At 43.5% G+C, this 288,358-nt stretch overlaps 4 protein-coding genes across 11 annotated transcripts; 3 read left to right on the forward strand and 1 right to left on the reverse strand.

Moving 5' to 3' along the window:
* The first annotated feature begins 16,059 nt into the window (after window positions 1-16,059).
* VCPIP1 (valosin containing protein interacting protein 1) lies at window positions 16,060-34,725 on the forward strand. Its single transcript, XM_075583938.1, has 3 exons — window positions 16,060-18,899; window positions 25,092-25,178; window positions 33,726-34,725. Exons 1-3 carry the CDS (start codon window positions 16,253-16,255, stop codon window positions 34,583-34,585), a joined length of 3,594 nt encoding a protein of 1,197 aa, XP_075440053.1. The 5' UTR covers window positions 16,060-16,252; the 3' UTR covers window positions 34,586-34,725.
* Window positions 34,726-62,477: 27,752 nt separating this feature from the next.
* LOC142488120 (uncharacterized) lies at window positions 62,478-64,053 on the forward strand. Its single transcript, XM_075588492.1, has 2 exons — window positions 62,478-62,638; window positions 63,002-64,053. Exons 1-2 carry the CDS (start codon window positions 62,542-62,544, stop codon window positions 64,051-64,053), a joined length of 1,149 nt encoding a protein of 382 aa, XP_075444607.1. The 5' UTR covers window positions 62,478-62,541.
* Window positions 64,054-99,223: 35,170 nt separating this feature from the next.
* Window positions 99,224-198,188, forward strand: MYBL1 (MYB proto-oncogene like 1). Of its 8 annotated transcripts, none has more exons than XM_075583969.1 (16): window positions 99,224-99,678; window positions 108,563-108,668; window positions 108,754-108,825; window positions 129,456-129,572; window positions 131,379-131,599; window positions 140,136-140,313; window positions 147,445-147,519; window positions 148,211-148,315; window positions 157,674-157,907; window positions 158,754-159,113; window positions 160,084-160,229; window positions 181,137-181,251; window positions 182,927-183,043; window positions 183,123-183,230; window positions 183,866-184,024; window positions 194,777-198,188. In XM_075583969.1, the coding sequence occupies exons 1-16, from the start codon at window positions 99,659-99,661 to the stop codon at window positions 194,906-194,908; spliced, it is 2,265 nt and encodes a 754-aa protein (XP_075440084.1). In that variant the 5' UTR covers window positions 99,224-99,658; the 3' UTR covers window positions 194,909-198,188. The 8 variants fall into 8 exon arrangements, with proteins under 8 accessions (XP_075440084.1, XP_075440068.1, XP_075440077.1 ...); XM_075583953.1 differs by having other exon boundaries at window positions 99,225-99,678; window positions 148,208-148,315; XM_075583962.1 differs by having other exon boundaries at window positions 99,225-99,678; window positions 148,208-148,315; window positions 157,677-157,907.
* Window positions 198,189-253,537: 55,349 nt separating this feature from the next.
* On the reverse strand, window positions 253,538-259,527 carry VXN (vexin). Its single transcript, XM_075589030.1, has 3 exons — window positions 259,359-259,527; window positions 258,055-258,143; window positions 253,538-254,779 (listed from the first exon to the last, which is right to left on the reverse strand). The coding sequence occupies exons 1-3, from the start codon at window positions 259,494-259,496 to the stop codon at window positions 254,596-254,598; spliced, it is 411 nt and encodes a 136-aa protein (XP_075445145.1). The 5' UTR covers window positions 259,497-259,527; the 3' UTR covers window positions 253,538-254,595.
* Between the last annotated feature and the right edge of the window lie 28,831 nt (window positions 259,528-288,358).

Consider the following 288,358-nt stretch of genomic DNA (forward strand, 5'->3'; position numbering starts at 1 on the left):
GAGATAGGGGGGAGAAGGGAGAGAGGGGGGCAGAAGGGAGAGAGAGGGGGGAGAAAAGAGAGGGGGGAGAATGGAGAGGGGGGGAGAAGGGAGAGGGGGAGAAGGGAGAGGGGGGGAGAAGGGAGAGGGGGAAGGGAGAGAGGGGGGGAGAAGGGAGAGAGGGGGGGGGGGAGAAGGGAGAGAGGGGGGGGAGAAGGGAGAGGGGGGGAGAAGGGAGAGGGGGGAGAAGGGAGAGAGAGGGGCAGAAGGGAGAGGGGGGAGAAGGGAGAGAGAGGGGGAGAAGGGAGAGAGGGGGGGAGAAGGGAGAGAGAGGGGGGGAGAAGGGAGAGAGAGGGGGATGTGACGGTCGTGAGGGTTTGGCCCAGGATTAAAGGGGTTACACCCCAATTGGCCACCCTCTAACCTCACCAGGGAGACAAGGGGTTAACTGGGCTGAGGCCCAGACGTGTGATTTAACCATTGTCATAACCTGAAAATGTATATTCCCTGTTCCCCCATGTTTTATTGTTAATCAGTGTCTGCATCACACACACACTGGGATCCATCCGGGAGCACAAGGGTTAATAGTGGTATAGTGATTATAGCCCTTTGTGTAACTTTCCCGCCTTTTCAGGCACCATTTTGCAGGTTCCCATAGGCCGCCATTAGGGCTCAATTCTTTCTAATGGTGAATCTTGCTGAGGAGTCCTGTTCCTGAGAAGACCAGCAGATGGCGTCCGAGAGGGAGAGCGGCGGTTTCCCATTGAAAGTCAATGGGCGCATTGACTTCAATGGAGAAATCCTCGAGAGAGCTTTCCAGGAACGAGTTGGCTGCCGTCCAAACCGCTTAACCGCAAAGCGGATACATTTTCAATAGGAGAGCTTTGATCACTTACAAGTCGAGTTCAACGACAAGTGGCGTGGGAATAAACAGTTCTAGGGCACCTAGGAATAAAATTCTTTCTGTCCCTAGTTCCTAGACCTCCCCCCACTCGACCACAACCGGGTCCCCGTATCCTGGACCCCCGATAAGGGTCGAACCGAGAACAGCGGGCCACGCCATAGGTTCCAATGGCGGCGGCAGAAACAGCTCAGGAAAACGGCTAAGTGTGAAAAGCTGAATATTGGTCTTCCATAGCTCCGGTTCCGGAGGGCCCAGAGAGTCAGGGTTTGGGGTATCTGTAGCCACTGCTCCGGCATCGCTGCAGAACCATCCTTGACCCGCTTGGGCCAACCCGACGGAGTATGGACCCCCTTGAAGGTTCGGGACTTTTCCCATAGACTCCAATGGCGGCCAAAACCCATTGGTCGGCTACGGCGGAAAAACTCCATTGACTTCAACGGCGGCCTCGCCCCGTTGAAAGTCTATGGCGGGGATTCCCGTAGCCGCCAATGGCGGCGGTTTGCCATTGAAAGTCTATGGCGGCGAAGCCCGTTGTTTTCAATGGGGATTTAGTGAAAAAAACGTGATTTCATTTACAGCGGAGATTTATGTATTAAAATGTAAAACGGTTTTAAGTGTATTTGTGTATCTCCGGTTTCCCAGGTCGTAGCAGGTCGCAAATTGGACCCTAGGGTTTTCCAGTTCCGGCATTGAGAACTGGGAAGTTTGGACCTGCTGGACCCAAAGGAACCGGATATTTTAATATGTTCATGTTTTATCCAACATACTGTGTTTCAAGGTATGGGTAAAACCCAGAGGAAATTCCTTTGCATACCAGGGTAGCATATGGCCAGAAAAGGCGACCCAATGTCTAGGACTTAAGTATGTTTCAAAGGATTTTGTCACCTCTACTGTTTGCATGAGGGTGGAGACTACTCAAACCAGAGCAGTCTTCAAGTGTTCCAGTTCACACCTCACAACAAAGGATTTCCTGCCCGGTACTCCGTTTGGTAGACTAGCTGGCATTCCTGAGGTAGAGGAGGGGTTATAGAAATGAGACCCCAGAGCTCTACTGCGCATGTCCCAACAAGCAGGGGGGCATGGATCAAAATGTGTTCCCAGGTTAGTGAGTGGCTGGAGGTAATTGAAAACCAATCACCTGTGCTTAAGGTTAAGGATAGGGCCACAAAAGGTATATAATCTGTGGTCAACCCCTTATCCAGTGTTCAGTCTGTTCTATACCATCTTGATTGCTGAGAGAAACGCTATGCACTGTCTTCCTGCCAGAGGTCTTTTCATGTCTTTGGTGTCTTGATGACTATGAAGAGTGCTGTATGAACTGCCAGTCCAGATATGACTGCTTCATCATTTCCATTTTTTTTTTTTTTAATAAATATTTTTCCTTTATTGGTGTCATACAGCGGGTAGGTACATGTTACAGAAACTGGCTAACAAGCCAACTTGTATATACGGCGCAGTACATGTACATTACATGGGAGAGGTAAGCGACACACAATAATCCCTTTTCCTTTTTTCAGTGATGAAAAGGAGGGGGGGAGACGAAGGAAGGGTGGATAGTTGGGAACGACTTTGGGAAGAGAGAGGGGGAGGACGGGGGGGGAGGGTATGGGGGGGGAAGGATTTTGAGGTTCGTCGGTCGGGGGGGGGGGGATGGGTGTTGCTGTAAGGTTTATGTGGGGGTTGGTAGTCCTGGCCAAGGTTCCCAGACTGAATAAAATTGTGGGATTTTTTGTTTCAGCATTGCCGTCAGTTTTTCCATAGTCATAATTCCGTCTATCCTAGAGATCACTGTCCTTCTGGAGGGGGCTTTAATTTTCTTCCACGCCGCCGCAACACAGCATCTCGCAGCCGTCAATATTGCCGCTGTGAGTCTGGCAGCAGGGGCAGGGAGGTTGTCGATTGGTTTTCCCAGCACGTAGGTCAGCGGGTCCAGGGGTATTTCTATATCCAGGGTCTCGGTCAGGAGGCCCTGGATCCGGGACCAGAATCTTTGGATCTCCGGGCATGTCCACCAAATATGGGGCATGTCCCCCCTTTGACCACAACCTCTCCAGCATTCGTCTGAAGTGCCTGGGTAGATTTGGCTCAGTCTACTCAGGGTCAGGTACCAGTGGAATAATATTTTATAGATGTTTTCTTTTGTGACGGAACAAATTGATGTTTTGGTGGCTGCCTCCCAGATATGCTCCCAGTCCTCAAGGTCCAAGTTGGTATTTAGATCTTCGTTCCATTTCTGCATATACAGGTGACTGGGGGGGGGGCTGGGATGCCTCGAGCGTTTTATATATCTCCGATATGAGGCCCTTTTGGTATTCGCCTTTGAGGCAGAGGGTCTCGAATCTGGAGCGCGGCGGGAATCTTAGGGTAGGGGACTGGGTTCTAAGGAAGTGTCGAAACAGTAGGTATTGGAATATGGGTAAATCGGGGGACGAAAATTTAGCTCTTAGTTCCGGGAGGGGCATGGCCTCGTCTTTTTCCAGCAAATCCGCAACCACTCTGATGTTTAAGCCTTGAAATTGGCTGAATTGGGTTCGGGCGCACCCGGGTGGGAAGTCCGGGTTCCCGAATAAGGGGGTCAATTGAGAGGGGGTTGAAGCTAGGCCGTATTTCCCTTTGGTTTTTAACCATGTCGACCACGTGCATCTCATAGCCCCGAGGCTAAGTCTCAATGATTTCTTGTTTTTGTGGGATGGGGACCACAATAGAGTTGGGAGGGTGTTCGGGGACGCGTGGTGTGTCTCTATCTCCAGCCAGCAATTGGAGGTGGGGGGGCTGTTCCATACTACCGCCTGCCTCAATTGGGCTGATTGGTAGTATCGGAGTATGTCCGGTGCCCCCAGGCCCCCTCTCGTCCTCGAGGCCAAGAGTACTGACCGTGGGACCCTGGCTCTCCGTTGTTGCCAAATAAACCTTAGGATATGGGCCTGGATATTCCTCAGTTCTGCTAGTGGTACAGGGACGGGGAGGGTCTGAAAGAAGTAGAGTAAACGGGGTAGGATATTCATTTTGGTGGATACTATTCTTCCGAACCAGGAGATCTGGTGGGTTAGCCAGGTCTCTAGATCTTTTAAGATTTGGCGGAAGAGGGGGGGGTAGTTAATTTGGTATAATGAGTTATATGAGCTCGCTATTTTAATTCCAAGGTACTTGATATGGGAACTATTCCATTTGTATTTAAATTTCTTTTGTAGGGCTGACCAAACGGGGTTCGGTAGGGAGATGCTGAGCGCCTCCGACTTGTCAGTATTGACTTTATAGTCTGACAGTTGGCCAAATTCGTTGAGGAGTTTTTCTAGGTTAGGGAGGGAGGTGAGGGGGTCTAACATGGTGAGGATTATGTCATCGGCGAACAGGGATATTTTGTATTCCCTGTCTCCGATTGGGATACCTTTAATAGTGGGTTCAGTTCTAATTCGGGCGGACAGGGGCTCTATGGATAGGGCGAAAAGTAAAGGGGAGAGGGGGCAGCCTTGTCTAGTGCCGTTTTGTATTTTTATTGGGTTGGAGCGGCCTCCCGGGAGTTTTAGTAGGGCTGTTGGGTTAGTATAGAGGGCCCGGACGCCAGCAAGAAATGGTCCGGAGAAGCCGAATTGGCTCATCGTTTGGTCGAGGTAGGACCATCTGATGCAGTCAAAGGCCTTCTCCGCGTCGAGGCTTAGTATCAGGGCCTGGGATTGTTTGAGGTGCACGTGGTCTATTATATCAATAATTTTGCGGGTGTTGTCAGAGGCCTGTCTTCCTGACACAAATCCCACCTGGTCTATATGAATTAGTCTTGGGAGAATAGGATTCAGCCTGTTTGCGAGAATTTTGCTGAAAAGCTTGAGGTCGGAGTTTAGCAGGGATATTGGGCGGTAGCTGCCGCATTGAAGTGGGTCTCTGCCCTCTTTATGAATAATAGCCAGATTGGCTGCTGACATAGTGTCTGGGATCTGTTGATCCTGCATGAAGGAGTTGTACATTTCTAGGAGATGAGGGGACAGGGGGCCTACAAATTTTTTATAATAACCGTTGGTAAATCCATCCGGTCCAGGTGTTTTAGCTATTTTCGAGTGAGGATATTGCTTTTTTTAGTTCCTCTTGAGTTATTTTCTTATTTAAGAACTCGAGTTCTTCTTGTGTGAGGGATGGGAGGTTGCATTTGGTTAGGTAGTCGGAGGTATTTTTGGCGTTATCCTTTGGGTGGCCAGTGGGGGGAAGGTTGTAGAGATCCGTGTAGAACTCTGCAAACTCACTTGCGATATCTTTCTCATTATAAGAGATTAGGCCGCTTTTAGTCCTGATCTTTGTGATCTGGGTCTTTGCCTTCATGCCTCTTAATTTGGAGGCCAAAAGTTTGTCCGCTTTGTTGCCCCTATCGTAAAACCGCTGTTTGGTCCATTTCAGGGCTCTCTCTACCTCGTCAAGTTGAAGCAAATCATTTCCATTTTAAGTAAGTGTCTCTATTTTGCCTGTTATTTGTACATTATTGTGTGTTCACCTTTATCAAGGAATAAATTATATTTTATCATATCTAAGTCTCGTCCCAGTTCAGACCCAGTTATAAATATATATTATCTTATATATATTTATGTGTGTGACTATACAGCCTGCCACAAAGTCACCGTGACAGGCTTGTATATTAACTGGTGGCAGCGGTGGGATTGAACTGGACCTGGATTACAGTATTCTGTGGGGTACTGTAATAGAGTGGGAACTCGATGGTAATTGCGAGTTCCTGAGACCAAAGATATTGAACACACGGTGTACAACATATAACACAAGATATGGCACCTCCTCACTGTTCCCCTACTTGTGAGAAGCATTGCCTCCAGAACCAAAGTGCCGGCCATCCGTCTGACTGGAGCCGGGCACCAAGACTGGAGGAATGCATCAAGTCGGCGCGGGGACCAGCAGCCAGCATGGCTGAGAGAGAGACAGCGATCGGTGAGCATGAAACCCGGCAGGCTGAGCAAAGATCCACAGCTGCAGCTGCTGAAACCATCAAACCGCCCGGAGAGCAGGGAATGGACCCAGCTCCGGGACGGCAGAGACTGGTGGAGGGAGCGGGTGGTCTCGGAGACCACAGAAGTCTTGCACCAGGTGAGGTAACGGCCGTTGCGGTGGCCCGTCCATTTTCCCTGAAAGAGCTAGCACTGGTGTGTGCGTTGGGCAAGACGTGGTTCCCGGCGAAGTGGACTCAGTTCCTGGCGTCGGTACCACACCGACCCGCTTATCCCCTCCCAGAGCCCGGCGCTCAAGCAACTCCACTCTGGACTCCATTGCCCCTTGCTGGGGTTAGTCCACCGGTGGCGGAGAAGCACCGGCAGCCGCTGCGGCACTGCCAACGAATGGGCCACAATAATGCACAGTGCCCTGACTGTGCGCGGTCGGGCGAAGAAGCCCCTCAGGGCCAGCGCTCACGAGCTGCGGAAAAGATGACCCAGTTAGTGGCATCCTCTGATGGCAACCCTCCTCGGGACGTCTCCTGGAGAACCTGGACGGGCTGCATCAGCAACAGCGGCGGAGAACAGCGGCCATCCACTGGATCCCGGCGGAGAACCGGCGGCGGCGGAGAAGAAGCCGCCACTCCGGCATCCTGCCGGCGGCAATTTTATTTGGGGGGAGGGTTGGGGTGTGCGGGAGGTGGGTGTTTCACATTGTTTGGCGGAGTCGGCGATTCCCAGAGATGACCGGAGCCCCACAATCCACGCCAGCGACCCTGCATCACGCCGGGTACTTCTGCGGCAGCTACCCGGGGCTCGCCCATGGCGGCGGCAGAAGAGCCGCGATTCCGGCAATGTGCCGGAGCCCTTTCTGAGTGGGGGGAGGGACAGGGATTGCGGGAGGGGGTTTTGTTACCTGGTTTGCATGGAGCTGTGTTTCTCCACAAAGACTTGGGACCCCGGTCCTGCATCGTTTCCCCTGTGCCAACCCCGGGCGCTGCGGCGACCCGTTGCTTACCGGCCCAGATGTTGCAGGCGGCGGCCACTCTAGTCCCCCTGCAATTGGGACCAATGAAGGTGGCGGTCTCTGCAGGGACCAGCGAGGTAAGCCAGACCAAGTCGCAGACTGACCCTGACTTATTTTTCCCTATGACTGTACCCTGTTGTTTCACTCTAGGGGTGACTGGGGGGTGGCAGGAGATGGGGGCACCAGGGGAGGGGAAAGAAGGGCAGCTTGTAGGGCAGTCAGAATTCCCCATTACCCTGGCAGAGCAGCAAGGGGACTCTCAGTTAAGAGCCCCACTGTTGCAGCCTGGCTATGGCCCGGAGGTAACAGGGGTTGTGGCAAAGTTAGACCACCCCCAGATTTCAGGGGTAGTGGCAAAGTTAGACCACCCCCCGATTACCCGCCGGCCAGAAGCTAAGGTGGGTGCATCTGCACCAGCAACCCTGAGCTCATCCCCGGTAATGGGGAGACATTGTCAGGGAGATGGCCTCACTCAGGTATCCCTAGGATCCAGGCTAGGATTAGCTAGGGAGAAGCGGAGTGAGGGGAGGCTGCAGGTAGGTAGCCAGCATCAGATCTCAGTGGGAGAAAAAGGGCTAGTGGTAGCCGAGGAGGGAAAGCAGCAGGTATTGCAGCTAGAATTTCCCATTACCCTGGCAGAGCCTCAGGGGGTGCCGCAGATCAGCAACCCCCTGTTGCAGCCTAGCTATGGGCTGGGTGTATCCTGGGCAGCAGCAAGCTTGTGCCACCCCAGGGATACCTGCCAGCCAAGAGCTAAGGCGGTTGTATCTGGAGAGATGCCCCTGAGCTCATCCCTGGTAAGGGGGAGACAAGGACAGGGAGGTAGGTGCACTCAGGTAGCTCCAGGGTCTGGGTTAGGATTGCCCAGGGGGGAGAGGAGTGCAGGTGGGCTGCAGGGAGGTAAGCAGCAGGCTGAGGTGCTGGGCCTAGGGGAGGCTAGGCAGGGAGACACTGGGAAGCAGGGAGAGCTAGGAGGTCAGTGGGGTGTTAGGCAGCTGGCAGAAACTAGGGATGGGCTAGGTAGGCAGAAGGTCCCTTGTTCTGACTGGCCAGGAGAGACCCCTCTGACAGGTTCCCCTGGGTTCCCAAAGGAGGGGCTGTGGGTAGAAAGGCAGCCAGGGAGGAGAGTCAGGAGTATAGCAGAGCAGCTACAGGTGGGCACAGGGCCAGAGCAGGTAGGGTCCCTACAGGATAGTGACATAGCTCTTTCCCAGACTTGGTTGACAGGAAAGCGACGGTCTGTGCTGGATAGCTGGTCTCCTGCAGGTGCAGAACCATGCCAGTCTCTGGGCAGTGTGCAGCCTGGTCTGCAACAGGGCCCCTTCACCATGGACTTGGTTCCCAAGGCACTGGGTGGGGGGCAGAGGGAGGCAAAGGAGAATGCCCGGCGGCCACGGTGGAGCCCTGCTCCACAGGATCTGTACTTTACAATCCACTGTGGCCAGGACAATGTACTGGACAATGCCGGAGGACAATTTTTCCAGGCTAACCCCTCAGGACTTATTGAGTGCTTCAAGGGCGCCAGTGGTACCCCAGTGCCTGGGGGAGGCGACTGGGGCACCAGGCACCCATTGAGCAGGGGAGGTGTGACGGTCGTGAGGGTTTGGCCCGGGATTAAAGGGGTTACACCCCAATTGGCCACCCTCTAACCTCACCAGGGAGACAAGGGGTTAACTGGGCTGAGGCCAAGACGTGTGATTTAACCCTTGTCATAACCTGAAAATGTATATTCCCTGTTCCCCCATGTTTTATTGTTAATCAGTGTCTGCATCACACACACACTGGGATCCATCTGGGAGCACAAGGGTTAATAGTGGTATAGTGATTATAGCCCTTTGTGTAACTTTCCCGCCTTTTCAGGCACCATTTTGCAGGTTCCCATAGGCCGCCATTAGGGCTCAATGCTTTCTAATGGTGAATCTTGCTGAGGAGTCCTGTTCCTGAGAAGACCAGCAGGTGGCATCCGAGAGGGAGAGCGGCGGTTTCCCATTGAAAGTCAATGGGCGCATTGACTTCAATGGAGAAATCCTCGAGAGAGCTTACCAGGAACGAGTTGGCTGCCATCCAAACCGCTTAACCGCAAAGCGGATACATTTTCAATAGGAGAGCTTTGATCACTTACAAGTCAAGTTCAACGACAAGTGGCGTGGGAATAAACAGTTCTAGGGCACCTAGGAATAAAATTCTTTCTGTCCCTAGTTCCTAGACCTCCCCCCACTCGACCACAACCGGGTCCCCGTATCTTGGACCCCCGATAAGGGTCGAACCGAGAAGAGCGGGCCGCGCCATAGGTTCCAATGGCGGCGGCAGAAACAGCTCAGGAAAACGGCTAAGTGTGAAAAGCTGAATATTGGTCTTCCATAGCTCCGGTTCCGGAGGGCCCAGAGAGTCAGGGTTTGGGGTATCTGTAGCCACTGCTCCGGCATCGCTGCAGAACCATCCTTGACCCGCTTGGGCCAACCCGACGGAGTATGGACCCCCTTGAAGGTTCGGGACTTTTCCCATAGACTCCAATGGCGGCCAAAACCCATTGGTCGACTACGGCAGAAAAACTCCATTGACTTCAACGGCGGCCTCGCCCCGTTGAAAGTCTATGGCGGGGATTCCCGTAGCCTCCAATGGCGGCGGTTTGCCATTGAAAGTCTATGGCGGCGAAGCCCGTTGTTTTCAATGGGGATTTAGTGAAAAACTGTGATTTCATTTACAGCGGAGATTTATGTATTAAAATGTAAAACGGTTTTAAGTGTATTTGTGTATCTCCGGTTTCCCAGGTCGTAGCAGGTCGCAAATTGGACCCTAGGGTGTCCCAGTTCCGGCATTGAGAACTGGGAAGTTTGGACCTGCTGGACCCAAAGGAACCGGATATTTTAATATGTTCATGTTTTATCCAACATACTATGTTTCAAGGTATGGGTAAAACCCAGAGGAAATTCCTTTGCATACCAGGGTAGCATATGGCCAGAAAGGCGACCCAATGTCTAGGACTTAAGTATGTTCCAAAGGATTTTGTCACCTCTACTGTTTGCATGAGGGTGGAGACTACTCAAACCAGAGCAGTCTTCAAGTGTTCCAGTTCACACCTCACAACAAAGGATTTCCTGCCCGGTACTCCGTTTGGTAGACTAGCTGGCATTCCTGAGGTAGAGGAGGGGTTATAGAAATGAGACCCCAGAGCTCTACTGCGCATGTCCCAACATGCAGGGGGGCATGGATCAAAATGTGTTCCCAGGTTAGTGAGTGGCTGGAGGTAATTGAAAACCAATCACCTGTGGTTAAGGTTAAGGATAGGGCCACAAAAGGTATATAATCTGTGGTCAACCCCTTATCCAGTGTTCAGTCTGTTCTATACCATCTTGATTGCTGAGAGAAACGCTATGCACGGTCTTCCTGCCTGAGGTCTTTTCATGTTTTTGGTGTCTTGATGACTATGAAGAGTGCTGTATGAACTGCCAGTCCAGATATGACTGCTTCATCATTTCAATTTTAAGTAAGTGTCTCTATTTTGCCTGTTATTTGTACATTATTGTGTGTTCACCTTTATCAAGGAATAAATTATATTTTATCATATCTAAGTCTCGTCCCAGTTCAGACCCAGTTATAAATATATATTATCTTATATATATTTATGTGTGTGACTATACAGCCTGCCACAAAGTCACCGTGACAGGGGAGAAGGGAGAGAGAGGGGGGAGAAGGGAGAGAGGGGGTGCAGAAGGGAGGGAGAGGGTTGGTGAATGGAGAGGGAGGGGGGGAGGTATGAGGAGGGGAGGGGTGAGGTATGAGGAGGGGGAGATGTAATGTTTTTTTCTGTAGCACAATAAGAAAACAGTTAAGTAAAAGTTGCGCGCTAAAAGATATTTTTTCGTGGTAGGTGCGCTATGGGTTCGGGGGGGGGGGGGCGCCCTGCTCCTTTCATTTGTCCCAGGCCCCATGATTTCTGTTGGCGGCTCTGTGGGTGATGTGAAGTGCAGGGGGGGAGAGGGTAATGGGTGATGTGAGGTGCAGGGGGGGAGAGGGTGATGGGTGATGGGAGGTGCAGGGGGGAGGGTGATGGGTGATTGGAGGTGCAGGGGGGGAGAGGGTGATGGGTGATGTAAGGTGCAGGGGTGAGGGTGATGGGAGGTGCAAGGGGGGGGTGATTTGAGGTGCATGGGGGTGATTTGAGGTGCAAGGGGGGTGATTTGAGGTGCAAGGGGGGTGATTTGAGGTGCAAGGAGGGTGATTTGAGGTGCAAGGGGGGTGATTTGAGGTGCAAGGGGGGTGATTTGAGGTGCAGGGGGGGGTGATTTAAGGTGCAGGGGGGGTCATTGGAAGTGCAAGGGGGGTGATTTGAGGTGCATGGGAGGTGATTTGAGGTGCATGGGGGGTGATTTGAGGTACAAGGGGGGGGTGATTTGAGGTACAAGGGGGGGGGTGATTTGAGGTACAAGGGGGGTGATTTGAGGTGCAAGGGGGTGATTTGAGGTGCAGGGGGGTCATTGGAGGTTCAAGGGGGTGATTTGAGGTACAAGGGTGGGTGATTTTAGGTGCATGGGGGTGATTTGAGGTGCAAGGGGGGTGATTTGAGGTGCAAGGGGGGAGAGTGATGTGAGGTGCAAGGGGGGTGATTTGAGGTGCAAGGGGGGTGATTTGAGGTGCAAGGGGGGAGAGTGATGTGAGGTGCAAGGGGGGAGAGTGATGTGAGGTGCAAGGGGGAGAGTGATGTGAGGTGCAAGGGGGGAGAGTGATGTGAGGTGCAGGGGGGAGAGCGATGTGAGGTGCAGGGGGGGAGAGTGATGTGAGGTGCAAGGGGGAGAGGGATGTGAGGTGCAGGGGGGGGGGTGATGTGTGTGCTGTGCAGGGGGGTATTGTGTGTTTGATGTGGAGGGGGAGTATTATGTGTGTGGGTGAGGGGGAGAGATGGGGGTATGAGAGATAGATGGGGAGTATCGCAAAGGTTGATAGTGAGGGGTTCTGGGGGAGATGAGGATGATGATGACGGGTGCTGGGGGAGATATGAGGATGATGATGAGGGGTGCTGGGGGAGATATGATGATGATGATGAGGTGCTGGAGGAGAGATGATGATGATGATGATGATGATGATGGTGATGATGATTTTACCCATGCGGACCAATTTTTTTTTCCTTGGAGCAGTTCGGCTTTTCTCACTGTACGAGGTGTGCAGGCCTGCCTTAGTGTGTTGCTCAGGTTGTATCCAGTGGTTACACAAGTCCAATAACCGCTGAGCTAGGACCCCAGGTCTCATCTTAGAGGTGTACTTCAGGTTCTGGAACTGCTGCCGGTAGGTCTCTGGGGTCAGACCTAAGCGATACAGTATGGCGGCTTTTACTTGTTTGTACTCCATTGCCTGGTCCGCTGGGAGGCCCTGATATGCGGCCTGGGCTTCTCCTATAAGGAGCAGGGCCAAAGCAGATGCCCAGCGATCTGCAGCCCAGCCCTGAGCTTCGGCAACCCTTTCAAATGTCAGTAGAAAAGCCTTTGGATCCTCGTTCACAGCCATTTTCCTCAGGAGGACCAGGGGTTTGTTCGCAAGTTCTGGACTGGCAGACCCCTGGAATGGGGTCAGCAGCTTGGCCATCCGCTCATCCTGTGCTGCCTGCTGCTGGGTTAGGAGCTGGGTTTGCTGCTGCAATAGTAGTTGGGCCTGCTCCTGCACTAACAATCCCTGCTGTTTGGTCTGCTCCTGCATTAACAGTCCCTGCTGTCTGGTCTGCTCGCACAGAAACTCTTTTAAAAATTCTTCCATTTTTCTCATTTTTGTGTGTGTGTGGCCCTTCAGCTGCAGGGGCCTCTCAAAATCCCGGCACTCCTGACACCATATGTTGCAGAGTACATGCAACCACACACGCGGGGTCTCTTGATAAGGCTTCTTTATTGAGCCTTAAAACATACAGCACACAAAACAAAATAGCTTCTCTTCAGCAGACAAAAACAAAATAGCTTCTCTTCAGCATAGAAAACAAGGCAGCTTCTCTTCAGCATGCAGGACACAGACAGTTCATCACACATGTACTTTGAAAACAGACCTTATAGCAGTAATCTCTTCAGTATTTCAGTCCTGTCTCCTGACCAGCTAGCCTGCATGTGTGTACAGCCTGGGGGTTTTAAAACACCTTGATTATGCAGCTGGGGTCAGACTAATTAAGCAGCCCTTCTCAACTGAAACTTAACCTCGTCACTGCTGCACTACAAGCCTAAACATAGGTTTGCCAGGTATATGGCTGGTGACGTTCATTCACCCTGTCACAGATTTAAATTGGGATTTTTGTCCACAAAAAAACAGCCCAGGCGGCCACTTCTGAGTATATAGATTTATCCCTTAATATTAAAATCTAAAAACAAGCCCTGTGCGTAAATGTAGAAAAAACATGATGTTGCTGAATAATATGCCAGGGTACTTTAACCTAAATTTTTAATCAGTTTCCACTGAAAGAAAATACAGAAGACTTATCTCAGCACTTCTATTGCATATGATGCATTGTTAATGGACAAGCTGTAGTTTTTTTGGCAAGCACATGGGCTCGGATACATCTTTCTTTATCTTCTAAGAAGCTGTGGGTTCGTAAATATTGTTGGAAGAGCTATCAAAGAAGCATTGCATTTTCCAACACAAATGTCTTTATTATCAGAATATGATAACGGAGACCTAAAATATTCCATTCCCTGATCCAGTTGCATATCCCATACAGTTTATAGACAAAACGTGAACCAGTAACATATACCTTTCCCAATACTTCTACATTTGTTTTGAGGAAAAAGGCAGGGTGCTGTCTTTCACCATTGCCACGATGCATCATCTACACACTAATATATAGTTGCTCGACTGCTAAAACTCTGACTCAGGCCCTCATTCTCTCCCGTCTTGATTACTGTAACCTCCTGCTGTCCGGCCTTCCTGCTTCTCACTTGTCTCAATAGAAGATAAAAATGTGTGATGCTCTCAAGACAATTGTGTAGTTTAAAAAAAATTTGCAATAAATTGGAAGACAACCTGTTGATATAAATATGTCCTATTGGATCAGGTAATCAGCTATCCCACAAGGCAATGAGGTAAGGATAGTTACCAGTTGATGATCCCTGGATATTGATTGAGGCAAAGCTGGAATGGACTCACTTGGGAAAGCAGATTCCACGATGAAGAGAAAGTCCTTGTAGGTATCCAGCACCTCCAGGTTGAATGTGCCTCCGTTATAGAAATCTTCACAGAAAGGGAGAGGGAAAAGAACGGAGCACTATCTCCAATGCTGTAAAAAACAGCCAATAAACCACAGGGTATGCGTTCCCAAAATGAAGCTATTTAATGGGTCAAAAAATCAGTTACAAAGCACACCAACGCGTTTCAGACCTTAGTGGTCCTTTATCAAGGTTGATAAAGGACCACTAAGGTCTGAAACGCGTTGGTGTGCTTTGTAACTGATTTTTTGACCCATTAAATAGCTTCATTTTGGGAACGCATACCCTGTGGTTTATTGGCTGTTTTTTACAGCATTGGAGATAGTGCTCCGTTCTTTTCCCTCTCCCTTTCTCACTTGTCTCCCCTACAATCTATCCTAAACGCTGCTGCCAGAATCACTCTACTCTTTCCTAGATCTGTCTCAGCATCTCCCCTCCTGAAATCCCTTTCCTGGCTTCCAATCAAATCCCGCATCTCACACTCCATTCTTCTCCTCACTTTTAAAGCTTTACACTCTTCTGCCCCTCCTTACATCTCAGCCCTAATTTCTCGCTATGCACCATCCCGACTCTTGCGTTCTGCTCAAGGATGTCTTCTTTCTACCCCCTTTGTATCTAAAGCCCTCTCCGCCTTAAACCTTTTTCACTGACTGCCCCACACCTCTGGAATGCCCTTCCCCTCAGTACCCGACTAGCACCCGTTCTATCCACCTTTAAGACCCACCTTAAGACACACTTGCTTAAAGAAGCATACGAATAGCACTGTGAACATTCTGAACACATGATACATAAAGCTTGGCCCCCTGCAGACGCACTTACCAGAACTCCTTCCTACTGTCTCTGTACGTTCTCCCTACCTACCAATTAGATTGTAAGCTCCTCGGGGCAGGGACTCCTCTTCCTTAATGTTATGTTTATGTCTAAAGCACTTATTCCCATGATCTGTTATTTATATTATCTGTTATTTATTCGATTACCACATGTATTACTACTGTGAAGCGCTATGTACATTAATGGCGCTATATAAATAAAGACATACAATACATATATATATATATATATATATATATATATATATATATATATATATATATATATACACACATACACATACACACACACACACACACACACACACACTTCGTTTTTATTTTATTATAAACTCCTTTTGTGTTAAAAAAAAAAAAGTGACAAGCCAAAAAAAACAATTACAGATTAAATTCATAATTTGTAAATAAGAAGCCATAGGGATAGTGCGTGTTTTCTGTTTATTTCTCTTTTCCTCAGGAAATAGGGTATGGAAGTATTGACATCTGGTTTGTTGCATATATATATATATATATATATATATATATATATATATATATATATATATATATATATATATATATATATATATATATATATATATATATATATATATATATATATATATATATATATATATATATATATATATATATATATATATATATTAGACATCTGCTTGTTTCTTCTATAACCCCTTGTGTTGCAGACATGCACTGCAGGGTTAATCTATGCCAGGTCAATAGGCACTGAAACAACACGTTACCCCTGCTCTAATGCAAAACCTGATGTATCAAAAATATATATATATATATATATATTATCTGGGGTTCCTGTCAATAATGATAATAATAATAAAACGACCAATACAGCTCCCCACCCTTCTACCCCTCTCTATAAATAATAAAGTTAAACTGGAAGTAGCCATCGTCTGCATAACAGGATCCTTCATTCCCTAATAAAGCACCTGTAGATGACACAGCCTAATACAGAAGAAAACAGGAAGCACGCAGGCGCCTCCCTCCAGCTGTCAAACTGCCCATCCACCTCCCAATGAACCACAACACACAGCTCCTAGCAGGGCATTGTGAGCTAAAAAGGCTTCACCGCTGCTTCCGGGTTTGCGCCGCTATGCAACCAGGGACTTGTAGTCCATCAGCTGCCCTCCCTAGATCGTGTCACCGCGCCTAAGGACTACAACTCCCATCATACCTCTGCAATACGTAGCCGCGACAGTAGGAGGGAACGGAGGCGTGACTGAGAGGGGCAGTTACGTCTGTCAACGGCTCCCCGGCAGCGGAGGAGAGGAGGGAGAGCGGCCAGAGGTTGCGCTTCCGCATTGGAGACCGGCCGGTGGGTGTTGTTGTGGGTTGTAGCGGGCGGCGGAGGAGGAGGAGGAGGATGAGCAAGCGGTGACCGTGTCCAGCCCGCCGCCATGTCACAGCCTCCCCCCTCGCAGATGCAGCAGAGGAGGAGGGGGGACCGCCGCATCTTCTCGGGGACCTGCCCGGACCCCAAGTGCCGGGCCCGGCTGTTTTTCCCGGCCCAGGGCTCAGCGAGCATCGAGTGCACGGACTGCGGGCAGAGACACGAGCAGAGGCAGCTGCTGGAGGTGGAGGAGGTGACGGAGCCGGACGTGGTGCTGCACAACCTGCTGAGAAACGCCCTGCTCGGCGTGGCCGGGCCCCCCCGGAGGAGCACGGATATGGTCAAAGTCATGGGGCTCTCCAACTACCACTGCAAGCTGCTGTCCCCCATCCTGGCTCGCTATGGCATGGACAAACAGACTGGCAAGGCCAAGCTGCTGAGGGAGATGAACCAGGGCGACGTCTTTGACTGCTCCCTGCTGGGCGACCGAGCCTTTCTCATTGAGCCAGAGCACGTTGACACGGTGGGCTATGGCAAGGACCGTTCGGGCAGCGTCCTCTACCTGCATGACACCTTGGAGGACATCAAGAGGGCCAACAACAACCAGGAGTGCTTCATCCCTGTGCATGTAGATGGGGATGGGCACTGCTTGGTACATGCAGTGTCACGGGCGCTTGTGGGCAGGGAGCTCTTCTGGCACGCGCTGCGGGAAAACCTTAAGAAGCACCTGAAGGAAGATCTGGACAGGTACAAGGCTCTATTCCATGACTTCATTGATGTGGCTGAGTGGGAAGACATCATCAACGAGTGCGACCCTTTATTCGTGCCCCCAGAGGGCGTACCGCTGGGCTTGCGAAACATTCACATTTTTGGACTGGCTAATGTTCTTCACCGTCCCATCATCCTGCTAGACTCCTTGAGTGGGATGAGAAGTTCTGGGGATTATTCGGCTACCTTCCTTCCCGGTCTAATACCGATGGAGAATTGCATGGGCAAAGACGGGCAGCTGAATAAGCCAATATGCATTGCTTGGAGTAGCTCTGGGCGCAACCATTACATCCCTTTGGTTGGTATCAAAGGCGTCTCTTTACCAAAGTTGCCTTCAAAATTGCTCCCCAAGGCCTGGGGCGTGCCTCAAGACCTGATAAGAAATTATATCAAACTGGAGGAGGATGGTGGTTGTGTGATTGGTGGAGACAGAAGTTTGCAAGACAAATACTTGCTCAGGCTAGTTGCTGCAATGGAAGAAGTATTCATGAACAAGCATGGTGTCCATCCTAGTTTAGTAGCAGATGTGCATCAATATTTTTACAGGAGGACTGGAGTCATAGGAGTTCAACCAGAAGAAGTGACATCTGCCGCCAAGAAAGCGGTTTTGGAGAACCGCCTCCACAAATGTCTTGTTTGTGGGGCTCTGTCAGAACTTTTGGCCCCTCCGGAGTGGTTGGCTCCAGGAGGAAAACTGTATAACTTGGCAAAAACAACCCATGGTCAATTGAAGCCAGACAAAAATTATAGCTTTCCTCTTAATAATTTAGTTTGTTCCTATGATGTTGCAAATGATGTATTGATACCCGACTATAACATGAGTAATTTGTCCAGTTGTAATTCGTGCCGCGGTACCTCTGTGCGTAGAGTCAAAAGTGATGCATCCATTGTGTATCTGGATGGTGACAGAACTAACACCAGGTCTTGTGGTGGCAAATGTGGTTGTGGCTTCAAGCACTACTGGGATGGTAAGGAATATGATAATTTACCCGAAGCTTTTCCTATTACATTGGAGTGGGGTGGAAGAGTGGTTAGGGAAACTGTGTACTGGTTCCAGTATGAAAGTGACGTGACTTTGAACAGTAATGTATATGACGTTGCAATGAAACTAGTTACCAAGCACTTTCCGGGGGAGTTTGGCAGCGAAATTCTTGTACAGAAAGTTGTTAATACAATATTGCACCAGACTGCCAAAAAAAATCCAGATGATTATACGCCAGTGGCTATTGATGGAGCCCATGTTCAAAGAATGGAGGACATTAAGCAGGAGCAAGAGTCAGAGATGCACCTTCCAACAAAAATCATTCTTACTGGTCAGAAGGCTAAGACTTTGCACAAAGAGGAATTGAACATGAGCAAAACAGAAAGAAAGCTTCAGCAAAGCATTGCAGACCAAGCAGTTGTGATGCAGAAACGAAAAACCGAGAAACTAAAACAAGAACAGAAAGGGCAAGCAAGGGCGTCATCCCCCGGAGCTGTACGAGAAGGTCCATCTTCTGCCCCTGTTACACCCACAAAAACACCTTACTCCCCAACATCTTCGAAGGAAAAAAAGATACGGATAACAACCAATGATGGGCGACAGGCAATGCTCACGCTAAAATCCTCAACAGCATTTTCTGAACTGCAGGAAGGAATAGCCAAAGAGTTTGACATCCCCCCCTACTTACAGTGCATTCGCTATGGCTTTCCACCGAAAGAACTTGCGCCGCCAAAGGATGGTATGGAAAATGAGCCTGTCCCTTTGCAACATGGTGACAGGGTGACTGTAGAGATTCTGAAGGGTAAGGATAAACCTGACCAACGCACATCAGCCCATTCTGCCCATTCTGCCCATGACATTACAGATGAGGAGTCTGCAGTGTCTGGCAAATCCATTTCCAAGGAGCTTCAGGAGCAGCTTGACAAGGAGATGTACTCATTGTGCTTACTGGCAACCCTTATGGGTAAGGCTTTTTGTTTTTTTTCAATAACTTATTTTTTTAACTTGCTAAACTGTGTTCTTTTACCATTTAGTGTTTTCTCTTGGCTCTAATATGTACAGTATCTCACCTTTACTTTTATGTAAATGGGATTTGCGTTGTATGCTTTTTTTTTTTTTACAGTGGTATATATGAAATAGAAAAACATTTAGGAAGAAGATCTGTATTTATACTAATAATGTATTTATAATGTTGTTCAAATCAAATGAAAGAACCTGAACAGGAAGCTATATCTCTGTCATTAATCTTCTATTAATAATCTTAATCCATAGCCTTTTATCTAATATTTAATGGGGGGAATTGTTGTTGTTGTTGTTTGCCCCGTTATAGTGCTAGAAATGTCTTCTGTATGGCCAACATGACGGGTATTGCATCAACGTATGTACGTATGCCAAATAAACACGTTTTAAGGGTTTAAAACTGAGATCTCTGCTATAATGTTTATTCAATAACTATACTTCCTTACAGTGCAAAGTTGGTGTTGTACCAGCAAAATAGTTGTTACATTTGTGTATATGTCAATGAGCTTTTAAATAGCTGTATATGTACACCGGGTTTCAGTGTCTGCGCTAGTTCAGGTGTACTAGTTTAAGATTTGTAATGTACATCTGAACAAGAGCCTTTATAGGTATTAGAAGCTCATGTAGAACTGCACCTATGAAGGACTCTTTTATTGGTCTACTGACAGGTATAACAATGTGCATGAAATAGTCTAAAGAGACTCAAACCGTGAAGCTGTAAATTCATTTAATCAAATATTGGATCATATGATGCCTTTATTATATTTGCAGATAGGCCAGCATAAACCTCAGATGTAATAGTTGATTAGTATAACTTCAAATAAATATTTTTTTCGTTTATCATATATTACTAACTTCCCTGTAGATGTTCCTGTAGATGCTAGTACTTTTATAATGCTTTTATCATTCACAATGTCCGAGTACAGCACATCACGTTATTATGCTGTATGTTGAATTTTTTTTGCTGCATCATTTTATTTTGACTGTTATTTATGGGCATATACAGTAGAAATCTAAATAAAATCTTGGCAACGTGACATCAACCTGTGGCAATAGAGAGAGCAAATGTAGTGAAACAGAACTAAATGTACTGTAGCTGCATGTAACCCATTACTTAGACCAGGGATATGTTGTGAGCTGCAGTGAGGGGGAGTGTTGGCTGCGATGATATCAGCTGTTGCACCACTGGATGTGCGCGTCTGTCTTCCAGCGATTACACGTTGTTTACTCCTGTTCTTTAATGTGTGTTCAGGGAATGGTGTTTTTCTCAGCAATGCTTTTGACAAGTCCATCTTCTGTTTCTAAGATTACCTGTACGCATTCGCTGAACAGCCCTCCTTTTAAATGTATCCACATGGGAAGGGGAGACATTCCTGTTGTGTATGTGTTGGTGCAAAGAAGCCAGTATCTACTTTTACCCCAAATAAAATATCTAGAATAAGGATGGTAACTGAAGCACCCAAAGGGAGAAATGGCAAAATATACATTGCAAAAAGTGAAAATGATCTTTTCTAAAGAAGAAGTTACAGGTTATGATAGAGAGGGAACTTGCAATCACACACCACCTAGATTGTGTGGGTACTATAGAGCAGGGGTGTGCAAACTGGCGGGGGATGGTTGGGGGCGCGGGTGGTTGTATAGGTCCCACGCTCTTCTCCAAGGCACTTAAAGGAAATTCCGGGGGATCGGGTGAGGCCTCTGCACCTTACCTTGTCTAAGGCGACGTGGCGTCACGTGACCCACCCGCAGAGGCATTTGCCGCTGAAAATAAGGTAAGGCGTGGGGCGCGAGCAGGGGGGCGCAGACTGAAAAGTTTGCGCCCTCCTGCTATAGAGTACGCCATCAAAAATCGGTCCAGTTGTTAGGGAAAAGTAGTAAAGATACTATACGATTCAGATGCAGTTTGAGCTTCCACACATTCTCCCTGGCGGCAGTGGAAGCACTGTATGCTAGGAGTGGATGCACTGTACTGTATGCAAGGAGTGGATGCACTGTACTGTATGCAAGGAGTGGATGCACTGTGCTGTATGCTAGGAGTGGATGCACTGTACTGTATGCAAGGAGTGGATGCACTGTGCTGTATGCAAGGAGTGGATGCACTGTACTGTATGCAAGGAGTGGATGCACTGTGCTGTATGCAAGGAGTGGATGCACTGTGCTGGATGCTAGGAGTGGAAGCACTGTGCTGTATGCAAGGAGTGGAAGCACTGTACTGTATGCTAGGAGATAATGGGGGAAAGCAGGATTGCCGGTTTGTCACGTGCTCACAAGAGATATTTTTATTTGCTCTACACTGTATGGGGGAGAGTTTTATAACTTTTTTTTTTATTGTCTGATTATACCCACTTACTAGGTTCACATTGCAAAGCCAGTATAACCATCATTGCACTGATGAGACCCAAAGGGTTGAAAAGCTGTCTGTGAATTGGTATACTGGCTATGCACTTCTTTAACCCATACTGTGCTGAAAAGCTGTGTAATGCGGCAGGAATAAGCTTCTAGAGATCAATGTTAAACTAGATAAGAAGTAAAGAGTGACACACTCTGCGTGCTGATTTGCATGTCATTACCCAGAATCCCTGGCTGCAGTGGAAGCATTGCATGGAAAGACGGTCTGCAGACCTGTCTGAGACGTGAATATGCCCACAAGTGGTATTTTTATTTACTGTACTCCAGGATTTTGAGAATTTAAAAAATATATATTTTTCACTTTTTGCAACAAATATTTAATTATTTCCCTTTGTGTGTTGCAGTTACATTTCTGTAAGATTTTTCTGAAGCTTCCATGCTGTCTGAGCAAATGCCCTGGACATTGTTTGCATGTATAGTATATATTTGTTAAGTAATCAAAGGGTGTTTTTCATAGAGCAATGCAAGACAGATGCGAATGAGTCAAGCTTCTAGTGCAGTGTCTTTCAACAGGGGTTCTTAGGACCCCTAGTGTTCCCCTGGGCATCCCTAAAGGGCTCCCTGCAATTTTCCGGTCATTTGAAAATTGTACCAAATGCAGAAGAATTTACAATGCATCTGATCTTGCGCTATTAGAGAGGGTTGGGGTTCCTTACAATGCATCTGATCTCAGACACACTATTAGAGAGGGTTGGGGTTCCTTACAATGCATCTGATCTCAGACACACTATTAGAGAGGGTTGGGGTTCCTTACAATGCATCTGATCTCGGACACGCTATTGGAGAGGATTGGGGTTCCTTACAATGCATCTGATCTCATGCACGCTATTAGAGAGGGTTGGGGTTCTGCAGAATTTAACAATATAATTACAAGATTCCTTGACCAAAAAAAGATTGGAAACCGCTGATCTAGTGTAAAGTGAAATATGCCTGAGCAGCTGAAGTTGAGCAAGGTTTGAGTTATACTTAACATATAAGGTTAGCACGCATGACCTGGCAAAGGAAGATAGGGCACTTTTTATTATTTGCTGTGACTAAAATGGTTTGTCGTCGTCCTAACCATTCACTCACTTGAAATGCTATGCAAGTTTTGCAGAGCTGCAGCAAGCCCAGATATCATTTCAAACAATCTTCCTGCGTAACATATACATCTGTCTAGTATTGTCCGTTATTGAGTTATGGAATTATACCTCCTGTTCTGTAGTGAACTAAAATACATTTCTTCAGCAATTAAAGCTGTAGTCCCACTTAAGACTGTAGTAGTGGCAGGGATAGGTTTCTATGGATTAAATTATGGTGACTGATTTAGACTAATATGAATATTTGTAATATTTATTTCCCAAATAGAGGGGACCATGAGGCAGGGAGTGTTGGTTATTTATCTTACTATTTGTTTTCTTTATTTTCTCCCTCTCAGAGAATCGGCTATGAAAGGGAAAATAGAGCCAGGTTCCTGGTATATAATAACTCAAGCAAAATACAGAAGCTAAATTAACACACAACTCACACTCGGCTCGCAGTGTTTAAAAACATTTCCAAAACTACTTAAAGCTGCAAACCATCCTGTGTGTGTGTGTGTGTGTGTGTGTATATCACACACACACACAAACACACACACACACACACACACACACACACACACGATGGTTTGCAGCTTTAAGTAGTTTTTAAACACTGCGAGCTGAGTGAGTTGTGTGTTAATTTAGCTTCTGTATTTTGCTTGAGTTATTACATATCAGGAACCTATATATACCTACAAAAAAGGCTTGTTACATTATAATACATTAAAAATGTCATTCAGGGTTGTTTAAAAAAATAAATGCTACAAGTATTTTCTCATAGTACAGAACGTGTGTGTGTGTGTCTATAAACAGCATCTGTGAATTTGTAAATGGTTGCTATAGAAACAAAAAAGGCTTGTTACATTATAATACATAAAAAATGTCATTCAGGGTTGTTTTAAAAAAAAAATGCTACAAGTATTTTCTCATAGTACAGAACGTGTGTGTGTGTGTGTGTGTGTGTGTGTGTGTGTGTGTGTGTGTGTGTGTGTGTGTGTGTGTCTATAATATATATATATATATATATATATATATATATATATATATATATATATATATATATATATATTTTATAGACACACACACACACACACGTTCTGTACTATGAGAAAATACTTGTAGCATTTTTTTTTTAAAACAACCCTGAATGACATTTTTAATGTATTATAATGTAACAAGCCTTTTTTGTTTCTATAGCAACCATTTACAAATTCACAGATGCTGTTAATATTCCTGCAGCCATTTCATGCATAGCCAAGCCTAATCTTTGCAGATCGATCGGTAACTTAGCTAATTACTTATCATTTGTCTGGATTGTTTTGATGCACATATTAAAGGGGTAATTTTTATTTGTATTTTTTTAAACGGCAGCGTGGACTGCTGCTTTAAAACGTGTGTGTGTGTGTATATATATAGATATATAGATATAGATATAGATATATATATATATATATATTTGTGTCTGTATAAAAATGTAAAAAAAAAGAATCAGTCACCAAGATTTATCCCATCAAACAGATGATTTCCATTAGTTTTTCTTGGTCCTGGACAAGGAACTGCATCTTGAAAAGGATTCATTAAAACTTCTGACACTTCACTGGTTCTGTTTCTCGACATGATTCATCTTTCTGTATATTTAGATTTTTACTTTGAAAAAACAAACCACAACCTCAGAGAAAATGGAAGGAGCAATCTCCCGTAAAAATGTTGTAGCAATATGTTACAGCGAATGAATTTACGCCTTTAAAAAAAATAGAGAATTCTTTTTGAAGTCGCCATTTTGAACGTTCCGTGGTTTTCTTTTTGTTTGGGAACTCTTGACAGGACAGGAGAGTCGGGCTGGCAGGAGGTCCATTGTGAGATGGGGGGCAGTGAAACCCATCCTACACCACAGGTTCCATTGTTTACGAGAATTGCCTTGGTCAATGTAAATCTAGCGGTTATTTTAACCCATTCGCTGCCAGAGAGCCCTGCAACGCATTGCTGAGTTGCAGGCCTTTCTGGTAAACAAAGTATTAGTTCTGTGTAACTGCACATGAACATTTGTTTGGTCTATCCCGATATTGCTAAAGACTTTTAGGAACTCGAACAAATAAATCAAAATATTGCACAACCAAAGTTAGCTGTCCAAACTGCCCCAGCGACAGGCTTGTATCTATCAGAACATACGACCCATGCGTGGTTGTATATCATTATGTAGTATGTGCATAGCACTTCACAGCAGTAATACACGAGGCAAAATAATATAACACATAATGGGAATAAGCACTTGAGACATAAAAGTAACACTAGGAAAAGGAGTCCGTGCCCTGAAGGGCTTACAATCTAAGTGGTAAGTGGGGAGCACTTGGGCAGAAGGAGGGCGTTCTGGAAAGTGTCTGCAAGGGGTGATGGTCTGTGCATATGAGGAGCATATTATCAGCCAACAGAGCTACAGTACCCATATGTTTTGTTAAAGAGGTGTGTTTTAAGTTGGGCATTAAAGGTAGAGAGAAAGAGGGTGCTAGTATAAATTGTTATTGATAAGGTTGTTGCTTCAGCGTAGCTTGAGTTGTCCCAGTGTGGCTTTGTTTATCAGGTGGGGTACCCCTGTGTGAGTTCTTGTAGACTGCGAGTTTCCTGCGATTCTACTTGTTTTATGACGATTCCTGTTTTTTCTTTTGCAGGAGAAGATGTTTGGACCTATGCAAAGGGGCTTCCTCACTTGTTCCAGCAAGGTGGTGTTTTTTACAACATCATGAAGAAAAACATGGGTACAGTAATGCTTTGTTTTTTCCCCCTTATTATTATGAGCTATGGTTGTGCAACCTGAGCTAACAAAGGTCACAAATGATGCTTATTTATTTGCCCAGAGGCTGTATGCGCCTCTTCAGAGACACAAGGCAGAATCAGGCGCTTGGATCATAAAAAGAACTGAAGGTCATTTATAATCTAGGAGCCTGAACCTTTTAACTAGCAATTAAACATTGCAATAAATGTCGTCATACTGTATAAGAAACTGCACATGCTGAAAGAGCAGCACGTTGATCCTATGGAGGCCTCATGGTGAGAATTGGCCACTCAGTGCCTCTAGCTGTTCAGTTAGGGCTGGGACCCGCTGCGCCCGGCGGCTCGGGCGGCCGCACGAGCGTTCACCACCAGCAGGGGAATCCTCCCGAGCCGGTCCCAGTCCCTCCTCCCTGCACGGCTCGCTACACGCTGTGACGCGTCAGCCGCCAGGGGATTCAAGAGAATTGTAATCCCAAGCAGCGACGCGTCACGTGGTGTGGCTGTGAGCCAATGAGGAGGGGAGGCTTCGGGGAGCGGGGAGGAGAGTGTGGAGTGAAAGCAGCGATTTTTAAATAAACTCTGCAGCACCAAGGAAGTCCCCCCTGCTCCCTCCCACAGACTCTCTCCTCTTGGTGGGTGGGGTCCCCCTTCCGATTCCCCCCCTGCTCCGATTCAACCCCCCCGTATGTATTTGTGAGTGCCTGTCTGTGTGTGTGTATGTGTGTGTATGTGTGTGCCTGAGTGCCTGTCTGTGTGTGTGCCTGTCTGTGTGCGTGCCTGTCTGTGTGTGTGCCTGAGTGCGTGTCTGTGTGTGAGGGGCTGAGGATTTGAGGGGCTGAATGAACGGCTGACGGGCGGTCCCGCCCCCTCACGTCATGGCCGCGCCCCCCCCACCCATTTTGGCCACGTGCCCCCCCCCCCCCCGCTCGCAAAAATGGTCCCTTTGGACCGGAAAAAGCCCCAAGTGCCTCTCCACGCGCCGCCTGTCTGCAGTGCAGGCGCGTGGTCTGAGGCAGCGGGGCCTTGGCCTTACATGGTTGGACGTGAGCTACCATCTCTACTGTGAATGTGGAACACGGGGGGGGAGAGGTTATTTGCTACACGGCGATGAGTGCCGATAGGGGCACAACAGAGAGAAAACTTCCATGGGAGTCGGTGCTTTCTCAGCATTATGTCCATTTAATGAATAACCCCCAATGTGTTCACTCTATAGAGTTGAGATTTGTATTCCTCTTTTAATGGAAGTTTTTTTTTTATCTTTAAAGAAAAAACCTACTAAACAAGTATTGGGCTCTCCGTAATTACACTGCCTACTGACCAATTCTGAACGGCAATATAGAAATCCCTGCATAGGAAACAACATGCTGGGGATTTGTGTAGGTTAAAGAGCAGAGAGGGTGAGCAATATGCCAATTGATAATTTAGAGCAGGGGTGCGTAAAGTTTCCACCATGCACCCCCCTGTCTCTCCTCCCCTCCGGCTCGTCCCCCCCCTGCACGGCTCCCGCGTCAAATGACGTCGCGTGGTCATGTAACGTCAAGTGACCCCGCGCCATAATTTGACACCGGGTTGCCATGGAGATGTCACTGGAAGGGAAGTAAAAGTTACAGAGGCCTCACGCGATCCCCGGCATTTATTTAAAATGCCTGCGGGGAAGCGCGGGGCCTCTGTAACAGCCGCGCACTCCACTTTACGCACGCCTGATTTAGAGAACAGTGATGACGCTGGGCAAATGTGTCTTGAAAGAAGCAGCATTGTTACATTGATATTAGTTACATAGTGAATCGCGTTCATAACTTTATTGGAAGAGGAGACGCCACAAAAAAGGCCCACCAAACCCCCCCCCCTCCACACACCCCCAAAAAATGCAAGTGTTAATTAGAAAATGAACCGCTTATTCGGGGTAAAGCTTCTATTCAACCTATTTTTCACAGAAATTAATATTTACTTAAGTTTTGTCCCAGTGCATACTTCAATTCGACATCACAAGTTGTTAACTCCTATTTATGACGCAAAGGTGGGCGTTGAGTTTAATGATTGGTATTAAAATGACCTGATGGACATTAATTAGGTATACCCGAGCATACATTTAACATACGTTGAACTCGATGGACATGTCTTTTATTTTTATTTTTTCTACCACCCCAACTATGTACATGGTTGTGAAGACTTCTAAATATAGTTCAGCTGACTGCCTAACAAAGATGACCTAAACCAAATGCTAGTATACAGGTCTGAATGCAAATGTGACCGCAGGCAGGATTCTGATCGACTTGTTTGATTCAACGCTTCAATATTCTATTTGTGTAAGCAGCTCAAGGGAATCATAGTGTCCCGTAACATCCCTATCATAGACTTCGCTTCTCAAATACAGGATTTGTCGTCCGGTCACTAAATACTTCTGTTCTTGTGATTCTTTTTTTAGTCCGGGTAAGAGGTGTAAACTGCAGTGTGGAGCAATAACATAAATAGGGCTATGGGCATAGTACTGAAACGGAGATGTCGTTTACATTGAAAGCTCAGAGAGGTCTTATTAGTGACTCGCATGAGCGGATATGTTGACCCTGGCACTTGGTATATAAATTAAACTGTACAAACCTACAACAACTTACTTGCTTCACCTTTCTTTATTGAACTGCTCCATACTAGAATATAGAAACAGCGATTTCCACATTTTACATAAAATGTAGCAATAGAAGCAGTTTTAGTATGAATTTTAGTAGCGGCAATACAGTGCATGCAATCGTCAAAGCATTACCTTAAAAATAAAGCAATCGTTACAGAAAATGGGAAGGAGACTAAAACGGATTAAAATGAAGAAAAACAAAGGGCCTTGACTCGGGCTGGCTGGCAAACTTTAATCTGGGGGCAAGCCGAACCAACTGGTCCAGGAACCAGGCAGCCCACATACCAAACATAGATGCACGCTACACGCACCCTACACACATGTACGCACCATACAATAAGCAAGCTCCATACAAATGCAAACACACAATAAACAAACACACAATAAACAAACAAACCAGATATACATACCGTATACATATTTACATATCAGAAACACACTCTATAACAGACCAAATACACACATCAGATGTATGCAGGCATGCATGAATAAACACATGCATATACTGTACAGCGCATGCTATACATATAGGCATGCACACAGGACATAGAAGCACAATATACGGTACCTACTGTACAGATGTGTAACACTTTATTGCAATGGCAATACATGGGTCGTACTGTATACACACACATTGTGAGTATATATGTATACACATGCACATGCACACTCACACATGCTATATGTATAGTAGAAAATTGTGCTCAAAGTCCCTGAGGTAAATATATGTTTAATGAAGAATTATCTATATAAAATATACTTACAGTATGGTTACCATGAGAGAAGGCAGTATGTTAGTACAGTACCACTAATGTTAAAATAAGTCACTAGTCCAACAAAGTAAAAGTGGTTAGTGGATTAGGAAGCAGGATGGGGGCCAATGAAGCGCTGTGGCTCAGATAGTGTCCTTGTGATCACTTGAGACTTGTGCAGAAGATCAGACACGTTTTTTCGCTCTTATGGCGCAATAAGTGATTTATTGGCTTGAAAATGCAAACTCACAATGTTCTCTTAATTGAAAAAGCGCATGTAAAGGTTTCTAACCAAGAAACGCATGTAAAAGGTTTCTAACTTTTACAATGAAGAATATTGCACTTTAACCCTTTATGTGTGTACGTAATAAATCATTTATTGCGCCATCAGAAGCATGTTTGCACTTTTATCTTATAGATCTATACATACATGCACACCCACCGTGTGTGTGTGTGTGTGTGTGTGTGTGTGTGTGTGTGTGTGTGTGTGTGTGTGTGTATACACACACACACACACACACACACACACATACACATAATATACATTTTTCTTGCCCTGCTCTACACATTTTTACTTTTGTCACATTGAGGGTCTCTCTTCAATATCTTTTTATTACACTGTTTCAAGTTTAAGCAAAATTGATACTTTCTAGTGCATACATTATTTGTTTATATTCTAACCGATCAACTACGATTATCCATTATCAGTCCTTAGTCCATAAGGGTTCCAAATGATCTTTTGGACACTGTTATGATCCTGCGCCAAATGCTATACAGTATTCTACGCATGTGTGTATATAGATATATAGATATCTATATCTATAACAGTTTAAACAGTCTGGATCTCTTGGTAAACTCAGAACCACAATAAATACAAACCACAGAGATAATAAACCACAATGATAAAACCAGTAAAACGCGCTAAAAATAGTAAAATAAATAAGTCCGTTGTAGAGTCCTGCTGCCAAAGTCCAAACTGGGGGATTTTCCATATCCCCTCACGCAGTCTAGCAAAAGAAAATTGGACGTTTCTGGCGCAAAGGGCTACAAAAAAGTGTGGAAGATAAAGACACCTAAAACGTTATTCAACACTCTGATAGGTGTGTATGTATACAGAAAGTACTTAGCTCAGTATATAACATGTCCTCAGGGATGTTTGGTGTGTAGACTCCTTCTGCAAACTTCAGTTGATGGGGCACTATATTAAATGAAAGAATACAAAGAACAGCATAGCATAATACTGTTTTAATAAATGAAATTTAAAAGAAAACTTGCGATTGCAAACTCACAAACTCGTTCAGTCTGCAAAAGGAATCTACACATCAAACATTCCTGAGGACATGTTATATACTGAGCTAAGTACTTTCCGTATACATTCACACACATCAGTGTTCAATAACGATTTGGTGTCTTTATCTTCTACACATTTTTGTAGCCCTTTGCGCCAGAAACGGACATATATAACCGGACATATATAACCACACACATATGTATGAGAGAGAGAGATTTTTTTTTTCACCCACCATAACTTAAAATGTATATGGTAAACCTACCCAGCCTAGAAATATTTCAAAGCAACTATAAACCAAACCTCCCACTGATGATACCCATCAAGGTTGAAACATGTCTGTGAGTGGTTTGTACTGTACTTGCTTTGCTAGTCCCATGCTGTGCTTAAAACCAATTAGATCTAACCCCGAATTCACACCAGCACACAATTCGAATATCTTTAAGCAATGGGATGAGAAAGGGCTATCCAAGCTAGGAGACATGCAGAAAGGCGGCAGGGTTAAATCATTCATGGGGATAAGAGAGGAATACAATATTCCAAGCGCACAAATATTCCAATATATACTGCTGGCCCACTATGTCTCCTCAATACAGCCAAGAGACACTTGGAACAGACCACTCACCAACTTTGAGAGCCTGTTTCAACGAGGTCAATATAACAAAGGGACGATTGCCCAATTTTACCAGACACTAGTGAAACAACATGAAGGTCAAACAAGCAAAAACATCTCAGACTGGGAACACGATATAGGGAACCCTTTAGAGCAGGCCTGGACAACACGCGGGCCGCGGGCCGCATGCGTCCCGCGTGCACTCATTGTGCGGCACGCGGCGGCTTTCCCCGTCCTCCTCCCTCCCGAGCCTCCTCTCCCGGCCGCGGGTCCCCCCCTCCTCTCCCGGCCCCGGGTCCCCCCCTCCTCTCCCGGCCGCGGGCCCCCCCCATCTCTCCCGGCCGCGAGTCCCCCCCCTCCTCTCCCGGCCACGAGTCCCCCCTCCTCTCCCGGCCGGGAGCCGCAATCCCCCTCTCCCACCCGGGAGCCCCGAGCCCCCTCCTCTCCCGCCCGGGAGCCGCAAACCCGCTCTCAGGACTGCACGAGTGTGCTAGTCCTGCCTGCTCCGTGAGGTGCCGTTGTTGGAAGGTGAGGTGCCGTTGTGGGGAGGTGAGGTGCCGTTGTGGGGAGGTGAGGTGCAAGGGGGGGGGGTTGAGGTGCAAGGGGGGAGTGAGAAGCCATGGGGGGTGAGGTGAGGTACCAGGGGGGGAGGTGAGGTAACAGGGGGGGAGGTGAGGTACCAGGGGGTGAGGTGCAAGGTGGGGGGTGAGATGCAAGGGGTGATTGGAGGTGCAGGGGGGTGATTGGAGGTGCAGGGGGGTGATTGGAGGTGCAGGGGAGGGTGATTGGAGGTGCAGGGGGAGGTGTTTGGAGGTGCAGGGGGGGGGGTGTTTGAAGGTGCAAGGGGGGGGGTGATTGGAGGTGCAGGGGAGGGTGATTGGAGGTGCAAGGGGGGAGAATGATGTGAGGTGCAGGGGGGAGAGTGATGTGGGGTGCAAGGGGGAGAGTGAAGTGAGGTGCAGGGGGGAGAGATAGGGGTATGAGAGATAGATGGGGAGTATCGCAAAGGTTGATAGTGAGGTGTTCTGGGGGAGATATGAGGATGATGATGAGAGGTGCTGGAGGAGAGATGATGATGATGATTTTACCCGTGCGGCCCAAATTTTTTTTGCTTGAAGCAGTTTGGCTCTTCTCGCTTTACGAGTTGTGCAGGCCTGCTTTAGAGGAAGAGGACTGGGAGGAAATATACGAAAGGATAGCTAGAGCTTCCCGCTGCTCACTGATCAGGGAAACAAACTTGAAAGTCCTACACAGGTGATACTATAAACTAGCGCATCTCCACTATTTCTTCCCGCTAACCTCCCCTATGTGCTGGCGCAACTGCGGTCAAATAAGCACATTTAAACACATCTGGTGGTCCTGCCCTAAGATAATCCTCTTTTGGGGCAGAATCAGACGACTAATAGAAGTGGTAACAGGTCTGGATTTATCTTGGAATATAGAAACAGTACTCCTACTAAAACCTACCGAGGGACTAGAGAGAAAAATAGACAATCTGATAACAGAGATCCTATCAGCAGCCAAAACACTAATCGCAAAACACTGGAAACAGAACGACCCTCCCCCTATCACTGAGGTATTGCACAAGATAAACTATATAATGACAATGGAGAGACTCACAAGTCTAATCCACGACAGGTACAATACCTTCCTGACAACATGGGATCCGTGGGAGACATACATTTGGAAGAACCCAATCGGAGCTACGAAATAAGGAGATCGCTAATGGTTAAAGCAGATTTAGATTTGTTTAAGTATGTAACAAGTATACTTGAATATACGCTCCCTGCGTGGAGCACATGATGGATGTCACCCTATTACCCCTCCCCCACACAACCTTTTTATTTTCTGTACCCACTCCCCCCTCCCCTTTTTCTTTTTTCCCCCTCCCTTTGCCCCTTTTATGTTACTATGTTCAGTTTTGAAAATAAATAAATATATAAGTTGGGGAAAAAAGCTGTGTAAACAGCGATGCATCTGCTTAAATGGGCTCCATGTGAATGGATTTTCCAGGCAAAAGGTGACACGTGTGCTCATTTGCATGTCATTTCCCAGAATCCCTTGCTGCAGTGGGAGCGCTGTATGCGAGATGATAATGGTTGAAAGGCAGGGTTGCAGACCTCTAAGACATGTGAATGTGCTCACAATTGATATTCTTTATTGTGCGTGTGTGCGCACATACATCATATAAAGTCCAAACTGAAAATGTCCAGTAAATATAGAGAAACCCAGCCCCAGTGAAGTGATTCTTATAGATACTGCTGCAGCTTATTAGTGGTTTAGCAAACCACAAATAACCTATAAAAAAGAAGTGCAAGCTCCATAGGCTTGCCCTTCTTTTTTTTTAATTTTTTATATATGTATGTGTCTCCCCCTCCCTCTCTCCCCTTCTGCTTTTGGGAAAGCTTGCCATATGCATATTGATGATATTAAATAATTTGGTACAAAGCATTGATTTATGAAAGACTACATATTACCGCGTTCCTCCCTATAGAAGTTTGCTGCTGGTAAAAAGATAGGCCTTGCATATAATATAATAATGTAATATAGTGTCACTGAAACGTCATAGGGGTAGGCTTATTGGCTCATCTGCTTTACATATCATTTCCTTGGAGGTATACAGTATGTCTCCTCCCTTCAGTAAAGAGCCCCTACCCTTTTTCCAATTAGTACAGATATGTCACACTTCAGTGTCAGTCTGCACATCACCCTCCATTGAAGAGTAGGTGAATATATAAAGCTGGCAGAAAAGAAATTTATGTGCATTTTATTATATTCACACCAGGGAATTTGTGCACCCACAGTTTACCTCTACAGTAAGGTAACTATGATACTGGCTTTAGTCAGCTTTTATTTGCACTACTCACAATAAGCATATGCTTTATTTGACCCCTTCTGGGCTTTCACTAGTCCATGGGACAATAATTACATATATTCAGTGTAAGTACCTGCAAATTCGGTTATGCCTCAACGTTGGCTGCAGGTTTATAACGCTTTGGCCAAAGGTTTAATGAAATAACCCTTATTCATGAGATCACTATTTTATTTTGGCCTAATTGGTAGGAGCGCAGGAATCGTTCTTTTTGTTTTAGCATTGATTTATGTAAGATGACATGTTATAGCTACTTTTATTTGGCATCATTTAACACTTGTTTTTTTTTTTTGTTTTTTTAGTTTCTATACAATATTAAAAATATGTACTTATGATGTGTGTAGATGTTACTAAGAGTGTTTTTGTGATCTACTTTTCAGGAGTGGTTGATGGAAAGCATTGTACCTTTCCACATCTTCCTGGCAAAACCTTTGTCTATAATGCAACAGAAGACCGGCTGGAGCTGTGTGTGGACGCCACAGGTCATTTCCCAATAGGTCCTGAGGTTGAAGATTTGGTAAAAGAAGCTTTGAATCTGGTGCGGTCTGAAGCATCTTCCAGAAGCAGGGAATCTAGTCCCTCACATGGACTGATGAAACTGGGCAGCGGCGGAGTGGTAAAAAAGAAATCTGACCAGCAACACAACGTCACAGCCTTCCAAGGCAAAGGGCACTCCCTAGGGACAGCCTCCAGTAGCCCTGATCTTTATCGGAGGCCGAGGGATATAACAAAGCATAGTGGAACAACAGATTTCAACAGCACCTTGGCAAATTCAGACCCTTCTTTTTCATCTACGGCAAATGACGGTGAGCTAATCAGAGTAGCTCCTGGAGTAGTAACCATGAGAGATAGCAGGCAACTTGACCCCAATTTGGTTGAGGCCCAGCGGAAGAAGCTGCAGGAAATGGTTTCTTCCATTCAGGCTTCAATGGATAAGCACTTGCGGGATCAAAATGCGGAGCAATTGGCCGGAGCTGACGCATCCCAGAAGAAGGGCGAAGGAGCACGGCCTTCCGCAAAGTCTGGTAGCAATCAGTCAAATGTGGCTGAATCTATTTCTTTGTCTGCAGAGACGACTGTGGGTTCTGGAACAAGAGATCGTAATGTGGGAAGCTCTATGGAAACCGCATTGCCTGTGGGTCCTAAAATTCACCCGAGAGTTACTGCAGAGGATTCAGAAGAGATGGACAGCCAAGACACAGAAATTAGCAACATAGCCGAGCCAATGGATCATTCTTGATGAGTAGAAGGGTATACGTAAACGAAAATGCATAAATATATATTAATATGTAATATGATGGCTGGGCCACAGTAAAGAATAGTCCTTTACAAAATTGTATGTTTAAAAGAAAATATTAAACCTTCGCTGCATGATAACAAGTGTGTAATTGGCAAACGCTTTCAGGTTTCCTCTAGCTTGGATTTGACTCTAAGAAATCATCAGTAAATGTAAAGTGAAGGTCTATGCTCATACAGATTGGGATCCCCTCCCATGCTGAAAGGGCTGGCAATGCAATGCCCCTTCTGCGCTGAAAATCTTATCTTTATAACATGGCATTCTAAAATCAAATTAGATGGGGGAACGAATTGAGCGTAAAAATGTGCTTCTCGGAATTACATTTCAAATACAAAACTGCTGCTTATCTCTGCTCACAAGTAAATCCTCCTTAGCTTCAGTGTTGAATTAGAACCTTAAAATCCTCACATGGGTGCTCCAGTGTAGAAAGCCTTACTTTTCCGTGGGTTACTAGCAAAAAAGGATTTGGGGTCCTAATTCACCAAAACAACTTGTGCTTGTGTTTGAAAGCTTGAATGCAAAATCCTACCTCATTATGGCCACTATTCAATATGCCACGAAGCCATTTCAGTACTGGCTGGCGGTTTGCCCCCCCCCCTGCCTTGTTCAGATCTCTTGAGAGTTCTAACAACAATGTTCTAAGAGGAGGGATGAAATGTTGGGTTTTGCATATTCTTTCAAATGAAGTTTAAAAATAAAATGTGTACTCATGTTAATTTATGTAAGCTTTAATCTAGAGGCTCATACTAGTTTATTATAAGTTGTTTGTCATTCAAAGAGCAAATAGCCGATAGTTTCAGTCTTCAAGCTACAATACAGGATTTGTGTACTGATGCTAAAGCAACCTGAAGTGGTTCTTCTCTCAGACCCATTCACAAATAATGGAAATGTCATTTGCTCTGTGCTTAAAATACAATATCATATTGCACATTTTGATTGGAGTTGACAAATCTCTTCTTTCTAGTGCTGCGAAAAAGCATACAAGGTGCAAGGCATGATTTTAGTGCATTTTATCATTCACATGCAACTGATCATTGTATTGATTTGTATGTTTTGCAAGTGTATTTTGGATTTGGGATTTACAGATCTGTTGTATCCCATAAGAAAAAAAAATCAATTCTTCTAATGTTGCACTTCAATTTGACACCTTACTTGCAGCTTGCTGGTTGTCAGTGTTCGGTATTTGGCTATTTTTGTACATTTTATTTTTTCAGTTTGATCCCTTTTTATAGGGTACACTTAAAATGCATAATCTTGTTCGTTCTGTTTGGAGGTCCCCATTGTAGAAACATGTTAGACACCACCTGCTAAGAACCTGGCTTTCTGTTTCGCAAGCTGGTGCGTGACAAGTATGTGGCTGTTTGCATTTCTGAGGCATCACATTTTTGCCAACGTATTTTTGTGCGTCTAAACATGGTCTCAAAAACAGCATATCGGTGTATCCAGTTAAGTCACAACCTGCAAATCTTTGTACATTTGTGGATGGTGTAGGTAGGAAATAAACCGCTACCCACACTGCCCCTTAGTGCATTGATTTATTGTAAGGAGGCATCGCAATAAACAAACTGCTTAGTTATACAAAAACAGAACAATTATTATTCTAGTTGCATGATTTGCTTTAGAATTTAAGGAATTATTTAAATCAATTCCATACGTTGAAGCCCCTATTCCCTGCTATGGAATGACCTAATATATTAGATTTTGGCTTCCTCAGCAGCAAAAGTGTAACTATATTCATTATAAGCATGTTTATGCCTGAATAAGCGTGGCTATCGCCTTCGCCTGTTTATTTCCCACAATGCAGGCAACATTTAGTTACACCACAACGTCTACTTAAACTGAAACCATTAGTGAAGTAACCAGTGAACGGTGGTTTTAATTTCTATACTGAAGCAGAAAATGGTATGCCTTTCATAAATCGTATACACACAAACAAATAACTGGACACGGGCCTTTTTCTAGTGGTGTGTCGGTATTTCTTCATCAAAGCCAGGTCAGCTATTTCCAGCTGATTGTTTTGCAGTTTTTATGCTTTTCCACTCGTTTAAATAGAAGGAAAATCCACCGTGTGTTCGTTTCAATTATTCTTTGGTTTTCAGTTGGATTGTTCACTGAAATTTGTGTCCTGTTCCCTTTTGTTTCAAATAGTGACTCATTCTGTAACATTTGGTTTGTAGTGAAGAGCACATAAAACATCAGCTTTGTAAAAGTGGAATATTCTAAATCCTATTGTTTACAGCTTTTCCTACAAATGGGAAATGTAAATATGGTCTAATGGGACTTATAGGTAAATCATCAATTTGTCCTGAAGAAAACTGTTTTTAATCTACGTGGAACAGCACTTATAGTTGCTACAAAGGGTAGGCGATAGACAGTATTCTGACTCAGACATATGTAAGGATGCAGGGTGCACGGAACAAAGGGGACCCTTATTCCCCTCTACTAACACACATATGGAAGTACCAGCACTCTCTGTCTAATAGCTAAATGATCTACTGAATGCAAATGTCCAAATAGTAAATGAATTTAATAGCACTATAGGTAAACCAGGATTAAAGCAAGTGTAATGCAAAAGCAAATATAATGTCACAATGGGAAAATATGTCTCAAAGTGAGGGGTGTAGGGGAAAAAAGGAAAGGGAAAAAAAGACATGAAACATAAAGGAAAAACACACACATAATAGGAGAAAAGAAAGTATGCTGGGGGGGGCAACGTTTCGAGGAACTACTGTACCTCTTCCTCTGGCCCATTCCCTCTGGTCCCAGAGGTACTTCCCTACGCCTTCCCTCCCCGATCAGAAATACAGTCAAACCCCACAGGAACCTAATAACAATCATATAGTTAAGGCTAGAAAGAGCTCATGTAAAAGCACCTCTTCACAGAGCATGAGGAGGAGAAGACAGACGGTTTCACTGCATTTCTGTTGCTATTTTGGACTCCTGGTGCTTTTAAATGAGCTCTTTCTAGCCTTAACTATATGATTGTGATTAGGTTCCTGTGGGGTTTGACTGGATATCTGATCGGGGAGGGAAAGCGTAGGGAAGTACCTCTGGGACCATTGGGGACCAGAGGGAATGGGCCAGAAGAAGAGGTAGTTCCTCGAAACGTTGCCCCCCTAGCATACTTTCTTTTCTCCTATTGTGTGTTTTTTTCCTAATGTTTCATGTCTATTTTTCCCTTTCCTTTTTTCCCCTACACCCCTCACTTGAGAAATAATTTCCCATCGTAACATTATATTTGCTTTTGCATTACACTTGCTTTAATCCTGGTTTACCTATAGTGCTATTACATTTATTTACTATATTGACATTTGCATTCAGTAGATCATTTAGCTATTAGACAGTGAGTGCTGGTACTTCCATAGGTGGGTTAGAACTTATAGTTGCGTATAATATCAATCAGCCCTCACTCATACAGAGCACCCTGCGATACATTACAACTTTCCTGTCGTGGAGGGATTCATTTAAATGAACAGAGTTTTCTTTTGATAAATACGTTTTATTTGCTAGTACAATTTCGGAGGTATAATACAATAAATGTAGTAGTATGATTATTATTCCACAGTCTTGCACTTTGCTACTCTTGGCACTAGAAACTCAAGTGTCCGTCCTAGGTTCATTCCATAATATTGTACAGTATATAATACATGACTAGTGCCATAAGTATTTCTCTGCCACATACACAGCTGTCGCATTCCAATATAATAAATGGATGTATCCACATTTTGGTTGGATATCGACAAACGTGCGTTGAAACCCTGTAACCAACTGCTTGTCAGATAGCTCTATATCCATATTTTGATATTGAATATATGCCAGGGTGGTTTTGACACACAAGCTCTGGGTTTCAAGATGGGGCTAGAGCGTGTTTTGTTGGGTCAGTTCAATTTACTTTATCCACATAAAATATATTGTGGTTCTAATGTGAATCCAGTATATTGAATCGATTGTTTTATGCCATACACAAGGAAGCTATAGAATTAAATGCAACGTAAAGTGATTGAGATGTCCTTGCTTCCTCCTCCGGCATCATGCGCTAGGTCAGACGTATAAGATCATGCGTTACTTTGTCATCGTGAGGCTTCATTTAACAAATCGTTTGCCTTTAAACAAGCCAGAACCGCTTTGTGCCAATTCTGTTCAATGATCTTAAAATAAAAAGCATTAGTTTCTGCGTCCCGTGAAATCTAATTGGATTTTTCTTTCATTTGTCATATGAGATTAAAGATTGCATTCAGAATTCGAATACATTTGCCTTCCTCGAACAGGGCCTTGATAATACTGTAAGGATGGAAAGATGAGCAGCGTCTCTTCTTCGGAATTAAAGCTACAAAAAAATAACCCTTAAGGCCACAGGGACCATTGAATGAGCTGCAAGTCTCTCCTTCTCTGATGTTAAACCCAGCTATGGACTCTCTTATAAAATACCAAGATTGCAAATAATATGAATGTCTCATGGAGTATGTTAAATAAGAAGCTGGATCTGAATGCAGAGACAAAACATACAATTACAGCTCACGAAAGCACCTTGCATAAGCACTTCATAAAACATTAGCTTTAATCCTTTATGAAATGTAATGTGAAAGACATTTCCTCTGTAAATGTTTAGCACCTTTTTTTTTTAAATTACGGTCTTCTTGCTGCTCAACGACAACGTCAAATCTTGTAGACTGAAAAAGGAAATGCATATTTATGGTTGGTTGAAAGATTTCTTTTCAATACGTGACTTTATAAAGATATTGTTAAAAGTTGAATTTGCTTCTGTGCCTGTGGAACAGCCATTGATGAAAGTGCATTAAAGCAGCAGTGCCCTGTATCGGAATAAAGCAGCAGTGCCCTGTATCGGCATGTACTGCACCGACACACTTTATTCGAGCAAATACCCGGTATGTACCTGGCAGATACCTGGAATGCGCCACTCCTCACCTCTGACAAGCCCCGTTGCATTTGCCTTCCCAGCCTGGGTTCATGCCTGGCTGACGGGCGGCTGATCTGTTAAATGATAATGATTAGGATTTAATAGGCTGCAATGCTTCGCGTGTCTACCAAATGGCATAAATTCCTGAATTGTAATGCATTATATATTTATATACTGTGCAGTATTGCAGCCAGAGGGAATAAAATGCTTCAATCCCTGCTTGGAAAATACCTCAATGCACTCTGGCAGAAAACAGTCACAAACCTCAATACACCCGGGTATACCCGAATTCGTGGGACTAGCCAAGCTCGAATAAAGTGTGTCGCCAGTGTAAGTAATCCGTGCACACTAACTGGGACCATCGTTGTCTCTGGCAGTAGAAAAAATTGGATTCTACCAGCTGCAAATGTCCATACTTCCCTTACTTAGCCTTAAGAAACTGAATATATTTAAGCTGCTGGTCCCGTTGGCTGTTGCTTCCAGATTCAGCCTTGTTCATGGTGGTTCAGAGTACCAGGACTGATATGTCTAACATACTGCTGATATCGAATGGCTGACACTGGTACTGCTGCTTTAACTAATTTTCAGGGCATTAGAGGTCCATCTTGGATCTATTGCGGGGGTGGCCAACTCCAGTCCTCGTGGGCCACCAACAGGTCTGTTTTTAAGGATATCCCTGTTTCAGCACAGGTGGCTCAATCAGTCGCTGTCATTCACTCCTATTGAGTCATTGACTGAGCTACTGATTGAGCCACCTGTGCTGAAGCAGGGATATCCTTAAAACCTGACCTGTTGGGGGCCCTTGCGGACTGGCATTGACCACCTCTGATCTATTGTGTCAAATAGTATGGAATGGTGTTTGGTTGCAGAATAGCATAACATAGACTATCAAAAGAACAAAGCTTTTTGGATCCAATAAAAAAAAAAATTAAGAGTAGAGTAAAGCAGAGTCTTGTATAGAGGCCCAAACTACCTCTGAAAAAAGCTAATGTAAAGCTATGTACATAAGAGGAGTGGTACTCTATACTACTAAAGTTGGCCGTGCTTTCACTAGTAGGGAGAGCAATACAAGTTTGGGAAATGAATATACATTTTGATATTGTACTGCTTGTTTGTTTTTGCCAGGCGGGGGCAAAGGGTGCACTTTGCAGAGGGACTACTGTTAAAAATACAATGTGTAGATACCAATTGATAGTGTAAATATATAGAAAACAATCTTTGTAGAGTCATTGCTATAACTGTTTAAAAAAAATAGGATAGGAAATACCCATCTGCATTGCACTGGCTATTATTCAGCCAATTTGATTTTGTTTTGTGATTGCTGTGCTAAATAATTTTTTTTTATTTGTAATGTAACAATAGTGTATTATAATAGTATATAGTGTACTATATTACACTTGACTGTACAGTATTTGAAGGTGGATTGCTCTATTAAACTATGTTCAGTCTATATTTGGAACAATTTCTTTACAGTGTGTTTTCTTCAGCTTCCACATGTGACATTATTGAATTTCTTAAATCCTAAAGTCATTAGTACTTGAATTGGGGGTAATTTTAATTTAGCAATTTGAGTGAGTGAATGAATGAATGAAAGTGATGACCATTCAATGCTTGAAGATTTGCTTCATTGGATGGGTGCAAATACATGTCCCACCTTTCAGTTATATATCAAATAGTCCACGGTCTGGTTCTTTTTTTCAATTTATTTATAGACAAATTAAAAACATCTTTTACAGCATCAATTCAAGTTTTCTCCATTTTCCATTACGTTAGGTTTTCGGGCACACATACTGTATAGGTAATAGAGTGGAGAATCCTCAGCTTGGTTGATGTTAAATGATTCTGGCGTCTCTACATATAGGCACAATCTTTTATACACTTTTCTTAACCAGTCTTAACATACAGTAGCAATTTCTTGTTTTTCTCACTGTCAGGCTAATGTCCTTGGTCAATCATCAACGTTAGAATAATGTTTCTTCAGTTGGCAATCTTTATATTGATTTACAAAACTCCCTTGTTCTGTCACTAAGTAACTATAGGATTAACTGTGTTCATAATCTTTAAGACCAAACTCGATAGTAAAACAATACAAACTGTTTCTAACTACCCTTACATTACAAACTCATGAGTCTATACCAGGAGTGCGCAAACTGGGTGGTGTTAGATTTTCGCGGGGTGGGTGAGGGCGTGGCAGTTATAGAGGTCCCATGCTCTCCCCACAGGCATTTAAATGCCGGGAGACCGTGCGAGGCCTCTATAATACACTTGCCTTCCAGCGACCCGGTGTCAAATGACGCCGTGGGGTCACGTGACATCACGTTACCATGTCGTCACATGACCCTGCACGTCATTTGACGCTGGGGCCGAGCGGAGGGGGGAGACGCCAGTGATAGCAGGCAGGTATGCACACAGGGGAAAGTTTGCGCACCCCTGGACTATACCATTCAACCCGGCAGACATTAAACATACAAAGTTTAATCCAGAATTGAAATTAATAAAACGAGATGGATTCTTGGGTCACATAAAACATTTCTACAGCTGCCTGTCTTCAGACTGATTTATGCCTTATCTGCAGAGGCAGCTAATAATTTTAAAATAAAATTTCTAACGTAATACAATATTCCTTATTTTAACTAGTTACATGCTGAATATACATGTAGATAGACCAATCTTTATTATTCAGGCGTGAAAATCATCATACAGTATCTTCAGTGCTCAATATAAATTAGGTTGGCACTACTGGTTACGTCAGACTTAATACTTTCTGAATCGCGTAACCTTTACTTTTCCGATCATGCAGTCCACATACTTCATTATTTGTCCGGAGAAGTAGCTTTCCATTTCCAAGAACAAATATTGTTCCATTTTAAATTACGTCTCATTACAAAAGCCACAAAGCTTTTTCAGAGCGGTGTCGTTATTTTTGTGTCATAACAAAAATAATCTTTAATTGTCTGTGTGGCTTGGAGGGAGAATAGTGCAGATGTCATGCTGGTATTTACTATTGGTTACAGAGCATGACTTTCCAAACATTGAGAAAAGCATTACAAAACAAGCATTGCAAAACAAAGGTTAGATGTTGGGTATGAAAGTGACAGGAAGAAAAACCCTACCTATACTGTAAAAGTCTATGCACTTACCACTGTCTCCTAAGGCTGCGCTTATAGTGCTGGCGACAGCGGAACAAATGCATTGCCGCCGTCGCGTGTGCTTTTAGTAAGCGTGGCACGACGGATTGGACGCGATCGCTGGAAGTCATCTCTTTCATTTTCCAGCGACCGTCGCCGGCACTATAAGTGTAGCCTAAAGCTTTTCATGCAGATATCACAATTGACAATGAGCCCATGAAGGTTACCTAATGATATTTATTTTTATTACATAGCGCTGACGGTGTAAACCGCACTGTATATGGAAATTTGCAGAAGAGATTCTGCCCTGAAGAGCAATCTAATTCATGGTGCCTGAGACACAGGGAAATAAAATGGCCTGCCCAAGGTCACAAGAGCAGAGATTAGTATTTCAATAGGATTCATCCAGTTCAAAGGCAGTAATTACCACTGAGCTTCTCCTTTATCCTATCCACACAAAGCTATATCTGCCGTCTAAACACTGTATTATGTCTGAAAGATGGGACCAGGCTTCAGACCATGTGCGGTTAACATGGTCTGTATCTTTTGGCCTATCTCTCTTCCCTGTCATGTAACTCCTAGTAGTCTAGGTTGTGGCAGGTTAATCTATGGGCTCTTGACCCCTCTCATGCCCCTCTTATGAGTGACCGAAGTGTGGTGATGACTCATGGCCTGTTTAAGCCTATCATGGATAGGTATAGACCATGAGCCTGCCCCTTCTGGTTCCTCCTAGGAGGGAATAGCAAATTTAGTCAGTCCTGCTCTGGAGGAGTAAGAGAGCAGTAGAGCTGTAAGTCTGTCCCATCGTGGGATGAGCGTGCTCCCCCCCAGCCTGGTGGCTGGGGGAACATCTGATCCAACCCACAGGTGCCCTGTAAGAGCAAGGGCAATCACCATCCAGAGGCCTGGGATGTCTGAGACTCTGCATCGCTGTATGGAACCATTTACAGTGAATGCCTGCCAATAAAGACCCTTGTTCATTACACTCCTGTCTAAGTATGAGTCCTTGGGGAGGAGGGAGATGTGTGCAATAGTGGGGGGTGATCTCTGGACACCCTGGAGCCCACTACGACTGGAGGCGCTAACCACCAAGAGAAGAACTACAGAGAAAGAACCTAAGCCTGTCATGATCTCCATACCAACGCAGATCCAATTCCGCTCTCCTGACCCCAACAGGTATCCGCATCACACAACAGGCAGCAGAAGCGGTGTATCACACTGGGGGGCGGGGGAGGGGGAGTAAACAGTGCTACATGTAAAACGTGAGTGTATTTTGCCATGATCACCATATTGTGCCTAGGCTGCAGCCTTGTTGGACTTCACAATGCAAAGTCTCACAAACGGACTGAAGAGGGCAATACCATATATTTCCTTAATGGGTTATTCCCTCTGTCTTCTTTCTTAAATCAGGATTACCCGTTTAAAAGACCAATCCCTTCCAATATCAATTGCGAACTGAATTTTAATAAGATCGAGAGGTTTGGTACACACCATAATGTAGAAAGTAGATTGTAGGTTTGTTATGGAACTGGGATACAGAAAAAAAGGGGGAGCACAGGTAGAGGGATAATGTTGTGATGTATAATATTGTGATATATAAAACCTCTGATAAGAAACTCTAATAAAAGGTGGTGGGAGTAATAAAAAATGGAAATACACTTACACGGCCTTGTGTAAATGCTATCGCATCAAGGTGTCTTTGTGGTCTTCTTTCTTTTCTTCTCCTCTTTCCTTTTCCTCTGTTGTGATGTTTTTCTTCTCAGGTCCAGGTATATTGTTAGGTTCGCCGACGACTTTTCCTTCAGGCGTCACCCTCAAGGCAAACAGATATACACATGTATAAACAATATTGCTGATAACAATAATATACAATGACCAGCTGTAATATGATACAGTAGATAAATGCAGTCACTCACACGGCCAAGTGTGAGTGCAACCTGTGGGGGAGGTATCTTTTCTTTGTAACACGTATGGTGGTCGTATCCAATAGTTAATGAGTACGTGGATGGTGGATAATGATGGGTAATAATAAATAAATATATATATAAAGGATGATACTCACACGGCCTTGTGTGAGAAAACACACATAAGGGTATCTCTGGAGGCTTCAATGTTGGTGTCCCGACAGGGGGAGAAAAGCTAGACGCTCCTCCCTTTAGGTATTGAGACAAAGTATAGTCTTGAATGAACAATACCTATCCTTTATTTAGCATTAAAAATAGAACATGAAGTGTAAAAAACGAAAGAAAACACATAAAATGATGCAGCCAGTCAATGGGATGATAAAATGCAGGGATCGATGCACGCAGCTAGATGACTCCGCGTCCGGATATGCTGCTGCGTTGCTCCGTTGCCTGCTCCTTGACGGTGGCTGAGATTGTCCAAAAACACTGACAGAAAAGAGCAACGCGTTTCGCCACTTTGCGGGCTTCCTCAGGCTCCGTAGATTGGGGGATAAGGCTAATACCGGTATATATGCTGCTGGTAGCCAATCCCTTGTCTTGTCAGCGAAATTGAAATTAATTAAAAAGTTAAAAACTCGTAGGTTCTCCCCCAAATGTCTTTAGGGAATGAAGACTCCATTGTAAATGCACCTCATAGGTGCAGACATTAGTATATAAAACTGGGGGAGCACATAGTGATGTCCCAATGGGGGAATACATTTAACAGTAACAATACATGTTCTAAGGATTAATATAGCAATGTTAGTGCTGTCCGAGTAACAAACTTTGTGCACAGTGCAATTGATAATTAATTCTAATGTGACTTATAAGAGGTGTGAAATGAAAATGTGATCGTGATAAAGCGGTATAAGTATATCCTTACTTATACACACGTTTAAAAGTGAGTGTAATTAGTGATCCATAATTTTAATGTTTGTGTCAAAAAAATATAAACACATAACAACAATAATTTAAAATATACATATAAGGGCAGTGGGTGTCTGTGTGAATCATAAATGGAATGTATAAAATAAACATATGGTGTGATATATTTAATCCTTGTGTACAATATACAAATAAAACCTTTAAGATGATATACAATGTATATATGCGCAGATATATACACGTATGTGCATTGTTTGAAGATAGCCTATTACACATGGTGCTATAAGATCAATAAAAGATTTATATTCATAATATTCATGTTCTGTGTATTTAAAAGTGGTATAGTCTAAAGCCAGTTTTAACAAATTCAATAAAGAGTATGGAATAAGTCTGAATATCATCTAGTGTGATATTTTGTACATATAAAATAATCAGGCAAGGTGTACTGCCAATTGAACAATATATAGTGATTAATCAAACTTATACAAAAATGCATGTGGTAAATATACATCATCGGAATTTACATATTCAGTTATCAGAGCATACAAAAACATTTTTGACCAAATATATATAATTTGTGGTATGGCCCTGGATCTGAAAAGAATCAGAGAAGAACAAAATAAATAGACACGTATAGACAAACTACACTGTGTATTATGCACATGTCTTAAAAAATCCCAACTCTTATGTTTGGGGTTGCGGAATAATTAAATAGTAATAAAGTCTGGAAAGAAAGGAGAAGGGATTGCTGTGGGGATTTATCACAGGGATGGACAGGACTTTAAACTATAAGAATGCCCCCAGATCTATATCTATATTCAGTGGTCGACAAATCACCAAAAAATCTACTCGCCAAACAAAAAAATCTACTCGCCACCTAGTACCAAACGTGTGCTGCTTGGGCCAATAGGAGCTCGCCACGATGTTAAATCCACTCGCCCGGGGCGTGCAAATGTATAGGTTTGTCGAACACTGTCTATATTCATTCCTCGGGGGGTCAAAGTTTTAAGTTTGTAGATCCAATACGTTTCCCTTTGACATAATCTTTGGAATCTGTCTTCACCCCTCCAGTGTTGATCTACTCTCTCGATCCCTTTAAAACTGAGACTCTCTGGATTTCCTTCGTGAAATAAACTAAAATGTCTTGGGACACTATGTGTTAATACCTGCTTGCGTATGTTACCCATGTGCTCCAAAATGCGTACCCTCAGAGGTCTCGAGGTACATCCTACATATTGGAGACCACATGGGCAAGCAAGCAGGTATACCACAAAATCTGTACGGCAGCTAATTGCGTTTTTAATTTTAAATTTATCTTTAGTTACATTAGAGCTGAAAGTTGCCTTGTCTCCTTTCATCGTTTGCACGCTTTGCAGCTAAAAAAACAGTTAAAAAAAACCATTGGGGGAGGTAGCCAGTTTTGGGTATTGCTGACTATTTCTCTCCTGAATGTACTTGGTGCAAGCTGTGACTTCATACAAGGTGCTTTTCTATAAATGACCTTTGGTACTGAAGGAATGTGTCCCCTTAAAATAGGGTCTAACTGTACTACGTGCCAATGTTTTTGTATGATGTCCTTCACTTTAATGGCGTCTGTACTATACGTAGTAATAAATGCTGATGTATACGTAGTATCTTTCCTTTTCGATGATGGTTTAAGCAGATCTTCTCTTGGGATCTGATTGGTTTTATCTATAGCTGCATTTATCAGTTGTGGCTTATATCCTCATTCTAAAAATCTATCTTTTAATTTGTGTGTTTGTTCTTTAAAAACCTCCATATCCGTGCAGTTTCTCTTTATCCTTCTAAATTGGCCTAAGGGGATATTATTAAGCCATCTCGGATGATGGCAGCTTGAAGTCAGTAAAAAGTTGTTCGCATCTGTATGTTTAAAAAAGGTTTTAGTTTTAATTTCTTTGTTTTCGACATATATAGTGAGGTCAAGGAAATTAATGGCTTCTCTGCTATATTCTGATGTAAATGTTAAATTGACCTGGTTGTTATTAATGTATTTGATGAATTCTTTTAATGTCTCTTCATTCCCTTTCCACAGAAATAATACGTCATCTATGTAGCAGTGCCAGGAGACCAAGTTTGCCCCAAACTGATGTTCTGACCAGATGTTATTATCTTCCCAGTTCGCCATGAAAATATTGGCAAAACTGGGTACAAACTTGGTCCCCATAGCGGTGCCACATAGCTGAAGGTATATATCTTCATTAAACCAAAATGTATTATGTCGCAAAATTAAATTAATGCAGTCTAAGATAAATGTACGCTGCTCTACTGGGATGGTTCTATCCCTTGAAATGATATTGTCAATAGCCTCTATGCCATCTGCATGTTGTATGCAGGTGTATAGGGATTTGACATCACATGTGGCTAATATGAGGTCTTCCTGCCATTCTATTGTTATGGAACTGCTCTATGCTCTGAACCGATTTATCAACATGATTCTGGCGGCAGGGAAGAACAAGTGGGACTGAGGTAACACCAACAATCTATTCTTGGGTCAGGATGTGTGGATTGCTGCCTTAGTAGAGCAGGTGTGAATAAATCTCATACCTGATGGAAGTTAAAAAAAAAACTAACACTATTAAGGACACCAATATTAAACGCTGTGGAAAATGTCTTCTTTGGGTACAGTATTTAAACTCTGTTTCAAGTAAAACTACTGTATAAAACGGCACCCCCACTAATTTTGCCATAAATACTTTTCTTTACAAATATCAATTTTTGACGATTATAATGGTTTCCTTTTTGAAATCCCCATCCTAACACAGTACAATTCTTACTTGACTAAAATATCCAGCAAACAAGCAAGCACAGCACAATAAAAATATGAGCAACACAGTGTATTCTTATGCACTTATGCACTTCTATATATCTTATACTATATATAAAAACATGCACATGCACAGTAATACAGTAATCTCCCCCCCCCCAAAAAAAACAAAGACAAAATTCACTTTTCCACAGACACTTTAAGAGTATTTCAAGCAGATAAACACATATATCGCTTATTCCTTCCCAGCAGGGACTATAACCCTGTGGCTCTATTTAACTCAGTCAAGGATTATATAATCCTGACTCATATGAGTCCCTTACTCATATGTTTCTATATTTTTCCTAAATCATCCAGTACAGAGGTATATCTTAACCCAGGGCTCTTGGACAAGGAGACACAGAAGGATAATATACAGATAAATAGTATCTTGTACTTACCCAGCCTGTGGCTTCTCGTCCCGCTCCTGACACCAACTGTAAAAATGTATTCTCTACGGTGCTACGTAGGAACCTTCTCTCGTACTTTGGATGAATCACCTCCGGAGGCCGTTAACCCACTCTTAAAGTACTGGACAGGAAAAGACGAGCAGCTCGGAGGAGAAGTAATTGAGTCAGACACCAGTGAGCGTTGTCAAAAACCTCTCCTGTTTAATGATAGTTTATAGTCAGGTTATATAGGCAAGCGAGCGTAGAAAAAACACGTGTACGTGAGAAACTTACTTCCCTTTATGTTTGTCTAGAAAGTGACAGCTGGAAAGTTACGATTTGGGAACTAACCTAACTGCATTTCATTGTTCAAGACATTTCGTAAATTCAAGACTCAGCACGGCTGGCTAAACTTCCTGTTTTTACATGGTGAAATAAGTCTGAACAAACATAGTTCAGTAGTTCGGCCACCATTAAGTGGGTAAAAGGTCAGTTCAGCATCTGACTCAAAAGCACAATAGCATAATGGCATAATGAGTACTTAATGGTTATATAGCAGCCAAAATGGAGTCCCCCCTTGATACACACATTATCACTGACATTACCTACAAAGTAAGCTAATAGGCAATCTATAATAAAATAAAATGTCAGTCATACAATTTTACATTTCATAATTGTTTTTTTTCTTCTTTATAACTAATTATTTATTAGTCCTTAAAGGTTTTCCATTTGTACAGTTTTATAGTATTCATCTAAATAACTTTTGACATAATAATATTGGTAAACAATATTCTGTCAAATGGAAACATTAAAAGGAAAAAAAGTGTGTGTGGGGGGAGGGGGGAGGAGGGTAACCTCATTTTGCAAATAAATCAATTTTTATCAATTTTTATACACATTACTTCAAAAGTTATTTCCTAATATATTAGAACCACATATATTGTTCCAATTGAATATTAAACACAAAGTATCTACCAATCCTCACAACGTTTGTCTTTACGCATAGGGATATATACAGGGCTTGACAAATTACCCAAAAAGCTACTCGCCACCTAGCCCTGCCCCCACTTATTTTTAAAAAATGGAACCAATTCCTAATAAGAACTAATAACATTGGTTTTTGACATAACAGTTTATTGTATTACATTTATACTTTACTACAATTACTCCTTGTTACATATAGAGAGAGAGGGAGAGAGTGTGTGTGTCAGTGTCAGATATGAATGACTAGTTTCCTGAACCCCTTAACCAGTGTCTGGATGCCCCCGCTTCACAATTTCTAAAGCAGCAATCCCACCTGGGATCTTACCTAATCCGCAGTCCCTCAATGTCCAGGTACCCCCATTCCTGCAATGTTATATATTGGAGGGGAGGTGTTCCCTACCTGTCTTCTGGGTTAGGGGGGATTCCGATGTCTTCCATGTGAAGCTGGGAAATCAGATCTGGAAGAAACCAATATAGGTTATTTCGGTGTAGGTATAGGACAGTTAAGATATCTAGCGTATATAAGATATCCAGCTGTGAGTGTTTGGCTGTCACGCTTCTCCCTTCCATTCCCGGCCTCTCATTTTTCTCCATCCAGAGAGAGCAACGGATCTGCTGCTGATGCGGTGCCCGGTGTGATTCCTCACCGCCTGTCCTCCCCCTCCCCCCTGCCCCCCAGGGTTTCTACAGATGACCATTCCTTCTTATTTGAATGCAATTCATAATTTCACAAATTAACTTTGCAAATAAACTTTAAATGTTTTTCATTTTTGAGTATACGAGTCAAAATAATCTACAAGTTTGAAGTGTACATACAAGTTGATATTCTGTGTGCCATAGAATTTTATGTGCACTTTCCTTTGTAGCTTTGAAGTAAATATTGCATCCTAGAATCTTCACGCGTATTTTAAGTGAAACTTTTTTGTCTTTTGCCACAGAAATTGTTTTTGTGTGGGTGCTGTTTTTAATTAAAAATCAAAACACAATTTCAGTGACAAAACGCAAAGAAATTTCACTTAGAACGTGCGTGCGCGACGCACACCCCGTTTTAGCTATTTGCACGTCTATATTTATATTAAATGTGAATTCCTCTTGAGAGTGTGTGTGAGAGTGAGTGTGTGTGACTGACTGGGTGCCTGGGGGGGTGACTGACTGGGTGACTGTGTGGTAGGGTGGTTTGGTGACTGTGGGTGGTTGGGTGACTGTGTGGGTGGGGGGGAGGCATGGGAGGTAAGGGAAGGCAAGGGGGCTGTGACAGTGAAGGGGTTAACCAGGCTTTATAATAAGGGTTCAGCCCACTTGGTTAACCCTGACCCGTGTGTTCGGGTCTTAGAGTGTCAGCTCTGGGACCCAGGTGTCGAAAATGTATTACTGCAACTGTATACTGATTTTGCGACAATAAAGATTTGTGACTTTTGCCTTTACTGGGATGCTGGGATCGGGAGATTTCTAGGCTGTAAGTTTCAGGGTGGGTTTGTCGTAGAAAGTCTTTACAGGATGTGGCTATGTATCGGGGTTCCAAAGTTAAGGGTTTCCCCAAAAGTTGTATCCGGTGATTGAGTGAGATTCTCAGATACAGCCAAGCACATTACTCCGCCAAACTCTGACTCTGAAAGCGTTCTTGCGACTCACCACCAGGATCCCTGCTGCAGCATCATCCAGACAAGGTAAATGGGTATGAAGGGGTTAAAGTATATATGTGGTCATACATGGAGTCTCTAGTGTAGCAGGGGTTCTCCAGTATAGCAGAGATACCCGCATATATACCCAGGTACACTGAACCTAGTTTAGGGGTGGGGCTGCTCCAGCTAGGTTATAATGCTGAGCAGGTTTTTAAAGTGTCTAAAAGTTTTAAAAGTTATTTGCTCATGTGTGCCAAGAATGAGGCTAGTGATTGTAGGGAATATATACACTCACTCCATTCCTGACACCAGAATAGGAACCCATAACTTTTAGAACACAGAAAAGAGGATAAAATATATTTTATCTCATAAATCAGATCCTAAGCAGAGAGATAACTATACTAATACTAAAGATAATAATTCAGCTCCTAGATAAGAATATATACAAAAATCTCCTGTTCACTCCCATTTTTTAGAGTCAGTAAAGAGAAGATTTCTACCCCAATTAACGAGAAAAGAGGAAACAGAGAGGGCAAAAATAGGGACTGCTCAAGGGACAAAAGAAGGTTCCCACCAGAAGAGGAACACGAGCAGGGACCAGAATCCAAGAGAAGAGAGTACTATTAGGATCAGTAAATTCTCCAGGGAGAGGTATCTTTAATTTGTCAACTATTATACTCACAGACGACCAAAAAAAAGTCCTCAATAAGGGACTCACCTTCTCAAAAATATGTGGGCCTAATAGCTTTCAGTTGTTTAAGGACCTTCATAAATTCACACGTAATCTAACCTGAAGAGACATTATTGAAAATTGATGCTGAGCGCATGGTCACACCGTCTTCTGTAAGTACTGTTGATCTTCCCAACACATTTACTACTGTAGATGTATGTTTGTAAACATACATCTTTTAGGGGACCATCTAAGTTTTATCCAGCTCAGTCTAAATGACATCACATAGACACTTATTTAGCTTTAACATTTTTGAAGGACAATAAGAACCTGATTATCAGACTGGCCAATAAAGGAGGGGGTGTTGTCCTCCAGGACCGTAAAGATTATTAAGGGCGAGCATACCACCTCCTTTTAGATGAGTCCTTCTACAGGAGTCTTAAATGTGACCCTACGACTGAGTATAAGGTACTATTGAGGGAATTATTGGGCACAGCACTGTGAACAAGTCATCTCTAAGTCAGAATTTTCTTTTCTTTATGCGGAATTTCCAAAAATTCCCATTTTGTATCATTTGCTGAAAACACATAAGTCCATTGTTAAACTGCTGGGAAGACCAATAATTTCCCGAATTCAATCTCTTACCTCAAACTTGTCACAATATGTAGTCTTTTTTTACAGGTTTATGTGGGAGTACTTCCATCCTATTTAAAGGACTCTACTGCCGTTCTTAATTTGTTTTCTAAATTTGAATGGAAAAACACCTATTGATGGATAACTCTTGATGTCCAAGCTTTATAAACACATTCCCCATGCTAAAGGATTGAAAGCTGTGGCCTTCTTTTTGGAAGGGGACACCACATTGCACCCTCTAAATAGACAGTTTATTTTCGATTCAATAAAGTTTATACTTACACATAACTATTTCCTGTTCCTAAATTATTTTTTTCTACAAGTTTGCAGGACAGCTATGGGGACGCGATTTGCCCATAGCTTCACAAATCTTTATATGGAGAAATGGGAACTGGATACGATATGGTATAATAATCCCTTTAAGGGTAATATTATACTTTGGCGTCGGTACATTGACGACATTTTATGTGTATGGGAGGGCGATCTTACAACAGTTAGCACATTTCTAATCTACATTAATGATAATACTAACAATCTAGTCTTTACTCATTCATCTAGATCATCTCATTTTCTAGATCTTAAACTTACATCTCTTAATGACGGTAGGGTGATTTCCAAAACCTTCTTTAAGGAGTTGGATTCGAACAATCTCCAACTCGCATCAAGTAACCACAAAAAGGCCTGGATAAGTAATATGCCTGTTAGTCAGTTTATGAGGATTAAGAGAAATTGTAGCATGGAAGAGGATTTTGAAAAGCAGGCAAACAAATTATATCAGAGGTTTGTTCATAGAGGGTATCCAATTAGGAAACTGAATGATGATCTGCTTAGAGTAAAAAATATGGATAGGGATTCTATGCTTGTACCTAAATGAAAGGAATCAAAGATTGTCCCCACTAACAAAGTAGATGTGGCATTTATCACCCATTTTAATTTGGTTAGTAATAAAATAGAAAAAGCTGTTAAGAAACATTGGGGCATTCTATGCAGTGACCCCATTTTGGGAAACCATATCGCTAGCACTCCAAAATTTATATACAGAAGGGCTTAGAATTTAATGAACACTGTAGCACCTAGCGATATAGGTATTCAACAGAAAATTACGGTGAACAATATGTGGCTCAGCAATAAAATACCATCAGGGAACTTTGCGTGTGGAAACTGCTCAATATGTAAATTTCTTCATCCAGTAAGGAATAAATTCGTATCTAAGTCAACCAAGGAGTTCTTTGATATTAGTGACTTTATTTTCTGTAATTCTACCCACATAGTATACCTCTTGGAATGCCCTTGTGGCTTCCAATACGTGGGCCGTACAAAAAGACTATTAAAAATAAGAATACAGGAACATATAAGGAACATAAAAATTGTCTATGCCAAACACAGCCTGTCACGAAGTTATATGTCACATCATAATAAAGACCCCTCATCACTAACTTTCAAGGGAATTCAATGTGTGCCCGGTAGTAGAAGAGGGGGAGATAGGTTAAAGGATCTCTCGGCTAAAGAGTCCTTTTGGATCCACAAGTTGGATACTTTAACTCCCAAAGGACTGAATGAGGAGATAGATGTATGGTCTTTACATTGATATATACTTTAGGTTCTTTGTAGGTTTATTCTCTCTTTTGTAATGTTGATTTCAGTTTAATCTCATATGTACTAATTAATTTTCAAGTTCATATTGTTGATTCAGGTGTTCTCATGTTCACACTGATTGTGTGTGTCATTTCTTGAGGACTTTTTATGTAAACTTGGTCCCCATGTGTAATATATCTGAGCTTCGTTTTTTAGTGGCCATATATATTTGTGTGGGCACTTTTTTCTTCCTCTGCCTAAAACCAAATTGGTTCATGATAGCGCTTTGATGTCATGATTTTTACTATATGTTTTTATTTTTATCCTAATACGTGTTTGTTCTTCTCTTTCAGCGCATGTATTGTTGCGTAGCGACGCTTTTTATCATATTGTATAAATAAAATGTTTTGATGTAATGTTTACTTGTGATTATGGAGTGATTATGCTTGCAGATGTGCTGTTTCTGTAGGTTCTTCTCTGATTGGTTGGACACGCCCCCTGTGTCCGTATATTTCCGGCGAAGTTCTATGGGTATTTTGTTCGGGCTAACACTCTGCAATGAATATTCCCTGGCAAAGTGGCGTTGTGGAGCTACGAAACACGTAGGATTTTTATTGCCTTATACTGATTTACTGAACTTCCAACACCTTGTTCCTCACTGTGTGCCGTACGTCTGCAACCGGTTCGTGATGTCACCCCCCGCGACGGGCGCTGTAGGAGCTTTCTGGGTGGAAGTTTGGTGTACCATGATTGTGTACCTCTGCTGTGAACTTGTTTTCTGGTATACACACACCACCGGCTCACGCTGGTAGTGACGCCCTTTTAGGTGGTGTGTTGTGATTTATGATAGCGGTTCAATACAGCGGTTCAGGAAGAAAACGAGCTACCAGAGGTTGGAAAGTCTTGATCTGCATGTTTGGACAATTCCGGACATCATCCCAAGGAGGATTCCTTGTGCCCCCTGGTGTGGAGTCACCTACCTGGGATAGAGAGATCTTCGGAAGACCTCCAATGCATGACGGATGAAGTGCCTCCCCTGACCAGACCTGTTGCAGCATTCGTAACACATGTATTGATACATGACATGCTTAAAAGGTCTTATCTGATGTGCGCAGATTATTTATCTTTTTCATTCATATTTTTTACTAAAGATATTACACTATGAGCGTTGTGTGCTTTTTTTTGTTTAGCCCCTTGGGCTCCTAGTCTTTTCCCCTTACTGCCGCGTTGCCTGCGGGTGTTGGCGGGTGGCAGTCGGGCAGAGGCGGCAGCGGGGCGTGTGTGGTGTGGAGCTGAAGTGGTGGCGGGTCGCCTGAGGTCCGTGGTGGCTCCCGTGCAGGGCGCCGCCTGCTGTATGTGCTCGCGCGTGCGCAGTATGTTTCGCACATGCGCGGCCATAGGAGGTACGCCGGCCCTACCAGAAGATTCACACATGCGCAGAAGGACCCCGCGAGTGGCGGCCATTGGGTAGAGGGGCTCTGCAGGGACTACAAGTCCCATCAGGCATAGGGGCAGCGAACCAATAAGCTTTCCTCTGCACCACAGAAGATACATTTTGCGCGCTCAGCCCACGCTAGTCAGTCGGTGCTGGGACAGGATAGGGGTAGGAGAGGAGGTATGTTCAGGGGTCTGTGACTCCTGCACTAGGCCAGAATCACCCCCTTAGGCCCCAGCTAGGCCCCGGCTCCCCTCAGCTTGTGGTTGCTGCAGGGACCGACCCATAGGATAGGGACACAGCCCTTTAGAACCAGCATAAGTGAGGGACACGGCCAGGACGCGGCGGCATCCTGGCCCTTGGTGGTCTGGGACCAGATCACACCTGAAGAGAATATTGTTGAGGTGGACACCTCACGTGGAGACCCTATCCCGCAAGGACGGACACATCGGAGTTGTCAAGCACAGTTGGGTCCGTAAACCCCGTCGCAGGACACAGTGCGCCCGGGTGTGGACACACCCGGCAGGTACCTTCCTCAAAGTGCACCAACACACATAGTATAGTGGCAGCGCTGACCACATATAAAGGGAGGGGCTATATCCTTGTGGACACTAGGGTGGTTGAGTGCCCTAGGGCCTCATAAGGTACTGTGGGGACTGTGGCGAAGAGTGTAGGACAGTGGTGGGTGGTTACGGCTGTGTGCGGCTGGCGGGTAGCTGTAACCAGTAGCCAATATCTTTATGTAGTAAATTGTTATTTTATGTTACCCAGAGTGTGGTTATTGTGTGAATATATATGTGTACAGGTACATACATATTGGTCCTGTAACGGGCAAATCCACATCGTAGGATCTGTTACAGGTGGAGGCGTTGATGAACCTTGTTTCCGGATACACCCCAGGCTCCCTGCAGCGGAGGCTCAGACCTCCTGTGAGCCACAGGTATTGCACCACACACGCTGTAATCACCTCACGGAGGGTGGGGGATACATGTGTTACATTTGTATTTGGTTTTTAGTATTTATTCTCTTCTTGATGTGGCTTGCAGGCTTAAAATGCTTTGGCCAAAGGGTTTAACTAAATGACCCTTTTCACGAGATATATACTTACAGTAGGTGTTTCACTGTGTATTTTTGTCATATTGAATGTAGCTTTGGGCTTCTCTGTTTTTTGTTGTGTACTAAAAGCAGGGTTGCAGACCTGTCTGAGACGTGAATGTGCTCACAAGTGCTACTGTATTTTTATTTTCTATCATTTATAAGGAAGCCAGCCTGGGTTTGGTGGTGGAAGGAAGAGTAAACATCAGCAGGTACAGTACACCGCAAATTACTTTCATAAGGCTGCATCCCCTGTGCCGCGGACGGCGCTCATGCTTGCGAGTGGTGACGACACCAACTCTCCAAGCATGAGCATTGGACAGTCCTGTAAGCGAGAGCGGGGGGGGGAGGCGTGGCCTAAACAGTGAGTGGCGCTGATTGGCTGAGGTCATGTGACCCCTCTGCGCGCCTCAAAGTCAATTTAATTTCGCACGCTGCATGAGCATGGCCGGACAGACTTAAATTGATTGTGCTGACCGCGCCAAGCACCAAGCGTGGTCAGCGGCAGCGTGGACGCAGCCTAAGGCAGCACCCAAACAAACATCATGACTAAATAATCCTTCCTGCATGACTTTTGCTTTGGTAAGCATGGTATGTTTAATTTCACAGATTTTACTACATGATCTTTTTCATGCCTTCAAATAAAGCAGAATTTAAATATTAATTACTTGAAACATATTGAGTGAAGCCATTCTGTATTTTATAGAATTGGTCATGTTGCTGTGTTTCAGTAAAGCCATTATAGCCCATATTCACTAAGCGGTGCTGTTGCAGAAGAGACACCTTATGACCCATTTAAGTATCTTCAAGATACGAAAGGTGTCGTATGCATAGTACTGCTTAATAAATATAGGCTTATGACTTCGCCATTGCTTTCAGGGTTCAGGATCCAAAATGAGGTACATACTCCACTCCACCAGCCAATCCGGAGGGAGGAAGTTGCCCCGTCCCTGTGACAGGGTGAAGTCAGGTACTGATAGTTATGCCTGGGAAACATACATTTGAGTCCTTCATCAAGCACTCAGAAGGTTAACCCAGGAAGAATGGTTGGGCAATCAGGAAGTAAGCGGAGACAGCTGACAACCACCTTTGATACAGAATGTAATGCTTGTGGAAAGTGGCTGTCTCAGACTGCAGAGCTGTCCTATGCAAGCCGCTAGCCAGATGGATTTCCAACCCTCTCTCTAAAACACAGTAAGAACTTTAATATTGTTTCCGGACTGTTGTGTTATATGTTAAAAGGTTGGGAACTGGATATAGCCAGCCAGCCTGATAGATAGGGCTTAGATTGTTTGTAAGTTCTCCCAATGTGGAGTAGGTCTTATTTTGCTAAGTTTGTGTTGCCTTAAAGGGACAGTGTGCCCAAATGTTTAGTTCTGCTGTGGAGAAATAAAACCATTTAACATTTGCTTTAAACTGAAACTACACGTGTGGACTATTGTCTGACCTTGCCTACAGGGCGTCCTACCACAGTCCCCTAGAAACAGCCTTGCTCTCCCGCGGCCCCCCAAGCCAGTCAGGTCACTATGTCCAGAGAGGTAATACCAGACACACACATGTCCAGTATTACCTCTCATTTTTTACTGGACAGAGTGTCCAAATACAGGACAGTTCGGTTCAATACTGGACACCTGGCAACCCTAAATGGAAATATTCTAATTTGTAAACATGACACCTCATGAAAATCTTTAAGACCACTGACTGTAAATGTTACACTGCCTTCCAGGATGACTGTGACAGGCCTGCAGATCATGTGAAAAAGATGTCATTTATGCAAACGTCCGCCTTTGCTGAAGAATAAATTATTTGGGGACATTTTACACGTCCCAATCTTCCCAAAGAAAAGCTGCTTGTTTGAGGAAACCAGCTCAAACGGCATTTGCACTGTAAAACTGCATAGCCTGTGGCTGAGCTCTGTGGCTTTATATGGCCATACTCTCTTTAATATCTCTTTATGTGGTATCTTTCTGTGTAGCCAGACAATCGAAAGCAAGGGCGGTGCTTTGAATGAGTGGTTTATAGTAGCTGTGATATCTGCCATTTGGAATGCGGAGATCTGGCTAAGAGAATTCCAAGAACAAAAAAGCATTTAAGTGGAATTAAAGACACAATAATACGGAACATCACTGACCCGCTAAAGCGTGAGGCCAAAGAATCATGAATGCTTTATTAAATCTGCTTAACCGAAACTACTTTGCTGTCAGAGGGAGCTGCAACACATTTCATAGTGTGTGTGTATATATATATATATATAAACACACGCACACTATATATATATATATATACACACACACACTATATATATATATATATATATATATATATATATATATATATATATATATACACATACATATATATATATATATATATATATATATATATATTCTATACTATACTATTCTATACTATAATTCAGAAAGTTTGTTTGTTTGTCCGGCTATTCAAATCCACATGCTTAATCCTAGAGCACCAAACTTGGCATGCTATCTAATAGGATCAGAAGGAAGAGCGTAGGTTGGGTTTTGGTATTTTTTACTCATAGCTTCAGGTAGCCCCCAAACAAATGTTCGTGAGAACTTCGTTTTTTCACTCTAGCTCCTCAGGGAATTGTTCGATTAACGTAAAATTTGGAATCTAGGCACATATTTATAGGAGACATAGGGCCTCATGCAGTAAGCGACGATTATGTGAAATCGGCAAGCTTATCGATTAGTCATGTTATTGGCGTTTTTCCCTCTCCGTATGCAGTAAGTGCCGAATACATTCAAAATCAACCAGAAAACAAATCCGCCCACTCTCACGATGATGAGCCGATCACACACAGGTGTATCGGCGTGCGTGGCGGGGTGCTGTTAGGTTGCACAATCACAAATCTTGCTGAATCAGGCGAAACAAGCATGTTTTTGATTGCGCGCCATATTTAAAGGCAACGTGTACTGCTAATCATTCTCTGTGTTGTTGGGAGTGAGAGAGAGAGAGAGACGCACAGAGCTGGACGATTGAAGATTTGCATATTGACTGAGAGACTTGTTGTGTATTGGGTGAGCTTTGTCCTTTGTTGTTTTGTTTACATCTTTGTCTTGTTTTATATGTGGAAGTGGGTCGTGTGATTGCCTGTACATTTCTTGTCTGTTTTTTGTGAGTGCTGGAAGTATGCCCGCAAAGCGTGGGAAGAGTGATGCTGGTGGGAGTGGGACTGCTACTCGTGCGAGTACGCGTCGGAGTGAACGTTCTGTTCAGGGGAGTGATGTTGCTGGTGCACCGAGTGGTGTTGCTGGGAGTGGGAGTGCTGGTGCTGGGAGTGGGAGTGCTGTTGTTGGGAGTGGGAGTGCTGGTGCTGCGAGTGGTGTTGCTGGGAGTGGGAGTGCTGTTGTTGGGAGTGGGAGTGCTGTTGCTGTGAGTGGGAGTGCTGGTGCTGGGAGTGCTGGTGCTAGGAGTGTGAGTGCTGGTGCTAGGAGTGTGAGTGCTGGTGCTAGGAGTGTGAGTGCTGGTGCTAGGAGTGGGAGTGCTGGTGCTGGGAGTGCTGCTGGTGGCGCAGTTGCTGATGGGGTGTCTGGTGGTGGCGTGCTTGCTGGTGGCCAGCTTTTGGAGGCTCTTCCATTGGAAGAAGGAGAGTCCAGTCAGCACCAGCCAAGCTCTGACCCTAAACCTGCTCGGAAAAAACGTGTGGAGAAGCCACGTAATCCTCGCTTCAATGACCAGGAAAATAGGGCTCTTGTCACTGGCATTCTGGAGCACTATGACAGTCTCTATGGACATTTAGTAGGTAAGTGTAACTTTACATTTATTATTCAAATACATGTGATCCTAGGTCATCTGAGTTTTGTTCATATGCAAATATGGGTACACAATATCTTTCTATGTTCATTAGTGTGGAAACACAGCTTTTTATCATGCCTTACAAGGACAAATAAACACAGGCGGTCAATTTGCCAGAACTGCATACAATATGAATGCAACCTTGCTTACATGTATAGGTTTAGTAGTGAATGCTCATGTGCTGCACATATTACACATAAAACAGCATGTTTGCTATCTCTTGGAACAGCTAGCAGTGTAGGAAACTGGTGCTTATATTATTATTAATTTACCTCATATCTTTTATATGTTTTTCAAGGGCGGACAAGTGCAGCAAGCAAAAAAGAAATGTGGGACACAATAGTCATTGGTGTCAATGCCTGTGGGAATAGTGTCAGGGACAAGTATCATTGTCGGAAAAGATTTGATGATATTAGGTCCAAATTGAAAAAGAAAATACAAGACCAACGCGTGCATGCTACTGGCACTGGAGGTGGGCCCACACCACAACGTCTCATATTGACTCCATTGGAGGAGCTGCTTCGGCCAAAATTACTTACCGTCGTCGTGGAAGGCTTGGCTGGTGACCGTGACATTGGAATTTATCCGTCACAATTTCCAGCAGGTGATAAATATTACTGTACGAGGCGTGTCGTTGCTTACAGTTATTTTGCATATTTACACTGCTTTTTATACTGTCTTCACAATATAAGCATACCTGCATCTATATATGTATATGTCTGATTCTGTATATATATATCTCAAAATAGACATATATGTAGTAGTCCTACTAAAAGCAGTAACTAATATAGCACGTGCCATTGCGTGCTCATTTACATGTGAATTCCCAAAATGCATAGCTGCAGTGGAAGCAATTGATGGTGGGCGAAGATGGGGAACAACAGGGTAGTACACATGTGTAACACATGTTCATGAGAAATTATTAGTAGCTACAGGTACAGAACAGAAATATGTATCATATTATTGTGTATTTTATTGATTTTACTCCGACAAACATGACATTACTGCCTATTTTAAGCATGCATCAAAGAAATTGCATGTAACGGCCTACAAACATCACTGGCACTAACACATCTATAGTTGCTTATGAAAAGGTCCATTTTTGCTTTATGTCATATACAGACAGCATAATGAGGCACACGTATCATATGTTATGTCATTGTTTTCATAACTTAAACACTGCAGATGACTACTTAGCTCATCTACCATTGTGTTAAAGCAGCTGCAATTAATATCTCATCACAGCATACACTTCAACAGAGGGGGTGGGGTTCAGCACACACACTAATTACAGCCTCATTTCACGGTCAACTTAGTTCACACCATTTGCACCTGTTTCAAGTCATTGAAAGGTGTGGCTGATTAGGCTTTTTGGGGAAGGGAATACCTTTCTTACAACCTGAATAGCACAACTGAAGTTAATCACACTCATTTGAAAGCTTAACTCTAGCTACTAAATGCCCCAACAACTCATTACTTATCAAAGCGTACGTCACACATTAGTTCACTCATATCTATAGTTGAACTACTATCAAAGACACATTATCACACACTGCATGTGTTGTCTTGTTGAGTCACAGCCACATTCAGGTGTGCCACATCTTCGATTAATGTACCACACATATCCTCTACCAAAAACAACACTTTTTGCAATATGACCACCTTCATGATAACCATTGTGAATGGTCATCTCATGATAGTTATGTACATTATGATACTGATATCACTACACAACATATGATTTTTATGTACTCATTTAATCTATTTATCCTCACGCATTACTGCAGAAACATAGTATGTTGTATGTTAGGGAACTCAAAAATTCTAAGTACACAGGCATGTACAGTGTTATTACAACTATTTATGTTCACTTTCACACACATTTTCGGTTAAGGAACTGATGTTGTTAGTTAATCATAAATACAGAACATACAATAAGTGTTTGTTCAATATTTACACATGTAAATGTAAAACTTATGTTATTGTTATATATAGTTGCCCCTGGAGGACATGTGTCACCTGAGATGGAACAAGTGTCTTCACCTGGGTCAGCCAGCTCAACACTACTAGAAGGTGAGTGTATCATTTGCTGGCCATATAATATGTGCTCTTCTATATGTTATGTTGTCATGTGCATTATTTGTTTTGCACATCTTCTTTAAATAGGATTACTTAGTGTCAGTGAAAATTAAGTGTAAGGCAACATGTATTGTGTTAGTGATGTTAATTATCATGTAGGACTTCTGAGTTTAGAGCAACTTTTCATTCATTCATATTTCATACTGAGTCCAAACATTATTCGTAAGTCAAGGTAGTTTTTAATGAGGTTATAAAACGTATGCTAACATGTTAGGTGTTACTTAGGACACAGTACAATTACATAGTAACACAGCATACATTAACATGCCATTTAATAATGTGTACATTTCTTTTTAGAACATCATGGTGATGAGGATGATGAGTATGATGAGGATGACGCCACAGAAGAGACTGAAATACAATCATGTGACCATGAAGAGGTGCCAATAGAAACTGTTGTACCGCCAAATCGTCCATCAACTTCCACATACGATGCAATTGTAGCTTCAGAGGGAAAAATAGTGGACGCAGAAAATCGTCGCCATTCAGACATGATGACAGTGCTGGAAAGGATGATTGGACTGCAGGAAGAAACAGTATCACAATTGGCACATCTCCACAGAGTCTTCATTGAAGTGCCTAAACAGTTGCAAAAAATCAACACCTCATTCGAAGCATTAGTTGTTCAGCAAACACAAGCTAATTACTGGAGAATGACTAATGTACCACAATTCAACACCTCCCAGCCAGGATCTGTTCATGCAGGTCAGTTTTCACCACATTCATCTGATATTCATTCACCAGGCCCAAATGTTACCGGTCAAGTAGCAGACATTGCTGTGCAGGTTCCTGATGACATCCTACCGCTGCCATCTGTACAAATTCAGCAGCAGACACCTACAAAGGAGGCGACAAAAACAAAACAAGACACACATGAAACAGACCAACCATCACTTGTGCAGTGTCTACCAACTTGCTCACATGTGTCACTGGGCACAAGCCCTGTCCGTGAACAGTCACTACCCAAAAGCCCTGTAGGTGAGTCGCTGCCCAAAAGCCCTGTAGGTGAATCGCTGCCCAAAAGCCCTGTAGGTGAGTCGCTGCCCAAAAGCCCTGTAGGTGAATCGCTGCCCAAAAGCCCTGTATGTGAATCGCTGCCCAAAAGCCCTGTAGGTGAATCACTGCCCAAAAGCCCTGTAGGTGAGTCACTGGCCACAAGCCCTGTAGGTGAGTCACTGGCCACAAGCCCCGTAGGTGAACAGTCACTGGCCACAAGCCCTGCCCGTGAAGTGCCAGAGGCCACTCAAAGTGGCTCTGTTGTGCCTAAAGTTGGTGGCAAAAGAAAAAGGAAAATTCAAGAGACAACAAGCAGGCCTGTTACTCGCTCGCAAAAGGAACAAAAAAAATAAATGTTATAATTCAGAAAATATGTCTTTGGCCTTGTTTTGTTGACTTCAGATTATCTAATTACTATTGTATGTATGCTGAAGACTGTGTTGTTTCCAAACTTTCAACTATGTTCTTGTACACGTGAAGTTTTGGAAATGTTAACACTCATAATTAATTGTGTTATAAATATTTATGTTGTAATCGTCTGTTCAGTAATGGTCCACCAGGAGCCAGTTGCTAAGTTTAGAGAAGCTGCCATTGACTTTGCAGCAAAACATTGCATTTGGGTGTGTTAATTGATGTAAGAATTGCATATGCATATTAGTCACATGCAATTATTAAAACACCTAAGTAAGTGCAAACATCTTTCTTGTACGTGTACAGCAGGATTATGTGTAAATTATTACTTACCTTTGCCTTGCTTGGCCATTGTAATTTTGTCCTTTAATCAGTTGTGTGTTCGTTTCTATAACATCTCAGAATGTATAATAATATATATACACACACACACACACACACACACACTGAGTGAGTGTGAGTGTGAGTGTGTGAGTGTGTATATATATATATGTATATATGTGTATATATATATGTATATATGTGTATATATATATGTATATATGTGTATATATATATGTATATATGTGTATATGTATATGTATATATGTGTATATGTGTATATATATATGTATATATGTGTATATATATATGTATATATGTGTATATATGTGTGTGTATATATATATATATATATATATATATATATATATATATATATATATATATATATATATAGTACTATATAAACTGGTATACACAAACTAATACACTTCATGCTTCCTTGTGAAAGCACACTATTTTAATAATACAGGCCTAATGTTTGAGAAATATCCTAAGTATGAGACTCTAACAGTATTGTGCTTAAACAAATGTTTATTACTTCATTCAATCATGTTTCTCACCATTTAAATAGGTTTCATACAAGGTATACTTAATGCCATCAATGTTGTGTGTACTCCTGCAATATAAAAAAAAATAAAATATTATATATAAATATATATATATTTTTATAAGAGATATATTTATATATATATATATATATATATATATATATATATATATATATATATATACACACACGTATTTAAACTCATGCAGACAGGGAGTTAACCAGACTTTCACATACACACAGAAATGTAAGCGGGGAAAAAACATTTCTTTTTGCAGGTGTGTTTTTACTGATATGCCTGGCTAAGAAATATTTTCACACACTGGTCTTTGTTAGTTTTCAAAAAAACACTATGTGAACGCATTCACAGTCTAGGGATGTTTTTCACAAACGAGATAAAAGAAGGAGAAATGTTTCTCCCACAGTCCCATATCACGAACCACAACTGTTAACCCAATTAGACAAACAAATCCAATTGGCGTTTGAAATAAGGAGTCAAAGTAGTTACTTTTGTTGACCTTGACAAGGAAAAACAGGAGTTTGTTAGCCATTCAGCACATTCATTTTGATGAGCAAATAACACAGACCTGCACACAGCTTTTGTGCTACTCAGACATGGCTGATGAATTCGTTAACAATATTAATCCCCTTTTAGGGTATAAGTACATGATCTGTGAAGCCATCTTGAACAGTCGCGGACAGAAAGCAAGCACACGCCAAATCGATGATTTCATTCGAGCAAAATATCCTTATTACCAAGACCGTAAGCATGCACGGAATTTTAATTCCTCAATAAGATTCACTTTATCAAGTAATGACTTTTTTGAACGTGACCAGGATAAGCTACAACACACCTATGGTTTCTGGAAGATTGCCCCGGAAAAACAATTTATCCTGAAAGACGGCACTTATATTGTCGTGAAAGGCATATTTATTCCTAATGGCAATAGCAATGTATCCGCTACTACTGATCCGTTTGAATCGATACGTGCTGCAATATCTGCAGCCTCCATTCCTGAAACCCACATTGTACAAGAACAAAAGTACTATGATTATGTACCAAGCCTTTCAGCTGAAATTGCATTGGAATGGGAACCGGAAGAAATGAACCTACCTCCCGACCAATTATTTGAAGAAAGCAGTGGCGATTCCTATGAGCGCATCCTGGAGGAGATATGTGCCATACTGGATTCAGCGGTTGGGTTAAGCGTGGATGAAAATGGCTTGCATTTCTGGAGCGACCAGTTGCAGCCAGGCGAAGAGTTAATTCTAGAAGAATGGTAAATATAACAATCGTTATGCGTTGACTCTGCGTTTAAATTTTTTTTTTTTTGTAACCACCATTTTCACTTTCAATGCGTGGATACAGCGTAACATTGCAGACTGCATAACATGTAGCGATCACAAACAAATTGTTTCCTAATACAATATAGTAGGACCTGAAAGAGTAGTACACATTGCTGACGGAATAAATATACGTACTTTCCTATCCCTTTAAACATATTAGCAACATTTTACCATTACTCTAACACATACCTGTTTTGTTATCATGCAACATCTACAACATTGAAAACCGGGTCCACCACGTATGACGTGGGACCCTTGTCATGGGCCAAGGCGTCCTTAAAAAGGATTAGTGATGTAAGTCCCGCCCCCAAGCGACGTGCGCGCCTCAAAGCCTATTGGCTGTCATGTTTTGTTATAGTAACGGTAACTGCAGTGTGTGATGCGTGCGGCTCAGTGTTTGTAGGCGTACCCTGGGCGTTAGCCGAATGTTAATTGAGTGGGAGGAGTGTTAGCATGCGTTTCACGCTGGCTTAACATGACGTCACACGTATTGCATTTGCGCATTGTGTTATCGGCCGTGCTTTCTGTTCAAACACGTCTGTTTAAAAAGAATACAGATGTACTCGTTTAGAACGAATGTAGTTTCGTCTTCATTGTATTTGAAATAAAGATGTTATGTTTACTGGTATTTTCAACATGTATTGAACGCACAACGTACGCTTTGTTTTGCGCATGCGCTAACAGTTAGTGGAGCCAAGCGTGAAGTGCGTGCGCACACAAAGATGTGCGCGCACATCTTTCAGTATACAGGCAACGTTCACTTCTTATACATAGTTATGCCTGCTACAAATTTAAAGAAACATTACATACTGATGAACAGTTTTACTTCTAACATATAAGTGAGTGACGTGTGTATCTACACAATCATATAGAGCTGCGTAACGCGTTGTCACGGATGCATATCTAGTAAGGTGCCATCTTTGACCATCATGTGTTTGCTGTATTTCAGAGATGTCGGGGAAGATACAATCGGATCAATGTATGATTTCAGAAGAGTCTACCTTTATATGAGATGATTGTGAGGAGGAGCCACCGACTACTATACTACATATGGAACTAATTTTATATTGCTTGCAGCGCTTATTAACAAACAATTAAAAATGTGATACCCTTATGCCTATATTGCATAAGCACTTAATTAACATAATGATGTTGCAAAAGAGTGCCTCATGAATTTTTATTGAGTGTTCTTTAATGACTACTAACATTTTATGACATGGTGTGTTTTATATATAACAACCATTCCCACTCTGCTAACACATTTGTGTATTCTAATATGTAATGGAACGTATGACTGTCGAAACTATGTAACAATAATAATAATAATATGAGCATGTTCATGTATAGGGCTGCTAGTTGTACGCAGCGATTTACAGACACATGTTTCAGCCTGAGGTCCCTGGCCCGTGGAACGTACAAATGTTTTTTTGCCGCATGAGGCACAGGGAGATAAAGTGACTTGGCCAAGGTCACAAGGAGCCCACACCGGGAATTGAACCAGACTCCCCTGCTTCAAACTATCAGTGCCAGTGTGTGTCTTTACTCACTGAGCCACTCCTTCTCCCAATGTAAAGGACACTTACAACCAAGTAGCCATTTATTTTTAAAATCTCTTGTTACATGGGTATGTAGATAAAATGGTTTGGGACTGTAGCAAATAATGTTACTGGCCAGATGTTATGGTCCCCTCCAATGCATGATGTTCTGAATATGACATCACCATCATGTTATGAAGTACGTTTCTGTGTATATTTCATTAACCTAACTAACTATAGTTTACTGTGTTTATTAATCGTTTAGAAATACATAGTATAGTCAATATGATGATATAAGCTACCATAATAAAGCTGGTGTTATCATTTGTCGGTGTTATACATGGATCCTACACCAATTGATAGAGACACAAACAGTTGTCTTAAAAAGTGTGTCTATGCTAGTGATGAATGTGCTCCCGTAAGTAAACAAATAAGTACAGTTATCCCCTTTTCTCCAACCACCTCTATATTACATTAATGGAAATTATAAGGAAACATACATAAAATGTGATGAAATGTGAGTAATCATTTTGTAATACAATGCACATGAAAGCTCAAGAGTAGCTAAATGCATATACATGATACAGAAAGTACATATATGTAACATTTGTGTTTAAACCAATATGTTGGGTTTTTAGTTCCAATAATTATAGGAAGATTGAGGTAGCCACATCTTATGAGAGATGTCAGCAAATATACATACCATGATCAGTCATACTGGAGATATACCTATAATGCAAAGGAACAATATATAAATTGCAAACATTGACATGCCATCTTCAGTACCGTAAACAACACAGCAAAGTGTGTATTTGGTGTTAAATGTACAACACCATGTATATTTCATGACATTCAAAATGTAAATCAGCCTGGTGTACACATCATATGGATGTACATGTTACACTGCACCAATAACATTGTATGTAAGCATACTAGAAGCATGAATGATTATGGGCATAATATGTGTTTTGTCTTAGCATAAGGAATAACACAATGCTAAAATATTATTGCTTTGTTACCCAAGTTGTATTCACATACACACAACTAAAGTACAATTGAAGAGGGATTATATAACCTGTGCAACAATAACATACCGGTGCCACATCCCTTTGTGCACACAGCAGAGAAAAGAAAGGTGTGCAACCCATATTCATCTGTGTCCTAACAGAAGGTTATATAAAGAAACATTATTGTTAATATAACATAATTAAACTATAAAAGTAGTACTAGGAACATATGAGTTTGTACTTACAAGAAAAAAATGAATTGATGAGATTCTGTCGTGTCTGGCCACCACTGGCTGTTTGTTCATTTTCAGCAGCTACATGGGTGGGATGCTCGTCTACCAAAGCCTCAGCTAGGTCTGACTGTACATTGTGCCTGAGTGCAACATTGTGCAAAATGCAACAGGCAAGGATAATATCAGACACTTTTTGAGGCTTGTATAGAAGAGCCCCACCAGTTCTGTCCAGACACCTAAACCTGGTCTTGAGTAGGCCAAATGTCCTCTCTATAACAGATCTTGTAGATATATGGGCTGCATTGTACCTGTCCTCTGCTTCAGTTTGAGGGTTTAGCACCGGAGTCAAGAGCCACGGCCTAATTCCGTATCCTGAGTCACCTATAATGAATGGAGCACACATAAGCTGACATTAGTGATCAAATTGTACAATGCCAACATTCCTAAATCAACATGTGTTTTGTGTTAGAACATGTAAATATGTACTCACCCAGCAGCCAACCAGGTTCAAAATGTCCCTCTTCGAACGCATGGAAGACTGAAGAGTTCCTCAGGATAGAGGAATCGTGACTGGAACCAGGGAACTTGGGTACCACATGCATTATCCTCATCGTGGCATCACATACCACCTGTACATTGAGTGAATGGTAGTGCTTCCGATTGCGGTACACATGCTCACTCTGACTAGGTGCAATCAAAGCAACATGTGTGCAATCGATTGCACCCAGCACACATGGTATCCCTGCTATATTATAAAAGCCAGTCCTGACTTCCAGCCACTCTGTCGCCTCTGTAGGAAAATGAATATAATTCCTAGCGCGTCTATTGAGTGCATAGAGAAACTGGGTCAAGGCCCGCGAGAATGTAGATTGCGAGACCCCGCCCACTATGCCCACAGTTGTCTGGTATGACGCGGAAGCAAGATAATGTAATGAGCACAGCATTTTAACAAGCCCAGGGACTGCACGACCTCTGGCTGTGAAAAAATCTAAATCCCCCCTTATCTCCTCATAAAGAGCTAAGATTGCTGCTGAACTCAAACGATAGCGACTTACAATCTCCTCCTCACTCATCCCATCTAACATGGTTCTCTCCCTGTACAGACGCGGACGAGGCACAAGTTGTCTCCTCTGTCTTCTCCTCTGATCTCCTGTCCCTCTACCTGTCCCTCGGCCTGTCCCTCTCCCTGTCCCTGTCGTATCCGCGTCACTGTCACTGTCCCTCGGTGTGTCCCTCCCTTGCCCTATATGATTGTCTTCATCATCAAGCATGTCATAGAAAAGAATGTTCCTCCGTCTCCTAAACATTCGCAACATTTTGAAATGAGTAGCTGTGAATGAGCAGGTAATGTGCGTCCTTTAAATAGGTATGTGATGATGTCAGGTGACATAGTAAAATGCAAGGTGTTACATTAACATAATAAAGTACTTCTGTGGCAAGCTGTGTGCACTTGTTGTTCTAAGTATTTGTTGTGTGTATTCTGCAGGGAATGATGATATTTGGCAATGATGTGACGTGAAGCTTTGTACAAAGATTGCTTGCAAATAAATAGTTGCATGTGCAATGCATGTAACACTTGTGAACGCAAGAGTCAGTCATGTAATGAGACAAAAAGGCTGAGATTGACGTGGGAAAAGTTTTGTGTAACATGTGTAATTATCCATGTTATTGTGACATGTTGGCAACAATGAATAGTCGTGTGCATATGCATGCATTTGTGTAAGGAGGATAGTTGGTATAGAATGAGTTTACAAGGTGTCCCAATGCTGAATTACTGTACATGTGTGTATAAGTTAGGTTGAAGTGCTTGTAATGCAACGGTTACAATGTAAACATGCAATGTGATTGAGCGTCCAATAAGTGACGTCATGAAAATAGGGAGGACCCAAAAGTATATGTAAACATGAGAAGACAGATGTACATGAACGTTTAAAGATGCGTGTCACATTACAAGCATTGTGTAATGTAAAGGAAGATGAATATACTGTGTATGAGTGACATGTGTGACATGTGTGACATCATGTAAATAATTGTCGCTGAGTTGAGTAAAATGTGTGATATGATGTGAGGTTCTCCTTTAAGAGTGTAGTATAGTATTTTCCCTTGCCACATCATCACATGATGAGTAATGTGACCCGCAAATGCTGAAAACATGTAAAAGTCGAATGTTATGCAAATAAGACACATCAGCTGTGACACAATGCAGGGAATGCCCCCACACTGTAATGCAAATCCCCCTTGTATTGTGAGCAATGAAACGTAAACAGTACTATACTGTTATACGTCCCCGCTCCATTGACTTCCATTGATGTACAGAAGATGTTTTTTTTTCTAAGTGCCGTTCCGGCAGCCTTAGCGATCGTTCTCCCGTCCAAACTGCCAACTTTAGTTGGCGGGAGAAATCGGCCATAACATCTCAATTTCGTAGTGCCGATCAGCCCCGATAAGCTGTTTTTTTTTGTTGAATCCAGCCGATTTAAAAAAGTGGCGATCAGTGTCGAAAACAGGCTTATCGGCAGGCGACTGGCCATAACCAAATTATCGGCTCCGAAACCTGGCGATATGAAGCACTTATCGGCGCTTACTGAATCTCAAACCCAATTTTGGCTATAACATGGCCATATTTCCCTTATCAACGCTTACTGCATGAGGCCCATAATCAGTTACAAAAGAACCGGTTCAATACTTCAGCTTCCGGTTCTAAAGCGGTTTTCTTGATTTGAGCTAAATGGCTCATCCTTCGTGCTTACGTTCCACTGCGAACAGTGCGAACGAAACAAGTGTGTATGAATAAAGAGCTTTTATTTTGACATTTTAACTTTAGTGTAGTCATTCTGCAGAAAAAAAGTGAAGAACTAAAGGAGGTCCCCCAAAAGAAAATCACTTATACGCACACCACTATTATAAAAAGTGATTTTCTTTTGGGGGACCTGCTTTAGCCCTCTACATTTTTCTGACATGTCACTACAATCACACATTGCACCGACTAATTATATTTAAATCAATTGTTCCAATACATCGCACTATTTGAGGGACCAAGTTGATCAACTTCATTCCTTGTTTGTGTAGTCTTACTGCAGTTTTCTTTCCATTCTCAATTATATTCTTGACTTGATAGGATGCAATTGGTTATGATACAGTTAGGGTTAGTTTGTTTTTATTTTAATAGACTCCCCCCGCCCCCTCCCCCCCCCCAAAAAAACACGTTTAACGGTAGCCAATCAGAGGCACAAAGAAAGGCTGCTTCGAGAGCAGCAGAAACATCAGAATTAACAGACCGCCAAATTGAAAAACTGAGATCACGTGGAAGAAAGAAGCACTCGTGGTTGTTAGGATGAACGGTATAAACTCTTCCTAAAGCATCACTTGACATGTTTTAACTAAACTATTGTTAGAAATGTCAAAAGTATATTTTGAACTCTCTCTACTTTGGACACCTCCTTCGGACGCCAGGTAATTCCACTAAAACACACACACACACACACACCTTACCTAATTGTTAAATATGACATGCATGATCTTACATTTAGATCCAGGAGACCTACAGAGAATGGTCATGCTCTTTTTGGCCGTGCGTACAATGTTTGGGTAAGTTAGGCTGACACCGGGAATGGACAGGCCTAGGAAATGTATACCTTTCACCACGCAGAACATATGAACCCTTTCACTGTCAGAAGAGCCAGCACCACATAGCATTGCACGTGTAAGCAGATCGCAGATCAGGTCCCCTAAGGTGTTCTGTGATCTTGCTACATGTCTCGGTGTGGTGCATACCTGCTGGCAACAGGAGGGCCTGAGTCTCCCGCGATGACATGGGGGATTACAGGAACAGGTTACTGGGGTGGATGCCTTCGTTCTGGTTCAATGGTGCAGCGCCTCCATCTATAGTAAGCCCCAGGAATGCGGGGGGAATCCTTACCACAGAGTTTCCCCTCCAGGGATGAGATTCCAGTCTCACACAGGGTTATCTTTAAAAGCAGCAGTCTCTTTATTCACAGCAGGGCAGCAGCAGCAGCCGGCAGGTACAGTGATGCACAGTCCACCAACTGTTCTCCCTTGTGATGGTCCTGCCTCCACTCTGGACCCTACGGCATCCAGAGTGGGGCTAGCTCTTCCCTCACCCCCTACGCAGGGTGAGAGGTATTTGGTCCACCTTACTAACTATAGTTAGATCAGCTCTACTCATGAGCTGATCACTCCTCTGCTTCCTAACTCACTAACACTTCACACTCCACCAAATCACACTAAATAGGAAGTGACACTGCTTTATGTAACCTCCAGTAGGCACCGCCCCTGCGTCTCTTGATTGGACACAGGGTCACGTGACCTACCTTCACTCACACAACCCAGTGTCATAAGCGGGGGAAACCCATGTCAACTCATGGCAATCTGCCCTTAGGAGAGTTTACATACAGGAGGAGGATAGAACTACTGTTGCGGCCCCTTTAAACCTCCTACATCCCCCAAAAAATTCGGGGATGTTTTCCGTTTGTCACGGACTTTGCCGCGTGTCAGCCGCATTCACCAGACAGCGGCTAATGGCGCTTAACATTGAAAGCTCCCGCGGCGCCCAAACCGGCGGAAAACATGCCGCATCTGCCCGCGATTTTAAAAATTGCGGGGAAACGGCCGCAGGAGGTTAAAGGCGGCCGCCACTGTATAGCCCCATTTCTTACCAGGGCTACATGTATTTGATAGTCTACCATTAGGGAGCGTAAATGACCACAATCCCCAGCCAATGTCTCATGATGTGCCCAAAGGGATAAGCAACACCATTAGCAAAGGGACAAAAACAGACAAACAGGATGTATACGACCGTGCTCCTTATGCTTCTGAGCTCAACTGGACTATAGTGACTCCCAACAGAGGTTTCTCGGCTCCACAAGGAATCCCGCTCTTGGACGCCAACGAGTGACTTCACGCCCTGACGCGCGTTTCGTGTGATGCTTCCCACTTCATCAGGGGGGAGGAGCTAATACCGTGGATGTCCGTGGAAGCATCATACGAAACGCGCTGGTGTGACAGCCGGGAAGTGACGTCAGACGCCGACGGGAGTTAACCGCGCGAGCACCCCAGCGGCCGCTTGTGGGGATCGCCAACGGGAGACCAAGCCAGACTAGACTCACCCCGAGCAGTGTGTTGCTGCTAAAGATACCTTTATATGCCCTGAGTGGCTGTGCCAAATCCTGGCTACGCTGCTGTTGACTACAACCAGAATTGGCTGCTTATGACTGTACTTATCGGTGACACACTCCCTCACCCCCTGTGTATCTATATCACAACTGTGGCATTATCATCTTCCCGAAATAAAGTCACTGTATCTTGTACTCAAACCCCACAGACAAAAATTAAAGAATGGTCATGCTCTTTTTGGCCGTGCGTACAATGTTTGGGTAAGTTAGGCTGACACCCGGAATGGACAGGCCTAGGAAATGTATACCTTTCATCACGCAGAACATATGAACCCTTTCACTGTCAGAAGAGCCAGCACCACATTGCATTGCACGTGTAAGCGTTCCCTATGTAACCCATAGACCCCCACCCAATCGCAGATCAGGTCCCCTAAGGTGTTCTGTGGTCTGGCTACATGTCTCGGTGTGGTGCATACCTGCTGGCAACAGGAGGGCCTGAGTCTCCCGGGATGACATGGGGGACAATAGGACAGGTTTCTGGGGTGAATGCCTTCGTTCTTCTAATGGTGCAGCGCCTCCATCTGCAGTAAGCCCCCTGCTAGCTGTTCTCCTTTAGGATGTCTCTGCCTCCACTCTGGACCTAGGACCATCCAGAGTGGGGCTAGCTCTTCCCTTACCCCCTAAACAGGGTAAGAGGTATTTGGTCCACCTCACTATCAGCTCTACTCATAGGCTGCTCACTCTCCTCTCTAGCTAACTACTAGACTTCTGTCTCTCCCACTAAATAGGAAGTGACACTGCTCTTTGTAGCTTCCAGTAGGCACCGCCCCTGTGTCTCTTGATTGGACACAGGGTCAGGTGACCTACCTTTACTGACTCAGTGCAGTGTCAGAAGTAGGGAAAATCCATGATTACTCCTGGCACCTGCCCTTAACAGGAATTACACACAGGAGGAGGATAGAAATATAGGGCCTTATGCAGAGAGCATAGAATTTTAAAATTGGCGAATTTCATAAAAAGTAGCTTTTTTGGAGAGTTTTATTCTCCATATGCAGAAAAGTGCGAATTCTGCTATGTTTAACATGGATGCGTGTGGCGAGTTTAAATTGGCGAGATGCGCGCTTCAGAAACGTGTAAAAACAAATTCGCGCCTTTTTTTCCCCTTTACTATAGGCGGCGAGCGCCATCTTGCCATCTTTTCCTGGCGCGGCAAAAATGCGAGAATCGCGGCATTTTTTGGCGCGAACAGCCGCTTTATGCCGTTCGCACCTCTCTGCATTCGGAGAGTTTTAAAAATGGCGAGATCGAGGTTTTCGCCAGCCGCGAGGCGAGTTTTAGCAATTGAAAAAACAAAATGGCGCGTTTTTCGGAACTCGCCATTTTCTGCCGGTTTCTGCGCGAAATTGTACAAAAAATGGCGAATTTCGAAATAACGATGCTCTCTGCATAAGGCCCATAGCCCCTTATCTTACCAAGGCTACACCTAATTGAAACTAAAATTGTACATTGCGTTGCACGTCGTCCTGACAAGAATGGTATGTGCTTTATAAGATGAGCCCTCATCTTGATAAAGAATGCGTATGCGGTCGAAACCTTGGTAGTGTTTATTGCTAAATAAACCACTTTTTTTTGCAAAACTGTGTGCCTGGATGCTTTCCTCCTTCTTTATAAAATGTATACATCACTTAGGAATTTGCCATTGTTCTTTTTGGAGTGATGCTATTGGCAAAATACAGGTAAGGTCAATTTCATATTAAAGATTTGTTCCCCAAGCATGACTCTCACAAAGATGTTCTATGCCTGTGTTTTGACTTTAAAGCCGCAATCTCCCCCAGGGTTTGAGTTTAACTCATATGATGTTACTATGTTCCTCCCCCCGAGAAAGTTCTGCTCTCTTTATAAGTGTTAAAAATGATTAACGGGGCCCCATTTTAACCTCCCGGACACTTCATTTTGCAAACGTTTATATTGCCTGAACGAACATCACTTTTTAAAAATAAAAATAGTGTTGGAAAGGGCAAGAGTAGATCTCTAAATGAAATAAAATGCAACTGATAATTAGCGGGGACTGCTGCTTTAATACAGAGCCAGTATATACATTGCCACATTGGACATGGGATGAGGAAAGCTATGTGGTTTTTAAAATATTATCTATAAATGTTAGTAAGGCAAAAAGTATTTATTTACTGATTGGAACAGCTTGTTATTGTGTCTTTTTTTATCAAGTGCTTTCCAAATGAGATAAAGATAGAATGTTTAAAAGTGCATTAGTCATATCCTGCTTCAGACGCTCCCAGAGCAATCAGAAATTCTGCAATATGGAGAAGTACTAAGTATGACTTCAAACACTTAAAGCAGCAAAACGTTAAAAATCCTATATTGTTTTTTTAATATTATGTAGCCCTTTTTCTGACGCTCCCAAAAAAAGACTACGGGTAACTGCACGCACCTGTGGCTCCAGGAGATCTGAGCCTCCGCTAGCTGGGAGCCTGGGGTAGCACTTATAGCGCAGCGCCTCGACTTACCCAGGATCCCCGTGATGTGAGATTCCCCTGGGCAAGAAATACAACAACACACATATGAATGCAACCAGTTTTACTATGATGCAATAATACCCTCTTTATAATGAACCGTGGCAATAATACATATCACACATAACCTTATACTATAACGCAATATAACCTTAGTGACTCGGCCACTCTCATCCGGAGTAACGTCTCCGTCCCCTCACCGCGTGCCCCACACACAGTGTCCAAGTATGGTACTATATTTGTATAGGCTCAGTCCTTTGGCCACTTCACCAGTGTCCCCAAAGAGTTACGCCTAAGGCGGGATCAGCGCCTGTTGACCGGTGTTGGTGCACTTGATGTAAATACCTTCCGGTCACGGCGGTGACCGGTAACACTTCGAAAAGGATCAGACGAATCCTCTGCTTGCCTTTGATGTTGCGTGGTGCAACTGCCTGGTCCCAAACAGCTCAGCACCTCTTTTCTCCGCACGCTTGTCCCTAACTGTCTACACAGTAAGGTGACTGATTGCTCACTATGGGCGTGACAAAGTGAGGAAACAGTGCGCAACTATTTAAACAATTCACAACGTGAAGTGATTATACAGTGAAATATATATTATATATTTACGTGACCTAATGGATATTCCAACAAAGTGGAGCGTCTGCAGCTGTGATACCGGGGATGGCTCACAACACCCCCTAGAGAGTCAGACAAATACACAAAAAACACAGCGCACAACGCTCATAGTGCATTAAAAGTATAATATATTAACAAATAAAGAGGGTAATTATTGTGCGTACATCAAATAAAAATCATAAATGCATGTTAGGGGTAAGTTACCCATACACCAACACTGTGAACCGGATCAGATGTCATCAGTAGGTCATGGAGCTGTTCCGTGATTTTCCAGGTTCTGGATGGGTTGGATGAATAAATATGGAGTCCTATATGATCCCCACTCGTGGGTAAACAGTGTCCAGCACTTTTAAGAGGGACAGTCCTTTCTCACGTGTCTCCACGGTGGCTGCCCTCCTTCCAACAGTCCTCAGTACCGCACTTCCGGTTTGTGACGTCACCTCTCGGGTACACCGCGGCTCGCGTCACAGTACTCCTCCGGTGGCACAACAGAGTGCAGTAACAGGGCAGGTGATCGGTTTAGACTAATCTCTCTTCCAACGCGTTTCGAAACCGTATAGGTTTCTTCATCTTCCCTGATTCACCTTCACATCTAGTAAAACTTCTATTGAGTTTCTAGATTTATGTATATATATAGACAATAACATTTTACACACTAAAACTTTCTTTAAATCGGTTCAAGCCAATAATTATTTGCACGCCAATAGCCATCACAACCCTGCGTGGATCAGTAACATACCAAAAGGCCAATTTATTAGGTTAAAAAGAAACAGCTCCAAAAATAGTACATTTCAGACACAAGAATTAAAAGAATTAAAAGATAAATTTGTTAGTCGTAAATACCCATTAAATGAATTAGAACAGACTATATCAGAGGTCGAATTGCTAGATAGGGATGTACTTCTTCAATACAATAAGAAACGTGACACCACTCCTAAGTTATCATTTGTCACACAGTACAATTCAATGGCCCCAAATATTAAAAAGATCATACATAAACATTGGCCTATACTGATGAAGGATAAAGATTTGGTTACAATACTACCTAAAAGACCCAGCATAGTGTTCACGAAAGCACCTAATATAGGACGCAGTCTAGCACCCAGCTGTCCTTTAGTGCGAAAGAAGACCCCTAGCAATTTCGGCCTCAAGGGTTACTTTACTTGCAATACATGTACTGCCTGTAAGTACAGTTCAAAAAGCACTACATTTTTTTCCAAAGTTACATCCAAAACTTACAATATCAAACAACACATTAATTGCAATACCCTAAATGTTATTTATCTGTTGGAATGTCCCTGTGGTCTGCAGTATGTGGGAATGACTACAAGGCCAATCAAACGCCGTTTGTACGAGCATGTGTACAATATTACCAAAGGTTTGACCACACATAATGTATCGAATCACTTTCTCCAGGTGCATAATAGGGACCCCACGGGACTGAAATGTGTGACCATAGAGGCACTCACACCCAACTGGAGAGGTGGTAACATCAGTAGTCTCCTAGGGAGGAAAGAGTCCTTTTGGATATACGAGCTGAAGACCCTGACCCCATTGGGTCTTAACATCGAGTTCGACCTCAGGGCTTTTCTAGTTAACAAATAAAATAAAAATAAAGTATGTATTGCGGTACTCACGGTTTGCACTTTGATCCCCCATTCAAAAATTATACACAGATATTATATTTATTAAGATTATTTATTTTCACACACTATAATATAGTGCCCTATTACAGGGTCTTCTACACCAATTAGGCACGGTACACGATTATTTTAATATATTATTTACACTTTCCTTCCTACCCTTTGCACCTTCTTACACCTTTCTGACAGCCATCCCTGACAGTACTTGTCAGATAGGGCAATTTTGTCCTGCTTGGGGCAGCTTGAGGGTTGGTTAGCCCCGTCTGCATTTTTGTGGATCCGTTTGTGCAATGTTATGCCAGCTCCGTTTGCACACTGTTCTTAGCATATTGATTCACTCATCAGAACATCAGTGATGAGACATCATTTATACTGTTGTTAGATAGTAAACGCTTAGACATATTATAATCTTATGGGTTGCATATCCCTTTAAGGGAACTACTACACCCTCAGAATTTTCATGTATTAATGTCATGTATAACGTTGTTTTTCTTTTTCTTTTTCTTTTGTTCCATTCAGGTAATATTAGATGATTGTTTAGCACATATGTAGTTTTATTTAATTTTTGTTAATTTGTGTATTGTTCAGTGTTGTATTGTTGTTGCTGGGACTCAGGATACACTAGTAGAACCATTGCGCATGTCCACACTTGTATTGGTTGTGTATATACCTTTAATCTGGGACTATATATATGAGGACACTGCAAGGCAAAGGGACTACTTTTTTAGCCCTGAGGAAGGAAGCGCAGTCTTCCGAAACGCGTAGGGTGGTCTTCGTTTGCACAGCTGCCACTAGAGTATCCACTACACTGCCTGGACCCACTCCACAGCTACTCCGCTGTTGCGGTTCTGGTTTCGGCGGATGCCCCACAGATCTGGCTACACATCCCATTGCTGGGCTGCAGATATCGGCGCGTATCCTGCCACCAAGCGGCACACGTGACGGCGGCTTTTCCAGCACACACCAGCTGGCATACCCGAGGTGCAGAGACCCACAGCAGCATAAGCAGGAAGGGGTTTCCCCTGGAGCTCCGGTCGGACGCCAGAGCACGTGGTGTGGCCCGTAAGAGAGGGGAAACTCTCCAATATATCTACTGCATGCATTGAATGAGTGTCTGGTAAGCGGGAATTTCTTCCGTGGCTTCGATGCAGACGTGACCCATCATTTTAATGTTGTTTTAAAAGGAAACAGTGCCAGAGACCTTTACACAAAGACATTGTGGTGCGACCAGCAAACCTGGAGCTGTGCATCCACCCTGCATCCTTTGCCAAAGAACCTTGACCAAGGGACCTTGATACCAGTGATACCGGCCGGTGTCACATCGCTATGTGGACATGGACTCTTGCATCGTTTGAGAATGTGATGTTATCGTTGTTATGCATTGCACATATGTTCCACATAGTCTTTTATATAGTGGTATCTACAGATACCAGACGGGGAGTGTCATGGAACAAGAACTACATTTCTAACTCACCCCCCTCTCTCCTTTGCAGCTTCTGCCTGTCAGATCTTATTCCCAGCTGCATGGAGTTTGCACACACATACTGTGCCTGTGTAACTTGCAACAATGTTGCATTTCTTGCCTCTGGGCATGGAATCAGTGAGCTGCTACTGCAGTTTCTGAGATCCTCACCAGAATGGGCTAGTCTGCCCCCCCTCCTGTTTGTTCAGAGATAGTCTGCCCCTAGACTATTCCCTTTACCCACACTGCTCTTCATTTCCTTTTCCACCCTGGAGACAGTGAGTACAAGACCCTTCTCTGTTCATCCCCCATGGTGAGGCCATCTCTTTTTACCGGTTTCTAACTAATAATCACCACTACATACCATCCACAAGTATCTGTATCCTGCTGCCTTTTCCCAATAAAGTGGAGGAAATATTACAGGGCTTGGAGTGATTTAAAATGGAACTGAGTTAATGCTATCGGGAGCCATTCACACATCAAACGTGACCCTGGCTTCAGAAAATAAATAAACAGGACCACAATCTAAGACAGGAGAGAGTCTGTGTATCTGAAAGCTGTGTTATTGTAAATCAGTATTGGGACCTGAGGAAGAGAGGAGAACTCTTCTACTTCTTGCTGTTTATTTGTGACGTGCCAACACATTTGCAGTGCGGTACAATGGGGTACAGGGTTATGTATGTGCTATATTTCCATAGCCTGGCATATAAGTCCTGGTAATAGCAGGCAGTGCTAGGGTTAATAGTTACAACCTGGTGAGATCACAGCCCCTTATGTTTCAATGATGTAGCAGCTTACAGGCACATCTGGGTATGGAAGGTGCTGGGACCACATGACAGGATGAGGGCCTTGCTACAGTTGATTTTGCCCAGTTACTGTGGCAGACTGGCCTGGCCCCTCTTACTGTATAAAGATGTGGGTTCCTCCAATTTAAGGCAGTCAACCTTACCCCTTAGAGGGTGACTGTGAGTCCAGTCCTAGGCAGGGGCTAGGGGAGTCCTGCCTGTTCCTTAGGGAGTGTGTTCCAGTGCTAGCCTTGGGCTAGAGCAGGGGAGCACAAACCGAAGTGCGAGGGGTTACAGAAGCCCTGCGCACTTCCCGAAGGCATTTAAATTAAATGCCAGGGAAGCGATTGAGGCCTCTATAACTCTCTCTTACCGTGGTTCTGATGTCTTCTTGAGACGCGTTACCATGGCAACGCAGCGTCATGTGACATCACATTGCTATGGCAATGTGATGTCATGATGCCAGAACGTCAGAGCCATGGTATGGAGGGGGGGGGGCGCGAGGAGAGGGGGACAACCGACAGGGCGGTGCAGGGGGAAAACATTGTGCTCCCCTGGGCTAGAGCCTGCGCTGCCTTACCCCTTAGAGCAGCAGTGTGCAAACTGGGGGGCGCAGGCGATTGCAGAGGTCCTGCGCTCTTCCCCAAGGCATTTAAATTAAATGGTCGGGGACCGCGCAAGGCCTCTGCAACCTCTACTTACGGGATTCAGCCGGCTTCGGGACGCGTGACCATGTGACGTGGGGTCATGTGACGTCGCGGTTGCCCTGGTAATGACATCAAATTACGCCACGTGACGTCACACGACCCTGCAGCGTTATTTCACCCTGCGTGAGGTAAGGAGGGTGGCGGCAAACGAAGGAGGTAAGGAGTGGGGGGGGGGGGCGCCCCTGCCTTAGAGGGAAAGGGTGGAGTTTATCCCTACCTTCAGGGGGTGAAGATGACTCCTCCTAAGGACTGGGAGCTTTCCACAAAGGAGGGGGAAACAGATCCTGAGTCAAGTCCTAGTAGGGGGTAGTGAGAGAGCCATGCAGGGACTTGTAATTATGTGTGCTGGAGAGATGTGCTACTGTACATCTAATATAAAGAATCCTGTTGAAAAGTTCCTGGCGCCATATCTTCTTCATTATCATTCCTGCTGTAGCAGAGTACTGTATTCCTCCTGTAGCAGGGTATTCCTCTTGTAGCAGGGTATTCCTCCTGTAGCAGGGTATTCCTCCTGCAGCAGAGTACTGTATTCCTCCTGTAGCAGAGTACTGTATTCCTCCTGTAGCAGGGTATCCCTCCTGTAGCAGGGTATTCCTCCTGTAGCAGGGTATTCCTCCTGTAGCAGGGTATCCCTCCTGTAGCAGGGTATTCCTCCTGTAGCAGAGTACTGTATTCCTCCTGTAGCAGGGTATTCCTCTTGTAGCAGGGTATTCCTCCTGTAGCAGAGTACTGTATTCCTCCTGTAGCAGGGTATTCCTCCTGTAGCAGGGTATTCCTCCTGTAGCAGGGTATTCATCCTGTAGCAGGGTATTCCTCCTGTAGCAGGGTATTCATCCTGTAGCAGGGTATTCATCCTGTAGCAGGGTATTCCTCCTGTAGCAGGGTATTCCTCCTGTAGCAGGGTATTCATCCTGTAGCAGGGTATTCCTCCTGTAGCAGGGTATTCCTCCTGTAGCAGGGTATCCCTCCTGTAGCAGGGTATTCCTCCTGTAGCAGAGTACTGTATTCCTCCTGTAGCAGGGTATTCCTCCTGTAGCAGGGTATTCCTCCTGTAGCAGGGTATTCCTCCTGTAGCAGGGTATCCCTCCTGTAGCAGGGTATTCCTCCTGTAGCAGAGTACTGTATTCCTCCTGTAGCAGGGTATTCCTCCTGTAGCAGGGTATTCCTCCTGTAGCAGGGTATTCCTCCTGTAGCAGGGTATTCCTCCTGCAGCAGAGTACTGTATTCCTCCTGTAGCAGAGTACTGTATTCCTCCTGTAGCAGGGTATCCCTCCTGTAGCAGGGTATTGCTCCTGCAGCAGAGTACTGTATTCCTCCTGCAGCAGGGTATTCCTCCTGTAGCAGGGTATTCCTCCTGTAGCAGGGTATTCCTCCTGTAGCAGGGTATCCCTCCTGTAGCAGGGTATTCCTCCTGTAGCAGAGTACTGTTTTCCTCCTGTAGCAGGGTATTCCTCCTGTAGCAGGGTATTCCTCCTGTAGCAGAGTACTGTATTCCTCCTGTAGCAGGGTATTCCTCCTGTAGCAGGGTATTCCTCCTGTAGCAGGGTATTCATCCTGTAGCAGGGTATTCATCCTGTAGCAGGGTATTCCTCCTGTAGCAGGGTATTCCTCCTGTAGCAGGGTATTCATCCTGTAGCAGGGTATTCATCCTGTAGCAGGGTATTCCTCCTGTAGCAGGGTATTCCTCCTGTAGCAGGGTATTCATCCTGTAGCAGGGTATTCCTCCTGTAGCAGGGTATTCCTCCTGTAGCAGGGTATTCCTCCTGTAGCATGGTACTGTATTCCTCCTGTAGCAGGGTATTCATCCTGTAGCAGGGTATTCCTCCTGTAGCAGAGTACTGTATTCCTCCTGTAGCAGGGTATTCCTCCTGTAGCAGGGTATTCCTCTTGTAGCAGAGTACTGTATCCCTCCTGTAGCAGGGTATTCCTCCTGTAGCAGGGTACTGTATTCCTCCTGTAGCAGGGTATTCCTCCTGTAGCAGAGTACTGTATTCCTCCTGTAGCAGGGTATTCCTCCTGTAGCAGAGTACTGTATTCCTCCTGTAGCAGGGTATTCCTCCTGTAGCAAAGTACTGTATTCCTCCTGTAGCAGGGTATTCCTCCTGTAGCAGGGTATTCCTCCTGTAGCAGGGTATTCCTCCTGTAGCAGAGTACTGTATTCCTCCTGTAGCAGGGTACTGTATTCCTCCTGTAGCAGGGTATCCCTCCTGTAGCAGGGTATTCCTCCTGTAGCAGGGTATTCCTCCTGTAGCAGAGTACTGTATTCCTCCTGTAGCAGGGTACTGTATTCCTCCTGTAGCAGGGTATTCCTCCTGTAGCAGGGTATTCCTCCTGTAGCAGAGTACTGTATTCCTCCTGTAGCAGGGTACTGTATTCCTCCTGTAGCAGGGTATTCCGCCTGTAGCAGGGTATTCCTCTTGTAGCAGGGTACTGTATTCCTCCTGTAGCAGGGTATTCCTCCTGTAGCAGGGTATTCCTCCTGTAGCAGGGTATTCCTCCTGTAGCAGGGTACTGTATTCCTCCTGTAGCAGGGTATTCCTGGTATTCCTCCTGTAGCAGGGTATTTCTCCTGTAGCAGAGTACTGTATTCCTCCTGTAGCAGGGTATTCATCCTGTAGCAGGGTATTCCTCCTGTACAGGGTATTCCTCCTGTAGCAGAGTACTGTATTCCTCCTGTAGCAGGGTACTGTATTCCTCCCGTAGCAGGGTATTCCTCTTGTAGCAGGGTATTCCTCCTGTAGCAGGGTATTCCTCTTGTAGCAGGGTATTCCTCCTGTAGCAGGGTATTCCTCCTGTAGCAGGGTATTCCTCCTGTAGGAGAGTACTGTATTCCTCCTGTAGCAGGGTATTCCTCCTGTAGCAGGGTATTCCTCCTGTAGCAGAGTACTGTATTCCTCCTGTAGCAGGGTATTCCTCCTGTAGCAGGGTACTGTATTCCTCCTGTAGCAGGGTATTCCTCCTGTAGCAGGGTATTCCTCCTGTAGCAGGGTATTCCTCATGTAGCAGAGTACTGTATTCCTCCTGTAGCAGGGTATTCCTCCTGTAGCAGGGTATTCCTCCTGTAGCAGGGTATTCCTCCTGTAGCAGGGTATCCCTCCTGTAGCAGGGTATCCCTCCTGTAGCAGAGTACTGTATTCCTCCTGTAGCAGGGTATTCCTCCTGCAGCAGAGTACTGTATTCCTCCTGTAGCAGGGTATTCCTCCTGTACCAGAGTACTGTATTCCTCTTGTAGCAGGGTACTGTATTCCTCCTGTAGCAGGGTATTCCTCCTGTAGCAGAGTACTGTATTCCTCATGTAGCAGGGTATTCCTCCTGTAGCAGGGTACTGTATTCCTCCTGTAGCAGGGTATTCCTCCTGTAGCAGAGTACTGTATTCCTCCTGTAGCAGGGTATTCCTCCTGTAGCAGGGTACTCCTCCTGTAGCAGGGTATTCCTCCTGTAGCAGAGTACTGTATTCCTCCTGTAGCAGGGTATTCCTCCTGTAGCAGGGTATTCCTCCTGTAGCAGGGTATTCCCCCTGCAGCAGGGTATTCCCCCTGCAGCAGGGTATTCCTCCTGCAGCAGGGTATTCCTCCTGCAGCAGGGTATTCCTCCTGTAGCAGGGTATTCCTCCTGCAGCAGGGTATTCCTCCTGCAGCAGGGTATTCCTCCTGTAGCAGGGTATTCCTCCTGCAGCAGGGTATTCCTCCTGTAGCAGGGTATTCCTCCTGTAGCAGGGTATTCCTCCTGCAGCAGGGTATTCCTCCTGTAGCAGGGTATTCCTCCTGTAGCAGAGTACTGTATTCCTCCTGTAGCAGGGTATTCCTCCTGTAGCAGGGTACTCCTCCTGTAGCAGGGTATTCCTCCTGTAGCAGAGTACTGTATTCCTCCTGTAGCAGGGTATTCCTCCTGTAGCAGGGTATTCCTCCTGTAGCAGGGTATTCCCCCTGCAGCAGGGTATTCCCCCTGCAGCAGGGTATTCCTCCTGCAGCAGGGTATTCCTCCTGTAGCAGGTTATTCCTCCTGCAGCAGGGTATTCCTCCTGTAGCAGGGTATTCCTCCTGCAGCAGGGTATTCCTCCTGCAGCAGGGTATTCCTCCTGTAGCAGGGTATTCCTCCTGCAGCAGGGTATTCCTCCTGTAGCAGGGTATTCCTCCTGTAGCAGGGTATTCCTCCTGCAGCAGGGTATTCCTCCTGTAGCAGGGTATTCCTCCTGTAGCAGAGTATTCCTCTTGTAGCAGGGTATTCCTCCTGTAGCAGGGTATTCCTCCTGTAGCAGGGTATTCCTCCTGTAGCAGGGTATTCCTCCTGTAGGAGAGTACTGTATTCCTCCTGTAGCAGGGTATTCCTCCTGTAGCAGGGTATTCCTCCTGTAGCAGAGTACTGTATTCCTCCTGTAGCAGGGTATTCCTCCTGTAGCAGGGTATTCCTCCTGTAGCAGAGTACTGTATTCCTCCTGTAGCAGGGTATTCCTCCTGTAGCAGGGTACTGTATTCCTCCTGTAGCAGGGTATTCCTCCTGTAGCAGAGTACTGTATTCCTCCTGTAGCAGGGTATTCCTCCTGTAGCAGGGTACTCCTCCTGTAGCAGGGTATTCCTCCTGTAGCAGAGTACTGTATTCCTCCTGTAGCAGGGTATTCCTCCTGTAGCAGGGTATTCCTCCTGTAGCAGGGTATTCCCCCTGCAGCAGGGTATTCCCCCTGCAGCAGGGTATTCCCCCTGCAGCAGGGTATTCCTCCTGCAGCAGGGTATTCCTCCTGCAGCAGGGTATTCCTCCTGCAGCAGGGTATTCCTCCTGCAGCAGGGTATTCCTCCTGCAGCAGGGTATTCCTCCTGTAGCAGGGTATTCCTCCTGCAGCAGGGTATTCCTCCTGTAGCAGGGTATTCCTCCTGTAGCAGGGTATTCCTCCTGCAGCAGGGTATTCCTCCTGTAGCAGGGTATTCCTCCTGTAGCAGGGTATTCCTCTTGTAGCAGGGTATTCCTCCTGTAGCAGGGTATTCCTCCTGTAGCAGGGTATTCCTCCTGTAGGAGAGTACTGTATTCCTCCTGTAGCAGGGTATTCCTCCTGTAGCAGGGTATTCCTCCTGTAGCAGAGTACTGTATTCCTCCTGTAGCAGGGTATTCCTCCTGTAGCAGGGTACTGTATTCCTCCTGTAGCAGGGTATTCCTCCTGTAGCAGGGTATTCCTCCTGTAGCAGGGTATTCCTCCTGTAGCAGGGTATCCCTCCTGTAGCAGGGTATCCCTCCTGTAGCAGAGTACTGTATTCCTCCTGTAGCAGGGTATTCCTCCTGCAGCAGAGTACTGTATTCCTCCTGTAGCAGGGTATTCCTCCTGTACCAGAGTACTGTATTCCTCCTGTAGCAGGGTACTGTATTCCTCCTGTAGCAGGGTATTCCTCCTGTAGCAGGGTACTGTATTCCTCCTGTAGCAGGGTATTCCTCCTGTAGCAGGGTATTCCTCCTGTAGCAGAGTACTGTATTCCTCCTGTAGCAGGGTATTCCTCCTGTAGCAGGGTACTGTATTCCTCCTGTAGCAGGGTATTCCTCCTGTAGCAGAGTACTGTATTCCTCCTGTAGCAGGGTATTCCTCCTGTAGCAGGGTACTCCTCCTGTAGCAGGGTATTCCTCCTGTAGCAGAGTACTGTATTCCTCCTGTAGCAGGGTATTCCTCCTGTAGCAGGGTATTCCTCCTGTAGCAGGGTATTCCCCCTGCAGCAGGGTATTCCTCCTGCAGCAGGGTATTCCTCCTGCAGCAGGGTATTCCTCCTGCAGCAGGGTATTCCTCCTGTAGCAGGGTATTCCTCCTGCAGCAGGGTATTCCTCCTGTAGCAGGGTATTCCTCCTGTAGCAGGGTATTCCTCCTGCAGCAGGGTATTCCTCCTGTAGCAGGGTATTTCTCCTGTAGCAGGGTATTCCTCCTGTAGCAGGGTATCCCTCCTGTAGCAGGGTACTGTATTCCTCCTGTAGCAGGGTATTCCCCCATGTAGCAGGGTATTCCTCCTGCAGCAGGGTATTCCTCCTGCAGCAGGGTATTCCTCCTGTAGCAGGGTATTCCTCCTGTAGCAGGGTATTCCTCCTGCAGCAGGGTATTCCTCCTGTAGCAGGGTATTCCTCCTGTAGCAGAGTACTGTATTCCTCCTGTAGCAGGGTATTCCTCCTGTAGCAGGGTACTGTATTCCTCCTGTAGCAGGGTATTCCTCCTGTAGCAGGGTATTCCTCCTGTAGCAGGGTATTCCTCATGTAGCAGAGTACTGTATTCCTCCTGTAGCAGGGTATTCCTCCTGTAGCAGGGTATTCCTCCTGTAGCAGGGTATTCCTCCTGTAGCAGGGTATCCCTCCTGTAGCAGGGTATCCCTCCTGTAGCAGAGTACTGTATTCCTCCTGTAGCAGGGTATTCCTCCTGCAGCAGAGTACTGTATTCCTCCTGTAGCAGGGTATTCCTCCTGTACCAGAGTACTGTATTCCTCCTGTAGCAGGGTACTGTATTCCTCCTGTAGCAGGGTATTCCTCCTGTAGCAGAGTACTGTATTCCTCCTGTAGCAGGGTATTCCTCCTGTAGCAGGGTACTGTATTCCTCCTGTAGCAGGGTATTCCTCCTGTAGCAGAGTACTGTATTCCTCCTGTAGCAGGGTATTCCTCCTGTAGCAGGGTACTCCTCCTGTAGCAGGGTATTCCTCCTGTAGCAGAGTACTGTATTCCTCCTGTAGCAGGGTACTCCTCCTGTAGCAGGGTATTCCTCCTGTAGCAGGGTATTCCCCCTGCAGCAGGGTATTCCCCCTGCAGCAGGGTATTCCTCCTGCAGCAGGGTATTCCTCCTGCAGCAGGGTATTCCTCCTGCAGCAGGGTATTCCTCCTGTAGCAGGGTATTCCTCCTGCAGCAGGGTATTCCTCCTGCAGCAGGGTATTCCTCCTGTAGCAGGGTATTCCTCCTGCAGCAGGGTATTCCTCCTGTAGCAGGGTATTCCTCCTGTAGCAGGGTATTCCTCCTGCAGCAGGGTATTCCTCCTGTAGCAGGGTATTCCTCCTGTAGCAGAGTACTGTATTCCTCCTGTAGCAGGGTATTCCTCCTGTAGCAGGGTACTCCTCCTGTAGCAGGGTATTCCTCCTGTAGCAGAGTACTGTATTCCTCCTGTAGCAGGGTATTCCTCCTGTAGCAGGGTATTCCTCCTGTAGCAGGGTATTCCCCCTGCAGCAGGGTATTCCCCCTGCAGCAGGGTATTCCTCCTGCAGCAGGGTATTCCTCCTGCAGCAGGGTATTCCTCCTGCAGCAGGGTATTCCTCCTGTAGCAGGGTATTCCTCCTGCAGCAGGGTATTCCTCCTGCAGCAGGGTATTCCTCCTGTAGCAGGGTATTCCTCCTGCAGCAGGGTATTCCTCCTGTAGCAGGGTATTCCTCCTGTAGCAGGGTATTCCTCCTGCAGCAGGGTATTCCTCCTGTAGCAGGGTATTCCTCCTGTAGCAGAGTACTGTATTCCTCCTGTAGCAGGGTATTCCTCCTGTAGCAGGGTACTCCTCCTGTAGCAGGGTATTCCTCCTGTAGCAGAGTACTGTATTCCTCCTGTAGCAGGGTATTCCTCCTGTAGCAGGGTATTCCCCCTGCAGCAGGGTATTCCCCCTGCAGCAGGGTATTCCTCCTGCAGCAGGGTATTCCTCCTGCAGCAGGGTATTCCTCCTGCAGCAGGGTATTCCTCCTGTAGCAGGGTATTCCTCCTGCAGCAGGGTATTCCTCCTGCAGCAGGGTATTCCTCCTGTAGCAGGGTATTCCTCCTGCAGCAGGGTATTCCTCCTGTAGCAGGGTATTCCTCCTGTTGCAGGGTATTCCTCCTGCAGCAGGGTATTCCTCCTGTAGCAGGGTATTCCTCCTGTAGCAGGGTATTCCTCTTGTAGCAGGGTATTCCTCCTGTAGCAGGGTATTCCTCCTGTAGCAGGGTATTCCTCCTGTAGCAGGGTATTCCTCCTGTAGGAGAGTACTGTATTCCTCCTGTAGCAGGGTATTCCTCCTGTAGCAGGGTATTCCTCCTGTAGCAGAGTACTGTATTCCTCCTGTAGCAGGGTATTCCTCCTGTAGCAGGGTATTCCTCATGTAGCAGAGTACTGTATTCCTCCTGTAGCAGGGTATTCCTCCTGTAGCAGGGTACTGTATTCCTCCTGTAGCAGGGTATTCCTCCTGTAGCAGAGTACTGTATTCCTCCTGTAGCAGGGTATTCCTCCTGTAGCAGGGTACTCCTCCTGTAGCAGGGTATTCCTCCTGTAGCAGAGTACTGTATTCCTCCTGTAGCAGGGTATTCCTCCTGTAGCAGGGTATTCCTCCTGTAGCAGGGTATTCCCCCTGCAGCAGGGTATTCCTCCTGCAGCAGGGTATTCCTCCTGCAGCAGGGTATTCCTCCTGTAGCAGGGTATTCCTCCTGCAGCAGGGTATTCCTCCTGCAGCAGGGTATTCCTCCTGTAGCAGGGTATTCCTCCTGCAGCAGGGTATTCCTCCTGTAGCAGGGTATTCCTCCTGTAGCAGGGTATTCCTCCTGCAGCAGGGTATTCCTCCTGTAGCAGGGTATTCCTCCTGTAGCAGGGTATTCCTCTTGTAGCAGGGTATTCCTCCTGTAGCAGGGTATTCCTCCTGTAGCAGGGTATTCCTCCTGTAGCAGGGTATTCCTCCTGTAGGAGAGTACTGTATTCCTCCTGTAGCAGGGTATTCCTCCTGTAGCAGGGTATTCCTCCTGTAGCAGAGTACTGTATTCCTCCTGTAGCAGGGTATTCCTCCTGTAGCAGGGTACTGTATTCCTCCTGTAGCAGGGTATTCCTCCTGTAGCAGGGTATTCCTCCTGTAGCAGGGTATTCCTCCTGTAGCAGGGTATCCCTCCTGTAGCAGGGTATCCCTCCTGTAGCAGAGTACTGTATTCCTCCTGTAGCAGGGTATTCCTCCTGCAGCAGAGTACTGTATTCCTCCTGTAGCAGGGTATTCCTCCTGTACCAGAGTACTGTATTCCTCCTGTAGCAGGGTACTGTATTCCTCCTGTAGCAGGGTATTCCTCCTGTAGCAGGGTACTGTATTCCTCCTGTAGCAGGGTATTCCTCCTGTAGCAGGGTATTCCTCCTGTAGCAGAGTACTGTATTCCTCCTGTAGCAGGGTATTCCTCCTGTAGCAGGGTACTGTATTCCGCCTGTAGCAGGGTATTCCTCCTGTAGCAGAGTACTGTATTCCTCCTGTAGCAGGGTATTCCTCCTGTAGCAGGGTACTCCTCCTGTAGCAGGGTATTCCTCCTGTAGCAGAGTACTGTATTCCTCCTGTAGCAGGGTATTCCTCCTGTAGCAGGGTATTCCTCCTGTAGCAGGGTATTCCCCCTGCAGCAGGGTATTCCTCCTGCAGCAGGGTATTCCTCCTGCAGCAGGGTATTCCTCCTGCAGCAGGGTATTCCTCCTGTAGCAGGGTATTCCTCCTGCAGCAGGGTATTCCTCCTGTAGCAGGGTATTCCTCCTGTAGCAGGGTATTCCTCCTGCAGCAGGGTATTCCTCCTGCAGCAGGGTATTCCTCCTGTAGCAGGGTATTCCTCCTGTAGCAGGGTATCCCTCCTGTAGCAGGGTACTGTATTCCTCCTGTAGCAGGGTATTCCCCCATGTAGCAGGGTATTCCTCCTGCAGCAGGGTATTCCTCCTGTAGTAGGGTATTCCTCCTGTAGCAGGATATTCCTCCTGTAGCAGTGTATTCCTCCTGTAGCAGGGTATTCCCCCATGTAGCAGGGTATTCCTCCTGCAGCAGGGTATTCCTCCTGCAGCAGGGTATTCCTCCTGCAGCAGGGTATTCCTCCTGCAGCAGGGTATTACTCCTGTAGCAGGGTATTCCTCCTGCAGCAGGGTATTCCTCCTGTAGCAGGGTATTCCTCCTGTAGCAGGGTATTCCTCCTGTAGCAGGGTATTCCTCCTGCAGCAGGGTATTCCTCCTGTAGCAGGGTATTCCTCCTGTAGCAGGATATTCCTCCTGTAGCAGGGTATTCCTCCTGTAGCAGGGTATTCCTCCTGGCCACTGGGGGCGTTTACATGGCTCCTCGGGCTGACTCTAACTAGAGGCAGGGATGGAATAATAGAAACTCTATGTCCTTCAACTCTGACACTGAGCAGGGAATGAAACATTGTGTCTGTGACGTGGAGTCAGAGCAGCCAGGGCACATGCGGTGCTAGGATTGTCCTGGGAGCTAGTAAGGTTCCCTGGACTAGGCCAGACTTTACCCCAGATAGTGCCCCCATGCTGTAGAGACGTGTGCAGGGCTGGCCCCAGGTATAGGTAGCTCCTGATAGTGAGGGAGCACAGTGGAGCAGACTGGCGTGCAGAGGGAGGCTTCCCCCCCCCCCCCCCCTGTGGCCTGAGGAGCAGCCATCACCTGGACCCTGAGGTGTGGGGCTTGTGTTGGATACTCCGCAGCGTGGGACTCTGCTGCTATTTTGCCCTTGCTGGGAAGTGTGGCCTGGCTGGATCCAAAGCCAGAAAGGTATTGTGCACCAACGCAAGGGGAGAGGGTAGCGCTGCCCTCATACAGTCGGAGGGATTGCTCGTGGGACACTGTACTATTGGGTTTAGCTACCCCAGGACTATTATTGGACAGTTATTTTTATTGTATTGCTGTGTTGCATGTGTTTCCTTTGCTAGACTGTGGGACCACAGCAAAGACGTATTGCATAACTTGCGTTAGTGTGATTTGTGGGGTATACACTATAGGTATACCGGTTCCCGCGAGGGCCTATCCTGCCAATGCAGGGATCCTCACGGGGGGTGGCGCAGCACCAGTCACCCCAGGCTCCCCGAGCGCGGAGGCTTAGGCCTCTTGTACACCTAACAGGTAGCACCATAACGCCTGTGTTTCCCTTGTGGCTAGGGAAGGGGTGTTACACTCCTAACAGCCTTGGCCTGAACCCATGAAGGAAAAAAGACCCAGAGAGAAGATAAAAGTAAAACCCACTCAGCTAGCACTCTATGAGCAGATCTAAACCCTGTTAGGAAGGGTGAATAGAGACTATAAATTACACTATTATAGTAGGGCTGCGCATATAGTGCCGTCACTCTGCGGTCGCTAGAAAAATCTAATTCACTTGACTTCCAGCGATCGGCAACCAAGCCGTCGCTTATACAATAAGCACACGGGACGGCGGCAATACATGTTTTGCTGCGGCGTCGCCGACACTATAAGCACAGCCTAACACCTATCTCCTGCGGTGGGAGGGGGCGGGGGGAATGGGCCGTTACGTCTATATTCCATAAACGGTTACAGGTGAGGACACACATGCACAAACAGATACAAAGGGCCCTGCTCGTGAGTTTACAATATAGAGGGAATGAGTGACTATTGAAAGCTTGTCTTATAATATCAATGTTGGCCCAAATAAAAAAGATATCCCCTAATACTAAAGTACTCATAACTCTGATTATTGGAACTATTTCCCACACCTTTCTGTAACCCCTTCACTCACAGCTGCAGACCCTACTGGAAAGGTGTGTGCCAGTGCAGTTCTGTCTCATGATTGATAGGTGGCGCTGCAGTCTAAGGATTTAAAATTTGCAAATGTCATGAATTGAGATTCCCATGCCATTTTAATATGCTTTTTATTCAAACATTTCATCGCACAGGAAATATAGCTTTATATTTTTATAGGACAAAGGATCAATGTGAATTGCACTTTACTAATGGAAGTTTTGTGTGTGTGTGTAAATATATCTATATCTCATATATTTTAAATGCTCGATGGTAAGATGTAATGTAACATTTTACCCCAAAACGTTTTTTTTTTTTAAGAGGAAAAAAGTGGTTGCATGGAATAATGCAAAGGAATCAAATATTTGTTATTGACACACAACAAAGAACAAAATATAGATATGAAATGAAGGATACATTTTTACATTAAGGGGGAATTCAATGTACCCTAAAGCATCAGACTGCGGTAACTTCTGTTGAACTCAATGTGGGTTTTCGGCTAATCAATTGGGGACACATGTATCAAGACAAAAGTGGGATAATTCTGGGACCAAAACATTGCCCAAGATGTGTAGAAAAAAAAGAGTCCTATTGATTTCATTGGTGTTTTTTCTTTTATACATATGGTGTAGTTTTCTTGTCTTATAGTTGCACTACTTTTGCCTTGATACACACAGTGGCGAGAGTTTGTGAACCCCTTAGGATTTTCACATATTTCACATATTTCAAACCTAAAATGTTATTCAATCTTAATCTAAGTCCTAATAATCGATAAAGATAAACTGATCAAACAAATGACACAAAAACATGATACTTTCTCAACATTTATTTATCCACAAATGATTAAACATTCAATATCCATGTGTGAAAAAGTATATGAACCTTTAGATTCAGTACCCCTTGAGCAGCAATAACTTAAAGTAAGCATGTCTTTTAACTGCTGGTCAGTTTCTCACATCGGTTTTGAGGAATTTTGGCCCATTCCTCCTTAGAGACCTGCTTCAAATCAGGGACATTTGATGGCTTCCTTGCATTGACAGGTCATTTCAGGTCCTGCTACAACATTTCAATGGGGTATAAGTAAAACCAATTAAAAGAGAAAGCGCTGGAGTATGCACAATAGCTGTGTATTCATTCACACCTCATTTAGGCTGAGTAAACATATATAACATAACGGTCTATCATCAATAACCTCTTTCAACGTTTGGTTATTATACCTAATATGTCCCATACATCAATTGTATATATACCAGACCCATAGTATAATGGATAGACTGACGGTAGTTATAGCTATCAGCCCCCCAAAACCATATAGTCACAGGTATGCAGGTTATATCCACATACTGATGCGCATACTGATGACGTCAGCCGGTTTCGGTTTTGTAGTTGAGGGAGAATGCCGGGCAAGACTGACTTGCAAGCAGAGACATGATAGCTGAACGGTTGTATTGATCACATAGCAAGCCCCATTACGTGTCTTATACTTTATAGACCACAAGATAAGGTGTTTGAATCCCCACAGAGTACTACTAGTTACATGTGGATATAACCTGCATACCTGAGCCACAGCTCTCCCGCTACTGCAGCCCATCAACCCCCCCCACCCAAACATACAAGGGATGCTCCATCACCCCCCCCCCCCTCACCCCAACACAAAACTCACGCTGCCGACCATCCAACGCACGATGCTGCTCCGGAGCCCCTCACCCTCTGTCCGCCCCCCCCCCCCATCACGTGCGCCGCCCTGCACCGGCTCCGGGCGGGAAGCGCGGCTCTCCTACCCCAGCCGCTCCCTTACCTCCCCGGCGCTACTTCCCGCTCAGGTAAGTCACTGCGCCTCGCGCCTCAGGCCCACCCGCGCAGCCTCGCGTCTCAGGCCCACCCGCGCAGCCTCGCGCCTCAGGCCCACACAGGGCGCTTCCTGCACGCGCCTCACTCAGCCGGACGGCACATCGGGGGACCAAGCGAGCGCGAGTGACGGGGAACGGGGATGGGGGGAGCGCGAGTCACGGGGAACGGGGGGGGGGTGGAGTCACGGGGAGGGGGGGGCCGAGTCACGGAGAACGGGGGGGGGGGGCACCAGCCCAACCAGCAGGGGGGGGGAGAGCGGGGGACATGCACATACATTAATTATGACAATACATATGCCCACTGCTCTCCACCCCCCCCCCGCTCCCCTTCTCCCCCCCGCTCCCCTTCCCCCCCCCCCCGCCTCCCCTTCCCCCCCCCCCCCCGCCTCCCCTTCCCCCCCCCGCCTCCCCTTCCCCCCCCCCGCCTCCCCTTCCCCCCCCCCGCCTCCCCTTCCCCCCCCCCGCCTCCCCTTCCCCCCCCCCGCCTCCCCTTCCCCCCCCCCCCCCGCCTCCCCTTCCCCCCCCCGCTCCCCTTACCCCCCCCCGCTCCCCTTCCCCCCCCCTCCCCTTCCCCCCCCCTCCCCTTCCCCCCCCGCTCCCCTTCCCCCCCCGCTCCCCTTCCCCCCCTCCCACCCCCTACCCCCCCTCCTCCACCCCATCCCCCCCTCCTCCACTCCTTCCCACCACCCTTCGCCTTCCTGCCCGCTTTCCTGCCTCCCCGCCTCTGCTTTCGCGCCCACCCGCCTCTGCCTTTCACCCGCCCTTACTCCGCCCCCCTCTGCCTTTCACCCACCGCCTCACAGCCGCTGCATGCACTCAACAGACACCCGCCACACTCGACACATACCTGCCGCCACACACACCTGCTGCCTCCACACACACCTGCTGCCTCCCGCCCCTACGCACCGACATCACTGACCCACCGCCTCACACCCTAGCAGGACCCCCACTCACAGACAGCACTCACAACCCACGCGCCACCCGCCGCCTCACACCCTAGCAGGACCCCCACTCACAGACAGCACTCACAACCCACGCGCCACCCGCCGCCTCACACCCTAGCAGGACCCACACTCACAGACAGCACTCACAACCCACGCGCCACCCGCCGCCTCACACCCTAGCAGGACCCCCACTCACAGACAGCACTCACAACCCACGCGCCACCCGCCGCCTCACACCCTAGCAGGACCCCCACTCACAGACAGCACTCACAATCCACGCGCCACCCGCCGCCTCACACCCTAGCAGGACACACGCCTCACATTTTTACATCTGTTATGTCACCAAAATATACATTGTACTGTGGTGTGTTTACAATAAAACATTTTTAAACAACATCGTATTACATTTTATTCCATCTTTCTTTTCAATATTATTATCCAACCTTTACAACAAATACTCACCTATTGTTCCACGATTTATAAATAATACTACCTATTACGCATTTACATCCCGGGCAACGCCGGGTCTCTCAGCTAGTGTGTATGTATGTATATGTATATGTATGTGTATGTATGTATATATATATATATATATATATATATATATTGTTATATATATATATATTGTTATATTGTTTCCAATGCACTGCCATGCATATAATTTTACTTCTGAATATTAGGGTTGAGCGGTGATATCACCTCCTATGTTATCATGGAAAAACCTGAGAAATTTCTGTAATTATTATCATTGCGGTTCACAAACTTTTTCTCGCCACTGTATGTCCCATCGTTACAACAAACATTGGGTCTTCTGATATTTCAGTCCCAAACACCATCTTCTTCAGGTCATCAATAAAAAATAGTTTACATGAATCTACATGGGACCAGTGCTGATATCAACATGATCAATATACAGAGTTTTGTTGACATTTAAATGAAAAAATAAAAAAAGGGGGGGGGGGGCAGGACTTGCAATTACCCTAATTTGTTGGTCAAAAAAGCTCTTACTTTATCTGAGGTATTCTTGATAGTGACATTTCACCAGCCTATTTTTGACCGGTTTTAACTGATTGGCCCGCAATCAGAGGAACAAACTTACTCGTTGGTGATCCGAGTAAAAAGAAAAACCGGTGAAACTAAAATATAAAATAAACCTTGTCAAAGTGCACTGTAAAATAAATAAAGTGCACTAAATTAGGGAGGTGCATTTACATAAATCCAAGTTAGGGGACACCGGGCAGAGCACACCAGCAGAGGCACAAACAATTAGCCCCATTTCACTAGAAACAAAGAACAATGACCTGTACCAATTCTCGGGCCCTGTATCAAAGTTGGCACTGGGACACGTAACAATACATTGCTTTGCAATATATATGTGTACTCTGCAATGGATTGCTGCCCTATATAGCTGCAAAGACGTTAGTTTATATGAGGGCAATTCCCTAAAAACTAATTTTTTGTTTTCAATTTGCCAAGACAGATATTGGGAATAATGAGGTCCTGGTGACGGTAGTTACAGTGGGACAGCCCTGAACAACGTGAGAGCTAAGAAATTCTGCTTGGGGGGGGTTGGAAGAGCTAGCACTGTAACTGCCTAAAACTCCCAGGTTTTATATTATAAGGCCTCAGGCATGCCCGTGCTGAGCCGCGCTGCGGCTCGGCAGTGAGCCCCTACAGCCGCAATGAGAGTGGCTTTAGCAGGGGCTCGCGCAAGCGTGCGGAAGCGTGTGTCTTATGAAAATTTTACATTTTCGCGCTCATCGGAGCGCAGGGCCGGTCACGTGAGCGGTTTTCCCAATGAGGGCGAACTAGCTCTGTGACGTCACTGGCCCGGCCCCCCGACACGCCCCCGGACGGCGCGCTAACCAAGGCCAGGGAAAGCACCCGCTTTCCCTCAGCCTCAGCGCGCCTCCGCACGGGCTGAGTCACCATGGACTCAGCCTAAGGCTGCGTCCATAGTGAAATTGCGCTCGCCAAATACAAAACACAGGAAGCCAATTACTATGTACAAAGCCAACACTTCAATAACTCGGCTCCTGCCTTCTGGAGGTCACCATGCTGCTCTGAATGGTGCAGTCTTTTACATCCATTGTACTTCCCTGCGGAATATGTTGGCACCATATGAATCAATGAAAATAAATAATCTAAATAATTTAGTCTACAATAAAATCTACAATGTATTATTGAAAATAAAGTGAATATTAAACTTAATGTTTCAGCTCACAGAAAAATATACCTAAAGCGATTTAATATTGGAACAAATAGTGTAAAGCTAGTGTCAACATGCCAGTTAATAGTAGTGCGTTAGGTATTATTATTTTAATGAATATAGTTTACCAGGAGAGCATCTGTTGAGATACATGTAACACATTAAAACACAGCAGGGGGAAATAGAATTAGAAAAACACTATGAAACGCATGTTTAATAATTGAAGTATTTTTTGTGGTGTTGGGTACAGTATGTAAAACATTTTTAACCCTGTCTAATGTTTATTATTAACACGCCTTTAGAAAGGCGGGAGAAAGACAGATACCTGCCCTTGCTAACCATTTCTCAAGAGGATTTATTTTGGAATGAGTGATATTATGTGTTTACATAACGGACAATAGCATGAAGTTGCTCATTTGATATTTTGCAAACGTGGAACTCGGAGGCGCTGGCAGCACCTCCCGCCACGCGATGACTGACAGCTGCCACCATCTCTCAGGGGGACTCTGTCTGACAGCGGGCCGCGCCCCCCCGGCTCGTCACTTGCACCTTCAATAAGCGCGAGGGAGGGGGGCGCGAGGGAAAGAGGAGGGGGGTGCGAAGGGGCCCGAGCTCTCCCTTTGGTTCAAACGGCAGGCTTGGCACGAGACTCGGCCCGCGGTCCTGACATTTGTTAAGAAAAAAAAAAAGTTTCCGCCTCCAAACACGCGAGTCTTTTCGAACCGCCAATGGGAGCTAAGGCCGCGTGCGCCGATTCAAACAAGTGTTTTTTATTTTATTTTTTATTTTATTTTAGTGCAGGCAGGAGAGACACGCGGGAAAATGAAAACTTTGGGACTACCCGCCTCTCTATTCTCATTGGGCCCACCCCTTTATTCCTGTGTCTCCATTGGCTCTTCTTCCTAGGTCTCCCCCACTAGCTCCTCCCCTCCGGTGTAGCCACAGCTGCTGTGCGTCTGGAACTGGCAGAGAGAAAGCGGAGAGGGAGAAGGGAGCGCGAGCCGGTGACTGGGCGGAGCGCGCGGAAAGAGCGGGTTGCAGCCGTTTGTAACGTGACGCAGCTGTCAGTGCGCCATTGTCCTGCGGGTACCGGAGCGAGCTGTCACGGGTCCGTGCGCGGCGGGGGTACCAGGAAGAGGGGGGCCGGGACATGACTGCGAGCAGTTTCCCTGTGACAGCAGCCGGTTATTGAGCGGTAGTTTCCGTGCCTCTTGGGATCGCCTCACACTCTGTGCAGGGATGGACGGGAGGCCTCGCAGGTGAGACTGAGCTGTAGTACAGGCCCATTGGAAGGGATGGGGACTATCCTAGTACAGTAGTACTACACTTCATCACAGTGACAGTTCTTTAGATGCTCGTATCTTTAGTTTTTACTCCATGGGGCAAGCCAAAGCACTGCTAAGCAACAGTTTGTGCAGAAGTATATTTTATGCCTTGCAAAATACTGTATAACGATAAGAAAAACAAATGTGATCCCATAAAATAGAAGGTATAAAGAACAGGGCTCCACGGAATTTTCAAAACCGTGCGGACGCTCCGCGCTGAGCCCCTGCATCCTCAATGAGGATGCCTTGAGATGGGGCTCACGCGAGCGTGCGCAGGCGTGCTGAGGCGTTGGAGTTTTCAGCCGACAGCCAAGCTGTTTTTCAGCGCGCTGTCGGCTGTAAACATCCAATCAGCCTGAAGCAGCGTCAACGTCACGGCGCTGTGACGTCGGCGCCGTGACGTTGACGTCAGTGCGTCGCGGGCGATTGGCCCAGCGACATCACTGCCCCGCCTCCAACCACCTCCCCCCGGCTCCCTTCGCGCACGCTGGCTCGCCTGCAAGTCCATGGAATCTCGCTGACTTCAGCAGGCGAGCCTCAGCGTCAGCGCGCCTCCGCTCTGCTGAACCCTGTATGGCCCCGGCCTAAGTGTGGCCGAAACGTCAGTCATTTTGTTGGCAATACATTTTGAAAATGCCGTGGAGCCCTGTTCTTATACCTTCCATTGTAAGCTGGATCATCACAGAGAATCCTGAACCAGGAGCACCGGTAGTTATATCCTTATTATTTGTATGTGGTGTGCAGAATTTTTTCCTGTAGTATCCCATAAAATAGGCCAATATAACAGCAAATACACATGGTATCTTGGAAATAAAACTTGGTACATAAATTATTGACATATTATGGGGCCAGATGTTGGACTATTACATTTGCTTATTCTGCTGCCCAGTTATTAAAACACAGGCTTTATTGTGTGCACCATCAGAAAATCCTTATCAATTTAATTAGTAGGATTGGTATATATATCGCTATCTCTGTGTAATGTGCATATGAACAATATTAGAGGTGAATGTAAGCAGCAGGTGGCCAGAGCGTTGCGCAGTGACGTGTAGCTTTTTGAGCGGTGGACCACAAAGCCTTCTCCAAGCTGCTCTGTCCGCACCACTAAAGTCAGCATGGATCTCCAACGAGAACCTCCATTCAGGTAGATGTAATAGTACATACGTAGTTTGGAAACAATACTCGGCACTAGAGCCTATATTCTGATTTTGCATTTCTCATTGTCCTCCCATATATTGAATGCATCATGTGTCTTGGTTTTTTTTACTCCCTTGCTGACAGCTGGGACAGTCACGTATTACTTTGCAATGCGTTGCTGACAATGAATGACAATCAATAAAGAAAGACTTATGAGCATTTGCATGTCCTTTGCGTGTTCCTTTTCCCTCTGGCAGCAGAGGGGTTACAAGGTAATGGTGATAACCGTATCCATTTTTCTTTTTACTTTAAATTATTAATACAATGTTTAGTGGTGGGATTGCTTTGTGATGTTATGAAAGTTTGTCTGTTGTTTAAGGGATTAACAAGTAGTTAATTTTTGGAGATCACTGAATATGTAAAATAGGGTAATTGCTGATTTAACTGCTTTTATGTTTAACTTTTTTTTTAATGTAATGTACTACACATAGCCAAAAATGAATAAAGGAGAACCTGGCAAATTGTTAGACGTGTAAATATTGATAAGCATCATACATTATAATGTCGAGGACTGATAGGTATGGCCCTGCTTTAAAAATGTTTATGTATGATAGCTTTTCTTGGAAGCGGTAAAATGTCTATTAATTCAATGCTCTTCGATTCAATTTCCTGTTAATTTCGAAGATGAACAAGGTGGGTGCCAAGTCCAAATTGAGTAATGTATTTTCTTGCATTATTAAAGTACCTTGGGTAAAAGCTACAATGTAGGAAGTATTATTTAATAAGGGTATAGGGGAGTCTTTCTTCATATCCCTTATTCGTTAAAAAGTAAAGATGTAGTATGCGAAGTAGTGTTTCCGCTCCCCACCCCATACCGTCACTCTTCAGTAACGATCTCTAAATATAAAAAGTGGAAGTTAGGGGCTGCGTATTCTTGTCAGTATATGGAGTATTACCAAGTAGTAAACCTATTTATATATTTGACATTGTAGCGGGCCAGCATGGCAAAAACAATTGGTTTTGTACAGTATTTTTGTGGCTATGCCTGTGCAGCATATCCCCTGCTATCCCATTTCAGAAGTGATTTATAACATACCGGTATATACTTAGTGTTTTCTGTTATTAACATATAACAATGTATTTAATACTTAGACTATATTTTTCCATTAAAATCGTCAGGTTGTTGCAAAACATTTTATTGGGCATAAGGTGCCTGACGGATACTTCTATTACGTGGAGATAACCGAAGTCTTAAATGCAGCACATTGTTTTGTTGTATTGGTATTTGTTATTGATCTGGGTAAATTCTTCCATGTCATCCTACGAAACATGTTGTGACTATATTTTATGCAAACTAACCAACACATTTGCATGGTTTGTATTTACCTAAAAGCATTTAAAACTCACTTTCCTCAGACAAGTCGGTGTTATCAAAATTTGAGCCTGTAGCCTTCAGTCTCAACATCACAGTTTAAGAGCTTTTTCTGTGGTTGGATGGTCAGTGTATTGTCAGACTTCAGCTGTGTTGGAAGCAGTTTCAATATGTGTATAATTACTTTGGGGGTGGATTTATGCAAAGTAAATGCTGAGAATTTTACATGAATTTCACAGAAGTTATGCAAATCGGTGTAAAAAGTTTGATTTGATTACATTCTACTGAGGTGTAGTGGTTTTTAATTTATTTATTTTTCCTTTTAATGAATATAGGAAGATTGTAGATATCTAGTGCTCATTTTATTCCATTACAAATTAGATTATACAATACTTGGAATTTACCTATTCCTCTTGTGCGCTATTCAAAATAATTGTATAAACAGATGACGTACCAATGCAAATAAATATTCTCTTTAACATGAAGTATGTTTTCAAACAGAATGTGTATAATTTGAATTATAGCTGCTCTAAGTTTATACTGGAAAAAGATCAAGACTCTTCCAGACTAAAGACCTACATTATACAAAACAGTCTTGGGTAATTTTAGAAATTTGCTAAAAATGTATTCTGAGATTATTAATTTATTTCCCTCAACTGATAATCATTGAGATATTTGGACAACCTAAAGAGTTACGTTTTTTTTTATTTTATTTTTTCTGTTTCCAAAGCAAACATCACATATTCCAAAAGAGTTGCTCAAATTTAATTTTTTTTTTTTATCCATGTTCGTGAAGAGGTCTTTAAAATGGGCTGCTAAAATAAATGCTATATTTAGAGTTGCTATGCAAAATATAGCCAGTATTAATTAAGAGGGAACAAGCAAACCATGTGCAAACAAAATGAAGTGCCTGGATTGAAACAAAAGAAACGGGGTTTAAACTGTTGTTTAGTGTTCACAACTTCTACTGAAATAATTTTTGTTTTGATATTTAACTGTGTGAACTGCAATTTTCAAGTACAAATTGGATTTGTTTTTTTTTTTTATTTAACCATTTGATTGCAGTATAAATCAATCTGTTTTTAATGCAGTACAAATGTGGTATAGGAAGTTTTGTTGTCTACAAGATTCATAGTGTCTCCAGTGTATTTGTCCACTTGAAATCAGATTGTAAATGCGTACAGCCATACACTATAGATAAGGATCTGTTATCAGTTTTCTGCTACAAAATGCTTTGCAGACACTGAATACTGTTCCATGAGAAGAGCTCCTGTATTGGTTTCTTCAGCTAATACTGATGAAGACTTCTCCAATGTCACTGTCTTTTATAGTGGGGTATGATAGATGCTACCAAGATGTTTACTTTAGTTTCTGCAGGCTTACATAACAGGTACTACTGGTGAATGCATGCCATCAAGCAGAAGCTGTATTTCTTTTGCAATATTCCTCTTCTTCTCAAGGTGCTTTTTTCCACTTTGTTTACTAAATCCCTATATGTTGATCTGTTGCTATGCATTAGCTAATGTAACTTGATCTGTCGGTTATCATCCCCTTAATATAAAACCATGCATTTGACATTTGCTGCTTGATGTGTTGTCCCTAAAGATTGGGTTCATCTGACAATGTTAATATTGCTTATAGCTGAAAAGCCATAGCTAATGGTGTAACTTCTGTCCCGTTCATGGCAGCGCCTCAATACTGCCAGCCCAGATTTTGCCTTCACTGCAAAGGAATGCACTCTGGAAAATGTGACTCTCAGTCAATTGGACAAATCCCTCCAGTGCGTTCTAGAAGACCTTGCATTGCGTCACTATGCTAAAGGCCTTAACCATTGCTTTGCAAGCTCCTTTTGATACTGAAGAGTTGGAGGCAGGACCAGACTTTGCAAATGAACCTACAGCCGTGATTATTTCTTTTCTTTAATAAATAAAGCAATTTCATCCTCTTTTTGGATTCATCACTTTTATTTTTTTGGCTGCAAAGCACTTATTTACTTGCTTTAGTGCAGAGCTCTTCAACCAGTTTTCCAAATGGGTCAGAACAGAAACATTTTAGAAGTAGAGCAAGAAGGATTGACTTGTAATTTAAAAATGCCAGGTTGCAAGCATTTCTAATCTCTGTACATTATATTTACATTACCTTAACTTACAATTGAGTTTGTGTGAAAAACTTTACTTCGCTGCATAAGAAACTACAGGCATACCCCGCATTAACGTACGCAATGGGAACGGAGCATGTATGTAAAGCGAAAATGTACTTAAAGTAAAGCACTACATTTTTCCACTTATCGATGCATGTACTGTACTGCAAACGTCATACACGTGCATAACTGATGTAAATAAAGCATGTGTAACAGGCTCTATAGTCTCCCCGCTTGCGCACAGCTTCGGTACAGGTAGGGAGCCGGTATTGCTGTTCAGGATGTGCTGACAGGCGCATACGTGAGCTGCTGTTTGTCTATTGGGCGATATGTACTTACTCGCGAGTGTACTTAAAGTGAGTGTCCTTAAAGTGGGGTATGCCTGTAATATGTAATTAGCAGGAGCAGTGTATCTAAAAGCCATATGAAGGCATGTGGGCTGCCAGTTGAAGAGTGGTGCTCCAGTGTATTAGCAATAAATGAACTTTTTTTTGTTTTCTCTCTTAGACCCGAGTTGTACCCGGGTGTTAGATTTGTGCTGTAGAATGACACTGATGGGACTGTTATTGACTGTAAGGTACTACCTATTCTGTTGGTATTAAAACTTACAGTTCCATGAAGTGCAAGTAGTGTCAGCTTCCCATATTTTTCTCATATCGTGGTTTACAAAGCTGTCACTGCCTTCTACTTTCTTGAGGCAGACCTGTGTGTACTTTGAGGTCATAGATTCACAAGATGTATACTTACTGCACAGTACTACAGTATGTTAAGTAGCAAATACATCTGAGTAACCATTCTCCATGTAAGTGATTTGGCACCTTTGGTGAAGTGTCCAGGCTGCGTACAAATAATGATGGCAATACACGAATTAAAAAAAAATTCCCTGCCCCACTTTGCTACATGCGTGTTGTGGGCTCCCTTTCTCTCCTCTTCCCCCCCCCCCCCCCCCCATAGCAATTCAGCTCTGGAGATCCCTACTATATATATATATATATATATATATATATATATATATATATATATATATATATATATATATATATATATATATATATATATATATATATATATATATATATATATATATATATATATATATATATAATTGAACACACAGAGCGCACGCCCCATAGTGTGATCCTGTACATTTAATGAAGGGAATGGTGGAGGGATTAAGAACACTTACAAAGTATAAGTGATAAACAAGCAGTTTGTGATAAAAAGATCACCAACGATGCAGGAACCGTTCCGTGACGTGCTCGCAGTCCAAACAAAATCTCTGGCCAACACCCGACACCAGCTGTCCTTAACACGATCGATTGAAGTCCTCCACACAGTGTGCCATTCGAGTTGGCCTCAATTCAGCTTCCACACGCTCCGGCCGTAAAGCGTGCAAACAGCGTGATGACTTAGTGTCGTAATGTACGTCCCTGACGCGTTTCGTCCGGAGCGTGTGGAAGCTGAATTGAGGGTGTTGCCCAGAGATTTTGTTTGGACTGCAAGCACGTCACGGAACGGTTCCTGCATCGTTGGTGATCTTTTTATCACAAACTGCTTGTTTATCACTTATACTTTGTAAGTGTTTTTAATCCCTCCACCATTTCCTTCCCTTTATTAAATGTACAGGATCACACTATGGGGCGTGCGCTCTTTGTCTTCTTTTTGTATCTATAGATTCTGCCTTGGAAGTGGTTCTTCCATTTGAGAGCAGCCGTGGACCCTTGGATTCTGTACAGTTTTCCTGCATTACCTATCAGGACTTATTCTGGGGTTTGGACATTTACACTTGGACTGTACTAACATTTTTCAATATATATTTATATATAATTTATTTTATATGTTTGAGTGTATATTTTAGTTTGTTTATATTAATTGTATGTTATACTCATTATAGGATTGTTTTGCATTTTGATTTTTTACACTTTGAAAGGGGTTTATTATTATTTTTCACTGGTCTATGAGTGGCGCTACTTTATTCACATCTATATCTATATCATGCTGCGGGCCTATCCCCCCCCTCTATACGTGCGTGCTGCGGGGGGGCCTGCTCCCCCCCCTCTCTATACGCGCGTGCTGCGGGGGGGGGCCTGCTCCCCCCCTCTATACATGCATGCTGCGGGGGGGCCTGCTCCCCCCCCCCTCTTTACGCGCGTGCTGCGGGGGGGCCTGCTCCCCCCCCTCTTTACGCGCGTGCTGCGGGGGGGGGCCTGCTCCCCCCCTCTATATGCGCGTGCTGCGGGGGGGCCTGCTCCCCCCCTCTATACGCGTGTTGCGGGGGGGGGGGCCTGCTCCCCCCTCTATACGCGTGTTGCGGGGGGGGGGGGGGCCTGCTCCCCCCTCTTTACGCGCGTGCTGCGGGGGGGGCCTGCTCCCCCCCTCTATATGCGCGTGCTGCGGGGGGGGGGCCCTGCTCCCCCCCCTCTATACGCGCGTGCTGCGGGGGGGGCCTGCTCCCCCCCCTCTCTCCATCTACATATACCCATAAATTGCAGCCCCTGTGTGTGTGTGTGTGTGTGTGTGTGTGTGTGTGTGTGTGTGTGTGTATATATATATATTAGGTGGCGAATAGATTTTTTTGTGTGGCGAGTAGATTTTTTGGTGATTTGTCGACCACTGTATGTATATATATATATATACATATATACATATATACATACACATACACACACACACGTGCTCAGACACTGCAGGGAGAGGGGGAGGAGTCAGTGCCTTGCTGGAGCCTTTTGTCCAATCGCTTCCCCTGTCTGCGAGCTGCTCTGACGCACAGTGCATGACAAGGACAAATTGATTGGCTGGAAATGAAAACTTGGCAAGGTGCCAAAAATTCTGGCCCATTGAATGAATAATGCCTGGAATTTCTAACATTATAGCCTGTAATAAACTTTCAAAAATAGTCCTACATTTAGACCGTGCTGATTAAGAATTATTGCTTCATCATTTGGTATGCTCAAGACTTTTTACAAATGTCTTCTTTATGAGGTGCCTACTGTATTTCTGTCTTCAAAGCTTAAAGGAGCAGTTCTCCCTATTGTGTTTTTTTCCCTCTCAACATGTATAAAAAGCATGGATCCCCAGCGCTGAATTGCGTTAGTTTGAGCTCCGGTGACACCATGGTTCCCGAGATACTTAACGGGTAAGGTGCTGCCAGTACTGTCCTCTTCAGTGGAAACAAAATAGGGGTTTAAATCTACCGCAGGATGCGGCCCAATAGGAAGCAGCTACACCATCTGTCATGGCTTCCCCTTGGCCTGTGTCACACGGACGATTACAATACCAGAAAGTAATAAGTGACACCTTCCCCGGCAAGTCTGGGGTCCTTGGAGCTAATGTTAATGCGGTTCCGCTTAAGAGACCCTTTGTTTGTTTCCTCTTAAATGTAAAAAAAGGTTGCTGCTTTAAGCACAATACCCATCAAGAAAAACAAAAACGACATTCTGCCAAGAGTTCAGTAAATAAACATTCCGTATGTAGTTTAAAGGAGCAGTCCCAGATGGTTGATTTCATCTAGAGGGACCCCCTACTTCTGGAGCTACTTAACTGTGAAGTAGATACCAGAAGCTGATGCAGCTCAGCAAGCAGGGAATTCAGGTTTGTAGCTCCTGTGTCACATGGGCCAATAGGAAGCCATACCGGTGATGTCACGGCTTCCTATTGGCCTGCAGGCCGGGAAGTATCCGAACAGCGGCCATTACGGGATCCCTGCTTGCCTGGGAGAGCTGCTAACGGCACCTAATTCGCGAGTATCTCCGGAAGCAGGGGATCCTTGGAGCTGAAATTAATGGGAATAAGCTCCATGCTTCAACCGTATTCAAACAAAATTGGCCAAAAAAATCCGCTCCTTGGGACTGCCTCTTTAATCGTTCTAAAGGAAATTTATTTTATACAGCTGTTTTTTTTTTTAACAGTACAAGTAGTCAGTGAAGTACAGTATTTGCCATACAATAAAACCAACACTGTGGAAAATTAGCAATCCTCAGTTATCTAAATATATGCTAATCGGGCATACACCTTAATCCTGAGTTATTTGAAGAGGTTAAGACCAGTACAGTTTTTTTCTTTGTGTTGATGTAAATTTGCTATTTTTGTTTGTGCCGTTTCCCTTACAATCTCATAGCTGGATTGCATATTCAAACAAAGTATCTCCAATTTGTGTTCTATATCCATAGTGAGGATGAGGGTGATGATCATCAGTTTGCAGACCATGATTATGAGGTTCCACTTCAGAAAGGCCAGAAGAAAATATGGAACAGAGTAAAATGGACAAGAGATGAGGTAACATTTCTTTGATTGTAGCATGATCCTTTGTCTGTTCCCTATCCTTTTTTAAATTGGTTTAATGTTGCAATTATTTTACCAGGATGACAAGCTGAAGAAGCTGGTTGAACATCACGGGGCAGACCTTTGGGGTTTGGTCGCCGGCCATTTTCTAGTAAGTGTGACAATCTGTTCTTGTACTATGCTGACAGTCACTGTCCCAAACAGTTTAAAATCTTAACTTCTGATGCTTAGCGCACAGGGAGATAAAATCACTTGCCCAGTGTCACAAGCAGGAGAGCTGAAACTGGGATTTGAACCAGTTTCTTACTTGGCTTCTACTTCTCAACACCTTCATTTCCTCTGAGTTTTCAAGCCTCACTGGTTTATATTGTATTTCTCTCTGCCCCTTTATGGTCAGTGTTTCTGGTTATATACTGCTTAAGAGGTATTATTCTGGCTTTGCAGTGCTGTATTATGTACCATTTTAAATCTAGTATCAGATTTTTTAAATATGTTTAATACATTTTCATTATTTGGCCCCCAACCCACATAAGATTGCAACAAATAGCACTAAATATACAGTACTGTAGGGCTCTTCAACTATTTCTCCAAAAGGGCCAGATCAGAAAACATTTAGTAGAATGGCCAGAAGCCCTTTATAACACCTTTTTGTCACGTATATTTATATTGAGACAAATGGCGGGGAAACAAATATACATATACAGTATACAACAACCGAATACATATTACACTGCAGGCTGAATCAATGCACTCCTATACACATATGCCAACTTTAAAAAATGTTTTTATTACTATTCATTTCCACACACGTACGTGTACTGCTGCGGCAGACTTTATTCTAACAAATCACCGGTTTGTCCCTGGCATGTTCCTGGAATGCGACGCTGTTCACCTGGAGCATGGCGCATTCCTTTTGCGTTCCCAGCCACGGGTCATGCCCGGTTGACGCACGGTTGATGTGTTAATTGATAATGGTTCAGGATTTAATAGGCTGCAATGCTTTGCGTTTCCACCAGATGGCATAAATTCATGAATTGTAATGCAGTATGTGTATGTGCAGTGTATATATATATATATACTGTATAACAACAACCCCTAACATACAGTACTGTACACATACAGTACTGCACACATACAGTACTGTATATGCACATCAATGATACTATAGGCCGGCGGGGGCCAGATGTGTTTGCAGCAGAGAGAGATCCGCTGCTCTCTCTGCGCAAACATCGGCACATGAAAAATTATTTAAAATACATTTTTATTCATAGTGTAGATGTGCAGGGGGTCTCCGGAGCTGAACCGCGTTGGTTTCAGGTCCGGGGACTCCCTGCTTCCCAAGATACAGCACCCTTTATGAGGTGCCGGTATCCCTCTGCATTTAAAGGTCCCGATCACGTGACCGCGGAATGTAAACAAAGCAGAGGGATACCGGCACCCCATAAAAGGGGCCTATATCTCAGGAAGCAGGGGTCCCCGGACCTAAAACCAAAGTGCTTCAGCTCCGGAGACCCCCTGCACATCTACTGTATGAATAAAACACATATATAAATAAACACTCATTCCTTACCTTTGCGGCTATGTGCTATGGTAACGAAGCAGCATGAATGTATTTTTAATAATATTGTACAGTGAGCAGGGGGTTCCCTGAGCCACAAATCAAAACTCAGGGGACCCCCTGCTCCTGCACAATATTATTAAAATACAGAAATGCTGCTTCATTACCATAGCTGATAGCCGCTAAGGCAATGAAGGGGTTAACCCACTGTGCCCGCTTTATTGTGGGTAGCGGGGGTGTGTGAAGGGGGTATTTGGACCTTGGTGTGAGTTTAGGACTTGCGGGGGGGGGGGGTTGCGGGTGCACTTAACCCCTTCACGACCGTAGCAGTTAATACCGCTACGGTCATGAAGGGGTTAACCCCTTCCGCTAACCCCCCCCCCCAAAAGCCCTAAACAACCACCGTTGGGGCTAATACCCCCTTCACCCACCCCTGCTACCCACAATAAAAAAAATTCGCACACAGCAGCCGCCCAAAAAATAAATAAATCTAAATAAATAAATACATGTATATATACTGCTGCGGCACAGTTTATTCGAGCATTTGCCCGTTCTGTGCCGCAGCAGTAGCCTGGCGCGCGCCCGAGTGTGACGGGCGCGCGCCGAAGCAGCGGAAGAGCGCCCTCCGATCGGGGCGCTCTCCCTCCCGCTGCCGGGTCCGCCGGGTCCCCCGGAACCCCCTGCCGCCGTCCCGCAGATCGCGGGACACCAGGGCTCCCTCGGGGAGCCCTGGACGCGCGTGCAGGGGGCGCAGGCTCCCGAAGACGCGTGACCGCGCGTCTATGACGCGCGGCACGCCGAGGGGCGGCCACTAGCAAGCCGGGAAATCTCCCGGCTTGCGGATCTGGCCGCACTGCGATAAAGTGTGTCGCCAGTGTATATATATACACACACACATACATACATACAGGCATACCCCGCTTTAAGTACACTCGCTAGTAAGTACATATCTATATATATATATATATATATATATATATATATACACAGTATAGATAGGAAGATCCCAACATGTGTCCATCTCAGGCTCTAACTCCAACCCCCTGGATATCACCTGTGGTGTCCCGCAAGGCTCTGTTCTGGGGCCACTACTCTTCTCAGTGTTCATTAATGATCTTCCCACAGCTTGTAAGGAAGCCTCAATACACATGTATGCAGATGACACAATCCTATATGCACACAGCCATAGCCTCTCTGACCTTCAACACATACTTCAGTCTGACTTTTTGAGACTCGAAAACTGGATTTCCCAAAACAAACTGTTTTTAAACACTGACAAGACTGTAACAATGGTATTTGGGACCAAGACTAAATTTGTAAAGATTCCAGTGACTGAGCTCCTGATTAGAACCAACGCTAACACCACCCTAACACCTGTCACTAGTTTTAAATACCATGGCTTATGGTTTGACTCCCACTTAAGATTCGGGATGCACATTGATACCCTGACAACCAAGACCTATGCCAAACTGGGGGTACTTTACATGAACAAATCCTCCCTAAGTCTCCTGGTCGGAAAGCGTATGTCACAGCAGATGCTAATGCTAATTATTGACTATGGAGACATAGTATATGGCTCGGCTCCTCAAACCCACCTTAGCAAACTCGACACCCTCTACAATTCAATTTGTCGTTTTGTTCTCCAATGCAACTATAACACACATCATTGCGAAATGCTCAAAGAACTAGATTGGTCATCACTAGAGTCTAGGCGCAAAGTTCACCTTTCCTGTCTCACCCTCAAATACTTTCTGGGCAAGCTACCCAGCTACCTGAACAAGCTCCTCACCCCTACCACATACAGCACCTATCACCTGAGATCAGACTCCAAAAGACTATTCATGGTCCCAAGGCTCAACAAAGTATCCGGACGTTCCTCTCCTTCCGTGCACCCCAAAACTGGATAAACCTACCAGAGACTCTCATATCCACCACCAGCTTAAGTACTTTCAAATCTAAGGCTGACTCACACTTTAATCTGGTCTGTAACTGTTTCATACGCTCATAATATATATTTTCTTTAACTGTGCACGCAATGTCTCTGTATATAATGTATACCTTGTTCATTTATGTAACTACTTGTAACCATGTATTATTTGTTTTACTCTGCCCAGGACATACTTGAAAACGAGAGGTAACTCTCAATGTATTACTTCCTGGTAAAATATTTTATAAATAAATAAATAAAATAATATATATACTGTATATATATATATTTATTTATAATCATGTATTTATTTATTTATTTAGATTTATTTATTTATTTTTTGGGCGGCTGCTGTGTGTGAATTTTTTTTATTGTGGGTAGCGGGGGTGGGTGAAGGGGGTATTAGCCCCAACGGTGCTTGTTTAGGGCTTGCGGGGGGGGGGGGGGGTAGCGGGAGGGGTTAACCCCTTCATGACCGTAGCGGTATTAACTGCTACGGTCGTGAAGGGGTTAAGTGCACCCGTAACCCCCCCGCAAGTCCTAAACTCACACCAAGGGCCAAATACCCCCTTCACCCACCCCCGCTACCCACAATAAAGCGGTCACGGTGGGTTAACCCCTTCATTGCCTTAGCAGCTATCAGCTATGGTAATGAAGCAGCATTTCTGTATTTTAATAATATTGTGCAGGAGCAGGGGGTCCCCTGAGTTTTGATTTGTGGCTCAGGGAACCCCCTGCTCACTGTACAATATTATTAAAAATACATTCATGCTGCTTCATTACCAGTGGTTTACAAATCACCAAAAAATCTACTCGCCACACAAAAAAATCTACTCGCCACCTAGTACCAAACGTGTGCTGCTTGGGCCAATATTTACTCGCCCTGGGGGTTAAATCCACTCGCCCGGGACGAGCAAATGTATAGGTTTGTCGAACACTGTTCATTTCCATAGCACATAGCCGCAAAGGTAAGGAATGAGTGTTTATTTATATATGTGTTTTATTCATACTGTAGATGTGCAGAGGGTCTCCGGAGCTGACCCGCTTTGGTTTTAGGTCCGGGGACCCCCTGCTTCCTGAGATACAGGCCCCTTTATGGGGTGACGGTATATGGGGTGACATCTACACTATGAATAAAAATGTATTTTAAATAATTTTTAATGTGCCGATGTTTGCGCAGAGAGAGCAGCGGATCTCTCTCTGCTGCAAACACATCTCGCCAGGGGACGGCCTATAGTATCATTGATGTGCATATACAGTACTGTATGTGTATGTTAGGAGTTATAGGGGTTGTTGTTATACAGTATATATATATATATATATATATATATATATATATATATATATATATATATATATATACTGTTCTCTCTGCGCAAACATCGGCACATTAAAAATTATTTAAAATACATTTTTATTCATAGTGTAGATGTGCAGGGGGTCTCCGGAGCTGAACCGCGTTGGTTTCAGCATTACAATTCATGAATTTCAGGGGACGGCTTCTCGGCCTCAAAGACAACAGCTCGCAAACGCCCCCATGAGTTTTTACTCGGCATTGCAGTATTGCAGACAGCGAGAATAAAATCTTTAAATCACAGCCGCGAAAATAACGCAATACATCCCGGGCGAAAACGACACAAAACCGCACATAACAGGGATAATCTGAAATTCGCGGAGCTGGCCGAGTTAGAATAAAGTGTGTCGCCACTGTACATACGTACATTTCAAAACAATCCAACCAGCTATAGAATGTCCATCTTCAGTCCTTTTTTTTTTTCAAGGTAACCCTTTTCTGTTCTTCTTAATCCAAAACCCCAGTGGGTTCACCATGCATTTGTAGTTCACTTTTGTGGTTGTTCCCAGTCCGTCTGGCACACTCAGCAATGTACCTATGTTAACGGCCGGCCAGTCACATATCAGCAGTCACATTTGCACACAACCTTAGTTGCAACCTTCTTCATTGAATCCATAAATCCTTTAAATCTTCTTCAAGATTTTGCAACCCCTCTTCTGGTGATCAGATTGCATCAAAATATTAAGTATCCTTTATACAAGACACACCACTCAATCAATAACCTTTTGTTTTTGAGAACAGGAGGGCAATATCAGTTTAAACTTTTTTTTTTAATACCCAAAATACAATGTGTATACATATATAGATCAAAATAATAGGATGGATAAGAAAACAAAAAATATTAGGACTTTAACCATGTCACTTTTGATTTTCTCTGTAACTCATATATGATATTAGGGATTTTTGTACTGCCCCACAACATCTTAATTTTAACTTTCAGCTAAACTGTGGTATTGGAATCAAATAACCACCATTTGAAATGTAATTAAACAACCAAACCAATAATAAAGTAATTTGTGCACCATGTACCTGAATTGAACACACATGCACAATCTATGTGGGTGTATTTGGTAGATCCAAAATTCCCATTATGTCAGATTAAAAATATTGGCACTTTAATATTAACTTTAACCCTGGATCATTTGACCCCATTTTCACCTATGTGTAATTTAATACATATTTGTGTGTGTGTGTGTGTGTGTGTGTGTATATATGTAGAAGATTGACCTAGGCGCAAATATGTGTTTTCTCTCTTCCCTGTCATATTTGCGCCTAGGTCAATCTTCTACATACCTTCAAGGCGGCGACTGTGGAGCCGCAGACCTAACTTGGTTTAGATTTGCGCTGTGTGTTTCTTTTATTTATATATATATATATATATATATATATATATATATATATATATATATATATATATATATATATATATATATATATACACACACACATATATACACACATATACACATGGTTCCCTATGTTAAAAAAAAATTTGCGGCAAAAAGTGACACTGTGCTCATTTGCATGTCATTTCCCAGAATCCCTTGCTGCAGTGGAAGTGCTGTATGCTGGGTGATAATGGGGAAAGGCGGGGTTGCAGACCTGCCTAAGACATGCAGATGAGCATACAGTTGTATTTGCATATTTGCTTTCCTGTGGAGGGTTTTTGTCACTTTTTTTTACTCACCATAACTTAACTCAGTATTATGGTATATATATATATATATATATATATATATTTATACACTTATACACTTATACACTTATACACTTATACACTTATAAACACATACACACATATATATATACACATATATATACATATATATATATATATACACATACACACACGCTGGGTGCACACCAAATGTAGGTAAATATAAAAGTATACATAACAGTTCAGGTGCTTGCAGACGGACAGGGAACACCAACCGGTCCAAGGATAAATACAAAAAATGATCAAAACTGCAGCACTCACAAGTGAAAAAAGGAAAATGTAATCCAAAATCATCAGGCAGTCAGACAAAACCCCAGAGCGACGCACGTTTCAGACCAACTGGTCTTTTCTCAAGCTCTGTGAGTGAGAGAGATTATTCAACAGTGGAAAACATTCAAGACCGTTGCCAATCTTCCCAGGAGTGGACGTCCCAGCAAATTCACCCCAAGGTCAGACCGTGCATTACTCAGAGAAATTGCAAAAAATCCAAGAGTTACATCTCAGACTCTACAGGCCTCAGTTAGCATGTTAAATGTTAAAGTTCATGACAGTACAATTAGAAAAAGACGGAACAAGTATGGTTTGTTTGGAAGGGTTGCCAGGAGAAAGCCTCTTCTCTCTAAAAAGAACATGGCAGCACGGCTTAGGTTTGCAAAGTTGCATCTGAACAAACCACAAGACCCCCACCTGATGTGTGTGTATCAGTGTTAGATCGCCATGCGCCCCCACTGCGCCACTCGCCCCACGAAAGGGCGTCTCACCACCTCCCGAGATATGCTCTAGATATAGGTATACATCCTTAATGTTCCAGGATACCTTTCCCTTGTTAGCCTCCATGCCCTATCTGATTTCCTTTGTCATGTGCGTGGAAAAAGACGTCTCTCAACGTCCTCCTTCTTTGCCTCCCCTTTTTTGGTTGACCTTGCCAACGCATCCCTATAGCCTGGAAGCAATGTTAAAAAAAAATTCACGTTATCCCCCGTCCAAATCGTCTCCCTTACTTCCTTCAGCAAATGTGTACCTAATGACCTGGAGATGGTTGTGTATGAATCCCCATATACAACGTCCAACAACTTCTTTACCTCTGATGTTGTCGCTGGCGTGGCTGTGCTTGTGCTCTGAACTACGATTTGAGAAGGCAAAGCTGAAGGTAATGCTGCTGCTGGTGTGGATGTACCCACACGCTCAGCTAATACTTGAATAGGAGGTAGTGTTGTGGTGGAAGTGGATGCACCCGTGTTCCTCACTGAACTTTGTCAATGCTGTCTGCGTCGATTTGCGCTGCGTGGGCTTCAGTGCTGCCACCCCATTTCCCTCGCTTGAGACTCCTGTGTTTCCTAATTGATGTGTATCTAACAGTGTCACCAATGGTGACAAGGCCTGCCTTACACCCCTCATAATTTCAAACACTTGGGCCCCGGCATCAATGGCTGCCTCCAGTATCCATAACCTGAGATGGCAGGGTACTGGCAAGCCCCACAGGGTATGCGCCTCCACCCCGTCGCCTGTAGTTGATATTTTTTGCTACTTACTCTTTGTTGCCGTCTTCGTTGTACTGAGCGGCGATGCAAACCGTATATCGGGCCCCGCCCCAGTGCACTTCTGCCTTCTGGTCAAAGGTCTCACCCGACAACCGAAGCGCTTTGGAGCTGCTGATGTCCCACCAACACCGGGTGGCAATGGCGACTGCGTCTCAACTGTCTCCAACCCATCTGAAATCACAGAATGAGGTTGAACCCCCAGCGGTTTGTCAGAGACAACCGATGGCCTTAAATATCTACGCGTTTTGCCTTGAAACTTTCAGCCCGTCTGCCACTACAGACCGATGCCAAACCCCCACCATCTCGTCACCAACAGACGATGGCCTTAAATACCTACGCGTTGACATGCCCCCTTGCAACGCTAATGTCTGTTGTGGTTCCTGACTGGGCCCACCCTGATCACTTGATGAGGGCCACGCGTCCACAGAAGTTGATGCCTAACCTCCTTGTCCGCTCGCTCTCCCTTGTCCGTCCTTGTCCGCTCTCTGCTCCATGCGTGAGTGCATATAACTGCTCCTGGAACCATCCCTCCTCGTGCATATGCGCCTCTGCAAGTAGTTGAATGGTTCTAAGTTGGAGAGACCTTTCTGTCCGTAGTGTTTGAGAGATGGTAGTTTGTGCTTGTGTGCTATAATTTTTATTGTGATTTGAAGATAAGCAAGGTATATATCATATTTGCGGCTAGAAAATATGGGTAAACATAATAAGCAACTTGAATAACTGATTTAATCTTTTAGGCTATTAAGTATTATGCAAACGGGTATTGAGAGGTCTGTGTCATGTATTTTGAAAGCCAACAAGGTACTGTAAGTTGGTCTGTGAGAACCTTTTCCCTCCCTGCGCAACAATGTATCAGTCACCGTTGCCTAGGCTGCCAGGGGGGAGCAACCGGTTAAGTGAAGGGTAAGGGGGAGCAGCTTCGGCAACCCATCCGGCCCAGCTCGCGCTGACATTCCGCCCTGCAACGGGGGCAGGAGAGCAAAGCCTGGTCAGTCGCGCCACACCATTCTCACTCGGAGTGGGACTCGGAATGCCTGCCATAGCGTAACCACCCACGCCCAATGCTCGCGTACTGCTGCCTAGGCCACCGCCTTGCTGCGATCCGCCCTTGCTCCCTCCCCCCACTCTCGTCACCCATCCCGGGCCACCGGGTAACTGGGGACAGAAGGGGAAGTTCCCTGGAGGTACCTGAGGCGAGAGCTGTCTCCGATTGGCCTGTGCCTTAATGCGTCCAGCCTTTGCCCACCTCCATCGCCTGGCCCACTGGGCAACCGGGGACGAAAGGGGACGTCCAACGACGGGACAAACGCCCAATCATCCCCGACAAATGGGGGGGTGGTTTGAAGGGAGAAGCAAGCTTGCGCCAGTCGCGTGATACACCCGCAGTGCGCCATAAGCAGGGCAGCGTGGCCCTCGCTCGATGGGGACGGAATGCGCTGCCCCTCTCAGCCTCCGGCCCTTCCTCGGTGCAGGCCGCCTCCCACCGCCCGCGTCAAGCGTGCCATCCCAGCAACCGGGTGTGATGAGGGGGAAGTGCACCGGGGAGGACAAGGCTCGCACTCCCCCAATAAACACCCCATGGCTCACTTACCAAATAGTGGAGTCGGTGAAGGCAGAGTAAAACCGTTGTGGCCAGGAGCAAAGTGGCTGAACTCGCTCCTGGCCACAACTCTTACCCCCTTCGGCTCCTCTCCGCCCACAGCCGCCTCAGCGGCCAATCGCCCGGAAGGGAGGCCGTAGCCCCCGGTCATGGCACCCCGTCTCCTATGCAGTCTGGAAGGTCTGCTAATCTATGGAACATACCACAATCATCTCTCTCCTCAGGAAGAGGCACTCCGTGCTTCAATTCATCCTCTAATTCCTTAACTCTTTCTTCAAGTATTTATTTTTCCCTTTCAATTTGAAAAAATGGAATCCATTCACCATTTCTACCAGAACCTCTTCTACCTCTGAACTCATTCTGATACTGAGATTTATTTTCTTCAACTCTGCAATGATTATCCCTGTTGGCAGAATTTATTCCATCATTCCATATTCTATGCCCTGTCTCACGTAACTCAAACACTGGTTTAATCATTTGTAGTTTGTCCCACTCCAACTGCAAAAGTTATATCCATCTGTCATACTCCTCGTTCAATCCTGCCACTAAACCCATGTATTCAACCACATGCGCTGGAACCAACGACAGAATAAGGTCCCTGACACTTTTTTTTTTTTTTTATAACTCAGATTTTATTGAGAGTTTATCATCAAACACGATGCACATTGGCCTGCATACAACACGACCTAGTTATGTTATAATACTTGCATGTAACACAAATACATGAAATAACAACAAAAAAGAACAGAAAAAGGAGGGGGGGGGGGGAAAGAAGAGGGAACGGGAGGGAGGGGAAGGGGAAATGGGGTCCGTCCTCCTCTTTATCTTCTCTCACGTCTTCGCTTACATTTTTCTTGGGCTCTGCTCTAGACAGTTCCTCCCGCGTGGCCTGTGGCTCTGTAACCCGGTTCTACATCTCTCTCCTAAGACTCAACAGCCCTTAGTCCCAGCTCCTGCGGGTCAGCGGAGAACGCCTTTCTGACCTGATCATGGCAAAATTTAAGTACTTTCCACTCCTGGAATATCTGTTTGCACTAGCCACAATATCCAGACTTAGAAATTTAGCGCCAGTATCATTAACCAAACTCGTTAATATTTCCATCTGGCATATGTACCAAATTATGTTCCTAATTGAAGCAATAGTTGGGATTTCATTCTGTTTCCATAATGCTGAGATCTCGCACCTCATTGCTGTTGCGAAATGTGCTACTAATTTGCTTTGTATTCTGGAAAGCCCCTCCACCGGCCTGTTCAGGAGGAACAGCCAGGGGTCCAGTGGATTGAGAGGCCCAAGATCCTCTGTGTCCAATCTCTGATTTGCTCCCATAAGGGCAGCACCCAAGGACAAGACCACAGCATATGTAAGAGATCCACTTCCCCTCCACATTGTTTTAGGTACAATGGGCAATAGCCTGGTATAAATTTAGATAATTTTGTCGGAGTGAGGTACCACTTCATTAAAACTTTATACGCGTTCTCCCTTAACGTCGTACAGATTGAGCTTTTAGCCGCGGCCATGAAAATCTCCGCCCAGCTCTCTCCTTCTAATGTTTCCCCTAGGTCCTGCTCCCATTGTGCTACATAGCTTAATTTCTTAGAATAGGCCGCCCCCGAAGAGAACACCTCTCCGTATAACCGAGATATAAGTCCCTTAGTTTCTGTTTTTAATTCACAGAATTTTTCAAAGTTTGTCAATTGGGGACGGGGCGAAAATTTGTTATAAAATGCTCTGATCTGGAGGTATCTAAAGAATTCTGTATGTTTTCAGATTTAATTTGTTCAAATGTTTTGATACTGTTTCTGCCCTCCAGATCTTTGAGTCGCATCAGGCCCTTCTGTTTCCACTTTTGAAAACCCCTGCTATTCATACCTGGAGCGAAGTCTATATTACCAAATATTGGGGTCATTAGTGTATTTTTTGCTGTCGGGACACACCGAAATATAGTCGCCTACTAGATTGTGAGTTTGTCATTGAGGGCAACAGCTCTTTGGCGGATTTATACATCCTTTTTGGGGTCCAAATTAGATTGTGCAATTCCAATGGCGCACATACCTCTTTCTCCAATGACAGCCATCTTTTAAGACTCGGATCAGTGTGCCATTGTATTATTGGGCCGCCTTATAATAGGATAACAAGCAAGGTATCGCTAGCCCCCCCCCCCCCCCTGCTAATGTGGCCTTTTTAAAATACTTCCCTTAATTCTTGTTTTTTTTATATTCCCAAATGATTTTAGTTATTAGCGACTTCAGAGAGACTGGATCTTTAGTTCTTAATGGGATTGGGAGAGTGGAATAGATATAGAATGCGCGGCAGGAGGTTCATTTTGATGCAGTATACTCTACCCATCCATGAGATTCTATATGTAGACCATCTCCTGACATCGTCTCTCAATGTTTGTATTACTTTGGGAAAATTAGCCCGGTAGAGAGATTTAAAGTCCTTTGTAATTTGTACCCCCAGATATTTGATGGACTCAGGTTGCCAATTGAAATTAAAGTTGATGGTTATCAGTTTCACCATTTCTTTTGGATGGTTGATGTTTAACGTTTCCGATTTTTGTTTGGTTAAATGTATCCATTAGATTGAATAAATTGGGCAGAGAGTTTAAGGGTCTGAATATTGTGAGGAATGTATCGTCAGCATATAGCGCTACTTTATGCGACTGTTCTCCTAGTTGGATACCTGTGATATCTGGATTGGACCAAATGTGTGTCGCCAAAGGTTCCATACTCAGGGCAAATAATAACGGCGACAAAGGGCATCCCTGTCCAGTACCACTTTTGATTGCAAATAGTTCTGATGTTAAGCTCTGATGGATAATCTTCGCTGCCGGGTTCCCATACAGTGCCATAATAGCTGTTAATATTCTATTTGTTCCCTCTTGGCAGCATCTGTAGCATCTTTATCTGATACAGCAAAGAAGTAAATCATTCTTCTTGCACAACTGGTAATGCTTTCATTTGGCATCAAACCCATAGCCCTTTGTGCCTGCACAGAACTCCGTATCTTAAAAATGTTCTCCCTGCACCTCTGTAAAAAGGTTGGGAAATCCTGAGTGAAACTTTTAATAGTAGCTATTTGTCATCTAAACTTTTCAAGGCAATGTTCATTACATTCTGTAATATTACTTGTTTTTCCCCACTGTAAAATGCTATCAATCCATGCCATAAATTTGTTAAAATCTGAGATAGGTGCATGTCCTACATCTGATTACACCATCTTTATGTCAGTTACTCTGTGATAGTATTTGGGGCTGTATTATAACTTTCACAGGCTCAGCCATTTTAACATCTCTGGTACAACTAGCAGCAATCTGTTCCTTTTTAATATTGTCATTTCCCATGAGCCAATCATCCCTCTGTCACTGCCTCAGTATATTCTTTTTTTGGCATGCTTTACCCATCTTTCTATGCCATCTATGTATTGCTTTACATCTTGGGCCATAGCTTCTGTTTTAGAAGGTTTTTCAGGGGGTACTTGCATTGGACACACAGGAGTTACATGCTTGTGAAGTGCACAACTGTGTGGATATGACTCAGATGGTGGTGTGGGACTTTTGTTCTTTATCTGACTGTGGAGGCTCTCAACAGCCGGTTCTGACTGCTGAATCTTATCATTTTCATCTAGTTTATAATAATAATAAACTAGAGGCTGTATGTATAGCAGTTTGCATTAGCAACCTTTGTATCATGTTTATTTTCTGTTTTTAGCTAAATCTGTTAATTCTTTTATTGTCCTTGTCAATACCTCAACGTTTTGGGACAACACTTTTCCAGTCTGAAATAACAGCTGAATTACTTTTCCCTTCTTGATTTTCTTATCTTTCACTGAGGGAGTCATAGTCATAACAGATTTCAGACACTCAATTGTATCAGAAAACAAGGAAAAGAGAACAGCGCAAAGAAAAACCTCATGGTGTAGTATATTAAGAAATTCAATTTATATTTAAAAGGGTGAGTATTGCATGTACATCTAGTAAAATATCACAAAGCATGACATGTTTGGGACATGTTACCCATCTGTAGACAGCTGTTCGTCAGTGGCAGAAGTTCACATGGATCAGCTTGCCGTTGGAGATCACTCAGCAGTGGCAGGGACTCTCCTGGATCAGCTCGCTGATGGAGATCACTCCTAGAGTCTGGCGATATCACCGTGGTCTCCATTGAGCTCCTTCACTTCCTGACACGTGCGCAATGGCGTCTGACGTCATCAGATGGCGTCCGGTAGTGTCTTAGTGTCTTTAGTTCGTTGCGCTAAATGGCGCTAACCGGCGAGAAAGTCACAGAAGGACAGCAGGTCCCAGGCAGGCAGTTTGATAAAAAGTACCACAATGGGTATATAAAGCATAAGTAGGGAATGCGCCCACTCCTACGCGTTTCGTTATAAATAACTTCTTCAGGGAATGATAGAGGATGTTCCGGGGTGCTTCATAAACCCTCAGATCTCTCCTGATTGGCCGTGCTAAATTGACCCGACTCAAAACACCTCTGGGAAATTAACCCATTCAGCGCTGGGTCTTAGTCAAGACAGGCGGCCTCTCAGCTAGAGATAGGGGATGACAACATAACATAAAGCATTAAAACACAATTTTATTTGATTGACAGGGTATTAGAATGGAAAATCTAAAAATAAAGAACAAATAATTAGTAACATCCTAATTTAAAAAGACGTAAATAAACACTCATACCTAATGCTACATGATAAAATGATATGGTCGAATTTGTATTACACAGACAAATTGAGAGAAATCATTAAAAATGGAATAAAAAGTCTAAAAGATCTGATATAATGTCTAAAAAAACAAAAAAACAAATCTCTAATATTCACTGGTGATATAAAACTATCTTTAAAAATAAGAATAGGGACCAGACGTCAAGTTCCTCGTTGAGGCCCAGTGGGGACAGAGTTTGTAACTTATAAATCCACAGGCTCTCCTGTTTGGATAATTTTTTATCTCTGTCTCCACCACGTCTCCCGGAGGATACAATTTGTATGCCTAAATAGCTTAAAAGTGAGGGATCGCTGTTGTGTTTTGATTTAAAATGTCTAGATACGCTATGCTGTTCAAAACCTATTCTGACATTCCTGGCGTGTTCTAGAATCCTCACTCTAAGGGATCTTTTCGTCCGCCCAACATATTGATGCCCACTGGGGCATTGTAGCAAGTACACTACATATGTTGATTTACAAGATATGCAATCTTTTATGGTGAATTTTTCTTTGGTGCTTTTTGAAATAAATGTTTTTCGTTCTGTATTCAGCATTTTGCAAGCCTTACATCTTCCACAGCTAAAGTTACCGTTAGGTTTGCTGGGCATCCAGGTGGTCTCTGAAGATGTACTTATTGGACCACCAATGTCGCTTGGTGCCAGATGGTGTTTCAGAGTCTTAGCCCTACGGTAAATAAAGCTTGGTTTCGGATGCAGAGAGGGACCTAGGATTGGATCATTACATAAAACTTTCCAGTTGTTATTGATTATCTTCTGGATGCTCTTACTTACTGAACTAAATTCCGTAATAAATGGTACTTTGAGTTTGTCACTTTCATCCCTATTTATTTGTTTCTTCTGAATCAGTAAGGAGTCTCTCTCCATCTTTTCTACCTTCTCCAAAGAACTGAACAACAGAGCCTTGTCATAGCCTCGTTCAATGAACCTCTCAAACAAAGAAGTTGATTGGGATTCAAAATCCGTCTGAAGACTACAATTTCGCTTAATGCGCATGAACTGGCTTAATGGTATATTATCAATCCAGGTTCTCTTGTGATTACTGGATGATAATAGGAAGCTGTTGGTGTCTACCCTTTTAAAAAATGTTTTGGTATTGATGTTTTCACCCGTCCTGGATACCAAACTAAGGTCCAGGAAATCTATCTGATTCGAATTTGTTTCTGAAGTAAATTTTAAATTAAAATCATTTGTATTCAGATAGTTCTTAAATAGTTCCAAAGTATCCTCATCACCCTCCCAGATGCACAAGACATCATCGATGTATCTCTGCCATATAATAACCCTATCCGCAAATGGGTTATTGTGCCATATAAAGTTATCCTCCCATATCCCCATGTATATGTTGGCATAACTGGGGGCAAACCGCGTCCCCATGGCTGTGCCACACAACTGTAAGTAAAACTGATTGTATCCTCAGGGAGACGTGGTGGAGACAGAGATAAAAAATTATCCAAACAGGAGAGCCTGTGGATTTATAAGTTACAAACTGTCCCCACTGGGCCTAAACGAGGAACTTGACGTCTGGTCCCTATTCTGATTTTTAAAGATAGTTTTATATCACCAGTGAATATTAGAGATTTGTTTTTTTTTGTTTTTGTTTTTTTTTAGACATATCAGATCTTTTAGACTTTTTATTCCATTTTTAATGATTTCTCTCAATTTGTCTGTGTAATACAAATTCAACCATATCATTTTATCATGTAGCATTAGGTATGAGTGTTTATTTACGTCTTTTTAAATTAGGATAAAAAACAAAAAAAACAAATAGGTAGCGCTATATCCCACAGTGAGCTGGCAGCCGGTGATATAACCCTGACACCTAGTCAGGCTATAGAAGTGGAAAAGAAGTTATATCAGTGGCGCTCAACACTGTAATGATCAAAGCAATTCTAATAGATATTATAAAATATATATTATAAAATATACAACCAGAGCCACGGAAATCGCCCGTCCGATTGGATGCTCCACGTGGTAAGGGTAAACATGTAAATATACAAAGAAATCAAATCATAGCATAATACTGTAAAACATACACATACATAAACAAACAACACTTAACAAACGCTGAGAACAACAGGTAACTACTCACAATGGCATTTAATATGGCATATCATTAATATCATAAAATACACTTATTACACATAAAATAGTACATAAAAACATATATTAGGTTCAGGCAAGATTCTCCAACTCGGGTGGGGGTACCTGCTTACCGAAGACAGGATGTAATCAGGCAATGGATAATTCAAAGAGTATCCCCTCTTATGGATAGCTGCTGCTGCTGCTGCTGCTGCTGTTAACACCTGGGCTCAGACGAGGAGTCTCTTATGGGCAGGGACAGGTTTTTCCAGCTAGCTGCGTCTGCCTCAGTCCTCTCCCAGCACTGCAGAAGCTCCAGGACCACACACAGAGATACTTCCTGGTCTGCCCGCACCACGTGCACCAAACACAGCAATGCTGAAATGTTGGATATTCCTACGCCAGCATGTGCTTTTCCACAGCTCACAGCTCCCAGCTTCGGAAGGGTACAGCACTCACACCCTGAGCCACCCTGAACCACCTTTTAACCCCTGAGGAAGAAAGCAAGACTTTTGAAACGCGTAGGGTGGTTCTGTGGGGTCCCCACTACTCGGGTGTGAGTGCTGTACCCTTCCGAAGCTGGGAGCTGTGAGCTGTGGGAAAGCACATGCTGGCGTAGGAATATCCAACATTTCAGTGCTGTTTGGTGCACGTGGTGCGGGCAGACCAGGAAGTATCTCTGTGTGTGGTCCTGGAGCTTCTGCAGTGCTGGGAGAGGACTGAGGCAGACGCAGCTAGCTGGAAAAACCTGTCCCTGCCCATAAGAGACTCCTCGTCTGAGCCCAGGTGTTAACAGCAGCAGCAGCAGCAGCTATCCATAAGAGGGGATACTCTTTGAATTATCCATTGCCTGATTACATCCTGTCTTCGGTAAGCAGGTACCCCCACCCGAGTTGGAGAATCTTGCCTGAACCTAATATATGTTTTTATGTACTATTTTATGTGTAATAAGTGTATTTTATGATATTAATGATATGCCATATTAAATGCCATTGTGAGTAGTTACCTGTTGTTCTCAGCGTTTGTTAAGTGTTGTTTGTTTATGTATGTGTATGTTTTACAGTATTATGCTATGATTTGATTTCTTTGTATATTTACATGTTTACCCTTACCACGTGGAGCATCCAATCGGACGGGCGATTTCCGTGGCTCTGGTTGTATATTTTATAATATATATTTTTTAAATTAGGATGTTACTAATTATTTGTTCTTTATTTTTAGATTTTACATTCTAATACCCTGTCAATCAAATAAAATTGTGTTTTAATGCTATATGTTATGTTGTCACCCCCTATCTCTAGCTGAGAGGCCGTCTGTCTTGACTAAGACCCAGCGCTGAATGGGTTAATTTCCCAGAGGTGTTTTGAGTCAGGTCAATTTAGCACGGCCAATCAGGAGAGATCTGAGGGTTTATGAAGCGCCCCGGAACATCCTCTATCATTCCCTGAAGAAGTTATTTATAACGAAACGCGTAGGAGTGGGCGCATTCCCTACTTATGCTTTATATACCCATTGTGGTACTTTTTATCACACTGCCTGCCTGGGACCTGCTGTCCTGTGACTTTCTCGCCAGTTAGCGCCATTTAGCGCGACGAACTAAAGACACTAAGACACTACCGGAAGCCATCTGATGACGTCAGACGCCATTGCGCACATGTCAGGAAGTGAAGGAGCTCAACGGAGACCACGGTGATATCGCCAGACTCTAGGAGTGATCTCCATCAGCGAGCTGATCCAGGAGAGTCCCTGCCACTGCTGAGTGATCTCCAACGGCGAGCTGATCCATTTGAACTTCTGCCACTGACGAACAGCTGTCTACAGATGGGTAACATGTCCCAAACATGTCATGCTTTGTGATATTTTACTAGATGTACGTGCAATACTCACCCTTTTAAATATAAATTGAATTTCTTAAAATACTACACCATGAGGTTTTTCTTTGCGCTGTTCTCTTTTCCTTGTTTTCTGTATTAGCCTGGAGTGCTGAGCTCTCCGTTTGAACAGCTGCATCAAACCTCATCCTACAAGGGTGTATTCACAGTTATTTTGAATCACATCATTATTATTTTATCCATTTATGAGCGCAGTTTTCATTTTATTTCACTTTACTCAATTGTATCATCATTAACATCTTTCATGCAAACGGACCTCCATAACTTACAATGAACTCTTATTAAATCAATAAAATTACTAGGACACCATCCTTTTGCTCGGTCCTGACTAGCAGTGTCTCTATTTTGGCAGACTACCTTAGAATATCTTTAGAAAGCGTTCATATTTACCTATTCCTTTTGATCCACAATGCAGTTAAAAATATGTCGATTTCAAGTGATCCTCCAAAATGTGATCAATTACCACGCCAAAGGAACCTTATTGTAGCCACTCAGCAACTGGACGTCTCTGGAATTCTGGATGTAACGATGTAATAAAATAAATTGCAGTCCCAGGAACAGAAACCGGATAGAGCCTCTAATTCACATTACTTCTTTCAAATAAATCCCAGACAATTCCCCAATATGTCGGAGATGCATAATTGCTTATTAATAAATTGCTTCCTTGAATGACACCTCATTCACTAAACCACTAGGGGTATAGTAGAGATTGTCCATTGCAGTATAAGTAAAGGCTTGGCGATAAATGACCAAAGTAGATTTGCAGCATTGTAGAACTTTATTTCTGTACTTCAAGCATAGCAATACATGCAGGACACTGCTACATCTTGCTTCTCAACAAGTCACTGACCAACATTACATTTTATACACTGTATAAAGACTGACCACTCAATACTGATTAACCGCTTCTCTTAATACCTAACAAGACTAAACTTGACTTTCTGGTATTTTCTATTCTATACTGCTTTCCTTTATCAAGGCTTTTTTGTGTGTTAATTTGTGTTCTTTTGTATCTTTCCTTTCTATTGACCAACCAAGGCTTTCATGAATTAAGTTGTGTTCTTGGCACCCACCCGAAATGTTATCCCATTTTTTAACATTATTAGTCAGGAGGAGTCATTAGAATGTAGTTGCAGCCTTTTGGTCGGTTGTGATGTAGTGAGTTAAAAGACATATCTATATCACAACCTAATACTGTACATATTGCACTGCATGCTGAATCAATGCACTCCTATCCACAGTGTGCATATACAAATAAGGTAATATATACAAACCGTAATTGCATAAAGTGATCTAGAAAAAAAAAAATTGAAAAACACTTGCATAGCTGACATTCGCCTGAAGAGACTCAATGTTTGCGCAACAGCCATTTGTCGAGAATCTTTATATGACTAAGATAGAGATTCTCCCTCCCCCCACCATTTGTCTCCATATATTATGGATCCACTGAAGGGAGGGGATATTGAGAATTTACCGGTTCTCTTTATGTGGTATTCTTTATGCATATTTGGAAAAGTAATATATCGAGTATTCAATTTACAACCTGAGGTTCAAAAATCCAGTGTGTGTGTGCTTATTTAATTACACTACATATATTTACATTGCCTTAACTTACAAGTGAGTTTGTGTAAACAACTGCATTTTGCTGCCTATGCAAGTAGTATGAAATTAGCAAAAGCAGACTTCAAGGGCCACATCAAGATCCTTTGCTGGCCACATTTGGACTGCGGGCCAAATGTTGAAGAGCCCTGTAGTACTTCTTTAGCTGAAGGGTAGCTCATAACTTATTTAAGAATATATTATGCACTAACGCCAAGGCTGCAGCCTAAGTTGTTAACCCGGTTTGAAAAAGTGTACAAAAGCACTTGTGTTGTGCCTCCTAATGTAGGAAAAGAGCACAGGGTGGTAATCCCTTTACCCTTTCTGTTAAAGCAGTATGTCTACTATAAAGCATGTGTGCACGAAAAGACTACCCCCTGTCTTATCCCCAGTATACCAACATGTTGGCAGACATTCTGATAAATATTTAGTACTGGAGGCACAGTGGAATATTGAGGCCTGCTTATGATTTCACAGATATGACTGTTGGTAATATCTGCTCACGCTGAGTTAAACATATGTGAGACATCCAATTTAGTAAATGTTTACTCTTCCTGTGTAATAATAAGGCCTTTAAGAAAGGCATATGGATCCTAAAGCTTACGCATATATATTTTTGTAAGCTTAAATACAGTATGTTTGTTATAGGTTAATTTATTAAGGTGCAATAGGGCCTGACTTGAATGTGAGATTCTGTACAGTTGTTCTGAGTCGGCACTCGCACCATAATAAATTACCCTATTAGTGTTCCTAATAAAAACTTGCACTTTATACAATTCTTAGTGTTCTTACGCCAAATGCTTTCAGAACCGTTCAGATGTTCAGTGCCAGCATCGATGGCAGAAAGTTTTAAATCCAGAACTTATAAAGGGTCCTTGGACCAAAGAAGAGGATCAAAGGGTAAGTGAGTAGTAGATGTTTTATACTGTACGGTATCTAGTATGCAGCTGCAGTAATTTAGTCATACAGATGTATCCAGACTAATATTCCCCAGAGATCTGGGGGGGGGATATTAATTTGGCGGGGCACAGGGTTATGTGAAAGCTGTGAGTAACTGCCACAGCTTAATGTGAAGGCATGTCCTATTGTCTGGTTCCAGTGGCATGCCCCAGCCGCAGGAAATGCTAGTCTGTCTACATCTTTATATAGTACCTGTGTTAGCTTCGGTTTGCAATGTGCCATTGAATTCCTTTGGGAAAACGGAACCCCATTCTGGCTAAACGGCATATTTGTAATGTTTTATAGGTATGATTTCCCCCAAACTCTTGGTTGGGATTCTTTAACTACTTTTGGTAGTTTCTGCCCAATATAAGAATTTATAAAGATCTGACTTCTTATTGTGTGAAGAAAATTGCTTGGCTTTATAGGTTAGCTTTATGAGATTAAGGTATAATTTTACCACAAACATGCTACTCTGAGGGGGAAAAAATAGGTAGTCCAGCAACAAATGTATGTACAGTACATGGTTTTTGTAAATAAGTTCCAAAGTGAGGAGCTTTAATTTTGTTTTTTGTTGCTATAATATTTTAATTTTGGGATATTTTGTGAATGATTTTAAATTAAATTTATTTTCTGTTTGGATGACAACACTCAGGATATTATAAAGTATAAAGGATTTGAGTGATAAGAGTAACATCGCATGTGCAACAACACTAAATCAGAATAGAAAAAAAACAAATTACCGTATTGTCCCGAATATAGTACGGCCTCGCACATAATACGACCCTAAAGTTTTGAAGGTGTTCTACATGTAAAATATAAGGTGTTAGGCTGCGCATATAATATGAGTACAGTTTTTGGAAGGACATTTTTAGGAATAAAACATAGCTCTATATTCGGGCCAATATGGTATACTCCACTTTATTAGAAAATTATATTTTCTATGTATTTCCCAAATCATGTAGTTATTGATATTGTAGTGCAGAATTAGCAGTCTTTCTTTGTCCTAATGAGTAGTTTTGTCATATGTTCTAATGCTTATAAATTTACAAAGTTATTTGTGGATTAGACTAGTGTAACGAACTGTTGGTACCCAACACATAGACTTGTGAGGTTTCGAAAGCCCCGGTATTCTGTAATCTATGGAGAACTTTGTTGCTGGTTCCAATAAAAGATAGCACTACCGATGACAAATCTACACATAGTGTTACTGCAAAGAAACTTTGTGCTTGAATGATACCGTTTCTGATTTTTTTTTCTTCAATGTAACTAAAATGTACTAACATGTTCTGCTAATGATTATTTTATTTTTGTTAAATTTCATGTAGATTAAGTTATCATTAATTATAACATGGATTTCCCCCCTCCCCATACTGAGCAGGAAGCATTCAGCAGTTTGAATAGTTGGAGTGTCTCAGGCAAAGATAATGTTTGCAAATTAATAAATATCCATTAGTTTTTAAAATTTACTTTATGTATGGATGTTAAGAATGATTAAGGCAAGACCATCACCTAGCTGGTCCTATTCTGATTCAAGAAAATAGGCTTAATACAAAATATTGTTCACACAGCTATTGAAGTTTAACTAACGTATCTCATCAAAAACAATGTCTTACTTTATACTTAATGTATAAATGAGAACTGTCATGGGGTAGCTTACCCACCCACCACACATCACACATTTTGTCCTGTGTATATGTAGAATTGGATATTGTTTCCTTCCTGGATCAAAGTGTCTTTCTTGGGTTTTCTTCTGCTGTGTAACAGGTTATTGAATTGGTTCAGAAATATGGTCCGAAGCGATGGTCTTTAATTGCAAAGCATTTGAAAGGAAGAATTGGTAAACAGTGCAGAGAGAGATGGCATAATCACCTAAACCCTGAGGTGAAAAAGTCTTCATGGACTGAAGAGGAGGATCGAATCATCTATGATGCTCATAAGCGTTTGGGGAACCGTTGGGCTGAAATTGCCAAACTACTTCCGGGCAGGTATTTTATTTCTTGACATCCTTGTATGCGTAACATTAACTGTGAAGTCTATTCCTTTGAAAATTAAATATGTAAAATAAATACTTTTGTCTATTTGTACACAAGTTGGTACAGGGCTATCTTACTTTATTTTAATACACCAATGGGGTGGTATCCTGATTAGATGAGCCTTTTAGCCAAGCTACCATTTTTCACATCTATTTCCTATAGTAGTGGATTGATTTAAATCATTATTGCATTACCACACAAATACGTTATTTAGAGTAGTAGCATTTCTAGTGTTTTTATTTTTTTATTAAGTGAACAGTATTATTTATTTATTTTGTGTCTCCCCTCCCTCCTGATGTCTGGGAACCCACTCGTCCCAGTATATTTTTGTCAGGGCATGGCAAAAAAATAAACTTTCTACTGGTTACCCAGTGGCCATACTTGTAATGTCAACTCCTGATGAAGTTGCAGCTTTCTATTTGTCAATGAAACACGCCTGACCCTGCAACCATATTAACAAAACTAGTTGTTTGTCAAGGCACCATGGATCAGATTCGAGGGACACCCTACATAAAAGCAGCAGTCTGTGGTACCCTGTTTTAAGTCAGAGTTCAATCAATTAAGAATTTTTTGTCATTTTAGAATACAAAATATAACCATTTTCAACATGTTATTGAAACTACGGTAAATGAATGGGTTTTGAATTTCATTTTTTTCCACTATTTAAATGTAGCAATTTTGGTAACTGAACAGTTATTTCCTGATCACCCTGGCAGTGGGCACCATTGGGTTAATCCCTTCTCACTCTAGGTAGGACAGGAAGTAGACTTTTGCAGGTAGGCCATATAAGGCCCCTCCCTCTACCTGCACACTAGTCTTTTTCCTGTCCTCACAGCTAGGTGTAGGATTTGTTATTTTTTAACAGGGCTCACCTACTGCACTTTGTGCAGATAACCAGGGTCTCAACCTCTCTCCCCTGAAGCTCCGCGGTGCGCCCTGCGGGGGGCAAGTCGGAGACCCCTTAGAGTCGGGGGTGCCCCTGTTGGGTGGGGGGAAACGGCTGCAGCAGGAGGAACTTAGTGCAATGCCCAAGACACGAGGCGCACAATGCTGCAGCAGGGACCAATGGAGGCCCAGACTCACCGCATAAGCGCCAGTACGCTGCGGTAAAGTACCCGGCAGCCCGCCACAGCGGAAGGGGGAGCAGCAATAGCTGCGAGCGGAGGAGCTCTGAGACCGCAACAGCGTGGCAACGCGGCGGTACTACCCCAGGAAGCCGCGGGAAACCGAGGAGGTTCAGAGGACCGCAGGATACTGCGGAGAAGGGTACAAGGCACGTAGCCGCTCGGGAGCGCGCGCGTGCAGGCCGGCAAGTGCGTGCAGGGACACGCGAGCCGCGCGGGTGCATGAGCACGAGCACTTGATGACGTCACGGATGCGACGGCCACACGATGTATGTGTGAGTGAAGCTGCAGCATGGAACGCTCAGCAGGGAGAAGCCAAGTGCTGGATATGGATGCAAGAATGGAGACACCCAAAACATCAGTTCCCAAGACTAGGTGAGTCCTTAGTTTAGTTCTACAATGGGAAAAAAGAGATGGTATATATATATACATTAGGGTGTATGTTTAGCATTTATTTTGTTTTTATAAATTAGTTCAGTGGTTACCCTCCCAGAAGCAGGATCTTCAAAGGGGACGGGGGAATCCCTGCAACATAAATGAAGGTTGCTAAGAAACTAAATGGTGTTCAGCTTGTGAGAAACCAGCCCTAATAGGGAAGTAATTATGTGAAGATTGTCTTAAGACACCTGCAGGTGATACCAGTGAACAAATGAGCATTTTCTTTATTGATGAAGGAGGAGAGTTGATGCGGCAGTGCAGCAAGCTGTTAACCCTGCGCAGGAAAGATCTAGATCCCAGACCAGTCTGGATAAGGGGAAAGGTTTTTCATCATATGGGTCTGAAAGTGATTGTTTTCATGTGTCAGAGAATGAAATGGATTCATCAGATCAAGATATTCAGGAATAATCTGAAATTGATGTAGAAAGGGTGGATCCACTCATCAAAGCCTTGATACAGGTTTTTGAACTGAAAGACATTTAGGAGTTAACACAATGGTGATCTTGTGGCTCACAGAGTTGGGGTGTGCAGTGTTTGAGCTGATACTTGGAAGAAGTTGTGGGATCGAATCCAAACAGGAGGAGGTTGAAAACAGGCACCTCTGAAATTTAAAAAAAAAAAAAAAAAAAAAGTGTCCTGGCTGCTTCAAGAGTTTCTGTACTGGCCTGCTTTGACAGGCTAGGCGTGCTACTACTGCTGCTACTACTGCTGCTACTACTGCTGCTACTACTGCTACTACTGCTGCTACTACTGCTGCTACTACTGCTGCTACTACTGCTACTACTGCTGCTACTACTATTGCTACTACTGCTACTACTACTGCTACTGCTGCTACTACTGCTACTATTGCTACTATTGCTACTAGTAATACTACTGCTATTACTGCTGCTGCTTTAAAAGGTAGAGTCTTTACTATCCATCAAGTAATTAAGCACCTCATTCAGGTGGAGTTGGCGCAACCAGACGCCGGAGTATTACGCCTAAAAGGTTTGGGAAGATGTATCCATTCCCACAAGAGGAAATGAGAAAGTGGGAGGTTAGCCCAAAGGTGGATCTTGCTATTTCCAGAATAGTAAAAAAGACCACAATTCCCTTAGAGGAGGCAGCGTCATTAAGACGCTATGGATAAAAGGATGGATTATGCATTAAAAAAAAAAAAAAAAAAAAAAAAAAAGCATATGTTACGGCAGGAACAGCCTACAAGCCAGCCATAGCAACTACATCAATTGCTAGAGCTATGCGAGTGTGGATTGCCAATATTGAAGAGGCAATAGACAAAGGTGTAAAAGAAGTACTATTCTTAAGGCGTTGTCAGTGGTGAAATGGGCAACTGATTACATAGCAGAAGCCTCATTGGATGCAGTAAAAATAGCAGCCAAGTCTATGGTACGAGCGGTATCAGCAAGAGGAGCTTTATGGCTCAGACAGTGGATGGCTGACACAGCATCAAAGAACACCTTATGTACATTACCATTTGAAGGTGAATTCCTATTCGGCAGCAAACTAGATGCAATAATAACAAAGGCATCAGGACAGAGCCAGGAGATTCAGTCTCCAACAGATGAATAAAATCAAGATAAAGAGATGTTTAGCTTCTGAGAATCCAGCTGTTATAGGAATACGGCTTTAAGGAAATTACTACAGGCAGAAGTAATAGAAAAGGTAAGAGGAAGCGGAATTTTTCCAGAATAATTTTGGTAAAGATGCCTACAGGGGATTACAGAGCAATACTAGACCTAAGAAAGGTAAATTCAGTCTTGAAGATAAGAAAGTTCAAGATGGGGTCTGTAAATCTGATTATACAAGAGGTACAGCCAGGAGACTGGATGGTGGCGATAGACTTAAAAGACGCTTATTACATGTACCAATAGCAAAAGGGCATCAAAGATTCCTAAGGTTTGCAGTAAATCAAGAGTATTATCAATACACAGCACTAACATTGGTCTGGCAACTTCCCCAAGGTCGTTTACAAAGGTTCTAGCCCCTCTAGTGGCAGAGATGAGAAAGGGGGGTAGAGATATACCCTTACCTGGACGACATCCTGGTAAAATCAAAGAAGGGGGGGAAACTCCAACAAGACCAGAAAATGGTAATAACCTTCCTAGAACATCACGGTTGGTTAATAAACAGAGACAAGAGCATTGGGTACCCACTCAGCTCTTAAGATTTCTGGGAGTGAGATTGCCAGAGGCAAAGGGGCTAGACATAGCCATGCGAACAAGGAGGCTCAGAAAAGCTACCAGGACTTCTGCAGAAGAATGCATGAGACTCCTGGGGAAATTCGCTTCAACATTAAGCGTTGCATATGAGACCTCTGCAAAAACAATTTTCTGCAACAATGGAACGGGAATCACAAAGACACAAGACAAAGAATCTTGTTACACCCACAAACAAAACAACAGTTAAAATGGTGGGAAGATACCTGAAACCTGGTCAAAGGGAAAACGCTACAACCTGTGCACTGGTTAAAAATTACAACAGATGCGAGCAAGACAGGTTGGGGGGCTCAGATGGGAGAAGAAGTGGTGCAAGGAACCTGGGGAAATCAGGTAAACCACTTACCATCAAATCTGCTGGAATTAAAAGCAGTACAAAAGGCCCTAGAAGTTTTCCAGGACAAAATAAGAGATGGCTGTATAAGATAGAATCAGACAACAGCTCTGTGGTCAAATATATAGCCAAACAAGGAGGAACCAGGAGCAGAAAGCTGATGAAGCTCACAGCAGAAATACTCGGTTGGGCAGAGTGCCACTTGTCGGATATCACAGCCATACATATCCCAGGACTAGAAAATGTCACAGCAGACTTTCTAAGTCGCAATATCATTCACCCAGGAGAATGGGCGTTAAATCCAGGAGTATTCCAAGACCTGGTAGAGCGATGGGGTCAACCAGACATCGATCTGATGGCGACACACCAGAATCGCAAAGTAAGGAACTATTGTTCCAGACAATTTCACCCAAGCGCACAAGCTACAGATGCTCTCAGTCTCAAATGGGACTTCAAATTGGGATACCTGTTCCCTCCAATTCCTCTGATTCCAAAAACAATCAGGAAAATCAGAGAAGAGAGAGCAGAGGTGATATTCATAGCACCATACTGGCCAAGAAGGCTTTGGTTTACACAACTGGTAAATATGGCAGTGGATACACCATGGCACATACCAGATCAAAAAGGCCTGATGCAACAGGGGCCAATAAGCCATCCAAATACCAAACAATGGGCTTTGACGGCATGGCGATTGAGCGGGAGACATTGAGACTGAAGGGTTGTTCAGAGAAAACAATTCAAACCCTCTTACAAGCAAGGAAAAGTTCCACATCAAGAGTATACCATAGAATCTGGCTCTGCTTTTGTGATTGGTGTGAAAAAGAGAGAAAATTTCCTTTCACCAAGAATTGTATCTATAGTGGAGTTCCTGCATAAAGGATTTGAGAAAGGTCTCAGTCTCAGCTCATTAAAAGTACAAGTGTCAGCACTATCAGCTTTGTTGGAAAGAAATCTGGCAGTAGAAAGACTGATAATCAGGTTCTTTCAAGCAGTTAAAAGGTTAAAACCTCAAATTAAGAACAGAGTACCTACATGGGACTTGTCGTTAGTCTTGGATGTATTAACAGCAGCTCCGTTTGAACCAATACAGGACATTGGCCTAAAATGGTTGTCGGGGAAAATGGCGTTTCTGATAGCATTCACCTCGGCAAGGAGAGTGGGAGAACTACAGGCGCTATCTGCTAAGGAGCCATTCCTAATCATACATCAAGACAAGGCAGTTCTTAGACCGATACATCAATTCCTGCCAAAGGTGGTATCACAGTTCCACATAAGTCAGGAGATGGTGATCCCGTCATTTTGTCCAGAACCAAAAAATGAGAAAGAGGAAAGGTTACACAAATTGGACGTGGTAAGATGTCTTAAGGTGTACCTAGAAAGGATGAGAGATATCCGAAAGTCTGACAAATTATTTGTCATCCCAGAGGGACCAAAGAAGGGACAAGCGGCATCAAAGACTACAATTGCACAGTGGATGGTGTCTTGTATCAAAGAGCTTATGAAAGCAAAGGACAAGATAAACCTTTGAAGGTGAAGGCCCATTCTACAAGGGCCATGGCTACTTCATGGGCATTCAAAGCCCAGGCCACACCAGGGCAGATATGTAAAGCAGCTGTCTGGTCCTCATTCAATACATTTCTGAAATACTACAGACTAGACGTACAATCATCAGCTGACGCAAGCTTTGGACGTAGAGTCTTAGAAACTGTAGTGAAATAAAGTGTAAAGGGTATTAATAAAGGTTGAACTGATAAGACATTAAACTGGTGTTGTCTATTCTGATGTTCCCTCCCTAAAAATTGCACTGCTTGGGTATGTCCCAATGGTGCCCACTGCCAGGGTGATCAGGAAAGGAGAAAATTTAAACAACTTACCGTAATTTTCTTTTCCTGGAACCATGGCAGTGGGCACATAGTTACCCTCCCTATGTATGTCTAATGCCTATCAGTTATATATTTTCAGCTATGGAAGAATCGTAAGACTAGTGTGCAGGTAGAGGGAGGGGCCTTATATGGCCTACCTGCAAAAGTCTACTTCCTGTCCTACCTAGAGTGAGAAGGGATTAACCCAATGGTGCCCACTGCCATGGTTCCAGGAAAAGAAAATTACGGTAAGTTGTTTAAATTTTCTCCTTTCCCTATTGTGACCTTGATGATGGTCCTATTGGAGAATTCCACACTGATCTTAAATTGATCACAGTGCCTGTAGTGTATGTCGTTCTGTTTGTAAGATTCCCTACCTGTGGAGTTTTGCAGAGCACAGCACCGGTACACCCATTAGAGAAGACTGCAGTCTAAAGAAAAGGCAAGGTACACTTAAAAACAAATCTAAATTAAATATATAATGAATATTGTCATACAATATTATTACTAGACCACAGTGGCAAGGAATGGACAGCACAATATTTTGGCAAAATCGCAGTCTAATGTTGTCTTAACCAAATATCCCTGGAATCATCTTCTAAACATTCTACATGCATATTATAGCCTCAAAAAATGGAAGATACTGCCGGAAGAGGTACTATATACTGACGTCATGTACGCACGCAATTCATTCTCTATCTGGATGTTTGCTAGAACAGCAAGAGAACAATGGAGACCTGACATGTTGCAAAAATTGGCTATAAATACAAATTAATTAATGACACGGGTCACTGTGAGACCCTAACACTGGCAACAGACTCAGAAAGGCACACATTCTGAGAGTGGGAAATAGCCACCCAAACTAACCAACAAATATCAAAACGATAAAAACAATCAAAACAAAACTTTTTACAGTAAACATCATTTTTGAAACGTTAGGAATACCGTGATGTCTTTCATAATACTGTTACATTTTCTATAAAAATGATTAATAGTTTGTCTTGACAGTATAACTTAGTATTGTTAGGATTTTGTGGTATTGTCTCACTTTTTGAGCATCCGAAGCACGGAATGGGGCATTTGGTCGCGGCTGTCTCGCAGCGACCAAGTCTCCGCCGGCGTTTGGCTGCCAACGGACCCTCAGCCGCTTGACACTAGGCCGCTTCTACGATAAGTTAAGTTTTAGGGGTTTTAGTGGTTATGGTAGGGGGTTAACTTTAGGGCTTTTAGCAGTTAATGTAAGGGCTTTTAGGGTAGCTGGGTAAGGTTTTTAGGGTAGGTGTTGGTATTGGGGGTTAGGATTAGGGGTTTTAGAGTAAGGACTAAGGTTTGGACTTATATTGGCAGTGAAGTGTCCAGTGGCTGAGTGTCCTGGCAGCGAGGTAATTTGCGACTCAGTGCTGGCGGTCACTTGTGGCGAAATGGCTGTTAACAAATGTCATAGACCTCCTAAGCATTGAGACGTCTTAAAAATATTGGGATATTTAAATTCCTGCTAATTCCTGTGTGTGCATAGTTTTTGTCTTGAAATGGTTTAGAGCAGGTACAGCTGAACCTCGTTATAACGCGATGCTCGGGACCACATAATGAGACCGCGTTATAACTGGGATCGCGTTATAACCGGGATCACGAAATGGCCGCTGTGTAACAACTTACCCGGCATCTGCAGCTCTCTCCTCTCTGCAGCTCTCTCTCTTCTCCCTGCTTCATCAGGCTGCCTTCCATGTGCGCGGCGCACATCTCCAAGGTTTTTTTTTTTTTTTCTTAATGACATTCAATGCTTTATTGCTAACGGACACACACACACACCTTCCCCTACACTAATAATTTTAGCAAACCATTCAGGAATCAAAACCCATGACCCTTCATACACTGGTAGCGATTCTCTACCTGGTACACCATAGGATTGGTGTGATGTCATTTACTCTATTATCAAACTGAACTTCTACTGCACAGTACTGCCTTTCAGTACTGTGCAGTAGAAGTTAATCACACCAATCCTATGTTGTAGTAGCTAGAGAATCGCTACCAGTGTGTGAAGGGTCATGGGTTCGATTCCTGCCTGGTATGCTAAAATTATTAGTGTGTGTGTCCGTTAGCAATAAAGCATTGAATGTTATTTAAAATAAAAACCTTGGAGATGTTTTTAAATCGGGAGCCACACTCAGACCGCATTATAAGCCTGGTATGCAAAAAGTATTAGTGTGTGTGTGGTCGATTCCTGCCTGGTATGCTAAAATTATTAGTGTGTGTGCCCGTTTGCAATAAAGCATTGAATGTTATTTAAAATAAAAAATAAAAACCTTGGAGATGTTTTTAAATCGTGAGCCACACTCAGACCGCATTATAAGCAGATCCGCCTTGTTGCGGATCGCGCTATAACGGGGTTGAGCTTTATTGCCATGTTTTCTGGTTGGCAACTTGCCAATTGTAAATGTACAAGATTTGGTGTTATAAATTTGTAGACTTGTGTAAATTAAGAAGCAACGAAGCATATATGTATATTTGTTCTAGGACAGATAATTCAATAAAAAACCATTGGAATTCTACTATGAGACGTAAAGTGGAGCAAGAAGGATACTTACAGGATTCATCCAAGTGTGAACGACCATCCAAACTTCAGCATAAAGCTCGTGCTACATTGGACCATTTGAACACACACAATCAGTTTTATATGCCAGTCCAAACACAAGTAATTTTAAAGCTTTTTCTCTCAATTATGCAGATGTATGGTATTTATCTTTTCTGTGTGATAAGTTTATAAATATTGTATTTCAAAAATATAGTGGTTTTGTATCACTTGTTTTTGGTTGGTCATTAAATATGCTTTTAAATACATAAAAAGTATATATTGGACCTTTGAATCTTTATTAGGAGTACCAAAACAGCTTATTTAAAAAAATAATAAATAAAAGAATTAGGACATTGTTTCACCATTCTACAACTACATATTTTAGAAGAAGTATATTGCTGCGTTCTGCCTGTAGACTGTTTCATATTAGGCCATTTTAAACTTTCACCTTTTGAGCTATTTGACCTAGAATGAAATCTAAGTTTGGGCAGGTGCTTCACTTCCACACATGCTTGTAGTCAGCCATTTTGTTTGTGATGCGTTGTCGTTCCAGCACCATTTTTTGTAAAGTCAAAATAAACAGAGCCATGCCAATTGCAGCTCCATTTTCATAATTAAGGCATGTCAAATGTTTTTAGAACTTGTTCCATATAAACTTTTTTTTTTTTTTTTTTTAGTGGCAAAGTTGAACTAAATATCCTTGCACAAATTGAGTTAACTATAGAGGGCATGTTACTTTGTATGATCTTGTGTTGAATTTCATGATCCATCTTATAATGCCTTAAATATTGTATTAAAAAGAAAAAGCATGATCTTTGCAAATGCAGTCATATGTAATTTGAACAAGATAGGTGTTTGACCTCGGCTGCATTATTCATTATGTAGTTTAGGCGAGTAATTGACAATAGTAATGAACTGTTTTACTGATTTTGTATGCTGGGCCATGAAATTAAACACATTGCTGTAACTGCCTACTGTACTTTCTGCAAATTCATCTCTGTTGGAACATGCAATGCTTTCTTTAGAGGACTTTATAGGTTGTTTCAGATGCGACAGTTAGAGAATGTAGTTACGCCATATGACCCACCCAAGACATTATTATTCTTATTACATTGCAAATCGGGTTTTATTTTTTTTTTCTCCCAGTTTTATGTTGCCACCAAGCTCAATATTACATTGTAGGTACACAGGCCCACCTTTTACTAAGTGGTGTTGTGGCACCTTCTGGTACTGATAGATACCATGCAATTTATTAACTTTAATGTGCAGGAAGAAACAGGGGTTTTATGACATAGCACCACATAGTAAATATTGCCCATAATCCCAGACCTGAGGAGCAATTGCATATCTATCTGTGAGACTAATGATATTAGACTAAGGTAACAAGCATTGGGTTTTAGTCTGGGTTCTAATACTCTGCAACCACTGCCTTTACCACTAACCTGGGTTTACTAAAGTCTCCCAGCTGCAAAATGACAAAACTATTTGCACCAGATTTATTAAAAAAAAAAAAAAACTCCCATTACTTTCAATCGGATTTCTTTAGTTTGATAAATATGCAAAAAAAAAAAAAACATTTTGTATCTGTGAGACTAGTAAATAGATGCCTATTGTAAATCTGTCAAAGTATGGATAACCATTATAAGGATTTTCTAGAACAGTATTTCATGTTCCCCATGGTAGTGGGCACTGTAGGGTTGTCCATCCTTAGATTGAGAAGAACAGGAATTTAAATTCTGCAGGAAGTACCATGAAAGGACCCTCCTCCTACCTGCAGGTAGTCTTTTTCCTTTCCTACAGCTAGGAGTAGTGTTTATTTTGTAAATGATTCACCAGACTGCAGCTAGTACAGTTAATCCAGGGGGTTGTCAGCCTCTCTCCTCTTGCATCTCTGACGTATAAGCACCATAGGGGGTTGCTGTTAAGAGGCTCATGCGACTGGGCAGACCGCGGGTGCGCCTCAGTATGCAGCGGTAACAGAGCTGATGCGTGGAAATTCATTTTTTGCATGGCTTCCCACGAGGTTCAATAGCTCACCCCCCCCCCCCCCACGCAGACACCAGTACAGCCCTGAGCGCTCTGAGAAAACTGACAAGGACGCCAGAGAGGCGACGGAGTGATGACCTCAGAAAATTAAAGCAATCTGCTGCATGGAACGCTGTGCATAAAGGAAAATCGGCTGGAAGGCTTGCATAAATCAGCATGGAAGCTGCTGCAAGCAAAGGTTTGGTTTCTAAAACAGGATTATTTATTTATTTGTAAAATGTTTTACCAGGAAGTAATACATTGAGAGTTACCTCTCGTTTTCAAGTACAGTATGTCCTGGGCACAGAGTTATGATGACAAATACATGGTTACAAATACATAGTTACATTAAGTGAGCAGGGTTATACATTATACATAAAACAGGATGAGCCCTTCGTTTTAGAGGCGACATCTAAAGAGTTGATTATGCAGGACTAAATGCATGTATTTTTGACACCATGGTTCCTCTGATACAGCCAGAAGAGGGAACTTTTAAAGTGGAAATGGAGGTTCTGCATCAAAGAAAGCTGATAAACTCTGAATTGTGCTCAGCATGTGATAAACCTGCATTAGAAGCTAATGAACTCTGTTGAGATTGTCTTAAAGCGGCAGAGGATCCATATGAACAGATGAATAGTTTTTGTCATGGATGAAAGATAAAGTAACTCAGTGAGTCAGCAGCACAACAAACGACAAAACCAAAACGAGATCAAGATCTCAAACCAGTTTGGATAAAGTGAGGGAGTCCTTGTCAGACTATTCAGAGATACAATATCCGCATTTCTCAGAAGCAGAATATTGTGATTCCTCATAGCAAGAGATTCAGACAGAAGAATCAGAATTCAATTTTGAACTGGTGGAACCTCTAATAAAAGCAATGAGGGAACCATTGGAATGAGAGGATTATTTTATTTATAAAATGTTTTACCAGGAAGTAATGCATTAAGCGTTGCATCTCGTTTTCAAGTATTTCATTAGAAGATAAGGCAGAGAGTAGATAAATTATTTGGAGGAAACCAAAACAAGACCAGGTGTTCTCCGATCCATCAAGTGATTAAGGATATGCTACAAACAGAATGGAGTCAGCTAATAAAATAACTAGTGATTTAATACAGTTTAATCAATTGTATTCTTTTGGACAAAATGAGGTGAAATTCTGTGAAGTAACTCTGAAAATGGAGGCCACAATATCTTACAAGGAAAACCACCCTACCAGTTGATGACGCAGCATCATTAAAGGACATGAGGGATAGAAAGATGGATAGCGTTTTGAAGAAATTTTATCTGCGGCAGGTGCAACGTACCAAATGGAGATATCAACCACATTGGTATCAAGAGCTATGCGCATATAGATCTCTAATATTGAGGAAGCATTAGAGAAAGGAGTCAATCAAGCTTAAATTCTAGATTCTTTTTCAGAGAGCAAGTAGGCATCAGACTACTTTGCTGAAGCTTCTCTCGATTTTGTGAAAGTAGCAGCCAGATCAATGGCAGGTGGATAGTGGATTGGGCATCTAATAAAAGTTAATGTAATTTACCTTTTGAAAGAAAATTACTTTTTGGGGGAGAAGCTGGATTCAATTATATCCAAAGCATCAGGAGGTAAAAGTACTTTTTTGCCTCAAGAAAGAAGAGCAAAGAGATTTTTGTTAATCTCAGAGAAGACAATATAGAGAAGCAAGGTCATATCATCCAGCAATACCATTTTAGAGACTAATCTTCTTGGAGAGGCAGACAATTTTTTTTTATTTCATGGCTTCAGCTGTTTGAGCTCCATTCGCCAGAGGGAAATTTACATGAAGGTCAATGAGTCCAACGGTCTCCACTTGGAGGAAGATTAGTGAAGTTCAGGGCTGCTTGGACTTGATCAATAGAAGACGGGTGGGTACTTCAGAGCCTTTCTAATGGATACCACCTGGAGTTGAAGGGATTTCCAAGAAAAGATGTGTGAAATATAAAGATCTCATCTGACAAAAGGAGACCAAGGGAATGCGTGTCATTCTGAAAGATTTACTGCAATAAAAAGTAATAAGAAGGGTGCCTGAAGATGAGAGGAAAATAGTTTATTCACAAATTATGTATTTTTTTGGTAAAGAAATATCGGGAGGTTTCAGAGCAGTTCTAGACCTAGGAGAACTGAATACCTACTTGGCAATAAAGTTCAAAATAAGCCTCACTAAACACCATTATTCAGGAAGTAAAACCTTACGATTGGATGAGATCAATAGTTTCTCAGATTCTTAGTAAATCAGGAATATTACCAATATATCTCTTCCATTTGGCATAACAGTATCGCTGAGAACATTCACAAGTGTTGGTACTATTGATGGTGGAATTAAGGAAGATGGGCATAGAAATATACCCTTACTTGGACGACCTACAGTATTGGTAAAATCGCAAAGGAAAGAGCGATTGTATTACAACGGCTGGATTGTAAACAAAAGCAACAGCCAACTAATTCCAACACAATCATTTAATTCATGGGAATAGAATTTCATACGGCAGAAGTTTGGTGGCCTCACTCAAGGGCCCATGATATTGTGGTCCGGACAAGAGGAATCAAGACGGCAAATTTCACTTCTGCAACAGATTGTATGAAACTCCTGGGAAAATGTTGTATCAATGCTAAATATGGTTAATGGGCAGGGCTTCGTATGAAGCCTCTACAACAACATTTCTTACAACAATGGAACGCATTTACCAGCAAATCTGCTAGAGCTCCAGGCAGTTCAGAAAGCGCTAAAGCGTTCCAAGAACACACAAGGCATGGAAATATACATATAAATCTGACAACAGCACTGTGGTGAAGTATATAGCCAAACGAGGAGGAACAAAGTGTGAAAGACTGATGAAATTCTGTCATGGGCAGAAGGCTATGTCACAAATATGACAGCCATACATATACCAGGGCTACAAAACATAACAGATTATCTCCGTCGTAACAAAATGCACCCTGGTCTTAGGCAGCCAAGTATTTTCGCGAAATAGTGAAGCTTTGGGGTCAACCCAAAGTAGACCTGGTGGCCACATATCACAACAAGAAGGTGGACTGTTACTGCACGAGGTGATGCAGACAGATAACCTCCGCTTCAAATGGCAGTTTAAACTGGCATATTTCTTTCCTTCAATCATTCTTGTTGCAATAATATTGAGGAAAATAAAAATTGACCAAGCAGAGGTCATACTGATTGCCATATTGGCCAAAGAGGCCTTACTTTGCCCATCTAATAAACATGGCAATAGACACTCCACAAGGAAAAAGTCAACATCAACTGTCTACTACAGAATTTGACTTTGTTTCAGGGACTGGTGTAAAAACAAATACAATTGCTTCTCGCCAACCTCCGTGACATTGGTACAGTTTCTGCAAGAAGCATTTGACAGAGGCCTCAGTCTGTGTTCATTAAAAGTGCAAGTATCTGCATTTATCAGCACTACTAGAAATCTAGCAGAGTGTCTCCTAAGTCATTTCTTCTAAGCAGTCAAAAGATTAAGACCACAAACCAGGAGTAAAGTTCTGTCATGGGACCTATCTCTGGTTCTGGATGCCGTGACAGTGCATCTTTTTAATCTGTACATAAAAATATCTTTGAAACTATTGACATGAAGATTGCGTTACTCATAGCCATAACATCAGCAAGGAGAGTGGGAGAGTTAAAAGTTTTATCTTGCAAATAATTGTTCCTAATCATTCACCAAGTTAAGGCAGTCATGCGGCCAGTTTACCATTTTTTGGTATCTCAATTTCACATTAACCTAGAAAATGAAATGCCCTCATTTTGCCCAAAACTGGGAAATAAGAGGAAGTATTACATCTCGATGTGGTTAGGTGTTTGAAGACTATATCAACCAGGTGCAAGGTATCAAAGTCGGATAGGTTTTGTATGCTCCCACAAGGACCCAGGATTGGGTAAGCAGTGTCCAAGGCAACAATATCTCGATGGATCGTTTCATACATAAGGAAAGCATATGTACAAAAAGGAGAAAATCCACTTTTAAGTTTGAAGGCTAATTCAAAAAGGTCTGTGGGCGTTTAAGGCACAGACATCTCCTGCACAAATCTGCCAGGCAGCCGTATGGTTATTTTAACACATTTATGAAATACTATAGCCCTCAGCTGACGCAAACTTTGGTCGCAAAGTTCTTCACTCTGTAGTAACAAAATAAATTAGTTTAAACTGATACTAGTGTCATTTATTATTGCCCTCCCTTATTGTTTTGCTTGTGTATGTCCCTACAGTGCTCACTGCCATGGGGAAGACAAAAAGAGAAAATGTATCTAATTTAACATAATTTTCTTTTCCTGGAACCATATGGCAGTGGGCACGAAGTTACCCGCCATGTTTATTATATATCAGTTGTTTTTTTCAGTTATGGGAGAAACCAGAGATTACATTCAGGTAGTAGGAGAGGCCTTTTATGGTACTACCTGCAGAATTCAATTTTCTGTCCTACTCAAGCCAAGCATGGACTTAACCCTACGGTGCTCACTGCCTTATGGTTACAGGGGGAAAAAATTACGCTAAGTTGGATACATTTTCTCTTTTCTAATACGTTTTAAACACACAAGGTTTTACAGGAAAATTTTAATTTAGATATTCAGCACTAAGCAAAGATGGTATAATAACAAAATGAATAGTTAACAATTAGATTGATTACTTCCTTGCTTTTGGCACATTTAAGGCTGACCTATAATGTTCCTTTACATTTTTTTCATCTTTATTTTTTTGCCAAGGGGATAAATACACATACACACATGCGATCTATTGTTTGCCGTAAATATGTCAAATGTTCTTAAGTAACGCAGCTGTTATCTTTAACATAGTGAAAATATAGTGTTAGAATCCTCGATTCTAGAGCGTTCATTTAAGCTCTGGGGTCAGTACTGTCCACTCCAGGGGAAACAAAATGGAGGTTTCAATTTCCTCCATCAAGGGGGCCAATAGGATAGGAAGCTGACACATAATCCATTGTGGTTTCCTATTGGCCCACGTGACCTCAGGAACCTGTGGGTCCCTGGAGCTGAAATGAACGTGGTCCAGCTACAGGGAGCCAGTGCTTCCCATATATATATATATATATATATATATATATATACATTAAAAAAAAAAAGTGGGCCCTGCATGTGCGCGCAAGTGTCTGTGTGTTTACACATTCACTTACACAATTGTTAAATTTAATTGAGAGAATGCTAGTGGTGTTTGAGTGTTTATGCTTTGCTTTCAGATTCCAGGATACCATTATATGTCCCCTGAAGACGGCTGCATAGAGAATGTTCAGAATTCTTTTGCTTTTATTCAGGTAAAGTTCACTGTGGCAAATGGCTAAAAAAACAGACAGACCGAATAGAACTGAGCCAGTGTTGCTATAAAGACCATTGCTTTTCAGAGATTAGAATAATAACAATTGTAATTAATAAAACTTTTCTGGTTTGTGCGCGAATGGTTACAATTATTTGTTTACCTTAAATTCCTGTTTAATGGAATATTTTGCCAAAGTATAAGTTAGCAATATATAAGAACATATGGTTAAAGGTCACGTAAAACTGTAATGCATGCAGTCATTTAGGCCCTGTCTTCACTATTCTACGGTACAATGTTACAATTTAGCAAAGCTAAACAGTTTCCAACAGTTATATAATAGCTGCTTGTAAGTATAGTACTGTACTGTTCTCAACTCTTGATGTACCAGATACCCGAACCTGTTATAGAGCAGGGATCAAATATCCTTGCCTAGAACGTTCTAGTCGCTATAAAAAATAAAAATAAATCAGTGCACAGGCCTGTTTAATGCTCTTCAAATGGAGACATTTTATAACCGTCTTAAACACTTTTTGGTTTGTATAGTAGTGCGGACTGGGCCTCAATGACCTATATCCTTTTCACTATGCTCTACTATCCTAAACTTGCACTGTGTGTAACCTCTCCTGTCTGTCTTCATGATGTTGTTGTTTTTCACCCTCCTCTGTTCTTTTACATGCCTCTCTCAGCAGCCCTTTGTTGATGAGGATGATCCTGATAAGGAAAAGCGAATAAAGGAACTTGAGTTACTACTTATGTCAGCTGAGAATGAAGTCAGAAGAAAGCGGGTGTCATCTGTAAGGATGCTGTGTGACCCTTTTTCTAGATTACTTTCCCTCCTCTTTTGCATGTTGCTTTTTTCCTTGCTGTTTCAGTTCTGCTTTCTTGATGCTTTTATACAATCTTTATTTTTATAATTTAAAACAGTATCTGGAATTCACATTTGGTCTGCCGATGAATATTCAATATTGAAAGCATTGCCACTTACTGATCAATTTTTTTACGGTGCTGTTTATGTTGCACTCTTTGTACACACTTAAGTTGTGTAAATGTGAGCCCATTTACAAGTGCACCTCTAATGGGTAATAATGTATACCGTAGGATCAAAGATTCATGCAAGGAACTTTGAAGTCAATCAGTCACTTATCCAGATTGATGAATGTACCTGTTCTGCAACTTACACTTCCCATATGACAGTGAGAACGTTGGTAATATTTCTCAATAGTATTAGAGGAGTTAAGTTACTTATGACTGAAGTCTGACTATTCTGCTTCAACATTCTGTTTGTTGCCTAGATTTTATACTTTGTTTGGAGAGCATTTTCATATTTTTGTCTCTTCTTTTTTTGAAGTGTGGATGTGCTAATGAGTAATAGGCTGAACTGACTGAGTATAGATTTAGAAATGAATAGGTTTATAAATCCTAGACAACATTGAAGCTTCTTGGCATTACAACAAAGACAAGATTGGATATACCTACAAAACTTGTTTAGGCAGTCCCCACAACCGTTGCAATGTAAAAGTACAGTTAAGCAGCTATGCTTGGATAAATCAAACTACTACCACTATTTTTCATGAAAAATATTTGCTGTCCTTTTATTGTATGAGGTAAATGAGAAATCGGATAATCTCAAGTACACTTTCGACGTTCGATGGACTTCACAAGGGCTTGTGTGACGTCCAGTGAACGTCAAAAGGTTTTTGTTAGTTTACGTAGGGAGATCTGAATGGAAAAGGGTCCGTGTCATTGCAGTGATGACATCGCAAACACATGGTCATACTTTTCAGCTCTGGAAGCCCTGGTTCCCAAGATACGTACCGGGTTAGTTATCGATGTTCCCTCATGGACATATAACTGGCTGTCCAATAGGAAGACGAAACATCGTCCTCTAGATGTTGCAGCTTCCTATTTGCCTGTGGAACGCATTAGTTTTGACAATCGTGATTTCTATAAAGGCAGATAAAAATAGCGACAGCTTTACTGGTATCTTGGGAACTGAGGGGTGGCCGGAGCTAAAAATATAGGGCAGTTAGCTCTGGAGAACTCACGGTTCGAATTCTGGGGATAAACCCCCCAAAAAGATATGATAGACTTCATTGGGGGCTTTCAGTTACACAATGGAATTAGTGGGATTCAAAAATTCTGTATATATTTCTGGCTACTGTTCGTCTATCTGGGGGCGGGGGGGGGGGGTTCTGTCTGGCTGCTTTTAAAGGATATTCTAGGTTGTAATTTATTCATACTATAATCAATTGTGCTCAAATATCAGATGCACACTATTTAGGTATTTTAAATGCAACGGGTTTGATACTGAACTGTGTCAAAACAAATTATGCATTTAACCTATATGTATCTTTAAACGACTCATTAGGGATTAGGCATTTAATCAACATGGTTATTAAGATATAGTACTTGAGCATACCTTTTTTCAAAATAACGTATTAAGGATTACAATTGGTATTTAGACACCGTTTTAACTCCAACAGGTCTATTTTGCATATCTTGTACATTGGCACTTTTATCAATTATGGCTTTGAATTAATTTCATTGCTTGATGGGTGCTGCCAATTAAGTTCTGCAGATACTACTTAATAGTTTGTATGTATATATGAGGTGATGGTGCCAGCCTGCTTCCTATAATGTTTGTTGCATCACATGGCAGACATAATTGATTTTGGAAGTATGTTTGCTAAAACTATACTTTCTGTAATTGTGTAATGTTTATTGCTAAGTGCCAGTTTAAAGAGGGAAGTTACGTAGAAGCAAGTGTGATTACTTGTAAAAATGCGCATTGTGATGTATATGTTCCATACCCAGCCTTAAGCGGAAATAACATTCAAATATGTAATTCTGTAATCTTTCATTGTAGATGATCAGGGTCTCGACCTGAATCATGTACAACAAAATAATTCTATGTATTTTATATACATTTTAAGGACAAAAAGAAAAGACAATCTAAGTTTCAAATCAATACATTAATAGTTGGAAATAACCTCTGCACTTTCCACTGGTATCGACTCTTGCCATATAAATACTATTCTGTATCAATAAGTAATGTTTTTCACATACCAAAGCAGCAAAACGGTAATGCTCTGAGGTATTTCTAGCAACCTTCAAATGGCAGGGGAAGGAACAATGTTGTGATAACACAATGACAGGTGGGTAAGCTGATGTACTGAGCGATATAGGAGCATAGTCACTAAGCTGTAATGCACTTTTTGGTCAATTTTTAAATGGGCTGTAAGGTGCTCTTATATAGGTCCACACTGATTTTGTCCGTGATCACACTGATCAGTGATTTTTTTAAATGTATTTCTTTTTTTATAAATGATACCACTGCACGCTTGCATGCATTTGGCAAGTATAGCATTCCCAGGTGGGGTGAAGAGCACAAATATCAACTGTGCATATCAAACTGCAGTTTAATTTGTGATTTTGTTAGATCAAATTTAGGTTTCTCCCCCAGATTTGATTTTGCCCCCATTCTAGCGATTTGTAATTCTTGACCATAATGCAAGTAGAATTTGACAAGCCACCATGATTAACATTTTGATGTGGTCCTTTCTGGAGTACCAATGTATGTTGGAAAGCTGTAAATAAAGTAAAATCTGTTATCATGCATTTTACCAACCGGCAAGCTTTAGTATTTGAAATTTCTGATATACCCCATGCAAATCTTCATTGTAGTAACCAGAATCCATGCCGAAGGTATCCGGCACCTTCGAGAGTGCAGTCGGATGTTTGGCACTACTGCAGTTAATACTACTGCCGATAGTGGTGCTGCCAGTAATCCGTCTACTGTGCTTGACAGCCGCCATTGTGATCTGTGTTTTTTTTTTAGCGCATTGTGTTTATTGCAAAGAAACCCAGTTCTACCACTATGGCATCCAATATACTATCAAGAAGTAAAGGAGAAAAGCGTAAAAGAGTTGTTAACCGTAACGCTGAAAGTAGACCTCTGTAGCTGTCTTGAAAAGGGCAAGAATCGGAATGTTTTGACGAAAGAGCATAATGTTTGTTCGTCACTGATGTGATATCAAGTCTCAAAGAACAATTGTTGTAATTCTTTGCTCTTTCCGAGACAAAGCTGTTGAACCACGCAATACACTACATAAGCCTAAATTAGAGCAGCTAGACTGTCTTTTATGAATCGTTTTCGTTGAAATGATCAGAGGGGGCCCCTATCTCGATCCCAATGCTCATTGAAAAGGCAAAAGATTTTTATTAGCAAATGGCATTGACTGAACCATGGGCATTTTCGGATGGATGGCTTTCATGTTGTAAACTTCGTCATGGCATTAGAAGACTAGATGTCAGGTGAACAATAGGCAAATCTGAAGATGGGAAAACGATTCTTTTATTAGACAATTGTCGTTCTCACCTTCGTGAATCTAAGTTGGTGTCCGGTAATATTTTTACCATCTTCCTGCCTACCAATATTACCTCAATGATTCAACCTATGGACCAGGGTGTTATCCAGAATATGAATTCATCAGAAATAACAGTGTTAGTCCAGACACTATCCAGAATATGACATTTTGTTACAGAAGAGATTTTCTGAAAGTTAAACTTGAAGGCACTATCCAGAACTTTCAATCTCTTTATAATATAAATGATGCCATTTTTAATGTGGCTTGTGCCTGGAATTCGGTTGAAAGTTAAACCTTAAGGAGGAATTGGAGAAAATTGTGACCCAATGTTATGTTTGCAGAATTGTCTTTTGATGAAGAAAAATACATTAGCACAAATTCTTGATATGGTGAAAGATATTCATTCTACAAACCCAATCAACAAACTTTGAGAAAGTGAGACGGAAGAGTGGGTTAAAGTGTCACATGTTAGTGATGCAGAAATAAGTTTGTTGTGAATCCTGAAAAGCCTAAGGACAGTGAAAAAAATCAGAAGATTTTATTTGAAGAACAGAGAATAACTTGGGCTAATGCTGCGTCAGCTTTGTGATACAATAATTTAATTTGCTGCAGTCAGACTTGTTCTGCACAAGAAGTTATGCTTTTGCACTCTACTTTCAAACATAAAAGGCAGGAGACGAGTAGACAAACTGACATCAAGAATTTAATTAAAAAAGCTTCCGGGGCTTGTCATAGGGACAGTGCACATTCGGCGCCATCGATATCTACACTTGATGACCCTGCGACACTGCCAGATCCCCAAATGCCTTCCGAATCTCCAATTAAACAGTAAATTATGTACAGTTATATAAATAATTTAAAGTGTAGCTTTAAAAGAGGCAGTCCAAGGGGACAGATTTTTTGTAATTTTTAAAAAATATATATATATTTTGAGTTGAAGCAAGGGTCTCCGGAGTTGAACCCCATTAATTTCAGCTGCGGGGACCCCCTACTTCCAGAGATACTTGCCCGCGAATCAGGTGCCCGTTGCAGCTCTCTTCGGCAAATAGGGATCTCGTAATGGCCGCTGTTCAGATCTTTCCTGGCCTGCGGTCCAATAGGAAGCTGTGATGTCATCGGTGTGACTTCCTATGTGACCATGTGGCGCGGGAGCTTCAAACCTGAATCCCTGCTTGCTGAGCAGGATCCGCTACCAGCATCTACTAACGTGGTAAGTATCTCCAAAAGTAGGGGGTCCCCGGAGTTGAAATTAATGGGGTTCAGCTCTGGAAACACACTGCTTCAAATAAATAAATATACACACAGACATACACACAGGCAGGCACACACATATATACACACACACACACATATACATATACACACATACACACACTAACTAGGGGGATCCTGATGACAAAAAAGACAGCACACCGCAGGTATAATCCAAAAAAAATGTGTATTGTAGACACATGGCAGCCAAAGTTTCAGTCCTCATAGAGGGACCTTCCTCAGGGCAGTGCACTGTCCTGAGGAAGTTCCCTCTACGAGGACCGAAACGTTGTCTACAATACACTTTTTTGGGGATTATACCTGCGGTGTGCTGTCTTTTTTTTGTCATCCGGATCCCCCTGGTTACTGTATACCTATGCTTCATCTATAAATCGCCATCTGGAACTTCTCCTTTAAGAGTATGGGCATAGTCCTCACTGCATGTTTTTACGGTACCACAGAAAATTACAAGAAAAAATTCTCCGCACCCCCCAACACACTAAGAAATGGAAACAAAAAACAGCGCACAACGCAAATAGTGAAGTATGTATTACATAAATGTATTGAATAAAAAATGTGTAAATTCTGCGTACATCAGATAAGAATATAATAGGCAGTGAGTGTGTTAACACACTAGTTACCACTCGATGACTGTTGGTGTCAGAGGAACAAGTGTACTACCTCCACACCAACAGTCATCGAGTGGTAACTAGTGTGTTAACACACTCACTGCCTATTATATTCTTATCTGATGTACGCAGAATTTACACATTTTTTATTCAATACATTTATGTAATACATACTTCACTATTTGCGTTGTGCGCTGTTTTTTGTTTCCATTGATTGGTGAGTACCTGAATACTATTGAATACTTTGTTATTATTATAATGTATTGTAATTCTTTGAAATGTTACTGTATGTGTAAAACCAACAAGGGGACACTGCAATATTGGCCCATTCTGTCCCATATTTGAATAATATGCCATTAACTTTCCCAAACTGTTAGTTGAAATGTTAGAGTACACCACTGGTCATCTCTCAACCTTTTAAGCATTACAGAAACTTGTCTCACCCCCTCAGCCACCGCCTTCCCTGCTGCACTCTCCTACGGTGGTCTCTCCCTCAGCCACACCTCCAGACCAGTGAATAGAGAGGGTGGTGTACTTGCCCTACTACTTTCCCCACCCTGTACATTTCATGTCATACCCCAATTTCTCTTCATCTTTTGAAGTCCACGCTATCCGTCTCCCTTCCCCCATTTCTCTCCATGCCGCTGTCATCTATTGTCCCGCTGGACCTACATCCCAATCTTTTGATAACTTTGCAGCCTGGCTCCCTCATTTTCTCTCCTCTGACGCACCTACTGTCATACTGGCAGACTAATATACCCATTGACAATCCCACTCCACCTCATCTTGCCATCTTATCTCTAACCTCCTATGGTCTCTCCCAGTCAACCACCTCTCCTAACCACTGCAGTGGACACTCCCTTGATCTGGTTTACTCCCGCTTCTCCTCTGTTTGTAACCCTTTAAACATGCCCTTTCCTATCTCTGATGATTATTTACTAACCTTTAATGTTACTCAACCCTTTGTACCTTATACACACACAGACGCCTACATACCTTAGACCCCCTTCAATTTTCTACATCTCTACAACCTCTCCTCTCCCATCTCTACCCATTCCTGTACAAACCTAGCAACCTCTCTATAAACAGCACACTCTCATCAGCCTTGGACAAGACTGCTCACGTTGCCCCTGACAATCCGAGCCACAACTGTGGCACACACCTTTCACTCGCTATCGTCAAATGTTTTCATGCACTGCAGAATGTTTCTGGAGGAAATACCACTCAAAAGCAGACTTCCTGACTATACATTTATGTTCTCCTCCTACAACACTTCTCTCTCCTTTGCCAAGCAAACCTACTTCACTTCACTCATACAAAGTTTGACCTTCAACCCTCATCGCCTATTTGCCACCTTGAACTCCCTTCTCCGCCCAACTACACCTACATCCCCCTCCAACATCACAACCCTAGAACTCGTCACCTACTTCACAGACAAAATTAAGTCTATCAGACATGATGTCTCCATGTAATGCTCCACACACAACATATTTCCCCTTGCACACCTAAATCCACCCTCTGCTCATTTTCCCCTGTGACCATGCATGAGGTCTCCATGCTCTTCATCTCGCCCTACATCCTGCCCCCTTTATCCTATTACCTCACATCTCCTCCGCACCTTCTCTGGCACACTAAGCCCCACCCCAACTCACTGTTTTTAACCTCTCTCTTGTCTCTGACACATTCCCATCTTCTTTCAAACATTCACTCTTCACGCCCATTCTCAAGAAACCCTCACTTGACTCATCCTCCCCATCTAACTGCCCTATCTCTTCTCCCCTTTGTCTCCAAGCTACTTGGGGCGACTTGTATACAACTGCCTGACTCACTTTCTCTTTTACAACTCCCTACTTGACTCTTTACAATCTGGTTTCTTTCCTCTACACTCCACTGAGTGGCCTACTCACAGCTAAATCTAAGGGTAATTTCTCCATACTAATTCTCCTGGATCTCTCTACTGCCTTCAACACTGTCGATCACCCCCTTCAAAATATTTTCCACTCCATTGGCCTCCGTGACGCAGCCTTCTCCATGCTCACATCCTACCTATCCTACCGCACCTTCAGTGTTTCCTTCTCTGGTGTCTCTTCCTTCACTCCCTATTTGGGTTGGGGTCTCCAAGCCTCTGTCCTTGGCCCTCTGCTCTTCTCACTCTACACCTCTTCTCTTGGTGAACTAATACAATCTTTTGGCTTTCAGTATTATCTTTAGGCTGATGAGACCCAAATCTATCTCTCCTCCCCTGACCTTTCCTTCTCTCCTGTCCCGTATCTCCAACTGTCTCTCTCTGCAATCACCTGGATGTCTCCCCAGTACCTAAAGTTAAATATGTCCAAAACAAAATTAATATTCTTTCCCCCTTCCACTGCCACCGCTACACCAACACTCTCCTGTCAATAACACCTCAATTTTCTCAACACCTCAAGCTATCTAGGTGTCATCTTTGACTAATCTCTCCTTCATCCCTTACATTCAGTTCCTCCCAAAGTCCTGCCTTCTCCACCTACGAAATATCGCCAACATATTTTATTTATTTATAAAATGTTTTATCAGGAAGTAATACATTGAGAGTTACCTTTCGTTTTCAATTATGTCCTGGGCATATGCTCTCTTCTCACTCATGATGCAACTAAAATCCTAATTCACTCATATCCCGACTTTATTGCGACACCTTTTCTTAATTGCCATTCCCTCTTGTCCACCTCTTTCAACTCTAATCCGAAATTCTGCTGCCGACTCATCTACCTCACTCACTGCTGCTCTACTATGCATATCCCTACACTGGCTTCCTTAGTAATGACTTACAAAGGTTTCAACAGCACTGCCCCCCCCCCCCCTACATCTCAGCCCTTATTCACAAATACATACGTACACACTCCCTACGTTCTGCCCACAACATCCGCCTTTCCTCCCACCTTATTACCTCCTCTCGCTCCCATCTGGAAGACTTCTCCCGTGCTGCACCGTCTCTCTGGAATTCCCTTCCATATGCCATCACTCACCCCCAGCTTTCAGATATTTAAAATCTCCCTGAAAACTCACCTTTTCAAAGAACCCTACTCGCCATACCTCTAACATTCTACTCCCCTCCCTCTCCAACACAATTGGGACTAGCTGTGTGGCTGGACCAATCTCCACCCTATGTAACATTTCTGCTGCCCCCCCAAACCTTAATGGCTTCAGCTGTCAAACTGAGCCATATTATAACCTGAGACACACCTTATCCTATAATAAGCAGCCACCATACCTTGTTTCAACATTGTCCCTCATTCCCACTTTCCCTCATGAGCAGGGCCCTCATTACCTCTTTGTATATGTGCATGTTTGTCTTCACCTGTATGTAACTGTTCATGTTTTTGTAATATGTATAACTGTGAACCCCATGGTACTGCGCTGCAGAATATGTTGGTGCTTCACAAATACACAATGGTAATAATAATCAACCAGAATTATAGCTACTGCTTTGCTGATGTACGTATGGTTCATACATTGAACGGTTTACAGTAGATCCATGGTCACTTGATGCTATCTTGCCTCATTATGCCGAATTGTTTTCTCGTAATCATTTTTTTTTTAAACGTTCGTGAATCTTGCAAGCTGTGTTATTCTTTTTAACTTGTATTTATTATAGAGGACTTTAGAGATCAATTCATTAATTCTGGGTGCACAGTTTGCTTCAGATTCTACAGACATTCTACACAATCCGCTTTTGTTCCGTACATTCTTTTTTCCAACTAAAAAGGTAAAATAAGTGTTCAAATATGTCAAGCAGTTTAAAGTAGTAATAGTAAAATCCTACATAAAAATCAGCTTTTCATTTTGGGTTGCTAGGCATCCTAACCAACCCTCGAACAGTATATTTGAACAAGTATGTAACAATCATTTCACTTATTCCTTTCTGTTAGCAGACTGGAAGTATTTCTAGCTGGTCTGGAAGTTTTCTTATGGATGACAGCATGTCTAATACCCTAAATAGCCTGGATGAACAAACAAGTGAATTTTACAGTATGGATGAGACGCAGAGCACCTCTGGACAGCAAAACTCACCCAACAAGATTTTGGCTGTGGAAGCGAATGCCGTATTGTCCTCTCTACAGACGATCCCAGAGTTTGCAGAAACATTAGATCTTATTGAATCTGTAAGTAGAAAAAATATTGACAACCTCCTCCCAGAAATAATTGCCAAAAAACAGTAAAGAAACCAAATTTACACTAATCCGGACATGTTAGGGGCTGTCGGTGGGGCGTTTGGCGAGGGAAAAGTGGGGAGGGCGCAAGAGACGGGAGTGGGGGGAGGTTCCGCATAATTTCACAATCACATTCTAGGGTTCCTTAACCAGAAAAAGGTTGAAAACCACTGCTCTAGATTATTGGGGTCAGTATATTTAAATAAAGTAAAATGTGTGTGTCCTTAAGATTGCAGTGCAACCTTTGGACTGAGCGGCTTCCAACAATCGTGACTAATGGAAGAAAACAACCCAGAATTATTTGGGGTGCATCATTATTATTATTTTTTAAGGCAGTGCTGTTCAGCCAATTAGAAAAAAATACAAGTTAAAGGGGCAGAGGAGTGCTGTAATGTAATTTTCTATGTATCTAAAAGATTTGAAAATCCTTAATTGTTTTTTTTTTTTTTTTTTTTGAAAGAAATACAATTTAAAATCTTTACCTTAATACAATAAGTCACAGTGTAAAAAATGTATTTTAGCTGCCTAAGCAACTGAAATGAAACTAGCAGGGGCAGGGAGTCCAAGAGCCACTCAAAGGTCCTTCGAGGGTGGGTTTGACCCAGAGGCCACAAGTTGCAGAGAACTTCTTTAAGTTGAAGTGGTGATCTAGAAATATACGCAGCAATATTACTAGTGGTCAGTAGTAGCCTACAATGTTTTTCAAACTACAAATGTAAGTAAGAATCAGTTCTGCGATAGTCAAGTTAGAATTGAAATTCAGTTCTACAAACGTCTTCCTTCTTGTCTGTCCAACAGGACCCTGCAGCATGGAGCAATGTTGCTAGCTTTGAGGTTTCCATTGCTGCTTCCCCTGCCAAATATGCATGTACACCAATAAAACTGATTCAGATTCAACAAGATGGTTCCATGGATTGCCGGCTAAACTGCAGCTTGGGACTAGTTGAAGGAAACTCTTCTGCTAGTGGTGAGAGCAATAGAGTATCCTCCACATCTCCCAATTTGTCTAAGTTTAGCACTCCGCCTACTATTCTGAGGAAGAAAAAAATACGAGCTGGACAGTCGCCTATTATTGAACTGAATGAAGTATATGGTGATGCCAAAAATGTTGCACTTAAGAGTACTCCAGTAAAAGCTCTTCCATTTTCCCCTTCACAGGTATGATCCTTTATTGCATTTCAATTACTCACAATAAAGGTGCACTGTATACAGTATCTAGTTGCAAACTATTTTAAAATAAGATGACACAAAAATAATTCTTTATATGGTTTTGCCAGTCGGTATGTGCAATGAAACGGGGAAGGGGGAAACAATTGCCACCTATAACAGAACGTTAAAGAAATTAGTCACTTTTTCCAGCAGGATAGCCAACTTTGGGACATGAGCAATACAGCAAACAAATGGTTCTGAACTCAAAACATATACAAGGCTTCGTGTTAAAGTTGGAAAGTATTAATACTAAAAGAACCCCTTCCTAAAATTACCCGGCCCCTGCACTTGAAGCATAGATTGCCAGAGTTCTCATTTTTACAAGTAATCTCTTTTCTGCTGGTGATGTTTTAAGTTTAGTTTGGTGGTAGCCAATTAATTGCACTGCTCCAGAAAGATGACAGTGTTCAAGAAGTGCACTGCAATCTGCTTTTTCTTTATGCCACTGTCGCAATATACACAATGCGACTGTAAGTTACAAACAAAGTTTCTGTAATAGTGCAACTAGAGCAGATGTATCTGGTATATTGACAGTAGTGATTTCAGTCCTAATGTGACTGTGCAGTCGAGCTGAATTTCTTTAATGGTCAGATCATTTTTGTACTTTGCTAGAAGTCTATTTTAAATTAAAACATGCATAAATGTATCAGGTGTGTATAAATACACTGCAATTTTCAGAAATTCAATCAGTGTAAATTCAGATAAAATATTGTAAATTTGAAATATGTTTGCTACAGAATTACACTTTGAGCCTTAGGGATGTAATGCATTTAAAAGGCCTGGTTACAAACTGGTTAGCTAGGCTATGCTTCAAGGTTTTCCTATAGATTTTTTTTACATTTATACAAAGATAGAAAGTATAAAATATAATTGTACAAACAAAAGACCTTCATTTAATTGTGCCGTTATTGTTTTTTAGTTTTTCAACACTTGTTCCGGAAATGTTCAAGAGCAATTCAATTTTGAAAACCCCCCCTTTACTTCAACTCCAATATGTGGGCAGAAAGTCCTTACAACTCCCTTGCGGAAGCATATGACCCCAAAAGAAGAAAAGGAAAATGCTGGGTAAGGTTGTCCAGCACTGAGCAAACATACTGATTTATATTTAACAGCAAATTGGCCCCTTAATGAACTAATGGTTTGTCTTTATGTCTTTATGTTTTGAAATATATATATATATTTTTTTTAATACAGTTTGTTTACTAACTTTTATTAGAATCATACACTTGAAAAATCCTGCATCGTGTTACTGCTATGAAGCAGGTATGACGTATACACTTTGATTTTAGGTGTCCAGGCCTGTGCTTAGAAAAGAATTGAAATATTTAAATGTTTGGAAGACTGTTATTTCATTGTAACTCCAGAGTGAGGCGTTAACTGGGATTGCAGCCTGCATTGAATTAGAGTATTTCATGGGATATGTAAAATCCTTCAAGATCTTCTTTTTGGGAAATATAGATATAAAAACTAATGGCTATAAGACTTTTTAACCTGTACGAAGGTGGACTAATGGACCTTATTATATATACTTTCAACTTCCACTTGTGTGGAAGTGTGGCATGGCAGATGTACATGTACATGTACATGTATAAAGTGCGTCTGGAGATAGACAAGCAATGTCAATGACTGAATCAAGTTACATACACACAAAGGATTGTAGATTTGAGTGCTTGTCAGGTAAACTATTTCAGAGGTGAGGCTGCTGGAATTAAAATTATGAACAATCTTGTTAAAAACACAGTGGACTGACTTCTCTCAAGATTAATCTCGCTCATCTACCTCACCGCTTCACTGCTGTGCCACTATGCAAATCCCTCCTCTGGCTTCCCATATCTTTTAGAATCAAATTTATAACCCTAGTTCTGACTTACAACGCTGCCCCCCATACATCTCAGCCCTCATTCCCAAATCCCTAAACGCCCCTTATGTTCTGGCCAAGACATCCGCCTTTCTTCCTCCTTTATTACCTTCTCCTGACTTCTGCCTACAAGACTTTTCTCCCCTGCTGCCCTCTCTTTAATTCCCTACCACGCACCATCAGACTCTTCCCCCAGCTTTCAGACGTTTAAGAACCTCCCTTGAAAATTCACCTTTTTAAGGAAGCCTTCCTAGAATACCTCTAGCAACTACCACACCCTCTCCAACCCCATTGAGACCTGTTGTGCAGCTGAAACAAACTCCACACAAATATCCACACCCCTAATCCAAAATGTGATCAGCGGTGAGGCAGGACCATACTCCATCCCGTCCCACAACAAGCAGCCACTTTACTTTTTGTTTCAACATTGCCCCTTATTCCCACTGGATTGTAAAATCTCCCAAGTAGGGTCCTCATTACCTGTCGGCTTGTCCTTGTTTTTTGTTTACTTCACATTTTTTAAACTTATATTTTTATTAAAGTTTTCAGGTATAAATGGGATGGGGTACAAAAAAAATAAAGGGAGGGTGGGGGGGGGCCAAACAACCATTTTGTATCAGATTTCTTACAATCATCAACAGTCCCATTACATAACATACAACATTTTATAAACAACATATCCTACACTCAGCGCTCCCAGATCCTCTTTCCTACCGAGATCATTCCCCTATCCAACATTCCAGAGGTCCCAGACCCTATCGTTCTTCCTTGTTCTATTGTTCAGGAATGTGGTGAGTTTCTCCATTAATTGAACATCATTAACCCTTCTAATAACCTCTCTTCAGGATGGTGGGAGTGTCTTTTTCCACGCTGCTGCTATTGCGCATCTAGCCGCCGTTAGAATATGCAGGATCAATTTTAGTGTATAGTGATTCACATCTTCCATGGGTTTAGCCTGAATAATTAGGGTTGGGTCTAGCGGAATCTTAATTCCCATCACATCTTCTATTAGCTTCAAAACTGTCCTCCAGTTTATCTGCATTACTGGAGAAATGGAGAGTGAACTCCTGTATTCCAAATGCTAAACAATCATATGTATTGTGATATGCAATCACTGTCCAGGTGTAACTTAGGATTGGAGTCTCCAAGCAGGTATAAGGTATAAAGTGCATATGATGTAAACGTGGGGTGGTTATATTAGTATGAATAAACCAGTCGGTGGTTAATGAGCAAATGTGGACAAGGGGCACAGGAAAATGTGACCACCGTCATAACAACTGTGACCCATGAATAGTCCCAATAATGCTAACCTTACCGACTATTATCAGTACCAACCCTTCCGGCCAAGTTGTGGACTGAAGTAGTGTCCCGTAATAAACCATAAACGGCTGCCGGGTACACCGTGGCTGGAGATCTCACGTGTATGGCGTTCCTACGAGAGACACCGGCAGAAGGCACCGCTGCACTCCTGTCTGGCTTGCGAGCCAGCCCCTCACCTCACCGGTGTGCTTGGTATGGGGGAGCTGCGCCTCTGCAAAGGGCTGTGCTGGTCTGGGGACCCACGTGATGGTGCGTATGCACGCACAGGTCGTCCTGGGGCCGCGTCCAAGAAGCAATCAGCTGTGCTGAGGCCGGGGAGTCGGTGTGCGATGTCTTCCGGCGTGTGACAGCTGGATACCGCCTCCTCCGTGGATGAATGATCACCTGCTGCAGATAGAGACTCCTGTGTACTCTATTCAAAAAGCGTAGCATAGAAAGTGGAAAGGAAGGAATGGTCACTACTTCCTAGAGAACCAACACAAGCGTGATGGGATGAAACGCGTCAGAGCTTTTTTCATGATGTCCAGCTTTTTGCAATAAAAGATTTTTTATTCATCACGCTTGTGTTGGTTCTCTAGGAAGTAGTGACCATTCCTTCTTTTCCACTTTCTATATCTGCATTACTGGACAATACCACCAGATATGTGCTAGGTCCCCTATCTGTCCGCATCCTTTCCAACATCTATTAGATGTTTCTGTAAACATATGCTTTAACCTTTTGGGAGTGTAATACCAACGTAACAAAATTTTATATATATTCTCTTTTGTCACTGTGCATATAGAGGTTATACCTGCATTCTCCCATATATCTTCCCAGTCCTCTCTTTTTTTTCAGTCTGGAAATTCAGGGCCCACTCACTGGTCCATGTATTTATGGGCCGGGATATCCTTTTGGGGGTTTAAACATTGGTATAGGGATGAACTCATCAGGCCTTTAAAAAAAAAAAAAAAAAATTGTTTTGCATAAATCTTTGAATCGTGTGTATCTAGGGAATTCCTCCTCATAGAAACTCTGACGCACAAAGTGTCGGACCTGCATATATTTAAACATCTCAGTTAGAGGTAGACCATATTTTCTCATCAATTCCTCAAACGACATCAGCGTGTCTTTTTTGCTAACAAATCTCCCGTCTCTAGAATCCCTCTGTCTCCAAAGTTCAAAACCCTGAAAACTTGGGAGAAACCCTGGATTACCGAACAGGGGCTTAAGTCTAGATGGGGTTGACATAACCTTATACTTCTTTTTTGCCATCTGCCAAATTTTCAGGGGAGACTGGGACCGTAAGTTGTTACAGAGAGAGCGTAGATAGATACATACTTTAGGGACACTTACCCCCCCATAGTATGAATGAGGGATTTATATATTCCTCATTTCTGTGAAGTTAACATTATTGAAGGAAAACCTTAATTTCCTCGCCTAGGCTTCAGAACCGAAAGGAACCTATCCTCTGCCAAAGGATCTGAAGGCCTTGTGACTGGATAGACTATCTGCACCATTTTGCAGCAGACTTCCCCGGAGAAGCTTTCACGCCCTGCCACTGTTATCTTCGATCTTTGATGAACTTTCAGGCCTGGTAGACGAACGAAATGAAACGTAACGCAAGCCAGGTTTCAAATCCTTTGTCTCAATTTATTACTCATAGGGTAATGACTTTTATACAGAAAAAAGAAGATATTGGTTAGAGGCGTAACATAGGCGTATCCTAGGTGTGTCTTGGGTGTAGCTTTGATTAGAGGCGTGATTTAGGGGCAGGACATATTAGTGGCGTGATTTTTGGGACGTGTCTTTCCCAATACAAGCAATGTCTGAATACATGGCTTATTCATTGTCTGTTATCAAAAGAGACCTTGAATTTTTTTAGCAACTATATTACACTATTTTGCTTCTTGCTTAGAACCAGTTTATTGTATTCTAACTAGAACAGCATGCGACTGTTCATACAAAAAGTATCTTTGCAATATCCTGGGCAGGAAGAAAGGAAATGCAATTTAGCAGAAACTGAGTGCATTTATGAATTATATTTCAGCAAAAGGCTGACTACAGAATCTTAACTAGTTATGACCAGACAAAATGGAAGCTTTACATGAGTGCAGATTCTGGCCTGACATATTGGTCCTAACACATAACCTTATACTTCTTTTTTGCCATCTGCCAAATTTTCAGGGGAGACTGGGACCGTAAGTTGTTACAGAGAGAGTGTAGATAGATACATACTTTAGGGACACTTACCCCCCCCCCCCCATAGTATGAATGAGGGATTTATATATTCCTCATTTCTGTGAAGTTAACATTATGATGCTATAATGGAACCTGATGGTTTAAACTCCAATATTACTGTTAATTGCTGTCAGATATATATCACTATCCACTTGAGTTTTATTCACTGATTAACTAATACATATATGTATATATTTACACACGGGTAGTGGAATCCAGGGATACAGTTTAATTATTAGTAGATCCGTTTTGATCAATCAACACGCACAAGTCTAACCCACGCCGACTCTTCTCTGTCTTTGACTCTCTACTCAGACTACCCTAGGCTGCCTCCTCTTCTTCCTCCATCTCACCTCAGGACTTTGCTGACTATTTTAAGCAAAAGGTGGAATCCATACTGTTGCCTCCTCCCATCCCACACCGCTTCCTAACTCTCCTCCTGCCTTCCTTGACTCCTTTTTCCGCTGTCTCGAAGGAGGATGTGTCACTGCTGATCTCCTCTTCTCCCTTTACCACCTGCCCTCTTGATCCCATTCCCTCCCATCTCCTAAAACCTCTTGCTTCTTCTATAATCCCTACGCTCACACAGATTTTTAACTCTTCCCTCTAGTCTGGTACCTTTCCCTCCTCCTTCAAACATGCAACAGGTATACCAATACTCAAAAACAGCAAGCTTGACCCTACCTATCTTTCTAATTATCGACCTGTCTCCTTCCTGCCTTTTGCCTCCAAACTCCTTGAACATCTTGTATTCTCTAGATTTGCTACATTTTCTCAAAACCTATTCTCTCCTAGACCCTCTACAATCTGGCTTCCGCACTGCTCACTCCACTGAAACAGCCCTCACTAAAATAACTAATGACCTCCATGCTGCCAAAGACAGAGGTCATTACACTCTGCTCATATTATTCTACCTCTCTGCAGCATTTGACACCGTGGACCACTCTCTTCTCCTTCACATTCTCCATACTCTTAGTATTCGTAACAAAGCTCTATCCTGGATCTCCTCTTACCTCTCCTATCGTACTTTCAGTGTCTCTTTTGCCAACACCTCCTCCTCTATTGATCTCTCTGTGGGGGTACCCCAGGGCTCTGTCCTGGGACCTCTTCTCTTTTCTCTGTACACACTTTCTCTAGGTGACATAATCACGTCTTGGGTTTAAATATCACCTCTATGCTGACGACACACAAATTTACCTTTCAACCCCTGACCTTACACCTGCTGTACAGACCAAAGTTTCTGAATGTCTCTCTGGGATATCATCCTGGATGGCCATCCGCCAACTTAAACTTAACATGCAAAAACAGTGCTCCTTATACTTCCCCCCAAACCTGGCCCTAGTACCTCCTTCCACATTACTATTGGAAGGAAGTACCCAGTAGCCCAAGCACGCTGCCATGGGGTCACATTCGACTCCTTTCTCACATTAGCCCGTCACATTCAAAACGCATCTTAAACCTGTTGCTTTTTCCTCCGCAATATAACAAAGATACGCCCTTTTCTCTGTTACTCGACTGCTAAATCTTTTACTCTGACCCTCATTCTCTCCTGTCTCGATTACTGTAACCACCTACTGTCTGGCCTTTCTGCCTCTAATTGGTCTCCCCTACAATCTATCCTAAACGCTGCTGCCAGAATCACTCTACTCTTTCCTAAATCTGTCTCAGTGTATCCCCTGCTGAAATCACTCTCCTGGCTTCCTATCAAAACTCGCACTCGATTCTCCTCCTCACTTTTAAAGCTTTAAACTCTTCTGCTCCTCCTTACATCTCAGCCCTAATTTCTTGCTATGCACCATCCCGACTCTTGCGTTCTGCTCAAGGATGTCTTCTCTCTACCCTTTGTATCTAAAGCCCTCTCCCGCCTTAAACCTTTCTCACTGACTGCACTGCACCTCTGGAATGCCCTTCACCCTAATACCAGTCTAGCCCCCTCTCTATCCACCTTTAAGACCCAACTTAATACACAGTTGCTTAAAGAAGCATATGAGTAGCACCGTGGCTAATACTATACACGATACATAAAGCTTGGACCCCTGCAGACGCACTTATCTGAATGCCCTCCTACTGTCTTTGTACGTTCTCCCCACCAATTAGATTGTAAGCTCCTCGGAGCAGGGACTCCTCTTCTACAATGTTACTTTTATGTCTGAAGCACTTATTCCCATGATCGGTTATTTGTATTATTTGTTATTTATATGATTGTCACGTGTATTACTGCTGTGAAGCGCTATGTACATTAATGGTGCTATATAAATAAAGACATGCATACATACCCTCTTGGGCGGATTGCCTAGGTTAGTACAATTCTACACAACCCATTATATTTACCTCACTTATATAAGATTTGTTTTTCTTCACTAGCACTTAACACGTTTGATAGTTCCTGTGTTGAACTAATCGCCTTATACACTTACATTTCAATTAACATTTTTCTTTGGCCAGTAAAATATCTATCTTCATGATAGTTAAGGCCAATTCATACTTACCCTTAAGGAATATTATTACTTATTTTTTTGCACTTATAAATATAATTCATAGTAATTATGTGGCCAATATGATTGGCAATATATCCGTCACCATTTATGTGTTTTTGGCCTGTATTATGTACACTGGTCAATGTGTATGTATGTGTGCATGTTTACATGTGTATGTTTATATATGTATAAATCTAAAAAGAAAAAAGTGCCAGCTCCGTAATGTAATAGAGAAAATAAATTAGATTTATTGAGAGGTAGAGTGGCCATATGGACCTATGCTCTCAGGTGAGATTAAAAAGCATACAATTAAAACATGGTTGCAAAATGTAGCAGTGAACAAGCCGTGTGAGGTATAGGATCAGAGGCAGGTGAGTGGGGCATCAATGGTTATTGAAGCAAACAGTGAGGGTAAGTCATATATGCCAGATACAGTCCATGAACAGCCGTGTGGCACAAGCAGTCAGGGTTCAAATATCACCAATAGAGAATGTCCCTTCTCAGATATTGAATATGGTGTACTGACCGCAGACCTTGTTGGACACGCAACTGGTTCCTTACACGTGTTGTCCGGTTCCGCTGTGGGATAGTAATGCCTCCTGGCACGCTGAAGATAAAATCCCTTCTGTGTTAGTGTTGGCTTCCGCGTATCAGACCTCAGTCAGAGCTAGAGGTCTAGAGTGGATACGCTGTGTTAAAAACGCTGCTGCTTCCTAGTATCAAGCCCACAATCAATGCTCCGCCTCCTTACACTGCGTCACGACGCTCCAACATGTTTCGTCACACGTAGTGACTTTCTTAAGGATGAGGTTGCTCCAAGCTTCATGTGGTATTTAATGGTTAATTGTCCACATGCAGCTAACGACTGAGATTGCTTGCAGCTAATTTCTTGGCTATAATAAGCTATCACAGCTTTTGCCTCCCCTGTAAGGATTGTTCCTGATACTGGACTGTTTTTCATAATTTTTGAACATTGGATTGACACTTTTTCACCTTTTTCACAGCATATGTGTCTTATTTCAATTACACTTTTCATTTTTTTATCACTGGATTGTCTTGCACACTCCACTATATATATTATTCACTATCTAGCGCTACTATTTGTTTGTTAGATATGTATATATCTGTACATGTGTATATGTATACATGCTCTCACCATACTGTTTATACCATCAGTAGTTCCTTAATATATTCCATCTATCACTTTGTATTGTGTACTTTGGCACTCATGACATCAGTTATTTTATCTTGGTTAGTTGAATAAAGGGTTATGAATATGGTATATACTACGTAAACGACATTGCTTCATCTTTTATAAGGTAAGGAGCGATGCGTTGTGGAGGCCAGCGGCAGGATGTTCAATACGTCTCTAGTGATTCCGCGCCCTTGATCTCGAGTTAGTGCAGCTTTTTGGGCTTCGGCTACTGTGAAGTGGACCGGTTTGAGATCTTGCGCCACCTGGTTCGACCACGTTTTCTTTGGAGCATTTCGGTCCACTTTTCAGCCTATGGGTCGTGTGGTGTTGAGGCACTGGTCTGGTAATTTGGTGATGTGATACGGATTTCTGTATTCTCAGAAAAACATTTAAAGACAGGCCTGGCGTACAAGTGGGAAGCGAGTTTTTTCTCACAGACCTTGTAGACGCCGATGACATCATGTTCTTAGTGTATAAAGGGTTAATCTATGTAACCATGAACACCATTATAGTATATTATTTTTCTATATATATACCTAATGCTAACCATTACATGTTGAAATATGTATTTCCCTTTATTGTGCTTTTTGAGTTTGACTGTTCCGTTGGGGTCTCCCTCCATTTTCCCCTTTTGATAGTGAGTTACATAGTTACAAACTAGATGAGGTTGAAAAAAGACATACGTCCAAGTTCAACCTATACTAAATTTAGACAACAAATACTTTATCCTATTTCTATACTTCCTTATTGATCCAGAGGAAGGCAAACAAAAAACCCCAGTGTCATATCATCCAATGATATCTCATAAGGGGAAAAATAAATTCCTTCCTGACTCCAAGAATTGGCAACCGGATTATTCCCTGGATCAACATTCTTCCCATGTTTACTTGGTATATCCCTGTATACCTTTCCTTTCTAAAAAAAGATGTCCAACCTTTTTTTGAACAAATTTATTGTATCTGCCATCACAGTCTCCATGGGTAATGAATTCCACATTTTACCTGCCCTTACTGTAAAGAACCCTTTCCTTTGTTGCTGGTGAAATCTTTTCCTCCAACCTAAAGGGATGACCCCTTGCGATGAATAGTTCTTTTAAAAGCTCCTTGTACTGTCTCCGAATATATTTGTATATAGTTATCATATCCCCATCTTACACGCCTCTTTTTTAATGTAAATAAATCTAATTTAGCTACCTCTCCTCAAAAGTTAAATTATCCATCCCTTTTATTAATTTGGTGACTCTTCTCTGCACTCTCTCTAGTTCCATAATGTCTTTTCTATGTAGTGCTGCCCAAAAATTGTGCTCCATATTCAAGGTGTGGTTTTATTAATGCTTTGTAAAGGGGCATAATTATGTTTACTTCCCTTCCATCAATTGCCTGTGTAATGCACCATAGGATCTTGTTTGTCTTTAAAGCTACTGCATGACTTTGGGAACTATTCCTAAACCTGCTGTCTACAAGCACTCCTAAACCCTTCTCCATCAAGGATTCCCCCAATTTATCCCCGTTTAATTTGTATGTTGCCTGTTTATTCTTGCTTCCCAAATGCTTAACCTTAAATGTATCTGTATTAAACCTCATCTGCCATTTACCTGCCCAAGTTTCCAGTCTCTCCAAATCCTTCTGGTGAGAAATCACATCCTGCTCTGATTCTACTACCTTACACAATTTAGTATCATCAGCAAAGATGGAGACTTTGCTCTCGATGCCAACCTCAAGGTCATTAGTAAACAAGTTAAAAAGCAAGGGTCCCAGTACCAATCCCTGAGGTATGCCACTCACGACCTTAGCCCAACCCTCTGTTGTCTGTCCTTCAACCAGTTTTCAATTCAGGTGCATATATTTTTACTGAGTCCAATTTGCTTTATTTTTTACACCAACCTCTTGTGTTTCAAAAGCTTTTGCAAAATCTAAGTAGACCACATCAACTGCATTACCCTGGTCAAAACTCCTACTTACCTCCTCAAAGAAACAAATAAGGTTGGTTTGGCATGATGTATCCTGCATAAATCCATGCTGACTATTGCTAATAATTTTGTTTTCCATTAGGTATTCCTGAATATTATCCCGTATTAAAGTTATCCTTGGACTTTCTTGTTTACCTTGCTCAAGGCACTTTACTCCTTCCTTATTTACTATGAACGACGACATAAACGTCATGCAGACCTGTGGGATAGAAATTTGTAGTGCCTGGAAGTAATACAGAAGTCTGGGGAGGATATTCATCTTAACTGCAGTTATATGCCCTATCCAGGAAATACAATGAGAATTTCAGATTTGTAGGTCTTTTCTCATCTTAGAAAAAAAAGATCAGGATAATTATATTTATATAATGAATTGTAGTCTCTAGTAAGATATATCCCCAGATACTTCAAATGGATTTTTTCCACTTCTAGTCCATGTCAGATAAATTTAGAGCTTCCAACTTTCCCACATTAACTTTTATACCCAGATTACTCGCCAAAGCTCCGGAGGGTGGATTGTACATTCGGGAGAGATGTCAAAGGGTTTGATATAGTAAGAATAATATCATCTGCAAAGAGTGATATTTTGTAGCACTCATCTTTTATTTTAATCCCTTGTATATTTGGGGAAGCTCTGATTGTAGCCGCGAGGGGTTCGATTGTCAAGGCAAAAAGAAGGGGAGAGACCCCTGTCAAGTCCCGTTCTTAATTATCAGATTCTTCTCCCCATCTGGAATCTTCAGAGTCGCTGTTGGCGACTGGAAGAGGTCACGAACCCCTGTAAAAAAAAACAAACACGGAACATCCAAATGCCGCTAACGTTTTATCTAGAAAATCCCATTTTATCCTCTCAAACACCTTCTCCACGTCCAGGCTCAATAACACTGCTTTCAGTTTAGACCCATGTACCTTATCAATCACATTATTAATTTTATTTTTGTTATCCGACGCCTGGTGTTTCCTCACAAAGCCCACCTGGTCATAATGGATTAATCTAGGAAGTAGTGGATTCAACCTGTTAGCCAGGATTTACTATAAAATTTAAAATCTGTGGTAACTACCTCAACCTAAGGGGTCCTTACCCTCTTTAGAGATCACTACTATATTGGCCTTCGTCATCTGTGGGAGGGATTTGTTTTCCGCTAAGAAAAGCAATAAATACATTCAATAAACATGGCCCTAGGATTCCTTTAACATGTAGAGAGAACATTGAGGGACTCTTTGAGAAAGGCCCGTTGCGGCTTAAACGCGTTAGAGTTGCGGGGGATGCCTCCCTCTCTCTCTTTTTCAACTTCCATGTTATAATAAAGAAGATTTTTTCACAGCACAGTCCAGCCCTGTTCACTTGCTGCGCGGCCGTGACCGCTGTCTTTCCTCCCCGGTGAGGTTATTTTGCCTGCGATTCCTTTAACATTTTTATAATACAAATTTAAAAAACATCTGAAGAAATCACCACTGCCGAGGAGGAGAGTGAATCAGCGGGCACGACCACGCAGCAAAAATGGCAAAGGCTGGACTGAGCTATTTAAAGTCTTTATTAAAGCATGGATTTAAAAAACAAGAGGAGGGGTAACAGCCCTTCCGCGCCTCTAACGCGTTTCACCCGCTATGGGCTTTCTCTTTGAGAGAGAGAGCCCATAGCGGGTGAAACACGTTAGAGGCGCGGGGGGCTGTTACCCCTCCTCTTGTTTTTTAAATCCATGCTTTAATAAAGACTTTTTATAGCTCAGTCCAGCCTTTGCCATTTTTGCTGCGTGGTCGTGCCCGCTGATTCACTCTCCTCGGCAGTGGTGATTTCTTCTTGTGTCTGCTTACAGCGTGGAGCACACAAACCCGGATGAAGCAAGGACATATGTAAGTACAGTACTTCGTTACTATCTCTTAAGTGGGAACTTCCCCAGGTGTACTGGTTCATTAAGTTGCCGGATTCATGTATGGGGTCTGGGTGGGTCTCAGGACTTCCCCCAGACAACCCTTCACATTCCTGCCGGACCACGTCCCATCTAGGGGTTAATCTACATAGCTCCACACAGCATTTCATTATAACATTATGTTATCCGGATGCAGCAATTCATTATATAAGTAGATACAACGCTCTGCAGCACTTTTTAATTGAGGGGACCTTTACCTCAATATTTCCTTAAAAAACATCTGGACCACGTGCCTTTGACGGCTTCAATGAGGTAACCATCCTTACTAACTCTATCTGAGTTATTTTTGCGTTTAAAATGTTATGGTCTTACTCTGTCAATTTTGGGAGGTTACAATCTAAATCCTTAATTTGGGTCGAGCCCGGGATTTTAGCATTTGGGATTGAATTGTCTAGTTCGTAGAGTTCCGTATAGAATTTAGCAAATTCTTCTGCTATCTTAGAGGGGTTGTAAGTCACTCCTCCTTTTATCCTAATATCCTAATAGCTGGAACTGAAGCCCTCGACCTGATCCCTCCAAGTTTATTTGCTAATAATCGGTCCGCCTTGTATCCCTTATCATAATATGTCTGCTTAGTCCACTTAAGGGCATTCTCTACATCCTCTAGTTGCAACTTCCCCCCTCTCCCCCCCCCCCCCCCCCTTGCCTAGCTCAGGATTTTATAGATTTTCCTCGACGGGTTTTTTTATGAGCATTCTAACTTTACAAATTTTTTCTTTACATTTGTTTGTTTTACTATTTTTATTCTCTTTCTGTGTGATGCTATTGAGATGAACTGTCCTCTAATCGTGGCCTTATGTGCCTCCCATAGTATTGCTGCTGATTCTACAGACCCATTATTATGAAAATTATTTTTAAGTGAGTCTCAAATTTGTGTACTAATCTCTGGGTAATTCAGTAATGAATCATTCATCCTCCAATGGAATGATTGAGTCCTGGCAAATGGGGGATCAAACAAAATCGCAACCCAGGGCATGGTTCGACCACGTGATAGGCCCCAGATTTAAGTGAACCAATACTTCCAGAATGTTTGGGGTTACAAATATATTATCGATTCTGGAGTACTAATCATGTGGGGGCGAATAAAAAGAATAATCCCTTTATCCTTTATGTGAGATAAGCCAGGCATCCCACAAGCCGAATTATTTAAGTTGCAATCTAAATTTCTTTGCTACACTGTCATTGCAGAGTGTGATTGCTCTGGGTTAGTTGACTTATCCATATCCGGTACCATATTAAAGTTGCCCTGGATCAACAACTGTTCTCCGCTATCTCCCATAGATTCCCATGTTTCCCTTAGAAAATCAATTTGTGCCTCATTGGGCTCATTAATATTCACTTGTGTAATATGTTGTCATGAGAGATGACCATGAACCACAAGCGTGTTACACCGGTGCTGCCCGCAGACCAGACCCGTCCCCTGTGCTGAGGTGGGACGTAGGGATACACGCACCCGCAGCAAAGGGAGCGCGTCCGGAGTGTGGTGTTAGTGTTGCCAGGCCAGGTATAGTAATGAAGACAATACTTGCCGGTACCGGTAGTAGAGGAGGAGTAGTTATTGCCGTTGCCAAGATCAGGGATAGGAGAGTTGCGGATGATCGAAGGTATAAGCCGTGTTACAGGGATGCCAGAAGTCACGAAGTCCAAGTAGAGCCGAAGTCGAGAGCCAGAGGGGGTAGTCGTCCAATCCGCGTCAATACCTGAGGAGTCACTGAGAGAGTGGTCAAATGCTTCCATACAGAACTATGTCGAGCGACGAGTGATGGGCAGCACAGGCATAATAAAGCTGGGCAGGCCAATGGGAAAAGGGGGCAGGCCTGGAGGACTGCAAGGAGTCCTCCCTGATAGGAGGGAGGTGTTACAGCCCAGCTGAGTGTAATTGATTTGCATGGAACTATGTGATGCTTGGGGGCGACGCCTCACTGCAGGAGCAGTGGTTAAAAGTGCTCTGTTAGGCGTGTGCTCTGTAAGCTGGGAATGCATGCACATAACGTCTGAGGCTGGCGTGCGTGTAGGTGTGCGTGCAGGAGGGGTGGGCGCGCCTGGCGCTGAGCAGAGGAATCGCCGAGGGGAGTGATCCCGCGACGGCGGCAGGGGCGAGGAGCCGTGGAGGACGGTAAGGCAGGATTGTTTTGTGGGTCCAGGGGCTCCCTGCGGAAAGGGGGTGCACTGTGTGGGAAGCGAGGAGAACGCCGATTCCTGACAGTGCCCCCCTCTTCAGGAACGGCCTCAGGACGGTCCAAGAACAGTTTCTCTGGAAACTTCTTCCTGAAGGACTTAAGAAGGGCCGGAGCATGAATGTCCTTTGAAGGTACCTAGGATCTCTCTTCAGGGCCAAAGCCCTTCCACTGCACCAAGAACTGGAGCTGACTCCTGGATAGGCGAGAATCTAAAAGAGAGTGAACTTCGTTTTCCTCGTTATTTTGTACTGTAATGGGATCTGGTTTACGAGTCTGATCCGGAAAGAAGTGACTGGAAATAAATGGTTTTAAGAGAGACACATGAAACACATTGGGAATCTTCATACTGGATGGTAGTTGGAGCCGGAATGCCACAGGATTGATTTGTTCACAAATAGGGAAGGGTCCCAGGAACTTAGGTGCCAGTTTAGGAGATGGTACCTTGAGGTGGATATTCCTAGAGGAGAGCCATACCAAATCCCCTGGTTTGTAACTGGGCGCCGAACGACGACGATCGGCCTGTAATTTCGATCTGCGGGAGGAGTTGAGAAGGGTAGACTGAATCCTGGACCATGCGGTTTGGAGGGAAGAAATGCGTTCATCTACGGCTGGTACTCCAGAAGAAATGTTGGGGATGGGAAGACAAGGAGGGTGGAACCCATAATTTATAAAGAAGGGTGACTCCCGGGTGGACTCGTTTTTTGCAGAATTGACGGCATACTCTGCCCAAGAGAGGAGTTGAGCCCAATCATCCTGGAAATCGGTTATAAAACATCTCAGGTACTTCTCCAGGGATTGATTGATTGATTCTCTCCGTTTGTCCATTGGACTGAGGATGATAGGCGGAAGAGAAGGAAGAAGAGATGCCCAATCTCTTCGTGAAAGCTCTCCAAAATTTGGATACGAACTGAGAACCTCTGTCAGACACAATGGACGAAGGGATCCCATGAATCCGGAAAATCTGCTCCGTAAAGATATCAGCAAGGGCGGGGGAGGTGGGTAATCCTTTAAGTGGAATGAAATGGGATATCTTCGAGAACCTGTCCACGACCACCAAGATAGTGTTCATTCCTCTGGACCTGGGCAACTCCACGATGAAGTCCATAGAAATGTGGGACCAGGGGCGGTTGGGAACTGGAAGGGGTAACAGAAAACCCTGAGGCTTTTGACGGAGAGTCTTGCTTTGAGCGCACGTGGGGCATGCGCGGGTAAACTCCAGAATATCTTGAGACATCCTTGGCCACCAGAAATTCCGACGAATGAGATCAGTAGTCTTCTTAAAACCTGGATGACCTGCAGATTTAGAGGCGTGACCCCAAGACAGGACCTCTGGAACAAATTTGGATGGTACAAAGAGTTTGTTGTCGGGAACGACCAAGTCCTTGGGAATGCGTCTCTGGGAGTGCAAAATCTTGTCAAGATTCTTGAAAGTAGACGTGGCGAGAATCCTCTCATGTGGAAGGATAGTCTCCAACGATTCCTCTGGCCTCTCTTCAGAAGAATGTATACGGGAGAGTGCGTCTGCCTTTACGTTCTTGGTCCCGGGAATATAGGACAGGTGAAAATCGAATCGTGAAAAAAAAAAGAGCCCAACGAGCCTGTCGTGGACCAAGGCGTCGAGCGTTCTCTATGTAAAGAAGGTTCTTGTGGTCCGTGAGAATAGTAAACGGCTCTTTTGACCCCTCCAGCAGGTGTCTCCAATCTTGAACAGCCATCTTCACGGCCAGAAGTTCCCTGTTATCCACGTCATAGTTCCTCTCGGCAGACGAGAATTTCTTGGAAAAATATGCACAGGGATGTAACTTATCTTGGGGCGTGGGTCTCTGAGAAAGAACGGCACCAGCGCCGCAATCAGAACCGTCGACCTCCAGAACGAAGGGAAGTTCGATGTTGGGATGACGGAGAATAGGTGCGGATATAAAGGCTTCCTTGAGAGTCTCGAAGGCAGAGATAGCCTCGGGTGACCAAGCAGAAGGATCAGCTCCTTTTTTGGTAAGCGCAGTGAGGGGTTCCACAATGGTGGAAAAACTCCGTATAAACTTACGATAGTAATTAGCGAACCCTAAAAAACGTTGTATGGCCTTGAGAGAGTTGGGTCTTGGCCATTCAGTGACTGCTTGAAGTTTACCGGAGTCCATCATAAACCCCTCATCGGAAATGATATACCCCAGGAACGGAGTAGAGGTCGTATGAAAGGTGCACTTCTCCCGTTTGGCATACAAATGGTGTTCACGGAGACGGGAAAGGACGTAGGAGGTGTGGCGTATATGGTCCTGGAGATCTTTGGAAAAAATCAGGATATCATCCAAGTATACGATAACAAAAATATTGAGTACCTTACGAAAGACGTCGTTGATGAAATCCTGGAAGACAGCGGGAGCATTACATAAGCCGAAAGGCATTACTAGATATTCGTAGTGTCCACTACGCGTGTTGAAGGCCGTCTTCCATTCATCCCCCTTCCTGATGCGCACCAGGTTATAGGCACCACGTAGATCCAACTTAGAAAAAATCTTGGCCCCCTGTAATTTATCGAACAGTTCGGTAATAAGGGGAAGGGGGTAACGATTTTTAATAGTGATGTGGTTTAAACCCCTGTAGTCGATGCAAGGCCTCAACGACCCGTCCTTTTTCTTGACGAAGAAAAACCCAGCCCCTGCTGGGGAATTGGAGTGACGAATAAAGCCTTTCTTGAGATTCTCCTGGATATATTCATCCATAGCGTGAGATTCTGGTAACGACAAGGGGTAGGTCTTGGACTTGGGTAGAGAGTAACCTGGAACTAGATCGATCGGACAATCGCAAGTCCTGTGTGGCGGCAAGAGGTCTGACTGTACCTTATTGAAAACGTCCCGGAATTGATGGTAAACGGAAGGTAGAATAACTTCGGGAACAGAGGTATTGGCCAGCAGTTGATGAGTCTCGCCTGGCCTCGGCCTCCAGGAAATGGGGGCAGAGGAAGTCCAGTCAATGAGAGGATTGTTAAGCTGTAGCCAAGGAAGACCAAGGGTGTTGGGTATCCCAGGAGCGTGAATGGCATCGAGAACTAAGATCTCCTTGTGCAGATGTGAGGACAGAAGCAAGGGAGCCGTCTCTAAGGAGATGTGGGCCGGGGTAAGAGGACGTCCATCGATACCGACGAGTGCGATGGGAACCTTCTTTCTCACGAGTGGTATGCGGTTTAACCTGGCGAATTCAAGATCCACAAAGTTTCCTCCAGCTCCTGAGCAATGAAAGCGGCGGTAGAAGTCTTGAACTTATCGCCTGAAAGGGAGACTGGAAATGTAAGTTTCTTAGGGAGTTCACCTTTATCAAGGGGACGTGGAGACCTTACACCCAGAGAGAGCCCCTCTGTACTCACTGGGTGTTCCCGTCCCGGACGCAGTGGACACTCCCGAACCAGATGTTCCATGGATCCGCAGTAGAAACACAATCCCCCGGCGTGGCGGAACTGCCGTATCGGTGTGCTTTTCCTTTGTACCCCCAATTGCATTGGCTCTGGCAACTCCAGTGCAGGAGTGTTGCTGGGAATACTGGAGAACGGAACTTGAAAGTTATGGACGCGAGTGCGCTGACGCTCTGAGCGGCGTACCTGGATACGTTGATCCACTCGGACAGCCAAATCAATGAGGACCTCCAATTGATCCGGCCTGGATTGGTGAGAGAGTTCATCTTTGATGGGATCTGCCAGGCCTTGCCAGAACACGGAGACGAGAGCCTCTTGTCCCCAGTTAGTCTCGGCTGCTAGAGTCCGGAATTCCACAGCATACGGCGTCCCTGAGTGATCTGGAGGAGAGAAACAGATGCCATCTCCCGACGAGCGGAAGAATGGAATACTTGTTGAAACTCGGCTTTAAATGCCGGGTAATCTTGGGTAAGGTCAGAACGTCGCTCCCAAACCGGGGAAGCCCAAGCCAGGGCGCTGTCAGTGAGGAGGTTATAAATGTAGGCTACCTTCTTGCGATCAGTATTGTAGAGATGGGGAGCCATTTCAAACTGCACCTCACACTGGTTTAGGAAACCCCTACAATCTTGCGGTTCACCTGCATAAGGCTTGGGGGAAGGAATCCTTACATCTGAGCTGCTAACTGCTCTTGCGGAGTGGGGGCTTACATCTGGCCGGGTCGCGGTCGGTACCCTGTCTGAGAGTACTGCGACCTGGCGTGTAAGTGTCACAATTTGATCCGCCATGGCCTGGTTATGCTGAAGCAGATTAGAGAGAAACTGTTGAAGTTCGGTCTGGTCTGCGTCTTGTGGGCTCGACATAATGTTACGCCGGTGCTGCCCGCAGACCAGACCCGTCCCCTGTGCTGAGGTGGGACGTAGGGATACACGCACCCGCAGCAAAGGGAGCGCGTCCGGAGTGTGGTGTTAGTGTTGCCAGGCCAGGTATAGTAATGAAGACAATACTTGCCGGTACCGGTAGTAGAGGAGGAGTAGTTATTGCCGTTGCCAAGATCAGGGATAGGAGAGTTGCGGATGATCGAAGGTATAAGCCGTGTTACAGGGATGCCAGAAGTCACGAAGTCCAAGTAGAGCCGAAGTCGAGAGCCAGAGGGGGTAGTCGTCCAATCCGCGTCAATACCTGAGGAGTCACTGAGAGAGTAGTCAAATGCTTCCATACAGAACTATGTCGAGCGACGAGTGATGGGAAGCACAGGCATAATAAAGCTGGGCAGGCCAATGGGAAAAGGGGGCAGGCCTGGAGGACTGCAAGGAGTCCTCCCTGATAGGAGGGAGGTGTTACAGCCCAGCTGAGTGTAATCATTGATTTGCATGGAACTGTGTGATGCTTGGGGGCGACGCCTCACTGCAGGAGCAGTGGTTAAAAGTGCTCTGTTAGGCGTGTGCTCTGTAAGCTGGGAATGCATGCACATAACGTCTGAGGCTGGTGTGCGTGCAGGAGGGCGTGGGCGCGCCCGGCGCTGAGCAGAGGAATCGCCGAGGGGAGTGATCCCGTGACGGCGGCAGGGGCGAGGAGCCGTGGAGGACGGTAAGGCACGATTGTTTTGTGGGTCCAGGGGCTCCCTGCGGAGAGGGGGTGCTCTGTGTGGGAAGCGAGGAGAACGCCGATTCCTGACAAAGGGACCTCCCTCCCTCCTTGGTTTCTCTTAACCTCCAATGCCTGGAACGGAATATCCTGTTTTATCAATATTGCAACCCCCCTTTTTTTGCTGGTAAAGGACGAGTAAAATGCTACAGGATATGTCACGCTGAATGTGTTTGGGGCTCCTGGGTGTCAGTGTGTCTCTTGCAGAAAGACAATATCTGCTTTCGGATTCCTAAATTCTTTTAGGGCCAAGCTACGCTTACCATTACTGTTCAGGCCCTTAACATTCAGGGACACTAACTTCAATGGCGCTTGACTAGTCATTCCCACTCATGAAAGTTGTGATCAAAAAACTTTAATTGTTGTAGTGGACAAGTTGGAAAAAGAAAAAAAGGGAGGGACCTTTCCCACTTCAGGAACTTGGGGAAGAACAAAAATAACAAAAATTAAACTGTAGCGTAAGATGAGTGTATCCAGCCTCATCCCAATTTTGCAGCCAGACCCTGCGTGGCCTGGCGGGCATTGGGCCTACTGGGGGTGTCCTGATGTCGGGCATGCAGGTCTCCCTCCCGCCCCACGCACCCCACCCCTCTACTCTCAACATCCTGATCACACCATTGCCATAGCTTGCTCAGAATATAAAAAGCTTAAAAAACATCCGTTCCTTACAACTGTGGGACATATATAACTTTTCATATTATAATACAATTATAGGGGTAGGCATCCCAGCCAACCCTTTATAATCTTTTCCTTGGTTGCACATTGATGAAGCATCAGAACCACATCTCTGCTTCTTTTGGGGTCATCAAATCTCGGACTCAACACTCAGTGACCTCTTGATGGACAGAGCTCACAATCTTGTAGTTGGGGGTCAATTGACAAAAAGAGTATCTTAAGATATGGCTGTAGGGCTTCCGCAGACACCGTCTCGGGTATATGGCGAATTCTTAAGTTCTGCCTTCGTTCCCTATTCTCAAGGTCATCCATACCATCTCTCGTAGGTTCTTATCTCTTCGTTGAGACGCAGGACCTCATCGTCAGTGTTTACCTGGTTTTGTAAGATAACGTCCATCTTGTTTTCCAGCTCTGTGGTTCTTTTATCCAGTGAAGAAACTTCTGCTTTAAATTCCATTACATTACAGCTCTGTACAGAGCTCACTGGAAACCAGCTTGCATTTCTTTAAGCATGTTCTGAAGGTCCTGCTTTGGGATCACTGTCTCCCTTCTACCATGCCTCTCCATCTCAGCTGCAGCTCTCACCTCTGGATCTTTTCCTACTGTCCCTCTCTCTGCTGAGTTTCTTAATGTTGCCCATCTCTCTGAGGTATCCACCTCTGGCCCCACAGCTTGTCCCTCACGGTCGGAGCCCGACGCCGTGCGCTCCCTTGTGTTCTCCTCTGCGCCAATTTTTTCCCGGCCACCGCAGACTATCCGTGGCTGAATCGGGAGAGATCCAGGGTCACTGGCATTTGCGTCCTTCCTGAGGTGCATCTCCGCAAGTTCCCCCATCTGCTATTGGTACCCGCGAGCCGCAATAATGTGCCGATCAGGGGCTATATTGAATTATCTTGGCGGATCTTCCTCAGCAAGCGGGCATCCGCTTTGACGTCACGCACGCGCCCCTCTGTCCTTGTTTTTTAATGTCATTCTGTTTATGTAATATACAGAACTCTGTACCCCCTATTGTACCACGCTACAGAATAAGTTGGCGCGTAACAAACAAGTATCTTTGTTTTGAATCACTTCTTCAATAAACCAGTTTCTTTTTTCTTTCAAGATTTAGAACACCTACTATAAGAAGATCTTTACTAGGTACAACACCGAGGACTCCAACACCTTTTAAGAATGCTCTTGCTGCCCAGGAGAAGAAGTATGGACCTCTAAAAGTTGTGGTATGTATACAGATTATAAGGAAAAATGGTTGCTATAAATACAAAGGCATGAAAGTGCGTCTCCATCTTCTACTATAGGACGTTCTAGAAGCACCGTTACAATGCATCATTATTTGTTTTTGTGATGCTCCCACACACAATACTTATTTGAAGTGTTATTTCATATTTAGGATGGTTATAGATAGGATCAACAGGTTCAACTTTTTAGAGTTTCCCATTAATGTTGTCTGAAAAGAAGATTATTTACAAGACAGAAACGTCCTACTGGTTAATTGTCCTCTAAGTCAGGGGTGAGCAAACTGGGGGAATTTTGCTGGGGGGGTGCGGTCTTTGCAGCGGCCCCACGCTCTTCCCCGAGGCATTTAAGTTAAATGCCGGGGGTCCAGGCGAGGCCTCTGCAACCTCAACTTACCAGCGTACTGTAGTGTTCTGGACGCGTTGCCATGGTAACACGCGTCAAATAACTGCAGGGTCACGTGCCGTGACGTCGCATGACCCGCTGTGTCATTTGACGCCGGGTCACAGAGAGGGGGGGGGGCGCAGCTCCAAAACTTTGCGTACCCCTGCTCTAAGTAATAATCCTAGAGAAAGGGCAATTATGGCCAAAACTTCCCACTAGTATGCCAGCTGGATGAGTTGTGGCATTTTTGGCCAAGCAATGCCCTGTTTTGGAAATTAGATTTGCAAATATTTTAGGGTCATTGTTTTGCATTTGTACTTTTACTTATGTGAATACAGCTCTCCATTTGTGCTCTCTCCGTATGAACTGGACCCATTCTCGACTACTGTAACTCTTCTCCTCGGTCTCCCCCCTCTGCTCCTCCAACAACTCCAAAACGCTGCAGCCCGTACACTTCTCAATCTCCCCCACTGTGCCCATGCTACCCATCCAACTGCGTTACCTCTTCAAATTCCTCACCCTGGTCTACAAATCTCTCCATGGTCTTGCCCCTCCTTACCTTTCAGCACTCATCTCTCGCTGCACACCTTCCTGTCCTCTTCGTTCCCTGATTGCTACAACCCTCACTCCCCTTCCAGCCCTGTGTGCCACCTCTCAATTTCCAATCATTTGCCTTTTTGGCTCCCTCCACTGGAACAAGCTCCCCCACCACATTCAATCTGCCCACTCCCTAACTATTTTCGGACTTCAACTCATATCTTCTCCATCATATTCCATTATCCCCCATTAACCTTCTATCCCATCCCTACGCTCCCCAACACCCATGATCTTCTCTACCCTCGCACCTTCCTAAAGTCTCTCCAAAACACTCCAAAGTCACCCACCTCACTGATCGAATTACCTCCACTGTCCCCACTGTGACTCATCACCATGCAACTGAAAACCCAACCACTGCCCACCAACTAAGCAAGTTTTACTAACAAATGTACAGCGCCCTAGATAAGCGCATTACATAAATGTTATAAATAAATAAGTATAAATATTTTGTAATATTTCTCATATTTTTATCTAATGCATTCCCATCAGTGACTTGTTATTGCAGTGATTATGTATTTTGTTTTTGTTTTGTTTCTGATTGTTATATATATATATACATGTGTGTGTATATATATATATATATATATATATATATATATATATATATATATACACTATATATAGAACATTATCATTTGCTGGTAACAACTAAGACCATTTTTGGCATGTTTCATACAGTCTCAGCCTTTAGCGTTTCTTGAAGAAGATATTCGTGAGGTGTTAAAGCAGGAGACTGGGAAAGATATTTTCATTAAAGAGGATGATGAACCTGTTTATAAAACATGTAAACAAGAGGTTAGTTTTCAATACTTTGTGTAATTTATTTCCATGTCTGTGCAAAAATCTCCTCTAATGTCCAAATGTCAATTTCTAGCGTATTTCTGCTGTTAAGAAAGTCCGAAAATCCTTAATCTTGGATGCCTGGGATAAAGAAGAGCTTGATACTCGGCTGTTAATGGAACATGGTGTCTGTAATTTACAAGTATGTGTAAAAAAAAATAATTTAACTCCCAACATTATTTTTCATTCAACTATGAATACAGCAACAATCCCTTTGCAAAACGTCTGTCTTAAGCATTGGCCAAACAAGTGATAAGATTCCATGTATACATGCATATAATGTTGACCTGCTTTAAAGGCCTTCATCCACCTTAATTGTGTTATGCTCAGAGCCTTATAGAATCAAATTTAAATATGCAAGCTCTTTTTAGAATTTGAAAATAGCTTCTAGTATAGGTAATGAGTTTGACTAAATCAGAAGGCTGGAAGTACTAGAATGTTTAACTAGAGTTCCATATCATGCATTAGGCTACCAATATTTATTTTTAAGGAAAACTTCTTTAATGTTGCAATATTGTTTTATTATTTTCAAATCTAAGGCTGTCACACATTTTAATTTGGTCTGTAACTGTTTCATACGCCCATAATATATATTATCTTTAACTGTGCATGCAATGTCTTGTATATAATGTATACCCTGTTCATTTGTGTAACTGTATTTGTAACCATGTATTATTTGTATTAACTCTGTGCCCAGGACATACTTGAAAACGAGAGGTAACTCTCAATGTATTACTTCCTGGTAAAATATTTTATAAATAAATATTGTATTCTTAGACTGAAAAGATCCTTCCTACATCTTTATTAATGAAACCATTGATGGAGAGACAAGACTGGAAATGTAACCTGAACACTGAGAAACATGGAATTAATTTTCTTAAGAAAAAGAAACCTAATCTTGGTTTAAAAAATGTCAAATTGGAAAAGTCTCTTCAGGTATGTTGAATGAAAATTCACTTTATTTCTGAAAGATGATTACATTTTTTTTTTTTTTTCAAAGCTGTGGTCTGTGTTCGTTTTAAAACAAAAAATGTTTTGTATTGCTTACTTTAAGAGATCTCTTTGACCTTTTCCAATGCTATTTTTATTTTTTTTTAATCTGAAGATGCCTGGGAGATAAAAATGGAACTGTTAAAGGTTACCATGGTAACCTGTGACGAAATGAATTCATAATTTTTAACACACAAAAGAGCAAGATACTGACTAACATTGAGTTATTCTCCTATATACATCTGGAACGGAATGCTGCTTTATGGTCTTGTAAGATGTAAGTTCTAGTAAGAGAATGGGCTAAAAGCATACTGTATAGACTACTGTAGCCTAGTGCCCCAGACTATACTTTTCTCTGGCCGTAACACTATAAGTCCTGATAGGAACAGGCAGTGTTGGGGTTAAACTCCTGCACAGAGGCCTAGCATGTGAGTTGCAGACTGCATATGATACAATGTTATTATATCCAGGTGCAGGTCTACCCGGCAGTATGGAGTGTCATACCTGGGAGGCTACTGATTGGGTCATGCCAGTGGTGTGATGCCTGTCAGTACCTGGACCTGCCTTAGTTATGGGGCAGGGTTACAAACCCCTCCCCAGGTATAAAAGCTGGCACTCCAGTAAATTGTGTGGGTCTGTCTTACCTCCCTCTGTGGAGTGGGAGTGATTCTACCTTACCCCATCAGGGGATAAGGGGGCTAAGGATGGGCTTTTGGGGCCTCAAGCCCCTGGGGTCTAATCCAGGAAAGGAGGACAGATGTAACTGTATGCTGCACAGGTTCAAGAATAAAGACAAGTTGTACAGTTGCTGGTGTGGAGTGAATTACTGGGAAAGAAGGTGCTTGTGGGAAGAACTACTCTCCCTGGCTGGAGCCTCACGGGATAGAGGCGCTGTACCAAGAGGACTACCTGAAAGCCTGACCTGTTGCTACTCCCTGCTACATCTGCAGAGACTCGGACCTCCTGGAAGATCATGGGTGAGCTAGAACTGCACCACAGCACACCATGTAGCTACCAATCTCCTTGTGTCAATTGAAATCATTCAATAGGTATGTCATCACAGTATCCTCATTAAAAGTATTTCCTGTTGTTCCCATGGCAGTGCTCACCAATGCGTTAAATTCCACTTTTCAGCTTAGGACAGAAATGTACCTCTGGGAATACCATAAATAGCCCCTCTCTTCCTCCTCAGGTAGTCTTTTTTTTCTGTCCTACCTAGCTGAAGTAGAGGTTACCAAAAAGTAGGGGAGCCCCTGCTGCTGCCTCATATATGTAATGAATGAACGGTGCTTTGGGTATAAACACAATGGAGAATGGAGATAGAGATAGAACCCAATTATAGCACTCAAGTTCAAGATCTGTGTGTGTAGTGAATGATTTAAAACATAACTTTATTATATCACATAAATAAAATAATGGGTGTTAAAAAACTGACGACCTGAAGGAGTGACCTTCAATACTAGAACCATATAGGTTTTAGGGTCTAGGAGTATACGTGTATTCTGTAAAATACAGATAGCACAATGGGCTGGAAATCCTGATTAGGATCTGTCCAATCTATACTCACTGGCTCTGAGGTAAGTACTAATAACCGCAAACGCCTAAAGCAAACCAGGTATAGCTAGATAGTTAATGTGTGCTCAGAAACTGTCAGGTAAGTGGCTGCCGGACACTCACAAGAGTTATAAGGTAAGTGAGGAGTTGAAACTCCAATCAATGATAATGGTGACCTTATATTAAGGTGCAGTGCTTGGTCTGGTTGACCTGTGGTGCCCTGCTATAGTGTGGAGTGATAGTACGAATCTGACCTCTAGTAACCCCAGTGGTGGTATACATAGGTTAATTGCACTGTGTGCAGATATTACAGGGAAGAGGACAGTAACACATATAGTTATCAGTAGTACCCATAGAGACAGTTTATTAGTCAGAATATATGAGCTATTACACAGTAAAAATCAGAGGCGATACTCGGTGATAGTGAGCTCTCAGCTGCTTAGTAAATTATAAACTGTAAATGTTGTGCCCTAAAGGCAGGTATACTTATGTACAGTGACTGATACCTCCTTGGACCAGGGGTGAGTAACAACACTAAACAGATGTAAGCAGTCTGAGTGCTATTGGAACTAAATGGCCCTTTAAGCTGCTATCAAGGAATCCCTGAGTGGTGATAGTACCCACTACAGCTCGCTGAACACCTGTTAGGCAGGTATTTATAGGTCCTTGCAGGTTGATGACGTCACGACTGACCCCTGGTGTGCTGGGACATGCGGGAAGCTGCGCTGTCAGCGCAGTGAGTACAACCAGATGTAAGACTGCATGTATTTACACAATAAAGGTGAAATTGTCTGAGTAACTGTTGTCTGTGTTTTGATTCCTAGTTAGTCAGATCCTACATACTTAAAGTATCAAGCCTTAGTGTGCTTCAGGGGTAAATAGTGGCAGATACAGTAAAAGTGAGTTTACAGTAGATGGTGGTCCAGAGAAACCACAAATAGTCAGATTTACCACTGAATAGTGGATTTAGTCAGGATCTCTAGATTCCCTGATCACAAAAATGGCAAGGTGACAACCGGTGAAGGTAGGGAGGGAGGGGGGGTTTATATATTGTGAAGGAGGTGTCGTATAAGGACTGGCGACTATGTGGTTACAGAAAAGGGCTAAACAAATAGCCCTCGTTAAGGCCATGAGGTGACATTGTGCCCAACGTATATATCCATTTGGTCCTAATGGATATATATGTTGGGCACAATGTCACCTCATGGCCTTAACGAGGGCTATTTGTTTAGCCCTTTTCTGTAACCACATAGTCGCCAGTCCTTATACGACACCTCCTTCACAATATATAAACCCCTCCCTCCCGCATGTCCCAGCACAACAGGGGTCACTCATCAACCTGCAAGGACCTATAAATACCTGCCTAACAGCAGGGTACACTTAGGATTACTTACACTTCACGCCTTGACAAAGCCTCTCGCGAAACGCGCGCGTCGGTGGCTCCGTTTTCCATGTGCACGCGCAGGGGTCTGATTTTCACCGCAGTCACAGTCTCTGACTGCGAGGTGCTGCGGTTCCCTGCTCGTGTGGCTACACAGGCTCACAAAGTGCCCCGATGGACACTCTGAGCCTCCTAAGTCCAATCTAACACTGGCATCTGTTGTTCCACCTATGTTTTAGGTACTATACACTAATTAGGTCCCTGGCTGTTCAGCGAGCTGTAGTGGGTACTATCACCACTCAGGGATTCCCTGACAGCAGCTTAAAGGGCCATTTAGTTCCAATAGCACTCAGACTGCTTACATCTGTTTAGTGTTGTTACTCACCCCTGGTCCAAGGAGGTATCAGTCACTGTACATAAGTATACCTGCCTTCAGGGCACAACATTTACAGTTTATAATTTACTAAGCAGCTGAGAGCTCACTATCACCGAGTATCGTCTCTGATTTTTACTGTGTAATAGCTCATATATTCTGACTAATAAACTGTCTCTATGGGTACTACTGATAACTATATGTGTTACTGTCCTCTTCCCTGTTATATCTGCACACAGTGCAATTAACCTATGTATACCACCACTGGGGTTACTAGAGGTCAGATTCGTACTATCACTGCACACTATAGCAGGGCACCACAGGTCAACCAGACCAAGCACTGCACCTTAATATAAGGTCATCATTATCATTGATTGGAGTTTCAACTCCTCACTTACCTTATAACTCTTGTGAGTGTCCGGCAGCCACTTACCTGACAGTTTCTGAGCACACATTAACTATCTAGCTATACCTGGTTTGCTTTAGGCGTTTGCGGTTATTAGTACTTACCTCAGAGCCAGTGAGTATAGATTGGACAGATCCTTATCAGGATTTCCAGCCCATTGTGCTATCTGTATTTTACAGAATACACGTATACTCCTAGACCCTAAAACCTATATGGTTCTAGTATTGAAGGTCACTCCTTCAGGTCGTCAGTTTTTTAACACCCATTATTTTATTTATGTGATATAATAAAGTTATGTTTTAAATCATTCACTACACACACAGATCTTGAACTTGAGTGCTATAATTGGGTTCTATCTCCATTCTCCATTGAAGTAGAGGTTAGCATTTTTCTGTAATGTAGACGGGGCTTACCTGACTACTTAGTAGTTGATCCAGGGAAGTTGTCTGCCTCTCTCTTGCTGAAGCCCAGATGTCCACGCTCCGAAGGGAGGCTGTGCTGCAAATAGCCGCTAAGTCTCGCAGCTCCTGAAGCCGCTTGTGCTTGCGTGAACGCACGAGTACCAGGAGGGATGCTAGTCCACGGAGGGGAAAACGGAGAGTTTAAGTGTGCCTAGCAAGCACATGCTCTCGCTGGCCTACTACTCTGCAGAAGTATTAAAGCGTGGAGTATAGCATACACGCTGAAAGCCTGCTCATGTGCTGCAAGTAAGGCGTAACTGCTGCAAGCCTACTTAACTATATACGCACTGCTAAAAGTCTGAAAGCCTATCAGGACCTAGCCAGGGTACATAATTGATGCAAGCACTTCAAAAAGTGCAGTTATTAAAGTCCTAAGGTAAGCCCCAGGGAGATAGTAGTGGTACGCTTGTGATTTTTGTTTTAAAAAGAGATGGCTATAATTACCGATATTCATATTATGTTGGTACTCTAGCTTTACAACAGGAGGATTCAGTGGCCAGAACACCTACAAAACAAACTGTTAGGACAAATGCCATGAGAAAACAAAACCTTGTGCGGCTTGTGAGAAGCCTGCTTTGGAAAATGAAAGACTTTTTGAGGTTTGCCCAAGACAAAAGACCCAATTGAGCCTATGTCAGATTTCATAGATGTAACCCAGGGCATTGAGGCATCTGCTTTGAAGTCCGTCAATAAAGGCCAGAAGAGGACAAGATCATTTACTAGCCTGAAAAGACAGCAAAATTCATCTTCTAAGAATTCAGAGGATGAACAATTCAGCAGGATGGAGCTGGAAATGAAATCTTCAGAGAATGCTTTTTCAACAGAGGAATCATCCATTTTTGATCTAGAGCTTATAGGCCCACTTCAAGGCAGAGAGATCTTGCAAATCGAGGACGAGCCTTCCCCTTCAGAACCTAGAGATCGCCTATTCAGGAGCCTGCATAGGAAACCAAGAACCTTCCTGGTCTATGATGTGGTAATAAGGATATGATCAAAGGAGAATGGTCCCAACTTGACAAAAATGTTTTTTTGACTAGGACATTTTCAAGAATGTACCCATTAGAGGAAAAAGAAATGGAAGCATGGGATTCTCCCCAATGGTGGACACGGCCGTATCAAGGTTAGCCAGAAGAACAACCCTGCCTGTGGCCAATGCAGCCTCCCTTTGAGACGGTATGGACAGGCGGATATGAATGACGCCTTGAAGATATTGTTTACTGCTGCAGGCCTTTTATAGCCATAACATCTGTACCAAGAGCAATACATTTATGGATAGCTAATGTGGAGGAGGCCCTGGAGAAGGGAATTAAAAGATTCCAGATAGTTGGAGCTGGACCTAAGATGAATAAACAAACTGCTCAAGGTAAGGAAATTAGAAATGGAGTCCCTCAGGACCATTATTGATTGTTGCAGTGGACCTGGGAGACTGGCTCGTATCAGTAGGCCTAAAGGATGCCCACTTCCACGTTCCCATATGTCACAGACACAGAAACTATCTGTGATTTGCAATAGAGGTAGCACACTACCAATTCAGAGCTCTTCCCTTCCCCTAAGTCACCAAGAACATTCACAAAGGTGTTGAACACTCGTCACCGAATTAAGGAAAGAAGGAATACAATTTTTCACTATCTGGATGAATTTCTGATAAAGGCACGGGACAGAGTCCTGTTACTCCAACACCTATCATGGGTGCTAGAATTCATTTCGCATCAAGGCTTGTCAATACGGAGTAGAGCCAATTAAGCCCAACCCAGAATCTAAGATTTCTGGGAATGGAGTTCAACAAACAGCAAGGCAGAGTGGTTCTTCCCTCCGACAAAAGGAAAAATATGAAAGAGATGGTCAGAACAGCCTGAGTGAGCATTCAATTGTGGGCTTGTCAATGCATGAGGCTGATAGGCACTCTTCAGGTGGAAAAATGGACCAGATGGCATCTAAGAACGTTTCAACAAAATGTCTTACGCAAGTGGCAGAGGTAAGCGGCAAGCCTGGACCAATGGATTTCCTTACCACAAGACATAAGAGAATCCCATAAATGGTAGGAACGTGACAAGAATCTAAGAACAGTTTGTCCTCTACAAAATCAGGTCTGGCTCGAGCTTACGATCGACACAAGCGACACAGGCTGGGGGGCCCAACTCGGGACCGAGAGAGGCCTGTTTTCTTGGGCTATCGGAAGTCACGAAACATCATCCAACATTCTACAGCATAAGAGTGGTAATGGAGGAAATTGAGCACTTCTCACCACAACTAAGAGGGTGCAACTTAAAGATCCGGTCAGACAACCGTACTACGGTGACCTATGTAAGGAGGCACAAGCAGCCCTGTACAGGAACTACACTCAATTATAACCTGCGACTCATAGCGCAAGGAAAATAAATCTGCTGGCAGACTTCCTCAGCCGGAAGACCCTGGATCCAGGTCCCTTTCAAACACTACTTTCAATCAGTTAGTCACAAAATGAGGGAGACCAAACATAATCTCATGGCAACATCAGGAAACAGGAAGTTACAAAAAAACCTGCCCAAGAATATTTCATCCAGGAGCTACCAAGGTAGACGCTCCTATGTATGTGTTGCTTCTGATCCCAAGAATTCTCAGGAAAATCAGACGGGACAAGGCAGAGTTATTGGCAGTACTGCCGAATTGGCCACGCAGAGTCTGATTCACACAGGTAGTTAAACATTCGGTGTTTCATGGCCTATTCCATGGCCAAGTACAACATCCCAGTCCACAGGAGTGCAATTTGACAGCATGAAGCTTGAGCGGGAGTTTCTCAGATCAAGAGGGCTGTCACACAAGTTGGTACAGATCTTAGTGGCAAGGAAAAGGACTACGTCTACAGTATATCATATACAGTAATCTGGCAACAATTCCATTTGTGGTGTGAGCACCAAGGTATAAGATTCTTGGAGCCATCTATTCTTGCAATTCTTGAGTTTTTGCAAGAAGATTTTGATTCAAGAGCTTAGCTCAAGCTCACTGAAGGTTTGGTGTCCGCATTATCGGCACACACTTGGCTGCTATAGTTCTCATAAGTAGATTCTTCCAAGCTTTGAAGAAAATCAAGCCACAATACAAGGATCCAGTTCAGGCTTGGAATGGACCATTGGAATTACGGGTTCTAACAGATGCCTCCTTTGCACCACTTTCTCAAGCTTCAGACATGGATCTAACGCTAAAAAAAAGTCCTATTGATTGCAGTAACGTCGGTGCGCAAGATTCGTGAATTGCAAGCTTTGTCCGTGAAGGAAGCTTTCCTTGTTTTTCATAAAAACAAGGTCATCTTGAGACAAGTACAGCTTTTCTTATCTAAGGTTGTTTCAAAATTCCATCTTAACCAAGCGGTATTAAAGAATGGATTCTACACACATTAGAAGTAGTGAGGTGCTTAAAACTTTACCTTTCCAAAACAGAAGGATTTAGGAAGTCAGACTGTTCATTCTTCCAAAGGGAACAAGGAAAGGGCAAGCAGCCTCAAAATCTACCATAAGTCAATGGATTGTAACTGCTATAAGGGAAGCCTATACTATTCAAAGATTCCAACCCCAGAGCTGGTAAAAGCACATTTGATGAGCCATATGCACATCATGGGCTGCAAAAGTGCAAGCTTCCCCCTCAGAGTTATGCAGGGCAGCAGTATGGACTTTAATATGTTTATTAAGTATTATTCTTTGGACGTCCAGGACTCAGCAGATGCATGCTTTGACAGAAAGATATTGTAGTCTATTGCCACCACTTAAATAAAAGATCATATTTAAGTGTCAAGGAGTGTGGTGTTTTATTTGTGTGTACTGCTCATGACCACTGCCATGGGGGCAACAGGAAAATAGAAAATTGATACCAACTTACTGTGATTTTCTTTTCCTGGATTGTCTTTCCGTGGCAGTACTCACAAATTCCCTCAGTTTAGATATGAGATTAATGGTTTTTAATTATATATTTTAGCTTTTGTACTGAGACTACCTGGGGAGGAGAGGAGGAGCTATTGATGGTCCTCTTACAGGTAGATTGCTGTCCTATCTCAGCTGGAGAAATATCGGGCAGAAATCTACATGCGGGAGGACCATACAGTGGCGGCCGCCTTTAGCCTCCTGCGGCCGTTTCAGCGCGACTTTGAAAACCGCGGGCAGATGCAGTGTTTGATGCGGCATGTTCCGGTATTTAAAGCCGCGGCCGCGTGCATTGTACAGTATTAGCGCTGTGCTTATTTAATTGTTTTCAACTGTTTTCAACATTACAGTCTCAGTTATGTGAGGTCTGTATTAGAGGTACACAAGCAAGGTACTGTAACATTATGGGCGGCGTGCGTGCAACATTATGGGCGGCGTGCTGTATACAAACTTTCACTGATACTATTGGCGCTGTCTCGGCATGAACACAGTGAAGTGCGTGGCATTCGGAAAAAAATACCCAAACAAATCGGAGATGTTGGAGAATAAAAGGGGCAGTGATAGTAAATAGGTACATTAATCTCATTATATCTCATTTTTGGGAGGGAATTGTTGAGCACTGTCATGGAAAGACCATCAAGGAACGGGTAGGTGGAACTTAACACATTGGTGAGCACTGCCATGAATGGGCTCTCCAGGAAAAGAAAATTACGGTAAATTGGTATCCGTTTTCAATTTATTTTTTGAAGAAAAGAGTGACCTCGTTATTGCATAGGAATAAAAGTAGGGTTTTTCTGTGTGATCTGAAACACCGTGCTGTGGCGGGACCTCGCCTATTTGTGCCATATATTTTGGATCTTTTGTGGTTAACCACAAAACTACTTTTTTATTATGGTCCTCAATGTCCATATATAACATTTGGGTCTTGGAAATTTTATAAACTGCTTGCAAATGTACGACGCCTAAAAACTCCTGTAAGTTTGACAGAGAAAATGTAAGAAGTTTTCTTAGAGTATCTTGAATATGTGTTGCCCAAGGAGGTGACAACGGATGAATAAAGGGACACTTCCTGGTCTTTTTTTCCTCTCTGGCAGTGCACTGTTTTTCTGCTGCCGTGTACATAGCGGTCTTGAGTAAGCTAGCCGTAAACTCGAGCCTAAGGTGAGAAGAGAGATGTAGGTCATTACATGGTGTTCTCTGCACTGCTCATGTGGCTCAAAATTGCTTCACTTCAATCAATCTTGCTCGGCTTCATGAGAATGGAAAAAAAAAAAAAGCAGGATGGTTTTCATTTTTTCTTAATGTCCTGAACAAAAAGGAAAAATTAATACATTTTGGAGGAAACAAGATGAAGTTTCAGGGGGAAAAGAAACCTTGGCAAAAAAAAAATGTCACTACCTTGTAATCTACATATTTTTCCTGATATTCCTGCCTCACCTGTCTCCCCTACAATCTATCCTAAACGCTGCTGCCAGAATCATTTTACTCTTTCCTAAATCTGTCTCGGTGTGTCTCCTCTCCTTGCTTCCTATCAAATTCCGTATCACACACACACTCAACTCTCACTTTTAAGGCTTTACACTCTTTTGCCCCGCCTTACATCTCAGCCCTAATTTCTCGCTACCCCTTTTGTGTCAAAAGCCCTCTCCCGCCTTAAATCTTTCTCACTGACTGCCCCACACCTCTGGAATGCTCTTCCCCTCAATACCCGACTAGCACCCTCTCTATCCACCTTAAAACACACCTCCTTAACGAAGCATATGAGTAGCTCCGTGGCTGATACTTTACACCTCATACATCAACCGTGACCCTTACAGATGTACTTACCAGGACACCTTCCTACTGTCTGTACGTTCTTCCTACTTAACAATTAGATTGTAAGCTCTTCGGAGAAGGGACTCCTTTTACTAAATGTCACTTTTATGTCTAAAGCACGTCTTATCATTGTATTGTTGTATTTGTTTATATGATTAGGTCAGGGGAGCGCAAACTTTTTATGCTGCGCCCCTCTGCCTGGCCTCCCCCGGTCTCGCGCCCCCTCTCCTGGCAGCAGCGTCAAATGATGCTCCGGGGTCACGTGACCCGCGGCGTCATCTGATGTCGGTCATGTCATATGACCCCGCTGTGACATTTGTCACCGCGTTACCATGGAGACACGTCTGAATCCCGGTAAGTTTTAGTGTCGCAGAGGCCTCACCCGATCTCCCGGCATTAATTTAAATGCCATGAGGAGGAGCGGGAGACCTCTGCAACCGCCTGCGCCCCCCCAGACAAATCTCCCGCTCCCCCCAGTTTGCGCAATGCTGGATTAGGTCATATGTATTACTGCTGTGAAGCACTACTGTATGTACATTAATGGCGCTATATAAATAAAGATACATAAATACATACATTTATTTGATCGTGGGCCATACAGTTGGTCATGTTAGTGGTGATCGTTTGTGAACTTGATTGCAATAATGCGAAACGCATTTCGCTTGCGTCAGAACGCATTGCGTGATAACACGTCAATTAACTGTTTTCAGTATTTTTTTTCCATGTGCATGATTTGAATACGGATGTTTTGCCATCAGTGGGGTAAAGTTTGTGGCCTTTTAAATTATGCTAAAATAAATTTCCTTTCTTTTCAGTCCATAGGTGAATGGGAAGCAGTTGTTTACGGAAAGACAGAAGATCAGTTAATCATGACTGAACAAGCAAGACGATATCTTGGTACCTACAACACAACTGGCAGCACTACATCAAGGCCTCTAGTTTTATGAATGTTGGGTTCTAATTTGTGATCCCAGTTGTCCCCTCTTTATTCTGTGCACTAAAATGAGACTTTTAGAACTGTTTGTACAAAAATGCTTTGTTTTGTAGCACATTTTAAAAGAAAGATGTAATACCAGTTATTTTGTAACCAACTATGGAAAAAGCCAAAGCTTCCATCTGTCTCACACAGAGCAATATACAGGAAGAGACAAATATGAGTCATAGCTTTTCACCAAAGGCTGGAAAATGGGAAAAAGAATGTGATTTCTTCTGGCTGAGGTGTTTAATAGAATGGAAGGGCGGAACTAAGGTTACCTTAGGAGAAGGGATGCATGCTTGCTTGGTGACTGGCAACTTTGCAATGATTCATACTTTTTCTCCATGATTTGTTTTTTTTTTAATAGACAACATCACATATGATCACAATTATTTTATGACCTTAAAGTGTGGTTAAAATAAGACTACTTAATATTATTAACCTCTAGTTCTGTTTAAATGCTTAGTGATTCGGCAAGAAAGAGTTTTCAATTAACGTTCTTGTGCCACCATAAATATTTGATCCTGATATATTAAGATGGATTGTATAGAAAGCTGTTGATTAAAAAAAAAAACAGGTTTTATTACTTTTGCTAGTTTGTTCTACCTAAAGCCTGTTTTTTTTATTTTCGCTGCATTCTACTCACAATAGCAAAATTATTTTTGACAGAAAAAATATAGCAAGTTACTTAAAAACATATACAGTACTGTACAGGCTTTGCATATTTTTAAAAATGCCAATCTTCACCTGTAAAAGAAACCCCATATGTTTCTTTTTTCCTTACATAGCAACAGAAAGCAGAGTCCAGCTTTTTTTTTTTTTTTTTTAATTGTACATTTAATCAAAAGTCGTACCTAAGAGTACAATGGGCGAGAATTTAGTTGGGCAGATAGCATATATTTGCTACCACATTTGTCATACATTATTTTGACAGGTTTTCAATACTGACGTTTAGAACTACTTGGCGTATCTTAATGTGTGTGCATATAGCTCTGCTTTCAAAACATACAGTATCTCCCAATGAAAAAATGTTTTGGTACATAACAGATATCTGAAAGGATAGGAAGTTGCACTATTTGATTTTGGTATTTTGCATAAGCACATAAGATGAGATGAGCTACAGTGTTAAATATATTTATATACTAAGGGTACTTAAAGCAACGGTAGATCAAAGGCAGAATTACGTGTTTTCTTTTTTTTTTTTTTTTTTCAAATTAGAATGTATCAGTATTTCTTATTCTCAGACAGGCTGAGAAATGTATGAAGATATTTGTTGAATGTATTATACAGGGTGTAAGAGCAGGGAAACCTTATTTGAAAGGAGTCTGTTTTTCTAAATTATTTGATGCTTGCCAGTAGATGTCTATTTAAATGTATATGCAGGTTCTCTAGAAGCCAAAATGTTTTCCTGATTTTTAGCTGCTCTGTGTCACAGTTAAGACAGAATGTTTCCATTTCTTTCACCAACTTCTATTTAATTCACACAGCCATTAAAATGCCATACTTTTTGAAATCTAAAATGTCAACTAGTAGAACGGGACATAATCCATGCACATTATAACATGGCTATTGCACTATATCCTGAATCATGTAAACAAAAACACACAGGAAGTTCTTTTAAAATGTTTTTTTTGGTCAGGGCACTGCAGAGTAGGTGAAGAAAGTAAGCGCTGTACTGGAGTAATGTTCCTTCTCAAAATGTCGATAACCCAATTGATAGGCTCTTGTTTAGCCTTTTCAGTATGAATGGACCATCACAATTTTATTCTAGAGAATATTATAGTTTTAAGATATGTTTAATGCATTGGCCTGTCTAAGCTTTGCACGTTTAAAACAGGTGACAACAGTTGTTTCTGTTGCCTATATTTAGGTATTTGCACTTATTATTTATTTTTTAGTTTTGAAGGAATGTCTTGGTCTTGCTTGTAATATAGAGAATGTACTGTATGTAGTATAATGGTGCGCGTGGCAACTTATTTACTGACTGGTAAATAGAATGCTATACTGTAGTTTTGTTTTATTTATACATCTTAAGTTCCTCTCCACTCCCAAGATGTGCTGCTATAGATGGCAGAACCGGCTTGCTGCTATTGAGAGATGGAATGAAAGAGCATTACATGCACTGTACAAGAATTTTAACAATAATGACACGTTCAACATAAAGAGGAGGATCAACCATTACCTTATGATCTGTAGACTATCACTTTAGCTAAAAGCTAAGAAGCACCACAGAGTTTAAAATGGAACAACACCTTAAGTGGGAATCCAGATTATGCCAGGAGGAGCTTTTCGTGTCTTACAGATGGCAACAGAAAATAACAGTATGATGGCATCAGCTTCAGAAAGAGAATATCCTGAACTCCATATCTACTCAATGAATAGTAACTCAGTTTGTGTGCGGTTCAATATAATTCTTAAGATGAAAACGTGTACATAGGCAACTTAGTGCTATAATTTTCTACACAGTAATGGTTTATTACCATTGTTCAAATTTAAAAAAAAAATGCAAATACTTCAAATTATATGCGTATGGAACACTAACTAATTACTTAAAAAATGGATGCTACCATACAAGGGTATGTATAATCAGTCATTCATATGTAATCTTTAAGATGGCGTATTTATTTCAGCCAAGTTAAAAAAGAAAGTATTTTTATCTACTGCTTATAGACATTCAATAGCTCCTCTCTGCGCAAATTGTTCACTTTCTATACAAATACATTCTGATTACAAACTTAGCAACTTGTATTGGTTGAGCTCCTCTTATTTCCACATTAACATTTTCTATCTTTCCTGCTAGAGAGTGCTGTAAAGCCTCTCTAGGGTGAGTTGGTGTTAATCTGTATATCAATTTTGTATGTTTGCCTCTTTTTTTTTGTCTTGTACACTACATACATTATATGTAGCAGTCAAACATGCATTTAAAAAACTGACAGTACATGCTGTGTACAATATTTTTTTAATATTTGTAATATAATTGAACAATGACATGGTTTCAGCCAGGTTCATTATGTTGTATGCTTTTCTTTGTTGTTTATCTGTTTCAGATAAGGGAATCTTGCTTTTTAGTCCAGCCGTATTAATAGCACAAATACAATATCTTTAAAGCAAGTGGTCTTCTGGTTAAATGTAGCACCATGTGATTTTGGGCTTACAGAATTTTGTATTTTGAATTACAATAGGAACATCACCCATTTTCACGCTAAACATTTTATCCAGGTGTCACAAAATAAAATTATTTTATAAATCATGGACTGCCTGCTTTTATTGCTGTGTTATGGAAATATAGACTAATGATGTATGTCATAGGATTCTTAACTAAATATGTAATTGTCTGGAATTCTAATTCAACATGTCACATGAACACTGCAGGTGTTTCATATTTTAAGTCTATTTCTTATTGGGCTGGACATGAAAGGACATTATACTTGAAAGGACATGTTGCCATATTAATGGTGTAGTTTACTCACATCAACAAGCTGATGTTCTGCCTGGGGCTGTTACAGCGGGGCATTGACAGGTGACCACAGAACAGCTCTAACGGACCCCCCAGTTCATGTAAGTTTTAGGGGGGGGAAAAGAGCAGCATGGATTTCTGCTTTAAAATCTCTCCGCCACAAAGTTCCGGAGTCTCAACTCATACTAGACAGAGCACACTGCTGACCCCAATAAACTCCGGGACATTATTGTGAAGTTACACTACCAAAGAAATGGTGCTTTTGGCACCAAGATTATCTCTACCACAGGAATTCAATGATGAGCAGTTTGTTATTCTGTCTCTTTATCTTCAGCTGCACATCTGAGACATTGAGAACTCAGCCAGTTTAACTCAGTCTTGAGAGAACAGCAACTGAGATACTGTACAGTGCAGAAGGTCGGGAGTACTCCATCTGTTCTGCAGATGAGTTCCTTGTCAGCAGTTTAGGCTTGGAAGCTGGTAGCCCGCAGAAACCAGCTGAGAAGCCTTGATCACTCAGGCAGGGCCGTCAACAGAAATCATGGGGCCCATGACAAATGAAAGGAGAAGGGCCCCCAAATAGCGCAGAAATTGTTTTTTTAGCGCGCAACTTTTACTTAACTTTTATCTTGTTAATAAAAAACATTACAATGCAATCTGCTTATTTTAATATTTTCAACAAAAGACAAAGATACCCAATGCTACATCCTATGTGACAAATACCTGGGAGGTATTCAGTATGGGACTGGGGTGTTCCCTACCTGTCTTCTGTGTATGGTGGGATTCTGATATCTCCTGTGTGAAGCTTGAGTCAGATCTGGAAGAAAGAAGTATAGGTTATTTTGGTGTAGGTATAGGGCAGTTAAGATAAGACAGCGAGAGTGGGTGAAAGAGACTGGGTGGGTGGGTGACTGACGAGTGGTTGGGTGACTGACTGGGTTGGTGTCTATTCATTCACAGACACACACACAAACTCTCCCTCTCTCTGACTCTCCTCTCTCCTACTCTGAGACTCTTCTCACATACTACCAGACACACACTCTCTCTCTCTGACTCTCAGGAGAGAGTCTGACTCTGCAACTCTCTCTCTGACTGCGACTCTTTCTGGGACGCACACTCTCAGACACACTATCTCTAAGACACTCGCACACTCTCAGACAGAGACACACTCCGACATACACACGGGAAATCGGAACGGGGGAAGCAAGAGTGGCATGGAGCCGTACTCACCTGACATGCTCCATGCAGGAAGAGGCGGGCCTCACTTTGCAAGCTCAGATAGAGCTTGCTGCGGACAAAAAAAAAAATCCTGGCAGCGTGCCAACACGCGCCAGCCAATCAGGAGAGGAGGTTTTTTTATTTCCTTCCGTTGCAGAGCGCGTGCTGCCTGGCGCACCGCGAGCGTGCTAAATCCTGTCAACCCGTGGGGACCGGGCGACAGGATTTATCAAGGGGCATGGCCGCGCAGGGCCTGACTCACAGGGCCCGGGACGCCAGTGCCCTCTGTCCCCCGCTGTTGGCGGCCCTGCACTCAGGGCTCCGAGACTTTCTTGAACAAGGTGCCAAGAAGATCACGCAAATCCAAGAAATGAGTCTTGCTATCAATGTCAAATTTGGACACTTGCCACTGTTGTAATTCTGAAAGATGCCAAAAAAGTTCAATTCACTTTTTCCTTTGTGGAAGTTGGTTTGTGGTGTTTGGGAGTACTTGCCTGGTCTGTGCACCTTCAGAGTCTCTGTGGCCAGGTCGATCAAGTATTTTAAGTTTTAGAAGTATGACATGTAACTGCTGATTTTCTATATATTTACTATGATACTCCTCAACATGTTGGCTTCTGGATGGAAGAAGACCCCTTACCAAATGTCATGGGCCTTGTTTCTTCTGATTTACACTATATTCAAGCTTTTATTTTTGTTCTATGGTTAATAGCTTCAACTTTACAATCTCTACTGTAAGACAGCAGCTGGTTACTAACAGTTGTCAACTGTCACCCCCACCCCCTCTGCTGACCTTTTATGCCATTATTCTTACTTTTATTAGGTGGAGACTATCAAAAGAAATTAAAGGCACTCCACAGTGCATAAACACCAATTAGTGAAAGTGTAAATACATTTGAAAAGAAGGAAAAGGTCTTTGGCGAAGGATTAATGCAATTATTAGAAACCTGAACAAACAAGAAAAAAATTCAGTGTAATATGTCTCAGATTTATTAAAAAGTAACAGTGGTTAGATGTACACTCACAAAGTAGGAACATTGTACAGGTAGTCCTCGCTATCCAACGTTTCACTTTACAACGAATGGCATATCCAACGCTTTACAATGCAACCCTACGGGCCATTTTTCGACGCCTGAATGCGTTATCCGACGTTCGCTGCCACTGATTAACATATGACTCAATATACAACGGTTTCACTATCCAACGCTACCTCCAGAACGGATTCCGTTGGATAATCGAGGACTGCCTATAATTGCATTAATATGCTGAGGAGGGAGGCCTGGAAGGGGCATGGATGCCTGGAGTGGGGAACCTCAGTAGATGCTACGGTTATAAAGTTAATTGCACACACAACCCTGTAAGCTCAGACCCACCTCACCATATTTTTTTTTTATGTCAAAAGGATTGCTACTGGGTATGTTACAATGTATAAACATAAGACAGAGAACCTCAATACTGCATGCAACATGACAAATCATACAGTTAAATACTTATCTGTTCTTTTCTCTGAGTGTCACTTAGTTACATTCTTTGGCAAAAGCATTGTAAGTTTGCAGACCACGTCAAGGTGAGCCCCCTTATTCTGCAAGTCCTATCACTATCTCAGCAAACGTGTTCTTTATCTCTCTAATATGACGAAGAAGTCTTAATAGACAGATCATTCACAGCTACATCTCAGGACTTGTTATTTAAAGGTGGGTAGGGCGGTTTGGAAACAGGGACGATGGGTCACAAACCTAACAATTGTTTATCAATTAAAATACACCCCCCACATCACCATATATATTTGTCAAAAAGGAGTACTACAGTGTTTGTGACCATGTATAAATATATTTGTTTTGTCATGTTGGATGTAGCATTGGGATTCTGTCTTTTTTTTAAAAACATCACATACCCAGTAGCACTCCTTTTGATGTGTGTGTGTTTTAATTGGTAAACAATTGTTGAAAGGTCTGTGATTCCTCCCTGTTTCCAAGCTCGCACTGACCACTTTTTTTTCCCAGATAGTTTTTTATTCGTTTTCAACATAGTACAAGTAATAGACATAGTATATCCAACAATATGACCATACAGTATAAACATTATCCTCTACCGAATAGTAGTATTACAGTATTAAGTCGAAATTCAAAACAGTCTTAGTGGAGCACTACCACGTCTGTTATACTGAAGCTGCAGATAATTTAGACATTAGATCTGGCCTATTTCGGTCCATGTTGAGGGATCGGCTCTTACTGAGTAATATATATATACACTATGTTGGGGGAAGAAAGAAGCAGAGTCGGGGATGTCGACTGAAAGAGACGAGAGGACAAGGAGGGACTGAAGGGGGAAGAGGGAGGGGTGAAGTGCCCCCTCACCCCTCCACGACTGACTCAGACATCTGTTTTTAATCATTTGTAGTTAGTTTTTGGTAAATTACTACTAATCAATTAACTGATTTCCATCCATGGGCCCCATGTTTTATGTAATTTGTTGGTTGAAGGTTTTAGGAAGGCTGTAATTTTTTCCATAAGCATCACCTCGGTTATTCTTTCTACAGTTCGCCTTCAGGGGGCGCTATTTTCTTCCAGTCTGCCGCCACGGCGCACCTGGCAGCCGTTAGTATAGATGACACAGTCAAAATCGTGAGAAGAAACACAAAATTGAAGTAATGTCTATAGCAATGTTTATAAACGAATGTAAAGTGCATAATACCCACGGAAGACACAAACACAACACTTAAAGAAAGCGTATATATCCAAGCTCTATAATGAAAATATAAGATACATGTATGGATATAATTCCTAAACATCCAGTGTTATGTGATTCAAATATAGAAAAATATCTCTAACCTAAATTATTAAATAGATAACTAGAAATCCGATCAATATTAATTTAGAATGAAACCTAAAAAGTATATAAAAATATAAGCAAATATATATATAAGGACATAAATGTTCATTAATTAAACCTATATATAATATAAGATCTGGGGGCATTTATGTGAGCACCCAGGCTACGGCCCGCATATTCCACCCATTGGACAACATCTATGCTTAAATCCATGGCAATCACTAATCTGCCTTTTTTTTCTCCAACAAACAGATATATCCACTCAAGACTTTGGAATTCCCTCCGCTATTTAGGATTGGACTGCATTTACCACGACCGCCTTTTAAAAACGCAGGACCTCATATTTTAATATTTTTATCTTATGGAATACAATTTTTAATTCTATTTTTGCTCCGATTTATCAGTGACAGAGACACTTCTCCAGTTTCATATGTATTTACGCAGGGATTTTTAGAATTGTTTGCTGTTTTTTATATTTACATTAGCTTGCTTCAGACATTATTAATCCCACCTGCTTTACTCAGCAGTGCGTTTTAAACTTGGTTAGTATACATTAAGAACATGGTATTTCACCTGCCATACTTACCCACATAGGATATTAATTTAGCATGTTGCTTACCATTACTAGTTGAATATCATCATTTTATTATCCTTATCAACACTATTTTCACTAATTCTTAATAGGTATTTAAACTAATCTCACAAAATTAACCTTAATCACTCTGCACTTTAAATATTCAAACACCCACTTTTAGTAAAATAACATAATTTTTTTATATATATTACCTTTTTTATATATGTTACTTTTTTTTATATATGTTACTTTTTTATATATATTACTTTTTGATGCAACTTATAATAAGATATGCATTATTCACAAACTACCTCCATCAATTTATAATAAACCATTTAATCTAATTTAACTAAATTAAACACCTTACACTTTAAATATTTAATCACCTTTTTATCAACACAAGACCAGATTAACTCACATTAAAACATACACTATTTATAAATTAACAAACACAAGATTGAATTATATCTTTCATTTTTTGACCAACATAATTTAAAATTTAAAATTGAAAATCTAGATCAACTTTTTAATCACTTTATAACAATATGAGTACACAAAAAAAAGACACATAACTTATCACACATAGATGATTTTATTAAGTTACACACTGAGAGACTTATGGCATAGTATAGCAATTATACCCTATGTAGCAAGAATCTTAGGTATATTCAATACCTTCCACGATATATATATATAATTCTTTCAGCACCTCAGGCAAATGCGAGAACCCAGAGACCTTCAATACAATCACGCAGTACATTAGGGACTGCGCGCGCACTTTCTCCCCTTTTTTAACAACTCAGAACTTTATTGAAACAAAACTGAACATTTACAATGACATTAATGATTCTATTGGCTGAGCTAGAAAGCACACGCAACTCATCAACATTGAAAAACTTTATTAGCGATCAGACCACTACACAAACGCGACCCAGCAGAAGATGGGATGCGCGCGCACCTTACAAGATGGCGACGTCCCGTCGCATTAGAGAAACGGAACCGGACCAATACAACGATCTGGATTGGCCCAACTCGGCATAAAAGAGGCTGGGAACAGCAGGACCACATCTACAGAGCCTGAGGAAGTCCAGTACTTGGACGAAACGCGTTGCTCTTTACCAGGAACATTTTAAAGCACATTACAGAGGAGGCGGAGGTGCAGTTGCACCTCTCCATCCGGACGCGGAAGAGAGAGACTCCCTACAACTATACACCACACTGTCTACCCCTTGCATTTACCTTCCACAGAATTGTATTCTGTGTTTGTTTTTATTTTATTTTTTCATGTTTTATTAAAGAAATCCCCCTGGAGTGGCACTGTGAACCAATGAAGTAAGTGGCCGATACATCAAGAAGAAGAACCCGCATCGCTAGAAGAAAAGCCTCATCAGAAGCACACGGGACTCCCAAAGAAACCTTGATGTGACTGGGCTTACACAAGGCCGTGTAAGTTTTATATACCTTTATTTTATTTCACCTTCACACCAACACACATACACCCATGTGTGCCTATCCTTCCAATTAGATATTAGACACCTGAGCCAACACACCCGCTCAGGATATAACTGCTTCACCTTAAAGAGCAATTACCAGTTCTATAACACTGCCTGTTTCCAACCATTGTGCTCCCCCATCCTTTTTGTATTTACTACCCGGTCTTGACAACAGCTGACTGGGCTGGTGATTTTTGTCGCAAAATCACCTCCTCATTGGAGCTGCTATTTAAGGGAGTAAGTTGGGAACGCAGGTCACTCTTTGATAAAGCGCCATGCAGTCGTGAATCGCGTTAGAGGACCTTTTTCTTTAGCATCTGCTATCATGCATTTTGATTAAAGCATTTTTATTTTTTCTTCCTGCCTCCAGCCCTATTTTGTTAGCAGTGCACTATCATCTTTTTTGTTGTTCCTGTTACTTTCTCATCTGATGGATGCACGCCACCTCCGGGACTATCTCGGACCACAGCACATCGCAACATGTGAGTTCTTTCATTCTATAACAATGGATTGATTTCTACATGTTTATTGCTTCTATAGGAGGTATTATAAGTGCTCCAGCCTTTGGACTTATAGGCTGCCACTCAGACCAGGCTCACAGGGTGGGTTCTCCTATATGTGAGCCCATTTCTATTTGTCTGGCTGAATTGGTTACCTGGCTACTCATATTGTCCTTGTTATAGGCTTTATTGTGAGCCTTATACCTGCTTCACATTGATTATGCAGTGCTATTTGGATACCTAAGGTCTCGGACTTCGCTATATTGCTACCATTTATCCTACTATTGGAAGCACCAACAATGAGATTTACTTCTCATTTCTTGTTTGCTAGGAGAAAAGTCAATGGCTCCACAGTAATGGAGAGGCCTGTTACATCTTTAATGATAGTTTGGACAATGGACCAAAATTTCTGAATCTCTGGACATGACCACCAAATGTGAACCATGTCACCTCTCTGCCCACAGCCACTTCAACACAAATCTGATGTTGCCGGGTAGATCTGCTTCAGACGACTCGGTATGAGATATCAATGAAATAGGATTTTGTAAATATTCTCTTTGATTGTGGTACAGATAGAGGTCTTTGCGGCACACTCCCAAATATGCTCCCAGTCATCTATCAATTTCTACGATCAGGTCGGCCGCCCATTTGAGCATGTAATTATGATCAGGCGAGTCAACTGCGGATTCTATACCCGCATATATTTTTGTGATCAGGCCTTTTTGATAGGTACCTCGTCTGAACAGTGCTTCAAAATTTGAGAGAGGAGGAAATTCTAATTTTGGGGAGATTTTTTTGGAGAAAGTGCAGAATCTGTAAATATTTAAACATAGAGAAATCAGGAGTCTCGTATTTGGTTTGTAGCTCCTGAAAGCTTAGAAATGTCCCATTATGTTATAAGTCGGTAATTGTCTTAATGTTTTTCTCTTTGAATTGGTCAAATTGTTTAGTATGACATCCCGGAGGGAAACTTGGATTATTATAAGGCCGCACCCATAGTGGAACGCGCTAGCTTCCTCCTGATGCCGTGCTTCATATACAAACTTGTTTGTATTGCGAAGCGTTGCTCTCCCTGTAGCGCTTGTGTACTCACTAGCGCGTGTGCAATATGCGCATATGCATTTGCGTCCTAGTGTTTGGTTTGGCCGTATCCTGCACTATGGACAAAGCTTAATGCATTTCACACATATGTGCACTTTATCAAAGAGTGAGGTGTATAGTATCAGCCACGGAACTACCCATATGCTTCGTGAAGAGGTGTGTTTTTTCTAGATGGGTCTTAAAGGTGGATAGAGAGGGTTCTAATCCGGTATTGAGGGGAAATTTATTCCAGTGGTGTAGGGCAGTGAGTGAGAGGGTTTTAGATACAAAAGGGGTAGACAGAAGACATCCTTAAGCAGAACGCAAGAGTCGGGAGAGTGTATATCGAGATTTGTGGTTAAGATGTAAGAAGGGGCAGAAGTGTGTATAGCCTTAAAAGTGAAGAGGAAAATGTTGTGTGTAATATGGAATTTGATAGGAAGCCATGAGAGGGATTTCAGCAGGAGAGACGCTGAGACAGGTTTAGGAAAGTGTAAAATGATTCTAGCAGCAGTGTTTAGGATAGATTGTAGGGAGATAGGTGAGAGGCAGGAAGGTCGGACAGTAGAAGGTTATAAATATTTGAGATGGGAGAAAATTAGGGTATGCCTTGGAGTTTTAGCAGTAGAGCAACAGAGGAAAGGGTTTATATTTGCAACGTTGCAGAGGAAAAAACTACAGGTTTTAGCTACTTTGTGAATATGAGAGGAGAATGTGAGGGAGAAGTTCATGTAGAAAGGGGCAGTAGTGCCAGGCTTGGTAGGAAGTATGAGGAGCTCTGTCTTTGACATGTTAAGTTTGAGTCGGCCGAGGGCCATCCAGGATGATATAATGGAGAGACATTCAGAGACTTTGGTCTGTACAGCAGGTGTAAGGTCAGGGGTTGAAAGGTAAATTTGTGTGTCGTCAGCATAGAGGTGATATTTGAACCCAAGAAATGTCATAAGGTCAACTAGAGAATGTGTGAGAAGAGGTCCCAGGACAGACCGCTCTGGATACAACCACAGAGAGATCGACAGAGAAGGCGGTGTTGGCAAACTTGACACTGAAAGTACGATGTACGAGGAAATTCAGGCCAGAGCTCTGTTACGGATACCAACAGTATGGCGAATGTGAAGGAGAAGAGGGCGCTCCACAGAATCAAATGCTGCAGAGAGGTTGAGCAATATGAGCAGAGTGTAATGACCGTTGTCTTTTGCAGCATAGAGGTCATTAGTTATTTTAGTAAGGGCTGTTTCGGTGGCTTGAGCAGTGTGGAAACCGCATTGTAGAGGATCTAGAGTATATGAGGTGAGAAAATGGAGCAAGTGAGAAAATACAAGGCATTCAAGGAGCTTAGAGGCAAAAGGCTTGAGGGTGACAGGACAATAATTAGAGAGTAATTATGCAGCTTATACTGTACACAGCAAATGTATTTCTAGGTGGCTTTAAAAGTCTATACACATTTTTTTCCCCTCATCATTTTCGGTGGTTGATCATTGTTAACCAATGCAATACAGGCAGCAATTGGTTAAGTATTAGCAGGGGTGCCGACAAGGGGGGGGTTGGGGTGGGTTGGGGCGGGGCAGGTAAGGTGTCCCGGGCCGTGGCTCTCCCCCAGATGCAGGCCTCCCTCACTCTGTCCCACGCCGAGCTTACGACACTGGCACATGACAGGCCTCTCTGATGTTGGCACGGGCTGGAAGTAAGCTTCGCCCAGCTTCCCTCATGCGCCGACATGAGAGGGAGGCCCGGTGCTTGCTGACTCAGAAGCTCAGCATGGGACAACATGAGGGAGGCCCTGCAGCTGGGGCAGAGCCAGGGCCTGCCGGCAATTACTTAGTCCGGCCGCCGGGACCCCGCAGCCACCGAGCCCGGCCAGACAATCCCCAAGGTAAATCTGTATTTTTTATATGTATTTTATTTATAAAAAATATTTTACCAGGAAGTAATACATTGAGAGTTACCTCTCGTTTTCAAGTATGTCCTGGGCACAGAGTAAAACAAAATAATACATGGTTACAAATACAGTTACATAAATGAACAAGGTATACATTATATACAAGACATTGCATGCACAGTTAAAGAAAATATATATTACACTGGCGACACACTTTATTCGAGCTCGGCTAGTCCCACGAATTCGGGTATACCCGGGTGTATTGAGGTTTGTGACTGTTTTCTGCCCGAGTACATTGAGTTATTTTCCAGGCAGGGATTGAAGCATTTTATTCCCGCTGGCTGCAATACTGCACAGTATATATATATATACTGCATTACAATTCATGAATTTATGCCATCTGGTAGACACGCGAAGCATTGCAGCCTATTAAATCCTAATCATTATCATTTAACAGATCAGCCGCCCATCAGCCAGGCATGAACCCTGGCTGGGAAGGCAAATGCAACGAGGCTTGTCAGAGGTGAGGAGCGGCGCATTCCAGGTATCTGCCAGGTACATACTGGGTATTTGCTCGAATAAAGTGTGTCGGTGCAGTATGAGCGTATGAAACAGTTACAGACCAGATTAAAGTGTGAGACAGCCTTAGATTTGAAAGAACTTAAGCTGGTGGTGGATATGAGAGTCTCTGGTAGGTTGTTCCAGTTTTGGGGTGCACGGAAGGAGAAGGAGGAACGTCCGGATACTTTGTTGAGTCTTGGGACCATGAATAGTCTTTTGGAGTCTGATCTCAGATGATAAGTGCTGCATGTGGTAGGGGTGAGGAGCTTGTTCAGGTAGCTGGGTAACTTGCCCAGAAAGTATTTGAGGGTGAGACAGGAAAGGTGAACTTTGCGCCTAGACTCTAGTGATGACCAATCTAGTTCTTTGAGCATTTCGCAGTGATGTGTGTTGTAGTTGCATTGGAGAACAAAACGACAAATTGAATTGTAGAGGGTGTCAAGTTTGCTAAGGTGGGTTTGAGGTGCCGAGCCATATACTATGTCTCCATAGTCAATAATTGGCATTAGCATCTGCTGTGCAATACGCTTTCTGACCAGGAGACTTAGGGAGGATTTGTTCCTGTAAAGTACCCCTAGTTTGGCATAGGTCTTGGTTGTCAGGGTATCAATGTGCATCCTGAATGTTAAGTGGGAGTCAAACCATAAGCCCAGGTATTTAAAACTAGTGACAGGTGTTAGGGTGGATATGTATGGCGGGGGGGTGTATTTTTATATGTATAGGAGGTGTATTTTTATATGTATTGTGGGAGTGTCTTTTTAACTTATTGGGGTGTTGTATTTTTAATATATGTAGCAGGGTCCCCCCTGGTCCCCCTTACCCTCGCTGCTGCAGGGTCTCCCGGCGGCATCGGAGGCAGGGCGCCACCATCGTGGTTGTGTCGCGGAGGTTCGCACATGCGCAGTAGCGAAGCGGCGGCCGTTTTGGTAAAGGAGAAGTGGCAGCAGAGGCGATCCGTAGGGACGGCCCACAGTCGCGCATGTGCACTTACGGCGATGCGGCGGCCATTACAGAGTTGCGCAGGCTCAGCGGAGAGTAGCGGCGGCCATTACAGATCGCGAACGCGGCCCCAATAGAAAAGAGGGCCATAGAGGACTACAGACCCCAGAATGCTTAGAGGAAGACAGGCCACCTGATACCAGGGAGCCAATAGAGCTTACAGCTTTCCCTGAGAGGAAAGATACATTGTTGTGTGCTGCAGTGAGGAAGCAGAAGAAGCTGGGATACAGACAGGGGAGGGTGGGTAAGTGTAGAGAGCAAGTGGCTCATACACTAGGCCAGACATTCCCCCCTTAGGCCCCAGCTGGGCCCCAATCACCTCAGCTTGTGGTTACTACAGGGACTCCCCTTAGATAGGGACAGGGTCCTGTAGAACCCAGACAAGTGAGGGTACAGCCAGGAAGCATGGATCTCCTGGTATTGCGGTGAATGTGAATCACTCTCTGCGGCTGCAGAGATAAGGGACTTTCTAAAGGTGGATCACTCCATGCGGCAGTCACCCACCACCAGGCAGAGTTACAGGACATCGCTGAGGAGATCGCAGAGCGGCGGATCCTTTGTGAAGTGTCTGCAGCCCCAGGTGCTGGAGCACTGGGGTAGGTATCGTATTTTAAGTGCACCAACCTACCGGTACATCAGGCGCTGATCCCGCCTATAGGTTTTGGGTTTCTTAGAGGACTCGTGGGACTCTGGGTACACGGTGTTGGGGGAGGAGTAAGGTGTAAGGGTATAGCCCAGTTAGGGGCAAGGTTATTGCTGCCAGCTAGTGGCAGAGGGTGACACGGCTGTGTTGCTATTATGTGATGTGATGTTATTGTTTTGCCCATATAGTAAACAGTTATACATATATCTAGTGTATGTGTTCATTTGAATGTGTCCTGCGAGGAACAACTCCCGCTCTGCTGGGAGCCATCGCAGGTGGAGGCGCTGTACCATATAGTATTGTTCCAGAGGATACACCCCAGGCTCTCACTGGCGGAGGCTCAGGCCTTCTGTGAGCCTAACAGGTAAAGCACCACACCAGTAATACATATAGATTCTCCCCATATGCACCCTATCTGCAATTGGGGGGGGGGGGAATATGGGTTACATATGTATTGGCAGGGTGGTGTATTTTTAATATGTATTGGGTTGGGGGGTGTATTTTTAATATATAATGGGCGCGCGGACGTGACGCTAGTCCTGGTTCCCGGGAAATCTGTCTGGGGCCCGGAGTATTAACTCCACTAAGCTGACAGTGGTCACCTATGAATAGCTTAATTTCAATGCAGTGGATGTTTTTTTTATTTATTATTATTTTACCTTCTTGACATGTGTAGCCAGGTCCCCCAGGCTTACCCTTATCTCCGCATGCTGAGAGGTTAGGGAAGGTTGCAGTGCATGTAGGGAGTGCTTCGGTACATCGGAGGCTCTGCAGTGATCCGATTATTAGGGCGCCGCCATGTTGGTGTTCGCGCATGCGCGGTGAGTCCGTGGAGGTGGTGAGGGAACAGAGTTCGCGCATGCGCAGGAGAAGGTTGCGAAAGCCCGCAAAAGAGGAGCTGCTCCTATAGGGTGGAGCGCACGGGACTACGAGTCCCAGCAGCCAGAGCGAGATCAAGTGACGCCAGGGAGCCTATAGGGCGAGCGGAAAATCGGGAGGAAGAGTTAGGAGGTTGCGCAGGGGAGCACGCTGAGGAGAACCGAGGAGGAAGGAGAAGGAGCTCTGCGTGTAGGGAGGCTGGTAGCCCCCTACACTAGGCCTTATACCCCGGCCCAGTTAGGCCCTGAGTCCCCTTAGAGTGGAGCGGAAGTAGGGACTGGCCATCAGATAGGGCCCAGCCCCTTAGCACCAGCAGAAGAGTGAGACATTCAGAGACTGTTGCACTATCATAACAAAGGTTTGGGCTTAGACCTGCAAGCACAGCAGCAGCCGACCGGGTGGGATCGCCCTGGAAGGTATCCCTGGAGTGTCTTCATTGTCGGATCCTCTGTGAAGTTCTTTGGCAGGCCCGAGCGCTGGAGCGCTCGGCAGGTAATCTCATCAAGTGCACCAACTGTATACATATATTCATATCCGAACATAGTGGCTGCGCAGTCACACACATCTACCTCACTTTGGGGGGTGGGGCAATATTGAGTGGGGGAATTGGACACGGTGTGGGTACACGGTGAGGGGGTCGCGTCCTGCGAGACGCAGTAGTATAGTGTCTCCTCTAGGGAGGGACACCTATTGATTATATGCAAGGTTATGGTTGTGTTAGTAAAGCCATCGGTTACTTTTATATGCTGTGTGTGAGTGTAATACATTATTGTCCTGCGAGGAACAACTTCCACTCTGTTGGGAGCCATCGCAGGTGGAGGCGCTGCACCAAGAAAGAGGTATCCGTATTCATAAAAACTGCCCCAGGCTCTCCGTGGCAGAGGCTCAGTCCCTGCGAGCCAACAGGTTTCACAGCATTGGTAGCGTACTGTATTCAATAGGAAACAGGGCTACACATGTATACAAAACAAGAATGTATCTGACCTAGTATATGTTATAGCCTTGGATCTTTTTGAGCGCCTCAATGCCTACTGATAAACCTTAACCCCTGCTACCCAAACGGTTTTGTGTTGCACTAGTCCCAGCTCTCCAATTGTTACTTGCAAAATGCAAATCGACAGGGAATAAAGCCTCATCATGAATTGAATGCTCAGCGCAGGTCAGCTGTATGTGGCATAAAGGCTCAGTGTGGTGTGAAATAATCCCATTGACAAGCTTTTGTCTGAACAGTCTGCTACTCTGGAGAGCAAATGCATGTCATTCTGCTCGGAGCATGGGCGGCGTTGTGTGCCACGCTGTGCAGTCAACAGCCCTTCTGTTCAGCGGCCACAGACTTCCTCTGGATCATTTCAGGAAAATGTGTTGATTTATAACCGAATCTTTCACCCCTAAGTGATATGTTGCATGACGTGATAGAAAACGCAGGTGCTTGTCTCAATGTATGTGTTGTCATTATTGACAGGCATTATAACATACCTACAAAATGTAATTACGGTGTGACATGCAAATGTGGACAACAGCTGAAAGCCTCTCATTTGTACATAATGAGATGCAAACTCTATTGTTATTAATCATGTATCACAAAGTCTGGAAAACTGCTTTGGTACAGAGCTTTTTTTTTTGTTGCCTTTTCTGGTTTTACAACCACTTTTTGCCTTTATTGTTAGTTTTTTCTGCTGCATTTTTGGGCAAAATCATTTTGCAGAGGATTCGAAATATGATTATCACTGATTTTTTTTTATTTCCTGTAAGTTTGGAATCCCTGAAGCATTTTTTTCAGATGTCAAATGTGTATTACAGCAAAAAAACATTTTGATCTGGCCTTTGCTCCTACCTTTCCAAATATTTTCATCATATAGGTGATGTTTTTGTACAGCGGATCGCTGACTTTAATTTGTTTAACTGAATAAGAACCATTTCTTACTTTGCAAGAAATACGACCTGTCCAGTGTAGATATGGACACTTGCCTGTGTTCTGGTTTTTAAAATAATTTGCTGGTTTTGGTTCGAAACATTTTTTGGGTTTTGATTTTGTATTAGGTTTTGATACTTCAGTTTTAGGTGATACCTTTACAATTGTACCAACAATTGATATTTTAAGACAAGCTTTCTAGAGTTCTCTCTCTTCCTTAGGTCAGCAGTTCTGATTTACAAAGATTTCATGAATTTAACACGGATGTTAAACTCATGAAATCTTTGTAAATCAGTATTGCTGAGCCGAGGAAGAGAGAGGATCAGGGAGAGGATAGGGGGGAGGGAGAAAAAAAATTGCAGTCAGTATTAATATTAATGGGGTCCTGGATTTTTTTTTTGCCCGGGTGCCCGCGCATGTCTAGCTACGCCACTGACGGTACTGGTAGGTTCTGATTTTACACGTTCGGTTATACCCATATGTAAAGTATAGTACAAAACCCTGTTTTTAACCTCCATCTTGGTATGAAAATTTAGCAGGACACTCAAATTTGTAGGGAATGTACCAGGTCATGCTGGAAAGAGATGTACAATACTGTCTCAGCTGTGCTCACTAAGGAGCCTATGCTATAAGCATTCATAGAGAAAAATCACCGGGCCATTTAAATCGCCATTTTTTTTAACGTTGCTATCACGGTATTCAGAAAGCCTTGATTACCTGTGATAGCAAAATTCCCAAAACTGGCGAGTAACCAGTGGCGTGATGATCGCCTCTCTGTAAAGGCCTTATGATTTCGTTCAGCTGCAGAGAGAGCTGCTCAGAGAGCCACCTCTCCCTGCGCATATATTGCCTGAAATTAAATTTTTTTAATAAAAAATGTAATACTAGTGTAGATGAGCAGGGGGTCACCGGAGCAGAACCGCGTTGATTTCAGATCCGGGGACCTCCTGCTTCCCGAGATACGGGCCCTGTTATGGGGTACCGGTATCTCCTATGCATTTCATTCCCACGGTCACGTGACACGGGACATTTAAATGCATAGGAGATACCGGCACCCCATAATAGGGCCTGTATCTAAGGAAGCACGGGGTCCCCGGACCTCAAATCAACGCGGTTCTGCTCCGGAGACCCCCTGCTCCCCTACGCTAGTATTAAAATTTATATTAGAAGAGCTGCTACCGACAATAAACATTAAAAGCACAACAACACTAATACCCACCTCTTCTACCCCCACATGATTAATACCAGAGGCCGTGGGTGTCCGAGGGTCCTCGGGTGGTCCCGTGGGTGTCTCGAGGCCCTTGGGCGATTCTCGCAGGTTTCTGTGTGTCCTCAGGTGGTGTCCGGGGGTGTCTGTGTGCTCTTGAGTGTCTGTGGGACCTCGGGTGGTTCTCGTGGGTATCTGTGGGCCCTCGGATGGTCCTCGTGGGTGTCTGTGGGCCCTCGGGTTGTCCCTTTGGGTGTCTGGGGGCCCTTGCGGTGATCCCCATGGGTGTCATCAGGTGGTCCCTGCGGGTGTCTGTTGGCCCTCGGGTGGTCCTTGCTGGTGTCCGGGGGTCCTCAGGGGGTCCCCATGGGTGTCTGTGGACTATCAGGTGGTCCCTGCGGGTGTCCGGGGTCCTCAGGGGGTCCCCGTGGGTGTCCAGGGGGCCTCAAGTAGTACCCGTGGGTGTCTGTAGGCCCTCGGGTAGTCCCCGCGGGTGTCTGGGAGCCCTAGGGTGGTCACCGCGGGTGCCCGCTGGCCTGCGGTACCAATCCTGTGCCCAAATGTTTTTGTTGCAATACATTTAAATAAATACACCCCACTCCACATACAGTACAGTAATGGGCAAAATAACTATTATCCAGTGCATTATAAAATAAAACATTAGCCAACCAGAAAAAATAAAGTAAATAAACCTTTCAACTTACCCCTGCCATCATGAAGGGCATCCTTGGCAGCATACTGCAGGTCCATATCCTCCGATGCCAGCAAGAATAAATTAAAAAATACAATCTAATGGCCCCTAACCCTTTAATCACGTTAGCGGTTAATAACCGCTATAGTAATTATGGAGTTAACCCACCCTCCCCCGCTACCCACCCGGGAGGCCTAACCACCCACCCCGGGACCAGTATACCCACCCTGTACCCATTGATTGGCATAGTGGTATATCATACCCATATAATATGGGCATGATAAGCCACGATAGCAGTCAATGGTCACCCTAATAGAAAAGCATGAAGGCCAAAAATACACAATAATAAAAGATATACACAAACATCTAAACACCTCAATTAAATAAATAAAAGCACCAGCCAACAAATGTATTTAATAAATAAAAGCACTAACCAACAAAATTAATTAATTTTAAACACAAGCCAACAAAACAATTAATGAATTTAAACCAGTAGCCAACAAAACAAATCATTAATTTTAAACGCTAATCAATCCTAAAATGTACTAAAAACAAGCCATCCAAAATCCAAACAATTGAATCCAAATAATAAAAACAAATTGTAATTTTTTCTATCAATTCAAAACAAGCATCTGACAAAAAATACATTGTCTGTCACTGTATTTATCTATACCCTGCACAGATTAATACATTATCAGTCAATGGGCAATCACAAACATAAAAATAAATAAATACAATTAAAAAATCTGAAAAAAGACATTTACATGCATTCAATATTTTACTTACCTTTTGAAGTCTTCACCCTCCGAATCCTGTTGTATCTGCAATCTCTCGTACCGTGACATAACCCACAATCCAACTACCCGAGGGCCCCCGGACACCACCTGAGGACCCCCAGACCCTCGCGGGGTCTACCTGAGGACCCCTGGACACCCGCGGAGACCACCCATGGTCTCACAGACACCTGCGGGGACCACCTAAGGACACCCGCAGGGACTACTCGAGGGCCCACAGACACAAACGGGGACCACCTTAGGACCCCCGGACATCCGCGGGGACCACCTGAGGGCCCCCAGACACCTATGGGGACCACGTGGGGACCCACAGGGACCACCCGAGGGTCCACAGACACCCGCGGGGACCACCCGAGGGCCCAGAGACTCCCGCGGGGACCACCAGAGGACCCCGCGGGGACCACCCAAAGGCCCACAGACACCTGCAGGGACATTCTGAGGACCCTTGGACATCCGCGGGGACAATCTGAGGACCCCCAGACACCCGCAGGGACCATCTGAAGGTCCACAGACACCCGCAGGGACCACCTGAGGACCCCAGGATACCCACGGGGACCACTCGTGGGCCCACAGACCCACGAGGACAACATGAGGCCCCCCAGACATCCACAGGGACCACCCAAAGGCCCACAGATACCTGCAGGGACTACCTGAGGACCCGTGGGGACTACCCGAGAGCACGGGGACCACATGAGGGCCCACGGGGATAACATGAGGCCCCCCGGACATCCACAGGGACAACTTGAGGACCCCCAGACTCCCGCAGGAACCACCCAAAGGCCCACAGACACCTGCAGTGACCACCTGATGACCCCCGGAGGACCCCCAGAAACCCACGGGACTCCCTGAGAGCACAGGGACCACATGAGGCCCTCAGACACCCACGGGGACCACCTGAGGACCCCCGCAGCCTCTGGTATCAAATATGTGGGGTTAGAGGAGATGGGTATTAGTGTTTATTGTGGGTAGCAGGGGTGGGTGGAGGGTATTTGGACCACACGAGGGCCGAGAGACTCCTAGAGGGACCTCCCGAGGACCCATGGACACCCACGGGGACCACTCGAGGGCCCACAGACACCCGTGGGTTCAACATGAGGACCACCGGACACCCACGGGGACTACCCGAGAGCACGGGGACCACACAAGGGCCCACAGACACCCGCGGAGACAACCTGAGGACCCCCGCGGCCTCTGGTATCAAACATGTGGGGTTAGAGGAGGTGGGTATTAGTGTTTATTGTGGGTAGCGGTGGTGGGTGAAGGGAGTATTTGGCCCTTGGTGGGTAGTAGGAGGGGTTAACCCCTTCATCGCCTTAGCGGTTAGCCGCTAAGGTAATTAAGTTGCCTGGAAATGCATTTTTATTGCATAGAATTCATGCGGGGGGTCTCTGATGCTGATATTAATGGGTATCAGTTCTAGAGACTCCCGGCATCTATCCGATGCAGGAAAAAAGCATTTTTTTCCCCTAAGTACTGTATTGCCGCCTCTCAGCAGCTTCTCACCAGCCTTACGCCAACTTTTCCTGGCGTGAGAATTTTGGGAGAAACTCGCCATTCTAGAGCCTCGATTACATAGAGATGAAGAAGAGCTCGAATGCTAGGTATAATAACCATAATAGCCAAAGCCAAAGCCCAAGGATTATCCAGAAACAATAACAATGAGTGAGAATAACAGCTAGCAATATTGGGTAATAAGCCTCCTGAAGACAGGTAATGGGTAGGAATGCCACCCCCCCCCCCACGATCAGTCACATTGAAAGCAACCCTGTAACAATGAAGTCCTTGGTTTGAGGCGGGCAGGATGTGCAGTTTCCAGTGGTAGTAGATACAGGGAATGGAGAGGAGTGCACGATCCAACAGGAGCAAAGAGAGGACCCAATGCAAAAAAATATAAACTTTATTCTGTCATAGACCTAAAATCCAAAGCATTATCTTGCCCCCCTCCTCCCCCCCTCCCTCTCCCTCCCCTCTCCCCCCACCCCTCCTCTCCCTCCTCCCCCCCAATACACGGAAAATCATAGATATAATTGACCATGACCGGATCACAGACTCCAAAGCAGTCGTATTAAGCCTCGATGCAGAGAAGGCATTTGACAGAATTGATTGGCAATTTCTGGATCACACAATGCTGAGATTTGGTTTTAATAGCACATTTCTAGAGGGAGTCAGAGCACTTTACAGCCCCTCAGCGATGGTCAAACTACCAGGAGGCCCGGCAAAGGCCTTCGAGATAAAGAACGGCACAAGACAGGGGTGCCCCCTGTCCCCTCTTCTTTTCGCCCTGACAATAGAACCATTGGCGGCAAGAATACGGGACAATGCCGACATCCAAGGCATATTAATTGGCAATACCAACTATAAAATTTCCCTGTTCGCTGATGACGTTATCCTCACACTATCTCGCCCCCATCTCTCCCTCCCCAACCTACAAAAAGAGCTATCCGACTTCGGCAAGATCTCGGGTTACAAAATTAATAGCGATAAATCAGAGGCCTTGAATCTCAATCTGTCAGAATCAGAGATACAATTACTAAAGCTAAATTTCAACTACCGATGGAGCCCTTCATACATAAAATATTTGGGAGTCAATGTATCAGAGGACTACAGTTCCCTATATCAATGTAACTATCCACCTCTCTTTGACAAAATCAGAAGGGATTTGGAAAAGTGGGAAGAATATCAAATTTCCTGGATCGGAAGAGTGATCTCAGTAAAAATGAATGTACTCCCGAGATTATTATATTTTTTCCCAGACACTTCCGATCCGGGTCCAGGGGTCGGAATTGGAAGATATCCAAAATAGAATATTCAAATTTATTTGGCAAGGAAAAAGACCCAGGGGGGCAAGATCGGTTCTAACAACGCCAAGGAGTAAGGGAGGCATGGGGGTGCCAGATATCTCAAGGTATTACCGAGCAGCGCAATTGAAACAAGTGGTTGAGTGGAACTCGGATCCAGACCAGCTATGCTGGCTAAAAATCGAGTCTCACTATGCTAAAACGCCTTCCCTGCAAGCGAGTCTGTGGGCAACGGACAGAAACGACAAGGGGGTCAGCAAATTCAAACTAGGAGCTATGGACCATACATGGAACATATGGAAAAAGTCCAAAATTAAATATGCACTTTCAACTCCTGGCTCCTCACAACTCACCCCACTATACAACAATCCTGAGTTCCCTCCAGGGTGTGACACCAGGCAATTTGAGCGATATCTGAATAGAGGAATTAGGACGACTCATGACCTACTAAGCGACAGGAAGCTCCTGAGCTTCCAAGAGCTACGAAATAAATTTAAAGCCCCTGACCTAGACACGTTCAAATTCCTCCAAATTCGACATTTCATACAAAAATTGGCCCCCACATTAGAATTTCCACCGCTCACACAATTCGAAAAACTATGCCAGGACAACATGAACCAAAAAGGTCTTATATCACAAATCTATGCAATTTTAGAAAAGCAAGCGAGCCCCACGAAACATGATTATATGCTCAAATGGGCAGCGGAACTTAATACGGAAATAGACAGTGAGGACTGGGATGACATATGGGAAGCGGCATCAGGAACATCCGTTTTCACTAGCATTAAAGAAAACATATACAAGATAATGTTCCACTGGTACCTCACGCCAGTAAGATTGAAGCAAATCTATCCTTTGGCCTTTGATATATGCTGGAGAGGATGTGGACACAGAGGAGACATGGCCCATATTTGGTGGCTATGTCCAGAAATTCAGAAATATTGGCTCACAATTCAAAATCTAATAAAAGAGGTCACAGACCTCACAATCCCTCTAGATCCACGGACCTACATACTGGGCAGGCCAATAGATGAGATTGACCGCCCAGTATGGAAATTAATCTCCTTCATCCTAACCGCAGCCAGATGCTCAGTGGCGCTCTCTTGGAAGAAAATCTCCCCTCCCACGATACAAATGGTTAGGAAGAGGGTAAGCGAGGTTATGCTAATGGAAAAGCTGACAGCATTCCTCAATCACTCAACAGAGCGGTTCTATAATATATGGGAACCATGGCTGACCCATTAAAAATAGCCAGTACACCCCCCCCCTCTCTCCAATACCGGTAATTAGGAAGGACAACGAGACGGGTGCTCCCGGGGGGTGGGGAAGACCCCAGGACCCTTCCTTTCTCCCCCCCCCTCCCTCACCACCGTCCCCCCACCCCAACTCTCCACTCTGTCTTCTCTTTTTCGGGAGTCTAGTCACTGGGACCACTGAAGGGCCCGAGTGGGCAACCACACACTCGGGTGGATATTCAGTGCCCCCTCCCCTCTGTCAACCCCCCCCCGTTACAAAAAAAAAGGAAAGAAAAATCCTTATTATGGCAGTACGTCGAGGGAATGGTTCTCCAATATACCTGTAATGTGATGTATCAACGCCTGTGACGGTAACTCTGTGACAGGCTATTAATAATACACACCAAAAATATAACTGGGTTGAACTGAACGAGCTTAGATATGATAAAATATAATTTATTCCTTGAAAAAGGTGAACACACGAGATTATACAAATAACAGACAAAATATGACACTTACTTAAAGGTTAGGACAAGAAAGCCATCAGGATACAGGATGGGCCATTTCTTCCATAATTCAGGTTCAGATGTGGACATCACGACAATGCATGAAGAACATTAAGACAATTGAGTAAGGGTTGATCCTGGTTTAAATACCATTTCAAACCCCTCTCTTAACCCTAGGCGCCGAGTTGGCTAGAAAAATCTCTTTGAAGTAGATTGTAAGTGTAAAGGATGACACTCCCAAACCACTCAACTTCCATTGTTCCCGGCCCTAGTATAAACAATCAGGGCAGTTAACTTTTGATCACTTTTGATCACAGGGCTATGCTAAGTCTTTCAGGATGCCCTTCCTGCCCTATTTAGCATAGCAGATGAAGTCTGCATTTTCAGAGCAGATCCAAAATCCCATACACTTTAATATTTTCACATATTAATAAGTTCCGTTCTGATGTGTCCAGTGGGTCGAAATCTGACAGTTTTTAAAACCTACAGTGACCCTCCATATTGGCCAAATTTCAACTCTCTGCGACCTCCAGAACCGGAGATATAGAAATGCACTTTAACACATTTTTTAAATACATGATTCGTCCCTTTAAAAATGAATCTCTCCTTTCACTCTTTCCCCATTGAAATCAACGGGGTCCGCCGCCATAGCGTTGAATGGCGGGCTCCGCCGTTGCCATCAATGGGGTTTCCCGCCATAGGCTTTCAATGGGGAAACCGCCACCATTGAACCCTATGGGAAAAACCACAAATCTTTACATTCGTCCACACTCCGTCTGGTTGGAGGGGCTGGGAAGGGTCATGCATTAAAGCCGGAACCTTGGCTTCCAGCCACCCAAATCCCATCCCCCTGGTCATTCCAGAACCGGAGATATGGATTTACATTTTTCATCATTTCACACTTAGTCGTTTTTACGCCACGCGGCTTTTCCCCATTGGAATCAATGGCCGGCGCCGCCATAGACAATGCATGGCGCACGCCGCCATTAGATTCAATGGGACCTCCGCTCCGCCATTGAAGTCAATAGCGCAACCCTCCTTCTCCGCTCGACCCCTTACGGGGGTCTCATTCCTGGACCCGGTGTGGATCGTGTGTGGGGGTTCCTAGGAGCTAGGGGCAAAAAGAACTTTATTCACAGGGGCCCTGGAACCTAAGATTCCCACGCCAATTGTCTTTGAACTTGACCAAAGTGATTAAACTCTTTTCAAAGACATTGTATCCGCTTTTGCGGTCTGTGGTTTGGATGGCTGCCAACCTGTTCCTTGAGGCCGGCGTTGAGGAATCTCCATTGAAGTCAATGAGCCCATTGACTTACAATGGGAAACCGCCGCTCCTCCTCTCGGACGCCACCTGCTGGTCGTCGCTGGAAAACAGGTCCAAAACAGCTACTTCTGCTATTAGAACGCATGGAGGCTCAATGGCGACTTTTGGACGGCTGCAAAATGAAGCCTGAAAAGGCGGGAAAAGGGAACAAAGGGCTATAATCACTAAATTAACATTAACCCCTTCCCTCCCGCATCAACCCTAGTGTATGTGTGAGTGCAAACACCAGGATGAGACATTACATTTATACAGGGGAATAAACATTTGGATACTGAAGCAAGGTAAAAAACACATTACTGGACCTCAGTCTAGTTAACCCCTTGCTTCCCAAGTGAGAGTAGGGGGTGGCCAAATGGGGCGTAACCCCTTTAATCCCGGGCCAAACCCCTCTATCATGACAACGCCTAATAAAAAATGTTTGGAAAAAAAAAAAAACACGCTTGTCTTTTTTTGCCTCCTATTTTGTCGATCTCCAAAACACACCACCTCCTTTACGCTTCCCCCTGTAGAATTAACCCCTTCAGTGCCAGAGTGACCAGCAGCATATTGTAAGGGGTGTGTGACCCATGAATGAGTCCCAGCAGCTACTGTATGCATATTGTGACTCTGCCTGTGACCCTTTCATATTTATCCCCATTACGTTGTCACTCTGCTATCTGTATTTATGAGAGTCCCTGTCTTTGCTTGACCCCTGTTTATGTCAAATCTTTATACCTCCTGCCAGTCTGTTCCATCTGTCTTTTCCTGTCTTCTAACCACTTGTTCACCATAGAGAATTTGCTGTACATATAAAGGCAGGAGGACAATGTAACTCCTTGAGTGCTTCTTTGAGTCTCAGGAGTATTGTGACTTGTAAGTTAACTCACATATGGTACTCTGTACATGGAAGTCTTGGTTACTATTATTTTGATCATTCTGTTCTGTTATACATTATTAGCATACAGATAACTTAATACAGGGAGTGATAAATACAGTGCAGGTACCAAACATAAAATGAAAACATATGGTGAAGAGTATCCCATCCACAAAAAAAAGGTGCAGTGGCGAGAAAAAGTTTGTCAACCGCAATGATAATTACGGAAATTCCATAGTTTTTCCATGATAACCTTCTTCAATTAAAAGCAGTATTTTCTTAAATATCCAATAGGGTTTATTAACCAAATCCATGTCTTTTGAAACAAAATTAGGTATAAATTAGACAAACATTGAGTAAGTAAGAGTCTAGGTATGGGCAAAAGTAAGTGAAACCCTGGTTTAATCAACTAAATTAAAGGGGATCATTAGAATCAGGGGTTTAAATAATTAGGTAGATCTTCAGGGGTGAGTTTGGGAGGCCCCATCCTATATAAAGATCAGAAACTTTGTGAATTTGGTCTTCACCATACAGGTGTGTGGAGACTCATCATGCCACGATTAAAAGACATCTCTAAGGACCTCAGAAAAGCAGTTTTGGATGCTCATCAGTCTAGAAAGGGTTACAAACCATTTCTAAGGATTTAGGGCTCCACCAATCCACTGACAGACAAAATCTCTCCAAGAACAAACCGGGAAATCATCCAGGAAGTTACAAAGAACCTCAGAGTAACATCTTAGGATCTGCAGATCACTCTCACCTTGGGTGAGTGTTCATGACTCAACTATCAGAAAAAGACTGAACATGAATGGTGTTCATGGAAGGATATCCAGGAGGAAACTACTGTTCTCTAAAAAGAACATCGCTGCCCATGAAGTTCACCAAAGAGCAGATAGCTTCCCAGAGCATTGAGGGCTCCGAAACAGATCCTTTATTTATACTAAAGTATTCGTTCAGGGATAATTTGATTTTATTTGCAACATCGGGGTAGTTTAACAAAGATTCATTCAGTCTCCAATGAAACACTTTACTTTTAACAAAAGGAGGGGTGAGGGTGAAATCGATAGGCGCATTGCAGATCATGTAATCGAACCAATACCTGAGCGGGAGACTGCGTGGAAAATGTTTTTGGTAATCAGAAAGTAGCCTATTCTCGAATAATACAAAAAAGTGAAAGTGCGCAGCTAATACGTGGTATAACACACAATAGTGAATACAATGTGCAATAAACAATATTGTTGACCTTATAAGTGTAAGTGCACTAGTAGTGCGTCTGCAGCCTTTCTTGGGGGGTGACTCGACACCCCTAGAACTAGAGAAACAAAAAAAGAACAAGGCGCACAACGCACTGTAAGGAATCCACTCTTGGCTTTGATTATAACTTTTGCAGACTTCTGCAGTTGCAAAAGTTTCCTCTGGCAATCTATGGCACATGTGCTGCTTTCATTGCAGCTTCTGCCCTGTGCTACATCATTGGAGGAATACTCACACACCCTCCTCCTGTGATTGGATCTCCGCCCTTTATATCCTGGGCGTTGGCACTGAAACAGTGCCGAGCATAATCTCCTACCTGGACGTTACTGTCTCTGCCACAAACCGCCCCAGGCCTCTCTCCTAGCGTTCTTACCTTCCAAGTTCCTGAGTATCCAGAGGCCTGTTCTTTCTCCTGTGCTGAAGCGTGTTGCCAGCACCGGTACCTGCTGCATTCCCTCCTAGCAGTGGCTACCCTTCCTTTCCTGCGGCCTGCTGCTATCCCCTTGCAGTGGCCTGCCTTGGACTTCTGTGCTGAAGCGTTGGTTCTCCCCGACGCTGCCCTGCGGTGAACTTCGGCCAGCCTGCTGTCTCCTCCTGCTGAGATCGGCGTCATGGGCCGAGGCCGCTCCTCGCGCAGAGGCCGCTCCTCGCGCAGAGGCCACTCCCGCGCTCACGCTCCTAAGCTGAAGCGGGGAACTCCTGTCTGCTTGTTGCCGATTCCTTGCTACGACTACGACCACCCGGATGTCTTCTATCCTGACCCTGCTTCGGCCATCGATTGTCCTGTCTTCTCCTACCCCGACTTTGGCTTCAATAACGACGATGCTGCCTTCTCCAATCCTGACCCTGCGACGTACGACTACGAACTGCGCACTCCGGATCAGTCTGCGCGGACTAAGGTCGGTGATAATGTAACCCCACCTCAGCCCCGCGGTCCGGTCCCGGTTTGTGGCGAGCATCGGCGTAACTGTATGCTCAGCCAACAAAAACCGGACCGCGCCGTGGCGGGGGTAGGCAATTTTCCAACTGAAGTTATGTCCCGGCCTGCGTACCAGTCCCACTATGAAGGCCAGTATCTGTGTGAAATAATAGCCTTGATTGAAGACCTGTATACGTATGAAGGTTTAACCCCTTTGCAAAGACAATGCCGTTGTGATCTCTTTCTTAAGGCTTGCTGCATCCAGGACTTAAAACGGTCTCTGGCCGCTTGTATTCGCTCCCCTGATTCCCCTTTAACCTGGGATAACGTGTACCCTATGGAACTGGCCGACGCCCAAGAGGCACTCTATGCCCTGGCCTCATCACTGGACATTCATCTAGTACAACAGGGCGCCCTCCTCATGTTGGATCAATATCAGGATATACTCCATGTACTTTCCTTAACACTTGACATTTGCATAAAAGAACAGGACCCCCTCCTTGCCAGCTACGCTGCTGCTTGGCAGATCTCCTATGCTGCCAGTCCTGTTGCTAAACCTGTGGGGATACCTCCCTCTCCTAAGAATGGCCAAACCATCTCTCTGTCGCTGCCCACTAAGGAAGAAGCTGCTACGCTCCCTAATCCTGAGTTAACCTCCCTAAATTCTGTCCCTGAGGTTATTCCGGTCTTAACCCCTACTAGTCAGGCCTATGAGTCCCCCACTGTAAATCCCTGCATTCCCCAGGTCAGTGTGTCTTCCCTAGCACCAGAGAATGAATCCTGTTTGCCCTCTTTTTCTAACCCAAAAATTCTAAGCTCTGTTCCCGAGGTTTTTTCTGTTTTAACCCCTGCTAGTCTGCTCTGTGAGGTCCCTACTGCTAACCCTAGTATTCCGCAGTTTAATGTTAGGTCCCTAGGGCAAGAGGCAGAACCCCCTATGACCCCACTCTCGGAGATTAGCTTCTATTTCCTGATCACCCTGGCAGTGGGCACCATTGGGTTAATCCCTTCTCACTCTAGGTAGGACAGGAAGTAGACTTTTGCAGGTAGACCATATAAGGCCCCTCCCTCTACCTGCACACCAGTCTTTTTCCTGTCCTCACAGCTAGGTGTAGGATTTGTTATTTTTTAACAGGGCTCACCTACTGCACTTTGTGAAGTTAACCAGGGTCTCACCCTCTCTGCCCTGAAGCTCCGCGGTGCGCCCTGCGGGGGGCAAGTCGGAGACCCCTTAGAGTCGGGGGTACCCCTGTTGGGTGGGGGGAAAGAGCTGCAGCGCAAAAGCTTAGTGCAATGCCCAGGATCGAGGCGCACAACAGCTGCAGCAGGGACCCATGGAGGCCCAGACTCACCGCATAAGCGCCTGAACGCTGCGGTAAGGTACCCGGCAGCCCGCCACACGCGGAAGGGGGAGCAGCAATAGCTGCGAGCGAAGGAGCTCTGCAGACCGCAACAGCGTAACAACGCGGCGGTACTACCCCAGGAATCCGCGGTGAACCTAGGAGGTTCAGAGGACCGCAAGTGTATCAAGGATACTGCGGAGAAGGGTACAGGGCACGTAGCCGCTCGGGAGCGCGCGCGTGCAGGCCGGCAAGTGCGTGCACGGACACGCGAGCCGTGCGGGTGCACGAGCACGAGCACTTGATGACGTCATGAATGCGACGGCCACACGATGTATGTGTGAGTGAAGCTGCAGCATGGAACGCTCAGCAGGGAGAAGCCAAGTGCTGGATATGGATGCAAAAATGGAAACACCCAAAACATCAGTCCCAAGACTAGGCGAGTGCTTAGTTTAGTTCTACAATGGGAAAAGAGAGATGGTATATATATATACATTAGGGTGTATGTTTAGCATTTATTTTGTTTTTATAAATTAGTTCAGTGGTTACCCTCCCAGAAGCAGGATCTTCAAAAGGGACGGGGGAATCCCTGCAACATAAATGAAGGTTGCTAAGAAACTAAATGGTGTTCAGCTTGTGAGAAACCAGCCCTAATAGGGAAGTAATTATGTGAAGAGTGTCTTAAAACACCTGCAGGTGATACCAGTGAACAAATGAGCACTTTCTTTATTGATGAAGGAGGCTGTTAAACAGAGAGTTGATGCGGCAGTGCAGCAAGCTGTTAACCCTGCGCAGGAAAGATCTATATCCCAGACCAGTCTGGATAAGGGGAAAGGTTTTTCATCATATGGGTCTGAAAGTGATTGTTTCAGGTGTCAGAGAATGAAATGGATTCAGCAGATCAAGATATTCAGGAATAATCTGAAATTGATGTAGAAAGGGTGGATCCACTCATCAAAGCCATGATACAGGTTTTGGAACTGAAGACATTTAGGAGTTAACACAATGATGATCTTGTGGCTCACAGAGTTGGGTTGTGCAGTGTTTGAGCTGATACTTGGAAGAAGTTGTGGGATCGAATCCAAACAGGAGGAGGTTAAAAACAGGCACCTCTGAAATTTAAAAAAAAAAAAAAAAAGTGTCCTGGCTGCTTCAAGAGTTCTGTACTGGCCTGCTTTGACAGGTTAGGCGTGCTACTACAGCTACTACGGCTACTACGGCTACTACTGCTACTACTGCTACTACTGCTACTACTGCTACTATTGCTACTATTGCTACTATTGCTACTATTGCTACTACTGCTACTAGTACTACTAGTACTACTACTGCTATTACTGCTGTTGCTTTAAAAGGTAGAGTCTTTACTATCCATCAAGTAATTAAGCACCTCATTCAGGTGGAGTTGGCGCAACCAGACGCCGGAGTATTACGCCTAAAAGGTTTGGGAAGATGTATCCATTCCCACGAGAAGAGGTGAGAAATGGGGAGGTTAGCCCAAAGGTGGATGTTGCTATTTCTAGAATAGTAAAAAAAGACCAGAATCCCCTTAGAGGGATGGATTATGCATTAAAAAAAGCATATGTTACGGCAGGAACAACCTACAAACCAGTCATAGCAATTACATCAATAGACAAAGGTGTAAAAGAAGTACTACTCTTAAGGCGTTGTCAGTGGTGAAATGGGCAACTGATTACATAGCAGAAGCCTCATTGGATGCAGTAAAAATAGCAGCCAAGTCTATGGCACTAGCGGTATCAGCAAGAAGAGCTTTATGGCTCAGACAGTGGATGGCTGACACAGCATCAAAGAACACCTTATGTACATTACCATTTGAAGGTGAATTCCTATTCGGCAGCAAACTAGATGCAATAATAACAAAGGCATCAGGACAGAGCCAGGAGATTCAGTCTCCAACAGATGAATAAAATCAAGATAAAGAGGTGTTCAGCTTCTGAGAATCCAGCTGTTATAGGAATACGGCTTTAAGGAAATTACTACAGGCAGAAGTAATAGAAAAGGTAAGAGGAAGCGGAATTTTTTCCAGAATAATTTTCGTAAAGATGCCTACAGGGGATTACAGAGCAATCCTAGACCTAAGAAAGGTAAATTCATTCTTGAAGATAAGAAAGTTCAAGATGGTGTCTGTAAATCTGATTATATAAGAGGTACAACCAGGAGACTGGATGGTGGCGATAGACTTAAAAGACGCTTATTTACATGTACCAATAGCAAAAGGGCATCAAAGATTCCTAAGGTTTGCAGTAAATCAAGAGTATTATCAATACACAGCACTACCATTTGGTCTGGCAACTTCCCCAAGGTCGTTTACAAAGGTTCTAGCCCCTCTAGGGGCAGAGATGAGAAAAAGGGGGGTAGAGATATACCCTTACCTGGACGACATCCTGGTAAAATCAAAGGATGGGGGGAAACTCCAACAAGACCAGAAAATGGTAATAACCTTCCTAGAACATCACGGTTGGTTAATAAACAGAGACAAGAGCATTGGGTACCCACTCAGCTCTTAAGATTTCTGGGAGTGAGATTGCCAGAGGCAAAGAGGCAAGACATAGCCATACGAACAAGGAGGCTCAGAAAAGCTACCAGGACTTCTGCAGAAGAATGCATGAGACTCCTGGGGAAATTCGCTTCAACATTAAGCGTCACAAAGTGGGCAGCGTTGCATATGAGACCACTGCAAAACAATTTTCTGCAACAATAGAACGGGAATCACAAAGACACAAGACAGAGAATCTTGTTACACCCACAAACAAAACAAGAGTTAAAATGGTGGGAAGATACCCGAAACCTGGTCAAAGGGAAAACGCTACAACCTGTGCACTGGTTAAAAATTACAACAGAGGCGAGCAAGACAGGTTGGGGTGTCTCAGATGGGAGAAGAAGTGGTGCAAGGAACCTGGGGAAATCAGGTAAACCACTTACCATCAAATCTGCTGGAATTAAAGCAGTACAAAAGGCCCTAGAAGTTTTCCAGGACAAAATAAGAGGTGGCTGTATAAAGATAGAATCAGACAACAGCTCTGTGGTCAAATATATAGCCAAACAAGGAGGAACCAGGAGCAGAAAGCTGATGAAGCTCACAGCAGAAATACTCGGTTGGGCAGAGTGCCACTTGTCGGATATCACAGCCAGACATATCCCAGGACTAGAAAATGTCACAGCAGACTTTCTAAGTCGCAATATCATTCACCCAGGAGAATGGGCGTTAAATCCAGGAGTATTCCAAGACCTGGTAGAGCGATGGGGTCAACCAGACATCGATCTGATGGCGACACACCAGAATCGCAAAGTAAGGAACTATTGTTCCAGACAATTTCACCCAAGCGCACAAGCTACAGATGCTCTCAGTCTCAAATGGGACTTCAAATTGGGATACCTGTTCCCTCCAATTCCTCTGATTCCAAAAACAATCAGGAAAATCAGAGAAGAGAGAGCAGAGGTGATATTCATAGCACCATACTGGCCAAGAAGGCTTTGGTTTACACACCTGGTAAATATGGCAGTGGATACACCATGGCACATACCAGATCAAAAAGGCCTGATGCAACAGGGGCCAATAAGCCATCCAAATACCAAACAATGGGCTTTGACGGCATGGCGATTGAGCGGGAGACATTGAGACTGAAGGGTTGTTCAGAGAAAACAATTCAAACCCTCTTACAAGCAAGGAAAAGTTCCACATCAAGAGTATACCATAGAATCTGGCTCTGCTTTTATGATTGGTGTGAAAAAGAGAGAGAAAATTTCCTTTCACCAAAAATTGTATCTATAGTGGAATTCCTGCATAAAGGATTTGAGAAAGGTCTCAGTCTCAGCTCATTAAAAGTACAAGTGTCGGCACTATCAGCTTTGTTGGAAAGAAATCTGGCAGTAGAAAGACTGATAATCAGGTTCTTTCAAGCAGTTAAAAGGTTAAAACCTCAAATTAAGAACAGAGTACCTACATGGGACTTGTCGTTAGTCTTGGATGTATTAACAGCAGCTCCGTTTGAACCAATACAGGACATTGGCCTAAAATGGTTGTCTTGGAAAATGGCGTTTCTGATAGCAATCACCTCGGCAAGGAGAGTGGGAGAACTACAGGCGCTATCTGCTAAGGAGCCATTCCTAATCATACATCAAGACAAGGCAGTTCTTAGACCGATACATCAATTCCTGCCAAAGGTGGTATCACAGTTCCACATGAGTCAGGAGATTGTGATCCCGTCATTTTGTCCAGAACCAAAAAATGAGAAAGAGGAAAGGTTACACAAATTGGATGTGGTAAGATGTCTTAAGGTGTACCTAGAAAGGATGAGAGATATCCGAAAGTCTGACAAATTATTTGTCATCCCAGAGGGACCAAAGAAGGGACAAGCGGCATCAAAGACTACAATTGCACAGTGGGTTGTGTCTTGTATCAAAAGAGCTTATGAAAGCAAAGGACAAGATAAACCTTTGAACGTGAAGGCCCATTCTACAAGGGCCATGGCTACTTCATGGGCATTCAAAGCCCAAGCCACACCAGGGCAGATATGTAAAGCAGCTGTCTGGTCCTCATTCAATACATTTCTGAAATACTACAGACTAGACGTACAATCATCAGCTGACGCAAGCTTTGGACGTAGAGTCTTAGAAACTAGTGAAATAAAGTGTAAAGGGTATTAATAAAGGTTGAACTGATAAGACATTAAACTGGTGTTGTCTAATCTGATGTATCCCTCCCTAAAAATTTGCACTGCTTGGGTATGTCCCAATGGTGCCCACTGCCAGGGTGATCAGGAAAGGAGAAAATTTAAACAACTTACCGTAATTTTCTTTTCCTGGAACCATGGCAGTGGGCACATAGTTACCCTCCCTATGTATGTCTAATGCCTATCAATTATATATTTTCAGCTATGGAAGAAACGTAAGACTGGTGTGCAGGTAGAGGGAGGGGCCTTATATGGTCTACCTGCAAAAGTCTACTTCCTGTCCTACCTAGAGTGAGAAGGGATTAACCCAATGGTGCCCACTGCCATGGTTCCAGGAAAAGAAAATTACGGTAAGTTGTTTAAATTTTCTCCTTTCCCTGATTCTCAGGTACAGAGTAATTTAACCCTTGAGGTTTTTCCAATGTTAACCCCTACAGGTCAGCCCTACTGCACCGACACACTTTATTCGAGCAAATACCCAGTATGTACCTGGCAGATACCTGGAATGCGCCGCTCCTCACCTCTGACAAGCCCCGTTGCGTTTGCCTTCCCAGCCTGGGTTCATGCCTGGCTGACGGGCGGCTGATCTGTTAAATGATAATGATTAGGATTTAATAGGCTGCAATGCTTCGCGTGTCTACCAGATGGCATAAATTCATGAATTGTAATGCAGTATATATATATATACTGTGCAGTATTGCAGCCAGCGGGAATAAAATGCTTCAATCCCTGCCTAGAAAATAACCCAATGCACTCGGGCAGAAAACAGTCACAAACCTCAATACACCCAGGTATACCCGAATTCGTGGGACTAGCCGAGCTCGAATAAAGTGTGTCGCCAGTGTATGAACCTCCCTTGGTAAATCCCTGTAGTCCGTCAGTCAGGGACACCTCCTTAGCCTCAGAGGATGAACCCCTTATGTCCCCTGACTCAGCTAAAATTCTCGGGGCTACGTCCCCATAACTTTCGGCAATAATACTGGCTCCAGTTAAGAGTATTCTGGAGCCGTTTGTTTCTCTAAACCTGTTCGCAGAATCCCTACTTCTAGGTATTTCGCTGACCCCGTCTGTCACTCAGAGAGCTGAGACCCCTGCTTCTGAGCATAGACCCCTTTTCGTGGAATCTGTTGTCGTTTCTGATGTCCCAGACACTCTTTCCCAAATACCCACTTCAGAGACCAGCACAGTCGTGGTTGCCCCATTTGCACTGTCTGTGTTCTCCTCTTCTCAAATCCTAGGGTTTAAAGCGAACAGTACATATTATGTCCCTTTCCAAGTGACCCCTTCTGTGATCAGCGTATCTGCTGTTGCTCCCTTAGTACAATTAAAGTTAGGGACCTCCTATTTGGAGGATCAGGTTTTCAAGTTTGAACCTTCCCTTATCCCTGATTTTGTAAACCTGCAGTCCCTTCTCACTGTAGCTAAAAGTTCTCCAGCAGCCGCTGAGTTATGCTCTGCCGCTTCCAAATCTTCTGTTGTAGAAGCAACCTTCTCTAGCTTACTTCTGTTTTTCCTATTTGTTATGCCTATCACCTTTACTAAAATTTCTGTTTTGCAAGGTATTTCTCCTATTAAGTCTGTGATACCTGCAATTCCTTTAATTGGTTCCAAGACCCCTGTCACTGAGTTTCCCATGGAGTCTGATGCCCTCACTAGGGATTCTCAGGGATCCAATTCTGAAACAAGCGCAATGCTATCTGATTTCATTACAGTAGCTAGTTCAGTTCCTGCTGGTTCTCAATCACCCACTTCAGTGACTAGCAAGATGTCCCTTGTTTCTATTGAAGAGTCTACCACAGCTTCTTTCACGGATCATGCCACAGCCTCCGGGATGATTAAAGATGACTTTAAGTCTGGGATGCCCACTCCTTTAATAATACTGTTTCACGCTGATTCGCCCACAGTATTCGGGGTATCCACTACTGCCTGTATGTCTACTACCACGAACTCTGGGGTATCGCATTTGGAACTTTCAGTAATACCCGCTGTGTCCCTTTTTTCAAAAAAACCCGTCTTTAAGATGGACTTGTATTTCTCTGTGTCTGCCACAATACTTGGGGTACTTACTATTGACTGTCCTGTCGCAAAACTAGGGTTACCTCTCAGGGAGGTGCCTGGAACTACCGATGTTAAGAACCCTATGTTTAAAACAGTAATATTTCGCATTGCTTCTCCCACAGTATCATGGGAGACCTGGGTACCTGGGACCTCCACCCCTAAGCCAAGCTCTAGTTCACTGTTTTCCTTCTCTGTGTTGGAGGTACCCAGCATTAACCCCAAGACTTCTATTCCTAAGCCTGTTACACCGTTTACCCGACTTCCTGCTTTCTCGGATAAGATCTGTTTTCTCACCTTTCAAACAGAGTCTGTACTCGCAGGTTTCTGTGCGGTGTCTGAAGTGCCCTTTCTGGATTGCATGTCTTCATTCTCTAGGACGAGGACACTCATGCTGGACCTCGTTGCTTTGCCTGAGGCGTCCATCCCTGTTCTTGATGGCCCCACTATGGGTTTGGACGTGCTGTCCCTTACTGTCTCCATGATGCTTACTATGCCCTTCGCCAAGACCATAACTTTGGATTTGATATCCCCCAAATTTCAGAGGCCAAAGGAGGCGGATCCTGCAACTGCATGTACCACAACCAACAATTACGTAAACACTACTACCAGCTCTCTCAAATTGCTTGGGATTACAAGCCTGGTTCGTATCAAGACTACTGCTCCAATATCTTGCAGTGAACCCGCCCGCCCTATACCCTCGCTAACCACCACCCTGAATTCCTTGGGAGCTAAAGACTCTCGCAACTTCTTACATGCTGATTCCACCAAGGCCATTGTCTGCCCCGAATTCCCCAATGTCATTTTTGTCCAACAATCAGTGTCCTGTGTCCCGTATTCTTGGATTATTACTATGCACCGGATACCTGGCTGCGGCCCTTCTGATGTCCCTATTCTGGAGTCCCCTGGTCCCATTGCCCATGTACCAAAAACCGCAGTGCCACCATTGTCCTTTGCGGCACTCGCCAATGTACACCTGGATTTTGGACCTAAATCTCGCCTGAGACACTTCAGGAACAACTCGATGTCTCCCAGACCTATGAAATGGTCCTGTCCACCCAGGCTTCTCACCCAGTGGTGGGGGTACTGTAAAGAATCCCAACAAATCGTGGGCTTTCAACGCCACCTCTCGCCTAAGGAGGTTTAGAAACAACTCCAAGTCCCCCAAATCTGTGATGGACCCTGTTCGTCCGGAGTTCTCACCTGAAGGGGGGGGGGGGGATACTGTAAGGAATCCACTCCAGGCTTTGATTATAACTTTTGCAGACTTCTGCAGTTGCAAAAGTTTCCTCTGGCAATCTATGGCACATGTGCTGCTTTCATTGCAGCTTCTGCCCTGTGCTACATCATTGGAGGAATATTCACACACCCTCCTCCTGTGATTGGATCTCCGCCCTTTATATCCTGGGCGTTGGCACTGAAACAGTGCCGAGCATAATCTCCTACCTGGACGTTACTGTCTCTGCCACAAACCGCCCCAGGCCTCTCTCCTAGCGTTCTTACCTTCCAAGTTCCTGAGTATCCAGAGGCCTGTTCTTTCTCCTGTGCTGAAGCGTGTTGCCAGCACCGGTACCTGCTGCATTCCCTCCTAGGAGTGGCTACCCTTCCTTTCCTGCAGCCTGCTGCTATCCCCTTGCAGTGGCCTGCCTTGGACTTCTGCGCTGAAGCGTTGGTTCTCCCCGACGCTGCCCTGCGGTGAACTTCGGCCAGCCTGCTGTCTCCTCCTGCTGAGATCGGCGTCATGGGCCCAGGCCGCTCCTCGCGCAGAAGCCACTCCCGCGCTCACGCTCTTAAGCTGAAGCGGGGAACTCCTGTCTGCTTGTTGCCGATTCCTTGCTACGACTACGACCACCCGGATGTCTACTATCCTGACCCTGCTTCGGCCATCGATTGTCCTGTCTTCTCCTACCCCGACTTTGGCTTCAATAACGACGATGCTGCCTTCTCCAATCCTGACCCTGCGATGTACGACTACGAACTGCGCACTCCGGATCAGTCTGCGCGGACTAAGGTCGGTGATAATGTAACCCCACCTCAGCCACGCAGTCCGGTCCCGGTTTGTGGCGAGCATCGGCGTAACACGCACATAGTGAAGTACAATATAAAAAGTTAATTTTACTAAAAGATAATAAGTTCTGCGTACATCAGAGTATATAAAATCAGACAATGGATAAGTGGGGTTACCACACAGGGGGAAAGCTGGAATCGTCACTCTTCACCCAATGTAGAGGGAGGAACAGAAGACCAGCGATCATCAGACCAGGTTAGGGGGGATACAGAGTTAGTGTACAGGTAACCCAGAACCTGCTTAGAGGTTCTGGGGGTACTCCAATCATGTATAAGTTTATCAGGGGACTTTTAAAGGCCCAGTCCTAAGTTTATTGTATAGAGTGTGGGGAATATGACTAATAAGAAATAACGTGTAGCTTCTTATTCAATTTCCCATAACCCACAGACTGAGGATATTTTTTAACGTGTATATTTTATTAAATTGTGTGTTTTAAACCCTATACGCTTATGCACAGAAATGAGCTGGGATTTTCAGAACCAATGCTCTGACAGGCAACTGGGACTACAAATTGGTGCCAGTAGGTCTGGCAGGACATCTGGAGATGAAAGCCCCAGAGGATGTCTGAGGTGTCAATACCATTTGGACAGGATGGAAGGATTCAAGTATCCACGTCCTGAGATCGATGGACGCTCTTTGCATTTCCATTTGCCCCACCAGACTGGCAGGAGCCTGTCACCACGGGTGGCATTGAGGGAACCAGGGCCAGAGGTGCCAAATTGCACATGCCCCTTGGTTTCATGCCCCTTGGTGCACATTCAGATTTCCATAGATCATACAATTTTTTAGAATATGCAATCTGATATGCCTATCGTTAGGTTAAATAGTATCCACAGGAAGGCTTTATTTTCTAGTGGGAATTGTAGACTTAAGCAACTTTGTCTCTGTAATTATCTAACAGAATCTCTCGGGCTGCCGGCCTCATTTTTGAGTACTTATCAAAAAGGAAGGGAAAACAAGGAGAACAACCAACCATCGGGGGGGTGGGAGGGGGATGAGGAGGGAGCAGTATTGACTCTTTCTGGAGGGGTCCAGATGATTAATTTGAGAGCAGAATAACTGCGGAGATGGGAGCTGGCCGGTGTGTCTCAAGGGATCCCTCCGGGAGCGAATCAACTCAACTCCCTATACATCCCAGCTACCTAGGCAGCAGGGATCTCAACATTCAATTTTCCCAGGCTTCTCTTCGAGATTGCAGTAGGCCGATCAGAGCGGAGCCCACCGTTGGGCAGGGTAAATAGCCGTCTCTTATCCGGGAGGGAGTCAATTCTGAACCAAAAGCAACAGGGGCCCTGGGTGGAGAGAGGGGTAGTAAGCATAGATTCTACGTAAAGTACTGTATATCTTTCTTCCTTCTATAGTTTTTTGGGTGTTTTGGCCTGCAAGCCTCTCCGAGGGGGGGGAAGAGGGGGGGATTCCCACATCCGCTCTACCTTCTCTAGCCGCCGCTGGTCTTCTGAAGCTCTGCTGATCCTCTCTATGCGAACCGTGTGGATCCGGTGGCCATCTTAGAAATTGGGACGGAGGGGAGAGGGAGAAGGATCTCTAGTGGTTGGGGGTCCCAAGAAGCTCGCCAGAGTGCTTGCAATAGTGTTTGCAGAGAGGGGCCGGTCCGCCCGGACGGTTGAGAAGCTTTTAATTCTTTTTTTTATTGTTTTTAAAGTCTTTTCCTACTCTTAAACTGATCTTCTGATTGGAGCCAAGCTGACGTACGACTTTCCTGCTCCACGTCCGGGCCATGCCTCTCGATTTATCTTTTTTTTTAACCAAATTTTTTAACTTTTTTTTGTAGATTTTTTTTTTTTTAGGATTTTCTGTTTTAACTAAAAATGGCCCTTATTAGCACATTCACATGTCTCAGACAGATTCACAACCCGCCCCCCCTTCACCATTATCACCTAGCATACACGGCTACCACTGCAATAATAATTCTAATAACATTATTTTAAAAATCCCAATTTTCATACCCCTTTGAATATTCTCTCATTTTCATTGTTTTCAGTTTTTGTTTTTATTTTCACGTATTCTCTCATTTTAAATTTAGATTTAAAAAAAAAAAAAATCTCAAACATTTGCTAGCTTTCAATTTGTGGAATACTACACTGTAATAGTGTAGTGGCGGATTTTTTTGAGGTTCTGCAATTGTGCAAAATACTTAAGAATACCAAATGCTAATTTCTCAGCGAATTAGAATTTGGAGAAAACCATTCGTCCATCTCTAATCTTGATACACTTTCTCCTGTTGTGCTTTACACTGCATATTATGTAAGAAGCTTGTTGTTCGCTGCAGTGGCTGCAGATTTATAACCACCGACATTCACACCACCGTAGACTTGGTGAGTTTTTCGACACCGAAATAAAGGAGGGGAAAGAAACCTATGCTGATGCACAATTGGTACTCATAATAATATGTGCTTTATGTAACTGCTTACTAACTCCTACTGACTCTCTCTAAATCACTCGATAATTGACGCGGGGAAGAATTGGAGAATTAGATTATATCTCCATAAAATATTAATACTGCAAAATGGAAAATAAAAACATGCCCCATAATTGCCATGATACCTACTGCACCGACACACTTTATTCGAGCAAATACCCAGTATGTACCTGGCAGATACCTGGAATGCGCCGCTCCTCACCTCTGACAAGCCCCGTTGCGTTTGCCTTCCCAGCCTGGGTTCATGCCTGGCTGATGGGCGGCTGATCTGTTAAATGATAATGATTAGGATTTAATAGGCTGCAATGCTTCGCGTGTCTACCAGATGGCATAAATTCATGAATTGTAATGCAGTATATATATATATACTGTGCAGTATTGCAGCCAGCGGGAATAAAATGCTTCAATCCCTGCCTGAAAAATACCTCAATGCACTCGGGCAGAAAACAGTCACAAACCTCAATACACCCGGGTATACCCGAATTCGTGGGACTAGCCGAGCTCGAATAAAGTGTGTCGCCAGTGTAGATCACATTGTTTGCTTTTTCTCTGTAACACATTTTGTTTTTGTACAACCCACCCTTGCATTATTTGACATACATTTCGTTTTGAAAGCAACTCCAAAGATAGATCTATTGATTTTAAAGAGGATTATATCATGTATCAATCCCAACCCAGCATCAGTCTCGGGCAAAAACAAAACTGGATCGGAAGAATAAAAAAGACGCCCTATTGCAAATCAATTAGTTGTGTTTTGTTTTTTTCTAAACCTTTTGCACTTTTTTTTTTAGCTTTAGAAGTGTACCCTCTTAAATAATGCAGACCCCATAAGCTCCATTAAATGGGTCGAATTGCAATCTATTCAAACAGTACCTTACCTAAATATATATAGATACCACGATTAAAATGGGGTTATTTGCAGACAATAGGACAGGCGTGTGTTCCAATGCATTGTGCATTTGTGTGCTATTAAATTGTCTTATTGTGCGCATGATGGATGCCCAAAGTCTGTCTTTGGCTTTTGTAAAGCTTTCTTGACTGACAGAAGTGTGCCAGTCTTTAGAGAGGGAAGCCGTATAATTCAATGGACAATCAGTTTACAAATTCATGAATGGTCCTGCGAGCCGAGGAAATGGCCGGGTCAACATGTGTTTGGGGTGTTTCATTAGAAGTGGGCCAGTGATTGCGCACCCTCCTGCCCTGGCAAACGCCCAGGCTTTGTCTGCTCCAGACACCAGATGGGAAGCAAATTACAGCAGTGACAGGCAGGTCATCTGGCAGACATGTGAAGACGCTGCTGCTGCTGCTGTTGAATACATTTTGGTGGAAAGAGGACTTTTTTTCTTTCTTTTTTTTAGCTATAAAATAGCATTTTTATTGTTTTTTTAACTGTTGTCTGACTACATCATTTATTTCTACTATTTAAACTGTTTCTCTCTCACCTCTGGAACATTAGACGCCAGAAACGCACTCGCATTTTACGATTGAATAAGTGCGTTTTATAGTTTATTTAATAGCTTCAGCAATGTTTATTTCTAATTTGTCTTACTAAAGGTTTCTCTGAATAGTCACCAGAAATATATTAGCACTTGTAATGATAAAACACTACAAATAATTGCTTTCTATTATTCTTCGACGACACCGTTTATTTACACTTTAAACTATTTTCTACTGTATATTAGAGGTTTCTTTAGTTACCAGAAGCATATTACAGTTTTCTAAATAATAAAACGATGTTTCAATAAAAGACTTCTTAGATCTGTGTTAACAGTTTATCTATAGTAGTATCCCATGCTGCTACCTATTGCTTTTATTAGTGTCTTCTCCATATTTATAGTAACAGTAACTACACGATACTGCGAAAATACGTAAAGCAGGAAAACAAAGCCCATAATGACACCCCCATACCCCTAGCCTATAGCTGAGGCTTCATTCTGTGAAAGGCTGCTCTTTCAAAGATTTAGAAAATTACATGAGAACTCACACGGTGTCAAAACCTTCTCTGTTAATTTTGGTTATACCTTGACGTGGTATGCAGGCTTATGACACTTTGGCCAAAGGGTTTAACTAAATAACCAAGTAAATATTATTATTATTGAAGTATTTCAACTTTATACTTATTACTTTATATGGTTTGTCAATTGGATGTAGCATTGGGCACCCCCTGTCTTTTGTGGCATACATTTTACTTATGTGTTATGAAAAATATATGTTTTTTTTTCTTTTTACATGGTTTAATGAAATGTAAGCTCATTACTAATTTTTCTCAGTTTTGGTATATGTTCACACTAATAATGGATACATCACACAAAACATAGCTTGTCATTAAAAACGGATATAAAGATTGTTAAACCCTCAGCCCATGTGAATGCCATTAATTCATAAAACTTTTTTTTTAATTTTGATTCCAATCAAATACGTTGAACCTTTATAGCAGCAATCCCACCCGAAATTGATTTATGAACCGATATGTATTTGTAGCTCTGGTGACCCGCAGTTGCAATTTTGGGCGCCAGTACAAATCCGTTTTTTTAATTTATTTTATTTTTTAAAGATGTTGCATCAGTCACCCAATAGAAAGCTGCCACATCACGCATTGCGGCTTCCTATTCCCTGCGGTTTATAGCAGCACCTAAACCTGTATCTTGGGAGCTGATAATAGAGTGATTCAGCTGTATTCAACCGCTGGTTCAAATGTAAAAAAATCAATAAGAAAAAACAATGCAGCCAGGATTACTGCTTTAAAAAGACTCCTGCCTTTAATTCACTTTTTTCCCCCGATGGGGCTGCTCCTTTCAAATACTTTTCTTAGTAAACCACTTCCGCAACCTGATATGCATCAGCATTTTGTGCCGTGTTATATGGCCCAAAACAGACCACACACACCAGATAATCCGATTAAATGATTATTGATACCCTGTTTTCACGCAGGAAAGATGATGCTTTCCATTGTTGCAGAGACATCTGAGATTTGATAAAATACAAGGAAACACCTGTCCCCTGCAACAATACTTGTACCACAAGCTAGAGTTCTCTGTTACAACCAGCTGGGACAGCAAAGGGCATCTGAGTACAAAATACAATGCCAGAGAGGTGACTATCCTATGTCAGAATTATACTGTACTTCTACAGGCATTGGCCTCCACTTCTTTCTAGGGTCAATGATATATGAGGGTTGGACACCGTATAGATATAAAACTTAATAACTCTTTTCATCTAGTGGTCCATGTGAGGTGAGCTTTTACTTAGGATAATTCTAAGTTTGTACGTATCCATATCTTTATTTATATAGCACCATCCATGTACACAGCGCTTCACAGCAGTAATACACGTGACATAATATTATAACACAACGGGAATAATTGCTTGTAGGAGATGGGTGCAGAGGTTAAGGGGAAATAAAAAATAGGCTTTTGTTAGTTGGCGGGTTTAAACAACGGAAACACAGCTTATGTTTCAGCAAATACAAAGTTAAAGGGAAACAAACAAAACATGGCTAACTCCCATAGGGAGCACTGACTAGACCGAACATATTTTTCCCAGGACAAATGTTGCGCATGTGCAAACGGTGACTGCGCAAGGCGAAAGGCAAGCGACCATCGTGCATGCATGGCTGGCAAGTGCCCATCGCACTTGTCGGCCGCTTTAGCGCTTTTGCGATCGGTGCCTGCTGGCCACACAATCAGCACCGCGGGACATTTAGATAGAAAACCGGACATTTAGGTAGACACTGTGAGGCAGGGCAAAAAAAAATGGGATTGTCCACTGGCCACCCTGACTAGACCACACCACACCCAATCTATGGTTTCGGCGGCTATGCCTCTTACCAACAGCAATTAGAGAAACAGTTCACAGGTGGAGGTCAGTTACCTTTGGGCTCCAGTCTGGCTAGGATGGGGGGAAAGTGTCCCAGTGCAGGCTTCTCTCCCCAGTGGTCCAGTATCCTGGGTCAGAGAGACCTAGTTCCTGTGTGATCTCTCCAGCAGTCCAGGACTAGAGATCTCCAGACTGCTGTTAAGCAGGCTTTTAAACTCGGTTAACGAGCCAGGTGGAAACTGGTTAATTGCCTCATAGTGTTCTCATGCTGAAATTAACCAGCTAGAGACAGGCTTTTCTTGCTAAGCCTGTAGGCAGGGAAAATACCCTGTCACAGAACTCCAGACATGAAAGTAACAATAGGAAAAGGACTCCCTGCCCTGAAGAGCTTACAATGTAAGTAGAGGTCTGTTTTGAAAATGGAGTGCTTTAGAAAACATTTTCTTCAAACTTACATGACCCCTATCAGAGCTAGTGAGCAGAAGCGGTAACGCAACTCTTCATCTGCCACCACAAGGGCAACCTGTTTGTCTTAGCAACTCCTCTACTATTTGGAGGTAGGGCCGGTTTAAGCATTAGGCCACCACGGCAGTAGCCTAGTGCAGCAGAATTTGGGGGGCGACACATATTGCCGCCTAGTGCCATGTTTCCAAACTGCGCTATTTCAACAAGCAGGGAGAGAATAGGGCCGTTGCTCGGGGACTGGGCAGGTTCTTCCATCCTGATTGGCTGCTGCTGGATAATGCAGCCAATCAGAAGGAGCTGTCAGGAGCCTGGGGGCAGGGCCAAGCTGAGGGGAAAGCAGCATGGGCAGTAGAAATGTGAGGCTGTGTATCCCTGTCCTGTGTGTATTTGTTCTGTTTTGCCCTGTTTTGTGTGTGTGTTTTCTGTGGCTGTCCTGTGGAGGTGGGGGAGGGGTGGGATGAGAGAGAATGAGAGGGACGGAGGAGGGGAGAGAGAATGAGGGGGAGGGGGGTGAGAATGAGAGGGGTGGGGAGAGAGAATAAATGGGAGTGAATAGGGGGAGAGTATGGGAGGGGGGAGAGAGAACGAGACGGAGGAGCAGGAGAGAGAATTAGAGGGGGGGGAGAAAGAATGAGAGGGATGAAGGGGAAGAGAATTACAGGGAGGGGGAGAGAGAAAATGACAGGGAAGGGGGAGAATGACAGAGAAGGGGGAGAATGACAGGGAGGGGTTGAGGGAGAGAGAGAATGACAGAGAGGGGGGTAGAATTACAGGGAAGGGGAGAGAGAATGAGAGGGATGGGAGGGACAGAATGAATGAGAGGGGGGATTAGAGGGAGGAGGGTGAAGAGAGAAAAAGTCGGGAGTGTGTATGTAAGTTTGAAAAATGTAAAAAAAACATTCTGTAAAAAATAATCTGAAAGTTAATAATGAGAAGTGGTGGGTTGGGGGGGGGGGCAAGGTTGAAGGTTTGCCAAGACCGCCGAATACCTTTCCACCGGTCCTGCCTGGAGTCCTATGTGCATTTATGAGATGCATTTTTATATATATATATATATATATATATATATATATAACTGTAAATATTCCTGTATATTCATTTGCATGTCTTAGACAGGTCTGCAACCCTGTCTTTCACCATTATCACCCAGCACACAGCACTTCCACTCCAGCAAGGGATTCTGGGAAATGACATGCAAATGAGCACACAGTGCCACCTCACAGACATGTTTCAACCTTGATGGGTATCATCAGTGTGAGGTTGGTTGCTGACATTTGCTCAGATGAGATTAAAGAGTAGGTAATCACCACATTTATTAAGGTTATGGTGGGTAAAAAAAGTGACTAAAACCCTCCACAGTAAAGCATAAAGCAACTGTAAATATTCCTGTATATTCATTTGCATGTCTTAGACAGGTCTGCAACCCTGTCTTTCACCATTATCACCCAGCACACAGCACTTCCACTCCAGCAAGGGATTCTGGGAAATGACATGCAAATGAGCACACAGTGCCACCTTTTATCTCATGCTCACATTACATGAGCAACCCTTAGCCAATGCATGCTGCTTTAGACACAGCTTTAAAGCGTTTCTACCACCTTAGAAGAAGCCTTTCCTGGTGAAACGCGTTGCGGGTTATATGTGCTGCTGGCCCTGACTTCTGGCTCCTATTTGAACTTTATTATTTCTTGGGACTTTATTTATATGTAGCCTTTGCATTCTATGCTGTGGTTACCATCATCAAGGACTCCACACTATATCTGGACTCATGCCAATCTTGCTAAACAGGAGTTGAGTATGTACTTTCCATTACCACTGATACCATCCAGTAATTATACTGGTTTGTAATATATGAGTGTTTCTCCTGCTTATGTAGCCATCTTGGCTTGGTGTTTTGGGTCACTGAAGTACCTTTATGTTTTCTGTCATGTGCTATATTTATAGAACCATGTCACCAGGTATTTATATCATTTAGCCCTATACACTAGCATAGTCTGCGTGGTACATTATTTATTTATTTTTATATTTTTGTGTTATGTGCATGCCTTATTTGACCGGCCGGTTGTGAATCACTGTGGGTACCTGGTCCCCATAGTGGTTCTATTTACTGGGGTTCATGTTCATTATATAGTCTCCTTGATTTATTTTGTTGCTTTATATTTTCTTTGAGTCCAGTTAGCAAGGGTTCCAGTCAGCTGTTTTTTTGTTTTCTTTAATATTTTGTTTCAATAAATTTATTATTATTATATTTGGCATTATTAGTCTGAGTGCTACTTGAGAGGTCTCTTTTTCTTTTTCTGTCCTTACATATATATATATATATATATATATATATATATATATATATATATGCAGATATAACTGTATGCTCATCTGCATGTCCTTGGCAGGTCTGCAACCCCGCCCCTCCCCACTATCACCCAGCATACAGCACCTCCACTGCAGCAAGGGATTCTGGGAAATGACATGCAAACGAGCACACAGTGTCACTTTTTGCCTCAATAACCATTTTTAACATGGTTCCCTATAGGCTTAAGCTTGCTGCATGGTCACAGCTTTGAGCACAGCCAGGGTTAAGGTGCATACCCAGAAAACCACCCACAGACAGCTGTTTCTACTATATATATATATATATATATATATATATATATATATATACATACAGATAAATATACATACAGATAAATGCACTTAGGACTCCAGGTAAGTATCCAAAAAGGTGTATTTGAACAGACACATACAGAACCAACGTTTCGATCCGGGGAGGGATCATCTTCAGGGGTGTGCTTTTGTATGTGTCTGTTCAAATACACTTTTTTTGGATACTTACTGTACCTGTGAGTGCTGCCTCTTTATTTGCTGTTCTGCTGAATGGTAAAGTATACTCTACATTTTTTATGGGACTAGCACCTTGCCTTACGGATTTTTTGACTTGGAGTGTGTTCTGGAGCCAAATGGTTCACGCTGAGTAAAGTATGGCCAGACAGCTTAACTAGTTCCTTTTACAAGCACCACAAGTTCTTTGTCTTTTCTTTACTTTATTGGAAAGCAGCAGATTACAAAGTTACTTGTAGATGGTGGTGTAATGAGGGAGGGCTTCTCTACAGTAAGATGCTTATAGTGGGGAAAAAGTAAAAACGATACTCTTACCAAGAGGTGGAAGGCATGAGTAGTGCTTGCTTAGCCTGCTGAGATTAAAAAGAAAGAAAATGGAGGGTGTCTCACAGGAACAGAGCCTGGACTGAGGAAACTGTGAATACAGCAGGGGGCAGTGTCCACTATGCGAGGGGAATAACAGGGGTTGTCATAGCAACCAACTCCAGCAAGCTAGGAGATAGAGAAAATAACTAACTGTAATGTATCTATTTCACGTGCACTGGGAATAATAACTGCAGGGAAAGTACTTCTACATAAAGGGCCACCAGGCAGAGCTGCAAAAAGAGGGGAGGAAAGAACAGAACTATGATTCTTGTTCCAGGACACTCCCCATCTGGTATCTGGAGATACCACTATATAACTATGTGGAACATGTGTAAATAAATAAGAATATAATATCACATTCTCAAACAATGTGAAAGTCCATATCCGCATAGCGATGAGATACCAGCCGTATCCCTGGCTTCAAAGTCCCTTGGCCATGGTTCTTTGGCAAAAGATGCCAGATGGACACACCGCTCCAGGTTAGCTGGTTGCACTACAATGTCTTTGTGCAAAAGTCTCTGGCACTGTTTAGTGTTTATTTGTCATCCTTCCCGTACCCCAACGAAATTGGTTCCGCAGTCAGAGCGTATTTGTTTGACTGGTCCTCTGATGACAAAGAATTTTCTGAGGGCGTTTCTGGGCCGTATATTCATGAGTGACACGGATACTTGAGGCCTTATCTCCATGTCCTCCTCTGGATTCACAAGTTCAAAGTCGTCGGCTGGGATTAACTGTGTTTCCGCGGATTGCGATTGGTCCTGTGAGCCACAACGTGTTCTGGAGTTGCGCTGCGGGCACTGATCTGGTGGCATGATCTGCAGGATTTTGGTCTGTGGGTACTTGGTACCATTGTTCTGGTTGGGTTGACTTCCTGATTCTTTCTACACGGTTGGCCACGTATACGTGGAATCTTCTTTTCTCTTTGCTTATGCAACCCAGTACCACCTTGTTATCTGTGTAGAACCTGACAGGATCTGGTTTGCAGTCCATTTCGTTTTTGACGAGTTCTGCCAGTTCTACCCAGATCCTGGCCACATAGCTCAGATCTGGGTATTGTGTGGTCGCGTTGTGGTGCCACTTTAGGCTTGCCGAGGATGAACCTGACATGGTCACCTCCATCCGCATCTGTGGTTTATAAGTAGGCTACCACTGCTATGGCCTTTCTAGAGACGCCTTGGAACACGCAAAGCTCTTTGCTGTGTGCAGCGATGAGAGATGTGGGTGAGTAGGGGCGTGGGATCTGAAGCTGCTCTAGGATCTTCAAAGAATCCTTCCACGTTTCTCACTCTCTGTCTTTCTGGAGGTAGTGGGGTGTCTCAGTCCTGCTTCTCGAAGGACATTTCTCTGAGAAGAGACTTCCCTTGTATGGTGACTGGAGCCAGCGGGTCGTAAAGACTATTGACCGTGGACAGGACCCCGCGTCGGGTGTAGGGTTTTCCCTCGATGGACACCTGGAATGTGAATGCATCTGTTTTGAGATTCCAGCTTATCCCCAGACTCCGCTGTATGGGAGGCTTGTCGGTCCCCGGATCCAAGTTCCTAAGGTCGCTTGCGTGGTCGTCTCTTGTTGTCTGGAACGCTGTGCACCCCAAGTCATCGGTGCATTCCTCTTGCACGAGAACGTCTCCACATATTTTGGTGATACACCTTGGTGTCTCTTTGTTAACTGCCCTCAGGAGGTTGTTTTCTCCCTGTACATGACGAAGAACAGTCTCTTTTGTCTGTGTAAATCCTTTTGTGAAATGTCTCTGCGACTGTCTCTTTTTAGACGTGTGAGAGGACAGACTTTTTGCCCCTGTAGTTTCACCTGCATGGCGCACTCTTTTGCGGCTATGCCAGCTGTGGCGGTTGGCTGCTTTGCCACTTGGTATTCTGCGGAGAGGAATGGCTGTACGTCTTAGCTGTGCCATTGCTCGCAGGAGGACCGTCCGATTGTTTGCTTTCCTTTGGACGATTGTTTTGTCGGTCACCTTCAGGAGGTTACTTTCTTCCTTCGGTGGAGTCGCCTTGTCATCCTTAGTTGTCTGGGCTACTAAGCATCCTAGGCCATTGTCACATCCCCCTGATGTGAAGATGTTTTTGTTGATCTCAGGGGTATGACCTTGTCTCTTCTCCTCACTTGGCCCTCCTGTCACTTGGAGATTGCCAAGACATGGTTCGGAGAGGGATGTGTGTCCACGTTCTGTTATCGCTGTTCTGCGGGTGGCAACATAGTCTGGTTTGTGCCCTTTGTCAATGCACACGTTGCCCACTATCACCCATTCTAGGTCAAGCCTCTGGGCGAATGGAGCGTTGTGGGGTCCGTTGCGCTGTTTACGGACTTTGTGCACCCTCAGGATGTCCCTACCGAGCAGCAGCAAGATCTTGGCGCCTTGTTCTACCGGCGGGATGTAGTTGGCTATTCCTCTGAGGTGTGGGTGATAGCGTGCCACGTCTGGTGTGGGAATCTCATCCTCGTTTGCAGCCATGTAGTTGCACTCGATGAGTGTGGGGAGAGCTATCTTCACTCTGTTGTCCACTGAACGTATAACGTAGCCGTTTGCTCTTCTCCCTGTTGTCTCAGTTAACCCTGCACAGGTTCTGAAGGTGTAGGGTGAGGAATTGTCTTGTGCGTTGAATAAGTTGAAGAAGCAGGACATTTTATCACTTCCTTTTCCGCAAACCTCGGTGCACTGAGACGTGACAGATGTTGGCTCTCCTTCTCCTTCCTCCCCGCCATGCTCCGCTATGGAGGATGGGTTGTTGAGTTGGTCGAGTGTCAGCGCCTCTGGATGTAGAGATGTTACGTGCTTGTCACTTTTGCACACTGCACATTTGATGGCCTCTTTACAGTCTTTGGCTAGGTGAGTTGTGGAATCGCAGCACTTGAAGCAAACTCCGAATTCTCCGAGTAACTTCTTGCATTCCTCTAGGGACTTCATCCTGAACCCAAAACACATGTTAAGTGGGTGTGGCTTCTTGTGTATGGGACACTCCCTCTTTGGGTCCCTTGGTTTCTTGTTTTCAGCGACCGACTGGTCGGCAGTTGTTTGGCTCTTGGGGGACACGGGACAAGAGCTTCTAGATCCGCGTCCAATTCAGCCTTTCTTCGCACAGTGGCGGCAGCGGTGGCGGTATTGGTGGCGGAGGCAATGACATTGGCTGCGTTCTGCTCCTCCTCTTCTATGCACGCTCTCTCTGTCCTTACGGCTGCCTCTCTTCGACCATATTCGGCCCTAGCACGTGCGGCCTCTGCGGTGGCCCGCGCCAGGGTAGCCTTTGCGCTCGCGCTAGACACATTAGATTGTACTGATTTTGCTGACCTTGATGAGAGCCTGGATGTTTTGGAGCGCTGCGATGCAGTTTCCAGCAAAAGGTTCTTTCTCCTACTCTCAGCTTCTGTGATGGTGGTTCGCACGCGGCTGTCGCGTGTCAGGTCAATGTTACTCTGTAAGTCTCTTTCTTGCAGGCTTTCGCCGGTGTTGGCCTTGGTCAGGTAAGTGATATATGTCTCTGACAGCTCTTGGTTTGCACGAGTGATCAGTCCTTAATTGCGTTATTGCCTGCTCGAGCTGCTGTGCATAATTGCCAACGCTAGTAACATTGCGTATTCTCAGTGTGGTTGTTTCCCGGGCCTTCTCTAATTTAGCGCGGTGCGCTTCAATGTCAGATTCAGCGACCTGGGCTTGAGGGTTAGATCCGTAAGAATCACATTGAAAGTGTAAGGATTACACTGTGTGGGATACTGTATATTATTTGGTAACATTATGCAGGAAGTCTGCCTGATTTCTGTTAATCATTTTCTCTCCATCACTATAATCTAACCTCCTCTCTCTGGGCCTCATGCAGAGAGCATAGAATTTTCAAATTGGCGAATTTCATAAAAAGTAGCTTTTTTGGAGAGTTTTATTCTCCATATGCAGAAAAGTGCGAATTCTGCTATGTTTAACATGGATGCGTGTGGCGAGTTTGAATGGGAAAGATGCGCGCTTCAGAAATGTGTAAAAAAAAAATCGCGGCTTTTTTTCCCCCTTTGCTATAGGCGGCGAGCGCCATTTTATTGCCAACTTTTCCTGGCGCGGCAAAAATGAGAAAATCGCGCCAGCCGCTAGATGCCTTTCGTACCTCTCTGCATTCGGAGAGTTTTAAAAATGGCGAGATGGAGGTTCTCGCCAGCCGCGAGGCGAGTTTTAGCAATAGAAAAAACAAAATGGCGCGTTTTTCGTAACTCGCCATTTTCTGCCGGTTTCTGCGCAAAATTGTACAAAAAATGGCGAATTTTGAAATAACGATGCTCTCTGCATGAGGCCCTCTGTCACTCTCTGCCCTACTTTTTCTTTGCAGCTGTTACTCTGAGATCTCTTCGAGGACTCATGTCCTCCAATTTGTGAAACAATAGTATACAAAGTAATTATCCCTACCCCATTCAACACTAAACAATGTGCTATTATTTAATGAAGCCTATGTGGTTTTTTTTTAACCCATTATTAGCATTAGTGAGATCTTAAAGAAGCAGCTAAAAAAAAATGACATTTAAAAAACCAAAAATCTTTTATTGTTCTGGAGAGTAAATGAGTACTTCAGTATTAGGTGATAGCTGTTTTATTTGCACAAACCATTGATACTATAAGACAAGCTTTCAAGAGTTCTCCTCTCTTCCTCAGGTCAGCAATACTTTTGTTCTGGCTAAGTATCCACACAAAAAACATTATTTTTAGGGCAGAGAAAAGATGGAGTTGCTTGTGATCTTCTGCACAAAGATCTTTTTTTTTTACTCGCCCAGTCCTGAACCAAAGAAAATAAGTAAAAGTGTCAGCCTATAAGGCGAGCAGGGGAGGGAAATGAGGGAAAGTGGTAAGTGGAATAAAGACATATGTAAAAGCACCAACAATAGAGAGAGAGACAATGAACTGTGGACATACAAGTGTAGGAACTCGGGCCTAGATTCACTAAACTCTGTTAAATCAGGGTAATAACACGACAGGAATGTAGGTTATTTTCCCTGAGCGAATGTCTTTTTCCCTAAGCTTGTTATATATGGAGGAGAGAGAGACCTATTTAGGAGAGCGACAACTTACTGGCCTCCAAATAAATTCCCACATACCTCTCGTGGTGACCTGTGGCCAGACCTGAGATTCCTGGGAAATATGCTAATGTAAATCATTTGAATATATAGTATGGTACATCTTTTTCTCTCTGCCTCTATTTCAGGATCTGGATGGGGTTTACACCAGAGCGAGCTGTGCATTGTTTGACCCTGTGAATCAGGAAATTCGCTTTTGCTCCAAATGCTGGAAGCTTTGGAAATTCTGAAAAAACTGCAACTACAACTCAGCCAAAAGCAGCTGAAGATGTTGTTTTACCGGGGTTTCTAATGCAGTTAAAAGATCCATTTTACATTTTTTAATATCAACGAATGTTACAGATTGTTGTTTGGGAATAAAAGATAACTGTCTGACAAGCCAATTATTCTGCGTGGAGAACAGTGAGTTTTATGTTGACTTCCAGATACCTTTTCTGTGATCACCTATAGAAGTATATAGGTATATTCCCGCCAGTTGAATTGCAGATGAAGAAATACTTGAGTAAGTCTGTATTTAAGCGTGTGCAAACAGATGAAGGAGGAACCCACTCTGCCTAAAGTGATCAGGGGGTCAGCGAACAGACAGGTGCACTAGGGCAGGGGGTCTCCTAACCTGTCCTTGGAGACCCCTGCACTTGGGCAAATAATCAGGGGACAATGAAAAGAACGCACCGATGGAGCAAAGACACTACCGAGCGGATAAAGGCCCTATATGTGTGCTCATGCTTTCCCTGAAATGCTTGAAGCCACTTTTAATTTTAAACGTTGCTTTGAAATATTACTGTAAAGTTTTGTAAAGCGGAGCAGGGACCTTCTCATATTTCTAGTGCAGACATATTATCAAGCGTTGTCTGCCTTTACATCAGGCCTGCACAACTCGTAAAGTGCAAAGGGCCGAACTGCTCCAAGGAAAAAAAAATTGGGCCGCACGTGTAAAATCATCATCATCGTCATCATCATCATCATTATCATTATCATCGTCATCTCTATCTCTCCTCCAGCACCTCTCATCATCATTCTGCACCTCTCATCACTCCCCCCCCCCCCTGCACCTCCCATCACTCTCCCCCCCTGTACCTCCCATCACTCTTCCCCCACTGCACCTCCCATCACTCTCCCCCCTGCACCTCACAAGTAAATCAGAGTCCGCCGCACGGGTAAAACAGCATTTATTATTCAAAATAACACATTTATTTACTATGTTTACTTGAAACAAAATTACATTTAAAATACTTTCATTAAAATTAAATTAATTTGCCCATATCAGCAGCCCACCACAGCCCATGTCAGCACCTCCCCATGTCAGCACCCCCCCCTCCCATGTCAGCATCCCCCCACAGCCCATGTCAGCATCCCCCCACAGCCCATGTCAGCATCCCCCTCCCATGTCAGCATCCCCCCACAACCCATATCAGCAGCCCATGTCAGCCCCCACAGCCCACGTCAGCAGCCCCCCACAGCCCATGTCAGCACCCCCCCTCCCATGTCAGCATCCCCCTCCCATGTCAGCATCCTCCTCCCATGTCAGCATCCCCCCACAGCCCATGTCAGCATCCCCCTCCCATGTCAGCATCCCCCCACAGCCCATGTCAGCATCCCCCCACAGCCCATGTCAGCATCCCCCCACAGCCATGTCAGCATCCCCCCATCCATGTCAGCATCCCCCCTCCCATGTCAGAATCCCCCCTCCCATGTCAGCATCCCCCCTCCCATGTCAGCATCCCACTCCCATGTCAGCATCCCCCCTCCCATGTCAGCACCCCCCCCCCAAGGCAGCATCCCCCCCCCAAGGCAGAATCCCCCCCCCCCAAGGCAGCATCCTCCACCCCAAGGCAGCACCCCCCCCCCAAGGCAGCATCCCCCCCCCAAGTCAGGATCCCCCACCCCAAGTCAGCATCCCCCACCCCAAGGCAGCATCCCCCCCCCAAGTCAGCATCCCCCCCCCCCCGCAAGTCAGCATCCCCCCCCCCGCAAGTCAGCATCCCCCATGCCTACCAGACTCTGTTGCCGCCGGCGGTGGCAAAAGGAGGAGAGGAGGTGGTGGATGGCGGCGATGGCAGGTGAAGCAGGGGGAAGCGCGCTCTACTAACAGACCCTGAAGTTCCGGGTCGCGGGACTGGTGGAGCGCGTTCCCCTGCTGGAGCTGGGAAGGGGGGTTAGGGGGATAAGAGGAAGCGCACATGTTTGCTGGTGCGCGCTCCTAGAGGGCACAGACAGCATGCGGCCGCGAGGGTTTACCAGGGAAGTTCCGGGTCGCGGGACTGGTGGTGCGCGTTCCCCTGCTGGAGCCGGGTAGGGGGGTTAGGGGGATTACAGGAAGTGCACGCGTTTGCTGGTGCGCGCTCCTAGAGGGCACAGACAGTATGCGGCCGCGAGGGTTTACCAGGGAAGGAGAGGAGTGGGGAGGGAGAGGAGGGGGGAAGAAGGGGGGCTGTCGCGGGCCGCACGTTTTGCCCCGCGGGCCGTATGTTGTGCAGCCCTGCTTTACATGATATGCTGCTCCAATTCTTTTCTTTTCCACTCTTTTATGGCTGAAGGTGTCTGCCACTCATTGCGGCGCAGTACTGCCCACCAGCAGTCAGGAATTCACAATAGCACCTGGTAAACATTGTGTAAGTGTGTTTCTTCCATAATGCAGAGTAAAGTAACACTTCAGTATTTTTTTTATGTGGACTAACAGTTGATATTATAAGACAAGCTTTTGAGAGTTCTCCTCTCTTCCTCAGGTCAAGCAATGGGCGTTTCTTACTTACAAACAGTGCTTACAATGGTTACACTTGTCTTCATCCATATAAAGACACTTTATTTCAACACAAATCATACATCCCATTTAGACTTTCTGCAGAATTTCTGCACAACATAAATAGTTTTTGTAGATGCTTAAATAAAACATTAATCCGTTATTAAATATCACACAGAAATCACAGTAATCATTAGGTTCAATAAATAAATAGATAAATAAATAGAAAAAGAAGTTTTTTATATATATATAAGCTGTGTTTAAAGCAGCATGCATTGGTTTGAGGATTGGCTTGTGTAATACGAGCTTGAGACAAAAGGTGGCACTGAGTGCTCATTTGCATGTCATTTCCCAGAATCCCTTGCTGCAGTGGAAGTGCTGTATGCTGGGTGACAATGGGGAAAGACAGGGTTGCAGACCTGTCTAAGACATGCAAATGAACATACAGTAATATTTACAGTTGCTATATACAGTATATATATATATATATTTATATATATATATATATATATATATATATATATATATATATATATATATATTAAGAACTTTGTGAATGTGTTCATTAGCTACATATAAATAGCAGTCAAAACTGTTCTTACACCAAATGGTTACTTTAAAGATGATGTGTTTAAGGCAACTAGAGTCTTGTCCAATAAGGAATATGGTAATCTGTCACATTCAGAGGAGCATAACCTGTCCCAAGACACACATGCACGTGTAACTGCTCTGTGTATTGTACGCCCCATGTGGCAGCAAAGGTGTTAATACAGACATCAAATACTTAAGATCAGTATGTGAGATGGATGGGTAGGGTGTGTTAAAAAAAACACATCAGCACCTTATGTCTGGGGAGAGGCACAGCCTGTGTCCCACCTGTGCCTTCACCTGTGAGGCTTGATCATTTGACACCAGTCCACGGCTGCTGAAATAAAGTGTTTCTTCCCAGCATTGCTGCACTGCAGGAGCAGAGCAATTATCCTCCACAATGTCCAGTCTATAACCAGCCTCTCAAAAAGCCAGATCTACAGTAAGATACAACTTTTGGAGTCCTGGGATCATTATCAGGCTGAAGGACTATGGGGATCAGTGACCAAAGGCAAAAAGTGATGGCAAAAATGTGTGGATTTATGAAGCAAAGTTACATCACTTTCTATTGGGTTTTCCATCAGTTTATAGCGCAGAAATATAGCAGCAAGCCCATGTTTTGCTCAAGCAGCACTCTGGCACTTTTTGGAAATGTCCCGTATATGTATTGCCATTATGTGATGCCAACGTATGTGGTTCGTACGAAGAAGCAGTAAATGTTCAATAGGTGGAGGGAATGGCACAAATCTTGAATTGAAAAAATAATAAACTTTTATTGATCTATTGACGTTTTCGGAGTGCTGTTACACCTTAATCAGGACTCCTGTGCAGTTACGGCTTCATCATGACCCATGTGCAGTAATACATTGATCAGGATCCCTGTGCAATTACACCTTCATCAGGATTCCTATGCAGTTACACATTGATCAGGATCCCTGTCCTGATAAAGGTGTAACTGCACACTGAAATGTCAATATATCAATAAAAGTTGATTATTTTTTCAATTTGACTGTTGTGCCATTTCCTCTACCTGTTGAGTATATTGCATGATTGCAGTAGCAGTAACTGCACTGAAGTGAGCAGCCAAACTGCAAGAAGCGCATCCATACCTCTATTCTTCAGCTCAATAAGACTGCGGCCAGGATGACACTGAGCGGGCGCTCGTGCTCGCCGCGGTGAAACACATTACTACAATGTGTGTGGCCAGCGTGAGCGCACAGCGCTCAGCTGCTCGCAGAGACATTTGTTTCTGCCGCTTGCTGGCACGTCACGTGTGCGGTTCGCCCAATGAGGGCGAACCAGCTCAGTGATCTAATAGCCACGCCCCCACACACGCGCAAGTAGCTGGCCAGGAATCACATGGCCAAGCGGTGCGCATGATGTCACGGCGCTGGAGCACCAGCGCGCACTCCCAGTCTGGCCGCAGCCTAAGAAACCACAAGTCCCAATTCCTGGTTTGTCACCTGAGTGCATTAGTAAAACAAAATAAAAATAAAGCTAAATACACAATATTTTTGGCCTGCAAACACTGGGTAGCAAATGTAATGAGCTGTGTTGTTCCTCTGGTCTGGTGAATGACATTGTTCAGTCATCCTCAAAGGCACAGTTTGAAGCACCGATATATTCTACCGTCTTTTTTAATTTGAGCCCCATTTTCTGTAATAAGCTTGGTGCTTTCTTTGGGATAGAGCTGCCAGTCAATGGCAAAGAGGCTTCCGAGCCAAAGGCGTGGTCCTCTTCTGTGTTCCGATACCTTTGCTTGTTGCACCTGCAGAAGAACAATATAGAACATGAAATTGTGATGATATACCGAATGTCTACCTGCATTTGCAAATCTGCTTAGAATCATGAAAATGTGAGCAAGATGTGTGTTGTGGGGCACACAGATTACTAGCTATGTAGCATTATATATATATATATATATATATATATATATATATATATATATATATATATATATATATATATATCAAATGGAAATACAACTGTATGCTCATTTGCATGTCTTAGGCAGGTCTGCAACCCCGCCTTTCACCATTATCACCCAGCACACAGCACTTCCACTGCAGCAAGGGATTCTGGGAAATGACATGCAAATGAGTACACAGTGCCACTTTTTGCTTCAAAAACCATTTTAACATGGTTCCCTACAGGCTTGCTGCATGGTCACAGCTTTGAGCACAGCCAGGGTTAAGATGCATAGCCAGAAAAACCACCCACAGACAGCCGTTTCGACCTTAATGGGTCTCATCAGTGTGGGGTTGGTTAACTGGCTATGCAATGAAGCAATGAGGATGGGGTTTACCATACTTAGTTATAGTATTGCTAATGGTGAAAGGCGGGGTTGCAGACCTGCCTAAGACATGCAAATGAGCATACAGTTGTATTTCCATTTGCTATATGCTTTGCTGTGGAGGGTTTTTGTCACTTTTTTACTCACCATAACTTAACTATATATATATATATATATATTTTTTTTTTAACCTTATCTGAACCGGGAGGCCCCTCAAAGCAGAATCTCTGTATTCTTACCAGATAGAGCACTGGAGTTTAGGTGAAATGCTACAATAAAGTGCCGCTGCAAAAACAATATGCACAGGCAGCATCAGCCAATGGGTGAGAGGAACCCTTTTCACTTATTGGCTCGGTGGGCAATTATGCAGCAGGCAGCCATTTTGTGTTTTTTATGTAATGTGCATGTTCATCTGCATAGGGGGAAGGGACGCACATGATAATATAGCAGTAGCTGTGCTCCAAAAAAAACAAACCTTTTATTTACGTAAGTAAAGGTTAAAAAAAAATAAACACATTTATTATCCCCTGGGTTGGGGTGTTAGATGGAGATTGGCACAGCCAGATAAAAATGTACCTTTGGGTATGCGAAACAAGTTAGAATAATAACAAAACCAAGATCTATTTTAAATGTAAAGTGCTACCATTGTGTGCAGAGCTTGCAATTAAATTGAAGTGTTCAGAGACCCCAGTGATACAAAGTGATATATTTAATAACTTAGGTTACAAATATAAATAAAATACTCATACTAGTTTGATATATATATATATATATATACATATATATACACACACAGATAAATGCATTTCATAAATGCACATAGGACTCCAGGCAGGGCCGGTGGAAAAGTTTTAGATGTAGAGGTATCGGTACCGTGTTAGCCGAGCTTTAATAATCAAAAATGAATAGACGATACCGTTCTGTGGCTAACTCGCACAAATAAAAGCATTTAGTTAACCACAGAACGGTATTGTCTATTCATTTTTTATTATATATATATATTATTAAAGTCACACAACACTTATTTGTAACCTACAGTATGTTATTAAATATATCCCTTTGTATCACTGGGGTCTCTGAACACTTTAATTTAATTGCATATATAATATATAGTTCCAAAGTTCATTAAAGAACATGGTCCCTCTTCCTTCTCTTATCGAACACCCCCCTTCTGGAACATTTGACTGGTGTCTGTGAAATCCACCTCCTGTCTAAGTTCCTTGAAGACATTGATTGTTTCCTAATTTAAATATGTTTGTAACTGTAACTTGTAATGTTGGCAACATTATTATTATTGGAAAACGAAAGGTGACTATCAATGTATTTTTTCCTGGTAAAATATTTGTTAAATAAATAAAACAAAATAAAAAATGTTGAGATTATTTTTAAAGTCACCAACCATCATAAATAGTTTGTTATATTCACGCTGTATTAAAAAAAAAAAAAAAAAAAGGAGATCTTTTAAATGATATACATACTTGTGAATAAAAATGTGGGTATATTCCTCTAGATGAGAACCATCCCTATATTAACGTATAATTACATGTGTGTTACATATAGCATCCCCTGGGTCTCTAACCAGGTTTCATATGTTTTAGAGGTCAGTGTCTCAATCATAAAACAACTAATCCCACTCTTTAGGAGAATAAACTAAGATTTATGACCTTCGCCTGCTAATGTTGGGTGACAGCGACAGTAGGATTTACACGGTTGTGAGAACTTCTTTTGAATATTAAAATGAACTCGTGCAATTCTATGGTATTTCAGTTCTACATATGGATTTTAGTCATTAAATATAATCACATACAGCCACAAAGAATCCTGGTGTTTTTATTTCAGAAATCTCTGGCTCATTAGATCTGAGGGGAGCTCTTTGAAAGAGATTGATTTTCCATTAAATACAGTAGAGGCCGTAATTTAGCATCCATTCCAGTAGCTGAATTGCCTTAAGTGCACCAGAACGAACCTCAATAACTAAGATATCTTTTTTTCTCCTCTCACCTTTAAGAGCAACCGATATCAACAATGAATGTTACTGTATTTACTGAGAATCAGCCATCCAATATAAACAATCAAAATAATCAAAATTTATATATGACTCTGTATGTATGTATGTATGTATGTGTGTATATATATATATATATATATATATATATATATATATATATATATATATATATATATATATATATATATATATATATATATATGTGTGTGTGTGAGAGAGAACAAGTGTGCTGCCTCTTCCCTACTTCGTGGTCCTGGATCTCCTGGTCTGCCTGGTAAGGAGCCTTGTAATATATATATATATATATATATATATATATATATATATATATATATATATATATATTATATATATATATATATATATAATATATATATATATATATATATATATATATTATTTTTTATATATATATATATATATATAATATATATATTTTAAATAGAAAACAAAGAGTATATTACAATTTTAGAAGAATGGCGTTTAAAGAGACAACTAATTGCAATGGGTAATCAATGTATGTTTACAATCAGATACCGGTGTTTGATGTCCCAAATGAGATCATTTGTAGTTGACACAGTTTTATGGTAAGCAGATGACCTCTAACCCAGGCCACCTGTTACTATCTTAACTCCAGAGGACTGGAGGGACCTGACCCACTTGAATTACACAGTGCGGCTATTGTCGCATGAGCAGCAGCTGCACTGGGAAGGAGGGGACAAGACAAAACAAGGCAACTTACCCTTCTGGGACAGAAGTGACATGTGAAGCTGGCAGAGCGGTGGCAATCTGTTTGGCTGGTCTGCGGACTAATGATGAGGGAAAAGATTTCTATACGACATGATATAAAACAAGAGAAAGAGAATGAATGAATTGCATTGATGGGAAATATTTGATTAAATATAGCCAACGAAAAGATACAAGAAGAGTGTACTATATGCAGCATGAATATTTAGCAAATTGTAAGAAAATGATATGCACCTACTGTATTTAATAGGGTAATTCTATACTGTACAATCCCATGACAGTTATGCATTTTGACAGCAATTCTTTATGATCAGGGTTTATTCTTCAATAACATTTTTCCTTGTTTCTTACCATATATCTGATGAGGCCGTTTAGTTAATATTCTGCCAACTTGCAGTTGTGTTGTTATGCTTAACACTTTTATTCATCTTTCCCACACAAAGGGAGACATCAAGTATGAAACGTGTTCGTATTGGACACTTATTGGGAATGTTTCCTGCCATTTTGTAATGTCTTGTAATGCCATTTGTGAATGCTGAGAAAGTCTCCTACAATATTGGGGCAAAAAAACCAGCACCAGATTTACCCATGAAAATAAAAGCAACGGATTATTTTCCAATGATAAATGTGGTGCCGAAGTTTTGCATGGGGTTCTGCTTCAGTTCAGCAGCTCGGAGACTCGTCCCGCAAATATTCCGAAGATCAGTATCCTAGCAGTATCCTCTAAGAGAAAGATAGAATGAAACACACCATACTGATGACGAATACCATTTTATTTATTGTCTAGAGGCCAAATGCTAAATCCAATAAGTGATTATTTCCATTTTAACAGTTTAACCTATAGCCATAGATATTGTGTATGATACATTGCTATTATTATTTAACTGGACACTATCTGGTATTATGAATGTTACAAGTATACTGTGGCATATATAGTTACTAAATGATGCTAAGCTGTAAGCCTTACAGTGTAAGGCACCTTATGGCTTGTTCAAATGTATAGGTTGTAAGGGGCCTTAAGACAGCATCACTTAATAAATATGTATGTACAGTATCTGTTTATGCAGCATCATTAAATGAACATTTTATACAGCCCTTTGATAGTTAATAATAGACCCATTTCACACTCGTTTTGAATGAGGTAATATGGCACACTCGTGTTTAACGCTTTCTTTGCCAGATGGGACAGCAGCCCACTGTTTTGAACTAGGCAATGTGTTACTGGCCCAGAAAGGGTAAACATAATACGAAGTTTGTGTATTGCAAGATACCATATACACATGCTACCTTTAGGCTTACTTTTTGGGATTTCACATTTTGCTTGCTGCTACAGAACTTTGATGTCTTCTTTTCAGAATTTCCCACTGCAAAATGGAATAAGGTATGTTTAGTATGTTTCGTCTTTACAACGTACGCATTCTTCACAGTTCCACCCATATATTTCTGTATATCAGTTTAGCATCGTATACTTGTGTAACACCGCTTTGGGCCAACCAGAGTGGGGTCAGACCCTGGGTCCTAGCGTTATAAGAGTTGATGGATTCAGATAGTATAAGTGTATACTGACACTTAATGATGATATTTTTTTGCAGACTTCTACAGAGATTTTTTTTTACAATTATAAACAGAATATGAATAAATCTTGCAGAAAAACCTAGGAAACCCGGTTAAAAAACACTAGTATACAGTGTAGATCAGGGGTTGGACTAAGCAGTTCCATAAGGGTAAAGGCAGAGGACCTCTGACACTCTATCCTGTAACCCAGTGTACTTCAAATCCAATAGGGATTATCTCTAGGGCTCGCAATTCCTATTGCACTGTGGAGATTATTTAAGAATATGCTCGTTACCTTGAAGTAGACATCAGTGCACTTGACTGGTTACTACTCTACCTTAGGCTAACTCTCAAGTTGTCCCTAATTATGTACACAATAGAACACTATTTATAGCCTTTCATTACCCCTTAGTTTCCTATTGGGCACTTTTTAGCAGGGAAATATTCTAAGAACAGAAACAAGGGGATATAGGGTGCCCAACCCCAGTATAACTTCATCCAGATGATGACTGCTAATACAGTATATAACAATTCCATGAAGAAACCCGTGGGAATGGGTGTAATAAATAGACCTGTGAGTCACTTGAATAAACACATGAAAGTACTCAACTATTGCAATGTTAAAGTCTCTTACCCACTCACATCATCTCCAGGGATTACCAGTGGCGTGCCAGCCATAGAAGGAAATCCAGAAGCAGCAAGAAAAGAGCAAATAGCGCACAGCCGGGGAGCCAGGTGGAGATAAAAATAAAGTTCCATTTATTTCAGTGCATAGCTGATGACATCATCACCCTGTTGGGGCGCGTTTCGGACCGGTAGGTCCTTTATCAAGGATCAAGGATAAAGGACTTACTGGTCCGAAACGCGTAGGAGGTGTGTTTTTTGTCCCCAACGGGGTGATGATGTCATCAGCTATGCACTGAAATAAATGGAATTTTATTTTTATCTCCACCTGGCTCCCTGGCTGTGCGCTATTTGCTCTTTTCTTGCTGCTTCGGGAAATATTATAAGCAGGAAATCCTTTAAAATAGAAGAAAGTTGACCCCTAAATAGCCAGGGCCTCAAAGTTTTAACGCATAGTGCCAGCAGGGTCACTACACTCTCCCCCATTGAACAAATGTTATTTCACCAACTTTAATTAGCTAGGCACTCAATAATTTACAGTAAATAAATTGTATTAACACATAAATGCAATAATAAAAATGTTCTCATAATAAAACATTTTAACTGGAAAACTGTTCAGCATGATAATAAAACAGACACATAGCATCAACACAAATGTCAAGACAACAGATTCCCGGCCTCACATGGTTTGGCCAATAGGCCACCACAACCACCTGAAACCTGGATACTATGAATACATTTGGACCCATAACTATTAAACTCTGTTTTTATAAACAATGCGGCCCAAGTGCCACACATGTGGCAATCATTTTTTCCTTTCTTTCATAGGCTGAGTAGCAGGGTGTCCCTAGGTCATTATGTGATCAATTACTGCTTTTTGGGCCCAGTCCTTTCTATTCTTTTTCACAATGTCCATAAGCCTTTCAGGAACATATTGGTATGTGCTGACTAATGAATCTCTCGGCTCGATAAATTTAAGCCGTCTACGGTGAGGCGTACCTTTGGGCACCCAGAAGACATTGTCACCTGTGACAGTTGGTTTTTCCTTTGCTTCCCCAAGGACGTTGGAGCCAAAGTAGACCTCATCTGGGACCACATATATAGGCCTTGTCCTCTTCTTATTTCATTCTAAAAATTCCAACTGATGGAACATCAGCATAACATGATGGTAATCACTGCTTGCCCTGGAACAGATGTCCTCCTCTCTACAGCCTTGGTCTTGTTGCAGGCTTGTCTCCCAGTAATCTCTGGCTCCACAGTCTCTTCTGGCTGCAATCCTGGCACTGTAGGAACCTCCACGGTGCAAGAGGAAGTTGACCGTGGGCCTTTCAAGTCTTCCTTAGTTGTAGTGCCTTCAACCTTTGTCAGGCTGTGCGCTGACAATGGTTTCAGGGCTCGCCAGCTTGTTCTGGTGTGAGCTCATCATAAGAGGGAGGTATATGCTAACTGGATGGGTTAGTAATTGGCTCTCGTGTGGGCTCTCTCCCAGATGACAGTAACGGCTCATGGACCAATTCTGGTGCAATCTCTGGGGAACAATAGATGCAGGCTGCTGACACAGTGGCTCAGAAATCGGTTTTGGGGCGAACTCTGGCACAGATGATGGACGAGGTAACAGCTCTGGTGTGCGCTTTAGAACAGATGGTGCAGGCAAAATGCTGCTTTTCCATCCTCTCCACTTAGAATGCACTGCAATCATTGCACTGAGCGTCCCATGTCAGCAGACTTCTAAGTCTTCCACTCAATGCGCAGATGGGGTAAAAAGAACATACTTTCCCTCGGCTTGATTAACAGTAATCTGCCTGGGACATCAACATATATAGCCATATAGTGGTTATTACTTGCTTGGCTCTACTTTCTCGCTGAGCGGTCAGGCGATGTACTGTAAACCCGTGCTCTTTATTTTACATGCACGTCTACCTTGTTGACATCAGTGGAAGAGAAGTGTGGTGTAATCCTCTTCCTTCGCTGAGGGTGGGGTCACTGTACTCCTGCCAAAATGTTTGCGGGCTTTCTGCGTAGCAAGCAAGTTGCACAGATTTCCTTGTAAATAGTCTCTTTAGACAGGAATAAAGTTGAAACAATTTACCTTGCACAGATGTCTTTGCAAAATGTCTCTTTAAAGCAGCAAAATTGCTGCAATAAATCAACTACTTGTACAACAATGGTGCAAAACCTCCAAAAATCACCCAAACAAATCCTTACTTTTGGCTTTTCCCCGACTCCACATTATAGTTGGGCTAAAAATGGCACACCCCCCATGCCTTGGGACACTCTGAGCCAGCTTGGGGGTCAGACTGTGTACTAGTTTTATAGAGCAAGATGCATTAAGCTCCGTTAAATCAGGTCAAATAACGTCATGTTACCTGAATAGGTAATGGACGTTATTTTCCCTGAGTTTCATGGGCAGCCACTAAGCTAATTATATGCAAAAACACTGGCCGTCGTTTATCTCATTAGCATAGGGTTAAGTTAGGTTATTTGCTTTAGTGGATCAGCGTTGTGATTAATTTAACATTAATTTTGGTTGACGATCGGTTAAATAGGCTAATGTGGCCTATAATATAAAGTCCCGGGTGGATTCTGGTGCTCATTCTGGTATTGGGGACATGGGAAAAAGATCACTCAAAATAACACTTATGGCGTGAGATTATGAGCTTCATAGCTCCTTTTTAACGTCAATAATAAAGGATATGTAATCAGGCTTATTGATAGAAGGTAAAGCCTACCTGGAACCTTCAAATGAAAAGATATCTTTTACTGCCATACATTGTGACCAGGAACAACAGTGTAATGTATTTCTATTTATATAATGCAGCCTTGTGTGCAGAACAGTCCAAGAGGGGAATGTCCCAAAACGGTACACTCATGAGTCTCTGTCGTCCGTTGTGTGCATCGTTTGGCACTGCTCAGTGTGCATGAACCGCTTGAACGGAAACAAGAAGAGAACTATACAGGTGCGGTACACTACCAACCAAAAAAGAAAACCGAGAGGCGAACTTAAGTAAAACTCTCATTTATTAAGGTCATGGGTAAAACAACACGTAGGTGGCTTTTGCTCTACTCCGGGTTTTTTTTACCCATGATGGAAATAAATGAGTGTTACTGGAGTTCACCTCTCGATTGTCTTTTTTTCGGTTGGTAGTGCACAGCACCTGTATATTTCTCTTCCTAATCTGGCCCATAGTCTCTTAATAAACCACTCCCCTTACTTTGCTATTGGGCAGGGAAATACTCCCAGAAGGATTTTGAGATAGAAGAAAGTTAACCCCTAAATATAAAGGGCTTCTAAGCATTAGTGCCAGCAGGCTTCAAAGCATTAGTGCCATTAGTGCCAGCATTAGTGCCACAGTAGTGCCAGCAGGTTCATTACACTGGTGAATATACATTTTGAATATCCCATAGGCTGGATCAAGAATATCATTTTAATAGCCATAGCTTTATTTTATTTTCACTGAAGAAAAGTTATACTCAAGGAAGAAAGAAAAAATAAAGAATATAAGGAAGGAAGGGAAAAGAAATGAAGAAAGAAAGTATTATAATAACATCATAAACATATTATTTAAAAGGCCTAACAATTCAAAATATGTTAAGTAAAAAGGTAATAACACAAAGTAGGTATGTGACTGCCCACTTACTGTGCTTTGCAGAGCACTGAGGAGGGGAAGGTCCCTGCTGCTTCAGCCTCCACACCTCATCATCTCGGTAAATGGCTTGAAGGAGATTGGCTTGGTGTGGATGAAATGTCCAGTGGGGATTGAAATCAGATGCTGCTTCCGTCACCTACATAATGTAATAATGCAGACACCAGTTATTATTATTATTATCATCGGGGTTTTGTTTCTGGGGGTATGCATGGATGCGCCATAGTTTTTCATAGTATCAAAAATAAAAAGTAAGAATCGTTTTTGGCCCGATTATAAGGCGAGGTTTTTTAAAATAAAGTTATATTGAAAAGCCCATGCTCGCCTTATAATTAAGCGCTGCTGCTGAGTGCACATCCGATCCTGTGTAAGCGATGAACACAGTAGCCATCTGCGCATGTACGAGAGCTCACAAAAAGATTGTTGAAGGACCACAGTATCCCCATCTTTTTTCACAGAAAAAAAGCACTGATTATTATTGTTAATATATGTAATACAAGTCTCTCTATACTAATACCAGTCTCTAATACTGTAGCTCATAAATGTCCTCAACTTGATCTCAACTGAGAGATTAGTCTAAAGACAGGACTCTTTATATTATTTTTATTATCATCTATGTATCCATGCTTCAATTTTTCACACGCTTGAGTTCTATTTATCAACGCAGAGGAAAGTGTGTTTTGATGCTATGCTCCATTTTTTGAGGCAGAGCTGCAGCATATCAGATGCTGAATTTTAGATTAACCCACTTACTTTCTCTTTCTCTTTCTCTTTCTCTCTCTCTCTCTCTCTCTCTCTCTCTCTCTCTCTCTCTCTCTCTCTCTCTCTCTCTCTCTCTTTATCTCTCTCTCTCTCTCTTTACCTCTCTCTCTTTACTTCTCTCTCTTTAACTCTCTCTCTCTTTAACTCTCTCTCTCTCTCTCTCTTTATCTCTCTTTATCTCTCTTTACCTCTCTCTCTTTACCTCTCTCTCTTTACCTCTCTCTTTTTAACTCTCTCTCTTTACCTCTCTCTCTTTACCTCTCTCTCTTTACCTCTCTCTCTCTTTAACTCTCTCTCTCTCTTTAACTCTCTCTCTCTCTCTTTAACTCTCTCTCTCTCTTTAACTCTCTCTCTCTTTAACTCTCTCTCTCTCTTTAACTCTCTCTCTCTTTAACTCTCTCTCTCTCTTTAACTCTCTCTCTCTCTCTTTAACTCTCTCTCTCTCTCTTTAACTCTCTCTCTCTCTCTCTCTCTATCTCTCTCTCTCTCTCTTTACCTCTCTCTCTTTACTTCTCTCTCTTCAACTCTCTCTCTCTTTAACTCTCTCTCTCTCTCTTTATCTCTCTTTACCTCTCTCTCTTTACCTCTCTCTTTTTAACTCTCTCTCTTTACCTCTCTCTCTTTACCTCTCTCTCTTTAACTCTCTCTCTCTCTCTCTCTCTCTCTCTTTAACTCTCTCTCTCTCTCTCTTTAACTCTCTCTCTCTCTCTTTAACTCTCTCTCTCTCTCTTTAACTCTCTCTCTCTCTTTAACTCTCTCTCTCTTTAACTCTCTCTCTCTTTAACTCTCTCTCTCTCTTTAACTCTCTCTCTTTAACTCTCTCTCTCTCTTTAACTCTCTCTCTCTCTTTAACTCTCTCTCTTTAACTCTCTCTCTCTCTCTCTCTCTCTCACAGGCTGCCAATTCATTTCTGTAGATCACAGAGGGTATGGAGTGTTTTTGGGGCAAATATATGCCGCATTATAATCTGCACCATGTAACTCCTCCCAACTCCTCCTACTGACACTCCCAAAGGTGCAAGCTCAGGCAAATGGGGACCATTACAGTAAAATGCTTTGATACAAGAGGCAGGGTGAAAATGCCCTGTTTTTTGCTCCAAAATTGTCTATATACAGTACATAGACGCACTTGTGTGTCAGCAATTTGGGGATTGCAAACAGGAGCATTCAAAGAAAAGTTACATGACACATGGTATACCTGTATATCAAATTCTGCATCTCTATGAATTGTTTTTTTCATACTTACTAAAGTGAACATTACCAGCAGGTCTGTGTTTATGACTCCCTCCCTGGCTAACAATCTACTTCAAATGTAAGCAGGAAATTGTACAGTGCATTATATTCACATTTCCACACCTACCCACACCATTAATATTAACTCCCACTCCACAAACACCTTTTGTAAAGCACTGTATACACTGTGGGCTCTCCATTCATTTATATTCACACAGATACACACACACACTCTTACATCACTAACTTTCAGGAACCATTTAACACCTCTAGCCATAAATCACATCCACACACGGGGGAGGGACAAGCACAGATAACATTCCAAGAGACACTGTTTATAGTATACCCTTTGCTTGCTTCATTCATTGTAACATCGCCAGCAGAAGAAATCAGTGTATCTCGAAAGCTCGCACAAATAAAAGCATTTCGTTAGCCACAGAACGGTATCATCTATTTATTTTTTGATTATATATATATATATATATATATATATATATATATATTAAATCATAAAAGAATAGACGATTCCGTTCTGTGGCTAACGAAATGCTTTTATTTTTGCGAGTTTCAAGATACACTGATCTCTTCTTCCGGCAATGTTACAATGAATGAAGCTAAAAAAAAGGGGGTTCCTTTAGCTTCAATTGAGTGTGGTACAATGTGGTATCTTCCATATTTTGATGCAGAGGTATCAGTACCGTGTTAGCCGAGCTTTAATAATCAAAAAAGAATAGACGATACCGTTCTGTGGCTAACAAAATGCTTTTATATCAAGTTAAAGAGATATAGGACAGCGCCTACAATAAACCATATACAGTATGTAGCTATTAAATAAATCAACCAGACCTAGCTGCTATAACATACAATATAACGTAAACTATAACGATTTAGGCTATCCTTATTTGGTTTATTACCAAAAGATAACTGTATATATATATACACACCAAAGACAAACATAGTCTCGCTGATAGCACTCAAATAATAACCATAATAACCAAAATATAGAAATATAAAAGTCAGAATCAGAGAATCAAATGAATTTTAAATGAACACAAAGGTAAGAAATTTAAAAAAACATACAGAAAAATAGGACCACTAAGAGAACCTCAAAGAATATAAAGAAAGGAAATATGCACCAAAACCTATGAAAGTGCAATGAAAAATAGCACCACTGCCTTTATCCACAAAGACAAACAATAAGGGGTCAAAAATACTCCCCTATCCTATGCTACAGTATGTGAACTGGCTATACATTAAACCATTGTGAATGTGGTATAAGAAGGGGCTATAATAACACATCCTAAGATACAGTCAAAGCTACTACTATAAGAATACACCAGATATTAAACTGGAAAGTATGACAACTAATATAGATATGGTTAATTAAGCTTATTAGTATGCATGAAAAATAGTGTAGCTATGCACATATCAAAGGGGGGGGGGGGGGGGTAGGAATAAAGTAGATGAAAAAACACAATTGTATAATTACCCACAACAAACAGACAAAGGTTTATAAATTGGATATATCAAAGGAGATTCACCCGGGAAGAAGCCCACACTATGGGCGAAACGCGTTGAGTGAGACGGACGCCTGAGAGACCTCTATTATTCTTTATCTGGAATATTTGTGCCAAGTTGGATTCTTTGAGGGGCCAGAAGATTTCTTCTATAGGACCTATGAAGGACTTTGCTGCTCAGCAGGAGTCATATTCCATCATGGGCTCTTTATTATGCAACTTCAACGTTATTACACCCCTTTTTATAAGTTGATTTGCCTGTTTGTGCATTTATATATATATGCCTGGCTCGTAATGGGGGCTTGATTATGGCAATGCAAGTACTTATACAGTCACATCTCCTTTGATATATCCAGGTCAAGAAAGAGTAAGGAACAGGCCCCTGATGCATCATCAAGGACTCTGTGCACCTTTATTTTACGATCTGTTGCTGCGTGCTTAAAATGGAGTACATGGCAAGTATGGAGTAACCAAGATGCTGTTCCCGCCAAACTCACGGGACCAGCTCTAGTTTTGCAAAAGTAGTCCTGTTAGGCAGCAAAACCTGAAACCGCCCATCTCTGTGACTGGCTCAGCCAGAGCCAAGTCACTCCTTGGTTCGTCCGACCCCTGCTTTCAGTTCCACCTAGGGGAGGAGCCACAACCCTGTACCAATCCAGGACTTTGTCTTTTGGCTATGGGAGGAGCTGCCACAGCCTGCTGGACTTTAGTTTTGCGGAGCTGTGGAAGAGTGAAGAGCTGCTGCTAATCCTCTGCCTCATTCTACCTTGCCTACCTCATCTATCTCTGATCAAAGATCATGTCAGAGCTAGACCTAACAAATTATTCTCTGCCAGGAGGCTATCTGGTGGTCACCGTTTATGGATGACAGTACCTGAGATGTGTGTGTCCCAAATGCAGGCTACCTGGGGGAGATGCCAGTATAATGGCACTGTGCCAGAACAGCGGGACCCAGTATATGTGGCCAGCCAACCCTGTGCCACCTGCAGCGATAATTCAACCAACCGAGTGGGCCTCTACGCCATCTGGTACGACCCCAGTGTTTCATTCTGCACCCCTGTTCCTGTCGGTCTACGATCAGGCCTTATTGTCATGGGAAGTGGCCCGCGGCAACATCTATCTGGCTGGGCTATGGGCCGTGCAATCAAGGATCAGTTCCACAAGGCCAAAATGTTCCGGTGGCTGAGACGACTCCAGCAGTCCAAATCCAGACAGTTCCAGGACCAGAACTGGTGCCGGTGTGCCTGGAGGGTAAGAGTCAACTGCTCCGGGGGTGTTGGGTGCGTCTCCTCTGGTAGTGCCGGAGCAAGCCTGCTTTGTACCAATTACTGACAGGGGGTGCCGGACGCCCCGACTTTGCGGCCCAGCGGAGGTGTCCTTCCCATCTTCCTCTTCTGATGAAAAACACAGCTGACAGATACCTGCGGAGAAGACTTCTGCACTTACCGGTGTTCTGCGATTGAGTCCTGAGCCCGCGACATCCATCCTGAATGCCGTGGTACTGCCGGAGGTCCGGAGGAGCCCCACGCCCAAGGAAGACGTCGGCGCTGCCAAAGACCCGACCACTGAGGAAAAGACAAGATCCGATGGCATCTCCAACCTTCAGTTGGGTGAGGCGACATCTTTTTCTGCCCAACAGGAGTCCGCTGCGGCCTTGCCAAACGAGGAGCTAGACAGAGCCCTGTTTGGTGTGCCGCGGGGTGATGTATTTCTGGTGCAGGCGGATGTGATGTCATTGCTGTCGCCGCCAAGCATGGGCCTGTCTGAGACTCTCGCGAGGCTGGCACTACCTGATGACAATCAACAAGATGGCCGCCACCTCGGATGCAGAACCTCCACTAATATCTACCGGGGTGAGTGCTGGAGAGTGCTCCACTGCCCCTGCCCCACCACAGACCCCAAACCGGGGAAGTCGTTGTGGATCCTTCAACAAGGCCCCTGTACCATCCCCTAGAGGTCGTGGCCGACCTACCAGCACATCCCTTGGACTGGTCATGGACAGTGCTACTGTAGGCCCAGTACACCGGCCCCAGTTGCCCATGCCCAGTCCCCAGCCCCTGCTTCTGTCACCTTTGTGCTAAACAATTTCCCTAGCGATAACCTCTTCCCAGGTATGTCAACAGACTTGAGGGATTGGGATTTTGTTGGGAAGGATGGGTGGTCCAATGAATCTGAGGGTGAATCTGAGGGTGAAATACCTAATTCCAGCCGAATCCCTGTGGCTAAGTCTCCAGGGTCATTTAAGTCCTTTAGGGATTTCTCTCTGTCTCAGCAATCTGCCATGTCTGGCATGTCCTCCCAGATGGACACAAGGTCCAATAGTACACCTGTAGAAGGTTAGTCTAGGGAACATCTTAAGTGGTGGGACCCAATGTTTGATGGCTATGCTGTTAGCCTTAATAGAACACAGCTACTGCTCGTGGATGGCTCCATTGTGGACCCCTGGTGGGAGGAAGGTCAACTGTCCCAGGAAGAAATAGCTGAGGCCCTTTGAAAAAGGTGGGGTGAGATCAATTTAGGAGTAAGAGTTCCTAAGGGCCCCTCCATATTCTATCAGGAGGTAGAGCTCAGTGAGCCTAAGTTCTGGGTATTACCTGGTCAGGGAGCTGACCATAAGATCATAAAGCTGAGTAGAGCTGACAGATGAATTTTTAACAGGTACCGTCAGTCGCACGGATATAAATTCCCATATGTACCTGAGCCAATAATGGATGAAATAGATCTAAACCATCAGGAATGGTTGCGACTAGCTGTCATAGAGAATATAAAGTCCAAAACATCTGATGACAGATTTATTACTGATTCCAAAATTCGTTCTGTCATGGAAGAATGGTTGGTAGGTACTTGCATATACAAAGACTGTGTAGAAGTTAGGCAACGCCCTGGTTCTCCAAAAATATATTATGTGTGGACCAAGCTATTCAATGGGAGGGTAGTCGAGAAGCCAGATCCAAAATATTATAAGTGAGGATCTTGTTTGTTATCCCATTGGAAGAGTAGTTATGAATTCATCATCACTGTAAATCAGTGGATGATGAGGGCAATTGTCTGTATGGCTGTAATGGTTATGTTATATATCTTCTGTAACCTGTTCTGTTTTGCAGGCTTCAGGTTACTGGATGGTGCCTAAATTGGATCCCAGTGAGGACATGGGAATTTTCATCTAGGGGAGAGTATAGCCATGGCTGGTCCAGCTATCTTTCTGCCCCCCCTGTCATGTAAGTTCTCCTAGGTACAGACGGTGACAGGCTATCCTGTGGGGTTGCCCCCCCTCATGCAACCTCCCTGTGTGGCAGGAGAGGTGGTGACACTGGGTCTGTGTTGCAGCCTATCATGGTGCAGACCCTGTGCCCTCCTCTTTTGCATTAGGGAGGATGTTCTAAATTATAGGAGTCAGTACTCCTCCGCCCCTCCTGGGGAGAGGAGTGAGTGTGTTGGAGTTCTCCTCTGCCCCTCCTGGGGAGAGGAGGGAGTGTGTTGGAGTTCTTCTCCGCCCCTCCTGGGGAGAGGAGGGAGTGTGTTGGAGTTTCCTTCATCTCCTCATGGGTGGGAGAGCCAAGATCTGTGCTTAGCACAAGGCCTCCTCCCATTATCTGCTGGCCAGCAACATCCAAGGGCCTGAAACCCCTACTCTACTATATGCAACGCTGTTATACCATCCTGCAGTGGCTGCATCAAATAAAGATCCCGTTTATATACTTCTGTCTGAGTTGCAGGCTGTTAGCCTGAAGTATAGGAGTAAGACTGTCATGGTAGGGACTGCCTGCAGTTATACTGCATCCTGCTGTGACTGGAGGTGCTGTCACCACATGGAAAGAACCTAAGGATCACCGAAAGCCTGTCCTGTTACCCCACAACATCGCGGACACTCGGCTCGCCAGCGTCCTCACAGGTATGACCGCACCACAGACATCAGTAGCAGCAACATGTTTCCAGAGAGGGGGGGGGGGGGGAAACAGGGCTACATGTGATTATATATCAGTTTATTCCCCAGCACCCCCAGTCAATCGATTATCTGTTTCACAATTTTGTATTGGGTCTGTTTTTTGATACCGTTTATTTTTTGTAGTGTGAGCGACACCGCTCTGTGCGTATTAGAGATATATATAAAATAAAAAATGAATAGACGATACCGTTCTGTGGCTAACAAAATGCTTTTATTTGTGCGAGCTTTCGAGATACACTGATCTCTTCTTCCGGCGATGTTACAATGAATGAAGCCAAAAAAGGGTTTTAACTTTAAAACAGTGCATCCTGGAATGTGATTTGTGATTGAAGTCTATCCCTCCCCCCTGTGCAGTATGCTGTTTTATGACTTGAGGTGTAAAATGTCCATAAATGTAAGTGATGTAAGAGTATCTGTGTGTGTGTGTATATGTAAATAAAAATGGTTAAGAGCCCACAGTGTACACAGCGCTTTACAAAAGGTGTGTGGAGTGGGAGTGTATATCAATGGTGTGGGTAGGTGTGGAAATGTAAGAGGCTGTGGCATAACTAAAAGTTTGTGTGGATACTAAGTGGTCCCTATTGTATATAGGGCTGGAATTACATAGAGTATTAGTATGTGTAAGAGACAGCTGTGTGTGCATATATATATATAGCACAGTATGTATAGACCTGGCTTATGGCACTCATGGGAAGAGAGTTGTCTCATGTCAGTAGTGACTCATAAAACTTCGGTCTCGGTTTAGGCCATCGCTAAGTGTCCCAAATAGTTGCATACATTTGTATTCATGCAACCGTCTCTCTTTCGGTGTTCTAAGATTACCTTTGAGTATGGCCACCTTCAGATCGTTCATCTTGTGGCCAGAGTCAGAGAAATGTTCGCCGACAGGACTGTCTCTTGTTCCATGTGTGGTGCTGTGGCGATGCAGATTCATTCTCTTGTTTAGCCCCTGTCCCGTCTCACCTATGTAGTAGCAGCCCCCTGGGCATTTCATGCACATGATGAGGTACATGACATTGCTGGAGGAACAGATGAACCTTCCTCTGATTTTGTCTTCCAGATTTCTGTGTGGTATTTGTATTGTGCCTGCTGTGTGGAGCATTGTGCAGGTTTTGCATCTTGTGTCCTGGCATGGTCTTGTCCTGCATTCAGTTGTACTATTGAATTCTTTACTCCTCACCATCATTTTCTTGAGATTTTGGGGTTGTCTGTATGATAATGATAATAAGTGTGTTTCAGGGAAGACCTGTTGCAGTCTTGTATCTTCTTGGAGAATGGGTTGTAGTTCCCTGGTGATCTTGCGTAGGGCTCCTAGGTGTTGGTTATATGTGACTATCAAAGGTACCCTGTCGGTTGTCTCTCTTTGTCTATATTCAAGGAGATCGCTTCTTGGTATTCTGGTGGCTTTGTGGATTTGCTGGTCTACAATTCTGTGGTTATATCCATGGTTACAGAAAAAAGAGGGATTAGGGAGTGATCAACTAAACCATACTAATTGAAATGATAATTAAGTGAATAACAAATCGATAATTGTAAAGTGGGTGCAAACTGTGAACTGAAAAGTGAATCAGTAGAAATAAAGAGTACAAAGTGATTGTACCCCGAAGAAAAATTCACTTAAGTGCACACCACTAATTAAGATATAACCTTTATTTTATTTCTTAAAACATATATTACCGAGTGTGTGTAAAACGGTGTTTAAAAAGAAATTAAATCAAATAACAGATGCACCAAAGTCTCCTCTCATATATAAGTAGATACTCCTACTAAGTAATAATAGTAGGGTAATGGGGACTAAATGGTGCAATCAGCCAGGGTAGAAACCCACAGGATCAGTGAATAGCACAGATGGTATATTGACACTGTTCACAGTGGAGATAAATTGGTGGGAGTAGCATCACTTAATTTATTAAATCACCACCAGATAGTACTGTACATGATGTAATGTGTACCGCCCAGAGCTGCACTAACATAGATTGTACATATATATATGTATTGAATTAATGCAGCCACAATTTGCTCTGAGATCCACAACAGTACAAAACGCCTTTGGCACCCCTTGCATAGCTTAAGTGTATATGTAGTGTGTTAACAGCACAAGTGCATCAGGAGGCGCGTTGTGAACCTACAACATAGCTAGGTGGAGAGCATATACACGTACCTCACTGTCTAAAATACACTTTAGCCATGTCCAAATAGCATATATGGTCTAAAACATTGATCCATTAACTGAAAAGCACTGTATTAAAACAGCTCCATAACGGAGACTGATAACAACATTACGTGCCCAACGCACGTTTCCCTCCAGCCTCGGAGCTTCGTCAGGGACAATTTTGCAATGGGGGGTGAGCGAAGCTTATTTATACCCTACCGTCTCTATAGAAACGCTATAAACAAGCCGCCATCGCGCATGCGCATACAGGCGCATGCGAGATCAAAATACGAACATTGTATCGCATAGGTGACAGAAATCCACATAGTTGGTGCTGTAGTTACCTCAATAGGCAGCCAATATCCATTGCCAATATGAATGTAATGGCCAATATCAGCTTCCACGCGAAGCTGACCCGATAGCGCTACTGCACATGCGTGGGGAGATTCTATGCTTAATGTCGCAAATCTCCTTCTATTCACTGCACATGCGCGCCTAACGGACAACTCCAAATGCGCATGTGTGGGCTGATAGAATCACAGGCTGTTCACACCTATGTTGGTTGTACTGCGCATGTTTAAAGAAACATACTTTGCAATACCCAGGTGATGTCTTAGAGAATGCAGGCTGCCCACACCTATGTTGATTGTACTGCGCATGTATAAAGAAACATACTTTGCAATACCCAAAGTGATGTCTTAAAAAATGCAGACTGTCACCATACAAGATATGATCATGACTTAAACGATAAAAAACACTTTGATGTGTTACAAATCAACTGTTCATATTTGTCAACCCTCAGTGAGGAATACGCAATATGTCAAGAAATTACTGTGAAAGTATATTGTATAAGTAATTTATGAAATCCAATCTCAAGGCTGTAATCTGCTGGCCTCTGTCTGCTGTGTCGGAGCATATTCGGTTGTATCGTATGGCTTGACTGTAGATGGTTGCATGCTTAGTGTGTGTCGGGTGGAAGCTGTTGTCCCTCAAATAGCTGGCTCTGTCTGTAGGTTTGCGGTATACAGAAGTCTGTAGTTTGTTGTTCTTTATAGTAATGGTGGTGTCTAGGAAGTATACTTCGTCTGGGTAATGAGTGAGTTTGAGGTTGATGGTCGGGTGGAACGTATTGAAGTTCTCATGGAACTGTAGGAGGTCCTGTTCCCCAGAGGTCCAAATCAGAAGGATGTCATCGATGTACCGAAGGTATGTAAGGGGTTTCAAGTGACAGGTGGAAAGAAAGTCACTTTCCAGTTTTGTACAGAACAGATTGGCATACTGTGGCGCCATGCGAGTGCCCATAGCGGTCCCAGTTGTCTGGAGGTATGTGTCATTTCCAAATGTGAGGTAGTTATGGATCAGAATAAATGCATTTAGTCACTGTCTCTGTGAGTGGCTCCTTCGGTCCCAGAAAGTATCTGCAGGCCGAAATCCCATCTGTGTGGGGGATGTTTGTGTAGAGTGACTCTACATCTATGTTTGCTTGTAGTGTTCCTGTTGGGAGGGGGCCAATGGCATTAAGTTTGTTAAGCAGGTCAGTGGAGTCCTGGATATAGCTGGGTGTGTTCCTGACAAGTGGTTTTAGAATGCCTTCCACCCAGCCAGAAATATTCTCAGTCAGTGTGCCAGATCCAGAGATAATAGGGCGCCCAGGGTTACCCTCTTTGTGAATTTTAGGGAGCATGTAGAGTGTGCCAGGTTTTGGGTTAGCTGGTATCAGGTCCAGAATTTGTTCTCTTGTGTGGATCGGGAGTGTTTTAATGATCCTGTTGAGTTCTCTCATGTATTTTTTTTGTTGGATCCTCCTGCAGTTTGGTGTAATACATTATCTATCTATCTATCTATCTATCTATCTATCTATCTATCTATCTATCTATCTATCTATCTATCTATCTATCTATCTATCTATCTATCTATCTATCATTTAGGACTTGTTAGGAGTTCATACAAAAAACTTCTATTATAGTGTTTATAGAAGTTTTAATGCCGTTTTATATTTTTATTTTAGAAAATCTCAAAGGGGCCTATGCAGAGAGCAGCGAATTTTAAAATTGGCGAATTTATTAAAAAGTAGCTTTTTTGGAGAGTTTTAATCTCCATATGCAGAAAAGTGCGAATTCTGCTATGTTTAACATGGATGCGTGTGGCGAGTTTAAATTGGCGAGATGCGCGCTTCAGAAATGTGTTAAAACAAATTCGCGCCTTTTTTTTTCCCTTTGCAATGGCCGCTCGTTGCAGTTTTTTTTGGCGAGGCAAAACGGAGTCAATCGCGCCATTTTATTGGCGCGAACAGCCGCTAGATGCCGTTCGCGCCTCTCTGCATACGGATATTTTTTAAACTGGCGAGATTGCGGTTCTCGCCAGCCGCGAGGCGAGTTTTACAAATAGAAAAGAAAAATTGGCGCGTTTTTCGGAAATCTCCATTTTCTGCTGTTTTCTGCGCGATTATCTCCAAAAAATGGCGAATTTCGAAAATTCGCTGCTCTCTGCATAGGCCCCATAGTCTTTTTAAATATATAATAATTCAGCACTGGAATGAAGTGAAACAAATAAAATGGAGGTCGTTTGTTCAAATGAAAACCCTTTTTTTAGACAGAGTAAGTGGAGAAGCACTTGTAATGCCCCAAAATCCCATTCTGACTACAATTAAAGAAGGTGAATGTGAAGTTGTGTGTTGTGAAGCAGTGCATGGTGGGAAGTTGGCCAGGTGACCGTGTGGAGTATGTCCTAGTGTGTGGCTTGTGAGTTATGCAGTTGCAAAAGGAGCAATTTAAATTTTTGTGGATTCAGTTTACATTTATTGTTAACATGTGCATCAACATTATAAACCATTTATAATTTCTTACACTTTTTGTCATGATCCTCTGTGTAACCGCCGCTCCTCTCGTGGAAGGGCTGCAAACTGTGAATAAATAAATACATGATTTGTAATTAAATGATAATATATACTCTCCTCTTACAGCAAAGACTTAGGAGTCAGAGTTTTGGTAAACAGTTAACCACATAAATTCAATCCCATTAACCTCGGATCACACTCTGAATCGGACGATTGTGGAACAAAATGTTACAATGTGTTGGTAAGTGATATATATATATATATATATATATATATATATATATAATACTGAGTTAAGTTATGGTGAGTAAAAAAAGTGACAAAAACCCTCCACAGGAAAGCAAATATGCAAATACAACTGTATGCTCATCTGCATGTCTTAGGCAGGTCTGCAACCCCGCCTTTCCCCATTATCACCCAGCATACAGCACTTGCACTGCAGCAAGGGATTCTGGGAAATGACATGCAAATGAGCATAGGGAACCATGTTAAAAATGGTTTTTGAGGCAAAAAGTGACACTGTGTGCTCATTTGCATGTCATTTCCCAGAATCCCTTGCTGCAGTGGAAGTGCTGTATGCTGGGTGATAATGGGGAAAGGCGGGGTTGCAGACCTGCCTAAGACATGCAGATGAGCATACAGTTGTATTTGCATATATATATATATATATATATATATATATATATATATATACACACATATATACATACATACAAGGCTCGACAAATGCACTCGCCCGCACGCCACGGGCGAGAGTGTTTTGGCCGCTGTCGAGTGCTTACCTGCAGTGTGGTGTGGCGATCTCCGTCTTCTCCCCTGCAAATTGTAATTTTTCTCCTGCAGGCCCTGAAAAAAATGGCCGCGTGGCTTCAAATGATACTGCGTTGCCATGGCAACAGGACGCTATGTGACACCGTGATGGGGCACCACGGCATGACGTCATTTGGCGCCGTGCGGCCATTTTTCAGGACCTGCAGGGGAAACATTACAATTTGCAGGGGAGAAAACGGAGATCGTCGCACCACGCGCCGGACCCTGCCGCAGGTAAGAGTCGTGGGGGGTAAGGGGGGTGAGGGAGTTACTTGTAGGGGGGGAGTGAGTGGGTTTTGCCCAAATTTGTCGAGCCCTGTATATATATTACTAAGTAACAATGTATGCTAATTTGTTAAAAGTGGTTAACTGAACTGTATAAAAGGCTAAAATATGGTAGAGACCATTTACACTTGTTCTAGAGACATTTAACTGCCCTAGGTGCAAACACTAGATTGAGCTGACAGAAGGACCAGCAGTGCAAAGGTGTGAGGAATATGTAAAATGTGTATTTACCTACAGACTCTTGAACAGGAAGTCCCGACACCACAGAGTCCCAACCCCCAGCTAGGTGCATCATGGAAATTGTTGAATCAAATAAATATGCAAATAAAAAATATATCTAAAACTACTACCCTGCTGAACTGTACCTGTTTATGCAGACACTCCCTCATAATGCTTTGAAAAATGTAGAATTGTTGTATTTTTTTCCCTCTGAAAAACTTCCCCTGGACCCAATGCAAGTTAATGGAACATCGAGAGATCTCCTTGCATTTTCCTACACGCTTTCAGATGTTGGTTGTTACGAATATTGCATTTGATTTTGTAATAAAACAAAAAAGTAAAATAACTGCAAACATATTAATAAGTCTCTATTTCACATGCAAATCCATTAAGGAAATGAATAAGATTGTCAACAGTATTTTAAAAAAAAGTTCCTTACACAGTGGCAAAGTTCAATGGTATTGAGATGGCAAAAAGTGTACATTGCTAGCACTAAAGTGGAGACCGCTTCCACTTTTAATCTTACATTTTAATTGAAAGAGGATTGAGCAGACACCTAATTAAAAAAAAAAACACGGTTAAACTGGATTAGTGAATCACTGGGCCATTTGACTAGTTTAGGAATTGTGGTTTATCGGCCATCCCATTTAAAAAAAAAATAAATAAATCAGGGAACTGGAAGAAAATATCATTACTCTTAAAAATGTACCACGTTCCCTTCTCCAATCTCAACAGAAGACAGGAAAACACATGTTTAATCACATGGCGCTCGTTCTTATGTTTCTAGGAAGACATGGTCATTTTAAAAAGTGATCAAAAGCATATGAAGTTCCGAAAAACACTTCTCACCTGAAACCTTTAAAGAAAGGCCACAAATCAGAGAAATATTTGGGTGATGCCACCTGTCTTACCACTTCCAAGCAGGGCACATAAGCCAATAGCATCTCTTCTAGTAGGGCCAATATGAGCCCTGGACAGTAACGGTAAAGAATGAAATATAATAACTAGTTACAGGACGGTGACACCAGGATTTGAACACAGTTCACCCTTTGGAAGGCGGTAATCTTACCACAAAGCTACTCCCTCTGCCCATTTACTGATATGTACTGTATCGCTTCAAAATTCATTGCTTGTTTAGACATAGACAATTGACAGACTCCTAAAGATTTATAGCAATCTATTATATTTATTTTTATGTATGAGAGTAAATGAGTAAATAGCTGCCATTTTAAAAAGTGGTTAAAGGCTAAATGGAAGTGATTCACATTAGGTCTTGGTGAGCAATAATGCAATGTGAATACACTAAAACACTTATTATGTCTGTCCCTGTTAACCCACACCTGCCCTTATCAACTAGAAGGTTTAACTAGAGAAACTTTTGAGGCAGCATCAATCAATGGCCTGTGCAGCAGTAAATTGACTTTTTGCCCAAAGTGGACCATTGCTTAAAATAAGTTTTAGCTAAAAAAGCAGACCACAGTACAGTGGTATAGAGACATCTACAGCCAGATCTGATTTCTTTGCCACTTACCCTTGGAAGTGAAAGAAGTGCTGAAGGTTTCTACACTGTCATTGCTGCAGCTATATATCTTGTTCATGTCTCACTGAGGTAGAGTGGTGTGTCCAGCAGCTTGATTAAACCGTTCTGAGCAGCTCATAAATAGGCTCCAGAATTCAGCACCCCTGATCATTGTCCAGGTTTACAAAGGATGGTCAGGCTGGTGCTGTGATCTCATCTCATTCCTTATTCCACATTGTAACATTATTTACTCCCATCTGTCTTACAAAGAATTCCATTCACACAAAGGTTTGTAGCCAAAGCTGATAGTAAACCCTTTTAATGCTCCAGGGGCAATTGGATGCATTGTTTTTTCCCCCCTTTAAAGCCTTCAAATACTACTCTGCTAAGGTTATCTGGGTGACTATATTTATGTGTTTTTGCAGACTGCATTTTCAAGATTAATAATTTGTGAAGGAGCAAAACTTGAATAAAGGTCTTATTTGATCATATGGATCCCATAATCTAGTTATACATAGACATTGAAGGCACTGGATTTTGAAGAGACAAGCTGCCTCTTGAAAGTAAGGAAATTAAAATAACGGAACTTGCCCCTGCTTAGCTTTAAAATGAATGTTTTTGTTTAGTAAGCTTTCCTAACAATCCTTTTCATGCTTCCTACAGAATATTTTTTTTAAATTATAAATGCTTAGAATGATTCTATTTTCCCCAGAACAAAACTGAGTGTGGGCCACGGCAGCCTTAAAATAGGGAACCAACATACAAAATATCAATGAGAAGAAAGGACCATTGTTGTGCTCTGTTTACAGTATATCACAGGACCTCCACAGTTTGGAAGTGTTACCCACTATGTGATATCAGCAAAGATTTCCAGTGGAGACCACTATTTCCTAAACTTGAGAAATGGAAATGGCAAACAATATGATTTACCACGCAGAAAGAAACTTGCCAGAATGACATAGCAGGGTAATGGAGAACGGGCAAATGTTTATTATGTTGGCTCCCGCCCGGTAGTCAGAAGGGTGTGGGACTTCTTACACCAGGCAGAGTAGATTGCATACATGGGAGCAAGGTTGGAATATGCAGGGTTGCTAGAGAATAGTGCATCAGGTCAGAGAGGAACTCCACAGTAGTTGATATTTTGACGACGCCTGCCACAGTCACTGTATATCAGAGTCTGAGATTTTCATATTTTGACTAAGGGCCTTTTTCTATATTCACCGAAGCAGCCGATTGGTCATTTTCTACCGAAGTTCGCCATGGAATAAAATGGGAGATTTCGTCACAAAACGGCCCTATCGGCTGCTTCGGCGGATATACAGTAGAATAAGTCCCTTAAGTGTTTCAGGCTTTACAAAGTTGTCTACTAACCGATGTTGTCATTCATTTACCACTTTATGCATCTCAAATGTAAGAAATGTTTGGCACTCACCGCAAACACTTGCTTGGTCGATTATCTTTTGCGCATGCGCAGTTGGCATTCCCGGACCTTTTTAGTTATTTTCAAATTCATCCCGGATGGCGACATTCAATCAAAAAGCCGGACATGTCCGGGAAAATCCGGACGTATGGTAACCCTAGTTTGCACCAAACAAAATGCGAAACAAAACAATAGAGTAAACGAGTGTGTCTCGTAAACTTGTGTGTCGGATGTCGTTCCCCCTAACACTGCCTACTGCATGAAATAAAATATCCCATCACTTTGAGCAGAGTTTCTTGGTGCAACGCTACAAATAAATAAAGTACAAATTAAATGACTCTGCACCAATGTATAATGTTAATTGAGTTGTTACCTTAAAACTAATTATGAATCACATATTTTAGATTTTTATTTACCACCTTCAGTGTAATGTCAAAAACACGTTGAAATAAGTGCTTTAAAACAAATGTGCAGTTTCATTATCTACATTCATAAAATTATATAATTTATCAAGTAGGTGCGTATGAAATCAAAAGTGTCAGCGCGACTTTCTTTTGTGACAAATAAAATCACGCACATAACAATGAGCCTGAAATATAACCGAGACTCAATTACAGCTTGATTTAGTGAGCCACGCGTTCAGCTCGTTGAGTTGAAGTCATTTGCATCAGACTTGGCTGGCATGTTCATCTGCTCAAGGCTTGACTCTCCTCAGTGCTGAACACCCTCAGCAGATGGGGAATTGCATGTCCCCGGAATAGAATTGTTTATCCTCCTATTGTTGTTCACTCAAGTGATCACAACAAATCCATTTCCAGCACATAAAAAGATCAATGCCCCATCCATCCAAGGCTGAATGAGACTCGTGTTGTACTGTGGGGATTTTAATGCTTTAATAGGGATCAACATAATACACACTGTCATTAAAATATACAGCACATTAAGGTATTTTATCTGTCTGCGTTCACTTGGGAGGGTCAATAAGACATAAAACGTATCTTCCAACAATGAAAATGACCTGTTAAACTACAGCAATTAATCTTAATGGTGCTGAATAAAGAACTAAAACATGGCCTTTAATACTTAGGCACAAAAAAGGACTCTTACAAAAGCCAGAGTTGAGTTACTACTAAATTGCAGCAAAATGTAGGAAAATGTGCTTATGACTCCTAAACTTCAGTGGTAGTACAGAAACGTCGCTTGCACGGCTTAGTGAATCAGGCTTTATTTCTGAATGTATTTACTTGGTGCAATTTATTATACTTGTTTGCCTGTTTTCACTCATACAAAGCATTGGGCGTTACGTAAAATACAGTGGAGTATCTATGTGTGTAATAAGAATAATTCCATTAAAGTTCACTTGACGACTCATATTCATGAAATGCCAATAATGTAGAAGAGAAAAATAGAAATTGACAGAACCACTTAGGCCAGAGGTGTTCAACTCCAGTCTACAAGCCTCCCCTGCCCCCCCCCAACAGGTCAGGTTTTATGGATATCCCAGTTTCAGCACAGGTGGCTCAATCAGAGGCTCTGTGCTGAAGCAGGAACTGATTGAGCCATCTGTGCTGAAGCAGGGACTGGTTGAGCCACCTGTGCTGAAGCAGGGACTGATTGAGTCACCTGTGTTGAAGCAGGGACTGATTGAGACACCTGTGCCGAAGCAGGGACTGATTGAGCCACCTGTGCTGAATCAGGGACTGATTGAGTCACCTGTGCTGAATCAGGGACTGATTGAGTCACCTGTGCTGAAGCAGGGATAACCCTGAAAATCTGACCTGTTGGGGGGGTCTTCAGGACTGGAGTTGAGCACCCCTGACTTGGACTGCTGACTATTATGGGTGTTTAAATACCAGAGGGACGTGCAAAGTATTGCTATGCTTTTCAATGTGTGGCAGGTTCATCCGGCTCTAATGGGATTAAAAGAGACTGTTGATAACATGCACATGTGTAAATAAAAAAAAAACCTCTTAATAATTGTTTCTACAAACATTTTATAGCACAAACTCTTTTAGCATCACTCATTACTGCCAACTCAGGGGCGTGCAGGGCGCTCCTGGCTTTGACTGTTCTCTTTGCTATAACTGCTGTAAATGGGATGTCCAGTTAATAAGAGCGGCCTCACTGACCCATATCTATCATAACACAGGCAAGGATTTGGAAACAACAAGACAGCGGGAAAGCAATGTAAGATTTGCTGCTAAAAGTTGGTTTGGGCACGTGTAAACATTTCTACCACGTCAGCAACGAAAGGGCCAGCACTGCAATGAAGCGGTTAATAATGGCATCTCCAGTTTCAATCTTGTGGTTTAGGATGTCACCGAATCCTTATGGCAATAAGTGCTCTTATTATGCTGTGTGCAGAAGGTAGAGATAATTCTGTATGAAACATGATATAGTATAAAAATCCGCTCCATGTGTCTGGTAATTTTGCTGCTCCAATTGCTATGGCCTTGAGTGCTTTCTGTTCTCTGGCTGCTATTGAAGAGCGCATGGAGTATAATTACTATAAGCTCCAGGTATCACAGTGTTACCTGCCTGAATGTTGTGACACTGCTGCGTACTTTGCCGCCCTGCTTCTAAATCAATGCACTTTAAAATGATTATGATGTTACCTTAGTGAGCAAAAACCTGGTGCAATGATTTTCTGTTCACATGAGTTGCGTATGGTGCGCTATGTAATCAACATGTTAAGATAGGCGACTCAGCCACCCTCCAATTAAAAATGGTAAGAAATAGTTCATGCAGAATTAACTCGGTTTGTTATCCTTTGGGATGACTCCCTTTGTTACCAGTTTCCTCCCCTGTATTGCAGCTAATTATATGCACAAACTAAAAACTAACTCATTAGCGTAGGCGTAACCTCACGATATTGTAGCATAACATTTCAGTATCTTCCAGTAACGAGACATTATGCCAGTCTTGGTAATACTCCTATGCTGACCTCGAAATAGAGGTTTTCCTGGAGAGTGTATTTACAGTATTTGTATATAAGATGTTTTCCCAGGAAGTAATACATTGAGAGTTACTTATTGTTTTCAAGTATGTCCTGGGCAAAGTTATGATAACATTACATGGTTACATTAAATGAACGGGGTTATACATTATATAAACACAAAAATAGATAACATAACCTGGCGCATAAGTGTGTGGAAAAAATAGTCCCAAATGGTGCCGAGTAATGAAGTGATAGTTCTATAGTTACAACCTGGAGTGGCCGGTGAGCAACGAACTCAGTTCACAGTTTATGGGGCAAACAGATGGTTCTTCTCATATGATGGACTTGATCCTGCATGTTTAAAATATCAAGCAGAGAGCAAACATTGCGCAGTATATTTAGACAAACAATGATTATTCCAAATGTTAAGGTTTTATCTAAAATGCCTACTTACTAGAAGTGGCTAGATCACGTGCAGGGGAGAGAATCTGTTCTTTAAACTCTCTTGGCCCCGGAAGCCTCTTGGTGTAGCACGAACCCCTCGTGGTGTCCCTGGCCTCCGTGGGTGTTGAAGGGATGTTTCTGCAGCCCCTGTCTTTAGGAATCCTGTACCTCTTTCTCCGTTTGGGGAACAAGAAGAAGGACAGAGGATTGCGCAGCACAATAAAACTTTTAATGGCACCTGCCTAAAAACACAATTAAAATACTCACAAAAGGAGGTGAGTTTAAAAACAATACAGAAGTGCTCGGCCCAGCACACACACACAGCCGCCTCAGTCACTGATAGTCCGTCCCGGTACCGCGTGTACCTCGCGTGTATCCGGCGCTCTTGGGTGACGTCACTGTCTTCAGTAAGACTGGCGACCGGGATGACTGGGACACTGCTTCTTAGGCTCCTCCCTTTTATATGTTATGTTATACATTACATTTAAAGACCTTTCATGAACAGTTAAAGGTAATATATGTAGCGGGGTATCCCCTGGCTACTATTCTACCCAATGGGCTGTCAGTAAACCCTGGTATTAACAGGCTTCCCAGTAGTTGGTAAGGGGTTTCCCCTTCACCACTGCACTTGAGTGACAGCAAAGGGTGGCACATCCTGTTGTAGCTTTGACAACGGGGTGCCCGCCTTCTGGCTGTACTTAAGGGCAGAACCGCCCTAAATTTGGAGGTTGTTCCTACCCCTGAGGAAGGCAGGTCACACGTCGGGGAGCCTCAGATTGGGGCCTACCCATGTGCTCTTCCCTGCGGGATGGAGTGAGTGTGATTATACCTCTGCCTCCGCTAGGGAGGTGGGGAAGAGCTAGGACGGCTGCGGGTGCCCTTGGCCTGTAGTGACGGTCCAGGGACCATCTCCAGTGAGAGCTGATCTAAGGAGACTGTATCCGGCAGGCGACTGCTCCGTAGCTGTGTTACTGCAAAGTGTGTAGTAATAAACCGTTCCTGTTTGCAATATACCTCCGGCCTGGTGTGTGATCTAACTGAGGGGAGAGTACAAGTTTTACCGTGGGAGATCATCTCCGTACATCCCTGGAGCCTATGGCAGATGGAGGCGCTGCACTGCTAAGTATTATCTGGAGTATGGACCCCAGAAGCCTGTTCCTGTGTCCCAAAGTCATCGCGGATGACTCGGCCCTCTTGTTACCAGCAGGTATACAACACACACACACCTGTAATGGCCCCTATCTGTGATTGGGTGGTGGAAACACTGTTACATATATGTTATAGGCTTATGTAACAGTTACAGACCAGATTCATGTGAGACAGATTTAGTTTTGAAAGAACTTAGACTGGTGGTGGCTGTGAGAGTCTCAGGTAGATTGCTCCAGTTTTGGGGTGCACGGTAAGAGAAGGAGGAGCAGCCGGATTCTTTGTTGAACCTTGGGACCATGAATAGTCTTTTTGAGTCAGATCTCAGGTGATAAGTGTTGTGTGTGGTAGGGGTGGGGAGCTTGTTCAGATAGACAGGTAGCTTGCCAGAAAGTATTAGCAAGCAAGATAGAAAAAATGAAAATTGCGCCTAGACTCAAGTGATAGCCAATCTAGTTCTTTGAGCATTCACAGTGGTGAGTCTTGTAGTTACATTGTAGGATGTATTGAGTTGTAGAGGGTGTCTAGTTTGCTAAGATGAGTTTGAGGGGCTGTACCATATACTGTGCCCCCTTAGTCTATAATTGGCATTAGCATCTGCTGTGCGATGCGCTTTCTGATCAGATGTCTTAGCGAGGATTTGTTCCTGTAAAGTACACCAAGTTTGGCATAGGTTTTGGATGTCAGGGGATCAATGTGCAAGCCAAATTTTAAGTGGGAGTCAAAACATGTGCCCAGATATTTGAAACTAGTGACAGGGGCTAGAATGGTGTTAGAGTTAGTTCTGATCTGAAGCTCCATCATCGGTAGCTATAGAAATTTATCCTTGGTCCCAAATACCACTGTTACAGTATTTTTGTTTAAAAACAGTTTGTTTTGGGGAATCCAGTTTTCAAGTCTTGAAAAGAGTCTAGTTAGAGGAGAGTGAAATAACGCTATTTTATTTACATTATGCCTAACTGTGTATTCCAACCAACCAGGCACTGCACAAGCCCTATTTCGGTGTCTGGATAGGAGTAACTCCCACCTTACAGAGTGGTTGAGCCCTGAACAATGCATTCAGCAGAGGGAAGGTCTCATGACGGGGAGAAATAGAACTGCCCCGAAGAGAGCCAGGCAGGCTTTTACTTGCTTTTACTTACTTTTACTTCCCCAAGTGTTGTCAAGAGGGGTTTGGCCTAGTAGTGCCAAGACAGGTGGTACAATGAGCTGCGTATGGCAGCAATGCAGCAGTTGGTTCCTCTGTTGAGGGCAATGAAGATGAAGGTGGGTTGCAGATGTTATCTGTTGGTTCTGGTGCTGGAGCAGGTAGTGGACAATGGGCTGTGGAATGTGTTTCTGGTAAGAAGGTTTTGTTGTTCAGGGCATTGAGGGTTTTCTTTATCAACTGGAATCTGTAGAGGGAGGTTGTACCCTGCAGTGGGGCCAATGGGGTTGCCGTGTGTTGCCATATTCTGGGTTGGTCAGGAGGTAGTCCAGCTGTTGGCTAGTTGCCAGCATAGTGGACTTTGAGACCAGGTGGTCAGCCGTGGGGGGCAAGAGAGGTGGTTGTGGAAGAAGTTGCAGAATGCAGGGTCTGACGGGGCTACGGTTGTGAAAGGTGTATCCGGGACAAGATCTGCAACGGGCAAGGAAAGTCAGTACTGTAGTAGTGTAGCCACCACAATATCGAAGGTAAAGGGGAAGGATGGGGAGTCAAAATCAGCTGATGCTAGCTTTAGCTCCGCATATTTTTTTATTACTAGTCTTTTGGGTTTACATCTGCTCTGGCGGTGAAGGGGTGTATTTATGGTGGCAAGTACGTAGACATATTGAGGTTGTGTCCTGACTATAAAGAGCCGACAATCTCGGGAAAGAATGATGCAAAAGAAGAGGAGGAGGAGGAAAGGGAAAGAAGGCAGGCGCCAAAATCTGGCAGTCCGTAAGACAGTTGAGATGGAATGTGAAGCACATAGATCTGTGGATATCACTAATGATGCAGAAACCGTCTCCCTTCTAGTCAGGGGCCAGCAGTTTCCAAAACTCTGAGCGGTCGTCCAGTGCCAGGAAAGATAGCTGCTGGCAATTTAATGACGCCCAGTGTAAGTGGGCTTCCAGTTGCTGAATCAAGCACAAGTGCAGTTCATGTGGGGGGCAATCACTCTGCATCAAGATGGGTGTAAGAGGCAGGTGCAGACGTACACACAAGGAGACAGTTTGGGGGAAATTAAAACATGGCTTTATTTAGCTTGTCCTTTTAAACACTGTACAGAATACAAAAACAAAATAAACAAAGCAACAAACACTTATCCCCGTGTAAGGGCTAACTCACTCCCCAGTCCCTATCTGCAAGACTGTGAGGAAAAGCCCCAGCCTAGCACCCCAAAGTCTCAAGCAATACCTTAAAGCAGGTGGCCCTTCCGGTCAATGGTGTCCAGGTGTGTGCTCAAGACTCTCTCCTCATGTCAGTACAGTTGGGTGGTGAGGAGTCCTCATTCTCCTTTGTCAGCACAGTTGTGTGCTAAGGAGTTTCTCTTTTCCTGGGTCAGGGGGATGTTAAACAACCTTACATTTCTGGAACTGTTCTCGCTGGTGGTGGCACTGGAGCTTTGTGGTGTAGAATTGTCAGATAGCGAGGTGATATTAAGAATGGATAACATGGGGGCACGGGGGTGAGGAAGAGAGAGAATAGGGACAGGGGGTAAGGGAGAGAGTGAATGGGGAGGGAGGGAGAATGGGGAGGGTGATAGAGAGAATGGGGGAGGAAGGGGGAGGGAGATTAGGGGTGTGTGAAGGAGAGAGAATGGTGAGGAGAGATAGCTTGGGAGGTAGGGAGAGAAAATGGGGGAGGGAGGAGAGAATGAGAATGTTGGAGGGAGGGAGAGAATGGGAAGGTTGGGGGAGGGAGATAATAGGGAGGGTGGGGGGAGGGAGAGAGAATGGGGTAAGATTGTGAGGGATAGAGACTGGGGGAAGGGACAGTGGCAAGAGATAATGGGGGGTGAGGAAGAACAAATGGGGGGTTGGAGAGGGAATGGGAGGAGGGAGAGCGAATGGGGGGAGGGAGAGGGAATGGGGATGAGAGAGAATAGGGGGAGGGGTGTGAGAGGAGAGAATGGGGGTGGGAGGGAGAGAATGGGGAGGGGTATAAAGGAGAGAGAGAATGGGGAGAAGGGGTGTGAGGGAGAGAGAGAATGGAGAGATGGGGGATGAAGAGAGTGTGAGGATCGGGTGCAGGCTCCGCTCCAGAGTTTGATTCAGACTTGCTGCAG

Source organism: Ascaphus truei, chromosome 2 (genome assembly GCF_040206685.1).
Source record: "Ascaphus truei isolate aAscTru1 chromosome 2, aAscTru1.hap1, whole genome shotgun sequence".
NCBI classification, from domain to species: Eukaryota; Metazoa; Chordata; class Amphibia; order Anura; family Ascaphidae; genus Ascaphus; species Ascaphus truei.

Coding starts and splice junctions, on each gene's coding strand:
- VCPIP1 (XM_075583938.1), top strand. CDS start 16,253: ATGTCACAGCCTCCCCCCTCGCAGATGCAGCAGAGGAGGAGGGGGGAC. Junction 18,900..25,091: donor CTTACTGGCAACCCTTATGG/GTAAGGCTTTTT, acceptor TTTCTTTTGCAG/GAGAAGATGTTTGGACCTAT. Junction 25,179..33,725: donor CATCATGAAGAAAAACATGG/GTACAGTAATGC, acceptor TCTACTTTTCAG/GAGTGGTTGATGGAAAGCAT.
- LOC142488120 (XM_075588492.1), top strand. CDS start 62,542: ATGTTATTGTTATATATAGTTGCCCCTGGAGGACATGTGTCACCTGAG. Junction 62,639..63,001: donor CAGCTCAACACTACTAGAAG/GTGAGTGTATCA, acceptor ATTTCTTTTTAG/AACATCATGGTGATGAGGAT.
- MYBL1 (XM_075583953.1), top strand. CDS start 99,659: ATGGACGGGAGGCCTCGCAG. Junction 148,316..157,673: donor GAAGAAAGCGGGTGTCATCT/GTAAGGATGCTG, acceptor CCTTTCTGTTAG/CAGACTGGAAGTATTTCTAG. Junction 159,114..160,083: donor TTCCATTTTCCCCTTCACAG/GTATGATCCTTT, acceptor ATTGTTTTTTAG/TTTTTCAACACTTGTTCCGG.
- VXN (XM_075589030.1), bottom strand. CDS start 259,496: ATGGGTGGAACTGTGAAGAATGCGTACGTTGTAAAGACGAAACATACT. Junction 258,144..259,358: donor AAAATGTGAAATCCCAAAAA/GTAAGCCTAAAG, acceptor CATGTCGTATAG/AAATCTTTTCCCTCATCATT. Junction 254,780..258,054: donor GTCACTTCTGTCCCAGAAGG/GTAAGTTGCCTT, acceptor GTTCTTCTGCAG/GTGCAACAAGCAAAGGTATC.